At 37.5% G+C, this 229,273-nt stretch overlaps 2 protein-coding genes across 2 annotated transcripts; both read left to right on the plus strand.

Annotated features, from left to right (window-relative positions):
* The first annotated feature begins 95,565 nt into the window (after positions 1-95,565).
* On the plus strand, positions 95,566-149,426 carry LOC139124386 (uncharacterized). Its single transcript, XM_070690518.1, has 35 exons — positions 95,566-95,962; positions 115,195-115,428; positions 116,274-116,495; positions 117,268-117,441; positions 118,465-118,639; positions 119,506-119,738; positions 120,736-120,942; positions 121,805-121,993; positions 122,572-122,682; positions 123,727-123,843; positions 124,333-124,443; positions 126,009-126,134; positions 127,287-127,390; positions 128,256-128,437; positions 129,266-129,371; positions 130,107-130,320; positions 131,272-131,431; positions 132,590-133,065; positions 133,444-133,560; positions 134,112-134,207; positions 134,790-134,881; positions 136,471-136,627; positions 137,032-137,182; positions 138,902-139,017; positions 139,309-139,553; positions 140,615-140,741; positions 141,322-141,582; positions 142,119-142,264; positions 142,634-142,865; positions 145,314-145,487; positions 146,032-146,189; positions 146,515-146,637; positions 147,098-147,434; positions 148,163-148,297; positions 149,248-149,426. The coding sequence occupies exons 1-35, from the start codon at positions 95,890-95,892 to the stop codon at positions 149,424-149,426; spliced, it is 6,060 nt and encodes a 2,019-aa protein (XP_070546619.1). The 5' UTR covers positions 95,566-95,889.
* A 1,345-nt stretch (positions 149,427-150,771) lies between these two features.
* On the plus strand, positions 150,772-218,183 carry LOC139124582 (fibrillin-1-like). The gene is made up of 74 exons (XM_070690715.1): positions 150,772-150,900; positions 152,345-152,502; positions 153,294-153,416; positions 154,263-154,388; positions 155,214-155,336; positions 156,412-156,623; positions 156,815-156,922; positions 157,852-158,007; positions 158,353-158,503; positions 159,843-160,025; positions 161,104-161,312; positions 162,489-162,663; positions 164,829-165,074; positions 166,722-166,850; positions 167,541-167,672; positions 168,164-168,418; positions 168,701-168,823; positions 169,215-169,361; positions 170,596-170,724; positions 171,370-171,492; positions 171,724-171,846; positions 173,491-173,613; positions 174,157-174,279; positions 174,586-174,708; positions 175,131-175,253; positions 175,542-175,664; positions 176,475-176,597; positions 177,494-177,610; positions 178,577-178,705; positions 179,192-179,314; positions 179,856-179,978; positions 180,924-181,052; positions 181,780-181,908; positions 182,684-182,806; positions 183,291-183,362; positions 183,856-183,975; positions 184,729-184,848; positions 185,921-186,169; positions 186,707-186,832; positions 187,107-187,229; positions 187,936-188,061; positions 188,633-188,758; positions 190,224-190,343; positions 190,790-190,912; positions 191,341-191,466; positions 192,612-192,737; positions 193,124-193,246; positions 193,987-194,124; positions 195,127-195,264; positions 195,948-196,079; positions 196,400-196,516; positions 197,186-197,308; positions 197,740-197,856; positions 198,751-198,870; positions 199,469-199,591; positions 200,395-200,517; positions 200,766-200,903; positions 201,618-201,740; positions 202,107-202,232; positions 203,112-203,234; positions 204,055-204,180; positions 204,960-205,085; positions 205,844-205,981; positions 206,533-206,655; positions 207,210-207,380; positions 208,038-208,154; positions 208,541-208,660; positions 210,149-210,373; positions 210,624-210,734; positions 214,019-214,132; positions 214,392-214,550; positions 215,149-215,376; positions 216,136-216,356; positions 217,266-218,183. Exons 1-74 carry the CDS (start codon positions 150,866-150,868, stop codon positions 217,404-217,406), a joined length of 10,218 nt encoding a protein of 3,405 aa, XP_070546816.1. The 5' UTR covers positions 150,772-150,865; the 3' UTR covers positions 217,407-218,183.
* The last annotated feature ends 11,090 nt before the right edge of the window (positions 218,184-229,273 follow it).

A 229,273-nucleotide genomic window follows, 5' to 3' on the forward strand; every position in this document is an offset into this window, starting at 1 on the left:
TGGGTGTTCTGTCCGAAAAAACGTCAGTGAATGCGTTTACTTTGTTGCGCGGCACAACAGAGAGTCAAAGCTGACTCCGTCTTGGCTATAAAACCTGCTAAATATAGTGATATAATAGATATATATCTTATTGTTCTGTGAAGCATACTATTATTAATGAACCTACTGTAAAACACGTGAGCATATTCAGTTCATATCTGGTTACCTTTTACTTTTGCTATTCGGTTTTTCTTAAATGTTTTACACGACCGATTCTCTTCTCCCCTAATTTCGTTTTTAGCGATTTTCTTCTGAGGCACACGCCGTGAACGCTAGTGATCCGTAATGAAATGCCGCTGTTACGCTGATTGCCAATTTGGACTCATCTTGTTCGTCAAACCTCAACATTTTTTTCTTTTCTACTTCCAGGAGAGGTTTGGGATGTGTTCCAATTTTAGCGCCAAAGCAACCAAAGTAGGACCGTGACAAATCGGAACAAAGTAGGTCGGGTTAAATGTTTTCAACCAAAAGCTACACTGATGTCAGTGCCCTCCAATTGAGTTCAGCTGGACCAGGGACAAGGTACCTCTTAGCCAGACACAGATTCTGATAGGTTGATGATAGGGATTAGAAATTTTTATGTGACAATATTAAGTTTTAACTTCGGTTCATCGAACGGTCCGCCCGCATATCAGATCTGATAAAGTATATCCACTCTTCACCTACCAAATCGCAATGGGCGAATATAAATCCAGTTTAGGAGGTGATCTGCCTCGAGCCACGTGATAATAGCAAATTTCACAGTAACACTGCAATTCACAAGTACTGTGCAGAGCACTAAAATCGAATTGAGAACAATTGGTAAGAAAATATAGGTTCGATGCTAATATTTTCTGTTAAGAGAAGTAAATGTGTGAATTTTGCCGTAGACTGATCAGAGGAACTTGTTGACAAAAGGTGTTTAAAGTTGTAATCGGGGCTACCTAACTAGCTCAAACTACTGAAAAAATATTTCAATAGCTGTCTTGATCCTCACCATGTTGGAACAAGAACATACCCATCTTTGATCTCGAAATTGTCGGCACAGCGAGAGTAATTGTTAAAAGATGGTTGAATTTTCTCAGGAAGCTATATGCTATTCTTCTTGTCATATTCGCACAAGCTTCTAACCGAAAAGTTTCTACAAAAGCTTCTTTGGCGTTTCCATGCTGAGTTCACACTTTCGTTAGAAAAAAAAGACGGGGGCTGAAATTACAACTTATTTAACATTGCTGCGAATGCGGCTCTGTTCTCTTCACACCGGATGAAGTGCATCACCGTGCACTTCAAAGCCTAAGGGATCTTTCAGATGGTGGGTCAAATGAAATCTGGATGGTCAATCATGTAAGCTTTGACTCTCCTAAAATTTCCTCATAAAGTATGACCCTCTCCGTTTTGTTTGTAAGCCATGGCCCTTTACTTCTTGGTTTGTCTTACATTATTTATATACCATCTCTCTGTCTCTGTCTCTATCTGTCTGTCTGTCTGTCTGTCTGTCTGTCTGTCTGTCTGTCTGTCTGTCTGTCTGTCTGTCTCTCTCTCTCTCTCTCTCTCTCTCTCCTCTCTCTCTCTCTCTCTCTCTCTCTCTCTTCTCGCTACTGCATACGCGCCTCGGTAGTGTAGCAAAGATGTCACAAATACTAAGCCCCGGATAGATATTGACCGCTCTATCATTTCATCTGGGACTTTCTCTCTATTTAATAAATTAAAAAATATGGCTTGTGGTACATCGCTAGGTCATATTCAATGCAAATTAAGGCACAATACCTAAAAAATTTCGAGGCCTAATATTATCTATACAAAAAGTATAAGGCATCGAGCTCTACTATACACGATCACTTAAGACCATCTCTTATTGTGTACACCGTAACAGCTTACGAGATGGCAAACAACTTAAATTTGGATTAACAACCCGAGTTGGTGAGGCGGCAACTCGGGTTTTTGCGGTACTTTTGAAGCAACCTACACAATATGAACAGGCAAGCAAAATTCAAAACTGCTATCCACTCTTGTGTTAACTCAATTGTGAAAATGAATCGAAATTTTCGAATTTCACAAAAATAAGCCAATGAACAATGTGTTTACTCCGTAAGTTTCAAAATAAGCACTGACAAGTAGAAGACAAAAAGGGTATATATATATATATATATATATATATATATATATATATATATATATATATATATATATATATATATATATTTATATATATATATACATATTATATATATATACATGTATATATATATATATATATATATATATATATATATATATATATATATATATATATATATATATATATATATATATATATATATATATATATATATATATATAAACACGCGGCATCGTTGTGTTTAAATCGAAGGAGTCACAATCGCCGAGTAAGGCATTGACCACGTTATTATTTTAGGACATCGGGATTTGTTGGTATTTTTTAAATTTGAACAAAATGACTCAACACGTTAAGAGGTTAAAGGCGAACTATTATCTATATGAGTGAAATGTATAAAGCGTGGAGCTCTGTTTTACATAATGACTGAATGCTATATTTATATTTTACACTGCAAACAGCTTGAGAGATGGAAGACGACTTTAATTAGGATTAAAATGCCGAGTTTGTGAACCGGCAGCTGCGGTTTTTTGCCCCAAATTTGTAATGGAAGATTTCCGTCATGACGTTTGCGAGAAGACAGTCAGACCAAGACATTGACCAATGGGAACAAAGTAGGCCGGGTAAAATGTTTTCAACTAAAGGCTACATTAGCGTCCATTGTCCTCAATGTGAGTTCAGCTCGGTCGGGGACAAGGTACATCTTAGCCAAACTCAGTTTTCGACAGTCCCATACGGGTTTGAACTTCGGGTTCATCGCTGGGTCCAATAAAGTCATCGCGTTATGCATGTCATTGTTACTATTCGAGCTTTTTATGATAAAGTGTCTCTGTTCAACACTCTTTCGATCGCAATTGGCGAATGTCCATCCAGTTTACGAGGTGACCTGACCTGGGCCACGTTGATGCAGACAAATTTCGCAATACTATTAACGTAAAGGGCACCCGTGCTGTGACAATTTTTTTCTAAACTTGGCAGAGCTGCTATGTGCATCTCTACGTCTTCAACTACTGCAAGCAAAAATCAATAAAAATACGAACAGACTAACAGCAGTCTGAATAGAATCCAAATCTTCGCATTTCCAATTGGTCATTGCCTTAACCAAGCCCACGATTCAAGGGTTAGTTAAGGTAGCTGTGGGTCCATAGCTGTGGTGTTTTCGGACGGGATTCCTGCCTTTTACGGGCTGGTTTTGACTTTTTACGATTTTAACCCCGCCACCACAGCTATGGGAAAATGCGTAGAAAAGCGTCCATGTTACGCCCGACAGCACCCTTGTCGCAACTTTGTTCGGCGATATTTCGAAAAGTTTCCATCCAAATTGCAAATTGCCAACACTCATCGACAACTTGGTTATTAGGGACTTACCACGACCAGAAATCCGCTTAAAATTCACTGAAATATCGCCGTTTTTCTAGCGTCAACCGACATGACTACCCCGAGACCGCCATTTTGCTGGCGTAAAACTGTTGTTCGAGGCTCTCTGCAGAACGTCACTACAGTGACGTAGCTGTGACCTCTCAACTTATAGAAAACAAACTGAGTATTTCATCGTGTGATATCGATGACCATCGTTTGTCCTATGGACATTGCCAGTCTCACATAACTGAAATCAAACTTTAACTTTGGAAAAAAATAGTTCAGTCCTGGGATCTGTGATTGTTTATGCGGCGCGGATGCCGGCTGTAATCTCTCAGTTTGTTTTTGTAAGTTGAGAGGTCACAGCTACGTCACTGTAGTGACGTTCTGCAGAGAGCCTCGAACAACAGTTTTACGCCAGCAAAATGGCGGTCTCGGGGTAGTCATGTCGGTTGACGCTAGAAAAACGGCGATATTTCAGTGAATTTTAAGCGGATTTCTGGTCGTGGTAAGTCCCTAATAACCAAGTTGTCGATGAGTGTTGGCAATTTGCAATTTGGATGGAAACTTTTCGAAATATCGCCGAACAAAGTTGCGACAAGGGTGCTGTCGGGCGTAACATGGACGCTTTTCTACGCATTTTCCCATAGCTGTGGTGGCGGGGTTAAAATCGTAAAAAGTCAAAACCAGCCCGTAAAAGGCAGGAATCCCGTCCGAAAACACCACAGCTATGGACCCACAGCTAAGTTAAGGTAGCACGGACTTAAACCTTTCCTTAAACCTTTCATATTGAGTGTATCATTGAATCCTTTCAATTTGAAATTAAAATAAAAATCAGAGATTATTGAACACATTGGTACTAGAGAAACAACCTACCCGATTTACCGACAAATAGTATCCACACATTGCCGCAAACCCTTGTGTCAACTCTACAGGAAAAATAACATATTCGATTTTCTTTAAAAAATGACATAGTGAAAACTTAAAAAACCCCATGAGCTTCAAAAGTGAGCCCCAACAAGTAGAAGACAAGGAAAATATTGTGAAACACTGAGATTCCGAGTACCTATCCATGCGGCGCATTATATCTCATAAAAGTTGTTTTGGCAAGTAAATTGTGTCTTTTAGCCTAATCGATGGGATCCTTGTTAATTCACACGAAACGCTGTTTTTTAGTAGTCGAACTTACGACTACAACCCGGTCAACTCAAACTACTGTAGCGATACAGAGTAAAAAATGTCACTATCTTGAACAATTAATCTTACACATTTGGGTATTAGTGGATGACCTCTGTACTACATCCGGGGACATGTACCATGCGAGGTGGTTAAAAGCCCTTACTTCAAGTGACCTTGGACAAAAAGTAACACTACGTTACACAAGGATTGTGGACAGAACAAATAGCCAATTGAGAACGAATTTGTGAGCAAATGATGTTAGATGCTCATATTTTATGTTAAGAGAAGTAATGGGTGAAGTTTGTCATGACACTGATTAGAGGAATTTGTTGTACTAAGGTGTGTTTTAAAAATGCAATCGGGACAACCAAACTAGCTCAAACTACTGAAAAATATTTCAATGTCTTAATCCTCACAATGTAAAACAAGAACATACCCTCCTTTGTTGAGAGGTAGAGATGTCGGTACAGCGAGAGAAATTGTTAAAAAGATGGTTGAACATTGTCAGTAAGCGATATACAATTCTTCTTGTCATATCCATACCAGCTTCTGACCTTAATGTTTCTACAATGCTTGTTTGGCGTTTCCTTACTGAGTTCACACTTTCGTTAGAAAACAAAACGGGGGCTGGAATTACTACTTAAAATGCATAGAATGCTACTCTCTTCTCTTTAGACCTAAATGAAGTGCAGCACTGTGCTTGTCAAACCTCAGGGACCTTTCAGAAATTGTAGCAGGTGGGTTAGATGAAATCTGGGACGGTCAGTGTAAAATGTAACTCTCCTCAAATTTCCTTTTTCTAAAATATGACCCTATCCGTTTTGTTTGTAAGCAATGGCCCTTTACTTCTTGGTTCGTCATACCTTATCTCTCTCTCTCGCTCTCTTCTCTCTCTCTCTCTCTCTCTCTCTCTCTCTCTCTCTCTCTCTCTCTCTCTCTCTCTCTCTCTCTTATGCATACGCGCCGCCGTAGTGTAGTCAAGATGTGACTAACACTGAGTCACGTTTAGTTTGACGTTGACCGCTGTATATTGAAATTATGATGAAATCTCCAATTTTGTATTTTTAAGCCAATTTTCGCCATTTTTGGTCAAAAATGAGTTCCTGCAAAACTGCTTGTTTGATAGCTTTCAAATGTGGTGTACAGGTTCCTACAGATAAACTAAATGTGATTTATAGAAATTGTGATGAAATCTGCAATTTTTTTTTTGGCGGAATTTTTTTCCATTTTTGGTCAGAAAATTTGATTCTCAAAAAGCTACTTGTCAGATATCTTTGGTTGACATATTCTTAGAGATGATCTTATTGTGACATGTTCAAATTATGCTGAAATCTTTGTGCCATTTTTTGTCCGGCCACTGAAATGAACTATCAAAGATTTCCACCTTTTTTCATCTAAACATGTGTCAAAAATAGTTCTTTATGTATATATAAAGCGGAGCTATATCGGCCGCTAGGTCGCTTGTTTTGTAAAAAAATCGCTTGAGTTATGATTGGCGAAAACGTGACCCCAAAGCTAGCACATATGTAAAAATAAGCCTTTGTCAACTTCCCTTAAACGCAAATTGAGAACGTATTTGCGAGGAAATATAAGGTTCGGTGCCGATTTTTGCTGTTCAGAGAAGTAAATGTGTGAAGTTTTTCATCAAACTGATCAGAGGCACTTGTTGTACTGAGATGTTTTTAAAGATGTAATCGGGATTATCAAACTTACACAAACTACTGAAAAAAAATTAAATTGTGGTCTTGACCAGCAACATGTAGAAAAATAACATACCCTTCCTTTTTGGAAGTGTAGACATTGTCTATAAGGCGAGAGTGACTTTTGTAAGGATGCTTGAATATTATAGAAAGCAGTAGACAATCCATCTTTTCATGTTCTACCATCTGCTAACCCAGAAGTTTCTACGAAGCATGTTTGGCGTTTCCATGTACAATTTACAATATTCGTTGGGAACAAATTGGGGCTGAAATTATCACTTATTTAACATTGCTGAGATTGCTACTCTCCTCTCGTCAAATGAAGTACAGTTCTGTGCTTTTCAAAGCCACAGGAACTTTTCAGGAATTATAGAGAGTGGGTTGCCCTATCTAAAATGTGACCGTCTCCTTTCTGTTTTTAAAGCATTGGTTTGTATGGCCGTATCTCTCATATTTCTATATTATGTCTCTATGTAATGTATTATTCAAGACAACAATCGCACGTGATCTCCAAGCCTACAACAATACCGTCCAAGATACGGACCAACTCAATTTGTTTCACTCTTACACAGCAAAATACACCACTTGTATAAAAATATTAGAAAATGGAATGTTAGAAGTTGAGATGTACTCTCCAGGTCTACGCTGGTGAGAGAGAGAGAGAGAGAGAGAGAGAGAGAGAGAGAGAGAGAGAGAGAGAGAGAGAGATAACAATTGCATGTGTATGTATGCATGTATGTATGTATGTATGTATGTATGTATGTATGTATGTATGTATGTATGTATGTGTATGTATGCTGCTATATACCCACGTACGCATGCGTTTACGTTGGTATGTATCAATCTTATATCAAATAGGCCTATAACTTGAACACTTTGAAATAATGCGTAAAATATGAAATTACGTTTAAAAATCAAGAAGTGAAAATGACGCTCTCAATTTTCATAATATTGTAGTGAAACGGGTGTATATGCAAACATAATATACAGACTTTGTATTAACCATGAACTTGGTGATACCAATACGTTCCCTCCACAGGCTTCTTCCTCAAGGGTATGTCTCTCAGTATGATCCTCCCAAAATCAACCAAACTCGCCCCTTTTGAAAGTTGAGTGCTCCCTTAGCATGCTGAGTATGGTAGTCAGCAATGCCTAAACGTCTAGAAAATTTTCAATTTGCGTCAGGGCATGTGTTTGCGCCCAGAAGTTATCATCTTTAATCACTGCTAATGCAGTCTGCACATGTACGGTCTCAATTGACAATTTAATACCGACGTGCCTTTGAGAGCACAGTAAGCAACTGAAATTATTGTAAAACAGAAAATAATGAAAAAAAAATATCAAAAGTTACAACTACTGGTACTTCAACTGTTCGTTGTTTTTTCCCCTCGAGAAAACCTATGGATAGAGTATTAAATGTGCCAGAACTATTATGATCTTAAGACTTGCTGCAAAGCATCACGGAAGATGCAATAATCAATACAGTCATCAGGGAATAAGCTTGAGAAAGACGAACTCTCAAATGTTCGTCATTTTGTGCAGGCACCTTGACCGTAGTCCACCCCAGCTTGTAATCTGCCCAGAAAAGCAAGGAGTAAAGTTTTGTATGTGAGAGGTAAACGGCCCACGGCGGGAATCACCTGACGCAATCAATAATGCATATATTGCCACCCCGCTGTTTTTATCTTTGTCCCTTTAACACATTGACATGCTGGGGGTATGTCAACAATGTTCATCCGGGTTCACTAGAAGTACCTGTGTCCCCAACTTGACATCTAACCTAAATGAGGGACTAATCTGAAACAAGACATGGCGTGTTAATCACGTGTTGACATGGAGATATGATGTTATAAGGGATCATGGATATAAAATGTGCGCATGCCCAACGAAAGCCGCAGCGCTTCATCTCACTTTTTTTCCTCAGCCGAGAGTTTTGCATTGGGTAATTTTGACGAAGAAGCATTATTTGAACTTCAGATAAATCTGATGGATATTAACCAGGCCGTTTCAGGTGTGCATGGTCTAATTATCCACGCTCCCTAAAACATATCACTGTTACTGGGGAGCGGACACTCAAAGCATGCTTGCTTCATGACGACGACTTTTAATCGCAGCTAATCGGCTGACACCATTTTGCCATGCCTTGACTGAATGAAAGACGTACTTGTAAACTAAATGAGTGTATAAAGTTAACTCATATCTTTTGTAGTTCTATCTCGGCTATATGGTCAAGAGCATTACAGGGGGTTCCTGACAATTTTTTATTTTGTAATGAACACCTCAAATTTGGTTCGTTCTTGCTAAAACCATTGTGTCCAGAAAAGGTCTTTTATCGTTCTGTCATATCTGTCCTCTTTCAAGATAAAACAAGCCAGAAAGTAACATAAAAAATAAACGAAGATCTAAGCCAGCCTTTTGCAATTCAAAATGGCCGATATACTCGGTTGGAAAATGAAGGAAAAATTGCACCCCGCCTTTGGAGATATCCCAGAATTCACCACTTTCGTCATAAATTCAAAATGTCGGCCATCTATAGGGATTCCACGGTGAAGACGCTCAATTTTCAAACCTACCTAAAGTGTTACTTTGTGTTTTCTAGTACATTCATTTTCATTAATTCTACGCAAGAATGTTTTGATCGAAAAATCGATGCTTCGTCATTTTTGGCCAAACACCCGATGCATACATTTTTCCATGGTCTATACAGTCAAAGTAGTACCATTCAACTCTTGATGGTACGAAACGTGTCACACTGTCAGCCGACCCCTATCGACCCCTTGTGTTTTCACGTTACGGGGATTTCTAAATTACTTGCCTACTTATCGCGATTTTCTGAAATATGGACGCCTTGTGTAAACATAGCCAGGCATGCAGCTGGATGCCTGGGGTGGGCAGGTCACTTCGACCCCTGTCCGTTTCGACCCAAGTACTTCACACCATGTTGTCGTTTTTTGTGATCAGATCAATCCTAGTGCCCTAGTCACTTCAACCCCAGTCGCTTTTCATGTTATATGACAATATTTTACTGAAAATATCATGCTATTTGCCTGCAAGAGTTGGATTTTTCTGTGAGAAAATCTGCTTGCTTCGCAAAAACAATTGATACTTATTGGAGGCCTGAGGGTATTGTCATTTACTGACTGGGAAAGGTGTCACTGAAGGCGGGAGGGATTAGTATGTCATTTACTGACTTGGGAAATAACGCATTCGTCATCATCGTCTAATATAGTACACTCGCCGTTTATTGGTCGATAATTTATGGGTTTAATCAATACATTTTAAACCGTTCCAGATGTTTGTCTTTTGCATATCTGATATAGTCGTCAGCCTATGATGTCATTTTACTTACTTATTGCTGCGCTACATCTGCCCTGAATGACTGTACGTGTTAAGTTGTAGTCAGTAATAGTTGCAGTCTCGCTCTGCCTGTACACGATATGTCGATAGGCGGCGCTAGAGCAAACACTTGACAAAAGTTCGCATATACTAGGCATCATGGCCTTGTACGACACGTTGTTTTTCTCTCGATGTCGCATGACGTTTTATAACGTCCTAAGGTGGTAATGAAATGTACTGTCAATAAGGTATAATGCTCCCTGTGGAAAGAAATTGGGACGTCAAACTTTTATAGTATTTTTTTGGCCTGCAACTTGTATAGGCTCATTCATATTAACACGATTGGAACTAATTTGGGATAATTGGATAGTGAAGTAATGCCGATTTAATCTACAAATGTATTTTCATCTGCTTTTTTTTTTACATTACACACTTGTTTTTATGAGTAATTTGCAATATTGCAACATTCAGCTATACGGCACCTAACACTTTTGACAAATTTGAAAAATATGAAAATTAGGCCTATTCCAAATTAGTTCAAATCGTGTTTATTGAAATTTCCAGAGTGGACACATTTTTTACCGCCTTTGTTTGTGTGAAAATCGGAATTTGATTTCCCCATTGGGAATACCGACAATGTTAAATACATTTGGGATTTTTTTGCAGCAAAATTTTCATGGAAAGTTTGAGCAAAGCTTTAAGACCTGCATTTTCGAGGCCCGAACTACCTTAACTGAAAGTTTGAAATATCAACAAATTATGAAGGATTGGCAATTATTTATATCGCGACCTGATGTGTCATTAAAGTAATATCTGTAGAGTAAAGGTAGGTTACGCCAGACAATAAACATGAAATTCATTTTGGCGGGAGAAGATATCAGGATAGAGTTCCCGCTTGTCAATAAAGCCATAACCAAACTTCTGGGTTGTTCGTCTTCGATACAAGTACATGTGTTACTGTCCCATGGCTCATCCACCGTCCCTCCAGAAAGAGACCGTGGAAATTTCTGGTAAAAAGATCAACGAATGTAGAGACAGCTACGATAAAGCCAGATAATTTACACTGAGGGTAACACCATCTGATATAAAGGAAAGCAAATATTCTAGTGTAGCTTCGCTGTTCAAACAGATTGAAAAATGCAGATATTTTTACCTTGTTTATGTGTAATCAGAAAGTTGCGTTTTGTGACCGCACAAAATCTTTCGGCGAGCGTGGTATGATATGAATATACACTACTCTTCATATTTCAATTAAATTTTCTAAAAAAATACTTGTCCTATTGATCTTACGGCAAGGGGAATGGGCAGCTCCATACATCGAAACTATATATTTGTGTTACTTGGCATTGTTGTTCAAGCGTTCATTTTGTGATAATGGATCTTTTTGTCTTCGGTGAGTCTTTTGTTATTATTTTATATACTATGGCAAGTTTCAATATGCAGAATTGCCTCCCGCTTTCAATATTTGATCATTCAGACGCCCTGTCTCAAGGCAAGCTCCAATCTTTCGCTAGAAAATAAATATTAAAATAGAGAGTCGCAAATGTGACTTATTTTATCTATTAAACATTTAAACACTTTATATTTTGTAAGTCAATGAAGATCATTTTCTTGATATCTTTAATGCAGTTTTCTATTTTTTTTTGTTTTTACACCTATTACTCTGAACTTGATGCGGCTTATCGCTAACGCCGACACATTCTTCACCTTCGGGCTTTCGTGTGTAGTATAGCACCCGCTAGATTTAACTTCAAGCAACGTGTACGCCCTGCAGCTGCCATAAGTTAGCATTCACAGAATAGTGTATTGATAAATAAAATTTTTGACAATATTACACAAATAAAATCATTCGAGAGTTAAACCCATAGTTTGGCTCCATTTTACATGTAGTGTGTGTGGGCCTCTTTACCGGGTATTTGAATTTAATTGTGTAATTACCTTTTACAAAACGTTCCTAATTAATACATGTGATGTACATTTCACAAGTTCGAACGGCATTTGAACATCAATGACGTGTAGCATCTAGCTAATCAATCAGTGCTATTTTTATAAGCTGGGTAATTATAGGCGAGCTATATACCGACATGAGATACCTTGTATTTTGTGTGATCTTTGTTTTGTCTAAATGATTTTGAATGTATACACATGCATTTTGAAATTCGCTCTTCCACAATCACACAGTGACAATAGATGACACACCATCATTCAACCTTTCCGATAAAGTGAAACTGAAAGCCGGATTTCGTTGTTTTATCAATGCCATTTTGAAGGAGACCCTGTTTCAAATTTTACGAATCTATACCTTAAAACTACGCCGAATTGTCCAAATATCCTTTGCAGGTTTCAGAAATTCAGTGACATTTTAAAACACATCTCAACGTTGATAACAAAATACTGTTCTCAAGGCTATAGTTTTTACTAAAACGATTTTCCGAAAGGTGTTAAGTTTACGTCTAGTGTCTCGGTTGACTGGTACATACGCAGGTGTAAGTCTTTAAACTTTCTAGAAAGGTGCGAAGTCTGATATCGAGTGTAACAGTGAAGGGTGTATAGGATCTAGCGTCAATAAAGTTTTATGATGCGAGCCATTTTTTTAGTCTACATAACGACGTCTGTGCAATTGAGAAACTTGGACACCAGCATATATGTATACCATCCCGATGATGAGAACACAGCAAAGGCAATTAATCATGTATTATCATACAGCGATTGTCCTCAAACATCAAACCTTTCAGGAAATTATTCCTGCACTGTACCGTCTTCGTTTTTGCATCAGAGCTGTTTGTTATACAACCGCTCTTTTCAAATTTTTCCCTCTACAATTTTGTTCCATTTCAATACTATTCCCACGCAAAAAACATGTTGTACTAACGGTTTGTTCCATTCATTACTCTGCGAGTCACCCTTGGTTACATAGTCATCCTTTTCTCGCTAACAATTCAAATAAAAATATATAATTATACGAGTATGTTATAATTTTTTCAGGAATACTTTACTAATTATGCGTAACCGGGTTTTGTCATTAAAATCATTTCTCTTTTATTGACTGTTAACTACGTATGGAAAAAAATGCTGAAGTGAAGTGATAAAAACAGATCTCTGAAAAATTTATAATGTTCACTGTCCAAAGTTCCATCATGACAGCGATTAACATCTACGATACGGAATTATGACAGACAACAGACTAAAACTGTTTTCATCTCAAAGAAAGATGTGTCCATTTGCATTCAAGAATACGATATTAATGTCATATAGTCATGACCGTCGTAATACAAATTTTATGATGAAACTAAGTTGGGAGAAATATCCTGTCAGAATTAGCGGTCGTATGATCGGGAAGTCAAGGAGATGCAAAGTGAATAAATGTCATACGTACGTCAAGAGAGAAGAAAACACATCTCGGAATCATCAATAGTAGAATATTAGAATGAAACGTGATTTTTAGAATTATAGAAGGAATATAGGCTATTAGGAATTTTTATACTTAATTTAAATAGATTGAGATGCTCAAAACAAACAAACAAACGAACAAACAAATAAACGGGAAAAACACAGGTTAAGGTGTCAAAAGGGAAAGTACAGGGGCATGATTGCTATGGCAGCCTGGTGTCAAAGGCCAAGAGTAGGCTGATGATACTTATCGACGGCCGGTGACATTGTCTTTTTCCTCCGTTGAGGATTGAAAAGTCGGTCTATGAGTGCTTTTTTGGTTTCCATGACAGTTTGACAGTTTTGAATGAATTCTGAATCGTCATCAACAGGCAGTAATTAACAAACGTCAGAAAATTTACGTAGAAATATACAATCTTTAGCATGAATGTAATTGCTTGCCGTTCACAATCTACTTTAAATTGATATTTTTGTATTCACAGTCGCCAAAAAGACTTTTTGTCAACCTAAGTGTGCAACATACAGTGTATTTGATAAAATACTTACATTGCTAAAAGTTGACGATAAATGTCTTTCTATCTGACGTCCAAAAACATTAGTTTTACACAAAATGACGCTCTGAAGTGTCGTTCGTCGGCGTTTTTTTTATTACTCATCCTCACACTAAGATTTGTGTGCACAATCTGCGATATCTTTACGTTTTAGTTAATGTAGAATATGGAAAATGCAGCTCCCTTTATTAAAGTTTGAGAACATATCATAATTAAAGTAATTATGGATACTTTGATCAGTTGCAGAATGTCAGTATTTTGACTTTTTCACAATTTCACAAGTTTAGCCTATATCTCGCCAATTCTTTGACAATTACGTCACCATTGTGTCATTATGTGACCATAATGAACCAGATCCTATGCCAATCAGTCATGAATACCTACTGTGAGCTAGGCATACTTCTTTCATTTGTCTACTTAGAAGGCCATTCATGTATCACTACGATCCATATATATTGACGTTACCAACGCGTACCTCCAAGACCGTTCTAATGGATGGGAGCAGCAATAAAGTCAGTGGTTCAGGGAAAGCTTACACTCAGCTTACACTCTCAGAATCCGGATCTTGAATCGTTCTACTAAATTTTGATGTAATTTCAGTATTTTTGTTCTATCTGTGAAATCCAGTTTCTTTTCCTCACAAAAGTATGTCGATATGCCCTAAAGCTGTCTACATGGTCTAGTATCGGAGGTCGAACTACGTTAGTCTTCTATGCATATCAACTATAGAAAGTCACAAATATTTCATTTGAATATCAACATTTATTAATATAACAATCATATGTTTATAAACTACATAGATACAATCATAGAAAATAGTAAATTGATAACATGAAATTCAATTACATATATTTTGATACAAGGACCAATATTATTTTGACGCTTGCTGTTTCGACATTTGAAATCTTCCTCTTGAGTTTAGACCAATTTAAATTTGTGAAGTAAGTTTGTAATAAGTAACTAGTATTCTAGATCCCTAAATATATAACATAGTACATAATCAAGCGATGGCCATGTAATTTCATTTCATAAAACGAATACTAATTTTACACACAATTTTATATAATTAAGCAAACTCACATCAGATAAAAATTTAAGATATATATATATATATATATATATATATATATATATATATATATATACACACATATATATAAATACATATATACACATATATATAAATATATATATATATATATATATATATATATATATATATATATATATATATATATATATATATATATATATATATATATATATATATATATAAAACTGAGTGTAACTGGCGGGCCAGAAATACATGCCCGCTGGGAGGTGAATGACAAACTAAGAATATTATTTACAATGCCAAGGTATCGACAAATGACGGTAGCAGCAAAAATTACATCGGCCTCACAGAAAACCCGTTCAAAACCCGCTTCTACAACCACCTACACTCGTTCATAAACGAAAAGTGCAAAACCAGTACAGAACTTTCCAAGCACATATGGAATATGCAACACTCAACCAGCTGGTCTGTTTTGTGCCATGCTGCAGCTTACCCTAATGCAAGAAAGAGATGTAACTTTTGCCTGAAAGAGAAACTGTTCATCATCAATGCTGAGAAGCCTAACCTGCTAAACAAGCGATCGGAGCTCATCTCGAAGTGTCGCCATGAGAACAGATACCTCCTGTCCAACTACCATGCCCTCCTCTAGGAATAGAACCATCCAGCGCGCCATGTGGAAACACGCATAACGGAGTCAGGAACACGCAGAACCACGCACGGAACAACAGAAGCAAAGCAACGGAAACATTCGAAGATAAGATAAGTTGAACCATTCGTCTGATGATCGCTACAGAGAGCACATGTAGCGTGAAACTCTGAGTAATGCCTAAGTCCTGTGTTCTACTTGTTATCATTTTTTACCGTACACACACACACACACACACACACACACACACACACACACACACACATATATATATATATATATATATATATATATATATTGACATGAACATGACACTTCTGAAAACCAAAACAGGTAAAGAGAGAAAATTTCACAATTTCATTTTATACAATTAAATGATGTCTGTATGTAACATATTAGAAGAGGTTGCAATAAACAAAGTATAAAAGTAACATGGATGTTGCCTAAACCTACCAAGTCAGAAAGTCTCGGTTGTAATTGAAATGTATATTGTTACAAAATACAGCACAGTGTCCAGCATACAGCAGAACAGATGATAACATAACGATCGCAAATACACAACGCAATACAATATATAACATGTTTTAGAGTGCTAAACAATGCAGTTCAATACTAATCATAATAGTATAATACAATCTAGTACAGTTTAATCTTGTACAATAAAATCTAGTACAATGTAAAACTATTTAGTACAATACAATACAATACAATACAATACAATACAATACAATACAATACAATACAATACAATACAATACAATACAGTACAATACAATACAGTACAGTACTGTACAGCACAGTACAGTATACTACAGTACAGTATGGTAAAGTACAGTACAGTACAATACACTACAGTATAGTACTGTACATTATTGTACACTACAGTTCATTACAGTGCTGTACAGTACAGTACAGTAGAGTACAGTAGAGTACAGAAGAGTACAGTAGAGTAGAGTAGAGTAGAGTAGAGTAGAGTAGAGTAGAGTAGAGTAGAGTAGAGTACAGTACAGTACAGTACAGTACAGTACAGTACAGTACAGTACAGTACAGTTCAGTACAGTAAAGTACAGTACAGTACAGTACAGTACAGTACAGCACATTACACTACAGTACAGTACTGTACAGTACAGTATGGTAAGGTACAGTATAGTAGAGTACAGACAGTACAGTACAGTACAGTACAGTACAGTACACTACAGTACAGTACAGTACAGTACAGTACGGTACGGTACAGAACAATACAATATAATGCAATACAATTTTGCGATGAATTGTATCACCATGTTGTTCAGTTTCGTACTGTGCAGTAGAATGCAGAAGAGTATGTTAAATAAAAGCTAATGCTGTGACCGTATGCGACACCACTACACAACACATCTTACCTAACCGTGCTAAGCTACCGTAGTGTGAATTAAATCACAGCAAAATATGATAACACCAATCACAAATGAATACTCATTATTGAATACCACGTTAGCAGTACAAAACGACATATTAAAATGGAATCTTATACAATGAAATGTAATACAATCTGGTACAATCCAGTACAATCCGGAACAAGGTAATGCGATCTAGTACAGTGCAATCCAGCTTAGTAAAGTGCAGCATAATACAATAGAATACAATACAATAGAATACAATACAATAGAATACAATACAATACAATACAATACAATACAATACAATACAATACAATACAATACAATACAATACAATAGAATAAAAATAAAAAAGAATACAATGCAATACAATACAATACAATGCAATACAGTAAAATACAATACTATACTATACAATACAATACAATACAATACAATACAATACAATACAATACAATGCAATGCAATGCAATGCAATGCAATGCAATGCAATGCCATACCATACAATACAATACAATACAATACAATACAATACAATACAATACAATACAATACAATACAATACAATACAATACAATACAATACAATACAATACAATACAATACAATACAATACAATACAATACAATACAATACAATACAATACAATACAATACAATACAATACAATACAATACAATACAATACAATACAATACAACATATACAACATGTGTGCCATCGTGCCAACGTTTTATAAGAAGATACTTCAGGTTTATATCAAGCTGAGATATACCTAACTCCTAACTATCATATAAACAATATAGGTAATTGATAAACCCTTAAAAGAAAAATATTTTTCAGGCCCTTTCAAAGTATTCGTGAATCATTCTACCTACAAACTTCCAATGGTACAGTTCGCCAATGACAATGCAATATGAGAACACATAGCGATAGCCATTATTGGTTCCATAATGATCAATACCCAACAAACACAAGGCCTCTAGAACTTGCAATTGCTTAAATATGTAAAACTAGCTATATGTTCATCCGAGGTCTTCCAAAAGATATGAAAAAAGTTTTTGCTGCATATTGGTCACCATAAAAAATAAACCAAACGCCTAGCCATTGTAGTTGCTGACATAAAAGAAAGAAAGTTGAATCTAATATAAGGTCATTCCAAACTTTGGGGGAAAATGTTTGATCTGATATTGGTCAATATCCAACAAACACTTGACCTCTAGTCCTTGTAGGTACTAAGATATGTGAAAGTAGGCGAAAGGTCGTCAAAGGTCACCCTAAAGGTATGGGAAACAGTTTATTTATAAAGGAAACTAGACTCCTAGCTTCTGTAGTTGCTGTGATACAACAATAGATGAAAGGTCATTTAAGTTCATCCCCAATTGTTGAGAAAAAATATTGACACAGCACTTGTCCCTTTGATCATATATGTTCTGTTGAATCCGGTGAAAAAAAAATCATGGTTACCTTAAGCGTTTCACAGAAACGAATGTGGCTACCTTACCACACGACCGCTTCAAACGCCTTTTGCAAACTTGTAAGAGCGACACTAACAGTGATATGGGCAGATTCTCAGGTCTAATAGTTCATTAGTTCTGGAAAATAGTTCTTGAAAATAGTAATTTTATAGATTAAATAGGAATTTCTCAAGTTATAAACCTTGCGGCAACCACCAACGATTTCAAATGTATGTCTAGCTAACTTGAAACATTTAACACAAGAAATTTGAGGCGGATTTGCCCTGTAGTTCTTGAGATGATAAACTTTGAGGATTTTCACAAAATTCAATATGGCCGCCAAGGTAATGTGATCAGCTATGTTCCAAATGTTACATGCACTAGTCCTCTCTACCCAAAAACAAAGTGTTGAGTTTCGTAGTGATACGAGGGGTAGTTTCTGAGATTAGGGGCGGTAAAGAATCGAAAGAAGAAGAAGAAGAAGAAGAAGAAGAAGAAGAAGAAGAGGAAAGAAGAAGAAATCAAGGAGGACTCACGCCAAGTTGTCTTTGACCCCTAATTTATTGAGAGGTGCCGTGTATAACCGTTAAATCAATTAGCTTTTTTAATTACAAACACCTTTTCTGATTCAGAGAGTGAGTAACTTGGCTATGTTGATTGTAATGTTTCTTCTTCCCTGCTGCTTTGATGGTAAACATCACAAAATATACATTTGATACCAGGCAGAATTTTATAGCATACTTCATGCTTTACGACAACGTAAGCAATTTAGTTCACTTTCTTCTTTAGAAGCACTTTCTGAATAACTTCTGCAAATGGAAGGCAGCAAATATGAATAACCCCTGCAGTGAGCTTACAATGTTGAATATGACACTTAGAATATAATTATGAACGAATGTCTCAGCAAGTGCGAGTCCCCAAACACAACCTGCGATAATGAATATCTTTGCACACACAACAATGTAAGTCATCCATCCATTGTTCTTTGTCTGCATTGTACCAAGTCGTATGTAGTAAATAGCAATGATGAAACAGATTGTGTTGAAAACCACGATTGCCATAACAGGACAAATGAAAAATATGTAAAGAGTAATGGGTTGTCGTATCCAGCATATGTTTTCGTCTGCGTAGCCAACACGAAAGTTTGGCACTTCAACAATATCAATGACAGTGCAAACTGACACAACTATGGCAGGGAAAAGCCAACCACAGAGACAGTAAAAGACAAAGCGTTTGACAGATTGCTTAACAAACAACGTTTTGTTTATCAATCGGAATGTTCGACAGATATCAAAGCTCACCACTGCCATCCAAGAGAAACTTGCCAACCACGAATAGTGCAACAAAACTGCCACAGGAAAGCATAATTCTTGCACTTCGCTCAGACCCATGCTTGACAGAAATATCACCTGGGCACAAAGAATCGATATCACCATATTGACAACCAACTTGCCGGGAAAAGTACGCATTGAAGAATCCCTGCTATATATAATCAAATGCGATACCAGGCAAAGTATGGAAAGAATAGAGCAAGAAACAGTCACCCATATTAGATAATTGTTGGTTGAAACGAGTGATATCACACAGACCAATGCCATTGTTCCATTGGCAAATTGTTTAAATATTTTGCTTTGAACTGTATCATTATTGACTTTAAAAATTATAAAGCTTCCAGTAATATGAAAATTAGAGTTATTCAGCATTAACCACCCAGCCAACTCGGGACATCTCTGACGAAATTTGGCCATTGCATCAGAGAAGGACGAGTCACCAGTTGGTGCTACTGTATCAGCCATGGTGCGTAAAGAGGTGTCATTAAAATTTCTGTGAGTAGACTTCATATTACCCATGCCCCTTTTCAAGACTTGATTTGATATACAAGTTTGTGACTCAACATCAAAAATCTGATACTCTGTACACTGGAAGTCGCTTGAAAAACTAATCTCATCGCCATATGCTCCATTGTATTTCATTGTGATGTGTCCATCCAGATTTATATCAAACAAAAGACTAACAAGGTATGAATATCTGTCGGAGGTATACTGAGTTAAATCTACACCACACCGAAGCATTGACGGATTGTATAGAATGTTACAAATGGCACAGTAGATATTGTAATATGCAGAAGTAGAAAATAGGTGAAATGCTTCTGAAACAATCGCATTGTACGAGGCACACTTGTGCTGCATAATCTGAAGTTCTGATTTGTTGTCGTATAATGATGACTGACACGTGTCTACAATATCGTACAAGCAGGGTCGCAGAAATGTCCCTTGAATACCGTTTGCGTGGACTTCGATACTCGACAGTTCAAACTCGTCATGGCTCATGTTTAGTATATTCTTGATCGGTGTACCACTGTTCAAGGCGTTTTTGACAGCGTCAGGGAACTTTATCGATTTTATAGACACTTTCCACATGACCAAGTCCGTCAGGTTTATTCCGTTGCATATAGCGCAATAGATATTTGCGAAGGCTTCATTCTCTGCTGACCAAGTCACAGGAATACTTCTTAGGGATAAAACTGCCAAAAGAACCAAAGAAAATTTCGATATGCTGTTACTAATCAAAATGCGCAATTTCACACATCACACTAGCGTGAAGTCATGGAAGACAATTTTCTACCCAGTAAAACGTGATCCTCCCAGAGAATTAAAATATCGGGGAACCACAAGACAAACATAGAATTTATAGCAGCGTGGATTTACACCCGTGGCCACTTTTCAGTCGATTAAACCAAGGTGATGCAAACTGAGATTCTGTTTGTATGAAGGAAAAACAGTGGCGGTCGACGTAATGAATGTAAGTTCACTCTCGGCACCCGCCGTCAGGATTAAGATAACGTTCTACTTCAGCAGACGTCTTTGTTGTTTGCACACAAAATTAGCTTAGCAGTTTGCTATATGACTTGGCGTTTACCTAGGTAAGTTTTTTATTATCTGAAGACTGATAAGGAATCCACAAAACGCAACAGGCAGCTCCTTTACTAAGTAAACTGATATGCCTAAACTGGGAAGTTTTGGAAGGGAATAAAGGAAAGTAAAGTGTAGAACATGATCTGTTGTAGTCATTTTGTGCCCTGTCTTTCCGTTGGTATTTGAAATATAACTGCAACAAATTGTGATTTATACTCATCAATATTTTACCACCTTTAAAAACTCTTCAATAAAGTGGAAGCTTGTTGGAATAGTTTGTTCTAATTCTATACCCAAATTTCAGGCTGATCGTGTCCTGACAGTGCCGATACTAAAATCATTATCACGTCTGACACATCGTAGAGTAACAATTTTATAACCATTCTGGGTATTGAAAATTTCTGCTTGCACCACACAGGACTTAATCAAAAGTAAAATGGTCACGGGTGTAACAGCAATAAGCATTTGAGAAGAAACAAGTAAATTTAATATATATATATATATATATATATATATATATATATATATATATATATATATATATATATACACACACAAAATGTATACAATGTGCCCTCCCGGTTATCACCATAATGGCTTTATGGCAACCTCTGAACTTGGGCACAGAGATATATATATATATATAGATAGATAGATAGATAGATAGATAGATTGATAGATAGATAGATAGATAGATAGATAGATAGATAGATAGATAGATATACAGGGGAATCACCAACTTGCTCAGTGTGTGTTCAAATTACACAGGCATGTCTTCAGTACAGGTTTTACTGTCTCGACGTTATTCCTGTTGCAAATCTTACTCTGTTTGCTGTCTTTGGACATTTATGCATAAAATAAGGAAAAGCTTGTCCACATTTGTTCTGACCAATTTAGGGAAAGGCGGATTAAGCCTTAATATGTTTCCCTTTTTCTGTGTTAACTAGTATTTCGGCTTGGTTCATCTTTCGTATATCCACATACTTTAATCACATGCTGTTAGCACTAGCATTTAGTGCTTCGTCGTAGAGTGTCGCCTCATCATTGAACACTCTTGCATAAATGGAAATGTGTGAGATACATTGGTTGATAGAGTTTGGTTATGCTCAACAACAAGGGAAAGAAACTGTCGTATAGAAATCTGAACGCCTGAATGATACATACCGCGCTACTCAAATCATCCGTTACTTCAAAACAATTACATTCTTTTAGCGGAAGGAAAACGCATTAACCCTTAACGCATTAACACATGAAACGACAACAAAACATTCAAAAAAACCTCATGAATCCAAAAATAACAACTGAAGTCAAGTGGGCACAACAACAAAATTCAATAGACTGAAGGAGCATCGATAAGGAACGCTCAGCATATTTATGTTTAAACCTTTAGTTCCACGTTCTCTAGAAGGTACCTTTGATTTTTAGCTACTATAGACTATAGTCTATAGAAGCTATTGGTATGGGTATCCGCCAAGCGTCCGTCGTCAGTCTGTATGTATGTCTGTCTGTCTGTCTGTCTGTCTGTCTGTCTGTCTGTCTGTCTGTCTGTCTGTATGTATGTATGTATGTATGTATGTATGTATGTATGTATGTATGTATGTATGTATGTATGTATGTATGTATGTATGTATGTATGTATGTATGTATGTATGTCCGTTTGTGAGGCGTCCGTCAACTCACATATCTTGACAACCGCAGTACTTACTGATTTGATATTTGTTGTGTAGATGAAAAATATGATTTTGAGAAACTATTTTTTTTTAATTTTTTGATATCGTTGAAAATATGTAAATAAGTGCCAAAAAGGCGTTTTTGGTAAAAAATCTTCTTCATAACTGCTGGTCAGACAGCTTTGTTATTTGGTATACAGTTCAATAGGGATAACCCAACTTAGATTTGTTCTAATTGCGATGAAATATGCAAATCCGTATTTTTAAGGAATTTTTTTGTCATTTTTGGTCAAAACTTTATTTCATCAAAAACCGCTCGTCTGACAGCTTTGATATTTGGTATACAGGTTCCTAGAGATAAACCAAATGATAAGAAATGTTCAAATTGTGGTGATGTATGCCTTGTATTATTTTTAAATAATACTTTTATCCATTTTTACTTTATATTTAGGGGCGACGTCAAAAGTTCAATGTAGGATAAAAAAACTTAATTCCCTTAGTTTCCCCCGAGCCCCCCTCCCTTAGAAACATAATTGACTTATATTGAACCTGTTGCAGGGCTCTTTCTATGTAAAGCGAAGCTAAGGATCAGTCAATTTAGGGGTGAAATAAAGTAATGCATCGTTAAGGACCCACTAGCTGTAACTCTTGGAATTTGTTGACCTAAATTATCTACCTATTCTCTCCTCTCTGAATGCTACCCTTTGAAGAGATATGAGGTTTTACTGCATTAGGAAACCATTCTTTCAGAAACATTTGCCATGTAAATTCAAATTTTAACGGTCATTTTGATTCCCGCCATTTTCAAATATGGTAATATTAAAAGGAATCAGAACATACAATATCATAGTTGAAAACATTCGCCCTTATGCATTACAATTTGGACTACTCTGTGCAGTTAATGTGAAGATTTCAGTGCAGATATGCATAGTATCAAGGGTTTTAGCTTTTCCGTATGGGGCTATGATTTAATGTTTGGGCAAACATTTAATCGCATTGTAATCTTTATGTTGTTCAAATTACATATATTAGCCCCTGCAGTAGCAATAGTAAGTGTATACACACAACTAAATTAGTGCATCGTAGCAAACTTATTTTAGTTTGAAAGTAAAATCATAAAAATAATTCTAAAAGATACAGCTAGTGGGGCTTAACATTGGGAACACACTTTAACTTTGTGTTTCATCCATTGTAAATACAACATACTAACAACAAATACGGATAGTTTTCAATCGGATTCGAACCAACAACATACGGCATCAGTCGCCTTGATAAACTTGAAGTGTATCAATGAATGAACAAGAACAACAACAATGAAGTCCAAGTTTCTCATTTCAGAGGCATAAAAACTATCTCAATTGTCCTGGTAGTTGTAACAACTCAGTTCAGACTGCTCCATGCAGGCGGACTACATGTGCACCAGAAATGTAGCAAAATATAATTAAAAATAAATTCCGTGCAACCATAACAAGTAGAGAAACTACCGTCTATGGTGCAACAGAGGCCAACAGCCTGCATTACACTAAACAGGCCCACGTGTTAAAACAACTGCCTCCCCTGGCTTCAACACGAAAGTGTACATTTCTGCTATTTTTTTTCAAAATATTCGTTCCCCTGGCAATTATTACCTTAAATCGATTTGTAGGATAGAAACTTTTTTAGGTCAACCCACGCCACCCCAAACTAAAAGAATTAAGTTTTTTATCCTTCATTGAACTTTTCACGTTGCCCATTAATTGATTTTAAGTCGATTTTGCTGAAACTACCGTCTGCGCATGCGCACAATTGAAGGACAAAAATGTGAGTTGAAGAATCGAAAGAGACGCCATCTTTTTATTGGACTTGTCCGATATTTTACGTCGTAAACATTTCTGTGTGTATTTGAATATGTTTCATAACTCTAAAGTTGACAGTGATGGTCATTTTGCTGACAATGTGTATTATTTTTTGGTACGAAAGATGCCTTCGATCGACTGAACAATGATGGCCTCCGTAGGCGATAATCAACGGGTACCGGTGAATCTATTTCTTTGGCGGCAGATGTATCAGTCTTACCGAGGAAGGTAACCACTGGCCTGTAGTAGGTTAGGCTACGCTTAGTATGCGCACGCGCATATAACAAGTAAGCCTTGGTGTGCAAGGACTAAAGATACAAAACCGACGCAATTTTGTTTCTCAGTCTGGTGCGATTTTTTATGATTTAAACTTTTTAGCATGTATTTGATGATGTCTCGTGAATATGAAGTTAACAATGATGGTACTTTTGTCACTTTCGCGTATTTTTAGCAAAAGGCTCCTTTGATCGACTGAAGAATTATGACCTCCGTATGGGATAGTCACCCGGTACCGGAGAATTCATCATTTCTTTCCCGGTAAAGCTGTAATTCTACCGAGGAAGGCAATCCACCGGCCCGTAGTATGCAGCTGGGTCCAGAGCAAGGCCACGCTTAGTATGCGCATATGCGTATAACTAGTTGGCGTCATTGTGGAGTTGAAGATATGCTGTCCACTCGACACAGCGATAACTTTTGCTTTTTAAATTGCTTTTGGTAATTTCGTTAATTGTGTGTTGATTGTGACATCACTGTTGACTTCGATCGCTAAAGACAGTGTGTGCTTATATGTTGATCGATTTACTTAGTAAATCAAGAATTTAAATCAAAATCACCATGCAAAATTTGGAAGCTGAGAAACAAATTACCCAAGATTTACCGATATCTGAAATCCGAAATGGCCGCTATCCCTGTGTTGACTCCATATAGAAAAATAACATTTTCGATTTTCGAAAAAACTGAGATGGTTAGAAGTTTTATTTCACGAAGTGCTATGAAGTGAACCCCACAAGTGGCAGATGAAAACTTTTTCGAAAAAGTTTGAGTGCATAAATATTTATCCCTCAGGGGCACTCTACCATAATATGTAGGCCTAGTGGTTGATATCCTCTAAGGCAATGCTGCGCCAATAAAACTAAGATGTGCAATCTCCTTTTCGCACAAAATCAAAAAAAAAATATACCGATAAACCAACACTGTAACTCAGCCGCTCAGATTCAGTATTGCAATATCGCTTCGATGAAAAAATTCATAGTAGTATTTTAAACTACCCGGGAAAAAGAAAAATATCTTGACCCTGTCCTTTATGAAGGGCCATTGCATTCGAAGTTGCCTTGTATCTTTCTGATTATTTTAACTAGACAAAAAGAAGTTGACAATTCAACATACCAAGTAGTGTGACATTCTCGCATTGTTCACGGATGACGTCATCCTGCCATGATTGGGGACATTTGCCTATCATCCAGAAACTTTTACCAGTATAGCTGATTTTAGTACACACATGCGCAAACCAGTCGTCATTTTCCCCGTTGTTGCTGCCATTGCTATGTTGATTGGTGTTGGACCCATTTTGGCACGCCTCTTTGTAGTCTATGCAACAGTCTCCAAATTTCGAGCATTTCGGATCACAGTTGCAGCTCCACATGTTTTCTCCGTCTTCCGGCAGGTCATACAAATTCGCCACTGAATTGCATTTTGGGCCAAATGATGATGCTTTGAAGCAAGAGTTCAACGGTGTTCTTGATTCGATGCACTCGTCAACCACTGGCACTGCAAAGCCGCTGCTTGCAAGAAGCAGCACATACAATGACCAGAACGTCGCCATAGCTCGTTCTGTAATAAAGGGAATAAACATGCCATTACATTAAAGTAAAAACTAAAGCGTCATGGAATTTATTGAAAATAGAACTTAGGACGGGATCAAAATTTGGACACTCTACGAACCACCGTGAAAGGATCAGTGCAACATTTGTTTGGTACTCGTGTCACGTATCACTGTGTCATCAGTTTAAAAGGCAAAATGTTTCCGACGCAGCACACTGCAGAATTCCTAACATTCTCTGAGAATGCAATCGTCGTCACAAGTAGAAATGCACTCGTTTTAAGACTTGTGAGGCTCTGTTGAATATCTTGCCCTGGCAAGATTGCAAACTGTAGTTTACTATAGTTCCCAGAACGAATCACACGCCTATTGGAAGAAGTTTGACTCAGAAAAGATTTACACGAAAAGTGATATATATTATATGATCCAGTTGTGCAGCTCACCTACCTTTTCAAGCAAATAGCCATGCTCTGCACTAATATCTGAGTGGATTTTCTTTTGTAATTTTGTAATGAAAAAGTTCATTTTCATATACAAGTATCTTAAAGCAAATTCTTGTGACTGGGACGCGATACACGACTATAGGGTTGTCTATTTTCATAAATTGAAACAAAACTTTATCTTCTGACTTAAACTGCAATACAGATCCTGACATATGATACGTGAAGTAAGTGTTTGTGTGCCATTGCAGCGCATTGTGTCCCTTCAGGAAATAGCTTTGCGGATGAGAGGATGACGTGATACTGAAACAGAGTAGCGGTTCACATTTTACAAAGATAACACTGTTTATTTCTTAAACATATACGTTACATACTGCCAGGTGTTGTTTGGCTTCTTCCCTAATCTTCGTAAATGTCATCTGTTATATACAAACTGTTGTGAGTGGGCATCTAGTATGCGCCAAAGGTTTTTATGCTATGATAATTGTTGTAAATCTTGACTTGAAGAACGAAGCAGGACTTATTTTAATGTTAAAATTCAATTTGGGATGGTGATCGTTTAACCGGTTTATCAACACTCCTATATCTTCCTTGTTTGATGAAAATAGAGCAGCCGGTCATCTGATGCAGACCGATAAATTAGTTTGAGGTATTGACACTTTGATTCAAAATCTTTTCATTTGATTTGAGTTGATTTTGATTTAAAATGCAACGAGTTTAAGTGCTGTTATTCTTATACCAGATGAGCTTGCGTGCCAGAACACGATCGTAGAGAGTCCTAAACTACACCGAAGGTTTGATCTGCTGTCAATGTTGTGGTTAAGGTAACTACGTAGGTAACTACGTTTAGCGTAAATTGTTACAAATTTCCGCAGCAAATTACTCGCGTTTCGACTGTTTTCATGGTAGTACGAACAACTAAGTTGATCTAAATGTTGTTAAACTACTGGAATTGGTTTGAGAAGTTGTTTCTAGTCTTGCTATAGTAGCCATACAGTTTAGTTCTAGTTGGATAGAACATAAAGAGATAGTATAAACACTGATGAAACAAAGGTAGGGGAATGAGCGACTATTGGTTTACACAGAGAACCCTACCGAGAAAAAAAAACTATCATGTGTATGTATCGGCTACATTTCGGACAGAAAGTATGGTTGTAGTCTGTGGGCCGACCGGGTCTATCGTTTCAAAACCTTCAGAGTAGTTTTATCCGACGAATTATATGTATAAATAGAGAGTCTTCACTCTCCTTTCACAGAAAAAGCAACGTTCTAGTAAAAAAGAAGCTTCTTTGTGCACAAAATTTGGCTGAAAAATCACGAGTTTACAGAGTATGCAAATAGTATCAAAGGTCATTATCCGTACCCAACCCGTTTAAGAACAAGCGTCGTCATTGGTGATTGCGTCAATTGACCAATCACAGCGCACATTAGAAGCAGTGCAAGATGGCTGCCTCTGTGAGCAGGGAATGAATATGCCATGTCGTCAAAACAAAGAAAAATGAACCGATTTGCTCTTTTACGGACAAATTTTGGGCAAAAATACTCCATTGTATTAACATATGGAAGAATTCTGACGGTGTGGAGCAGGAAGTCGCACTACAGTTCAACCCCAGAATGTCGAGATCAGTCGGGCTATCACCGTGTGTGCATCAGCGCATGGAGGTAGTAGAGAAGGAGTCACAACTAGGCGGAGATCAAAGGTACCATGTGTTTTGCCGCTGTTTGCCTTACAAACTACTCCAGTAGCACCAACGGGACTTGCGAACGCGTTTTCTCGGATTTAGGAAACGAGATTAAGTTCGTTCGGGGTCGTTCGGGTGTTTCGGCCGTCCCTCGGCAGTTGACAGATCTTCAAACATGGCGTCACGTGTCCAAGCGTCGCGTCGGGAAGTTCGAGTCGTTCCACTGATTTTGATGTACACGATGTTAAAGAGGTCGAGGAACAGATAATTGAGGAAGGGAGCTTTTGTATCTGCAAAGGCGCGGAGACTGAGTTGATGATAGCTTGCGATCACAAAAAATGCCAAACATCGTAGAGCAGCATTGTTAACACGCCAACTTTTTCCAAATCCAGTTCTTGGTTCTTGCCGTGTTTTATCATGTTGTACTGGCATTAATGATAAGGTTAAATAAGAAAGCATAGCTTTTAACTGCTACATCCATGACTTTTATGAATGGTCGCGATATAAAAACAACACGTACGATGCATTGAAACAAAGCGTCGCAGCGTCGCCTATGGCGTCGCTGGCGTCGCGTCATAAACACCGGGGAATGCTACAAGTTTAACCCGCGCTCACGGCAGTGCTGCAGTCCGCTGCACCATACTCAGTAAATGATTGAAAAGTTCGTGATCAGAACTTTCATTCTAACAAGGAAAGGTTCCTTCGATCGAATGTAAAGTATATAAAAAACGACGTTAAAATTACCAAGATTTTGAGGATGAAAAACTTACATTCCTTGTAACTTCACTTTTCGTGGACTGAACGTGTCGGTTCTTACACTATCATGACGTAATTGACCCAAGCTACGCAAATACAGTCTTTGCGCATGTGTTATGACATTGTGGAGAAACTGAGTCGCATTAGCAAACCCAGGTTAATTTCACTTGTGAAGGTACCGTCGGCAACGCAGATGGCGGGAAAGGGGTTTTAAACAATGGACATAAAGGGATTAAACCAATGGTGCACAATAGTAATAAACGTAATTATCTCAGTTGTGACTCCTTCTCTACTACCTCCATGATCAGCGTAAAACAGTGCGTCTAGCTCGAGCAGAGAAGCGTGAAGGGAAAGGTAAGCTACGTAAAACTCTCGTGCCAGATGAACCAGCTCAATCAGCAGAAGAAAAAAATGACAACGAAGAGCAACGTTCTCCAGCAAAGCGATATCTGAGGTCGAATCCTAGTTTTACTGCCATTTCAACAACCAAACGCCGAAGTACACATATATAATACCACCGATATGCATTTTATGTAAGGGCGAGAAAACTAGTGTCGTGTGAAACTGACGGACGTACATTAATTAAAGCTGCTGAATCGAAGAAAGACGAGAAGCTTCTGCTTCAAATAAGAGGTCAGGACTTGGTAAGCATTGAATTGAAGTATCATAAATCATGCTATCAAAGTTACGTCAAGTGTGTAACATATACCTACCAGAAAAAAGCAGAGGAAGACAGTGGTATTATGTATGCTCCAACCTTCAAAAAATTTTGCAAAGAAGTGGTACAGAAGAGTCTAATTGATGGCAATGAATGTATGCAGATGAATGTTTTGAGAAACATCTTTGTTAAAATGATCAATGACAATGAAGATATTGATGCATGGTTGGTTTCACCACTACTGTCTATGGTTTCACAAGAAACAAGGTTGCATTCAGCCGTTGGATTATCAGTCATCCGTCACGCACAGCAATAGCAAATGGTTGCTTCATCCAAGCTTGTAAGACTGACAAGGAGTCAGAACACAAAGATCTGACACAATCTAGGATGAAGAGAGATGAGTCGGATGTGCAAGAAGTGATGTCAACATTGTTGTCGATGGGGTCCCCATTTAATGGTGATAGTGATGACCAGCTTGTTCACCTTACTTGCTGGACAAGAAATCACATCAGATCTTCTCAATGCATATACCAGAGGTGAAAAGGCCTACCTGCAATTTGAAATGGAGCGTTTTGCACAGGGATCAAAGGATTTGTTTGACAAAATGACATTGATAAAGGGGAAGACTTTTACAGATCTTGCTAAGAATCCAAAGTCCAAAGTAACAATGAGTTGTCTATCTCTAAAAGACAACAGAAATCTTCTCCAGAGAATGCTGCTGATTGCACAAGCACGACAACTTGATCTTCGTGAACTGCCTACTCATGCACTCAGCCCTGTCCCAGCAATGTTGGCTAACTATGATGAAACGATGACAAAGACAAATAAGGCTGTTCTGGGTCACCATCTTGCATCGACATTTTCGAAGGAAACACTGTCATTATAGTCGAAGCCATGGCAATGATACAGTTGCAAAGTAAAGTACCGGCTACATTTGGAGATTTTGCATCTAGCATATTTTACCAGTTGAGAGCAATTGCTTTGAAGTCTGGTGCTAACAGAATAGATTTTTGATTGATCAGTACAAGGAATGTTCCATCAAGGATGCAGAACGAGAGCGTCGGACAACAACAGGTACTTTCAATGAGATTCGGATAACACGCCCATCTCTGAACATACTAGGCAAGTTAAAAAGTATCTTGCCTCAGGTAAAAACAAGGAATCTCTCCTACTCTTTCTGTTTTAATCATGGAAAGAATATGAATCAGAATGCCTGCAGGGTATCACCATGTATGTTACCAATGGCAAGTTATGCTACGGGTTGCAATCTGCAGATGGTGTCATGGATGTAACTGAAGTACCTGAATTACAGTGTGACCATGAAGAGGCTGACACAAGACTACTACTTCATGCTCAACATGCATCATACATCGGGGAGGTAGACAACATTGTCATTCGCAGTCCTGATACACATGTGTTGATGTTAGCTGTGAGTTGTACTCATCAATTACAGGGCCAGCTGTTCCTACATCAAACCAGCAAAAATGGTCAGATAATACATATCAACAAAATAACAGAGGCCTTGGGAGATGAAACTGCACAGGCTCTTGTTGGTCTTCATGTGTTCTCAGGTTGCGACAGTGTAAGTGCTTTCAGAGGCAAGGGCGAGAAGAAGATGGAAAATATGCTGCTAACCAGTGATACTTACACTGATACATTCCAAGAGCTAGGAACATCATGGACAGTGAGTGATAAACTGATGACACAAATTGAGTCATTTGTTTGTGAATTGTATGGTCAAGGTAAATGCAGTAATGTGAATGAAGCAAGATACAATTGCTTTCGTCTTGGTTCACAAAATGATGGTGCTCTCCCTCCAAACAAAGACAGTCTGAAATCGCATACACAGCGTGCAAACTACCAAACAGCAATCTACAGGCGATGTTTGCAAGCCAAAATGGATGCACCAAGCCCACATGGACATGGATGGATAGTGCAAGACTCAGAGTTATCAATCCAGTGGATGACACTTCCTCTGCACCAGATTCTATTTTCAATTTTGTAAGCTGTAAATGCAAGAAGTCTGGATGCTCTTCAAGATGTTCGTGTAGAGAAGTGGAATTGCTGTGCACTGAGTTGTGTCAGTGTGTTTCCTGTACAAACACAAATACAAAGGAGCAAAATGAATGTGTAGAAGATGAAAGTGATGACAGCTGTTCAGACATTGGCAGTGATCCTGAATGATCTAACGTTCTGTATACCTAGAATGTTAATAAAATCACAGTTGTTGTTTAAAAATACCAAACTGTATTCAACAATTTCAATATATATACTACACAAAAATCGTAAAGAAATTAAATAAGCAGTTCATCAAAGTTCCACCACAATGGCTGTATTAATGTTCTTTAATGAGATCTTTACGAATAAAAAATGAAACGCAATTTATGCCTTGATTGCTATGTCTGTGATAAAATGCCTCATTATAGTTTCTACTGTACCAGTTTCTGCACATGTGCAACACTGTCATGACAACAACGAAGAACTTTATTTATGTGAAAACGCAAAAAAACGTCAATATTGGTAAAAAGTCTGTGATTTCAAATTTAAGTTGATAGATATACATCAAGTATTACTTAAACTGAGACAACATAAATGAAATGTTGGCTATTTTGCCACAGAGAATGCTTCTACACAGATGTCTGGGTTTGGGGTAAAAAGGCAATTTTTGGTAAAAAAGTGAGTTTTAAGAATATTTTGACCATTAAAGCACTTCTCAATGCATATATTTCAACAACATGGAAAACTACTTCATTAAACTTAATTTACAATATCAGGATGCAGATTTTTTAATAAAACCAAAAAATATGGGAAACCTGAATTTGGGGGAAAAAACATCAATTTTGGTAAAAAGTCTAAGATTTCACATTTAAGTCAACTTACTATACATCTCTTACTTAGACTACAGGAACAAAAAAGTGGTTATTAAGCCACAAACAATGCTTCTATACAGGTGTCTGATTTTGGGGTAAAAAAGGCAATTTTTGGTCATAATCAGCAATTTTAATCAATATTTTGGCCATTTAAGTACTTTTGCGAACTTTTTTCATGATACCGCTGAGAAACATTTCAGTGAAATTAATTTACAATGTAACAATGCAGATTTCTTCATTTTCACCAAAAAATAGAGAAAACCTTAATTTTTGGTCAAAAATTCTCATTCCTGAAGCTTACTTTGTTCTTGCAAATTCACTTTTTAAAATCAGTGTATTATGAACAATCATTTTCAGCTGACATCTTGTAGGTAAAAGATCCTCTGAACGAAATTCAATTTCTAGAGCCTTTTTTAGAGTTGGGCCCACAGACTATTGTAATAGCAAGATCAGAAACAGCTTTCCAAACTCATTCCAGTAGTTCTGCAACATTTAGATCAAGTTAGTCGTTCGTACTGCAACAAAAGCTATACAGGCAAGTCGTGGGAATACTTTGCTCGCATATAAATGTGATTATCACAAAAAATTGTAATAAAGTAATCGAACCAGCTACAAAACGAAAGACCTTTTTTCCTTCGGGACTTTTTTGGTTCTAGCAGACCAATTGCAATACCGCAATCACCGACAGCCAACATCTCAAATTTCGCACACATATTGGAAACGTCACCGATAGAAGTAACAGTGTATTATTGATTGACCAAAGAAAATTAATGATTACGATTTACGATTTTAATGTTATTCAATCGATTCGATCGATCGATCAATTGATAGATCAATGCATCGATCAATCGGTGATGTATTGATTGATCAATGGATTGATCGATCGATCGACGATAGATCTATCCCTATGAATCTATTTCCACGAATCACTTGGTCCAATATACTATCAGTTGATTTGATACGTTATCGGTAAATTTGTTGATACGTTATCGGTTCGGAAAAATTACTACGTTATCGGTAAATATTTACTACGTTATCGGTTCGTTACTACCTTATCGGTTGATTTACTACGTTATCGGTAAATTTTTACTACGTTATCGGGTTTGATACGTTATCAGCTAGTTACTACTTTATCGGTTGTAACAGTAGCTTGATCTGAGAGCTCCAGAGATTGTGCTGTTTTGCGTGTTTTTTATGAAAAATTATGAAATTGGAATGCTCTACAGCAGGGTAACTACCTTATCAATGCATAATGACTCCATATTTTTCGAAGCCATAAGTTGTAGGGCCAATTTTAGTGAGTAATTGTGCGTGGCCCGTGAGAACGTCGACCAAGGGGACGCCGATCGATGGGGATTTGAATATCACTGTCGATCAAACCTTGTGCAAAGTAAGACACGAGTCAGCTGGATGTGTACCTAATGTCGATTAGCATTCGCCTTATCTGCTAACGGTGACTAAACATAAATAAAAAAACGTGTCAAGATTTCCAGAGTCAAAAGACGAGCTCAATACTTTCTTTACACTGTCAGTTCTCCAAGTTTTGTACCGTACCTACCCGCCATACTGTGGATAAAAAACCTGATCAGACTACATTCAAGTCTACATCTTCGCAACTGTATGATACTATCGAGAACTCTCTTGTTGGAAATTTTGGTGGCCCTGAAAAGGGCCGTTTGGTTTGGTTTTGTCGCCTCTACCATAGTCTTGACTGTGCTTTCTACCCTACACAAAACGATGGCAAACTTGTACGGTATGCCGGGCAAATTTGGAATTAACGATCGGACGAGAGAATTCACGCAAAATGGCATATCAATTTTCTTCTTGAGACGACTACATCTACGGCCTGCATCATATGCTGTTTTCGTGCCAAGTATCGCTCATCACGCTAAGCGTGTGTCTGGTCCAGGATGTCCTAATACTTCCGACAGAGTCGGAGTCGGACACACGCGTTGCCATTGCCAAACTAATGATGCTAAACTCAGAATGACAAATCAAGAAATGTTCAATACCCCGGCCAAAAAGTGTGAAGCGGTACGGTATCCGTGTATAGTTTCCCATGGAGTGTCGTTTGTACATCCATGAGTCTCCCAATAAACCAAATGTTTATTTGACTTCCTCTGTTTTGTTCTACCGTCACTTCGAGCGTACGACGTATCCATGTGTGCAAGTGCCACATCAATATTATGACGACACGGTCCCTCCACCACGCGTGATGACGATAACCGACGCGATGCAGTTCCGATCTGGATATCGGTCAAAGTTCACTACGTCTGAGAAATTTACGAGATTTCCTGTAGGATTTTTGAAAATGCATCTGATTTTTGTACTTTTTTGGTTCCAATTCAAGCGAAGTCTCGCAACACCAATCGGCAATTAATGTAATACACGATAATCTGGGCTTGTTTTCTGACTCCGACCGTCATCTTTGCCTCGTAACTTGGGCTGTATGCGTACTACGTCGGGATCACGGTTCGAGCTTCAGAAAAATATTCGTTTTATCCTACTTCGACATAGATGTTTCCAAATTTAATAAAAAAACATATTAGTTCTAGTAATTTGTTAAATTCGAGCGATGAAAATGTTGGTTTTTGCATACCAGTATATTGACTTGTAGTGGTAATTTTGTTGGTCGCGGACACTGTCCGCATCGGGACCCCGATCAGTCCGCATCCGGCGCCAGGTGACACACTGCTGCAATCGATGAAATCTGTTGTCACCACGTACGGTGAAAACACCTCATGCCAAAATGTACGTATTCCGACGTCGTCATCGACATGCGACGTGAATAGTTTATGTTTGTAAATCTACTAATATAGCTGTGTGTGATGCAAAACCATGAAAACAATACAATGTTGACAGGGTGGAGTACCCACTAATGCGCGAACCTGGCTTTAAGCATTGATGTTTTCAATGTGCTGCGAAAATCTCCTACTATGCTTTACTAACTCTAGTCTGCGATTAAAATTTAATGCATGGAGATGACATTAATGTAAAAAATGCATTTCATATCTTTCAACTACATGCACATTTAAGTTGGCGTTGCGCATAACAAAGTGTCTTTTGCTCAAAATCACTTTTTTACAAAAAATAACTTCACTCTGACTGGGTCAATTTTTGTAAAAATCAATTATTTTGTTTTTTAAATACTGCACGACAAAGCGCCAATGCAAACTTGTTTGGCACCGAAGTTCAGAAGAGTCATTTCAATTTCGTATTTGGTGATTGTTTACCTGTCAGTCTTTCAACTCATAACCAACCCTTGCCATTTAAGAATAAGAATAAATAATGCAAAAATAATTGTCATTTTGGAGCATTTATGTTTTCAAATGAGATAATAAATTACATAAAGTCGTATTAAGTTTTTGACTTAGGTTTTATCATTAAATATCTCAATCGGGTTTTCCATCCCTTACTTGTATCTCCTTATTCTTCTAGTTCACAAGTGCAACCATTCTAAACTTTAGATTCTGTGCTTTTTGATAATATGTAGTTTGAAGGGCTTTTCTTGTTTTCTACCATGAGATATACTGCTCTGAGAACAAACGTGTTGGTTAAGTTTACCACCACCTTAAATGACACGTTTTAATTCCATATTTTATCTGGGCTATGAAAAGCGGTGTGCTGGAAAAGTGACAATGCCCTTGCCATCATCACGAGTATAAACATAGTAAGCGGTTACCTACCGAAATCTGGCATATGCAGTAGCTAAAGTTGTGAACGTTTCCTTCGAACGATCCTGCTGCTATTGTCGTCATTGACAAATACGAATGATCAACTACAGATAATACATTTAGCAACGCTAGTTTTATCCTTGAACATTTTACTCTATGAGTGCGTCAGTCACGATCATGCATCCTCCTGATTGGACGAGAGCTCATGTCGGCCATATAAAAAAAACAATTAACAAGGTCTTCAATGGACCCTTTAATTTGCATAAAAGCTCCCTGTAGAGACGGAGAGCTCAACAGATTCGGCATTAGAACCAATTAAATGACTCAATAAATATACATAGTCTACAAGGGAAGTGTAAAAGTTCAGAATATTGGTTTTAAAAGTGCCTTATCACATCATCTAGCTTGCGAGCCATCAGCGTTGTCACATTTTGTCGTCTTCATATGAGAGAATAATTTGATTCCACTGCAAAAGCCATGGACGCATATAGTGTAACCTTCTCGTATAGAATGCTCGGTAACAGTCAATTTTTGAATCTACTTTATTCTGTTTGGAGTGCTAAAACTACGGAGAAAACAACTTTTCAACGTAAGAGACTAATTATAGAACATTATGGCAACAACCTCGTTCGCGGGCGGTTATGCAATCGATTTTGGCAAAATTCCTTCCATACAGCCCTAATGATATATGTCACGAATTGTACCAAGATTTCGCCTACAGCTGAAGCGGCAGGTGGACACTTACCATCTCAGAAACGTTGTGTTGAAACATCATACTTTACACATTATTATCCTTAATGGGACGTTGCAAACTCATGGATGAGAATGCTGGAAAGTGAAAGATTATATTATTTTAAACTTTAGAGAAGGCAAATACAAGATTTGAAAGCAAAAATATCTCGATGCCGACAACTCTATTGTAAAAAAAAACGTGAGTCTTTAAAAGTAGCAGAAGAGCAATATGGTTTCATGGTGATCAAACCATTTAACATGTCAACATTATAAACAACATACGTAAACATTATACGAAACTGAAAAGCGTCAATCGTAGTTCGTGTGCCTACAAAATTGCAAACTCTCCGTGAAGCATAAGTTTCATAAATTTACTGACACTCACTAAGCCACGGGCACTCTATTATTCTGAAATTTAAAAAGCAAGATCATTGCCAGATAGTTGCTGCATGAGCGTATCAGGCGGCAACATTGGCCGTATTACATCATTCCTAACGCGGACAAATGTATGTGTACGTACGCTTTTGCGAAGTGAGTTCTGTTTCCAAATCTAATGATATATATGTATGGCTTCATATGGTTTCATCATGCATCGAGAAGAAGGAAATAATTTTGTCAAATTTTGTTTCGTTTGCATTTAAAACCTTCAAATAGAATCCAAAAGAATGTTTTCTTTATAATATGTTCCAATTTTAAGTAAACTTCCTGAAACAGAATCCCAAGATTTTCACGACTATGTATTACTATCGTATTCTGTTTTCCTGTAACGAACGTCAACATCCTTGGAAGGTCGACCTGGGGTTAAGTTTGAACATTTCCCGCCTTTTTTCTAACTTTATATCGTCGCGTGCATGTTACACCCTGCCTGCATTCATGTACATCATGACACTCAAAGCGACACGCTCAGGCGTTGTTTGTATTTGTGAGGGAAAGAATACTCGATGTATTAAACGGTATTAAACTCGACGATATTAAAATGAACCAACAAAATATAGCAGTATTTACTCATGTTACTCCCTTCCTTGAAACTGATATCAACTTCTGGTGATGTTATTATTATTTAGAAATAAAAATGTAAGTTTACCCTTCGGTGTCGATAACAAACAAACGACGTTGTCCATTATTTTGCGTTAACTCAGTACACTATCAATTAAGAACGATAGAACGCATGCGTTGAAACTTGATGATAAAATACTATTTTTCCAAGGAGAAAGAATATACTAATTACTCCCAAAAGTGTTAGGTTGCAGTCAAATGTCTCGGTTCAGTGGCATTGGCTGGGTATTTGTGATTCCAAAAGGTGTGAAGTCAACCACCCGGTGTCTATCTTCAACAAAATTTGATACTTAATGCTACAAGTAGCCAGAATAACACATGTCGGCGTGATTATTGTTGAAAATGTGAGACAATTCTGTTGCTAAAGAAGCGGTATTTTCTTTGGAAGAGAGAAACTTATTACGACCTCTCAAAAACGAGGCAACTTATGTTTTATTTGACTACTTGACATAAAGTTTTCTTTTCTCTCAAGCGTTTTATTGTGCATCAAGGCAAAACACCAAATATGTATGTATGTATGTATGTATGTATGTATGTATGTATGTATGTATGTATGTATGTATGTATGTATGTATGTATGTATGTATGTATTCACGCATGCATGCCTGCATGCATATCTCTCGGTCTATCTGTCTGTCTGTCTGTTGAAATAATAAGAAGTTTGCGCTGAGACATAGATTTGTATTTTTTAACATTATATCAACATTTTATTAACACATTTAGAAGTTTGAACATCCAATACACAAATTTAAGATATATCAACGCAACATATTTCATCTCATAAATGATGCATTAATAGAGTGATTAATTGAGTCAGTTATAGTAATTAAATCTTCGAGAGTATCGATAATACAATACAATACAATACAATGCAATACATTACAGTCAAGGAAATCAGTCGATTAATTAGCGAATGAAGGTAAGACAAAAGCAGATGCTTCCATGTAAGTAGATGTCCAAACAGTAGCAGTGACGTCTTGAAGGTAAGGACTGGGCTATGATTCCTTTGAGTAATTATGCAAATCTAATTTAAGAGCCGTTGAAGAGCAACAGTCAAATATTGACTATTAAATCCCGTAAAGCGAAGCCAGTATACAGACTACACGACGTTAGAAATGGTTCAGAAAACAGAATCAGAACACTGATAAAAAATAATTTCACCAGTTGTACAAATAACTTTACTTCGAAGGACAAGCCAGCAATTCATCAAAACTTTCATTCATCAAAACGACATTGGTGATACCTCAATTACCTTCTTGACAATACTAACAATAACAAATGCTGGCCAAAATGCCTTACATACGTTCAGTATACGTATATTGACTTATATGGAACAGAACATCAGTGGTATATGTAACGTATATCTTTGTATATAAAACATAAGAATCTGTTGATATACGTAGCGTAGATCTATGCAGGAGTTTCATTCATCAAAACGAAATTTGTGATACTTCAATTGCCATCTTGATGATAATGGCAATAAAAGAATACAAACATTGGCCAAAATGCTACGTATATGTTCAGTATATTTACGTATATTGATTTATATGGGACTGAACATCAATGGTATATGTAATGTATATCTTTGAATATGGAACATTCCAATATGTTGATATGCGTAGCGTACATCTGTGCAGAACAAGAGTATACGTAATGCAGATTTTTGTACACCAAGTGTACACCATACTTGTGCATTGTTTAGTATATGAACCTATATTCTTAACGTATTTGACAAATGTACAGAATCAGTATATGTATAAATATTGTAATATATGAAGCATTTTGTCCAGTGAAAGTACAAGGAAAAGGGAAAACTCATTGGTTCGTCCGTGTTGAATTGATAAAGGGATAACACATGACACCTATCAATGCACCAGATTACACCAAAGTCTGGAATAAATTCAATACAAGAAAAAGACATAACATTTTAACTAAGCATGACACAAGTACTACAATACAACACAATACAATACAATACAATACAAAACAAAACAAAACAAAACAAAACAAAACAAAACAATACAATACAATACAATACAATACAATACAATACAATACAATACAATACGATACAATACAATACAATACAATACAATACATTACAATGCAATGTAAGGAAATATAATACAAGTCTTCTCAAATCGAAGACTGTCTGGCCGACATTAAAGATTGGTCGACTTCAGGCAAATTACAACTCAACGGTGGCAAACTCCTTCTTATTCGTTTACGATATAATCACTCACCAACCACCATGGACAGCATTCAAATTAGATCAAGTTCCATTCTACTAGCAATTCCTGTTTGACAGTAGCCAAGATTTCAAGAAGCACATAATTTAGACCTGTCAAAGCATCTATCTACTTATCCGCTGTATTGGATTCATCAGGAAATATCTCTCTCAACGAACTTGTTTGACTGTTATGTATTCAACTCTTCCTGCAAAGCTAGACTACAGCAACTCCCCTACTCTACGGTTTACCGGACTCATACATCACATTACAACAGAAGGCACAAAACTTGGCTGCCCATCTCATCACAAAAACAAAGAAAAGAGATCACATTACACCAATCCTGAAGGAACTTCACTGACATCCCGTGTCTTACAGAATTCAATTCACAATCTTGCTTTTCATATATAAATCCATACATGGACTCACTCCGGATCCTAAATACTTAGCTGAACTTAAAGAAGTAAACTCCCCTAGCAGATCTCTAAGATCAAGTCTTCAAACCACACTTAAAGTTCCACGAAGTCAATTAAAATCATACAGTGACTGATCCTTCTTTTATTCTTCATTAATTCTATCAAACAAAATGCCAGCTCGTATTCGATCAGCTTCCGACATTCGCAACTTTAGATATATGCTTAAGACTCATTCTTGTAGAGAGCTTACCTGTGACCTAGGGTAAAGCGCCACTGAACATTGCCGATAGATACTAGGCGCTATATAAATTATCTATCCTATCCTATCCTATCCTATCCTATCCTATCCTATCCTATCCTATCCTACAATTCAATGCACCGAAAAGTAGCACAGTATATCACATCAGAGCCAAGTAAAGCATAGCCTAAGTCTCTGCTGTGCAGTGCTATACAATAAATTTATTTGCACTTCACAAGAGAACAATATGTCAACCAAAATTTCGAAATGAGATTGCATTTCCTTAAGACTCTTGGTAGTAAATGTGCATGTGTAAATTGACTAAGAGTACCTGAGAAAAATACGTTGTACCCTGGTTAGAGAGGATGCAAACCTAAATTGCCATGCCCCTTTCACTTAAGGTAGAATGCGCCTCCGGAACAAATATTTGGATTCTCAAACATGCCAAATGACTTTTCTGTTATACCATTTTTAAAAACCGTGGTCGCGTTGCGTTGCTTTGCTAGGTAGAGTGTGCCCCCGAAATTGATAGTCGGACTCTCAAAGCTATGCAAATCTTTTCTAATGTACGAGTTGCGAGGCTCATTTAAAAGCTCTTGGAGTAAGAAAAAATATTATCATGTTTATTGTTCGAAGATAATATTTTCCAAAAGAAGTAAACACAATTGTGGCGGCAAATTTAATGAATTTCAAATATTGGTACATGTTAGGTTACTTGTTTCTCTAACACCAAACTTTGCACAATTACCCCTGATTTTGATTTTTGGTTAAGGTAACGGTTGAAGCGTCCACTGAAGACAGTTTGCGCAAAATTTTAAGTCATTTTCATTATCGAGGTTTCTACTGCATTAATAGTGTCCGTCACCTCGCGCTTGTCCACTTTACATTCATTTTAAAGTTATACATATGTCTGTTACTCTTAAGTACAGTAGTATCGATGAACTTACTGTTCTTAAATTTTTTTTGTGCTATTTGAAGAAGGTTGTAGGATCACATGGCCCGAATTCAGTTTGGATGCTCTACCGGCTGAGCTAACGGATTGGCTCAAGTTGGTTTAGCGTGAGGTACTCTTGTTGGCCTTATAACTTTAATTTCTGTTCATATACTTGAATTAACCCTAGGAACACGATTGAAACGACTTTGGGATAATTGGATCTTTATATTTTTCAAATTTCTCAAAAGCGTTAGGTGCCCTATAGCGGAATGTTGGGATATTACAAACTATTCATACAAGCAAGTGTGTACATAAAAATGGAAAGCAGATTAGCTTACATTTGCAGATTAAATCGACATTACTCCACCATCAAATTGTCCCAAATTAGTTCAAATCATGTTCCTTTGTTATTAGGCAGGGCCTAATATTATTCTCTGTTCACGTGAATATGCGCAGGTTTCTTTATTCTCTGCAAACGCAACACTATTTGAAGAACCTCTTGACATGAAAAGCTGCAAACACTAAAACACCCTGGAGAGAACTTGTAATATTAAATACAATTCTGAGGACAGAGTTTGCCACTAGCGCCTCGGCCAAAGCAAGACCCCAAACACAGCCTGCAATAATAAATAACTTAGCACTTACGCCTAAATAACGCATCCATCCATTGCGATTGTTCTGAATAGCGCCAAGTCTTACATAATAAATGGTCAGGATGAAACAGACTGTGTTGAATACGACGGCTGCTATGACAGGAAATATGAAGAAAAGATAAAGCGCCAGGGGTTGACGTATCCAGCAAATGTTATCCTCGGCGTAGCCAACACGAAAGTTTGGCACTTCAACAATATCAATGACAATGCAAACTACCACAACTATGGCAGGGAAAAGCCAACCACAGAGACAGTAAAAGACAAACCGTTTGGTACTTTGCATTACAAAAAACATTTTGTTTACCGAGCGGAAGGTTCGACACAAGTCAAAGTTTATTACTGCCATCCACGAGAAATTGGCCAACCAAGAGTAATGCAATAAAACTGCGACGGGGAAACACAATGCTTGCTTGCACTTCGCTCAGACCCATGCTTGACAGATAAAACAGGTGGGCATAAAGCATCGATATCATCATATTGACAACCAACTTGCCGGGAAAAGTACGCATTGACGAATCCCTGCTGTATATAATCAAATGCGATACCAGGCAAAGTACGGAAAGAATTGAACAAGAAACTGTCCCCCAGAGTAGATAATTGTCAGTAGATACAAATGTTATCAAACACACAAATGCCTTTGAACCTTTGGCATATATTTCAAATATTTTACTCTGAAACTCATTATCATTTACATTGAACACTAGAGTGCTTCCATTGACACGGAAATCAGAGTTATTTAGCGTTAACCAATCAAAAGACATTGGGCATCTCTTACGAAATCTAGACATTGCATTAATTTCGGATAAATCGCCAATAGGTGTTGTTGTAGCTGTCATACTGTATGAGGACGAATCATTGAGACACCTTTGAGAAGAGGACGTTTTACGTATGCTGTTTTTCAAGTATTTATATGACAAACAAGTTTGTGACCCCGGATCAAACATCTGATCCTTCGTACACTGAAAATCGTCAGAAACGCCCATTTCCACTCCAGTATTTGTCTTATATGTGACTCTAATATGCCCGTTTGGATTTATGTTAAACAAAAGACTAAACAGGTAAGGTTGCCTACCAGTGTCATAGTCAGATAAATCGACGCCACACTGAAGCCTGTGTAGATCGTTCGGTTGGTTGCAAATGGCACAGTGGCTATTTCTGTATGTAAACCCTGATGTAGGAAATATGCTTGATGAAACAGACAGATACGATTTACAGACCATCTGTATAGTTTGAAGTTCTGTTTTGTTCTCGTAAAGGGATGATTTACATGTATCTATGGTATAATAAATGCACGGTCGTAGAAACAGCTCTGGTGGATTCTCCATGCTGATTGCCAAGCTTGGACTCTTCATTTCTTCACGGCTGATGTTGACTATCCTCCCGATCTGAACACCTCTTTGCACGGCGTGTTTGATCGCGTGTGATAAGCCTTGTGATTTTATAGACAAAGTCCACATGACCAAGTCCGGTTGCTTTACGCCATTGCACCGTGCGCAATACACATTGGCGAATACATCGCTTTCTGTTGACCAAGTCATAGGAATACTTCTCGGTGATAAATCTGCAACAAAGAAATAATGGGGTTGTTACGTAATATAGATAAGTCACACACCTTCGAAAAACGGATCAGCATATTAAGTATTTGGCTCTATAACTATTACATCCTTCATGATCCTCAACATTAAATGGAATTATGAAAACGTGTGGACCTATATATATCAACCTCATACCTACTATCATCATAATAAACTTTCTGATTGTTATATTTCTTATTTTGCATATACCATTTTCCCGTATAAGATAAAATGTTTCTGTGTGAGACAAACAGTTTTTGTCTTATGCTTGTGACACTCAAATATCATGATGTTGAAGTGTATTATGGGTAGAAAGTCGACTTTTCACCTCAGCAAGTGTTTTAATAGCGTGATCCAATAAATATTTTTAAAACTATGTCATCGCTATTATGTCACAATGGGTTGTTTGTTCGCGAAACTAGCTAAATACTTGACATTTCATCTTTTTAGACATTCCTGATATAAATTTCTTGTTAACCTGAAACTTTAATTTTTCCAGTAGAAATTCACCACATTAAAATATGATCCATTGTCTGAATTTTTTTGACTTAGTTGGCAAAATCGTATTTTAAGAAACCGAGAACTTTATGACACTGTCTCTACATACATTTTGGAACTTATCAATACATTGTGCCAGCTTTAGTCAAACAAAGTTAGTTTTCAGAAGTTTAATTTTGGTAGATTTAACAATCGGAGGTCCACAATATTACTTTCGCAAATATTAAAGAAAAGATTTCGTTTAAGCTCATCGTGATTTCTTATCTCTAGAAATCAAATGAAAAGAAACTATATATGAAATATCAGTGAAGAATAGCTTGTGTTAGCTATTAGAAGTTCGTGATGTAAAAAAAGTTTGTTCTGTGTATTTTCGTAAAAATCAAAAAATTAACATACCCCCGCTTTGAATGTACAATATCAGTACATTCGAGGAAATTTCTTTCTCTGTATTATAAAATAAACAACAATGAAATTTACATGACAGAAGATCGCATGGTTCGCGGTCAAAGTAGCTCATTAAAACTAAACGTATAAAATGCTCTATGCTCCTGATGATGAATACGAAGTGGACCTCCGATTAGTAAATCTACTAAAGTTAAACTTCTGAAAACTGACTTGTAACGTTGACTTTGTTTGACTAAAACTGGCACAATGGATTCGTTATTTTCGAAAGGAATTTAGAGACAAAATCATGGTTGCAGTTTATTTTTACACATTGTAGTAAGATGTATGGGGATAGTCTTGTCAATGCTTTAATCCTTCAGACTATTGATTCTTCCTTTACAAGGGAAATCAACAGAGAAAGCTAGCATTTGTTTAAACAAGCAGTACTGCCGTATATCTGACGTCATTTTAGGAAGACGAAATTTCTAGAACACTGCTATTTACGTACAGAGATAGATACATTCTATTAGATACATAGATACATGCATACATGGAGTTCATGAAGCACTGTCACTCACATACTCGCTATCACACATCGCACACAGTAAACCTTTTCAGAGCAATAAATACATATTATGCATTTAGTATATGCGAGCCTGAAACCTGTCGTTCAGTGCCGATTGCTACTTACTGATTTTCTCTTTATTCATGTAAAAGTCCGCAGTTGTTAATTGCCAACCCTTACGCCGTCAATTGAGATTTGCCTATCTATGATCAACACCATTGGTTTTCACCTTGACTTATCAACTCACTAGCACATTGTAATTTTGAAATTGTAGTGACAATGTCATGTTTGACATTCTTCAACTTCTACACTTCTGAATATAAAATTAACTATATGATATCTCAAGAGAAAATCCTTGTTTTGTTTTGATTAACTTTTATTAACTTATGAACTTAAAGTATCAGCAACTAGTACTTGTATTACATTTTTTCTCTGATTCCATATGATAATTTTACCACAGTTTGAAGTTTGAAGGGTACATACCTAGTGGTGTGTTATCTTCACACAATTGACGGACCGAGTCATCCTGCCATGAAAAGGGACACTTGCGTATCATCCAGAAACCTTTACCATTGATAGAGTTGACCCTGGTACATGCATGGGCAAATACGTCATTGGTTTCATGGGTGTTGCTGGTATAATCGCCAGGGTTGGCACCAGAGCCGTTCTGACACGCCTCTTCGTAGTCAAAACAACAGTCTCCGAATTTCGTACACTTGGGGTCGCAGTTACATCTCCACATGGAGCTGCCATCCTCCAAAGGACCATGAAAAATCGCCGTTAAATTGCACTTTGGTGTAAATGATAAGACGCACACTGTAAAAATAGCGGACACTAGACGCGTCTTTACGCGTTCAAAATGTACATGTCGGTGTTCAAATTTGAACGGCTAGTGTTCATATTGTTAACACTAGTGTTCATAATATTAACAATGATGTTCTAAACCTGAACACTATGTGTTAACAACGATCTCCTTCAAGTGATCAAAAACTCAGCATCACAGAAATTTTACGATACTGTGAAACAATTAACAGTCTTTTGTGGTTTTTTCTTTACAATGGCTATATTAAATTTACTATTGCTTCACTGTCCGGCAAAAGTACACGGATTTTGGTGTAACGAATTTCACACTAAGTGAAAAATATTTCCGGCCTACAATTGCTGAAAGCATGTTTTTTCTAAAAAAGGAAGTATACAAAATAATTTTACACGTTTATTACGGGTTGAAAGTTCAAAAATTAGAAAAGAAAATCAGAAAACCACCATGAACGTTTGAATTTTAACATCGGCGTGTAAGAGGCGTTCTACTTGTTAACACTTGGTGTTCAAGTTTGGTGTCTTTTCCTATCCCATGATGCATCAAAACGGAAGTTGCGACATTTTTCTTGTAAGCGCACCCTGAAGTCGTGATCGTGCGGAAGCAAGACCAGAAAGGGTAAGTTTCCTCTCCAAAATAGTAAAGGTATTAGATTTTTGAAGCATCTATATTATCGTCCTTTGAAATTAATCGTATTGTACCTTGAAATAGCTTAACTACGTGAAGAAACCTTTTTTCTTTCAGTGGCTGCTATACTAACAACTAGCTGTGACTACGCAGTGGTACTTTTGGCCATGGCCTATCGATCGATCTCACTCGGGTCAAGGGTCATCGCAACACAACTGTAGCAATAACCCTTGACCTGAGCGCGATCGATACGCCTTGCATAGTACCGCTGCGTAATCACAGCTAACACATGTCTTTTAGTAAACACAATCGCATGTAAAACATCAGTTAAACATCGTAGAGTATACAATGTATTGTTTCAGCATATGAGAGTTTGGCTTTTTAATTTTAATCAGTTGATGACAAGAAGCAGCAAATATTTTGTAACAGTATTGAAGAGAGGCACTGTATATGAAAGTCTCCCCCTTTCTTTAACCTAATCAGCACCTTGTCTTTCATTTATAGTTTCATCTCGCCATATTACCTATTGTTGCATTTTTTCAGGATGTAAAAAGTTGGAATTAACTGAAAATTGAAGAGTTGTTATAGAAGCTGGTGGTACAGATAACGAAGAAGTTGAGTGTACATGTACAGGTAGCTGTCTGGAAACAAGCTTGAGAACCTCAGTTCATCTCTAATGTAGATTTAAACTTCCAAGGGTCAGTAACTGAATTTTGATAAATTTCTGTATTTTTGTTCTGAATTAATCTAAGCTTTGGTAGCGTGCTATGATCAACTAAATGTTGCCGGAGAATAAGCTTTGACAGACGTGTAGTCTTCCTTATTTAAATTAAAGCTGAAAGCGACAGACCATTCAGAGTAAAAATGTCCACTCTGAATTACTGATTTTTCTGAAATTTTCACTCTGAATTTTCTGTCACTTTCTGCTTCAATTTTTGACCCCCCTTGCATCTGATGAAGGAGACTTCACGTATTTTGCAAGCTTATGCCCTTGTAACATTTAGTTGATCATAGCCTGCTACCAAACCGTAAATTATTTTGTATTGTAGCTCAATACGTCTCTTGTACTTAGCAACTGGTTTTTAGCTTCGCTGTCAGCTAAATAGGTGGATGTGTAGCATCGTCCTCAATTTGTACATCTTAAGGTTTTTCTTCAAAACAGCCTGTACGAATCTTTTAATATTTGGATTACAGGTCCCAAGAGATTACCCTGATCAGATATGTTCAAATTATGATGAAATATGCAAATTTATATTTTTGAGACTAATTTTGCTATTTGTTGGCAAAAATCTTCTTCTCTTTTACTGACGTCTTCAATATTTGGTAAACATGTCCCTAAAAATGACCCTCGTTAAATCTGTGCCAGTTGTGATGAAATATTCAAATTTTTATATTTCATGGCAATTTTTGTCATTTTTGGTCAAACAATCTTTAAAAAACCTTTTTTCAAAATTGCTAATCGAACAGCTTTGATATTTAGGACATAGATCTCTACTGATAGTCTTTTTCAGATTGTTCAAATTATGCAGAAATTTGCAACTCTGTATTTTTAGGACATTAAAGACATTTCAGACATTTTTAAGACATTAGGGATTACCAAAATGTGATATATTCAAGTTATGATGAAATGTAATTTTTTTCATTTTATGGGTGATTTTCACCATTTTTGGTATAAAAAATTGTATAAAAATTAATAGCAGGGTACACCAGAATTTGAAAGGTCTTTATGAATAGTTTTAAATTTCTGAGAAGTATATTTTTGAAATGTCACCCATTTCTTTCAGGGTTTATTTAAATATATTACAAACAAACAAACCTTTTTGTTTATGAAGGACTTTGTTGGACAAGGAAATAGGTTTTACCTAGCCAAGGACCCACTTTCCCCACACTGTGCATTCTCGCTTGCCAGAGCAATGATTTCCGCTCCGCTGACCTGCTCTCTTGACGGGTAGCGCTGAGCTGTTGCCGTAAAGAGGCGCGTGGTTTACGACGATGTACACTGTAAAGTTAAGTGTTCAAGGATAGAACACCAATTAAACGCCTTTTTGTAACACTTTTTGAACGCCTCTAGACGTTCAGAAATTTCACACTACGTGTTCAACCAACGTTCAATTTTTGAACACACGTGTGCAGATTTTGAACGCTACGTTTTCATCAGACAGTATATTGAACACCATGGTGTTCCATATCTGAACACTCGTTGCACAGGGAATATGTTCAAAAACTTGAACGCTTTTACGCGTTCAAAGGGCTGTAACACTTTTTGAACGCATGGACGCCGTTCAACGATAAGTGTGTTAAAGGCTAGAACACATGATGCGCGCTTGTTGAACACCTTTAATTTTGGGCGTTCAGGGGGTGTTCAAGCCTTGAAATAACATTACAGACAATTGATATATAGTTAAATTATTTTATTCTAAAAATACACGATATATTTCTAGAGTAAAATACAATAATTTACTGTAAAATGGGCAAATAAACATTGCAACTTTGTATGTAAAGTTTGTCAGAGGAAAAAAAAAAACCAAGTGTCAACACCTTCCTATCAAAACATAAGCAATAAAAATCACCATATTGTGGATTACGTTTTATGTTCATACTTGTTTAAAACGAACAAAAATCATCTGAAAAAGCTCAAAATTTGGCATACCTATTGTGTTGAAAAGATGTATATGTATGAAATGCATACTCCATTTTGTAAGATGGTTTCTTAAAGACATTTCCTCTTGTATAGACAATTGTAAATTTTGAAGAAAAAAGAAGTTGGTCAAGGCTTCTCTGGTGCACATGGTATATAGTTGTCCACACTAAAGTAAACACAACATGTCAAGTTGTCAAAGTGTCACAGTAAGGCACAACATGCAGAAAGTGGGGAAAGTGGGTCCTTGGCAGGGTAAAACCTATTTCCTTGTCCAACAAAGTCCTTCATAAACAAAGGTTTGTTTGTTTGTAATATCTTTAAATAAACCTTGAAATAAATGGGTGACATTTTAAAACTCTACTTCTCAGAAATTAAAAATACATTAACTAATTTTGACTTCGTTTGATAAGTTTTTCTGTGTGTTAATAAGCATTTGCTGTTGAACCTGGAAAATTCAGTCCTTACTAAAATTCACTTATAAAAGGAAACTTCAGTCTGAAACCAATGGCAACAACCTAGTAGCCATTCCAACACCAATATAGCAATATTTCTGCATAATTTGATCAATCTGAAAAAAGCTATACGCAGAAACTTATGTCCCGAATATCAAAGCTGTTCAATTAGCAGTTTTGAAGAAGATTGTTAAAGATTTTTTGACCAAAAAACAAAAATTGCCATTAAAAAAACTTGAATATTTCATCACCACTAGCACAATTTTGACGAAGGTCATTCTTAGGGACATGTTTACAGAATATCGAAGACGTCAAACCACCAGTAACGGAGAAGAAGATTTTTGCAAAACAAATAGCATAATTAGCCTCAAAAATACAATTTTGCGTATTTCATAATAACTTGAACATATATAATTCGGGTAATCCCTGGGAGCCTGTACTCCAAATATTAGAGGAATCGCAAAGGGGTTTTGAAGAAAAAGCTTGGGATGTAAAACTTTGAGAACGATGCCACACATTCATCTATTTGATAAGCTCTTCGCGTCGCTAACGGCAAAGCTAAAAACAGTAACAAATCGAGAACAAAGACGTGTTGATCTACAATACAAAGTAATGTAAGATTTGGTAGTAGGCTATGATCAACTAAATATTACGAGAGCATAAGCCTTCAAAGACGTGAAGTCTTCTTCATCAGATGCAAGGGTGGAATGATGAATTGAAGCAGAAAGCGACAGAAAAGTCAGAGTGAAAATTTTCACTCTGAATTTTCTGTCGCTTGCGGCTTTAATTCTTCATTCCAACCTTGCATCTGATGAAGAAGACTTAACGTATTTGAAAGCTTATTCTCCGGTAACATTTAATTGACCATAGCGTTCTACCAAAGCTTAGATAAATTCAGAACAAAAATACAGAAACTTATCAAATTCAGTTACTGACCCTCGAAAGTTTAAATCTACATTAGAGATGAACTGAGGTTCTCAAGCTTGTTTTCTTCGATTACCAGGTAAATCCAACTTTTTACATCCTGAAAATAATGCAACAATAGGTAATATGGCGACATGAGACTTTAAATAAAAAACAAGGTAGCCTTAGTAGATTAAGGAAAGGGGTGACTTTGGTATACAGTGCCTCTCTTCGATACTGTTACAAAATATTGGCTTGTTCTTGTTATCAACTTATGAAAAGTAAAATTAAAGCGAACTCTCACATACTGAAACAATAGAGTGTACACTCTGCTATGTTTAACTAATGTTTTACATGCGATTGTGATTACTAAAAGACATGTGTTAGCTGTGATTACGCAGCGGTAATGTGGCATATCGATCGCTCTCGGATCAAGGATCATCGATCGCGACACAGTTGTGTGGTGATGACCCTTGACCCGAGTGCGATCGATACGCCATCGCCCAAAACAACGCTGCGTATTCACAGCCAGTGCATGGTATACCTGCCACTGAAAGAAAAACAGGTTTCTTCACGTATTTTAGCTATTCCAAATTACTTTATAAATAATTTCAAAGGATAATAATACAGATGCTTCAAAATTTAACACCTTTTACTATTTTGGAGAGAAAACTTACCCTTTCTGGTCTAGTTTCCGCACGATCACGACTTCAGCGTGCGTTTACAAGAAAAATGTCGCAACTTCCGTTTTGATGCATGACGGGATAAGAAAAGGCACCAAACTTGAACACCAAGTGTTTAGAAGTAGAACGCCTCTTGCACGCCGATGTTAAAATTAAAGCGTTCAGGGTGGTTATCTGATTTTCTTTTCAAAATTTCAAAATTTTAACCCGTAATAAACGTGCAAAATTATTTTGTATACTTCCTTTTTTAGAACAAACATACTTTCAATAATTTTAGACCGGAGATATTTTTCACAAAGTGGGAAATTCGTTACATCAAAATCAGTGTACGTTTGCCGGACAACAATGCAGTAGTAAATTTAATATTGCCATAGTAAAGTGAAAAACACTAAAGATTGTCAATTGTTTTGTAGTATTGTAAAATTTCTGTATTACTGAGTTTTTGAACACTTGAAGGAGATGGTTGTTAACACTCCGTGTTCAGGTTTAGAACATCACTGTTAATAATATGAACACTAGTGTTCACAATATGAACACTAGAAGTTCAAATTTGAACACCGACGTCTACATTTTGAACGCGTAAAGACGCGTCTGGCGTCCGCTATTTTTACAGTGCACTTTCTGCATGTTGTGCCTTACTGTGACACTTTGACAACTTGACATGTTGTGTTTACTTTAGTGTGGACAACTATATACCATGTGCACCAGAGAAGCCTTGACTAACTTCTTTTTTCTTCAAAATTTACTATTGTCTATATAAGAGGAAATGTCTTTAAGAAACCATCTTACAAAAATGGAGTATGCATTTCATACATATACGTCTTTTCAAGACAATAAGTAAGCCAAATTTTGAGCTTTTTCAGATAATTTTTGTACGTTTCAAACAAGTATGAACATACAAATAAAAATACGATGGTTTCAACCGGGACTCGAACCCACAACGCACGGCACCCAATCGTAATCCACAAACGTAATCCACAATATGGTGATTTTTATTGTTTATGTTTTTGATAGGAAGGTGTTAACACTTTTGGTTTTTTCCTCTGACAAACTTTACATACAAAGTTGCAATGTTTATTTACTCATTTTACAGTAAATTATCGTATTTTACTCTAGAAATGTTTCGTGTATTTTTAGACTAAAATAATTTTACTGGATATTAATGGTCTGTAATGTTATTTCAAGGCTTGAACATCCCGTGAACGCCAAAAATTAAAGGTGTTCAACAAGCGCGCATCATGTGTTCTAGCCTTTAACACACTTATCGTTGAACGGCGTCCATGCGTTCAAAAAGTGTTACAGCCCTTTGAACGCGTAAATGCGTTCAATTTTTTGAACGCATTTCCTGTGCAACGTGTGTTCAGATATGGAACACCATGGTGTTCAATATAATGTCTGATGAACACGAAGCATTCAAAATCTGCACACGTGTGTTCAAAAATTGAATGTTGGTTGAACACGTAGTGTTAAATTTCTGAACGTCTGGAGGTGTTCAAAAAGTGTTACAAAAAGGCGTTTAATTGGTGTTCTATCCTCGAACACTTAACTTTACAGTGTAGCAAGAGTCAAGTCGACGAGATGTTCCCGGTTCGAAACAATTACGAAAAATTGGCAACGCAACCGCACTGCTTACTAAGAGAAGTACGGGCCATGGACAAAGCATCGTCAATTTAGATCTGTATATATTAATGAAAAATAAATGAATAAATAATAAATAATAATTAATCTGAGCAGTTTGAGTTATGAATAATAATAATGTAATATACTTCAGACCCCTAATAAAGGAAGTGATAGAAATACGGAGAAACAGTAAAACAATAACATAAGTAATATAACCAACGGGAAAAAAATCACGCATTTCAAATAGAAATCAAATTTAATCAAGTGGATAAACTTCGAGAATATATTTGATATGGAAAAAAATAGGTGTTTAGTTTTAGGTGTGCGGCAAGAAATAAAGATATTAGAGATATAGAGCAATACGACTTTAGGTGAATTACTTGCTATAGATAGGCAAATCTCAATTGACGGCGTAAGGGTTGCAATTAACAACTGCGGACTTTTACATGAATAAAGTAGCAATCGGCACTGAACGACAGGTTTCAGGCTCGCATATACTAAATGCATAATATGTATTTATTGCTGTGATTTAGTTATTTTGAATTTTCATTGTCATCATTGGGTTTAAAAGACATCTTGACCATAGAAAATATTGCAACAAGTTTAAATTAGTGACATCTTTAATTAGTGAATTTAAACGCTTTACTAAATTATCTTAAAAAATTATGCTAGCTGAAAATACTTATTGTACAGTAGCATGCTCCTTGGAGAGTTTTTAACTTTAAATTTTATGTTATTTTTGATTTTGTTACTTAACCAACAGGCGAAACCAAATACAGGATGAGGTACCCAATGGAGCAGTGCGAAGTAAAGTGTCTTGGGCACAACACCGTGCCGGAGTCTCGCATTCACCGTCTTTTGACAGTGAGTCCGTTACTCTGGACCTACCGGGTTTCGAACTCACCATCCTCAGACAGTGAGTCTGTTACCCTAACCACTGTCCCATGGTGCCTCCTTTCCTGTTCTTTTCCCTTTAATGACACGATTTGAACGCAGCTGAGTAATTGAAATATCCACTGTTTTGATTTTGTGACTACAGGAATTTTATTTTTCCCATTTAAGTATTCTCAGAGTTAGCGTATGGTAGTTATTTACAAATTTAAATCACAACAATGACATCTTACACAGTGTTTTAAATTGATGGTTGTGATGTGAGTAAGATACTATTTTAAAACCCTCCCGGATATTTTATATATTGTTTCATTTAAGCTAGAGATACGAAAATACTATGAGCTTAAAAGATGTCCTTCGTTAAATATTTGTGAAAGTAATGTGTTTGCCGTGACATTTCTCTCTCCAGCAAAGTCGTATTCGCCAAAAGTAAAAACCTACCGTAATCTGGAAGGTAGTAGCGATATCTGCAAATGCTTCAGCGGATGCTGCATGCTGATGTTGAGGTATGGGCACTGAAGAACTGTTTTCTTCTCGGCTGATTTTCTTCTCACTAATATACTTCTGGAAAGTCGCGTGCCTGGAGCTCACTCTTTCCTCCTCTTCAATGTTATGACATAATCTTTAACGTCGTTTATATATGACCCCACTGTTCTCAAAGATTGAAACATCTTTATCAAAGTTGAATATTCAAACTACATGTGTCAATAGTTCTTTTACCGGTTCCATCATGCAGTGCACACTATAGGTTATACTAGGCGTACCGTACTGACGGAAACTTTGAGCCACATGGTATCCTGCCTCGAGGGTACATCTTCCCTTGTTTGGGCAATAATATTTTTATTACATGCCTCTTTTACATATCTTTCACACCAATTTTTAGGTTTTGACAAAATTTACTTCGACGTTAGACGAAAATCTGTTGAAAAAATGGAACGTTTTCGTAACGAAACGGCACATTGATATAATTAAATAACTTTTATGCGGTTTATTTATTTTTGCGGATAATTTTGTAAAAGCGGTTAATACTGTGTAAAACATACTTTTATCATTTTTCAATCCCATTGTTATAACGTTGAAAATAAATTCCGGTTCACTTTCAGTCAAGTGATGACTATGCGGCCTGCGACGTCATTAACACTTTACCGTTGAATTCTATGGAGATCGCGTCGTTCGATATACGAACCATGTAATGAAGAACACTATGGCCGCTTCTACACAGACCAATGTTTTCGTCAATGATTGATACAAAATATGTGAGACAATTTTTACATTGCAAATATATGTAATTCTTGTATCTCAGCCTGTTGTACAATAAAAATCAGTATGTTTTCTTTGTTTGGATTGTGTGGACAAAAATATTTCCTTCGATGCATGACGAAACAATATTTCCATATATATATATATATATATATATATATATATATATATATATATATATATATATATATATATATATATATATATATATAAATATATATATATATATATATATATATATATATATATATATATATATATATAACATAAACATAACTATATATATGTTTTCGTCATGCATCGAAAAAGGAAATATTTTTGTCCGATTTTGTTTCCTTTACAGTTAAATCCTTCAAATAGAATCCTAAAGAATGTTTTAGTTAAATTTTAATTCAATTTTTAGTAAACTTCCTGAAACAGAATCCCAAAGATTTTCACATCTCTTGTATTCTGTTTTCCTGTAACGAACGTCAACATCCTTGGAAGGTCGACCAAGGGTGAAGTTTGAACATATCCCGCCCTTTTTGTAAGGTTATGTCGTCTGTGAGTTTTATTCCAAACAAAATAATTAATTCGTACCTTTTGTTGACGTTTGAGACAGCAATTGTATCTGGCCCCTCATTTTGGTAACGAACATCGTAATGTTCTATGTTCAAATGAGTAAGCAATTCTATCTCATTAGGATCTTGAGCTAAGACAGCAGACAACAGTTAAGGGGCGCTGGCGTACGTATCAGTCGTCTCGTGCATGTTCCATCCGGCCTGCATTCATGTACATGAGAGTCAAAACAGCACACTCAGGCGTTGTGTAGTGCATTTGTGAGGGAAAGAATGCTTGATGTATTAAACGGTATTAAACTCGACGATATTAAAATGAACCAACAGAATATGGCAGTATTTATTCCCTTCCCTGCAAATGATATCAACTTCTGGTGATGTTATTATTATTTAAAAATAAAAAATGTAAGTTTTCCCCCGGTGTCGATAACAAATACAGGACGTTGTCAATTATTTTAAGTTAACACAGCACACTATCAATTAAGAACAGCAGAACGCATGCGCTGAAACTTGATGATAATTTTTTTTATCAAGGAGAAAGAATATACTATAATCTCCCGAAAAGTGTTTAGTTGCAGTCAAGTGTTTCGGTTCAATGGAATTTGTGATTCCGAAAGGTGTGAAGTCAGCCACCAAGTGTCAAGCTTCAGCAAAATTTGAGACTTGATGCTACAAGGAGCCGAAGTAACACATGTCGGCATGACATATTGTTTGAAAATGTCAGACAATTCAGTTTGTGAAAAGCGGCATTTTCTTTGTAAGCGAGAGAATAACTTATTACGACCTCTCAAAAATGAGGCAACCAATGCTTTATTTGAACGCTTGACATAAAGTTTTCTTTACTCTCAAGCGTTTTATCTTGCATCGAGGTAAAACACAAAATATGTATGTATGTATGTATGTATGTATGTATGTATGTATGTATGTATGTATTATTATTATTATTAAACTTTATTGTCCCTAAAAATGGGAAACTTGTCTTGCAATGGCACAGACAAACAACATTAAAAATACGGTGATAAAAAAGGATAATACATATCAAAAACGAAAAATCGTGTTACAATAAGTGTTGAACAGTGGACTTGAGACATTCTCTGATTGAGAAGTCGGATGGCAGAGGGTACATAACTAAGTCGAGCACGACGTGTTCTTAAAGCTAGAGTTTTATACCTGCGACCCGACGTTAGCTCCTCAAAATGCTGAGCCAATGGATGGGAAGGATCCCCGATGATTTTAAAAGCTTTGACAAGAGCTTTGTTCTCATACAGTGATTTCATGCTCTTACATTCATGGCCACAGATTTTGGAACAGGTGTTAACAATTGTTTGTAGTTTGTTCAAGTTCGAAACGGTCAGACCTCCATACCAACTCAAAAATGAGAAGGTAATTACACTTTCAATGTGACTAGAGTAGAACGTTTTCAATATATGTGGATGAATATTCAGTGATCTCAGTTTGCGCAGTAGGTACATTCGCTGTTTACTTTTCTTGTATATGGATTCAGTGTTCTGTTGACATGTCAATTTGTCATCTATGAGTGATCCGAGATAACGGTATATTGAAACACGCTCTACAACTTCAGAATTTATTTTTAGTGAATCGATTTTATTGTTTGCCCTTCTGAAGTCAAGGATCATTTCCTTTGTTTTGCCAGTATTTAAATCAAGATAGTTTTTGTTACACCATTGCTTTAAGTATTGCATCTGATTTTCAAAGTGTTGTTCATTGTTTGAATAATCTCCAAGTGATGTATCGTCTGCATATTCGACCATTTTTGCCTGGTCACTTGTACTTTGAAGATCGTTTGTATACAATGAAAACAAAACAGGGGAGATCACCGAGCCTTGTGGCGCCCCAGTAGACGTACTGCGCATACTGGACACGATTGTAGATGAGGCTTCCTTACTCGAAACTTTGTTATTTACTCTGACATATTGATGTCTATTTGTGAGAAAATCTAACACCCAATATATTATATTGGGGTTGGCATTCATGTTGTATAACTTATTAACCATCAAATGCATGTATGTATGTATGTACGTACGTACGTTCATACGTACGTACGTACGTACGTACGTACGTACGTACGTACGTACGTACGTATGTATGTATGTATGTATGTATGTATGTATGTATGTATGTATGTATGTATGTATGTATGTATGTATGTATGTATGTATGTATGTATGTATGTATGTATGTATGTATGTGTGTATGTATGTGTGTATGTATGTATTCACGCATTCATGCCTGCATGCATATCTGTAGATCTATCTGTCTGTCTGTCTGTCTGTCTGTCTGTCTGTCTGTCTGTTGAAATAATAAGAAGTTTGCGCTGAGACATAGATTTGTATTTTTTAACATTATATCAACATTTATTAACACCTTTAGAAGTTGGAACATCCAATACACAAATTTAAGATATATCAACGAAATGTCATAAATTATGCATTAATAGTCGCGCCAGCGGCTTACTGACTACGCATGCGCATATTTATAATATACCATGCGACTAACCGGAAGTGTACCCTTCTTTCATGCGCGCCGCCATGTTTTTTTTTTGAGTACTCGTAAATAAACAAATACGAAACAAATTACTATTATATAACATGCCGTTTATAAAACATACCTCTTTTATTAGCCAGTAAATGTTTTTATGCACCTTGTCGCCGATACAAAATATCGTTTATGTAGATAAAGGGAGAAAACTGTCGTGCATATGAACGGGGGCATACGCAAAGAATACTGGGATTTAATTTTAGAAAAGCGCCCCCTGTGTCAATAATTTGATTCAAAAATTGCCAGTTTTTAGACGGAAAGCTGTAGTTTTCTGCACGAGGGACACGTCCCTTGTTTACCGCAATAGGCTGTTATCATTGTAAAAATTGCCAATTTTTGTCCAAAATTTTTACACGTTACAGAAAATATATACCTGCTCTGCTGCAGGGTTTGACGTCGTGTACGTACGTGAACTGCTTTCATCAAAGGGAAACTGGGCATAGTTGTCATATAAACGTTTATGAAGTAACAATTAATAACATTTTATCATGAATCAATACAAATAACATTGCCAATCTTAACCCCTGGCGCGATACCAAGGGCTGAGCCCTATATAATATTAGAGTGATTAATTGAGTCAGGTATAGTTATTAAATCTTCGACAGTATCGATAATACAATACAATACAATACATTACAGTCAAGGAAATCAGTGGATTAATTAGGGAATGAAGGTAAGACAAAAGAAGATGCTTTCTATGTAAGTAGATGTCCAAACAGTAGCAGTGACATCGTGAAGGTAAGGAGTGGGCTATGATTCCTGTGAGTAATTATGCAAATCCAATTTAAGAGCCGTTGAAGAGCAGCAGTCAAATATTGACTATTAAATCCCGTAAAGTGAAGCCAGTATACAGACTACACGACGTTAGAAATAGTTCAAAAGAGAGAAAATTGTATTCCTATAATATTTAAAATATTTCGTTTAAATTTACATTGACCACAGAAAACAGAATCATAACACTGATAAAAATAATTTTACCAGTTGTACAAATAACTTTACTTCGAAGATATGCCAGCAATTCATCAAAAGTTTCATTCATCAAATCATCATTAATTGGTGATACTTCAATTACCATCTTGACAATACTAACAATAAAAGCATACAAACATTGGCCAAAATGCCTTACATACGTTCAGTATATTTACGTATATTGACTTATATGGAACAGAACATCAGTTGCATATATAACGTATATATTTGTATATGGAACATAAGAATCTGTTGATATACGTAGCGTATATCTATGCAGGAGTTTCATCATCAAAACGAAATTATGGCAATAAAAGCATGCAAACACTGGCCAAAATGCCTTTATATGTTCAGTATATTTGTGCATATTGACTTATATTGAACAGAACATCAGTGGTATACGTAATTTATATATTTGAGTATGGAACATTCCAATATGTTGATATGCGTAGCATACATCTGTGCAGAACAAGAGTATACGTAATGCAGATCTTTCTATACCAAGTGTACACCATACTTGTGCATTTTTCTAGTATATGTACCTATATTCTTAACGTATGTATTTGACAAATGTACAGAATCAGTATATCTATAAATATTGTAATATATGAAGCATTTTGTCCCGTGAAAGTACAAGGAACAGGGAAAACTCATACAAACAAGTGTGTACTTAAAAATTGACAGCAGATTAGCTTACATTGGCAGATTAAATCGACATTACTTCACCATCAAATTGTCCCAAATAAGTTCCAATCATGTTCCTTTGTTATTAGGCAGGGTCTAATATTATTCTCTGTTCACGTGAATATGCGCAGGTTTCTTTATTCTCTGCAAACGCAACACTATTTGAAGAACCTCTTGACATGAAAAGCTGCAAATACTAAAACACCCTGGAGAGAACTTGTAATATTAAATACAATTCTGAGGACGAAGTTTGCCACTAGCGCCTCGGCCAAAGCAAGACCCCAAACACAGCCCGCAATGATGAATATCTTAGCACTTACGCCTAAATAACGCTTCCACCCATTGCCATTGTTCTGAATAGCGCCAAGTCTTACATAATAAATGGTCAGGATGAAACAGACTGTGTTGAATACTACGGCTGCTATGACAGGAAATATGAAGAAAAGGTAAAGCGCCAGGGGCTGACGTATCCAGCAAATGCTATCCTCGGCGTAGCCAACACGAAAGTTTGGCACTTCAACAATATCAATGACAATGCAAAGTACCACGACTATGGCAGGGAAAAGCCAACCACAGAGACAGTAAAAGACAAATCGTTTGGTACTTTGCATTACAAAACACATTTTTTTTACCGAACGGAAGGTTCGACACAAGTCAAAGTTTATTACTGCCATCCACGAGAAATTGGCCAACCAAGAGTAATGCAATAAAACTGCGACGGGGAAACACAATGCTTGCACTTCGCTCAGACCCATGCTTGACAGATACAACAGGTGGGCAAAAAGCATCGATATCACCATATTGACAACCAACTTGCCCGGAAAAGTATGCATTGAAGAATCCCTGCTGTATATAATCAAATGCGATACCAGGCAAAGTACGGAAAGAATCGAACAGGAAACTGTCCCCCAGAGTAGATAATTGTCAGTAGATACAAATGTTATCAAACACACAAATGCCATTGAACCATTGGCGTATATTTCAAATATATTACTCTGAAACTCATTACCATTTACATTGAACACTAGCGTGCTTCCATTAACACGGAAATCAGAGTTATTTAGCGTTAACCAATCAAAAGACATTGGGCATCTCTTACGAAATTTAGACATTGCATTAATTTCGGATAAATCGCCAATGGGTGTTGTTGTAGTTGTCATATTGTATGAGGACGAATCATTGAGATATCTTTGAGAAGAGGACGTTTTACGTATGCTGTTTTTCAAGTATTTATATGACAAACAAGTTTGTGACCCCGGATCAAACATCTGATCCTTCGTACACTGAAAATCGTCAGAAACGCCCGTTTCCACTCCAGTATTTGTCTTATATGTGACTCTAATATGCCCGTTTGGATTTATGTTAAACAAAAGACTAAACAGGTAAGGTTGCCTACCAGTGTCATAGTCAGATAAATCGACGCCACACTGAAGCCTGTGTAGATCGTTTGGTTGGTTGCAAATGGCACAGTGGCTATTTCTGTACGTAACGCCTGTTGTGGGAAATGTGCTTGATAAAACAGACAAGTACGATTTACAGACCATCTGTATAGTTTGAAGTTCTGTTTTGTTCTCGTAAAGGGATGATTTACATGTATCTATGATATCATAAATACACGGTCGTAGAAACATCTCTGGTGGATTCTCCATGCTGATTGCCAAGCTTCGACTCTCCGTTTCTTCACGGCTGATGTTGACTATCCTCCCGATCGAAACACCACTTTGCACGGCGTTTTTGATCGCGTGTGATGAGCCATGTGATTTTATAGACACAGTCCACATTACCAAGTCCGGTTGCTTTACGCCATTGCACCGTGCGCAATACACATTGGCGAATACTTCGCTTCCTGTTGGCCAAGTCATAGGAATACTTCTCAGTGATAAATCTGCAACAAAGTGATAATGGGGCTGTTACGTAATATAGATAAGTCACACACCTTCGATAAACGGATCAGCATATTAAAGGCCCGATAGCTGGATCTTTTTCGCATTATTTTTGTGATATTTCTTCCAAACTAAAACAAGTTGATGGGAACGTACTCATTGAGGGGTGTTTACACAGGTAGAATAAATTGTCCACTGGGACTACATGTGCAATTTTGAGCAAGATAAATAATAAATGTTTGCCCAAACATAAAATGGCGCCCTCATGCAAATAAAGCAAAAACACAGTACGCAGTGCATGCATCGGTTTATTGACCCCACAGTTTCGAAAGGTATTTAGAGACAAAATCATGGTTGCAGTTTATTTATATACATTGTAGTAAGATATATGGGGATACTCTTGTCAATGCTTTAATCCTTCAGATATATATTCTTCCTTTACATGGGAAATCCACAGAGAAAGCTAGCATTTGTTTAAACAAGCAGTACTGCCGTATATCTGACGTCATTTTAGGAAGACGAAAATTTCTAGAACACTGCATATTTACGTACAGAGATAGATACATTCTATTAGATACATATATACATGCATACATGGAGTTCATGAGGCACTTGCACTCGCATACTCACTATCGCACATCGCACACAATAAACTTTATCGGAGCAATAAATACATATTATGCATTTAGTATTTAGCCTGAAACCCGTCGTTAAGTGCCGATTTCTACTTACTCATTTTCTCTTTATTCAAGTAAAAGTCCGCAGTTGTTAATTGCCAACCCTTATGCCGTCAATTGAGATTTGCCTACCTATGATCAACACCATCGGTTTTCACCTTGACTTATCGACTCACTAGCACATTGTAATGTTGAGATTGTAGTGACAATGTCATGTTTGCCATCCGCCCACTTCTACACTTCTGAATATAAAATTAAATGTATGATATCTCAAGAGAAACTCCTTGTTTTGTTTCGATTGACTTTCATAAACTTATGAACTTAAAGTATCAGCAACTAGTACTTGTATTACAATTTTTCTCTGATTTCATATGATAATTTTACCACAGTTTGAAGTTTGAAGGCTACATACCTAGTGGTGTGCTATCTTCACACAATTGACGGACCGAGTCATCCTGCCATGAAAAGGGGCACTTGCGTATCATCCAGAAACCTTTACCATTGATAGAGTTGACCCTGGTACACGAATGGGCAAATACGTCATTGGTTTCATGGGTGTTGCTGGTATAATCGTCAGGGTTGGCACCAGAGCCGTTCTGACACGCCTCTTCGTAGTCAAAACAACAGTCTCCGAATTTCGTACACTTGGGGTCGCAGTTACATCTCCACATGAAGCTGCCATCCTCCAAAGGACCATGAAAAATCGCCGTTAAATTGCACTTTGGTGTAAATGATAAGTCGTAGCAAGAGTCAAGTCGACGAGATGTTCCCGGATCAAAACAATTACGAAAAATTGGCAACGCAACCGCACTGCTTACTAAGAGAAGTACCGGCCATGGACAAAGCATCGTCAATTTAGTTCTGTATATATAAATGAAAAATAAATGAATAAATACTAAATGATAAATAATCTAAGCAGTTTGAGTTATAAATAATAAATATACTTCAGACCCCTAATAAAGGAAGTGATAGAAATACGGAGAAACAGTAAAACAATAACATAAGTAATAAAACCAACGGGAAAAATCACGCATTTCAAATAGAAATCTAATTTAATCAAGTGGATAAACTTCGAGAATATATTTGATATGGAAAACAAATTAGGTGTTTAGTTTTAGGTGTACGGCAAGAAATAAAGATATTAGAGATATAGAGCAATACGACTTTAGGTGAATTACTTGCTAGACTGAAAATAGAGTAAAACACTGTAAATAAGCTCTGTGTGTGTGTGTGTTTTAGCGATTTTGGATTTTCATTGCCATCATTGGGTTTTTAATTAAGCTGAAAAGACATCTTGACCATAGAAAATATTGCAACAAGTTTAAATTAGTGACATCTTTAATTAGTGAATTTAAACGCTTTACTAAATTATCTTAAAAAATTATGCTAGCTGAAAATACTTATTGTACAGTAGCATGCTCCTTGGAGAGTTTTTAACTTTAAATTTTATGTTATTTTTGATTTTGTTACTTAACCAACAGGCGAAACCAAATACAGGATGAGGTACCCAATGGAGCAGTGCGAAGTAAAGTGTCTTGGGCACAACACCGTGCCGGAGTCTGGCTCTCAGCGTCCTTTGAAAGTGACACTGTTACTCTGGACCAACTGGGTCTCCAACTCACCATCCTCAGACAGTGAGTCTGTTACCGTTACCACTGTCCCATGGTGCCTCCTTTCCTGTTCTTTTCCCTTTAATGACACGATTGAACGCAGCTGAGTAATTGAAATATCCACTGTTTTGATTTTGTGACTACAGGAATTTATTTTTCCCATTTAAGTATTCTCAGAGTTAGCGTATGGTAGTTATTTACAATTTAAATCACAACAATGACATCTTACACAGTGTTTAAATGGATGGTTGTGATGTGAGTAAGATGCTATTTTAAAACCCTCCCGGATATTTTATACATTGTTTCATTTAAGCTAGAGATACGAAAATACTATGGGCTTAAAAGATGTCCTTCGTTAAATATTTGTGAAAGTAATGTGTTTGCCGTGACATTTCTCTCTCCAGCAAAGTAGTATTCGCCAAAAGTAAAAACCTACCTTAATCTGGAAGGTAGTAGCGATATCTGCAAATGCTTCTGTGGATGCTGCATGCTGATGTTGAGGTATGGGCACTGAAGAACTGTTTTCTTCTCGGCTCATTCCTTCTCACTAATATACTTCTGGAAAGTCGCGTGCCTGGAGCATCACTCTTACAGACTCCTCCTCTTCAATGTTATGACATCATCTTTAACGTCGGTTTATATATGACCCCACTGTTCTCAAAGATCGAAACATCTTTATAAAAGTTAAATATTCAAACTACATGTGTCAATAGTTCTTTTACCGGTTCCATCATGCAGTGCGCGCTAGGTTATACTAGGCGTGCCGTACTGACGGAAACTTTGAGCCACATGGTATCCTGCCTCGAGGGTACATCTTCCCTTGTTTGGGCAATAATATTTTTATTACATGCCTCTTTTACATATCTTTCACACCAATTATTAGGTTTTGACAAAATTTACTTCGACGTTAGACGAAAATCTGTTGAAAAAATGGAACGTTTCGTAACGAAACGGCACATTGATATAATTAAATAACTTTTATGCGGTCTATTTATTTTTGCTGATAATTTTGTGAAAGCGGTTGTTACTGTGTAAAACATACTTTTATTATTTTTCAATCCCATTGTTATAACGTTGAAAATAAATTCCGGTTCACTTTCAGTCAAGTGATGACTATGCGGCCTGCAATATTTCCATAGATATATATATATATATTATATATATATATATATATATATATATATATATATATATATATATATATATATATATAAACATAAACATAACTATATATATGTTTTCGTCATGCATCGAAAAAGGAAATATTTTTGTCCGATTTTGTTTCCTTTACAGTTAAATCCTTCAAATAGAATCCTAAAGAATGTTTTAGTTAAATTTTAATTTAATTTTTAGTAAACTTCCTGAAACAGAATCCCAACAATTTTCACAACTCTTGCATTCTGTTTTCCTGTAACGAACGTCAACATCCTTGGAAGGTCGACCAAGGTGAAGTTTGAACATATCCCGCCTTTTTTGTAAGGTTATGTCGTCTGTGAGTTTTATTCCAAACAAAATAATTAATTCGTACCTTTTGTTGACGTTTGAGACAGCAATTGTATCTGTCCCTCATTTTGGTAACGAACATCGTAATGTTCTATGTTCAAATGAGTAAGCAATTCTATCTCATTAGGATCTTGAGCTAAGACAGCAGACGACAGTTAAGGGGCGCTGGCGTACGTATCAGTCGTCTCGTGCATGTTCCATCCGGCCTGCATTCATGTACATGACAGTCAAAACAACACACTCAGGCGTTGTGTAGTGCATTTGTGAGGGAAAGAATGCTCGATGTATTAAACGGTATTAAACTCGACGATATTAAAATGAACTAACAGAATATGGCAGTATTTATTCCCTTCCCTGCAAATGATATCAACTTCTGGTGATGTTATTATTATTTAAAAATAAAAAATGTAAGTTTTCCCCCGGTGTCGATAACAAATACAGGACGTTGTCAATTATTTTAAGTTAACACAGCACACTATCAATTAAGAACAGCAGAACGCATGCGCTGAAACTTGATGATAATTTTTTTTTCAAGGAGAAAGAATATACTATAATCTCCCGAAAAGTGTTTAGTTGCAGTCAAGTGTTTCGGTTCAATGGCATTTGTGATTCCAAAAGGTGTGAAGTCAGCCACCAAGTGTCAAGCTTCAGCAAAATTTGAGACTCGATGCTACAAGGAGCCGAAGTAACACATGTCGGCATGATTATTGTTTTTTAAAATGTCAGACAATTCAGTTTGTGAAAAGCGGCATTTTCTTTGTAAGCGAGAGAATAACTTATTACGACCTCTCAAAAATGAGGCCACCAATGCTTTATTTGAACGCTTGACATAAAGTTTTCTTTACTCTCAAGCGTTTTATCTTGCATCGAGGTAAAACACAAAATATGTATGTATGTATGTATGTATGTATGTATGTATGTATGTATGTATGTATGTATGTATGTATGTATGTATGTATGTATGTATGTATGTATGTATGTATGTATGTATTATTATTATTATTATTATTATTATTATTATTATTATTAAACTTTATTGTCCCTAAAAATGGGAAACTTGTCTTGCAATGGCACAGACAAACAACATTAAAAATACGGTGATAAAAAGGATAATACACATCAAAAACGAAAAAACTTGTTACAATAAGTGTTGAACAGTGGACTTAAGACATTCTCTGATTGAGAAGTCGGATGGCAGAGGGTACATAACTAAGTCGAGCACGACGTGTTCTTAAAGCTAGAGTTTTATACCTGCGACCTGACGGGAGCTCCTCAAAAGCTGAGCCAATGGATGGGAAGGATCCCCGAGGATTTTAGAAGTTTTGACAAGAGCTTTGTTCTCATACAGTAATTTCATGCTCTTACATTCATGGCCACAGATTTTGGAACAGGTGTTAACAATTGTTTGTAGTTTGTTCAAGTTCGAAACGGTCAGACCTCCATACCAGCTCAAAAATGAGAAGGTAATTACACTTTCAATGTGACTAGAGTAGAACGTTTTCAATATATGTGGATGAATATTCAGTGATCTCAGTTTGCGCAGTAGGTACATTCGCTGTTTACTTTTCTTGTATATGGATTCAGTGTTCTGTTGAAATGTCAATTTGTCATCTATGAGTGATCCGAGATAACGGTATATTGAAACACGCTCTACAACTTCAGAATTTATTTTAAGGGAATCGATTTTCTTCTTTGCCCTTCTGAAGTCAATGATTTGTTTGCCAGTATTTAAATCAAGATAGTTTTTGTCACACCATTGCTTTAAGTGTTGCACCTGATTTTCAAAGTGTTGTTCATTGTTTGAATAATCTCCAAGTGATGTATCGTCTGCATATTCGACCATTTTTGCCTGGTCACTTGTACTTTGAAGATCGTTTGTATACAATGAAAACAAAACAGGGGAGATCAACGAGCCTTGTGGCGCCCCAGTAGACGTACTGCGCATACTGGACACGATTGTAGATGAGGCTTCCTTACTCAAAACTTTGTTATTTACTCTGACATATTGATGTCTATTTGTGAGAAAATCTAACACCCAATATATTATATTTGGGTTGGGATTCATGTTGTATAACTTATTAACCATCAAATGCATGTATGTATGTATGTACGTACGTACGTTCATACGTACATACGTACGTACGTACGTACGTACGTACGTACGTATGTATGTATGTATGTATGTATGTATGTATGTATGTATGTATGTATGTATGTATGTATGTATGTATGTGTGTATGTATGTATTCACGCATTCATGCCTGCATGCATATCTGTAGATCTATCTGTCTGTCTGTCTGTCTGTCTGTCTGTCTGTCTGGTGAAATAATAAGAAGTTTGCGCTGAGGCATAGATTTGTATTTTTTAACATTATATCAACATTTATTAACACCTGTAGAAGTTGGAACATCCAATACACAAATTTAAGATATATCAACGAAATGTCATAAATTATGCATAATAGTCGCGCCAGCGGCTTACTGTCTACGCATGCGCATATTTATAATATACCATGCGACTAACCGGAAGTGTACCCTTCTTTCATGCGCGCCGCCATGTTTTTTTTTTGAGTACTCGTAAATAAACAAATACGAAACAAATTACTATTATATAACATGCCGTTTATAAAACATACCTCTTTTATTAGCCAGTAAATGTTTTTATGCACCTTGTCGCCGATACAAAATATCGTTTATGTAGATAAAGGGAGAAAACTGTCGTGCATATGAACGGGGGCATACGCAAAGAATACTGGGATTTAATTTTAGAAAAGCGCCCCCTGTGTCAATAATTTGATTCAAAAATTGCCAGTTTTTAGACGGAAAGCTGTAGTTTTCTGCACGAGGGACACGTCCCTTGTTTACCGCAATAGGCTGTTATCATTGTAAAAATTGCCAATTTTTGTCCAAAATTTTTACACGTTACAGAAAATACATACCTGCTCTGCTGCAGGGTTTGACGTCGTGTACGTACGTGAACTGCTTTCATCAAAGGGAAACTGGGCATAGTTGTCATATAAACGTTTATGAAGTAACAATTAATAACATTTTATCATGAATCAATACAAATAACATTGCCAATCTTAACCCCTGGCGCAGGTACCAAGGGCTGAGCCCTATATAATATTAGAGTGATTAATTGAGTCAGGTATAGTTATTAAATCTTCGACAGTATCGATAATACAATACAATACAATACATTACAGTCAAGGAAATCAGTGGATTAATTAGGGAATGAAGGTAAGACAAAAGAAGATGCTTTCTATGTAAGTAGATGTCCAAACAGTAGCAGTGACATCGTGAAGGTAAGGAGTGGGCTATGATTCCTGTGAGTAATTATGCAAATCCAATTTAAGAGCCGTTGAAGAGCAGCAGTCAAATATTGACTATTAAATCCCGTAAAGTGAAGCCAGTATACAGACTACACGACGTTAGAAATAGTTCAAAAGAGAGAAAATAGTATTCCTATAATATTTAAAATATTTCCTTTTAAATTTACATTGACCACAGAAAACAGAATCATAACACTGATAAAAAATAATTTTACCAGTTGTACAAATAACTTTACTTCGAAGATATGCCAGCAATTCATCAAAAGTTTCATTCATCAAATCATCATTGGTGATACTTCAATTACCATCTTGACAATACTAACAATAAAAGTATACAAACATTGGCCAAAATGCCTTACATAAGTTCAGTATATTTACGTATATTGACTTATATGGAACAGAACATCAGTGGCATATGTAACGTATATATTTGTATATGGAACATAAGAATCTGTTGATATACGTAGCGTACATCTATGCAGGAGTTTCATCATCAAAACGAAATTATGGCAATAAAAGCATGCAAACACTGGCCAAAATGCCTTTATATGTTCAGTATATTTGTGCATATTGACTTATATGGAACAGAACATCAGTGGTATACGTAATTTATATATTTGAGTATGGAACATTCCAATATGTTGATATGCGTAGCATACATTTGTGCAGAACAAGAGTATACGTAATGCAGATCTTTGTATACCAAGTGTACACCATACTTGTGCATTTTTCTAGTATATGTACCTATATTCTTAACGTATGTATTTGACAAATGTACAGAATCAGTATATCTATAAATATTGTAATATATGAAGCATTTTGTCCCGTGAAAGTACAAGGAACAGGGAAAACTCATACAAACAAGTGTGTACTTAAAAATTGACAGCAGATTAGCTTACATTGGCAGATTAAATCGACATTACTTCACCATCAAATTGTCCCAAATAAGTTCCAATCATGTTCCTTTGTTATTAGGCAGGGTCTAATATTATTCTCTGTTCACGTGAATATGCGCAGGTTTCTTTATTCTCTGCAAACGCAACACTATTTGAAGAACCTCTTGACATGAAAAGCTGCAAATACTAAAACACCCTGGAGAGAACTTGTAATATTAAATACAATTCTGAGGACGAAGTTTGCCACTAGCGCCTCGGCCAAAGCAAGACCCCAAACACAGCCTGCAATAATAAATATCTTAGCACTTACGCCTAAATAACGCATCCACCCATTGCGATTGTTCTGAATAGCGCCAAGTCTTACATAATAAATGGTTAGGATAGATGAACAGACTGTGTTGAATACTACGGCTGCTATGACAGGAAATATGAAGAAAAGATAAAGCGCCAGGGGTTGACGTATCCAGCAAATGTTATCCTCGGCGTAGCCAACACGAAAGTTTGGCACTTCAACAATATCAATGACAATGCAAACTACCACAATAACGGCAGGGAAAAGCCAACCACAGAGACAGTAAAACACAAATCGTTTGGTACTTTGCATTACAAAACACATTTTGTTTACCGAGCGGAAGGTTCGACACAAGTCAAAGTTTATTACTGCCATCCACGAGAAATTGGCCAACCAAGAGTAATGCAATAAAACTGCGACGGGGAAACACAATGCTTGCACTTCGCTCAGACCCATGCTTGACAGATACAACAGGTGGGCAAAAAGCATCGATATCACCATATTGACAACCAACTTGCCGGGAAAAGTACGCATTGAAGAATCCCTGCTGTATATAATCAAATGCGATACCAGGCAAAGTACGGAAAGAATCGAACAAGAAACTGTCCCCCAGAGTAGATAATTGTTAGTAGATACAAATGTTATCAAACACACAAATGCCATTGAACCATTGGCGTATATTTCAAATATATTACTCTGAAACGCATAATCATTTACATTGAACACTAGAGTGCTTCGTTTAATACGAAAATTGGAGTTATTTAGCGTTAGCCAATCAAAAGGCTTGAGACATCTCTGACGAAATCTGGCGAATGCATTTATCTCGGATAAATCGCGTATTGGTGTTGTTGTAGCTGTCATATTGTATGAGGAGGTATCATTTAGGTATCTCATGCTGTTTTTCAAGTATTGATATGACAAACAAGTTTGTGACATAGGGTCAAAAATCTCATCCTTCGTACACTGAAAGTCGTCAGAAATACCCATTTCCACTCCAGTGTTTGTCCTAAATGTGACTCTAATATGCCCGTTTGGATTTATGTTAAACAAAAGACTAAACATGTAAGGTTGCCTACCAGTGTCATAGTCAGATAAATCGACGCCACACTGAAGCCTGTGTAGATCGTTCGGTTGGTTGCAAATGGCACAGTGGCCATTTCTGTATGTAACCCCTGATGTAAGAAATATGCTTGATAAAACAGACAGGTACGATTTACAGACCATCTGTATAGTTTGAAGTTCTGTTTTGTTTTCGTAAAGGGATGATTGACATGTATCTATGATATCATAAATACACGGTCGTAGAAACATCTCTGGTTGATTCTCCATGCTGATTGCGAAGCTTAGACTCTTCATTTCTTCACGGCTGATGTTGACCATCCTCCCGATCGGAGCACCACTTTGCATGGCGTTTTCGATCGCGTGTGAATAGCCAAGCGATTTTATAGACACATTCCACATTACTAAGTTCAGTTGCTGTACGCCATTGCACTGTGCGCAATACACGTTGGCGAATACTTCACTTCCTGCTGGCCAAGTCACTGGAAAACTTCTTAATGAGAAATCTTCAACAAAATTATAAAAAAGATTATTACTCATATAGATACGTCACACTCCTTCGATAAACGGATCGTCAAATTAATATCTTATTTGGTACTATTACATCCTTCAAGATCCTCAACATCATATGCAATTACGAAAACGTGTATTTGTGGACCTATATACATTAAATTCACACCTACTATCATCATACTAAACTTTCTGATTATTTGATTTCATATTTTGCATATACCGTTTCCCGTATAAGATAAAATGTTTCTGTGTGAGACAAACAGTTTTTGTCTTGTGCTTAGGACACTCTAACGTCATGATGTTGAAGTGCATCATGGGTAGAAAGTCGACTACCTCAGCAAGATTTTAAAGATAGTGGTCCAATAAATACTGTTAAAACTATGTAATCACTATTATTGCACAGCGATTTGTTCGTTCGCGAAACAAGCTTAATACTTGGCATTTCATCTTGTTAGATAGTCCTGATATTAATTTCTCGTTTACCTGAACTTCTAAACTTTACTTCTCCTTCTCTAATCGGATGATTTTTTTTTATGTAGAAATACACCATATTAAAAATATGATCCACTGCCTGAGACTTGTATGACTTACTTACTCGGCAAAATCGAATTTAAGGTACCGAGAACGTTACAATACTTTCATGAACTATTGCTTGTGTCAGCTATTAGAAGTTCCTGATTTAATTAAAGTTTACCCTGCCTATTTTTGTAAAAGTCAAAAATTTAACTTGCCCCCACTTTTAATGTACAATATTTGTACACTCGAGGTAATACATTGTACATTGTTGCAAGAATTATAAGGATAGTCACCTCAATGCTTAAATCCTTCAGACTATTTATTCTTCCCTGACACGGGAAATCCACAGATAAAGCTAGAATTTATTTAAACAATCAGTACTGCTGTACATCTGACGCGTCATTTGAAGAATTCAAAAATTTCTTGAACACTTTCATGCATAAATACGTACAAAGATAGATAGATAGATAGATAGATTCATAGATAGATACATAGATACATAGATACATAGATACATAGATACATAGATGCATGCATACATACATACATACATACATACATACATACATACATACATACATACATACATACATACATACATCAAGTTCATGAAGCACTCGCACAACATACTCGCTATCACACATCGCACATAATAAACTTTATCGGAGCAATGAATACATATATTATACATTTAGTATGTGCGAACCTGAATCTTGATAGTAATTTCCCATTGTTACTCACTCATTTACTCTTTATTCTAATAAAACGATTCAGTTGTTGTTAATTGCCAACCCTAATCCCCTCAATTTAGATTTTCCTGCCGATCATCGACACCATTGGTTTTCATCTTGACTTATCGATTCAATAGCCCGTTGTAATTTTGAAATTGTAGATAAAAAGGCATGTTTGCCATCAGCCCACTCCTACATTTTATGAATATAAAGTTAACAGTATGATATCTTAAAAGAAACTCCTTGTTTTGTTTCGGTTGACGTTTTATAAACTTATGAACTTAAAGTATCAACTACTAGTATTTGCATTACAATTGTTCACTGATAATATTAATGTATTTTACCCCAGTTTGAAGTATGCGACAAAAAAACGCTACATACCTAGTGGTGTGATATCTTCACACAATTGACGGACCGAGTCATCCTGCCATGAAAAGGGGCACTTGCGTATCATCCAGAAACCTTTACCATTGATAGAGTTGACCCTGGTACACGAATGGGCAAATACGTCATTGGTTTCATGGGTGTTGATGCTATAATCGTCAGGGTTAGCACCAGATCCGTTCTGACATGCTTCTTCGTAGTCAAAGCAGCAGTCTCCGAATTTCATGCACTTTGGGTCGCAGTTACATCTCCACATGGAGCTGCCATCCTCCAAAGGACCATTAAAAATCGCCGTCGAATTGCACTTTGGTTTTAATGATAAGTCGTAGCAAGAGTCAAGTCGACGCGATGTTCCCGGCTCGAAACAATTACGAAAAATCGGCAACGCAACCGCACTGCTTACCAAGAGAAGCACGAGCCACGGACAAAGCATCGTCAATTTAGTTCTGTATAAATGAAAAATAAGTGAATAAATTATGAATGATCTTAGCAGTTTGAGTTACAAATAATACCGTAATATACGTCAGACCCCTCATAAAGGACGTGATATTGTTATGACGGAGAAACATTAAAACAGTGGCACAAGTAATGAAAGAACGGGAAAAATAATGCATTTCAGAGAGAAATCAAATATAATCACATGGACAAACTTCAATAATATATTTGATATGGAAAAAATCGACGTTTTAGTTTTAGTTGTGCGGCAAGAAATAAAGATATTAGAGATATATAAAGCATTGCGATTTTACGTGAATTATTTGCTAGACTTAAAAGAGAGTAAAACACTTTAATTAAGCTCTGTATTTTTTTAGCGATTTCGGATTTGTATTGTCATCAGCGGATTTTTAAAGTAGCTGAAAAGACATGTTGACCATGGTAAATATTGCGACAAGTTTAAATTAGCGACATCTTTAACTAGTGAATTTTAAGGCTTTACTAAATTAGCTAACAAAGGATACCCGCTAATAATACTTATTTTACCGTAGAATGTTCCGTGGAGACTGTTTTTAACTTTAAAGTTTTATTTTGTTTTACCTTTTTTAGTAATCATCCAACAGGACACCTAAATTACAGGATGGGTACCGGTAACCCACTACCCAATTGAGCAATGCAGAGTAAAGTGTCTTGCTCAGTGGCACAACACGAAGCGGAGTCTTGGAATCACCGTCCTTTCAAAGTGAGTCCATTAATTTGTACTTGCCGGATCTCGAACTCACCATCCTCAGACAGCGAGTCCGTTACCCTAACCACTCTCCCACGGTGCCCCCTTTTCGGTTCTTCTCCCTTTATTGACACGTTTTGAACGCCACTGAGTAAATGAAGTTCCCACTGTTTTGATTTTGTGACCACAGACATTTCATTAAAGTAACCCCAGAGCTAGCTTATAGTAGTTATTTACAAACTTATATCAAAATAACGATCTCTCACTCTGTTTCAAATTGATCGCAGTGATGTGAGTAAGATGGAATTTTAAAACCTTCACTGATATAATGTATTGTTTCATTCGAGTTGAATAAATCTAAATACTATGACCTTAAAACATATCCTTCGTTAAATATTTGTAAAAGTAATGTGTTTGCCGTGTCATTTCTCTCTCCAGCAAAGTAGTATTCGCCAAAAGTAAAAACCTACCTTAATCTGGGAGGTAGTAGTGATATCTGCAAATGTTTCGTCGGATGCTGCATGCTGATGTTGAGGTGTGGGCACTGAAGAACTGTTTTCTTCTCGGCTGATTTTCTTCTCACTAACTGGAAGTCGCGTGCCTTGAGCATCACTCTTACAGACTCCCCCTCTTCAATATTATGCCATCGCCATTACGTCAGTTCATTGACCCCACTGTTCTCAAAGATTGAAAGATCTTTACGAAGTTTAAAACTCGAACTACATGTGTCAATAGTTCTTATACCGGTTCCATGATGCAGTGCGCGCTAAGTTGTACTGAGCGAACTTACTTATGCAACGTTTGAGCCAAATAGTTTATAACTTTGTAAAGTTAATAGTATTCTCTGACAAGTTTGGATGTTACCATAGATTTAACGTCACGGCAATGAAAAGTGTGATACATATGTAGTATTTTGTGTAGATTTTAGAAATTTTCATGTTTATAATATAGTGCAATTATTTTTCCCGTATGATACATCATTTGGTGTTTTTCATCCTATTATTTCTGATTAGTTGCATTGTACGATTGATGGCTATTGTTTTAAGTACTTATCTAACCCGATCTATACTATCATTGAGAACGTTCTTGTCATTTTGTCTTGGTTATTAAAGGGACATAAGCTGTAACTTGCGGCAAGTTTTTCAGTATTCTGCTTCTGTATATCAACTACAGTGTCTGACCATAATCCGTTTGTCATGCTGAAATTTCGAGTATTCTTTTTGTCGACACAGCTTGTATGTGTGAAGAGATCTTTGTTCATTGTTAACAAATGAATTCCAGTCCGGACTTGAATACAATTTTCAACAATAGCAATGGAGATTATACTCATATCGATTGATTGATATGCTAAATACTTGGCATTAAATTACAGTTAAGGGATTCAAAGCAGAAGATGTAGGAAAACCACATAACAAAAGTTCTGAAAACATAGCCAAAAGATACAGCTTATGGAGCTTTAAGAATCGTTTTAATGGAGGCTTGATTGAGTCATTTTCCCATCGCCCAGTTTCCATGTCGTAAACACAATGAATAATTGCAGAACTTAACGTTCCTCACCATGTTATTACCATCAAGTACAGGGCTGCATACAAAATGACAAAAAGAACCAGTAACAGTGAGTAATCGCTTCGTTGAGACTTTAATGAGCTTGAAAGACATGGATGTCGCCCGAACACGTGACACATAGAAGAAGGATGTTGACCATTACATTGTCTGTCTCGATTTATGGGTGAACGCTGATTAGTATATACTCAATATTTGTCGTTTCAAAAGGTGTGAAGTCTGAGTGTATGTGTGAAGGTAAATTGATTGTAACCTCATTGAAGATGCATCTCTAGTATCCTCATGTGAAAGGATTGTAAAAATTATGATTTTTGTGAAGTAGCAGCATAAGACACAGACTGCGAAATATGATAGTTAGCGTCCTTTTAATTTACCAGTTTTCGTCTACTTAGGAACCATATTATGTAAAGGCTAAATTGTTATTATGTAGTTGCGCGACTTTATTTTTGCTCTCATTTTTTGTGTTTCTCAATGGTGATCTGATGATAGGCGTCTAACTATAGTCCCTGATTTGTCACTATCCCGGAGACTTCTCAATACTCATTAGGCCTATAATCGACTTATTGATATTATTGTTAATATTCTTAGAAAAAAGACAATTTAGAAAAAAAAAATTCCAAGTTTAAAAGAAAGTTGATTCTTTTGTCATGGGGCATGCATTTCCAGTTCGTGTTTGTCAATAATATGTGTTTTAACTGTTAATTTTCGTAACCCTCCAATGTACTTATCGAATATCGTATATTTTAGAAAACCATTTCTGAATATTGATTGTCATGGTTTTATGGTACGTTGTTAAAAAGATTTTCGGAACAATGCCTTTGAATGGTTGCTGTGCGATGATAAATTAACTGTGCAGGGCAATATTGTTAATACAAAAATGTGTGTACAACTTTCTTTGGTATCTAATTCTGACAAAGCTTGCAAACAAATTTTTAATCTCGAAGGTAAATGTCATTTATCATTGCAGGGTTATCGAATTTCCTTCGAATCGAACTGATTTGACGTGCACCTATAATATCGCCACGTAACACGATACTTTAAAAACGGAACAAACTTGTAAAATATATATGCTTTACACAGACTGTTTCCTGCCACTCGCTTTATCATACATATTTGACCTTTCAGCCACTTATGCAGGGGGAAAACATTCCCTTTGCGTTTAAAAGAGACAAGTGGCAGCTTAGTATTGACAATGCAGGATGAAGGATGGCCAGAACGACCTGGATATTCTTTTACCATATAGGTCAGAATAAATTGAAATAAAAGAGGAATATACGTGACGAAAACTTTTATTTGTTTTGTTTTTTAATGTTGATTCTACCTCCAGCTAATACCGAAACAAATATACTGGTAGCTCCTCTAAATACTGCAATCATGTTGCCAAAGTAAAAGCATGTTTTAGGCCTATCATAGTTTTCTATGTTTTTGGCAGCAATGTGATAATAACAGACGCCATTAATTCTATCAAAAGTTTGCCCAGCAAAGTCATTGGATAACCATGCTTTTTTCTTTAAATTATAGAATAAGTTGATTTTATTTGCTTCAGTATCAGTTCTGAGCACTTTAGAAACATGTCATTTTGCGGTCTATTAATCGTAAATTGAAGATGACACATGTAGGCCAAGATACCGCATCACTATATGAGTGATTATTTCATCGGGAAAATTATATAACACTCGTCTTACAGGGCATTTGTTATCATTTTCTTAATCAGTAACTATCTATCCTTGAAAAGTTACCTAGATACAATTATTTATCGATCTTATCGCTCAATTCAATTATCTCAAAAGTTCATAATTTTCTTTTATTCTTTTAATGAATTGTACCTGCGCAATCGGCTTTCGCAAATATTTTATGTTTGGAATTCTTTTATTTTTATCATGTCCTTCACCAGAATATGATTTTGTATTATTTGCATATTTTGTATATACATTTATGAAAAATTATTATTTCGCATATATCTGATGATACGCTTCTATAGGAGTTGGCTTCGACCTTTACTACACATTTGAAAATTGAACAATAAATGGAAAAAGGTGGCAGACAAAGGGATAATAAATATAAATCGCTTTTGGGTTTTTCCGGGTAAAAAGACAAAGTCCTCATTACCACTCAGTTATGTAGGTATAAGAAACTCATGCGAAAACGATGATTTATGAATCAGTCAATCAATTAATCAATCAATCAATCAATCAACCGATAAATCAAACGACCAGTTAGTCAATCGATCTGTCAGTCATTCAGTCAGTCGTTCAGTCAGTCAGTCGTTCAGTCAGTCAGTCGTTCAGTCAGTCACTCACTCAGTCGGTCGGTCGGTCGGTCGGTCGGTCGGTTGGTCAGTCGTTCAGTCAGTCAGTCGGTCAGTCAGTCAGTCAGTCAGTCAGTCAGTCAGTCAGTCAGTCGGTCAGTCGGTCAGTCGTTCAGTCAGTCAGTCAGTCAGTCAGTCAGTCATTCAGTCGGTCGGTCGGTCGGTTGGTCAGTCGTTCAGTCAGTCAGTCAGTCAGTCAGTCAGTCATTCAGTCGGTCGGTCGGTCGGTTGGTCAGTCGTTCAGTCAGTCAGTCGTTCAGTCAGTCAGTCAGTCAGTCAGTCAGTCAGTCAGTCAGTCAGTCAGTCAGTCAGTCAGTCAGTCAGTCAGTCATTCAGTCAGTCAGTCAGTCAGTCAGTCAGTCAGTCAGTCAGTCAGTCAGTCAGTCAGTCAGTCAGTCAGTCAGTCAGTCAGTCATTCAGTCGGTCGGTCGGTCGGTTGGTCAGTCGTTCAGTCAGTCAGTCAGTCAGTCAGTCAGTCAGTCAGTCAGTCAGTCGGTCGGTCGGTCCGTTGGTCAGTCGTTCAGTCAGTCAGTCAGTCAGTCAGTCAGTCATTCAGTCGGTCGGTCAGTCGTTCAGTCAGTCGTTCAGTCAGTCAGTCAGTCAGTCAGTCAGTCAGTCATTAAGTCGGTCGGTCGGTCCGTTGGTCAGTCGTTCAGTCAGTAAGTCGTTCAGTCAGTCAGTCGGTCAGTCAGTCAGTCAGTCGGTCGGTAGGTCAGTCAGTCAGTCAGTCGGTCGGTCGGTCGGTTGGTCAGTCGTTCAGTCAGTCAGTCAGTCAGTCAGTCAGTCGGTCAGTCAGTCAGTCAGTCGTTCAGTCAGTCAGTCAGTCAGTCAGTCGGTTGGTCAGTCGGTTGGTCAGTCAGTCAGTCAGTCATTCAGTCGGTCGGTCGGTCGGTTGGTCAGTCGTTCAGTCAGTCACTCAGTCAGTCAGTCAGTTGGTCAGTCAGTCAGTCAGTCAGTCAGTCAGTCAGTCAGTCAGTCAGTCGGTTGGTCAGTCAGTCAGTCAGTCAGTCAGTCAGTCAGTCAGTCGGTCGGTCGGTCAGTCGGTCAGTCAGTCAGTCAGTCAGTCAGTCAGTCAGTCAGTCAGTCAGTCAGTCGTTCAGTCAGTCAGTCAATCAGTCAGTCAGTCAGTCAGTTGTTGTGTTGTTTGTTGTAGTTTCTTTAATCCTCCTCAAAACATGAGAAGAGTTACATCAACACATTAAATTACAGAGGTAGTAAGGGAAAAAAGTTACTCAAAAAAACCACTAAATTATATAAGTAAGCTTCTGACAGAAGGCAATACACGGTACTAAGTTCAGTTCTCAAGGCACATTTGCACAAAGTCCAGCACAATTTCTTGAAGAGTTGCTTGTTCACCAGACTCCTGGTAGTCAATCATGTAAAAACTATCTCCTAAAATATTTCCAATGAAGTCAGGTCATTTAAGTTGAAAAAGTGTTGCAGAAACAGTAATGCTCATTTTGTCGAAAAGACAGTTCCAAAAAGAGTCTCTTGCTATTGTTGTATGACAACAGGAAGTTAACAAATGAGTCAAAACATCATCAACTGTATTTTGACACTTAAAACAGACTTCATTTCTAGGAAAAGTGAGAAGTTTCATAATACTGTAAACAACTTCACGGCGTTCAGGAAAATTGCGTAAATATGTGTACAAGTGAAATGGAGCTAACTTTGTGTGCAATCGAGTGTAAACCAGCATATCATCTCTACTTTCCAATCTTTGTCTCCAGTAATTATTTTCATTCTCATGGATGCATCATTCACAATTGTTTTCCAAATAGGTTTTGGCGGGAAATAGCCAGTAGCGCAAAATTATCAAGAAAGCATGTCAGATCGTATTTTGAAATGATCTTAACAGTATCAGCAATAAATCCTAAAGATTTCTTGTAGAAGACAGTTTGAATTCAAAAAGACGATGTAAAAAAATACATTTTCTTGTTGAAAAAATATGACAGTTGCAAAGATTTCCAAAAAATAACAGTTTACATTTGTCAACATAGGCTTCAATTGAAATTAGACCTAAAGCACTTAAAGCAAAGTCAGTGGCAGTTCTGATGGGGAAACCCTGTATGATTTTAGCAGCATAACGGTGACTTTTCTCAAGCATAACTAGCTCATTTTTTGTGAAGAGACCAAACTCACATCTATGAAGAGCAGCTGGAAGGCACACACGTTTCCAGACTTCACAGCTAAGAATTGGATTTAGACCATGCGGTCCAATACCCACACTGCGAAGCGAATTTATCAATCTCCTGGCTTTTTGGGGGACAGATAATGTGCGATTTATCGAAGACAGTGTATTGGTAATTTGCATGCCAACAATGGTGATAGAGTCAACTTCTGTGACAGGAGAATTATGTAACAAAAGATTGCGTTGGTGGTGGCGTTCTCGCTTTGTTTCCCCGAAAAGTTTACTCTTTGATGCGGAAAGTTGCAGTCTCCAATTTGAACAATAAGCACAAACTATATAAAGTAATTTCTGGCAAGTAGCGCGAGTTGGCGCTAAAATTGAAATATCATCCGCTAAGGAGGGCGAGCCCACAAACGAGGAGCCAATGGAGCAACCCACATTACTGTTTTCCACTTCTTTGAAAAGATCATTTACATAAAGTAGGAATAAAGAAGTCGAGAGAACACTTCCCTGACGCACACCTTGGAAAATAGGGTATTTGTGTGAAACATACATTCCCAAGGCAATTTGACATTCTTGGCCATAGAACATGGTTCGCAGAATCCTCCAAACTTTTGAGTTAAGGCCACCAGAATACAATTTATGAAAAAGTCCGTTCACCATACTGAATCGAATGCTTGATGAACATCTAAACTACACAGAAAAATTTTGCTGCGTCTTTCTACATGGTAGTAAATTGTTTCTAGTATGCAGAAAGCTGTCGTGATATTGCTTTGACCCGGTTGATATCCGGCTTGTAAAGCATGCGGAATTTGTTTTTCTGCAAGCCAGGGCTGTAAACGCTAAGAAATGCAAGTTCAAAAAGTTTCTGCAGTGAAGAAAGCAAAGAAATGCCTCTATAATTTGAAGCATCGAAACGATTTTTGTCACCACCCTTGAAAATTGGAACAAGGAAAGCAGTTTTGAACGAAAAGGGAACATATTCAACGGTGATGATTGAATTGAATAGGTGTAACAAAGAATTTACGAGTGAAGGCCCTCCGAAGAAAATATGCTCATACGGTCAGTCAGTCAGTCAGTCAGTCAGTCAGTCAGTCAGTCAGTCAGTCAGTCAGTCAGTCAGTCAGTCAGTCAGTCGGTCAGTCAGTCAGTCAGTCAGTCAGTCAGTCAGTCAGTCAGTCAGTCAGTCAGTCAGTCAGTCAGTCAGTCGGTCAGTCAGTCGGTCAGTCAGTCAGTCAGTCAGTCAGTCGGTCAGTCAGTCAGTCAGTCAGTCAGTCAGTCAGTCAGTCAGTCAGTCAGTCGGTCGGTCGGTCGGTCGGTCAGTCGTCAGTCAGTCAGTCGTTCAGTCAGTCAGTCGGTCAGTCAGTCAGTCAGTCAGTCAGTCAGTCAGTCGGTCAGTCAGTCGGTCAGTCAGTCAGTCAGTCAGTCAGTCAGTCAGTCAGTCAGTCAGTCAGTCAGTCAGTCGGTCAGTCAGTCAGTCAGTCAGTCAGTCAGTCGGTCAGTCGGTCAGTCAGTCAGTCAGTCAGTCAGTCAGTCGGTCAGTCAGTCAGTCAGTCAGTCAGTCGGTCAGTCAGTCAGTCAGTCGGTCAGTCAGTCGGTCAGTCAGTCAGTCGGTCAGTCAGTCGGTCGGTCGGTCAGTCAGTCAGTCAGTCAGTCAGTCATTCAGTCGGTCGGTTAGTCAGTAATTCAGTCGGTCGGTCAGTCAGTCAGTCAGTCAGTCAGTCGGTCAGTCGGTCGGTCAGTCAGTCAGTCAGTCAGTCAGTCAGTCAGTCAGTCAGTCAGTCAGTCAGTCAGTCAGTCAGTCAGTCAGCCAGCCAGTCAGTCAGTCAGTCAGTCAGTCAGTCAGTCAGTCAGTCAGTCAGTCAGTCAGTCAGTCGGTCGGTCAGTCAGTCAGTCAGTCGGTCGGTCGGTCAGTCAGTCGGTCGGTCGGTCAGTCAGTCAGTCGGTCGGTCGGTCTGTCAATCACCATACAGGGCCAACTATCAAAACTAAATCTTTTGCCTTTGTGAATCTGATAGCATTGTATGCTCCGTTTAGTTTTCAGTTTCCCTTTTAATAGGATATCCAGTGGAAATGAATTCCGAAGTTTAGGTGCATCATATGAAAATGTACGCCATCAATATACGGCATGCTTGTATGGATTTCAAATTTTCTTTCTGGTAGAAAGGAATTAAAGAAGGAGTCAGGTATATAAGACTTAAATAGATCACTGAGTCTGTGAGTAATTGTGAATATGACCAATCACAGTTTGTACTCTATACCCGGCCGGACAATTGACAAACGTAGATGAGTCTGCAATATCGTGAGTGACACACGTCTTTTCCAATGTCACGAGTGTTATTATTCTGGCTATTACTGGACTCACTATACCCATGCTGCAGCTCTAATAGGGGAATAGTCTATTGATGCCTATTCATCTAACTACTGGGTATGATATGCTACGCTGATGCAAATAGTATAATATCAAGTCAAAGCAAAAGCGCCTGTAGATGTGGCGTATCATAGCAACAAGTACTGCAAAATCCAAATGCTTGAAAATTAAAAATGTAGATAAAATTGTTACGTATGAAATGTGTGTATTGTAATTATTAATTATGTTAAATGATGGAAAGAAAACAAAAATACATGCTTTAAATTAGGCTGCATTCACAAACACCTTGGGGGAGGGAGGGAGATTTCAAAGGGGGACTTGGAAAATATTTACAACATGCCAGGGGACCCGAAAAATGGACATTACAAAGTGGGGGGGGGGGAACCTGATAGTGTCATCAATAACAACCGGAAGCTTCAGGTCAAACAACCTTTTAGTAACAATTTGGGAGTTGATAACCTATGCGTTATTAACAGTTTCTTCATAGCCTAGTATAGTGAATCAAAATTTTCAGTGAAATTCAAAAATCAAATTTCTTGCAGACACATGCACTTGTAACCACCTTAGTCTAATCACGTATATTAATATCAATTATCAAACGGCTATAAATACACAGATTTAGCTAGTTTTGTATTTTAAAAAAATTCATAGTTTCCTCATAGACTACAATGTATTAGTGGATCAACATTCGGTGAAATTCCAAGATCAAATTTCATACACATACATTGACTTGTAACTCCCTAATCTAATCAAGTACATTAATACCAATAATCAAGCATATATAAATACAAAGATTTACCGAGTTTTGTATTGTAAAACAATAATTAATACTTTTCTCGTAGACTACCTTGTCTAGCTGGATCAACATTTTCGTCGAAAATCTAAAATAAAATTTCTTGTGCACATTTAACCACCTTCCTCTAAACAAGTACAATTATGTCAATTATTCAGGGTCTACATATGCATAAATATTGCAAGTTTTAAATTTGGATTAATTATTCACAGTTATGTCATAGACTCTCATGATAATGGACCAACATTTTCGGCGAAATTCTAAAATCAAATTTCTTGTACACATATGCACAAGTAACCAACCTCTTCTTAACAAGTACAATTATGTCAATTATTCAGGGTCTACATATGCACAAACACAGCAAGTTTTAAATTGGGATAAAAGTATTCACAGTATGTCGTAGACTAACGTGTATAGTGGATCAACATTTTCTGCGAAATTTCAAAATCAAATTTCTTGTACACGTGTGCACTTGTAAACACCCCATGCTAATCAAGTACATTCACATCAATTACCAAATGTCTAAAGATGAACAGATATTCAAGTTTTATATTGGAAAATACGCGTTCACAGTTATCTGATACACTTCCATGTATAGTGAATCACAAATATCGATGAAATCAAAAAATTTTTTTTTTACACACATTCACTTTTTACCTGCCATTTCAAGCAAAGTACATTAACATGAATTATCACACACACATATAAATGTAGAGATATAGGTTGTTTTTATGGTAAAAATGTCAATAGTTTGTCCAATAGACTCCAATGTATTATGATTTGATATTTTTGGCCGAATCAAAAAAACATCGGCCACATTTTGCCTTCTTTTGAGGGGGACTTCAAAATTATTGCAAGTCAGAAGGGGGAACTTGAACACATTACGAGTTTGTTAGGGGGTATTTGAAAAAAAATCTGAGAACTTTTTTTGAATCTCCCCCTCCCCTCCTCTCCAGAGGTGTTTGTGAATGCAGCCTTAGCAAGAGATTAAAGTTTGGCTGCGGTCTACCGCGATGGGCGGTTTAATCATAGTTTTTTGCAACATCTGCAGAGCCATTGGACTGCACAAAAGATGGCAATATGCAAAGTCTGCATTCTTTGGGAAATTGTCTCACAGCGTCTGTATGTGGACATTGACGATTAGACGTAGTAGAATTCAGTTCAAGAACGTAAATGAAAAACGGTAGGCTAATATTGCTGGACTGTAATACCTACTTACAATGGTGCCATTCAGTGAGTAAGTCTGCTTGCGTTGAGGGAAGCAATTATTTCGAATGAAGACGGATGGAATTCGTTTTCAGAGCATAATCTAATTTATTGCTTCTAATATAAAGCAGATTCATCAAGCTGTGGCGGAATAAGGATATCAAATGGGGTTTGAGTGCATGCCTCTTTATCTAAATGTAAGCAGTGAAGACGATATATTGCATTAAAACCTACCGTACAATTTCAGGTTACAATGACGTCACATATATCTGCGGCTCAGTTTTACAACAATTTTTCATCAGTGCATTGTACCACAAGACTTTTTGTTAATTTGAAATTGGCGAAAACAAAGACAAAAGCAAAAACACGATTTTCACTTCACAACAACGAAAGATTTTGATCTCCTGAACATTATGGTAACCAAGACTCCTAAAAGTCTGCCCAAAGTCGTTTGACCATCTCTTTTTAGCGTTTATTAACAAATTTGTCGACATGGTGTAAATTTCTTGTATTTTCACTTTCAAATCTCTCTGTACCGTGCTAAAGCCTCGTAAAGGGTATAACCGGCAGCATATTGCGATGAAATGTTCTTATATTATATCTCATCACACTCAATCATAATTATTTTGATCCCATTTTGTCGATATTAATATGCTGATGCTAAAAAAATTGCAAGTATATAATCTCATACAAAACACTCGTGTAAATGACGTCATATTTTCCCCCTTGTGATCGCAGTCAAAGTAGGTTTTTTCCTGCTGTCCTGACTGGCACAACATTCATAGTGCCTCTTGATAATAGTCAACAAATATAATGGTGTCGATTTGGTCGAAAATTGTTTGTCTTGCAGATCACGGCAGTCACAGCGGCTTTGCTGTTTTTGTTACAATAAACCAATCTGTTCTTCCTCAGCTGTATGCTAATTATGTCATGGTACGCGCTCAAGTGTTGGTTTATCGCTTTGCAACAGTGTAACAATATATTATAATATCGCGAAAAACTGGTCGCAGGCACTTTCCTGTTATAGTATCGGCTTTTCCTGATAAGAGTGATATCTTATTAGAATTCGGTGGTTGTCACCCAACGTGATTCACAGAACCGAGATTTAGTAAAGTTTCCTGATGTCTTTGTTTTCGAAAATCGTAAAGGGACATGTACTCGTAACGCATGCATTATGCCTATTAAAAATATATCACTTCGTGGAACGCGGAAACAAAATTTAATGTATATTTTCATGTACACGTTTGAAAGTAGCGGTTTATTGCATTTATCTTTCCACTTTGGTATAATTTCTGTGTAACGCCTGTTTTTCAAATCGATGTTTTATTCAAAGGCGTGAGGACAAACTCTCTGTCATTCAATGAGGTATCACATTAATTTTGGTTGTAGTTTTAGAGTATTCCAAGTCTGTTTGTATTTCACTTTCGTGCAAACGTTGAGGAAATACTTTTGAATTTCAACATTAACATGGTTTTGGCGGGAAGAATAATTTTGCAGAAGACGACGTTAAGCCAGCTGCACACGAGAGAAATTAGCGGAGCAAAATTTCATTTGAGGCTGTTTGCTCAGCCAGTTTACTCTCGTATGCGAGCGATTTTCCGTGTTTTTCCCACTGGAGCCCATAAATATTCAACATGTTTACCATTCCACACCATGTGCACCGGAGAAAGTGATTTTCCTCACGTTTTCTATGTCAGCGTTACACATGACAGTGCAAAATGACCGCCCGTAGTCTGGCCCGTAGCATTGAAAACGCAGTCGCTTGTGGTTCAATACACGCCGAAGGCCGATGTACGCATCAGAAAGATGATCTTTTTTGACATATATTTTGACGGAATTCGCCCTGTATTGAACCGCAGTGACTGTGTTTTCAATGCTATGGGCCAGGCTACTGGCGGTCATTTCTGATCTCGACACACGCGCTTATTAAAACGGACGTGATAAAAATCACTGTCTCTGGCGCACCCGGTGAGGAATTGCCTCGCCAAGCAATATGTTGAATATTATGCTCAACGGCTCGAGAAAAAAACTCACAGAAAATCGCCCGCACACGAAAGTAAACCAGTGAGCATACAGCCACGAATGAAATTTTGCTCAGTTACGGCCAAAACGGAGTCAGCGTGGACTCTCTCTCGTGCCGCGCAACAAAACAAACGTAGCCACTGACGTTTATTACAGACAAAACATACAGACAATGTAGCACAATATCATGAAATCTTTTTTGTTGAAAAGGCGTGCTGGCGTTACCAGCACTGTTTTGAACGTGTTGATTTCATCATGGATATTAGATAAACATATCCATGTCTTGAACAAAAACTAATGAAAAAAGTTAAATTTCAATATTTCAAAGATTTATTCAACTCAGAAACGAAGGCTTTCCGTCTTGGGGGAAAATTGACCCTAAGCATGGATAGGGTCTATGGAAACACTAGAATTTTAAAACAAGAACATGCAAGAAAATGTCAACAAGTTCGTAAGCCTGGCAATACCAGGCGTGTTTCCTTGCCATTCAAGGTATTGTGGATACGATGGTGGAGGTTCTTTGGGAATGGGTGGGAACCATTCATCGGTACGGATACTAGTCGCTCATGTGTTTAGCAGGAGAGGGGTGGAGGAGTCGGTCACAGTCACAGTCGCTGACGGTGTGCTCGCTGTTGTCGGAATTTCACCTGGACGTTGATAATAGACATACGGGGTGAAGATGGCATCGCATAGTACGTATAAGGTGTGTAGTACTGGCAATACGAAGGCAGCAATCTAAATTGAGCTGCGTGCCGCGGAGATTGCTCGGTTGACGCTATCCCACTTTCGCTGAAGCTAACACCACCTCCTCGATCGGGCGTTTATGTAGATTCGGGCGCAGGAAACGTGATACCGCGCCGTTCAAGCTCTCTCTGTACAGGATTTACCGTATTTTTTTTGTTTTATTCTCAAACCCATCGTATTTTTTCACCATCGACTTAATAATTGAATGCCATCTCTTACTCTCTCTTTTTTGTCGAATCAGATTTAGTTATCCGGAAATTTGTAATAGCCTGTACGGACATGCAGCTATCGGCACTCGCTGTGTTGAAATACAGCGGTACGCTATAAAACAACCAAATGTAACGCTGAATCTACTTGTCAGCGCCCATGCGGGCATTTGTCATGCAAACGTAGTGGATGGGGCGTCTGACACTGATTCGTTTCTAGGCAGCAAATTCGGTAATGGACGATGGTACTCCTTCGCTCATGGTTGGCGACGTCGTCATTGTTGACAATTGCCCAACTCATCACAATCGTGGAGGTGAACTTTTGGCACAATTCTCAGATCACATGGGAATACAGTACATTTTCACGCCAACTTACTCGCCTGACTTCAACGCAGCTGAGTATGTTTTCGGACACTTAAAGACACTATGTAAAAGACCGATATTCAGGCATTTGTTTGAGGACAATAAACAATATGCTGTCCTTCGCGCAGTAATGGAAATTACGCCTGGTGATTGCCTCGGCTTTTATCGCAAAGTTGGCTATTTGACCATGTAGTTTTTCCTTGGAAATAGGTCCTTTTCCTGAGAACGAACTACGTAACCCAAGAAAGACGGTTGCGGTTTTTCTGTCATTTCATTTTACAGTCTGCAGTATACATGTATATCTCGCTGGAATGATGAATGTTTTCAGTGTGTTTCCAATTAATCCGTCTGTAGAGAAATTCTGCACACGTAATTATTTGTTACAAAAAGGATACAAATTGAACCATTCGTTTGATTTGTGCGATTGTTTGATGGCGTTTGATGGGTGTTCTGTCTGAAAAAAACGTCAGTGAATGCGTTTACTTTGTTGCGCGGCACAACAGAGAGTCCAAGCTGACTCCGTCTTGGCTATAATTTCTCTCGTGTGCGGCTGGCTCTACGCCGGCGCTAAAATTCAAATGTGCTTATCATTTTAACTTTACATTTGATCTGTTTTAAAATAAGTGACTTATTTATTCCTCAAGGCAGAATGCAAAGGTACGTCGCCTCTCGAAATTGAAGGGTTGAAGCTTTCCGGTAAACCGTTTATTCCAGAGCAACTTTGAACCTTTCAAAATTTCGAAATAAAACCATTCCAAACTTTCGAAATCAAATAAAATAGGATATAACATCCGATAAAAGCTTCTAGAGAAACACATCTTACCAACAATTAAATTCCAAAATGGCCGATATATCTGTATTAGTTCTCAGGGTAAAAATAAATTTCCGGCTTTCAAAAATAAAACCAGTTGAAAACTTTATTTATTGTATGAGCTTCAAAGAAGGCATCCACTGGCAAAATAAGCCGCAACTAACTTTCTATCTAACTAACTATCTTTCTTTCATGAATTTGACTTTGTTTGTATACTGTCTATTTACTGTCTGTTCTGTGCTGTCTTGTGTCTATGTTTACAACTACTGTCTTACGAATTCTGACCTAGTGTTATTGGATTATGGATTGGTATGATTGCGATTATATTATTAACACAAATTGATATTGTAACAGTTTAACAGTCCGAATGTCTGTCCCCGGCCGGAGGTGTTTTCTGCTTTAAGAGAGGATTGTTCGTAAAGTAGTAATATTTTGCAGAAAATGATGTACCTACACAAACGCTTATGACCAGTATATCTTGAGGAAAATTTTACAGAATCGCCCATCCAAAGTGGCTCAACGATGCGTGTTAACTTTGCGCACGCGCAGATATTTTGCTGTGTAGTTAATCCCATTAATGGTAGAGGCGGAACAGGATGTTACCTATCGATCGATATCGTAATATGTATCCACTTTCTGCCTTTCAAGTCGAGCTCAGGACTCATATTTAATATAATGATTTGCGTACAATTTCTATGCAAACACGCTGATGATTCTGTGTTCGTACGAATTAAGGTATTTTCAACGACAACACTTATAGTGAATATCAGCATTGTTTCATTGTTAAATATGATACAAATCGCTACAAACGCAAATGGTATTTTTGGCAATCTAGTTATAGCTGAGAGATCCTATTACATCGTCGGAGGGGTGACTGAATGAGGAAGCGCAGGCGTTTACGTGAACTACTTTTTATTTTGAGCTCTTTCACTTTTATCATCATCATCATCATCATCATCATATCATCGTCATTATGATCATTACCATCATCACCATCGTCACCACGATAATGACATCCATGTTCTAATCACCTCAACAAAAAGAACCAATCAGAAAACAAAGTCGTTCACATGAAATGCTTTTTAATTTTGTGCTCTTTCACTTTCATCATCATCATCATCATCATCATCATCATCGCTTTCATCATCATCGTCTTCATCATCATCATTATCATCATCATCATCACCACCATCATCATCGTCGCCACGATAATGACATCAATGTTTTAATCACCTCAACAAAAAGAACGAATATGACCAACATAATTATAAGGTGCAAATGTTGAAGAGAGCAAATACCGAGTAAACAAATCAATACCTATAGAATGCTATTTATAGCCACAAACGTTCAAATAACGACACTGTAAAGTAACTATAGTAGCAGCATCTGTGTTATCCAGAATGTTTGCCGCACATATAAAGCAAACACTCCAAATGAAGCATATGTACATTTTCATATATAAGACAATAATTTTATTACAGCCAAGCAGGATGCCAGCATTTAATGTTTCTCTTTATTCTGTACTGACTTACCATATTCAAGTATTTTTTTTTTCAATTGCTTTTTCTTTCTAAGAATGAATGTGGATCATTACATGGCTAGCGGGCCAAAGGAAACTTATAAATGATTAAAATTGCTTCGTTCTTATCACAGACAGATAATAGCTTAAACGCACATTAGCTATTTTAATGTAGTACCAGATGGCGCAGGAAAGCGTACGTGCAGTAAAGACGTCATCCAATTGACAGAGAGAAAGCCAGAGCAGTCAACAAAGTCTTGAAATGTGAAAGAAGCAATGGCGAATATTTTTGTCACTGTCTGCTGCAAAATAAAAATAAAACACCAACACCAACACCATTAAGGGCCAAAAGTACAATGTTTTGATTACTTTTTATATTTTTTATTTATTTTTTTTTTGCCAACCACATTTGTTTTATTCTATTCCACAAAATATGTTGATATACACTGTATTCGGCTTGTTAACTTAGGCTGTACATGGGTTAACTGCGTAGTTATTATTTACATGTTAAATCTGGTCCGGACATGAATTCAAATGTAAGTAACAAAAGTGCGTTCTACACATAAAGACACTATTTTGTCACGCTAAACAATAGGGTTTTCAACATTCTTTTAGGAGTAGAATGATAATTTGCAATGGACAGAGACAAAAAAACATAATGAAAAGTCATAAAAAGTTAGCATTACTTGTACTTTAATGTATTCGACATAGTTTTCTGGATCTGTAGATTGTCAGGACGTTAATTCCAGCATTCAATGATGGATCCATTGCAATGAGTGACATTTATGTAGATTGATATACATCTTTCATTAGTGAATCAATCATCTTAAATAAAATATATTACTAGTAGGGTTTCCATGTGTCATCAGTTTTTCAAAACATAATTGATATATTATCCCCTTGATTGAATTCACTAAAAAGTATGTCAACTTCTTTTGACTCAAAATTAAAACGGCTTCAATAGATTTGTGTGTTGCACGTTGTAAGATTATGTATTCTGTTACCTATTTTGCATGGCTCCAATTCTCAGACGAATATCACGGAATTAGATTATGGAGTGTATTTCACAACATATTATCAAGCTAATGAACAGATCTCTAAACCTAAGATTTTTAACATGCCTTTTTCAGCCCTCAGGAGGCCAGAATAATATATTTGGCAATCTCTGAAACTGAGTATTTTGTGACCCCTTTACTATTTTTCTATTTCGCTGTTTTTATAAATGTACACATGTCTTATTCCGTCCTCTAGCTATCCCGAGTGCCAAAGTCAATTATTGAAATGTATGACAGACAAATTTCTTTCAATTAAAGACAATTATTTTTACTGAAAAAAATTGTTCCATCAATCTTGATCAAAAATTTTAGCAATAAAAAGTTATGGCCATCTGTTTCAAAAAGGAATTACCGGGACATTCATTGAAATCGGTAAACTGTTGCACAAAACTTTTGGTGGAAAACTTTCAGCTCTCAAAGGTTTAGTTGGTCAAGATGTTATTTGACATACAATGTAATGAAACTAACCTCTAAAAATTCACGAAACATTTCTCTTCAGGTGACCACTAAAATCATTTCTGTTTTTCTCCAACAATACCGGTATAGACCAATCGATTGTATAATTTCAACGTAGTTACAAAATCAGTGTTGTTTAAAACTTCTAGCTGGTTAATACCACTTGATTTAAATGATGTTGCATGATCTCTGCTTGCAAAGGTAAATAATTTTCAGAAATGTTTGATCTTGCGGCCTCTGTCACGAGAGATTCACACAAGTCCGGAATGTGATCGACATTCATATTTTGCAATTCTGTCGTGAAAGAAGTTATAATCGTCGGTATTACCTACTGTGATTTTGACTTGTCGCAGTTACATATTTATTCATATAAACTTGCTATTTCAAGATGAATGATATTATGGTAATGAAAGTTTGCCACTGTACCACTGGATGCCCCTTACAGCACATGCTATGCATATCTCGTGTATACCAACATTCAAGTGTGCTAAAGAATAAGTACGCTTCAATGGGTGAGCGAGGTTTTGACAAGATGTGCTTTTAAGGTAGAATGCGCCTCTCAAACTTTTACAATTCTCTTCTGATATGCCAGTTGTGGGGGTTCATTTTGAAGCTCTTGATGTAATAAAACTTTTCATTGGCTTAGTATTTCGAATATAGATTATCTTATTTTTCTCCGCTCAGTTAACATAGGGATGGCGGTCATTTTCAATTTAAAATATCCTAAATCTTGGGTAATTTATTTCTCTAGATAGCGAATAGCTCAAATATTCCTTGGGGAAAATTTCAGCAAAAGTTTAAGTCTTCCACTTTCGAGGCGCATACTACCTTAACCCTACTCTGAATTGAGCAAATGATTATGCCGTATGTGACACACAAGACCTAAAATACCGTTCACAGATTTCCGAGAAACTGAAAGCGTAGTCAAACACTCAGTACTAAAAACCCTTAGAAATAATTTTTCATGAGAAATATCCGTTTTTCGTATTTTAGGGTGTGGAACTCTGTTCTCTCCCCAAAAATGATTTTTTTCTGCAAAATTCACCTCGCAAGCTGATATACACTTTCTGGAAGCCTGCTTACTGGCAAATGCTTTTATGTGTAATTTTTAATCATTGTTTACATGGGGATCGTGTGACGGTCGATTTGAGTAACCGCTAAAATCTTAACAGTAATTACAAAACAATCCCAGCATGCATCAACATCTGGACTTTAAGAAATATTTATTTTAATGGGGCGACAACGCCAGTATTTTTGCGTGATATTCATCCTGCGGAAGGGCCTGATATTTGTCTTTGAACCTTCAGAACTGATTTCAGTCCATATATTTGTTTCCAGCGGATGTTATTTTGTTCATTCTGAAATGCATCGAACCTTTTGAATTGCTACAGCTCAGAAAAAGAGAGCACTATGTATAAAGTAGTCATTTTAATTCGCCTCGTCGATCAGAATGTATATTTCCCAAATGAAACAAAAACAGTATAACTATCAAACTATAATTGTGTTATTGTGCATCTGAAGGACACTTATTCTAACTAGCATACTCGGCTTTTTCTTCGGCTCTTACAGTTATGAAAAATGGAACCCCTTAGTTAACGTTAAGTTGTAAAAATATTTTGTCATTCTGTATTGCATTGGTTTTTGAAAATAACACGAGGAACTTGACCCTCAGTTGCAGTTAGCGATTTTCTGCGGCGATGCATCATACAATACATTTATTGGCATTATAATAAAACGGATGATTCATATACGACTCTTCAAGATCACGATCACATGCTGTAATAAAACGGCATAAACAACGAACAAAACAACAATAAGAATTTAACGTCTACAACAACAACAACAACAACAACAACAACTACTACTACTACTACTACTACTACTACTACTAATTACAGTTATAGCAACTCGTCATCATCACCATTATCATCATCATCATCATCGTCATCATTACTATCATCATCAACACCATCCATAATGTTGTAACAATGGTGTGATCTATTAAATGCATGTTTTAAAATTTAGCGTCAGCATAATACTTAAAATTTTGTCGATTTTTTTATACGGGAGCATAACAATGTCTTACAAAATATAAACGTACGTTTGATTGCCCCAAAGGGTTTCCAGTAAGTTATTGATAAATATTTGTAAGATTACTGCAAAGTATTTTGTATTTCCCGTGTTTCCATCACTTTATAGGAATGTTTAAAGAAGATCAAGCTGCCACAGGAAATATTTCACGCAGCTAATAAATATAAGTGACAAGTTGATAACAGTTATCACGTGAGGAGCACATGATGGCTGCCGGCCAATAAAGACGCGTTGCTGTAGTTACACATAGGTTTTAACAACCTGACGCCAGCAAATGTGTCTACAAGATAAATAATTATCCAAAGCAGAATGGTCATTTTTGCTGGTTTTAACACCTACAGCAACGAAATCAAGTTGGCTCCATCTTTTTTTCATCTAGCCCCAGTTACAGAGCATGATGTACCTATGTCTATCGTGTCAGCGGCCGTGATCAGTTGTCAACGCTCTACATTTCTTGTACTTTGCAAAGATAAGTAAAGTGTATCAAAATCCACATTTAATGCGATTTCTAACTCGCTAAATGCCAAGTATTTGTATTCCTGTCCTAACATAGAAGCATGTAAAAATTCTACCTCAGATAAACTGACTTCGAAAACTCAATATCCGTTTATATTTTATCTTTTTTCACTAATCACGGTCAGGATTCGTGATGACTCCAAGTCTCAGTTCTTATAAATACTCTGGTTGTTTCGTAGCAGATGACGTCATTTTCCGACCTATGACATCATTTTCCGACCTGCAAAAATATTATTCCCTTGCTGAAACATATTGATTTCACGTCATATTTAATAACGCCCTAAAAACATTTCTTCTGTATGGTTTTGAATATTAGTTCCCTAATCTTCACAACAGGTGAGGCGGCCTTGATTGGCTCGTGTTGTCTCGTTACCCACTGGCGATTTATTCCAGTTTTTTATTCATCGATTAAAAAAAAATTGCCGAGCTTTTTCCTGAGGCCGATTCCCTTTCAAGCTCTATTTGATTCAATGAGCAGCCTTTTTTGACAGCCTGTGGACCCTTTATAGCAGTCCCTCCTACTCTTTGCACCCATCTTTGTGGAGGACGGTAACTAACATAGAGGACAAGAGTACACATCCTCACTCAGCCCCGCTGCTGTACACGCTCGCGTTGACCCGCTCCATCTGAACGTTATCACCGGCACGCTCAAGAAAAATTGACACAGAGAGAGGTCGAGGACCGATATAGAAAGTAGCAGGCGGGCCGTTCAACGATTTTCCCGTTGCGGACGAGATGGGCCGCCGTTTGGTGCTCTTGATAACTATATGTTATGTGGTCCTGATTTCGCTGGACCTTTCGCTTGGAGGTAAGAATTGAAATTGTTGAATGTTAGAGTAACCTGTAACAAACATTTTAAATTGAAACGTTATTTACTAATTAAGGACCCCCAAAATTGTTTAAATTTACATATTGAAACTAAGCCATTTCTAACCCTACTTTTTAAAACATTGTGAATTCAAGTCGCACAAAATTCTCGGGTTCACGTTTGTGCCAATATGATTCATTGCGTGAAAGGTACCTTTCAAACTTATTGATAATCACCAGGGAGTAAATAAGGTTTTTATCTTCCTAGCTAGGCGAATACCCACGTCCTGGTTTAAGTCATAAACTATATGAATGTTAAAACCAGTTACGTTAACTGAAGGTCAGTCCCCGGAAATTAATCAAATGACTGGAAATGGTCCGATCACTAATCGAGCGCAAGGGTGTGCTTAGCATTTTAAAACAAATGTTAGTTAGAAACCAAATACCTTGACACGTAAGTGTCTATGTGTGTGTGGGAGACAGAGAAAGATACGGAGAGAGACAGAGAGAAAGAGACTGAGAGACGGAAAGACACAGAGACAGATTGTGGCTAGACCGTGATCGTCTGCCCTTTCAAGTAATTATACACATTGACGGATGACGTACAGGTCTATATAACAAGTCTTTGTTTATACAGTATTCAAATAAATAAATAACTTGGTAGTCATCTAAATTTGCCAATCATCACTTTATCAGTCTTATTTACAAGACATTTATCACATTTTTAGCAGAATAGCTATAATCTAATGATATAAATCAGGTTTTTATTGGTATTTTCAATGCCGTTGCGATCAATATCCCGGGTGGCTAGCAGAAATTACACGGGTAAATAAACAGCAGTGACATGTAACACTCAACCAAAAACGTTTATCTATGATAATTTTCCCCCTGCGTCTGCCCGCGTCAAGTAGTGTTAATTCCACTTGCGGAAATTGCTGTTTCCTGGCGACGTGGTACTCGCCGAATAATTCCATAAAAACTGCTTGTGGATACCGCGTGCTATTCGCCGATAGCACTTGTGACATGCGTAAAGTGGGGTTTATTGGATATTTATTTTATCTACGATCCACTTTATCATTCCGAATGCATCGTCACATTTCAGTATTTTATTACCTAAGTGAGACAGTGTCTTTTTTTGACGTCATCTGTAAAATTCATTTGAGAAATAAGGAACGACACGACCCGGGAACACAGAGTCGGACTCTCAAACTTTTACACTTTTAGGGGCTCATTTTTAAGCGTACGGAGTAAAACCTTTTCACTGATTGAGTTTTGTGAAAATTAGGCATTTTAATTTCTCCCTTGGAGATAACACAGGTATGACGGCCATTTTGTATTTAAATGTTTGGTTATGTGTTTTTCAAGTACCAAACTTTGCACGATGATCCCTAGTTGTTGTTTCTGATTTGAAAGAGAATGGGTTAAAGATTGCGTGAGGAACGCTTGAGCAAAACGTGAAGTCTTTCATTTTAGAGGCGAGAACTTCGTAGAATTTCCAAAATGATACATTTCATGGATATTCTAGGCATTTTTCTACCACATGCCAAGTATTGGTGTATTTTAATCATTTATAACGAACAAATTTTGACATTTGCATCGATACTATATTAACCTTTATCCTACTATCCTGCCAAGTTCATATTTCACCATCAGATTGAGTTACTAAGAAAAAACAATAGATACTGTAAACATGATTTTAAAAGACTGAAACTGCTATACCCTTGTTGGAAAATTCATTGCTCAGTATATATGTTCATACAATAGGGCAAAAAAGCTCCAAAATGTTAGTAGGCACAGCTTATATTAAGTGAGTGACATAAACAAAGTTGGTCTTTTGCGTGGTTAATAATAATTGTAATGGAAATACAATGGGCACTTTACTCACTTTGGAAGGTTTGTATCAATACGACGGGCATGCAGTGGGAAGAGAAAGTTGCTTTCATGATGTTGATTTTGCGTCATCAAATAAACCTGCCATCCTAACGATATTGTTCATACTATTGCAAATGTGTTGTTGAATGAAGCGTTCTTTACCATACGTTTACAAATGTTAAGGTAGTATGCGCCTCAAAAATGAAAGACTTCCACTTTTGCTCAAACTTTCTACAGGCAAATTTTCAGCCACATTCATCTCAAACCACTAAAATCGACGGCCACCTTGTAACTTGGCATTAGAGAAACAAATTACCAAACGTTTGCCTATATTTGAAATACAAAATGATCGCGTCCCCTGTGTTATCTAGAAGGAGAAAAAGAAATTGTATAGTATGTACAATTTCCGATTTTTACAAGACTGGGCCAGTAAAAACTTTATTTACTCCAAATTAAGCCCCCACAAGTGGTAAGCAAAAGGGATGTTGTAGAAATTTCAGAGTCCGAATATTTGTCCCCAAGGCGCATTGTACCTTAATGATTGTGATTTCCTAGTCAACATAAAAGCAATACTTGAACCGTTAGCTCAAAGAAACACAAACTCGGTTAAAATTGAGCACATACTAGACCATACTTGTAATAAGTGGCTTTGTCCTCATATCCCACCCCTTTACTTGCCATTTGGTCCTTCAGCAACACTTTTCTTTTTAGTCATCATCGAGTATTGTATATCCTGTCATCAGTATCCCTTATGGTTTTCATTTCGTTGATGGCTAACCGTCACTTTTGCCCGAGTAACACTATAGCAAGCTTTTAAATTACACCCAAGCTGTTGTTAACTTATGATACAAATGCAACTTTTCTTCCTACAGAACCAAATAAATAGAATCATATCAGATAGGTTTTAGTAGGTGATTTGACCGGCTACCTGATACACTGGAAAAGGCGGTAATCGCCTTTTTACATCACAGTCGGTATTCTTAAGTATCCGATCGTCATTAGATCGTATTTGTTTTTCATATAAAAAAAGCTTAATCAAAATGGAAAATAATATGGCCATTGCAGGTACTTTGTGATATCTGTGTCAGTGAGATTAATACTAATTTGGCAAAATATGCGGCCGTAAAAGCTAAAAGAACAAAACACATGGGGTTTTTTTTCTTGTTAATATATTATTGTATTGAAATGATAATTTTCTATAACTTTTAATTTCTACGTTGATTGCTCTCTTTAAATACATAATGATAATTTGTGATTCATATTATCCTTTATAAACAATATTGTTTTAAAGAACTTTTAGCTAATGTCCTCAAGATTAAGAAATTGATGAGTGTTATATTTTTCAATACTGATTCGGTGTGTGTGCGTAGAGATAAAGAGAGAGAGAGAGAGAGAGAGAGAGAGAGAGAGAGAGAGAGAGAGAGAGAGAGAGAGAGAGAGAGAGAGAGAGAGAGAGAAAGAGGGGGAGAGACATACAGACAGACAATGATATTCATGGTATGATTTTCTAAAGCGTGAAACAAAACGGGTGTTGTTAACGATCCATTTCCCAAGATAACACATGCAAGCTCTTACCTTGAATTCATCAGTCTGATACACAACCCGACGAGTGTAGCCAGCCTTTGCTGACTATACGAAACAAGTTTGTAGTGGGAATGTAAACTGTTTGATACTTGTAAAATTATATATATATATATATATATATATATATATATATATATATATATATATATATATATATATATATATATATAGATTATTTAAAATACTATATACGTAATTAAACATGTCACGCATCCTTCAATCATGACGATGCATTCACCCACACAGCATTGGCCTTGAAGCTTGTACTAAATGTCGCGAATTATACCAAATCATGAGTGCGGAACATACGGCAGGATGTTTAATTTCCTTATTACGACGCGTTCATTTACAAAACATACCCTCGGGTACTGAAAGTCTGTGATTTTACGCCTTCCCGTTACATGAATAGCAGACACATTATGAAATAGCTAAAGAGAGTAATGACCTGTGAATTTTAGAATTATCAGCTTGTCATTTAATGTATGTATGTATGTATGTATGTATGTATGTATGTATGTATGTATGTATGTATGTATGTATGTATGTATGTATGTATGTATGTATGTATGTATGTATGTATGTATGTATGTATGTATGTATGTATGTATGTATGTATGTATGTATGTACGTATCTATGTATGTATGTATGTATGTATGTATGTATGTATGTATGTACGTATCTATGTATCTATGTATGTATGTATGTATGTATGTATGTATGTATGTATGTATGTATGTATGTATGTATGTATGTATGTATGTATGTATGTATGTATGTATGTATGTATGTATGTATGTATGTATGTATGTATGTATGTATGTATGTATGTATGTATGTATGTATGTATGTATGTATGTATGTATGTATGTATGCATGCATGCATGCATGCATGTATGTATGCATGTGTGTGTATGTATTTATTCATGGTATAATTGTTTGTCTACCAATCTAATTGCTACTCACCTGCATAACATTCTGCCTTGTTATATGTCCGCTGGGCCTCCAGCAATATGAAGCAAACAATTTTACTGAGACCTCTTTTTTCGAAGACTCACACCAACGACAATATTTTTGTCAGATTTCCTTATTTTATGTCGCTTTTTTATTGGTATCTTTTTTCTGTTTACTTCCGTACATGTTTGCCAACGGAACCTATAGATTATTACTTTAACAGTTACAAGTCAAAGAACACTCAATGATTGAAAACGCAGCCAGCAACGACATCTTTGATTCTTTCATGGACCCTGAAGCGAGTTTTCACATGGACATTTCAAACACATTTACCTGGTTCTATCCGCTACCAGCATAATAACATTGAAACTGGTTTCAATTTGTTGAGTCGTTGATTTGCAAGGTGTGACCAACTTCTATTTGCATCTTTCTACAACAGGGCACGCAACGGTTGCGATTATGCCAATTATGTTATTGTACCCTTTTAATCATTTACAAATCCACTTAACATCAGCCATTCAGTTGTCAGGGTTACACGATTTTCAGTGGGTGAACTCGCATAGCAACAACGTCAACGAGATTCACTTTTCGCATTTGCGGCGACGTAATACACCTCAGCGAGACTGAGGTGTACTTGCCACACGCTGCGCTGTTGTATAAGGAGCTGTGGATAATTAAAACACCCACACGGTAAACGCAACTAGTTATGTTTGGCCTCAACCCCCTCCCCCTCCCCTAAACGACAGATTTGTAGTGCGAAAATTCAACCAAGCTTCATTCTGTATCTGCATCCAACAATCGGTAATTACGTCGCTATGAAATCACGCATACGCTACCCCCAGCCCCCACCTCCGCATACCCTCTATCAATCTTTGTTCAGCGCCAACTCAACAATGACGTAACCAATGGAATGAAATTAAACAGTGTATCCAAACTGATTGTCACGTTATTGATTTCGTGCATTGAACCACATGTATGTCAAAAGAATGCTGGTGTGGCGCATAAATCCATAACTCTAGAATAGAGCCGTTGCCGCACTGGCCTCAGCCCTGGTACACTCAAAACAATATAGTGATATTTTGCGATACATACAAACGTGTAGCGAGATATTGCAATATGGAAACAAGAAGTGCAATTTTTGCGCAGGGTAATTGAAATACAGCTAAACCCCCACTTAACGCAAAAGCTGCGTTTACCCTGCTCGTGTTTTAAATATTCACAGCCCCTAAGTTGTTACGTTCAGGGCATGTGTGTACAATTGAGGTACTATGCGCCTCGAAAGTGAAAGACCTAAACTTTTGCTCAACCTTTTCTCAATGACACTTTCAACCATTCTCTCGCCAAATCAACAATAAAAATCTGGGGTCACCGTGCAAAATTTGGTACTAGAGAGACAAATTACCTAAGATGGTCGCCAACATGGTCGTCATCCCTGTGTTAACTCTATGGAGAAAAATAAAGTTTTCGATTTTCGATAAATTAAGACGGTCAAAAGTTTTCTTTCAAAATGACCCCCGAAAGTAATAGATTAGAAGATAATTGATAAAGTTTGAAAGCCGAAATTTCTCGAAGCGCGTGAAACACTGTTGGTAGATTTTGTCTGGTCTATGCTTGAGGTAAAAAGAATTAACTTCATAAAAGGAGGAATTTGTTGTGTAGGGATTATCTAAAGTGGTAAGAAAGCTGGTTTGAGAAGACCCGTATCAAGTGTTATAAGGTTGAAATATTTGCATAATAGCATACTAATGAGCCTTTCACTAACACTCTCTTCGGACAAAATCTAGCAGCCACGATTGGTACGTTGTTTGCCAACAATCACCTTGAAGCTACGAATCGCTTCTACCACGAGGAGGTGATCAAGGGCATTCAGGTGTGTCCAAATGTTTCAGTGCCAGCTTTAACGCCTTTTGACACTCTCCTGTCGCTGCCATGCCGTTGCTATGCAATTTCAAGTGCAAAATAACGTTGCCAATTTCAGTAAGAAACCATAAAAGGTATCATCAAACGTGTCATTGAAAAACACATTTTTCTGACGATGTATGACTACACCTACAACCTCTAACCAAAAAGGGAATCTTTGCTTCTATCAAGACATGATGTGAGCTGTAATGGGTAGTATCGGATAGAGATTGAGAGAAATTTGACCAAATGATGACCCGATGAGTTTTGTCTACTTGTCTTTTAAGCCGATAATCTATTTACAACAATGGCGCAATAACCCGTACATTGTGTTTCTCTTGAACAGTCCTTTGTTAAAAGCACCAACGTCAACGGAACCACTAGCGTTATCGATGACAGCTCGCAGGATATTTTTTCCGCCTAAGATAACATCACATGTGCACAGTATGCCCATGTGCAATGAGTTTGTCAGATATACATCATGACAAGGACTCAATTTTTTTTCGAAGTAGAATGCGCCCGGGGGACCAACCTTTGATGTCTCAAATTTTTACAATAGTTTTTCTTTGATCTACCGTTTTTGTGTGCTCATTTTGAAGCTCTTTCGTTAGGAAACATTTCAAGTCCTTATTTCTTTGCAAACCGAAAATTTATTTTATTCCTATACATTTAAAACTGAAACGGCGGCCATTTTGGATTTCACATATCGGTAAATTTCAGTATACTTGTTTCCATTGTACCGAAATGTGCAAGGAAACCCCCGATTTTTCATCTTTTTTTGGTACAGAAAGGTTGGAAATTTGCTTGAAGTTTAAGTCTTTCAAATTCGCGACTTGCACTACTCTAATGAGGAGGGGAGAAAGGGTGTGAATTGAATTGTGTATAATTTCCTACTTTAAAGTCCAAACAGGGGTAAAGCTGAGCAGCAGTCTGACATTGGCGAAGGCCTACTTGCAGATGTGTTTGTATCAAAACACTCATAAAATCTTAAATGTTTAATAATAGCCTAAATATGCATACCAATTTGCAAAATTTCATTTCATATAAAGTAATAAAACGACTTTCCATCGTGGTGGCACACCAAAGATCACTTGGCTCAAATACACACTTTCAATTATGATTATGGTTAGTCTGGGGGTGATTTTGTAGATGAATATACCATAAAAGAAATGGCAGTTGGTTAACTAGCATATGGACCGCATATTTAGATGAAAAGGTTGGCATTGAATAATTCCGTAAGAAGAAAGTTTTCTCTTGCATTCTCTGAACAGTTTTGTGGCTTCTAATGCAACTATGAATGAAGGCATGCAATTCATATAAATTCATCAAGTAACAGCTGCACGGAGTAAATTAAATTTCGTGACACTCGTTATATTTTCATGAATCGGATTACGTAGTATATATAATAATCTATTTTGATTATTTCAGCAGAGAATACAAAATTATGTTCGTAACGACACTGTGCGGCGATCAGATCTCTATCTAAGATCACATGACAAAATGGGTTTCATGAAAACACTGCATCTGTAACACTATACGTCATCGAACGGATTACACATGGGCAACATAAGAAAATTTGCAGAATACAACAATAAAGCGAGCGAAGTGTTGTCGGTAGATTTTGCTATGCTTCATATAAATACACTGCCATAAATGGTTCAGAAGCATGCCATTATGCTAGCAATTCAGGTCTATTAACACCTTAATTATGATCTTCTCTGACCAGCTGTCTTTGAACCTGGGAAAATCCAACCACTAAAAATAGACGACATATTGAATTTCATTTTTTGCACATACTGAAAAGACTTGACAAAATATAACAGTAGTGCTAGTTTTTCTATTAATATCCCCAGAAAGAATGCATAACTGTGATAACTAACTATCGTTATCGTTATGCTAGTGACGACAGCGACAATATTGACTTACATATAGCCTATACCAAAGTTAAAAGAGCAATGATAAGTGGACAAACATATTGCCTCGTATTCCAGTAGAATACGCTTCAGGGATAGATGATCGGACTTTCAGTTTTCACCTAGTGTTTTTAGTTTTATTGTGTGGGCTAACTATGGAGATTGCGAAGTAAATGAAATTCTGGTCGTCCCAATTTTGTAAACATTGAAATGTGAATTTCTCCGTAGAGTTCACACAGAGGATACGGTCATTTCTGGTTTCAAGTGTAGCAAGGCTAGTTGTTTGATTTTCTAATGCCAAAATGTGCACGGCAACCTTAACCTTTGATTGTTCTTCCTGCTGTTCCTTTGAGAGATAGTGGTAAGTATGCGTCAAAACTTTCCCCAGAAAACTTTCAACCATTCTCTTTTAAAACACAAGAATAAAAATCGGGGTTCACCGTGCAAATTTAGTACCAGAGAAACAAATTACCCAAGATTTACAGTTATTTGAATTTAAAATTGCCGTCATCCCTGTGTTAAATCTATGGGGAAAACAAAATTCCCGATTTTCACCAACCTAAGCTGGTGGAAACTGTATTTACTCCGTTATTTCAAAAAAAACTCTGGTTGGGTCAAATTTGCGAAATTCTTTACATACGACAGTTTTGTTTCAACTTAAGTTCTAACATTCAGAATAAAATTATTTCAATTTTGCTTTCGTCGATTTCGACCACTTGTTTGAATGTCGGTCTTGCAACCTCTGCCGTTTGGTAATGAGAATAGATAACGGAAAATAAAATTGTCGTTTTATCTTTGTATGCTGTACTTCAAAATGAGATACTAAATTTCATAAAGTAGTATGACGTCTTAAAACGAATTAATATAATTGATACGTACCCCTTCATCCGCCGAGTAAGGTATTGCTAAAATACTTAAGTTGAGATTCTCTGCTTTTGAAAATATATTAATTAGGGAGTTTGTCTGTAATCTTTGATAAGAAATATAGTGTCTTGGTTACCGCAGTGCCACCTTAAAGGACATCATTTCAGTTAGTTACCAAAGGTTTATGTCCAGTGATCGACACTCGTGCAATTAAACTTGGCAATGACAGCAGGTCAACTATTATTTCATCATAGGAAGCTTAAGCCAAAAACTATTTAGAGTACGATGTATATATTTACATGCTACGAGGTATTAACACATGTAATTTTTTCAGTAAAACAAACCATAGAAACTTATGTTATATCAGGGAGGAGGTTTTCGTAAAATTCAATGTTAGTTACTTATGTTGGCTTGTTTAGTTAATATTGAAGATATGTTTCATTGTGGGTTTTACATACTGCCGTTGTATACTACATTGTGTCATGGTCTTCACAATGGGTAGACTGGATTCAAAACTTACAAAGAAAATGTCGTTTAGGAAATGAATAATATTAAATTCATTTTAGTTAAAAGCTGGACGACCTGTCAAAAGCAGCAACACGGCAGATTAGAGTTTCCAAATTCATCAATTTATTTTCCAAATTGTATTACATTTTCCGACAACGAAATCGAAAGAACATCTGCTGTTCATTGAGGTATCTAGATCGTCAAACATGGCTATCGCGCAAGATATCTGATAACGTAGTTTATGGCATTGAATGAATAAACGTGTACAAACAAACTGGACATGTAGAAATGTGATTAATCACAGCTTCCTGATGAAATCCGGGGAAGTTAAAAGGACTAGAATGTTTTACAGTAAAAAAAAAATCAATCGCGCTTTTGCGTGTTGAGATCAAATTTCAGTATTTGATACCTTTGACCGTGACCACCGGTTTATATGGCACACTGCTGAGCATATTGAATATTGACCCTTTTTGAAGAGAGAGAGAGAGACAGAGAGAGACAGAGACAGACAGAGACAGACAGAGACAGACAGACAGACAGAAACAGAGCGAGAGACAAACAGACAGACGGAGTCAGAGAGAGAGAGGCCTATTTCTAATCAGTGTCGTGTAAGCAGAATACTCGTCATATATCATCGTGAATGTATGACAGGAAATATTTCTCTGGACTGAGAATAATATTCAAATGAGTCACTGTTGATAGCAGACCATTTGCATATCATTCTCCGTCCGACGACTATTTCCTGTTCTGCATTCATGTACTCGCTAACTTGGCAATGGCATCTTACTAGTGTTCACCAATACATACATATATATATATATAAATATATATACACAAAATGTATACAATGTGCCCTCCCGGTTATCACCATAATGGCTTTATGGCAACCTCTGAACTTGGGCACAGAGCGTACGGTTATATATATATATATATATATATATATATATATATATATATATATATATATATATATATATATATATATATATATATATATATATATATATATATTATAATTTTTCAAATTGTTCTTAATTGTTAATCACATTTATTTTTCAACTCAGCATTTGAATTCATGAATACAAAGTAATCTTGTCGTCTTAGCTCTGTACTGCCTTTCGATGACATATTTGCTAACCTCAAGTGACATTATTATTACATATGACATCTCTGTCTGCGGCACATGAACATAGTTGAAAAGAGCTGATTTGTTCCGTTAAGCGTCGGCTTGAATTGCAACTGTCCCTCCCATTTTGTGACAGGAGGTTGGGTTGTTTAGGAATTTAGGCGTGCAAAACAGGAGTGTGGCACACTTCAGGGAGCAGAGCGACCAATGACCGTCCCTGCGACACGATAGCTGGTCAGCCCCATTTTACAGTAAAAAAGGACGCCAGACACCGAGGCGCCTGGAAATCAGATAAATCAAAAACCGGAAATAGAAGTAGCAGACGACCATCGTAATCTTCCCTAGCATGTCTCACAAAAACAATAATCATCACACTATTATCTGCGCCCTTCCATTAATAACACATATAAGACCCTCAACAGCCCTTCTTTTCAACTTGAACTAAAATATTCTAACAGCAATCCAAGGTTACTCTCAAAGTTCAACACAATTTTGTTCGATGGTTCAAATTTTGTGTGTGAATGCTACGTGTGTATGGTGGAGTGACGGATTATCTCATTAGCGTCATCTTTCTATAATCTCACATTCATGTAATGCCACATGCTGCACCGCCGTAAATGGTAACGGCAATGTAGTGAGGCCTGCAGGGTCGGGTCTGAAAATGTGTGCAAGTTTCAAATCTCGCATTGTGTTTGCGACGGATTTCAGGGCTTTGACATTCAGTAGGGTAATGAAAATTAACCTTTGGCAAATATTATAAAATGACATGACGAGCCAGGTATAAGCGCGTAGCAAAAACTAAAAGGACAGAACAGGAAAGCGAAGGACAGAGAAGGACGAACGGAAAATGTAATCGAGTCGGGAAACACAGTATTTTAAATGTAATAAAAATGAAGGAAAACATTTTCGGTGCAGGATAAGATGAAGGACAGAACTATCTACCTATTCAGTTATGAAAATAGCGTCCTTCACCATATTCATAGCATTGTCTTCGTCCAATTATACAGTGAAAATGCTGTCCTTCACTCTACCCTGTGGTGACAATAATGTCCATAACTTCAATATTATTCTCAACTGATAACATTGCCCTTCACGCTATTTTGGTGTGAAAATATACTGTCCTTTGCAGTGTATTATAGTTACAATACTATCCTTCACCCTATCGTTCACTAATTCTATTGTTCTTTGGTCCATTTCACGGTGACAATACTGCCCTTCAGATTATTTACCTGGTGAAAATGCAGCGTTTCACATATTTTGTAATGATATCGCTGCTATCAACCCTGTTCCCTGATGCAAAAGCTTCATTTCATCCTACTATGCAGTATGATGATTGTCCTTGGTGAACTAGTAACGTTGTTCTTCACACTTTTCTGCGAAGATATTGTCCTTCACACAATTGTGTGGTGAAAATACTGCCCTTCAATCCATTTTACTGATAACACTGTTAATCACTCTATTCTGAAATAATACGCTGTCCTTCACTCAATTCTGCACTGAACATACTGTTTTCATCCCTTAGGGTTTTCATAATTATCGTCCGCCACAGTCCTTCAATACTATTCCTTTCATGAGTCTGAACCTAAAATGTTGACGTGGGACCAGTCACATTGGAAAACGTGTGAACGTTGATAGCCTTCAATCGAGGTCAATGATTGCCGTATCTTTGTTTCAATTTCGGTACATGCAGAACGACGCATCCAAAAACAACTTTATCATAGCAAAACATATTTAAGAATCTTAGATAAAAAGCGATTGAACATTAAAAATCTTACACCTCATCGTTATCAATATTTTAACATATATGTGACTTTCAGTGTTAAAGTTCCCCGGGAAGGTTCCAACTGAACGCCTCGCTTAGACCAACATCACCGCAGAGAGCATGGGTGAATACGCGTTGCTTGACTTAAAATGATTACATTTAAAACAAAATAACAATTCAAGGACAGTAAAAACCTTTTAGCAATCTGATATTCTGTATTGTGTTTTCATTAGAATAGTGAATCTAAATTTCGCCCGAGGACATTTTGGGACAGCTGACGATTGTTGATCTTTAAGCTTTAGCTTTTTTATCCATGTAAAGATGTTGATGCATAGAGCTCAATTTTGACAACAATTCATTGTCGATGGATTGACGCTTGATGCCTTAAGCGTCCCTGTCATGAAGCAAGCTTGTTTGCCCTGGACACATATGGAAAGATTTCCCAACAATAGGAAAAATGATTTCTGAATAATGGCCTGCAGCCATAATTGAACAGTCTGCCAAATGCCTAATAAGCGTGATTTGTTCGGCAAATTAAAATGTTCATATTGAATTAACCCATCATATCAATCATTCTTATACATGTGCCATCGGAAACCATGGAATTTCCCGCGCGCGCAAAAAAAAAATCGCGTTTCGTAACATCATGGTGGGACAAGCGGGATATTAGATAGGTTTGGCTACACGTTTTACGTGAACGTGAAAGCGTAACGTCACGAATTTCTGCGATGATGTCATCGACTTGTGCGTACGTTCTCGACGACCACGGAGCCGGCACCGCGTATTTACGTGGAGACAGTGGTTTTCACGTAATGTGTAGTCGTGAAAATTTATTCTCACCTCTAGGTAGCAAAACATGATATAAACTGTGAATCATTCATGCACGTTGTTAGTTGGATATACGATAGTGACACCCACATAGAGGACTGTTAGTTGGATATACGATAGTGACACCCTCAAAGATATTCATGTATTTTCGTTATTTTTATGTGAAATTTCTTCGTCAATTCGCGGCATACCGGTTAACTATTGAGCTATCTCTGTGATGCGGAACAGTCTACTGGGACCGGAATCGAATCATTGTTTGCTCGTGCCACACGAACGGGTGGCATAACGCGTAGCCAAACGGATAATTGCACGTGAACGTGTACGCGCCCAACGCCAACGTGGATTCTACGCGTTCACGTTCACATAAAACGTGTAGCCAAACCTGTCTTTTATGGCCGGGGGCGGGCCGGCAAATTCTTCCTGTGCACCAGTCAAAATAAGTGAACCCCTACCCATTGCACCAAAAAATTGATGACCCCTTTTTAAGACGACAAAAATTTCATGACCCCCTCCCCCCCATTGCTTGAGCAAAGCTGCATACAGAGACACCTCCGGAGGGGGGGGGGCGATAGAAAAAAAAAATATTCTCAGATTTTTTCACATACCCCCCTTACAAGCTCACAATGTGTTAACGTTCAAATTTCCCCTTCTGTGTCCTGCTATAATTTTGAAATTTCACCACAAAGGGATTGGACAGAAATTACAGGTGGCTAGCAATTTCTTTGCACAGGCGTGTGTGTACAAAATTTTGATATTGGGGATTTAATTGATAATCAGCTGTTGATAATGTTGATTCATTACACATGGTAGTCTATGAGAAAACTATGTAATACTTTTCCAATACAAAACTAGTAATATCTCTGCATTTATAGACATTTGATGACTGACATATTGACTGTTTCCCTTGCAAAGGATTGTGTACCTCTGCGCGTCAACTTTTGTATTGTTTCAATGAAAAAAATTGGATGTCGCCAGAACACTTTTCGTGGTATATACGTGTGACTGCATAGGCTTTCAACAACGCGTCCATACTTGCAGTATAAATTGAAAGCATTATTAGACAGGTTTGGCTACACGTTTTACGTGAACTTGAGCGCGTAGAATCCCCGTTGGCGTTTGCGTACACGTTCACGTGCAAAAATCCGTTTGGCTACGCGTTACGCCACCCATTCGTGTGGCAAGCGCAAGAAATGATTCAGCTCGGCTTGGGTCTCTGTTTCCGCATCGCAGGGATAGCTCAATGGTTATCCGGTATGACGCGAATCGACGAAGAAATTTTACATAAAAATAACGAAAATACATGAATATGTTTTAGAATGTCACTACCATATGTCCAACTAACAACGTGTATGAATGATTCACAGTTTACATCATGTTCTGATACCTAAAGATGAGAATAAATTTACACATTTACAAATTACATGAATTACGTGAAAACAACTGTCTCCACGTAAATACGCGACGCCGGCTCCGTGTACGTGGAGAACGTACGCACAAGTCGATGACATCGTCGCAGAAATTCGTGACGTTACACGTTCACGTTCACGTAAAGCGTGTAGCCAAACTTGTCTATTGTTGTGACATTGCACGAACACGTTTAGGACGATCCAAATTTGACACCACTGTCTGTGTTATTACAACAATCCCCGTAGGGATTCACCCAGACATCGATGCTGCTCATTGGCCTTTGGACTGCGATAGCCCTGTTAGTGTCCGGCGTGTATATCAGTTTTGATATTTTAGTAATAACCTTACATCTTGTAACAAGAGACAAAAACAATACACCGTAGTGGATAAATGAATAAGCAAAAACTATATACACAAAGATCAATGAATTGAACTCCCGACAAATATAATCAATTTCATTTTAGTGTATCAAAAAACTGATAAGAACAACAGTAAAATCTATACATTCTATGAGCAAAAATTGTATCATATTACACTGTCGAGTGCAATTATCAGCTAGGTACTAATACAGAAATCAACTCTGTCTGCTTAAGTTGAAATATTTTCTAGCAGGAGGTCGGACTATGTCAAAACTACACCATCCGATCCACAAACACCGGCACCGGCGTCTGACCTGTTGCCAGACGCGTCTCAACTTTTGCAGACGACGGAGTGGATTCTTCATAACCGTCTAGCTGATAATTGCACCTGTAATGTGACACGTCTTCCCTCATAAAATATAATTAAAAAATCGTTGACTACATCGATTTTACTGTTGCACCCCATCAATGTTACTGCAGTTCTAATCAGTTTTTCGATACACTGAAATGCGATTGGTTATATTCAAAATAAATGGCAGGCAGGTACAGTCAAAACGGACGTTATATGCAGAAAGCAGACTGTGGACAGCAACAGAAGCAGTCTAGACACACACAATGACATAAAGAAATCACGCAGACGAAATAGAGAGACGATAACATCAACAAACAAACAAATAAAATAAATCTGAACTGTTTATGTTTTCGAATCAATTTTACTTAGTGTCTGCTAAGTAGATTCAACCTTCGAACATTCATTCGGTTTTTATTATTCTTGTTTCAGTAAAATTTGAATGTATTTCTTGACAATACACACAGCTGCTCCTATTTTCCCCGTTTGCTGTAAAAAGATTTTTTTATCATATCGATGTTCAGAATAATCGAGGCATTCTGTATCAAATTCTGAACGATATCAGCACTGCCACAAAGGCTGGCATAATCCTTATCTTTTATCATTGTGGCTTAAGCCATCAATTCATTTCGCTGAACATTTTGTTACCGTTTATAAAGCTACATTCTAACCCGCAGATGTCCCCAGCTCATGCTGTAGACAATTCATACTCGCATAGACGCCAACGCATAATACATCCATGTACAGCTGTTGTTTATGAGCGCGTTCCATAGGTCAACAACTTTTAGCGGTACGCACAGAAAGTCACGTGCATAATTGATGCTTGTTATTAGTGTTTATCCATGTCATAAACTGATTAACATAATTGTTTGACTGCTCTCTGAAAAGTTTGTCATTTTTTCAAAGTAACCCCTCTAGATTTAACGACGACACCCATTTCAAATTTACGAATTACTTTGAAATTGGCTGTATCAGTCGAGTGATATTTGACCTTTTTGAAATCATTCTGTAAAGATCATGACTAGAATATGCTAAGGGATGGGTTTTATACTACCAAAATCTCTATATTTCCCATCGTAGTTTAAAATTTGATTACTTTTGGTGCCCCTGTGAAGTTTGGCCGATCTTCTGCACAATAAGAAAACCATTAGCATGCAACTCTCCATTTCATATGCATTTTTTTTTTGGGGGGGGAATTTCTGCCCTCTTCATCGAAATTTGAGAGGTAAACTTGATGTTTTAGGGGCAGAAACAACAGAAAATCCACAGGTCACTAACACTATGCGTTTGGGTCACCATCATATGGGCGTATTTACTTGCTGTGTTTTGTGCGAGATTTTCTCGCTGTCAGTAACTTTTAAAGGGCAGAAACTGGTTCGAAATGCGCAATTTGTGCAATTGCGCAGTTGAGTGAAAACTCTGACTGGCCTGCGAAATTGGTTGTTGCTATCTATATCATATCAGTATTTGTGTCTATGGTATTAAAAGTTGTGCCTTCTGTAGTTTTGTGCTATAAAAAGGAGGAAGTGGAATCAAATATTTAGCGATCAAACGGAAATCAAGTGTCTGGTAACGAGCATACTATGACAGAGGTAGCGACGCAGACGACAAAAAGTGACGCTGCTGATTTGGCGACGCTTACGCAAAGTGCTCTAATAAGGCAGTTCTGAAAGTAATATTCTAAACGCCTGCCTACTCTTTTAATGATTCCCATGTATTGGATCATTTGTTTCATTCTCATTCTAACTTTCATTCTAATTTCCCCTGCTATTTCAACGCTCTATCTCTCTGTACTAAACTTACCGGGGGTTATAAATGAAACATTGTCAATTAAACTTCTACGCTAGTTGAGGGGCCTGTTTTAGGACTGTAAACAGTTTAATACCACGGCTTGCATGTGCTCTCGTCCAATCAGAACGATGCATTGACGTGATTGATACCATGATATTGTGTATTTGCTATTTCATCATAAAATTGTCATATAGAGAAATCGCTTGTCATTTCAAAAGTTATTTATGAGCATTTCTTACTCAGCATTTGTACTTAACATAGGATGGACGGAGCCTTGGTTGTAATATGCACTTTGTTGCTTTGCAAAAAAACGTGCAGAGGATTTGGAACAGTTAATAAACCAGCTTTTATAAGTATTTGTTTCTCCCTTTCTATTGTGATCAAAATTGTATTTTGTTAAATGTTTCCATGGGAATAAAAACACTAGTGCGAGTGCGCACATCGCAGCTTGAATCAAATGACACTTAAAAGCGAGTAGACGACAACCGACCAAACATGATTCCAAAAGTCTGATCATTGACATGGTCAAAGTACACAGATTAACCAACATGGTAATCATATTTGTAAATTAATTATGCAACAGATGGCACTACAAGATAAAAACAGCGAATTTGTCGGCAGCCTTTGATTAATTTTCTTGTCCTCAAGCATACTTTGTCAATTTAATCCGTCACACACACTATAGTCCATTACAGGGAAGCAATTGTCTCGCCTTCTTGCCTTTCAAAAAAATTTCCTACTGAATTGCAGATTAGAAATTTCACAGCTTCTATCACAAGTCATGTTTTTACTGGAAAGTGTTGGTAAGGCAAAACACGAAGAACGAAAGGCCTAGCAACACAGCTAACGAATTAAGCGATCTATTTGAGCAAGGTCACGATTCAGCAATATATTGTGAAACATTTGACAGTGACAGTTTTGGCGGGCCAAAGCCTGACGATGTCTGATTGTAGGTTTGGCGGGAAAAAAAGAAAATTTATAATTAACCCCGTACCTGTGTGCCATGTTTCACATATTTTACGTTTAATATTTGCTGTATCGCAAGATTAAATTTCAGCATTTTTTGTGCACGCAGTAACATTGGTTACTTCATAACGGATTTTAAATTTTTTTATGTGACTGAGCAAGATGTTGTATCGATAAGTGCATTTACGTGTACTCCTTTTTCCACCAAAGATCGACCTAATTTCGTATTGTAGGGTAATTCCAAACAATTGCCGACAGTTTATCGCATTGCTGATCAGAGGACGAGCGCCAGATTGAAATAACATCAACTGGCGCCAGCAAGTCTCAAAACACTACATTAATCTTCGTGTTTTCGGATGAATACATGACCAGTTATGACAATTTTTTTACAAAAGGAAATGACAATCGATATCTTTTTACAGCAAACTATAAACTTGCATGTATACAGTGGTTTTTATGGTTAAAGAATTAGAATATATATTTTAGAGTTGATTGTGTATACCATCACATTTATCAAACACTGGAGAGAGAGAGAGAGAGAGAGAGAGAGAGAGAGAGAGAGAGAGAGAGAGAGAGAGAGAGAGAGAGAGAGAGGATGGATGTGGTAAGTCTGCCATGCTAGTACATGTGGTGACAATGAGTTCGTTCCTGGCGCGGTCTCCATAAACTCTCTAATACTGAGACTCTCTCGGTCCAAAAACCAACGCAGCCTATCCTCGACAACCAAGTGAGGAAAAAAAAATCCTCGCAAGTTTCGCAATTCCGGTGAATGGGAGTGGATATGGTCAAATCAAACTGGATGGAATTCCGTTCGCTCAGTTCGAGATAGTCACCATCGATTAAAATCCCACGTACTCTTCTAGGAGCATCCTCAAACAGCTGAGCGATCACAGATTTTGAACAGCGTACTAACTGAAATTTTTATGTTATTAATTTATGTTTGGTTGTGTTGGATTTTAACCCAAGTGTGTGATTGTGAATTTCCCTCGCACTCCAGAAGTTTACGTCTTGGTTCACTATAGAACTATTTTTTCGCTGTCCGTTTAAATTACAGCAAAACAAAACTGGAAAAGCAAAAGAAGTACCCTGAGAGCGAGAAGAAATGCAGGCGATGTTTCCAAAAGCCAAGTTGATGACTGGACGTGTTCCTATGGTGAACTAGTCTGCGTCGACGAAGCGACTTGTGAGGACCTAGAGGGCGGAGGTTTTGTCTGCCGCTGCCCTGAAGGGTTCGAAGGGGATGGTCAGATATCCACCGAGAACTCAACCAAAACCGGTTGTCAGCCAAGTATGTATCTCCAATTTAAAGAGTATGTATGTATGTATGTATGTATGTATGTATGTATGTATGTATGTATGTATGTATATCACACAAGCGGCTGACCAATGTGGCTATTTGACATCGAAATGTAGTGACGGTTTAATTGATAGTTCAATGAGTTAAAACCTTGGATGGATAGTATGAAGGTATGTGTGGGCCAATCGGTGATAGATAGGTAGGTACAACCATTTTAATTTTAGTGGATCGAAAACCCGATAAGAACAACATTAAAATCGGTGTGGTACAACAGAAAATCAAAGTGGTCAACTATTTTTTAATTCCATTTTATGAGGAAAAACACATTCATGCAATTATCAGCTTGGCGGTAAAAGGAATCAACTCCGTCTGCTTAAGTTGAAACATTGTCTAGCACGAAGTCAGACGCCGATGCCAGTGTGTGTGAATCGGGTTGTGTTGATTTGACTTCGTCTGGCCTCTTGCTACAAAATGTTGTCCAATTTTGTAGAAGGAGTTAATTAATTCCGTTATGCTCGACTCATATTACCGCCTAGCTGATAATTGCACCTGACAATATTCATAAAATGTAATTAAAAAATCGTTGACCACCTCAATTTTACTGTTGTTCTTATCAGTTTTTTCGATACACTAAAATGCAAATGGTTGTAGATAGATAGATAGATAGATAGATAGATAGATAGATAGATAGATAGACAAACAAAAAGGTTTTCGAACTATACAACAGTTATTAATTTTGCGAAAACGTTAGGAACATAAAATAACGCAGTATAGGCTGAAATCGTTGGTTGTTGTCATAAAAGTGACAAATAAAATCATCCATTCTTTATCCTAAGTACCGAACTGTCAAGACGGGGAGTTGGAAATTGGCACCGATTGCTATGTCCCCGTGCACGAGAACAAAACTTGGCAAGATGCCAGGACTTTCTGTCAATCCAAAGGGGATAACTGGGACCTAGCAGCCATACACAGCGAACAGGATTTTATTGCTGTCCGCAATTTCATCAAGGACACAGGTCAAGATTTTTGGATTGGTTTAACCGATGAAGTTATCGAAGGTATGACGTCATTGTAACACGGGGATTAGTGACGCACTAACTTTCTGTCCTGCTGTGACGAAATCTAACATCTTTAGGGCAAAATACTGGTAACCATATTTGTATACTGATAGTATAGCTCATCATGTCTTTAGTACATGATAAATAAAGTATCCTCATCTTAAAGGTATACTGTCACCTGTTCCAGTCACCGGTGATCTAAATATGCCCATATATGGTCAAAGGGGCGTCCCTTGGTATTCAAAATGCCCATGTGTTTTTAAAAAGCGGCCACCCGCTTAAAATCTGTGATTGGTTAGATTTTCTCTTTCCATGCTAACTGTGGCAAAATTGGAACAGGTGACAGTATACCTTTAATACAAGAAATATGTTAGCTTTCAGTTTTCAATAGAATGTGTACAAAAAGTACCATGGTGGTGTTACGTTCCTTTAAATTTGCCTCAGATATTCAAAGTCTGACTTTCGATATTTGTTAATCTTTCCTTATCTACCACTTGTAGGGTCTCATTCTTAAGCTCTTGGAGTAAGAAACAAAGTCCATCGTGTTTATTTTTAGAAAATCGATTTTTTCCCATCAGAGTCACAGGGATAGCTGCCATTTTGAATGTGAATTATTTGTGAATCTTAGGTAATTTGAAAACTTTGCATATCCAGTCCTGAGTTTTTGTTTCGATAAGGGAATACTTGGAAGTTTCATCAGGGAAAGTTTGAGCAAAAGTTTAAGTTTTTCAGTTCCAAGGACCTTAACTTGTCCGCACTTCTTTCTTGACAGGAATCTATGTATGGTCAAACGGCGATCTCGCGACCTACATGAACTGGGACAGAGTGACGAACAAACCTGATGATCCGGGACATGTTGAGAACTGCGTCGCCATGGCAGCACAGTTATTTCATCTCTATGACGATTTGGACTGTGACACGCCTCTCAATTTTGTCTGTCATTACTGTAAGTAAAAGGAGAATGAATAGTGTGCTTATAACATAGCAGTATATATTATAGCTATATATAGATACGATTGAGGGCGCTTTGAAGGTAACACACCACAAATCAGTAGCTCCCAAAATTTTCGTTAAATTCTCCGATTGAGTGACCTGCCTTGAGCTCAAAACCAGTTGTTACTTGTACTAAGTTACTCTTAAACAACGTGGAAAGTCACCATGAATGAAGATAGACGTCAAAAAGAGAAACGACCACGGCAAAGTTCTGGGGGTAACCGAAGTTCGCCCAGGAGATCAATGGAGGACTCGGATCAAAGCGAAGTTGCTGAGCTATTACGTAACCTGAAAGCAGGTCAGGAATCACTGCACAAGGCCTTTGATAGCAAGATCGATAAATTGAAAAATGAACTTTTTACCACTTTAGACACAAAACTAAAGGAAATCCGAGATACGGTTTTCTTTATATAATTTTGTCAGTGAATCTTGTCCTGAATATTTTTCTTACGATGATATATGTAAGCTAAAACATATCATGGTAAATCACCCAAGAGTTACCTCAAAATTCATTGTTAGAGCTTTTAATAGGCGACGAAATGTTTTGTATGTTCCTAATTAGTGATTTGTGAGATTTCTTTGTTTTTCTAATTATATAGCACCCTCAATGATTTGTTAAATGAATTATATTTCATAGTGACTTATAAGCCCGATGGCTGGGTAATTCATCCTGTATTTTTCTCTTTGAGTTATATACTTTGGTAATTACATGTCACTATAAAAAACATACTACTACTACTACTACTACTACTACTATAGCAGTCAATCCTCCAATTGATAAGATTTCACGAATTAAAATACCTATTGTTATGTTAATGAATGAATGAATGGACGGCGACAATAAAGCGATCTGTTGGACACACAAAAAATAACCAGTTTATTTTCTCATCGATGACTTAAATCGCCAAAATCAAACCTTGTTAATGTTTTTGTTCTTCTTTCTTTTTTTCAAACACTATTTCTTTCGTTCGTGCAGCGACCGTGGATGTGACATGTCCTCGTGGCTGGGTGTATAATCCAAACGATGATAAGTGTTACTTTTACTCACCTGAACCTGTCACCCTCCTGGACGCATATCTCCGATGTCGAGCGCACGACTCTGATTTGGTCTCAATATCATCACTGCAAGATCAAAATTTTGTGGACAACGAGTAAGATCCTCTGAACCGTTCTAGTGTTTCTTGTATGAAGCCCATAAGGAACTTTTGGAAGAAAAAAATAATTATCTCGTTCGCACGGGATAGTAATTCGTACGCATGTGATACTATCTTGTGCGCGAGAAATACTATCTCGAGGTCACGAGAACACGAGACAGTATCCCGTAGCGTGTGCACGAGATAGTATCACTTGCGCACGAATTACTATCTCGTGAGCACAGGATAGTATCTCGTGCACACGAGATAATTTTGGACAACTCACGTGGAGACAAAAGTGAATGCAGTATGTTGATACGCAGTGATTGTGAAAGTCTTTTTGTTGTGATTTATTTTTCATCACAAATTGACTAATTGATCCAGACTAGCAGTTGGACCGGGGAATCGGAGTCATTTGTAACATGCGCTTCGCGCTTGCCCTTGGCCGTGATGTATATTCCCATTTTTACACTGTCACCCCACATTTTAGCAATTTGCCGTAGTAAAGACCTTGATCCGAGCAATGGGGATAAACGAACACATTGTTTTTAGTCGATACTTTCACATCGTTTAAGATCAAACTCTAGACTTTGTAGCGCCGTATTTAAAGGTATACTGTCACCTGTCCCAATTTTGCCACAGTTACCTTGGAAAGAGAAAATCTAACCGATCACAGATTTTAAGAGGGTGGCCGCTTTTTAAAACAGCGCCCTCACATGAACATTTTGAATACCAAGGAACGGCCCTTTGACCATATATGGGCTTATTTAGATTATATGTGACTGTATACCTTTAACATACCCTTGCGCGTCAATGTCGGTGTATGTTTCTCCGCCCATATCAATAGTTCTAAACCGATTCTTTTTCAATCCGCGCCCATTTAGACTTGTGCCAGCAAACGAACCAGTGTGGCTTGGCTTGACGAAGGGACTACTGCCGACTGAGCCGTCACAGGAGATTGTCTGGACAGACGGTTCGGACTATTCGTTCACCAAGCTGCCGCAGGATGCTCAGATGGACGGAATAAAATGCGTCATCAGCGAGCAGTCGCTCAACGAGTGGGCGCCTGTGAACTGCGGAGACAAATATACGTTTATTTGTGAGGAGGACTCCAGCTGTAAGTAGACAACAGCTCGTATGCGTTTACATCCCTCAAATAAAACTGACATAAAAAAGCGGAGTTCTCTTAAAGTGGTGAATAAAGATTATTTTTAACGATCCGTTCATTGATTTTAATACTGTAAACCATTTAATCTTATTCTTTGAAAGCAAATGCCGGGAATTTATTCAAAAGCCTTCCACTTACAGTTTTCATGTAACTGGTAAATATCACTGTTTGCTTCGAACTAACCTTTTAGCAAAGCTGCCCTGTCAGCTGTTAATCGTGAACAAATTGTTGCATGTAAAGCATCTTTTCTCGGGTACCTGTTGCTATGCTATTGGCATTTAGCATTAGAAAGCACGGCAAACACCTCATGTCCCCCACCCCAACTGTACACCATTTTCATACCCTAACATAGCATAGCATAGCATAGCATAGCATACCCTACCCTACCCTACCCTACCCTACCCTACCCTACCCTACCCTACCCTACCCTACCCTACCATACCATACCATACCATACCATACCATTTTCACAGCGAGAAAACCAAGGAGCGCAATAATCACATATTAATCACATGATATAGATCAATATATTTTTCTTGTACAGATTTGACTTTGTTGTACGTATTGACACTTGCTTGTTGTCTGTTTGTGCTGTGCTGTTTGTGTTTGTTACATCGAGTTTTTCATTGTCGAACGTATGACTATGCTGTAGATTATAGCTTTGTAATATTTTTCTGAAACACTATAAACAGATAAATAAATTTATTAATGATAAATAATACATAGATAAAGAATTGAATGAATAAATAAATAAACATATTTCCAGCGGAACTATCCATTTTTGGAACTAGTTTACAGAACAAAAAGCAACACTGTTTATTTTAGTTAAGTATGAATATTTTAGCACATTTAATTCAAAAGTCAGAAGCCTGGTGTATTATATTTGAATATTCTGTGGCCTAAATAATAGCATTATATCTGATTTCGTTTTGAATTATGTGCTCAGCCGATGAAGTTTGCCCTGGTAAAGACACCCTGCGATTGGGGGACATGTGTTACACATTTGGCGACACTCCAATGAATGCCAACCACTCCGAACTGCAGTGTCTTCGTGCCGGTGCCGAGCCAATCAAGATAACTGACAGGTTTATCCAGGCATACATAGTACGATACATAACGCATCATGGGTACACTTTCAACGACTTCTGGATTGGTAAGATTTGTCTTCATTTGCTGTCTGCTTGCAACTCTGTTCAGAGTTTTAGCGTGCAGGTCAACGTCTTTTTCAAGATTCTACACACATTCATTTATGTATATCACGAGATCAACAAGAAAAACTGTACTTTGGGTTGAAATGTTTGAAGGCACGGCGGAAGGTATCACTTGACCGATGATTAGGAACATTTGTTCGAGCAGATGAAATATTCATTCACTGCACGGTGGCGATCGAGATCGTGCCGTTGAATATGATGATCGCTATCGATCACTTCCACCGCGACGATAATGATAGTGAAATTGATGATGATAATGATGATGATGATGGTGATGATGATGATGAAGATGATGATGATGATCATCATCATCATCATCATCACCATCATCATCGCGACAGTGCCCCTAAGATAGAATGCGCCTCGGGACATATATTTGGACTCGCTAACTTCTACAATTCTTTTCTGATCTACCACTTGTAGGGGTTCATTTTAAAGCTCTTGGCGTAAGACACACTTTCACCGTCTTGGGTGTTTTGGAAATTGAAAAATTGTGTTTTTGTCCATAGAGTTAAAAGGGGATGGCGGACATTTTGAATATCAAATATCGGTAAATTTTGGGGAATTTGTGTCTCTAGTACCAAAGTTCGCACGGTAACCCGCGGTTTTCATTCCTGACTTATGAAAGAATGGTTGAAAGATTCCGTAAGGAAAGTTTGAGCAAAAGTTTAAGTCTTTCACTTTGAAGGCGTATACTGCCTGTAATGGTGTATGCTGACACTTTTCGGACATGTCTAAATGTAAGTGTGTAGCCTATGGAGAAATAGTATTCAGTTTTACTTTCATAAAAATCCCTTTCTCAAGGACTCTCTGACATCGCCGAAGAGGGCGTCTACAGGTGGTATGACGACAGCATCGCTTCATACTATCACTGGGTGGACGGAGAACCAACAAACGAACCTGAATCAGACTGCGTCAAGCTTGACTTTGGCAATGACCATAAATGGAACGACGAGCCTTGCAGCGACAAATATAGCTACATCTGTCAGTTCGGTAAATAGCTACTCCAACGAAACATATGTCAAACAGCCCTAACAATTATTGATCCTGCTACATCTGAATTTTTAAATGTTTTTAAATCTCAGAATGAGAATAAACCTTAGTATACTGTCGTGTATTTCATATTTAATATTCCAAGCACAAGTGTAGGGAAAATCCCCGGTGTAAGTTGCAGTCGTATATCGTAAAATGGTCGCTTGACAAATATTAGTTGTGATAATTATCGTTCACTGTGTCAGTTACTATGGTGATGGCATTCGTTATCGCAAGCTGTACACGAACCATTGTCAGTTTCAGCTGTCACGTGGTGATGCCATATATGTTTATGGGCAAATTGAATTAACGATTACTTCTTATGTTACATATTAAACATCTGTGTTCTCTTTTGTCTACTTGTATTCTATAATCGGCTTCTAGTCCGTTTATGTTTAAATTTTCCCTACCTCAAAGCCTGCATTATACGTTTTTTCTGCGTTGACCCTGAAATGTCGCTGAGTTACCTGCTGACGATGCACCGTAGCTCATGTATATACTGTCATGTTGTAAGTCCTCTTTGTGTGTTCACTGCGCAGAATCGACCCCCTGCGAAGACGACACCACTTGCCACAGTCTGGCGTTATGTTCCCTTGGACAGTGCAGATGCATAGATGGTTACCATGGCGATGGACGCGTCTCATGTGAAAGTAAATATACACATGTTTTTTCTGTAAAGAAAGTCGTTATCTTTTCATTTAAAACATGTTCAATGGACGGGAAAGTGTTGAATAATTGGGAGTCAGAATCAAATTTCTCAGGCGATGTTTTTAACAACATGCGTGTCATGCTGCCAGGCTGGGAAATTACCACGTTTATTGCTTATGTTGCCTTTTGTCTACCCTGAACAAAGGCGCTTCTTAATGCCGCTAAATACAGTTATGAGTAGTGAACTGTTTATGTACTCGTATTCGTTTCGTTTTGATTTAAAGCCGCAATTTTCAATCCCAGGTTCTCGCAATAGTGGAGTTCTCCTCTCAGTCAAACACTTGGCCAGTACGATGTATGGTTTCTATATAACATTAATTACACAAAGTGATCTCAACCTTTTTGGCACCTTTTGCTAATCCGGCAAACAGAGTTTATACAAGCGTTTGATTGACGGTCTGTTCAAATCGCCAACGGTCATTGATTCCCCACCACCAACACTCGAACTTCCTAAAAAATTGTCTTCCAGTCGCGTTAGAATTTGAATATAACCACAGAGTTCGATCGGCAGCAGCTTCGCGCTGACCGATTGGCAGTTTGTCTGCGTTTTTGCGGCCGGAAAAAACTAAAAAGTGGCATTTTCTGGAGCGTGTGCCCGCGAGTTGCCTGTTTGGTGTCCACTTAGACAATGAACGCCGCCATAACTTCGCGCCCTTTTAAAGGGAGGCTCCGCCTTTAAACTTGAACCGGAAGTCCAACGCAATAGTAAGCTACAGGTATGCCAACGAATATTATTTTTGTCTGCAGAGATCGCTGTCTGAGTTCTTGGTATGGAAACAAAATCTCCAAAAAATTAAAGCATTGTTAATTGATGTATAAATTGCTAATCCAATCAAATCACATGTATCAAAAAGGTTCAGAACTTTCTGCGTAGAAATAACATTCGACAGGAACACTACTACAAAATATACAAATATTGTGATTCTGATGACACCTTACTTGAAGCATCAAGACGTCTCAGGAAAATATGTTATCTTCATCGACAGATATCAACGAATGTACCTACCGAGTATGTTCAGTGCATGCCGACTGCACAGACACCATTGGCTCCTACAACTGTACCTGTCACAGGGACTACGAAGGCGATGGCGTCGAGTGTCACTGTAAGTTGATAGATCAACTGTATGACACACTAAGTCATATTGTATGTATAGATGGTTGTAGTGGTATATATTTAGAAAGATGTATAGATAGGTGTGTAGAAGTATAGATAGATAGAAAAGATACATAGATAGAGATACATACATACATTCATACATACATCTACAAAAATACATAGATACATACATGGATACATTTGTATATACATATATTAAAAATCGAGAATGGACAATTTTTGCAAACATATATTATTTTGTACGTATGCATGATTGTGTGTATGTATGTATGTATGCATGTATGTATATGTATGTATGTATGTATGTATGTATGTATGTATGTATGTATATATGTATGTATGTATGTATGTATGTATGTATAGATATATATATATATATATATATATATATATATATATATATACACTTTGCATATGTATGTTTACAGTCTACATTGATGCATTAGTTTTATCTTCTCCCTCTATTTTTTCACAGTGTCAAATCATTGCGAAAGCGAGGCTGACTGTCATGTAAGAGCAGATTGTATCGATTCTGCATGTATTTGTAAACCAGGTTACGAAGGCGATGGAAAGTTGAGATGCGCCAGTAAGTTGCACCAAATAAGGTTTTAAATTACATTAAGGTATTAATTGTAGTTCCCACCTGATAATCTCTAAACAAGGTCATGTACCTCAGTCGTCAATGCAATAGTTTCGAATATATGACGTTAAAACAAACCTAATAATCCAAATCATAAGCTTAAAAGGTAATAAAATTACTACGTCGCATAGACACAAATATTTACAATATCAGGAAGGACCATCTTGAACCACGAATATAAGTAATGCGTGGTGGTACCAGGTGTCCGGAATAGGTAAGCGTACACTGCTAGCATGCTACACCCGTCAAGAATGGCCTAAAAGTGTCAAACTCAATAGCAATCCAGTGAAGCTACTGAATTACTTTATTAGTAACAGTTAAGAATGATGTCTCGTATCATATGTGCAACAGGTATGTCGTATTTGGAAAGTATATCCCCATATCTGTCATAGAACTTCTTAATCGATCTTGCAAGCCTTCTTTCCGAGAAGCCCTGCTTCATTAACTTTATTGGCAGTGATGCATGTCGTATAACTGTCAGAAATTAAAACGTAACCGTGATTTTACAAAACACATTCTCTCTCTTAAGTACAATCGTTCTCCATCAGGGACAGGTATTGTGACTTCACTAAATGATACAGCACTTTTCCTTTTCACTGTTTGCCTTATCTCATTTTGAAGATATTTGAGCTAACAAAAGGAAATCGAAAACTTCATTTTCGCCAGAGACAAAACAAGGATGGCGGCCATTTTGAATTTCAAACATCTGTAAAATTAAGATTCCAAATTGTCAAAACTCGGACGGTGATCCCTAACCTTTATTCTTAATTTTGACTTTGAATAGATTGGATTGAAATTTCCGCTTGGGGCGTTTAAAAATTATTCATAAAGTGTGGTTTGTGTGTGAACATGTATTCAGTAATACAAATATGACTGATTTTTGGTGGAGCGCATGCGCATGTGTATCCAGGAAAAGTTGTCGAAAGACATGATAGAATTAAGCTTTCCCCTTTGCAAACATTTAGAGAAGATGGAATAACATATTAAAAGAGCAATCAAAGTCAGAAAATTATTCAACGCCAGGAATTTATTACAGAATTAAATTCTCTGTTTTTGGACCCCATGCTTGTATGGTTATTTGGCTTTTCATAAAGAAAAGATACATAATGTATTTTGAATATGAATCCAACTTTGCTGCCAAGAAAGCGTTTGATGGTAAGTTTGTGAAATGTATGTAAAATGCCAGCGCACGTGCATACAGAACCATGCACTCTGGTGTAAATTATGGACTCCGAGGCTTAAAAGTGACGCTTTGATTCTTGAACATGTATGTATTCAAATTATTTTGAAACAATCGAGTGTGAATAATTAATTGAACTTGAATTTTTAAAATTTCCTTTATGCGTTTTTGAATCGCTGACAATTCAAAATTTTGAATGGACGCAAAACAAAGAATTTATTTATTTACAATCATGTACTTTGGCCTAATATGCTTTTCTAAAGAAGAGAGACACTGTTATAAAGCTATTTTGAAATTTTTGACGCACTTTGTAATTTATTCATGTTCGTAGATATCAATGAATGCAAGACAGGTACCCATAACTGTACGACTAATGCGACGTGCACCGACAGCCCGGGGTCGTTCAGCTGTGAGTGTGACGACGGCTTCACTGGAGATGGAGTGACCTTTTGCAGATGTGAGTATAATGGTGTATTAGCTGGCCGTTGGTGGCGTGTTTTTTTCGGAACGAATCGTGGATGCATGAAATTTAAGTAAATCACCCGATTTCCTACTTGATTTTTTGCCGTTTTCAATATTTCAAAAAAACAAAAAACAAAAAACAAACTCCACTCTAGCTCCGTCAAATCTTGTGAATATTTCGCAGTATGTTTTCTATATATTGTATAACAAAACAACAGTTTTGTTTGGTAATAATGTTCTCAGTCTTGAGTAAGAGTCACTTGAATTTTTCGTATCATGATTTTAATCATAGAGGGACTGTGTTTTAATCATTTCTTTAAATGTCAGACTTTCAACTTCTGTCATTGTAGAATGAGGATCGATAAGCAAAACTCGTTTTTTCTCTCCACATATACTCGTTTCAAATGAAACACATTTCATAAAGTAGTATCAAGTTTTTTATTGAATTTTTTTCTCTATAATTAGTACCGAAATTAAGGTTTTCTACCCAAAATATATACCCTCTTCATCCTTCGAGTAAGTTATTGCTACTATAATAAACTAAAGATTCTCTGCTTTTTAAAAAAATCCTATAGTGTGATTGGGTTTTTATTTCATCTTTGATAAGAAATGTTACTTTGAAAAAAGTGTTGGTAGAGTGCAACGCTTCTTCAACCAAATTATCCCTTCAGTAGCTTAACCCATTCATCAAAATGGTTTGTTCCAAACCGATTGTTATCAATGGTAAGTGTGGACCTGTATACAGGGAATTAGGGGTGAAAAAGGTAAGTTAAGCGAGCAGAATTAGGGACACGCCATCGGAATGCCACAAAATAGCCTGGGGGATAAATCCACAGGAAACTCTTACTGAATAAAATAAAAATTAGAAAAATAAAAAGAAAAAGAAAAATTGGTCAAAAAAGAAAAAATAGAATAACAAACGCAAATAAGTAAACAAAAATAAACAAAAAACAAAATAAACAAAATAAACAAGTGAACAAGCAAGCAAACCTTGCCACGGAATGGTCCTCTCTAGGCATGCGTCGCTTGCTCCCCCTTTAATGACGTCTGATTTAAGACGAAAAACATTCATGTATAAGTGTGCGACACAACGAAACTACCTTACCACAACTTTATAATCATCCATTTTGGTACTTTAATTTTGCAGTGATTCCTAGAAACTGTGACGCGATAAAACAAGCAACACCTGCTGCCCCGGATGGACAGTATGCCATTGACCCGGACGGCCCTGGAGGGTTACCTGCTTTTACAGTACGTACAAAGTTTTGCTACACTAGTCAATAGGTGTTACGGTTGATAATAATTGTCAGATGTCATTTTTGTTCAATAAACATAGCTTTTGCTTATGTATATCAAACACGAGCCAACTTGAATTTCCCTGTGATTCTATTAGCATAAATGATCATTCAGTGGTTGAGAACATTGTAAGTTATCAATGACATTATTCGACATAACGCTTCTGAGCTTTGTTAATGTAATACGTACCTCGAAGTTGAGTGACTTTAACACTTGCACAAAAATTTCCGTCATGAAACTTTCAAGCATATTCCCTTTAAAAATCGCGGAGGCCTAAAACAATTGTCTTTCTAAACAAGACTAAAGATTAGGGGTCAATGTCTAAAGTTTTGTTCAAGGGCAACATATTCCAAATATTAACCGACATTCGAAAATCAAAATAGCCACCATCCCTGTGTTCCGTCATTTGGGAGACATTACACAATAAAAGAGTTGAACTATATTTACTTCCCGAGCTTCAAAATGAGTTCAACTAACGGTGGACCAAAGAGGTATTGTAAAACTTTGAAAGTCCGATTATTTGTCTCCGCGGCGCATTCTGAGAGACTGTGGGGTTCGCAACTGATTCCCTCCGACTCAAGACATGACCAAGATTAGATTTGTAGCAAGTCAGGGGATATTTGTCACATCAGTTTCGGGTATCTAAAAGTTTTGGCAAGACGTTATGACAATCATGAACTGAGAGGTTTTGATCAAACTAGAATGTTGTGAGAAATTCATCTTGTCTACGACAATCTTACTTGAACAAAATTTCCTCAATACATTTTCTATGAGTGCTCTACATACTATGCAAACGGTTACTCGTTCTGTTTTTGAGCAGGTCTTGTGCGACATGTCACGTGACATTGGCGTGGTAGTTATTCCTCACGACTCGGAAAAATCAACTAACGTGCGCTGGAAAAAAGACCCGGGCGGCTACGAAAAGACTTTGGAGTACCAGTACACTGAGGAGCAGATTGAAGCTATCATCGAGGATGCTGGCTTCTGTTATCAAAATATGAGGTGGGGGCTATTTAGATTTCCCTATAAAAGATAAAGGATTGTTTCTATAGCAACAGACTAGTGCAAGAGTTGTGATGCAAATTAGTTGCAAAAGTTGAGACATGGAGAAAAATAGCATCAAGAAATGTAAACACGAAAGGCAACCAACAGAAAGACTTACTGAATAATACGAACGGTAATTAAATTTGAGGCAGGAAAATAAAACGAGACAAGTTGAGGTCGATAGACAAATATGAAGAAAGAAGTCACAGACAAATAGTTTTCAGAATGAGGGGTATTGTGGGAAGGAGGAAGGGTTCCGGAAAAAAGTGACAAGTAATTCGGCCGACAAGGGTGTACAGGTACAGCGTGAAAATGACAACAAAAACAACATAGGGAGTAGCGACCAGCAGAATTCGACTTAAGGTAGTATGCGCCTCGCAAGTGAAGACTTCAACTTTTGCTAAAATTTCGTCAAGGAACCCTGCATCCATTCTCATTCAAAATAAAAACCAGGAGTGACCGTGCAAATTTTGGTATTAGAGAAACAAATTACCTAAGATTTATCGATATTTAGAATTCAAAATGGCAGCCAGCGCTGCACTGTGTTAAATCTATGAGAAAAAAAAATCGAGTATTCGATTTTCGAAAAACCAAGATGGTAAAAAGTAAATTTATTACTCCAGTAGCTTCAAAATACGCCATTACAAGTGGTAGATCAGAAAAGTATTGTAAAACTTTGAAAGTCCGAATATCTGTCCCGACGCGCATTCTACCTTCAGTTATGGGGAAACTTCCCTTTGACGAAGTTTGTTGACCAACATGGCGTGGGTACTTTGCATGACACAGGTACGGATGCAGAGGAGGCGCCAAACTCTTGGATGGTTTCGGTTGGTGGGTCGACCGCCATGGCAACGCCCAACACAATTGGGGTGGAGCGACAGAGCCGTATACGGTAAGGTTTTCGTCAAGCCTTCATTTAAATTACAGTAAGGTTTTTATTAAACTGTAATCTTCAGAAGCATTTAGTTAAGCTGATACGCACAACTTTGGACGGACAACTTCTGAGCATTGTTCAGAGCTTGCAAAATGTTATAAATTGTGGATTTTTCTGGTTAAATGGTAGGCTAGTGTCAGTGTCACAAGATATTACTGACGCTGGTTGGCTGTGTCACCCCAACCTACGCTGGCTACATTAGGCCTAAAATGTTTCTCGTTCTTCTTGGGTGGATTGAAAAATAATGCGGTAATGTGAATTTGTGTTTTTTTATTAATAAAAATGGCAAACCAACCCCCTTCGGGGGGAATTCAAACACGGCCACCATAAAGTAAAATGGCTGCCACTAAAGATTCATGGAACATAAAGGATACTTACACTGGGGCTTCGGTGTCAAAAAAACCCCCCAAAAATCAAAAACAAAAACCGCAATCAACGATCTTGGGCAAAACATTTTATCAAAGACAGTGGTCTTCCCCGCTATTGCCCATTATTTCATCAATGACAAGGAAACGACAATGCTGTTGCGATATAACGAAGTCTCGCGAGAGTGTACATATTCCGTCAACGCGTATTTTTTAAATGGCACTGAACGGTAAGTATTATTTTAAGTTGCGCACATTTCAATTCGTAGTAGAATAACCGCAAGCAAATATCTGTCAAAGAAATCATACTTTTTTATTCTGGCTTCAGTGCGGGTGTGGTGAAGTCAACGGGTGCCTTATGAACACTACTGCACAGTGCAACTGCAACGGAGTAGACACAGGGACAACTTACGTCTTCGATGACGGTAAAATCATAGACAAGGACTTGTTACCTATAGAAAGCATCCACTTCGGCGATACATTCGGCCGAAAACAAGGACAGCATGTGATTGGGTCACTATTGTGTGGTCCCTACCAATTTGGTAGGTATTTGACGCACTCTATACATGCTTTTTTTTTCAAAATTAATCATGCCTGCGAAGGAATTCATGATTCCAAACATGTTGGCATAATATTTAGAAGGCCAGCAAAATGACTCTTGTCCCAATTAAATCAAACGCAAACAGCCACAATACCATGTTGTTTGATATTCATTTCATAACCGTATTGGACGGCGATAAAGATCGCTTTGTTGTCAGTACTAAGGCAGCGATATTGTGAGCAATTTCACGTCTCTTAGCTCCTCAAACACCGTCAAGATATGACTGGTCCTTGGTTGTCCTCTCATTTGAGTTTTATGTCAATTTTGAACACTCCTAGAGTTATACGAGTTTTGAACACTCCAAAGTTATAAACATTGTCATTTTCTCAGAGCGGATTAGTCAGACTATGCTCCATGGTACAAGGTGCCTGAGGCACAGATATTCAAAGTCAGATATTTGTCATTCTTTTCTGATCTAAAGCCTATGTGGATAGTTTTTAAGTTCTTTGAGTTGGCAAAGTTTTCACTGTTGCATGGAATATGGCCAGGTCTGAGAAAGCAGTCGGGAGACCACGTTGACATCTTTATTACTATACTAATAATAGACAGTGACTACATACAGTGAAACGTAACACTAGGGTGAGAGACCGTGCATAGAGTCCAGTGACGTGAAGTGTCTCTGTTGAGGTTAGAAAATGTATCTGAATTGGGAAGAGAGGTTTAAAGTTGTTAAATCACTTTTGGTGGGAAAATTATCCATGAGTCACGAGAAAGGCACATGATGGATTAGACATATTGTCTTAGCAGATGGAATCTCTGGTTGGTAAAATAAACAGTGATAGGAAGCGGTGCCAATAGAAGTTTGTCAAACAAAAGTTTACGTCTTTCAAGTTCTAGCCACGTAGTATAACTTAAAGAGCATTAACATAACTGCCCGTTCTTCTGTCGTCAGATATATGGGAGACCTGTGAAGAAACACGTCTGAACACAAACTTTATCATCGACGGGTCCTACTTCATTGATACGGACGGTCCGTTTGGAGAGCCGCCTGAACTGGTAAATTGTGATATGACCACCTACGATGGCGCTGTCACCATTATGACAAGATCAAAGTGAGTCTGCACCTTGAATTACGATAGAACACAACCTGATTGGAAGCAAGCCGTCATTACAGGCGGGGGGGGGGGGGGGTCGGAGGAATGTGAGAGGGGTCACTCAAACATGTGAAAGCTGCAAGGGGGATTGCTCAAAATGTGGAGAGAAAGAAGGGGGTTACTCAATTTTTGGTGTAAATCTCACATTGAACCATTTCACATATCAATTTCTCAAACTTTTCGATGCGAGAGGGGGGCAACCCTCTGGTGCTTTTCCCCTTTGGGGGTTCTAACAGTTTTACTTAATAAAAATACAAATTGAAATAAACCTCTCAGATTGCACCAGACTGCACCGTTGCCCACATCAATTTCTCAAAATTTCCCACGCAAGAGAGGAGACAACCCCCGCTGACACTTCCCCCTCGGCCTCCCGCGTGTTCTCCCTTGCCGTACTTTCAATTCTGCCCTGTCAGATATCTTAGTAAAAACCCTGTCATGATTCCCATCCAAAGTAAACAATAATATATCGTTGGATACTGGTTATAGCGTATGCTTTTACACCTGCATTGTGTGCAAGTTTGAATTTCATTTCCTTGGTTTCACCTTTTTAATCATGAGATAACCGATGATAATCTAGCAGGGTACATCAGGATTCGAAAGATCTTTAATATTTCTGCATTTTTGTAAAGTTTACAAATACATGTATTTTGTTTAACTTTTCTGAGTTAGGGGTATCAGTCAAAAATTCAGTGTTAGAGAGGGGGTTGCTCAAATTCATCATGGTTGGCGCGGTGGGGGGGGGGGGGGTACTCAAAATTACAGATTTCCCGATGAAATTCCTCTCACCCTCAGGCCGTAAATAATGACGGCTCCCTAAAAACCACTGCGTTTCCTATGACAGGACTCAAAACATTATGGTAGGTCCAAAGCAAACAGAACCGAATAATAACGGTAAAGCACGAGTTCACCCATCACGGGGGAAAATTCGAGAAATATCTGACTAGTGAAGTAAGGCTGACATGCCTGTTCCAACACGTATTTTTTTCATTATCCCTGCTGTTAGCAGTATTTATGTTCAATGGTTTCAGATGTCTTCTTGTTACTTGAAAATGTTGACATTTTCATTTTACCTATAAGTTGTGAAGAACAACAGTTTTCTTTCAATATTTATTGCAGACTTATTATCGAGGTAGTGACACCCCCGGGATTTGACCTTCCTCCAGAGGACGATCCCGAAACGGGTGAAACACCCACATACTGCCCGTGTTGCCATTGCCGGGATTGTGCCTGCTGCAATCCGTTCTGCCCGTGGCAGGGCATACCTGCCCCACCTCCAACGCTTCCACCGCTCGTCGGACCACCCCCGACGTACAAAATCACTTACATCACCTCCATCGAGGTCATGTTAAAGCTAATTGCCAGCTCGCAGTTCTGCTCCCAGGAGGTGAAGTTCAACTGCCGGAACAGCAAGCTGTTTAACTTCGGTGAAGTCGATACCTATTGGACGAACGGACAGAACGATACACAGACGTATTGGGGAGGGGCATTTGGAGAGGCAAATATGTGTGGGTGTGGTCTGATTGGTGCCTGCGACTTGCCGGATTACAACTGTAACTGTGATATAGAAGACGATCAATGGCACTCGGATTTTGGTAACCTAACACTTTTGAGAAATTTCAAAAAATATATGAAAATCCGATTATTCCAAATTAGTTCCAATCGTCTTATTCATAAAATATTGATCGCAAATCTTACTGTTATATGCGCATTGAAACTGTTTTCAATAAATTGAAGCATACAAACGAGATGAACATAGAGTCGATATACCACAAGCTTTTGAGATACCAATTGTTGTAAAAGTGGATATATTGCATATTTTTGCTTAATAGCAATACAGGGGCAAAAAGGCGATATATAGTTTCCCATCTGTTTGATTAGTTGAAGAATTCAGACGCTGTCATACAGATCAGCACCCAGACATTTTGAAAGTTCTCTTTTTCTGATTAAAGTATTTTTTGAACATTTTAAAGGGCTTATTATGGAGAAGGATAACTTGCCTGTGACATCAGTTACTGTCGGTGACGTAGGCGGTGACGCCATGGCCAGTTTCGAAATAGGAGAGTTGAAATGCTCAAACCAGCAGTTCGGTGAGTGATAATGATTTGCTAATAGAACAGGGAATGAACAAAATAACTTATAAATTATAAATCATAATTTTATCCTTAAATGTAATTTATAAAGATAAAAGTACGAGTAAAATTGTGCTATCCGCAGAAATGCAATGGAACTAACGATGAATATGTTTTAGTAACGATTTATTTATTTATTTATTTATTTATTATTTATTTATTTATTTATTTGTTAGTTCGTGCACATATGCACGCATTCATTTAATCATTTATTGAATCACTTGTCTTTATGATATTTGTTTATCTGTTTGTTTGTTTGTTTGTTTGTTTGATCATCGATCTTTCTGCTTTGAGCAAAATAGAACAATCATGGTCACGTGCCTACGAAAATTATGGAGGTTCATCGGGGGAACTATTTTTCACTTGTTCTCTGTTGGCTGAAACTCACAAAATACGGTGAAATTTAGAGAATATCCTCAAAAGTTTTCGAAAATTGCGACAAAGGTGGGCGGGTTTTCCAGGGTCTATTTTGGCAGTTACCAGAAACCCGCATTTTCCATTTGCCTTAGGGCTTCTACCATCATGCCAGGAACACCGGGATATGGGAGCGATGTACAGTGGAACATATGTTGTTGATCCGGATGGTCCTCCAGCGGAAGGCGAAAGTGAGTATTTTCGGCGTAAATATCCTACCAACTGTTTTTCCCAAGGTTATAATAGTCTAGCAAAAGGGCAGGGTTTATGTCAGCTTTATCTCTGAGCAAAATTGACCAAGAGTGCACAACTTTTCAAAGGACAACAAACGGCTATAATCACACAAGCATTAAATGTCAACAACCACTGCTGAGAGAGCCAAGGGTTTAGGACTGCCCCTTTCAATCAGAGGCAATCAACTGTCAATTTATGCATCAGTCTTATCAAGTTGCAAACACCATTTTATGCAACGATGGTTTCGAAGTCGGTAGAAAACTCAGTATGTTCGGCTTGGTGCCTTTAACATTATGATTACCTTCAAAACGCGCAATTTTCGGACGATTTTTCTTTTAGTCTTTCGTTCCATGTAAACAAGTATTACCTACTAGTATGTGGTAGGACAAAATTTTGTCACCGACTGTATTTAACACAATGAACGTTTCTGAAATCTGTTACGGAAAAAAATCCTACTAATTATATTTATTGACTTTTTCGTTCGCAAATCGTTATAATTTTGCCCTACAAACGTTAAAATATTTGATTTTTCTTTGCAGCTGATAATAGAGACCCGTTCCTTGTATACTGTGAGATGTACACAGAGCCTAATTATGGTATCACGATAATTGGTCATAATTCGACGAAAGAGGTAAAGCTGGTACATACTTTTTTGGTGTGGACATTGTCATTGGGGCAGACAGATATACATAGAGTTAGACACCGATTGAGTGTTCCGGGTTGCACTGCCAGATAGAAAGTTGCTTAACATACACAGGTTCAGGGGCGACGTGTAGATGCATCGGTTGGTGATTTGAACTTGAGGCATAAGTTCAGATTGACGAACACTAAAAGAAGTGCAAATACACAACTGCCAAATCATATTAGTTTAGCCAAATACTTCTACCGTGACATACAGGAGCGACACTTAGAAGGGACGCAATGCGTAACGGACTCCAGCGGGTGAGAGCACACACAACACAATATATCATACCAGTGTATTGATGGTGCAAAAACAACGATCTGATTGGTCGAGACGCGAAAATAACCATGCGACATTTGCAATATATCACCTTTGGAACGCAACGAGCTCTCAGCTGGAGAAACATTCCCTCACTCCATAATTTCAATATCTGGTTATGATATAACAGCAATAAATCATATCAGCAACGGGTATACGACTCAGTTTTGCAATTTTTATTCACACAATATGCACTTGTTATCGTTCGTGCATGTATGGCTTGAACTGGTCAAAATATCATGGCATACCATCACTTGGTGTGGTTTATTGCAAAACCACAAGCATTTTACATGTTATGTGTATATATAAAGTGCTTGTAAAGCTCTGATGGTAGTTTCAGGAAGCAAAAATAATAGAACTGCTCAAAAAAAAACCAAACCAAACAAACAAACAACTCGAAAAGGTAGTTACTTTTTCCTGGCATTTAAGGTAGTTTGCGCCTCGAAAATAAAAGAACGATTTATACTTTTGCTCAAACTTTGCTTTATTAAATTTTCAACCTTTTTCTTTCAAAATCAAAAATACAAATGGAGGGACACGTGCAAATTTTGACACTCGAAAAATGATTACCCTATATATACCGATATTTGAAATACAAAACAACAGCCGTCCCAGTGTTATCTCTATGAGAATGGATACAATTCTCGACCTTCAACAGAAAAAACTAAGCCGGTGAAAGCGTTATAAAATCCATAAGTTTTAAATTCAGCCCCCACAAGCGGTAGGCCACAAGAATCTTGTAAAGTTTGAGTGTCAATATCTCTCCCAGAAGTGCATTCTATCTTAACAAAATACACATCCGATAAATGCCTAGTTTTTGACGTGGCAGTGCTTGAGTTGACGATTGCCACACAAAACAAACAAACAAACAAATGATAACAAATACATAACGGGTCGATAGGTTCAAGGAGACATGGCATGTTGGTAACCTCGTGAAAGATTTACAGAGATGGGAATAGAGAGTGAAATATGACGTACATCCGAGTGATGAACTATTCATACAGAAATAAGGAGAAAGATAGTAGGGGAAAACGAAATTCTCGGGAAGACATTGCAGTAGGGTGCGGCAATTTATGCTCCTAACACCTAGGGCGCGCTAGCGTGAATTATCTTACAGTGGCACGCATCACGAAAGAACCCGGTGTGCTTATATGGTATAAATTTCAAACTACCGACATGTGTGTGATAATTAACGTCGCACGCTTCTTTTTCGTCGCCAGGTAATTTTCAATGAGGATGGTGGATCGCCTGAACCCCATGAACATGAAGTCGAATACAGTATTAGCGATGAAGACATTCAAGCTATAATCGATCGCTCTGCTTACTGTGTACAGGAGATAACATACAGCTGCTCCAATTCACCCGTACACTATCAAGGTAAACATTATCAACCTGGTTTTTTGATTGTAACAATACGCCTCAGGGACAGATATTCGGAATCTTAAACTTTCACATTTTTCGGGGGGGTCCTAGTTATTAGCTGAAGACTGTTGTCGAGCTAACCACCCTTACGAGCATCGATATGGGTCTTCTACTTGCGAGGGCTCATTTAAAAGCTCACGGAGGTAGCTGAAGTGCTCGCTGAACTATTTTTTCTAAAATCGAAAAATTGATTTTCCGCCATAGAGTTATTAACACAGGGATGGTGGCCAACTTGAATTTCAAAATATCGGAATACTTGAGGTAATTTGTTTCTATACTGCATGCAAAACTTTATTCCATACATGTAGAATATATAGTATCCTTTCCAACTTTTGATTAGTCTACTTTTTGTGCCACAGGATCTCAATACGTCTACTGGACCTCCAGTCAGGGACAACACTTCTACCTTGACGGTGCTGATGGGGATCAATGCGCCTGCGCATCTACTGGTGACTGCGCAGGAGGTGTGGACGATTTGTGTAACTGTGACGCAGGTGGTCACCAGACAAGGTACTCAAATTCACGCTTCATTCTCGAACTTTCTCGTTTGGCAGAGAGTTTGATATAAATCTGTTAACGTTGTATTCCCTTACATTATGTTTTTTTTTTATTTTTAGAATTCAGCTCCATATAATTTGTCAATTCTACTTCGACTTGCTTGCTCGCTTAGGACACTCAAAATAACTTGTTGTATACAAACATGACATTAGAATTTTACAGACTGAGTAAGGATATACCAACGAAGGATATAAAATGCCTATGACTATGTCATCGTTGATGACATAGTCCCCACTCATTAATGGGTACTTTAATTACAAGTCCTCGGAGACGACAAGTCATGTTCATTGATTCAGTCCGTGATTAAAAATACTGCGATACAGATGGGACTAATTGGCCAAGAATGAGCTTGTAGCACAGTTATGGTTCAACTGTTCAATTAAACAACTCATATCTGAAGAGAGTATTGATGGCAAGTAGCAATGGTAATTGCAGTGACAGCAATACCAAACTAAATACCTGAGTGGAATTTGGTGTTTCAACACGCCACGTACAACCATGTATGCAATTCATTTTTAAAGTTATAACCACAGTACAAGCAACGTCCAACAACGTGATGTAAATATACAAAAAAATCGTTGCTACCTAGTAGATAAGCTCCGCGTCACTGACAGCAAAGCTAAACAAAAAAGTAGCCACGCATTTGTGGGATAATATAGTTGCATAAAGTTTGTGCAAGATACCGATGTACCAAATATCAAGATAATCTGGCTTGAGGTTTGAGTTGCAGCATTTTGACAGAGTTCGCCTTTTTACCGTATTTGCATATTTTTTATACAAACACGTTTGATTGAACAACCGACTGAGACATGTCAGAGCTACTGGTATGGTTCCTGATATGAAAAAAACGTTAAAAAATGGCCGCCAGGCGGCAATATCGGATTGTATCAAGAAACAAAGTGATTTGCATATGTATGATATAGGTCAATGTCCTTGTACCAACTTTGAATAATATTGGTTGACATATGTCTAAGTTACGGCTCCGGACATGAAAAAATCATAACAAAATGGCCACCAGGCAGCCATAATGGATCGTATCGTGAAACCAATTAAATTTCATGTATATGACAAAGGTCAATGTCCTCGCGGTCATATTGGATCATATCATAAAACAAATTGACGTGCATATGTATGGCATAGATCATTATCCTTGTAATAACTTTTAATAAAAATCAGTCGAGGCATATTTGAGTTATGGCTCTGGACATGAAAAAATCGTTACAAAATGGCCACCACGCAACCAATTGGATCGTATCACAAAGCAAATCGATGATCGATCGGGCAAGCAGACTATCAAGCCCAAGACCACTTGTGCCTGAAGGTCACTTCTATGGATCCTTGAAGGTACATTTTCCGTGACTTTGTCTAAAAACGTAATAATATCATGGATCAGTTGCTGCCAGGCCTGCATCGTGCTTGTCCATATCGCGCCATCTTGCTCTAAAACCTTTGAATTGGATTTCACCAGTGGCAGACTGTGGCCAGATGAGAGCACTGTAAACACAGTCTGAGTAACCGACGGCGGCTGCGCATGGCGGCTGCCAGTCATGCAGTCATGCCCATAACTGTGACAATGTCAAATGCACTTTCAGCAGTTTCAGGTAAAGTTCAAACATCACCATTCACCAAGGATTTTGTCTTAATTTATTGTTTTCTGAATTTCTATTACAGAGTTGACAGTGGCTTCCTCACGAACAAAGACCACCTGTCCGTGAGATCTGTCACGTGGTCCGGACCTCATGCCAACAGCGAGGGCAGTATAACGATCGGCAAGCTCAAATGTTGGGGTAAGCCGATTAATCATGAGATAATTGCCATCTTTTTAAAGTATAACACATAACATCAAAAGAATCATGTTTTTAACAGGACATTAAGAAAATAAACTAACGATTTTATTGGAGACTATATAAAAATGAAGAAAATGCAGATCAAAATTGAAATCATTTTAGACATATAGTATCACCATAATCAACAAAACGTCAATTACAAAATTGCAATGATCATGTTCTATCTCGCTTAACAGTCAAATTAGAACTATTTTTCATAAACGCATTTTCCTGTTTGTTGTTTTCCTCAAGAAACCTGGCCAACATGTGCTGACCACCAAGCAGCCACAGGAGACGTTACCATCGGCCAATATGTCATCGATCCAGATGGACATGGTGGCGAGCTGCCGTTTGAAGTTCGGTGCGAGTTTCCGAGAACCATTGTGGTTGTTGTGAATGGAACCAAGCAAGCCAACGCCGACAACCCGGACCACGAGGGCCCGGGAAAACACTGCGTTGAAATACAATACGAGCACGCTACCCTCGATCAGATCAAGGTATGTTTAGTCAGACGTGACATGTTAATTAAGGCGAGTTAAATAACATTCTTTTCAGAACTTTTGTTTGTGGTTTCCGTACACTTTTTGCATTGAATCCCTAAACTGTAATTTAAGGCCAAGTATTTAGCATATCAACACAACCTATATGAATATAATCTCTGTTGTTATTGTTGAAAATTGTATTCAAGTCCGGACTAGAATTCACTTGTAAACAATAAAAAATTATCTTTACACACATACAAGCTGTGTTGACAAAAGGAATACTGGAAATTTCAGCATGACAAACGGATTAGGGTCAGACACTGTAGTTGATATACAGAAGCAGAATACTGAAAAACTTGCCACAAGTTACAGCTGATGTCCCTTTAAGAGCACAAACACAATGTCAACACTATTGCAAATAAAATCATTACTTTTCTGAAAGAAACTAAATTAAAACTGAGCTTATGTCTATACACTTGTTTTTTGTCGGTGTTTGTTATTGTCCTTGGCTGGGTGGTAGGCTTTTCAAAAATCCAAATCCGCTAAACAAAGAACTTTCTTTAAGTGGCCTAATGAGCAAAATGCGCTCTGTTTAGACATTGAAGTCAACCAATGAATTGTGCAGTTGTTACGAGCATTGAAATAACCTTCATCACATGGCAAAATTGTAGACAACCGATTCAGGTTTTGTAAAACATTCTTCTTCAAAACGTCCTTTAGTTACGAATTTCTGTGGAACATTTGCAGTTCTGGTCATTATAGACAGTACAGTACCTTTTGTCCTTATCCACCGATACATGTAAACAGTATTCTGATGTTAATTAAACAGACCAAAAATGTTCGTGACTTCAAAAGTGAACAGTGAAAGTTTGTTTCCACATAAAAGTGGCAGGAATGGATTTGCATGCTAACCAGTAAGTCTGGCGTTGGTCTCAGTCTGTTTTGTTTTATTAGTTGGAAATGAAATCAGTAATGGAATTGCTTTTTACTCCATTGATCATTCAGTTGTATTACGAATGCATCCAAGAGTACTGAAACGTTCCTTTCGAAACAACTTTTCTTTTGACTTTTCACAGGGTTTGACCGAAGTATCCGATTTCTGTAAGCAGTATGCAAAGATGGAATGTCGAAATGCTCCGTTTGTGAACGATGGCGGAGACCCTTACGCGTTCTGGTACGATTCCGACAACAACCTCGGCTCAGGTAATTCAAGGAACAGTGCAATGTCACTTCCAATGCGACTTCCTGTGTCGTCACTTCCTGTACATAATTCTCTCGACTCGTTCACACAATGTATGATACAGATCAATGGTGTCGCTTGCTGGTCACGATCTAAGTTGCCTGATCGAGTAACTTGTCAACTGTATGTGTTGGTTGATGAATTATTTACTTGGAATGATGAAAGCTATTTTTCCAAAATTTAGAGTTTTTATTACTCTCTCACTATAAGCTTATTCAGTAATTTGTTGACATATGACGTGTAACGACGAAAACGGCATGAGCAACAAAAAAAACCCAGAATATGTAGTCCTAGTATATATTCTCATGCAAAATGCAAACTGATAAATTTTACCGTTTTGGAGTAGAGTCATACACTTTGAAAGTACTTCAGGTCGTGTAAGACCACAAACTTAATGAGACAAGAGCTGCTTAAGGTGTCACCTTTTGTCAATATTTATACATGTAGCTGTGAAAAACTCTTGTGAACAGGGTCGGAGTCATCTCTGATTTTATAAAACAGTGTTACTATTACCTCACATGGCCTCATCCTTGAATTTGACAGGATGGGCTGGTTCGGCAGACGGGCCGTTCTGCGCATGCGGAGAAACTGGCAGTTGCAGTGGCGGCGCCCATGCTGCCTGCAATTGTGACATGAACGATGATGAACTACGTAAAGACCACGGCGAGTTTGTCAACAAGGATGTCCTGCCTATCTCTGAAATATGTATCGGCGTGTCAGAAAAGGATGTACCAGGAACAGACCACGAGAGAAAACTCCAAAAGTATACGTTGGACAATTTGGTCTGCGGACCCGGGCAATTTGGTATGTACATGGAACTTTGTGACTTTTCGAACATCACATATCTTTGAAGGCGAGAAATGGGCAAGAAGAAATCACATTGTAAATCAGGGTGACAAATAGGCATATAAATAGTCATTAAACCTCATTAGGGTAAAGGATACCATAAACTGCGGCTAAAGATATAGGGAAATATGATGACATAAACACCTTGACGACAGCAACGATAGACTGAAAGATCCGTCGCTTGAGGGCGCTCTCTACGCACCCCTCTTACTGCAGCGTAGAGAGCGTCCTCGAGCGATGGATATTTCAGTCTTCAGTGACAACCAAACATGGGAATTTTCCTTTATATATTCAATGTACGTCACAGGAAACGTGATTGGTGCCCCGAAGCATTTTTGAGTTGATAGACAGTTGTATTTACCACCGTAGTATTGATTTATAAAAATCCACCTGTAGATTGTGCAGCACGTTCAAACACTTATTTTAACACACCATCTAAAAGTTGAAATTTACTCCTTTCCATGAAAATCCTTACCATAATGAGTTCTCTTTAGACATGTATAAGGATTGCCAAGAACGCCGATCAGTAGGTCGAATCACTGAGAGTGAGGCTTGGGTCATTGATCCGGATGGAGATGGTCCAACAGAACCATTTCCTGTCTACTGTGAAATGTCGGAATTTCCACCACTAGGAGTTACGGTGAGTTTGAAACATTTACAACGAGAGAGAGAGAGAGAGAGAGAGAGAGAGAGAGAGAGAGAGAGAGAGAGAGAGAGAGAGAGAGAGAGAGAGAGGTTTGACATGATCATCTAAATTCCTGTACGTCATCTAGAAAAAAGTCAATAAACGAAGACACATTAACATAGAAGAAGTAAATGTAGGCAGACGACATCTTACTTGGGCAGTGTTGGCGCGTTTAAGTTGAATGTGAATAATATCAGATCCATGTTGTTTGATTTTTGTACACATTCTTCATAGAAACTGATATGTGTGTGAACAATTTCACAATGATGAGTTATAGACACTTTTAACAAAGATATAATAAATGTCATAATCTCATGTTATCAGATTGTGCACCATGGGGACGAGGGAAAGCAAAATCTCACGAACGAGGCTGGAAAAGTAAAAACTGAATATAAACACGCCACACCTTCACAGCTGGAAGCATTAGCCAATTACTCGACGTATTGTACTCAATTCGTATCGTTCACATGCAAAGACGCCATCTTGAATCTGAACGGAGGCCATGGCTTGTACGATAGGAATGGCGTACATATGTTGTACTGGGCGGGAAACACATGTAAGTTGGCTACATAGTTTGATTGTTTGATTGATATTTCCTCATGTGTATTTTTCAGATGTTAGTACAAAACACTGTGAGCAGTAAATCAACTCATTTGATTACAGAACTTAAGATTTCCAAGTTTGTGTCAAACGTTTTCAAAAATAGGAGTCCACATAAACTCCAGAAAAATGTTTAAGATGTTGATTTCCAAAATCTATCCTTATAGTGAATTTCTGTCTTGTAGTATGCACCTCGAAAGTGAAAAACTTAACCTCTTGCTCAAATTTCCTTAATGAATCTTTCAACCATTCTCTTTCAAAATCAAGAATAAAAATCGAGGGTCGCCGAGCAAATATTGGTACCAGAGAAACAAATAACGCAAGATTTACTGATGTCTAAAGTTCAAAATGGCCACCATCCCTGTTTTTACTATACAGAGAAAAATAAAATTTTCGAATTTCGAAAAACTAAGCCGATGAAAACTTTTCTTACACCAAGAGCTTTAAAATGAACCCCCACAAGTGGTATATTAGAAAAGGATTGTAAAAGTCCAAATATCTGTCCCTGAGGCGCGTTCTACCCTAAACAAACATAAATTGGCTTTCTTCACTGCTTATCTAGTATAGTATGGTACGTGCCATTTCTTAATAAAGGGGTTTGGTGTTTAGTAAGGTAGAAACGCACCTCGGGGACACACATTCGGACTCTCAAACTTTTACAATTCTCTTCTGATATACCACATGTGGGGGTTCATTTTAAAGCTGTTGGTAAAAGAAAACTTTTCACCGGCTTAGTTTTTCGAAATTCGAAAATTTTATATTTTCTCCATAGAATTAACACAGGGATGGCGGCCATTTTGAATTTCTAATATCGGTAAATCTTGGGTATTTGTTTCTCTAGTACAAAAATTTGTACGGTGACCCCTATTTTTTGCTCACGTGTTCACACACGTGAGCATATGTCACAGCAATGTCTGTCTGTCTGTCTGTCTGTCTGTCTGTCTGTCTGTCTGTCCGTGTGTCTGTCTGTCTGTTGGTCCAATACCTCAAAAACGGCTGATCAGATCAGAATCAAATCTGGTACATAGATTCAGTTAGCAAATGGCAATAACTGATTAGTTTTTGGTGGATGTGGCTTGCATACTTTTTGCTCATTTGCATAATTAATGATTTTAGAAAAAACGGATAAACATAAAAAAACAACTGCACATAATTTGATGAGATTTGCTACAAATGTTGATCACACCAAGATATATCAGCAGTGGGAATCATTAAGGGATGACATGAAAGATAGTTGCTAATTTGCATATTTAATGAACTTTCCTAATTAGGGATATATATCTGAGTTGACAAGATCAAAATTGACCAAACTTGCTACATGTATTGAAGATACTGTGATACAATATTATTGGAAGTCATTTAGCATTTTCTCTTCAGCCAATTACTAATTTGCATATTTAATGAACTTTCCTAATTAGGGATATATATCTGAATTGACTTGACCAAAGTTGACAAAACTTGCTACATGTATTGGAGATATTATGATACAACATTATTGAAAATCATTAAGCATTTTTACTTCGGCCAATTCCTAATTTACATATTTAATGAACTTTGCTAATTAGGGATATATATCTGAATTGACTGAACCAAAGTTGATGAAACTTACTATATACATTAAAGATACTATGATACAACATTATTGAAAGTCATTAAGCATTTTTCCTTCAGCCAATTCTTAATTTGCATTTTCAATGATCTTTTCTAATTAGGGATATATACTGGGATTTACTTGATCAAAGTTGGCAAAACATGCTGTGTACATTGATGATTATACAAGGTTGAAACAATATTGAATGTCATTTCACATTTTCATGTCAGCTGATTTATAATTTGCATATCTAATGAGCTTTCACAGTTTGGCATATATGGCTTGCAGGACTTGGCTAAAGGTAATTACACTTGCTATATAAAGTGGTGGTACAATGACAGCAGTCAAAGAAGATATTTTTATTCTAGCTAATTACGTATTTGTATACTTCATGAGCTTTTAGGGTTAATCGGCGGTGAATATAGTTCATTATGTTGATCATAATACTTTCAATGAACTTGCAAACATGTGCCAAAGGTCAAAATTTACACATAACTGCAATAATAATGAAACACGTGAGCATTTTCAGTTCATATCTGGTTATTCTTGATTTTGAGAGAGAATGATTGAAAGATTCCTTGAGGAAAGCTAGAGCAAAAGTTTAAGTCTTTCACTTTCGAGGTGCATACTACCTTAATGTATGTAGCCTCTCGTGTCTTGCTAAGTAAAGTTTAGCGAATGCAAAGCTTTTGAGTGAGAAACTTACTCTCTCTGTCATATTATGTCCCGTCTCTCCCACTCGTCTTGTCTACTCTGACAAATGCCCTTGCTGTGTACAACAAAAACACTTGAACTCTGCTACCTTAATTGTAGACGGCGTTGGGTGTGCTGGCGGCGACTGCAAGTGCTCACAAATAGACGGTGACACTCACGTCGACCATGGCCTCCTCCTAGACAAAGACATCTTACCAGTCAGCGAGTTCAGGTATCCTGCAGCTACAGGAAACGCCTTCCGACAACTCAAAATAGGGCCTCTTAGGTGTTCAGGTAAGATTCAAGTCTAAAAACAGCTTAGAGATTTCCAAAACAGTAGCTAAAGACCTTAAATATTTAGAATTTTAAGAAAGATTAATTACTGTTTCACTCTCACTTCAGTATATAATTGTATTCATGTCTGTGTACTAAAAAAAATGATGGCGCTTTTCAGACAAAATATACATAACGTACAGTAAAAAGGAACATGACTGACCATTTTCCTGGCCACGCGAGACTATAAGAGAATTTGCGTGACTGTGAAGGATTGTTTCTCGATCGTACATGTAGGTAATAGTGTATCACTGAACTTCTGTTTTGATGACTATAAAGACAAGTTTCTGATCCTAGTTAAGCTATATATGTAGTTCCTCCCCTGTTAGACTCAATTGTTTCACTTTGCTGTCAATTTATATCTATACTGATTATCTGGTCATGGGTGGAAAATCATATTGGTCTGAAGAGGAGTGAACCACTCTTTGATAAAAAGTATATTTTAGATGAAAGGATTCTGTCAGACAAGACAAAAAAAAACTTAAGTTCAACAATTTTGTTTCAGGATTACTGCGCAACTGCCATGAAATTCTAGTTGTGGGAGCGACCTACAATCCAAACGGCGATAATACCTATGCCATTGATCCTGACCTTGATGGCCCGATTCCACCTTTCCAAGTCTACTGTGATTTCACAACAGATCCTGAAATAGGAATTTCAGAGGTATTTCATTATACGATTAAAAAAAAAACACATTCATCCTATTTCCATTGATATTTTTGTGATATAGAGTTTTATAAATTTACGTACCGTTTACCTGTACGGTCTGCCATTATATTTAGAGAATAAATGTTAGAAAATCCAGAATGAAGCTGGATAAAAAATGACCGCCAATTTGTTTTGTATATAGCTTTCGGGTAAAGCTAACCGGAAGCATTTACGCCGAGGCTAAAAGATATTCAAAGTACTGCAGCAAGGACACCAAAGATATGTTCGCGTGTAAGAGCTCAAGGAAGGCTGACCCTTTGATTCCCATACCTTCTCTTAGGTCAGACTGGCGAGCGATTACATCATAATGGTGGCTGCCAACACAGTCTATGATATCGAATATGAGGCAGCGAGCAACGCTCAAATCCAGGCTCTCGCGCAGACATCACAATTCTGCTACCAGGTAACGTCATTGCACAAACGTTCCCATATATGTTGTTAGATAATATCCAGCTACAATTTACAAAGGGTCATATTAACTTTCAGGCAGTCTTTCGAATTAAAAGTCGATTTATATTTTACCATATTGACTCTTTCTCAGAATTCGATGCCAAACTTTTCGAGGATTGACTACACACTTCAAAGTTTCTATCACTGGTCGAGTTCAAAGCCACTACCACTGTTGCAGACCACAAGATGTTGGTAGCAAAATCATTAATTCTATACTTAGTGTTTCAAACGGATCATAAACAACTGAATTCTCCGAAATGGCAAAACAATTACTGTTACAGTCACAGGAATGTTAGGGCTACGTCACTGGCAATGACTTTCATTTGTCCGCCAAAGAGAGTACAGCCAGTACGGGTATGTTTCTGAAAGTATATTTTACTGAACATTTATCTTGTTGTTCCTTTGCTGTTCAGCCTCTACAGTATCAATGTCAAAAAGCCCACCTAATCAACGATAACAGCCCGTTGCTAGGTTACTTCACCGCCTACAATGACCAAGCAGTGACAGCTTGGGCAGGGGCAGAATCCCATGTTGATGTTGGGTGCGCTTGCCAACTGATAAACACCTGCCCGGAGGACGAGACCTGCCATTGCGACGCATTGAGTGAGGAGCCTGGCACTGACGGTGGCCTTGTCATTGACATCGATCGTCTACCTGTGGCCAGCTTGAACTTTGGTGATATATTCGCCGGGGGTTCGTCCAGCGCAACGGCAAGCATTGGTGATGTGAGATGTGGACCCAAACCATTCGGTGTGTAGCACTTTTCTTTGAAGTTGTATAATAAATGGCAAACCTATGAACGCTACCAACTTATTCGATCACTATTGCACGCCTCATTGGAGTTTAAAAGTGAATTATTGGTGTTTCCTTGTTATACTTAGACCCTTTTCGGTCCCCCTGTGTTTGTTAAACTCATATAAAGTTCAATGTTTCATGCAAGTTCAGATTAATTGCTGACTATGGTTACCGATATGTTGTTGAATTTTTGTGCATGGCTCTAGATCCTATAGACACAATTAATTGGGAAGGGATGAGATCGCATTTTTTTCAAACAGGCTGGCAAGTTGAAACAAGTTATTAACCAAGAGGGTGTTTAAGGCTGAGAAGTTACAACGTTTAATGATTTTTACCTCACTATATTTGTTTGAATGCTACATAAAGTTTGATGCTCTCTTCCTAAAGCATATTGACACACTTATTAATACTGCTACACATATGTATATGACAATAATAGCCAAGACCACACCAGTGCAGGTTGAGTTGACAAGCTTAATGCTTTGGAGAGTAGAACAAGAAATTGACCTTGAAAATAAAATCTGAAAATTACGTCAACAATGGCAGTTTCTGGCACTTTAAACCTTGATCTAGAAACCAACAACAGTATCATAACTTCTTCCTGTACTCCTATGTTTGATTGACGAAGAAGGCCTTCCCTGTACTGGTTCTTAGTACACTGAATTTCTTGTCACTACTTTCAGATATCCCTGCCTCCTGTTACTCGGCATATCGAGCGGGCTACAAAGATGGGGAGGTACTGATCCAACCGAGCAAGGATTTGGATCCATTCCTTGTGGAATGTTACATGGATTACATAGACAATGTGAACCTCAGAGGTAACCTTGATATTCAGCCATTTCATTCAGCATTTTAATGTACAATGGCTTTCGGGGACAGATATTTTGACTCAAACTTTTGTAATAGTATTTTGGCCCACTGGTAATGGTAACTCGATTTGAAGCTTATGGAGTAAGTTAAGTTTTTAGCGGCCGAGATTTGTGAAGATTGGAAATTTTGTTTTCTCCCATGGATATAACTCAAGGATTAGGGCAATTTTGTATTTCAAATATGATCGGATAATTTGTCTCGTATCAAAATTTGCATGGGGACTCCCAATTAAAGCTCTCATTTGGTATTCCAAATAGAGCTTATTTTGATTTAGGAATGGTTGTAACTTGGCTAGAGAAAAGTTTGTGCAAAATTCTAAGTCTTTCATTATCAGGGCGTGAACTACTTTAGGTGGCATCATATTTGTCTCCTCAAATTGATCAAAATAGCAACCAAAATTAGGAAGTTGTACCCAGTACTGGTATTACAATTTAGGCGTGTGTTTAGCTTATACCGATTCAGAGGAAATCTTTGTAGAAGGCAGTCTCATACCATGTATGTAACTCAGCTAGTCGAAGAAACTTTCTGAGCAGGAGACTGTTTTCATTTACTTCAACAGCTGTGATACTTTATCGCAAAAATACGTACAACCCCAGACACAATCCTGGGAAGTCTTGTGCAGGAGTGTAAATTGCCAAATGCATTATATGAACAAAACGTGATGTAATACAAAGATATTTTGCATAACATGCCAAGGTGGGTTGTATGTAACAGCCAGTTCCTTAAGCCCACGAATTGTCTGTTGGTCGTTATGTTGTTTACTAAATTGTATATTATGTTTTCCGCTCATGAATTGCAAATTGCATCCTTCGCTTTTACCTCACAGTGACATACTTATTCACGCACAACTCTACTAGGTGAATAATACCAGGATTGACATTCTCTTTCTGGATGATAGGAATGACAATTATCCATACGGACCTTGAGGAAGGAGTACCAATTCCGGACACAACTAGTGGACCGGTGACTGTGACCGTAAATTATCTCCAGGCTTCCTACAAGCAAGTGGATGCTCTCGCTCGTCACCCAGATACAAGAAGATGTTATTTGGCTGTAAAGTTTGACTGCCTGGCTTAAATGTATGTTTTCAACATACTACAATCTTAATGCGTCTGTCTGCTGTCCATCTATCTGTCTCTATCTGTCTCTTTTCCTGTCTATGTCTGTCTCTCTGTCTGTTTGGAGCTTTGTCTGTCTCTATGAATAAGCGTTATTACCAATTTTAACACACATACGAGTAACTTTCAGCCAAGTTAATGGGTTCAGCTGGTGGACAGCATTGTGACCGAAGCTATCAGAAGTTTTAGTTTAGCAGTGTATTCATTGCTTTCACAAAAGGTTTGGTTGCGATGTGAGAGCGAGTATGTATGTGTGAGTGCTTCACGAACTGTGTAGTGAGTGATTGGGTAGCGGTCGGAAAATCGTAGCAAAGCTTGGATTTTGAATCATTCATTTGTTGAAGGTTGGGGATTTCGCCGAGCAATTTGACTGCGATGCCTTGTAGATTGCAGTAGTACGGTGTGGTGATTTTAGAATTGGTATTATTTCGGAATGGTTGTGATATCATTAACTTTTTGACGTTAGTAAAACAATGTGCTACATTCATTTAACTTCTGGCATATCACTAGAATAAGTACAACGCCAGAATTATACCTCTGCGGCCAACCCTTAGCTCTAAACCAATGGCAAACATATAATGGCTTCCTGTCAACATCTCAGTTTATAAGTTTCTGTTATTTGAGACATCAAGGGTTATTAAAACGTTTTAATAAGACAAGCACAAAATAGACTCACAATAGTAACATGGAGACAAGCTGAACACAGTGCATTGTTGATGCAAACTGTATGATGAAACGACTGACCTTCGCATTGGTACTGGAACGTCGTGCAGATGTGCTCCCGACGTTTGATCGAACCTGCGATTTCCATCTCTGGCCATTTCTGGTAAAATGCCTCTGATTCACAAGAAAAGCAAATCCATTTTGATAATTCAGAATCACATGGTATAGTAAAGGAAAAACCTTTAGATCCTGTGATCGTGTCTGCGAATAATCACGTATGAAAAAATTCAATTATAAAGCAAAAAGCATGTGACGGCTAACAACCTTTAACGCTTTACCCCAATTTTCCCCTCTAGAGGTCAAACTTTCCCATAGAAAACGATGGGATTTGTTCGAACCATTATAATGAAACGATTAAAGGGTCTACTATTAGACTTTTAGAAAAGAGTGGTCAAAATTGCAAAGTCTTCAAAGTTGCTATTTTTGTAACATCTGAAAGAAAACATAGTTGAATATTTGCAATGCAAAACGTAAAACATTCCATGCCAGAATTCTGACTCCCCTCTTAGGATCAAATGGGCACTTCCCGAATCAGAGATTCTCTCCTCATATCATAACTGTTACATTCAAATCTTTTGACAGTTTGAGTACTCTTGGACAAATTACTTTGGTCAGCAGCTGACGTATTGGGGTGCGGGGACGGCATTTGAGCACTTGCAACGGTGCACTTGCGGTATGGAAAAGAAGTGCGCAGGTGATCCGCCTGCCAAGTAAGTTGTCATATACTGAGCCTCACGTGACATTTCTCCATATTCTGTCTAGACTTCTTGTCTCTATAGCGGTGATCGCACATGACATTATTTTCTCTCTCATTAATATGCATAATTAAATTTTGTCTGCATTTTACGCATAAACGACGAAACTAAAATCTGGTAATGTTACAATGGCTTCTTAAAGTCACATGAATTCGTATGAATTTATGGCTCAGACTGCAAGCTGCAACAACGCCGCGCATGCACCAACACAATTTGTCCGAGTTTTAGACAGAGTTGTTCGATGTCACGCAAATGCTGCTATGTTGAGTAACAATCCTAAAAATTACGATCAACGCTATTGGTAATTTTACCCTTTATATCAAATGCAATATGTCAATACTTTTATATGTATTTACAAGCATCTTATGCATGATATACATCGCATCCAATTGTAAATTCCAGGCGCGTTCCAGCACGCCAAAGCAGATAATAATCCTAATTTTTCAATATTTTCGCCGATACGTTGTTCTTAATATTATCTTTAAGCGTCTTGAGATGTATCTCTTCAATTGTCTATGATCAACTCGCATACATGTACCTTTGTCAATCAATATAGACAGTGTTGCAGATTTTGACAAGTTTTATGAATTCAGAATTGTGTGAAATAACTCCTATTTACCGAAACAGGCGACATTTGTGATATAATGTCTGTTCATTCACTCTCGTTTACTTTGTTTCTTTCTTCTAAGAGACAATAATTTGCCTGCATTTTTTTTTTAATTTTGATCTGTTCACCTCAATATGGAGAAAACAGGTTCTCAATCAACATTGATAACAACGGGTTTCAGCCATACCATTTAGGTGGCCAGGGTTGACCTTGTTCAAGGACATCATTTCAGTATCTAAAAATCGGGTTCCGAACATCTGTGCCGAAATTTAGGATTGATACTATCTTTAAAACACCTGACATTGAAATAACACTGCCGTGGTATTGCAGTTTTTGGCCTAAGTTTACAGCACGCATAGATTAAAATGACAATAGTTGTGATATTCAAAATGTTCTCATTAATGCACATTTTCCAAATTGAATGCATTTTTTCGATATAATAAAGTTATAAGTATTTGCTTTGCCAACCTGTTGACCTGGGTAGATTCTTTGCAATGCTAACTCTGGTAATGAATCCTGGTGGCCTCAGTTGTAGTTGTCGAAAACAGCAGCTGACATTGCAGATTTACAGACTGTTTTGACGAGTTGACCCGAAATCGCGACATAAGTTGGGAGAGGAACTGCTAACAAACAGAGCAAAACCACTTGAAAAGGCGTCAAATGTTCCAGCAGCTACAAGTTCAACATGAGAACATTGTGAACAAGCGTTTGTTGTATGATAAAAAATGGACATTCTTGAATCGACAATATGTTGTATGGACATGGACAATTTTTTTTGTTTCAAATTATCAGGTTTTGTAGCTGCAATTTGCAAGATGGCACTATGAGAAGCGATGGTGGGTTGATGTATCAAACAAGCCACATGCCGCTCATCAACGTCACTTTTGCACAGGGCACAAAGGGGGCTGTACGAATCGGACCAATGTTTTGTGGGCGGGCTGGATCCTTTTGTAAGTATATATCAAATTCTTATGAAGTAATGTACACCAACAGACCCTACTTATTCCTTCATCGCTGTGCGGATCATATACTGGATGATTATGACTCTGCTATAATCGTAGCAGAGAGACCATTAATGTGTGCAGGACATTTCACTGTGGAGTCATACCATCACCCTGTCTCTCGGATGATTGTGCTACATGACGTCAATCATGATTACAACAGCGTCCCCCCTCTCCCCTTCAAGCACACATGCCAGACATGGCACCAATCTAACAACATGGTAATGTATTACATGTACTTTCTGACACACGATCACATATCCTCCCAGCCACAACTCTTCTCAGCCATGTCTGCCACAATGACAGTCTCCTCACAACAATTTATGTGACCCTGTTGCAGCAAGCAGTAGACACATCCTGGGTAACACCTCTCCTTCCTTAATGTCATTCAAATCGACGACTGGCTTCACTGCAAGGGCCTCTATGACGCCTGGAAGTGCCCTTGCCCCCTGATGATGACCTAACCCTGTCTCTGTGTCGTTTCTTTGTGTAATGCAATGTTATGATACAAAATAGAACATACGCTAATACACTCTTTCATTGAAGGTCCGATACATACTTATATTGCCTTATACTTATATACATACTTATTTACTTATATTGCCCTTATATTGCCCTTATCGGCTCAATGTACTGTCAATAATAAAATGCACGGTTACCAAATGTTCATGAAAGTTTGAAAACTTTTGATGTCTGTCTTACCAAGCATCATACGTAGCTTTTGACTCTCTTCCCACCAGATCTCAATGAATGTGAACTTGGCATTTCGGATTGCCACGTCAACGCTACTTGCACGGATACATCGGCGAGATTCATGTGCACTTGTAATGACGGCTTCACGGGCAACGGTCGTGAATGCACAGGTAAGCGCATCACGTAAGTCGCCTATTGGCCGAGTGGGGACTGTGTTCTCTTTGCTATGTGACGGGTTGCCATTGTGAATTCGAATCCCATCGAGAATTTCCTCAATTTGCTGGTAGATACAATTATTCCTGGGGTTGTTTTTCTCCCACTTAAGGGGATGTAGTCATCGCTTTGATTAAGATGTTTGTGAGCGATACGTTATAGGTGAGCGTACGCGTGTACCGTTTCGTGTTTACGGGTGCTTCATGAACTCTACATCGCCACGTGGGTCGCAGTCAGGGAAATTGTAACAACTATAGCTCGGTTATTGAATTACTCTTTTTAAGGGTGGAACTTTGGCCAGGTGGTTTTGACTGTGAGGTTTTTAATTGGTGGCTGGGTGCCGTAAAAGTTGTAAGTGTGAATCCCATTGAGAATTGAGAATGTACAATGCAATTTTTTATGATTTATTTCAAACATTACCCTATTTATCGATAATTTAGAAAATTAATTTAGATTTAGATTTGGAGGGATAGAGGGAAACAGACAGACAGACAGACAGACAGACAGAGCGTGTGCGTGTTTGTGTGCGTATATGCCTACCTGCTACTTAAAACATAAGAAAAATGCGAAAGACAACCATGGAAAGACGAGAGATGGGACTCACGGAAAAACACGTAAATTATGGAGAAGTAGGGAGGTGGAAGGGCTAAGAGCGTAACGTCTACTTAAACATTTGCTGTAGCCTCTTCCAACTTCGACCTCTCCGCTGAACTTGAGTTTCCATGTCATTTTGAGGGCAGAAGAGTCAAGTTCTTGCTCGTTCCAATAAGTCTTGCCCAATCCGTTTTGTCTTTCCCTTTCAGATATTGACGAATGTCTGCTCGAAGACGCTTGTCCCACAGTCTCAACGTGTAATAATCTCATTGGTTCATATTATTGTGAGTGTGACGAAGGCTATGACAGTGTCGGTGGTGGTCGGCTCTGTGATGGTAAGTGAACAAAAAGAGATTTACCTGTCACCTTCAAAATAGACTAAACTTGAGCATGGCATTCATGATGCAGTAGATAAACTCAGTATGCAACGAGTCAACAATATCATGGCAAATCGTCACCAGAAGAAGAGGATTTGTGGTTAATAGAACACTACAATAACTTTGAAATATCGATTAATTTCAGACGTTTTTGACTTCATTTACATCAAACCTGTTTTCATTTGTACTGTCGTCGATGTTAGTTGACAAATTCTCAGCTTTTTTTGCCAGCAGAAATACCAGATTGGTACTTAGATGGATTGACAAATAATGAGACAAATATACAGACAGAATGGCAGATAGATAGATAGATAGATAGATAGATAGATAGATAGATAGATAGATAGATAGATAGATAGATAGATAGATAGAGGGAGAGACATGTGGAAAGGTAAACTGATAGATATATAGATGGTTGGTAGGTAGGTAGGCAGAAAGATAGGGAGGTGGGTGGGTAGGTGTAGGTATGTATTGGTAGGTATGTAGAGAGATAGATAGGTAGATAGGTAGGTGGATAGCTCGATAGGTAGAAAGCTACATAGATATGAGAATTGGTGCATCAATATAGTTTATAGTGCATTGTTAGTTTTCAATCTTACGTTAAACACCCAGGTATAGGAAAGGTCAAAAGAGCAAACTAATATACTTCGCAGGCTTATGTCAAGGCAACCTCGATCTTTGATATCGCCTGTTAAAGCAGAAACATTTATGCGTGTTGTATTCCACCTGTAATTTTTAAATATCTTACAACTTAATAACTTCTTTGCCTTTTTTCCTATACAGATATCGACGAATGTAAGGAGGGAACTTACACTTGCCATGAACACGCCACGTGTCACAACACGATTGGTTCATATGTGTGCATGTGTAATGATGGTTACCGGGGAGACGGCCAGACATGCATCGGTAAGATCTTGCTTAAAGGCATACTATCACCTGTTCCAATTTTGCCACAGTTACCATGGAAAGAGAAAATCTAACCAATCACAGATTTTAAGCGGGTGGCCGCTTTTTAGAAACAGCCTCACATGGGCATTTGAATATCAAGGAAGGCCCGTTTGACCATATATGGGCATATTTAGATTACAGGTAACTGTATACCTTTAAAACGACATGTCATTCTGAGTGCTGAACGGCATGAAAGCTTCTTTTTTATGTCAGAATTGTAAAATAGTTATTTTATAGAATTAGCATACAATTCTCAACATACGTATTGAAAGATAGGCCAACCAAACCATATAAATGTCCCTTTCACTGACAGATTCAAAGGCAGTTCATCGCAATATGAAAACGTGAGGTGTCTATTTCATGCTACAATACCTACCGAACTTTCCTAACATATAAACCTCCTGAAACATCCATCCAACCTACCGTCCATCTAGAGCATGCATGCATACATGAATACATACATACATACATACATACATACATACATACATACATACATACATACATACATACATGCCGTCCATCTAGAGCATGCATGCATACATGAATACATACATACATACATACATACATACATACATACATACATACATACATACATACATACATACATACATACATACATACATACATACATACATACATACATACATACATACATACATACATACATACATACATACATACATACATACTTTTCGAATGACAGAAGTTGGTTAGCCGGTAGAAGTCTTGGCTGTGGCATTTAAAGCAGAAATGCCGTTACCCATCTGCTGCAACACTAAATGGTTATTGAGATCAGAAACATTGGTCACCATGTAGATAATGTTGTTAACATTTGATAGTGTTAAGTTCGTGTGAATGAAAACATGCCGCTTTTTATTGAAAACCGAGTTAAAAAAAAGATGAGGTTTTTATAGATTGAAAAATTTGTGCAATTTTTTTGTTGTCTCTAATTGATAAATATTACAACATATCTGACCACAAACTAATCAAACAACGCTTTAATAATATCCGCCCGTAAATATTTCAGAATATGGTACCTGCATTGCTTTTGGTGACCCGCACTACAGAACCTTCGACAAGAAATTTTTCACTTTCCAAGGAACTTGTAACTACACCCTAGCCAAGGACTGCGAAGAGATCGGGCCACCTTTTGAAATTGTTGGCGAAAACTGGGGACTTGTGGAACGCAATGTGCAGTTTGCATGGACTAAGCAAGTGTATGTGCACGCCTATGGATTGGTAAGTGTCATCACATCCGTGAATTATATCGTCCACAAATATTCTTAAAGTTTTGTTTTTCTCATGTATATTCTGTAACTTGATACAATGTAGTTCTAGTGTCATGTCAAAATTTCCCAGTGAGATATCTTTTTCAGTTCTCTTGCTTAGAGGTTTCCTTTCCTTGCTCTTTCTCTCTCCATGCTGTCTAGAATATTCAACTGATGCCGAAGAAGGAAGTACGAGTTGATGGTGTCACAGTCACACTGCCCTCTAACCCCCATGAGGGCATCTCCATTCGACGAAGTGGATCTTTTGTGGTAATATGACATTCTCAATAATGTTTGCATTGCTAACAAACACTGCTGACGAACATACGACGAACAACAGATGTGGTAAAATTGTGACGAAAATACGGCGAACAAATCTACAAAGTGCGAGATGATGATAACAGCACTGAAATGCATTGTTAATCCGTGTGGCCGCTAAGCCAATTTGACGCTTCATGACGCAGGGAAAACCCGCCCGACAAACTGAAATTGCAAGTATTATTGACAGGTCACTGACGCAGCTGTAGGCCTAAAATGCTTACCAATGTAAAGAAATGCTCAGCGGATTCATAATTTACTCAGATAATATGTTTCAATGTAGCATAAAGTCAAAAACATGTCCGCGATGATACTAAATGCCAATAATAACTTGTCTTGTCCTTCGATCGATGGGGAAGGAGGCAGCCATTTTTGTTTTCATTGTCTTCTCGCTAACTCACGCGAGAGTATTAGGAACTGAGAAAAGCATCGACGATAGAGGGTGCTGTACTTACAATTGCTGACTTGCTTAAATTGTGTCATTTTGTGCCAGGCATGTTGGTGATGCACAGTTTGATTTAATTTGACTCAAAATATTTTTTTTTTCATTTCCCCTTTTTCCCCTTAGAGGGCACACTGTTGGTAATACCGTTAGACATGGTGATTGCATGGATTTGACAAAGTCAATAACGACTAAACGGCCAAATTTTCGGTATTCAACATCAACAATATAGCATTTTGGCTTCGATTTAAATGCAATGCATTTCTAGACATATAAATATGTAAGTTCAGGAGATTATTTTGTTAGATGGCGCAAGTAAAATTGACATGCCATTTATTTACCTGTGTAATCATACGTGTGGCTATAGCAAAGATTGTACACGGTAGCACACGGTATTTTGACAATCGTGCGTGACAAATATTTTGCCGTAAATCCACAGGAGTTGGCGACGGATTTCGGTTTGCAAGTATCATGGAATGGAAGATCTAAGGCCACAATCGGGGTGCCATACACTTACCAGAATAGCATGTGTGGCCTCTGTGGTGACTATGATCGTGACAAAACCAATGAGTTCTACACTCCATCAAACGAACGGGTAGTTATTGCTGCTTTCTTTCTTTTACTGTGTGTTGAGAGAGAGAGAGAGAGAGAGAGAGAGAGAGAGAGAGAGAGAGAGAGAGAGATGTACAGAAGACAAAGTCCGGACATATAGTCTGATTTGGTATGTAGTTTCAAGAAAATGAAAATCAAATCTATTGATTTCTAGCGAAAAGACGTCCAATTGAAGTTTCTCTAAGGCGAAAATATGCATGTGTGTATGTATGTATGTATGTATGTATGTATGTATGTATGTATGTATGTATGTATGTATAATGTGTGTGTGTATGTGTACTCATGACATTTATTTCACTTATTCATTTTGTTCGACACATTTATCAAGGCCCAATCAACAACGGAATTTGGTAATAGCTGGCAGTCAAATACCAGCAACGATGAGTGTTTACCGGAGCCGGATCAGCCGGACCCCTGCAGTAAAGCGGAAATAAAGGACGGAGCCGAATATCGTTGTTCGATCATTTTGGACCCGAACGGTTTGTTAAGATATTGCTTGAGTGTAATTTTTTGTTGATAGTTTATGAATTTTTATTTACAATGTGATTTTACAGTGTTCAGAATATTTTACATCAATACTTAGCAATGAATTTTCAGTAACTGTTGCCCTACGAGGGCGCTTTTGCCAAGCAATGCATGCTAACCAATCAAATTGCTTCTAATATAGCGCAGCAAAATAAGATTTTCCATCGATGCTCCCACAAAATGCGCCCAAAATTTCTTCTCACGTTTTGAGCCCTACTTGATTGATTTCAATGTGCTTATCTCTACTATTGATATTGATAGGCTGAATATCTGAAATCACGCCACCAATACCAGTGCTATCAGGGAGTAAAGTGCAAAGACACCAAATTAGAAACTACAAAAACGTTTCCTCTTAAAGTGAAAGACGTAAACTTTCGCTCAAACTTTTCTTATGACATATTTCAAACATTCTCCTTCAAAATCAGGAATACGAATTTGGGGCACTGTACAGTTTTTGGTACTAGAGAAAAAAATTACCCTAAATTTACCAAAAATTAAAATTCAAAATGTCCGCCATCCTTTTGTTAACTCTAAGGAGAAAAATAAAATTTTAGATTATTCTTATACCAAGAGCTTTGAAAATGAACCCCCACAAATGGTAGATCAGAAAAGAATTGTACAACATCGTACAACCAGAGTCCGAATATCTCTCCCCGAGGTTCACTATACCTTTATGTAACCCATCCTGGCGCATATTATGGATGTAGGCAAACTTGGCTTAGCAAAGCGTGCCAAGTTCAGTGATACAATCCTGGGCTGGGAAAGCCGGGTACCTTATTCCTAATATCTTATATTGTAGGCAATGCCAGTTAATTTGTAGAAGTACAAAATATCTTGGGCCACAATGGCAACAATGCTGGACAATAGGATACATTTTCATAATGATTATGGGGATTTACAAAGCTATAATACAATATAGTTTAAGACAGAGAACAAAATTAAAAAAGACCCATATTGTTTCGGAATTAAAAACATTCATGATGCTCTTGTTGTCTCTATTACGTCACAAATAAACAAATTAAACGTTATTTCTGTCATGTTTAGGTCACTTTAATTTAGTTAACACCAACAACGTCAATACTTTGATCAACCTATATTTAAAAAAACCCAGCGGGTCAGCATTTTATTTCCCCTGAGTAACAGACTGCCTGTAGCTCTGGGTAGTATTTTAGCGCGCTTTTTAACACCCCCCTATGAAGAAAAAGATTATTTGATTTCTGAAATACAGATTAAATATTTTGGTATATGAGTGATTCTGCATTCTGCATTATCAATGTTTTCATAACCCCACAGGACCTTTCGCACCGTGTCACTCAGTTCTCGACCCACAAGAATATTATGACTCATGCGTGTACGATACCTGCGCATCGTTAGAAGTTGACCCAAACGCGGAGTGTGAGTCTTTAGCTTCCTACGCTACTGCGTGTTCAGACGCAGGTGTTGACCCTATTCCATACAGAGATGAAAATCTTTGTTGTAAGTTCAGTTATTTGGTACATTAAACACGATTGGAACTAATTCGGGATAATTGGATGATGAAGTAATGTTGATTTAATCTACAAATGTAATCTCATCTGCTGTTCTTTTTAAGTTACTTGTTTTTATGAGTAATTTGCAATATTGCAACATTCAGCTATGTATGGCACCTAACACTTTTGAGAAATTCGAAAAATATGAAAAATCTAATTATCCCAAATTAGTTCCAATCGTGCTATTCGTGATAACTAGTCATTTTATTTTGTTGTTTATATAAAATGCAACAGAGATGAACTGTATACAGGGTATATGATAGAGGTAAGGGTGTCGCCATGGAGAAAGTACATCTTAAAGGGAGAAAGTCGGCCATTTTTCATGAATTTTGTTTGATACGAGATACTACTTATATTGTTTGACATGCTGAAAGATACTGAATGAATAGGTGACCATGCATATATTCGACCCCAGTTTTAGACACGATACATGAAACCGTCGCGAAAATGAATTAATGGTCATGAATATTAATTCATTTTCGCGATGGTTTCATTTAATTTGTCGAAAACCGAGGTCTAATATATGCATGGTCATCCAATCATTCAGTATCTGTCAAACGTGTAAAACAATATAAGTAGTATCTCGTACCAAACAAAATTCATGAAAAATGGCCGACTTTGTCCCTTTAAAAATGTTTATGTAAACAAAGTCAACAAGTATATATATGCATGGTTGAATTACTCAGGAAAGAATTAGATTCGATTTTCACAAAGAAAGGAAGCTTTATTTTCTCTATTCACTTCAAAATGAGGCCAAACATGCGGTTGATCAACAAAGTCATGTAACAAACCATTTGGTGTTTACTTTTGTCTGTGAAAATGTATTCGTTAAAACACACAGTGACACTTCCTGCTTATAATTATATGGCTTCAGATCGAGAACGCAGTTTTCGGGATTCCCCTACTAGTATTGACTGTTATTTATGCAGATTAGCACAGAAGCAATACCGTATTCACAGATCAATCTGTGTGAGAAACAAACACAGGTGTTGGATATAGTCACTCTGCCTGGCTTTTTTGTGCAGCTCCCAATTGCACTGGCGGAATGGAGTATGACGTCTGCGGCAGCGCGTGTCCGTTGATGTGCGGTAGAACGATAGAAAACTGCGACAACAGTAAGTGTGTAGAAGGCTGTTTCTGTCCAGAGGGCCTGTATCAAGATGGCGAAAAGTGCGTACCGCCAGAGGACTGTGGCTGTTTAATTGAAGATGGTGAGATCGTCAAATACTACTCGGTAAGTGTATATTAGAAAGAGGGACGGGTACCTGTCGTGTTGAAGACATTGCTATATCTTTCTTGTTTTGCGACCATTATGACAAAGTTGCTTGTGTACTTGACCAGTTTCAAGTTGTGCACCCTCTCAATATACTGTTCCATACATGCTATCATTTCATTCTGAAATCTGTCATTTACTGTGTATGAGACGGACATTTTGCATGTAAAAACAAACGATTAGCTTGGGTATCACGACACGTTTTAAAAACATCGACTCACTGATAATTTACAGTAAACCAGCATGGGGCAGCTCTGTGTAGCTGATCAGTTGATTACACTTTATCTACAATGTAGCTGTTTTTACAACTACAGTTGAAAGCTAAAACAAGAAAATGTGTGGTTATTTTATTCAGTTTCAGGTTCAGCTGAGAAAACCGCTTCAGCTCTTCAACTCTCAGCTGACATTGTGAAAACAGTAGATCAAGTGTAGTCAATTATTTATCTCTCAGTTCAGACAGAGTGGCTACCAATGCTGGTTTATTGTATTTAATCAATGAGTCAGTGACTTGTAAATGTGTCGTGATACCCAAGCCAATCGTTTGTTTTGCACCTTCAATGTGTGCGTCTCATACACTGAGTTCTGGCGCACCGAAGTGAAATGCAATGTATTTTCATCATATGTGAATAGAAAGCTATTTTTCATAACGACCTGATGATACCAATATAAAAATATTTCGAGGGAAAATATTGCTTATCAACTTTATAACTGTATTAGTCCACACGGACAGAGTCCGAGAGGACTTGTTGTCTTGGTTGCGTCCATGTGTCCGTAGGTGCGTCTGTCCATGATTCCATTCACGCAAATTTCTCAAATGCCCGGAGCGATATCTTTCAAACGTGGTACTAGAATTACTCCCAATGTCATACATATGCACGTCGATTTGTTTTGTAATACAATCCAATATGACCATCATTTCTGTCAATGGTTTCCAAATTTATTAAATTAGTGGGACTATGTTATGGACAATGACTTAAATAAAAGTAAACTCATTGTCTTCCGATAACTAACACCATTTTAACAGCCAGTAATTATGGCAACTTGTTTGACAACCAGGGGAAGTGATTTCAACTTCAATTAACACACTGATTTATCTATTAATTAATTAATTAATTAATATTTACATTATTTATTTAGGTTGATGAAATCATTGGAGATCCCGAATGTGAGGAAGAGTGTGTTTGTAAACCAGGTGGCACTATTGACTGCCATGATATTGATTGTCACCAAGACGCCTTCTGCGGCATCAAAGATGGGCGCGTCGGCTGTCATTGTAATGATGGTTACCGTGGTGATGGGCAATTATGCGAAGGTGAGGCGTCTCTAGCAGGTTGACCGTTCATTAAGGTAGTAGGTAACTTTAAAGTGAAAGACTTAAACTATTGTTCAGATTTTCAACCATTCTCTTTAAAATCAAAAATAAAAGTTTGGGGTCACCGTGCAAAGTTTGGTACTAGAGTAACAAATTTCCAACGATTTACCGATATTTTAAAATCAAAATGGCCGCCATCCTCGTGTTAACGGTACGGAGAAAAATAAAAATTTCGGTTTTCGACAAACTAAGTCGGTTTAAAGTTTTCTTACACCAAGAACTTTGACTGAGCCCACAAGTGGTGATCAGAAAAGAACTGTGAAAGTTTTAGAGTCCGATTATCTGTCCCCGAGGCGCGTTCTATCTTAGTGGCCATAACAGTTGCTATTCTGTGCACTCCATGATGGCCTGGTCATTGTGAAGGCTGAGGACAAGCGGTTGCCTGACATGACAACATCACACAGGTCTTAATTGGTCGGGGATTACAAGTTATTTGATTGACTCTTTTACAAAAAGTGTTGATTTTAAGCGTTTTGACAACACTGTACAGCTAATAAGATAGCTAAGCGTTCAACAGATAGATTAAAACGCCTCTGTATTTGCTGTCTAAATGCCATCCACTGCTGGCACCAAGCATTAGCCGTTTCAGTGTATAATATTCTGCCATGTTTGATCTGAAATTGAAACATAATCTAAATTAACAAAATTGACGCTCAGTACTTCAGCTGGTTGAATAAATATCACAGAAAATTATACGCGAGTTAAACTCATCGGCTCTATTGTATGACGCATGCGTCGCTCACACAAATCTCCCAGAATGGAGATATGTTGAACAAAGGCTAAGAATTTGTGCAAAATCGTTAATTTACACTTAACACAATTGGAACTAATTTGGGATAATTGGATCTTCATATTTTTCAAATTTCTCAAAAGTGTTCGGTGCCCTATAGCTAAATGTTGCAATATTACAAATTACTCATGAAAACAAGTGTAAACTTACTCATGAAAACAAGTGTAAACTTAAAAAGAAAGGCAGATGAGATTACTTCACTATCCAATTATCCCAAATTAGTTCCGATCGTGTTACTTTGAAGTCTCATTATGGGAAGTCGCAAGTGAACTTCAAAATAAAAAAAACTGAAAACGCTATTTTGATTAAACAACCATATGTGCGCTGTTTTTAGAAAACTAACACAATTTCAATTATTCAGTGACAAGTTTAATAAAAAAATATACCACATGTCGGGCATGTGACCTCTTCTGTCATGTGAAATGTAGATTGAAAATAGGTGTCAGAGAAGTGCATCGCTACCTTAAATTTGACAATTTTCTCAATTAATCTTCCCTTCGTTGTATACCTCCCTGTTTGATTTATCTCTGTGCACATTTTGAAATACAAGTGCTGTCAACCAAGGCCAAAGTAATTAAATTCTTTGTTTTGAGTCCACTCTAAATGGGAAAAGGTCTAAGCGGCTGAAAAACACACACAAGAAAATTAACACAATGTAATTTGATTGCAGCAAATAAAAAATTGTAACACAATTTTAAGTTCAGAAAAGCTAAGCGGGTATGTCCTATATTCAAATAAACTGTATGCGTTTTTCATGAAAACCTTCCTAAGCGGGTGGGGACCCAAAACAAAGAATTTAATTACTTTAGCCCAATTGTTACATGCATTTCTTTTGTTGATTGCTAAATTCGTTAGATCCTGCATTCAGATTTCATCAATAATATCCTGTTAAACATACTTCTCTCTTAGGACAGTGAATACGTTTTAGGAAAAGGCGCCTCAGGGACATATATTCGGACTCTCAAAGTCACTTGTGGGGACTCATTTCAAAGCTCTTGGAATGACAAAAAATACCGTCTTAGTTCTTAAAAAAATGAAAATTTTCTTTTTTTTCATAGATTTAACACAGGGTTGGTGACATTTTGATTTCCATTTATTAGTAAATGTTAGGTAATTTGTTTCTCTGATACCAAACTTTGCACAGTGAATTAACTTGAGTTTTAAAGAGAATGGTTGAAAGGTTCATTAAGGAAAATTCGAGCAAACGTTTAACAATTTCACTTTTGAGGCGCTCCATTTTAACAGCTGACATGCTTACATTTTGTTTTTGAAAATACGTATTACAACTATCCCTAAAATGTTCTTTACCAACAAGATATGGATGAGTGCGCTGAAGACAGCCATAATTGCCACCAGTACGCCGACTGCACAAACACCGTTGGTAGTTTCTTCTGCACCTGTCATTCAGGATACAGAGGCGACGGCGTTGACTGTAGTGAAATAAATGAATGCTTGGAGGGCATTCACAACTGCCACAGCGATGCTGAATGTCTTAACACGCCGGGGTCATTTGAGTGTTACTGCCGTGACGGTTACAGAGGTAGCGGTGTCAATTGTGAAGGTAAGTCCTAAATATAATAGTTAAATAAAAACACACACAGACACACAGACACACATACATACAAACACACAGACACACACACCTTCAGCTCGGGCATCATCATATATTACCGCCATGAGCACCATCCCTTGTGCAGTCAAAGTCGACAAATTTATCAAAGGGGAAGTTCATCAAGGATGATTTAAGATATGTGCTAGTTTTGTGGTCACTTACCCCAGAAAAGCTGTTTTCGCCATTTATAACTCGCCCGATTTTTTACAAAAACCGATAGAAATAGTACAGGAAGTTGCCCATGTAATTTGAATCATGGGAAAAAAGCGCCAAGCTTGGAGCTTGTATAATGTGATATGGAAGGGACCATCTTCCCATGGGTATGGCATTGTCCACTCACCCATGATTAAACCAGGCTGTGCGTATTTACAATTAACTTTTGTTTATACTGAGTATCCTTGCATAAAAGATGAATCATTAATAATAAACCTTCCACTGTCAGATTTGTGTTGCTGTTTACTACTGTGTTACTGTGAGTGGACAATGTTGGGGCAATATCCGTCCGAAGATGGTCCCTTCTATATCACATTATGCAAGCTCCAAGTTTGGAGCTTTTTTCCCATGATTCAAATTACATGGGCAACTTCCTGTACTATTTTTATCGGTTTTTGTAAAAAATCGCGCGAGTTATAAATGGTGATAATAGTTTTTCCTGGTGAATGACCACAGAGCTTCCATATATGTAAAAATCATCCCTGGTGAACTTCCCCTTTAATATTTTTAAAAATGGCCACTTTTTAGGGACTTGACAAGTTAGGGAATATCTTTGTTGCATTTATTGTTATTTAATTGAAAAATAAAGGATTACAAAGGTGCGAGGACATTTTAGTTTTGGGATAAAAAGTCAACTTACTTTTTAAAAGGTTTTCTCGGAAAAAAAGTAACTGATTCATGCGGTCAATACCTACATACCTTTCTATGGGAGTACCCCCACTCCTGGGTACTCATACCAACTCAAGGTCTATGCAGTAGTCAATATAACAAGGCAAGGCAAAAACCTGGCCCATGCTATAGCCAAAAAATGTGTCTCGTCCTTGAGTATATTCAAAAATGATGCGATCATTCGAATTTCAATTTTCGTTTGTTTTTTAAATAAAAATGACCAACGCTAATTCGAACATGCCCGCAATAAGCTTAATGTAAAATTGCTGCCATTGAAAGAATTTCAGAACATTTATTGAACATATCAACTGATCCATAACACGAATTCACATGTAGATGTTATGTCGTTATTTTGCTTGTTTATTTATTATTTTCATGATTTTCTTTTCCAAAATTCGTTAAGTGCATGTTTTCACATGGCATGCACAATGAGAAATATAACATTATTTTGCCTAAGGTCTAGTGCAACTTAAAGTTACCTCAGGCAGTGTGTTTACTATAGATTCGTTTCCAGCACAAAATATCCCCAGACAAGTACTAATCAAAACCATGAGGGTTGGGGCTAGATGTCTTCAAGTGCGAAGTCATTATGATATTACATTTGATATTTCAAACACCCAATATGACATGATGATATTGCGACCCATAGCAGCTTCATTATTTTAGCTCAATGATATCAGCCTACACTAACATTGTATCTCGGTCGTTTTGCAGACATTGACGAATGTACAGAAGGCAGGGACGACTGCCACACCGGAAGTACCGACTGCAACAATCTGATTGGTTCATTTGAATGTGTTTGCAAGGATGGCTACACCAGACTAAACCCACAGCGATGCTCAGGTATTAGCTCATGGCCTGAGTTTCTGACACCCTACCAGAGCTATCCCTATATATAGGGGTACAGGCCTTAGAGCGTTAACTAATAATGCAATTTCAAATACATTTTGATATCCAAAGAAAACAAAATTCCATCGCTTGAAGGAGCACACTTGAGACAAAATGTGTGTAATTTATTTTTAAAGATAAAAAGTGATAGGCGATGTTAAACTCATTGTCATTTGCACAATTAAAGTCTGTTGTAGTTTGACTCGTTGCATAAAAGAAATCAGATTTGTGTAAAAACTGCGGATGTTTCGATATCTTAACAGGATTGAAGGTATGTACTTTGACCAACTCTGTCGCGTTGATAGTGTGATTGTCAGAAAATAACTGCCACTTCTGAGCAGGATACAAATTGAAAACTTGCGTAGGCAAAGTCACAGACTAATGCCAAGCGATTGGTTGGCTGGTCTACAATGAAATGACTTCCATCAAAACTCGACAATTAGAAAAAGAATAGATATATTTAGCTGTGTTTCGAGTATTAATAGTACTTATTACAAATTGTTACATTTACGTACTCTTAAATTGCACTAACGGCTACCTTATGTGTGTCTACCTGTTTGCTTATCTGTCTCATGTGTCTGTCATTCTGTATTCCTGTCGACGTTTCTATGGTGTCTCTGTTGTATATGTCTTTGTTACTCTCAGATATCAACGAGTGTACGCAAAACACTCACGACTGTCTTCGTGACGGCACAGCAGAGTGTGGCAACACTATCGGTAACTACAATTGTGAATGTATCGAGGGTTATGACGGCGATGGCGTAACAGAATGTAATGGTAAGCAACTGGCTTGTCGTCTCTCTCTCTCTCTCTCTCTCTCTCTCTCTCTCTCTCTCTCTCTCTCTCTCTCTCTCACACACACACACACACACACACACACACACACAGACAAATTACTGAAGTACAAAAAGCAATAATAAGCTTAGTATTTTATGTGTCGTTATTTATAATGCTTTGCTTTTGTCAACGTACACTGCAATCTCCTAGGCGGACATCTGGCATACATTGAGAAACATATAGAAAACTGAAAGTACACGTTATGGGAATGAGAATCAGGCTAATACCCTATGTGAATCTATAATACAAGCAGTTTTGCTATATTCAAGTACAACATCCCATACAAATAACGCCTGCTACACTTGGCACTTAGTACATGAGATGGTTATCGCCAATTTGTTTATTTCTATAGGTAATTGCACAATTAACCTGACACTTGCTAAAGTAGTGCACAAATGACTTGATGAAACGTTTATTTTCTCTCTGGTCAGATGTTGACGAATGTGAGGATCCAGACGACAACAGCTGTGACCCGAATGCCGACTGCGAAAACACCATTGGTTCATACACGTGCGACTGTCAAGATGGCTTCGAAGGTGATGGCTTCACTTGCACTGACACAGATGAATGCAGTGACAGCGCCCTCAACGACTGCGTTGACAACGCTTTCTGCACTAACCAACCTGGCAGCTTTGAATGCACCTGCAACACTGGTTATCAAGGCGATGGAGTGACGTCATGTGATGGTAAGGATACTACTACTCTCCTACTAACCAAATAACCCATCCATAGAGCTTGAAGTTTGAAAATAATGACAAGACAAATATCACTCAAAAGTGTATCATTCTACTTTTTGAACTTCAAGAGGCCTTTACTGAAGGATAAATGACAAAATGCCATGTACAACAAGCTCCTACTTAATAACAATGTAATTAATTAAACTCAAGTAAGGGTATTCCAGTTCGATACGAAACCTCAGTGATTTTTCCTAATTTTTTTTGTTTTTGTTTTTTGTTTTGAATTAACAGATATTGATGAATGCGAAGACGGGACACATACTTGCAGTTTCAGAGCCAACTGTACCAACACTGAAGGATCGTACAGCTGTCAATGCAAAGACGGCTTTGTTGGGAATGGACAGATTTGTGAGGGTGAGACAACATCAATGATTTGTGATCAAATGATATGGTGGAGGGGTAACAATTAACGATCATCATATTTCATTTCTATGGTAACTTTAGATGTCAGACGGACAAAGTGGGTGTCTTTTCAATATAGCATTTTTACATCAAATGCGAAGACCTGGCCACCCTATATTTCTGTGCATTGTATTGTGCTAGCTTTGATTGTTATGTCTCACGTAGTTCTGCTGTGTATGAGATTGTAAGTTCAATTGAGGGCACTGGGGAAAATCAGCATCTTTAATGAAGTTTATCAGGCTACCCTCGTTAAATAAGGTTCAATAAAATAAAAAAATAAAAGAAAAAATGTTTATTTCAAGAACTGTAGTTGTCAATTTTTATCTTTATTATTGACTGACAGTAACCGGAGGGGGTACCAGCGATTGTGAAATCGACCCAGGTTTTAACTGTGGTAAAGGCGGTGATTGCATCACCCTCAGTGAGGACATCAGTATATGTAAATGCAAAGATGGATATGTGAACGTTGGTTTCCCGCCTGAATGTGAAGGTAAGCAATACAATTATAGGTAGTAAGCGCCTCAAATTTGAAAGACTTTAACACAATCGCTCAAACTTTCCACAACGAAACTTTACATCATTCTCTCTCTCTAAATCAGGATAAATAAATACAATTTTGTCACAGTGCAAAGTGCGGTACTTAAGAAAATACCTCAAAATTATCGATATTTGAAATTCAAAATGGTCGCCATCCCTGTAGTAACTACTGGGAAAAATTATATTCCCCTATTTAAAGTACTATGATAGTGTAAACGTCACATACTCCAAGACATTCAACTGAGTCCCTACAAGCAGTAGACTAAAAGGAATTATAAAAATTTTAGAGCCCGAATATTTGTCCTCCAGGCGGTGCTTTCAATTTTACCCTCAGTACACATTGGTAGTTTAAGTAAAGTATGAGAAAACGAACTTTAAAGAGCGACACTAACGACAACAACATCACTATTATAGAAATAACGGGCGGCGCGCTGACCATTGACGTTTATTTACGGCGAAGGGCGAGAGGAAGGCCAAAATTAACGGGCGAGGCTTGCAGAGCCCGTTAATTTGGCTTTCCTCTCGCCCGCGCCTATAAACGTTAATGGTCAGCGCGGAGTCTGTTATATCAATTATATAATCAACGAACCCCAAAAACCGTCAAAATTTACGAAAATTTACCGTGCGAACGACAACGGGGCCCCAGAACATGTCAGTGATGTAGTGCGCGCTGCAAAAATTTTGCAAATCTGGAATTTTTTTTTGAAAAAAGCGTCTAAACTTGGCCCACAAATGCTCCATTTTATTTTGTGGTTGATTATGATCTTTGTACAAATCAAAATTTGCGTTTTAGCTGTATCGTTACTATGTTTACGACATTATTCATATTCATGGGCATGTAAATCAACCATTACTATGTATTTGTGGGCAGTCACGTGATTCAGCTCGACCAATTAAAATGCAATGGACAGGGCATGGAAATATAATATCATTTATGTTGCTTTAATAATAGAGATGTTTGTTCGCTACGCGTGTGTACTAGATACATATCTTTTTTATGAAGACAATGATTTTCACAATTTCGTGTACACATTCATGTTAGAACTTTCTGAATATTTTGCATCTGACTTTATTCACACACAATAAAACTTTCCGCCTAATATTATGGTAACATGTGTCTCCGATCAGCTACAACCATCGACGCAAGGTAACTTATCCAGTTGTATCTTTCCTCCGATTTCTGACAGACATTGATGAATGTACCGAGCAATCAGATGACTGCGACCATGCTGTATCATACTGTGAAAACACACCTGGATCCTACACATGTCCATGTAAAGAGGGCTACACTCCCAACGCTCTAGGATCATGCCAAGGTGAGAACACGTACCTCATACGAGATGTTATGAAAGGATTGAAACGTATGTCTCAAGATCTTGACCGAAATATAAGCAGTTATTGATTCGAATAAAAAAAGACGTCGGTGATGTTGCAATTGCTGATTATACTGATATATTTGTTGAGACGAGAATGATGGCGAAAATGACAATGATGATGATGATAATTACGAGGAGGAGGATGAAGAAGAAGAATGCAATGGTGACGACAACAACAGATGTAGCAGTGATGTAACCATGATATTTCTGATGCTGATAATGATGATGATGATTTTTTAATATCAAGGTTGCCTTCAGGTTTTATCATGTTCACCCCATCGCCTGCAAACAGGTCCACAATCATCACTTATAACAATAGTTTAGGCCGAACCATTGTGGTGAAAGGGTAAATGAATTTCAAATGGTAGAATATTGAGTCGACCCCCCCCCCCCCACCCGAATAATACTCCACCTTACTTACCGTTTATTGTCATCAACACCAGCTCACACCACTACACAAATCACTGGAAGACAAGATGGCGATCTTCCAGAACGAGGCTAACGAACTGCCTCCCGCCCCTGGCAAGCATGCCACTCAAAATACATTTTAGTGTTGTCTCAAAATTTCCACTTGCTCATTTGCAGACACTAATGAATGCGAAACCTACTCGCTGTACTGTGACAACAATGCTGTGTGTAGTAATCTGCCCGGCAGTTACATCTGTACGTGTGACCATGGCTTTACTGGAAATGGCTATTTCTGTGGTGGTAAGTCAAGGCTTTAATGCTCTTGACACCTGTTAACCTGTTAACTTTGACCCAAAAATATATACACAAGAATAAATTGCCAAATACGCTATGTTAAATAAAAATATCTCGACGGAAAATTTCCGAAGCTTGGGAAAGTACTATTTTATATATATAAGTGCTTAATGAGTATGCCATTTGTCACTTGTTTTGCATTTTACTTACCTTTTAAATCAATTATTTGTTCAACAGATGTCGACGAATGCGACACAGGAGCTCACACATGTGACTTACACGCTGAGTGCATCAATACCGTCGGTGGTTACACCTGCAACTGTTGGACCGGATTTGAAGGCGATGGATTCACATGCACTGGTAATCGGCGGGTTTTTGTTGTATGTCTTTCTCACAAAATAGGGACTAAACTTCATCACTTTAAACCACGTTTTCATCTCGTTGTAGATTTAGTAGCCATGCCCATTACAAAACTTTGTAGCTGTATATCGGAATTCATTTAAAAAAGCAAAGTTCATCAATGAGCATTGTTAAGTGTGCCAGTGAACAAGAATTCTTTCGTAAATCAGAAAATAGTCAGCTTTATCTAAAAGCAAATTGACTAACTTGATAAAGTGTCAATGATAAATAAAGGGCTACCACAATGTACATACTGGATGTCAACACGAACTACTCCAAAAAAAAACCCCTGGGGTTAAGGACAGCCTCTTAAAGGTTGTGCACTAGCTAATATGCTATATATTATTGCCTGAATACATAGGTTTATGTGTCTGAGAGTAGGTGAAAATTTACCCGACGCCAGAAGGGCAAATTGTCTCCTGCTGCGATGGCACATAAACCCATGTATTCAGGCAATAATATATTTATCACATGCCTTTAACAGTTACGGCTTTATGATATTTAATTACATGCAGGGCATTCTCAAACAATATTACAATTATCGTCCAGTATCAAAACAGATTTTAAAGAGAGTCAAAATAGCAGTGTGCGAATGGATACTGTACATCTAGCGTTAAGCATCTACTTTGACGACGGAAACGTCGAAGGGCCTCTCCGCACCGGGTAACTATGAAAATCGGTCAGTACACACGGCCCGCACGTTCTTCCCGGATGTTCCTATTCAAATCAATGCACTGATTTGCACCCACATCGAGGCATATTAATAATATGAGGTTATTACGAAAATACCGCAAAGTATGCACTCGGACATTGGCGCAGCGTATCGCCCGACGCGAAGCGGAGGGCGATGCGCGGCGCCAATGTCCGAGTGCATCCTTTGCGGTATTTTCGTGATAACCTTATTATTATACATCTTACATTCGTGACTGGAGCATCAAATTGTCAAAGTAGTGACCATTATCATGCAATGTCGACAATTTTTTTTTTCGATTTTATCGCGCCAGTGTGGAACACAATCTCGGACGCGCTTCTGCAAGTTTTGGAGTGTGTGCACAACACACGTACGTACGTATAGAGCGCGCGCGAGGCATGTTCTGGCACTCGTCCAATGGGTCCCATGAAACCGTTCAGCAGTGAACGCGCAGATACAGCCGCAGGGGATAGGGCGCCTGGAAACCGTTCGTGTTACGGAACGGGCGTTCCGTACGGCTTTTTTAGCGCACGCAAAATTCTATTGTTCTCGATGGTAGATGTATAATAATATATAATATTGTGTATTGTATGTTCTCTGTGTGTGTTCATCTATTTGTCTTTTCAATAGCCCTTTAATACGACTATTGACACACACGAGTAATAAATAATCTTCGAGTGTCTTATTTTGAACATTATGCCTAGTCTTCAAAGAGTTGCATCTCAAATTCGTAAAGGTTCAGAGTTGAAAATTAACCATTGTTAGAGATACTTTAGGGTTCTAACTAAAGTTGTTCAGGCAATCTACGTCAGTCGTATTCACGCAGAAGGCAGATTTCGTCCGTGTTCAAGGCGTATTTCTGATAGCAGTTCTAAATACATGGACTAAAGTGGACTTTCTTTCTCTGTACATAGATATTGATGAATGCGTAACCGGTACGGATGAGTGTGATGAACACGCTGTCTGTACTAACACCATTGGCAGCTACCAGTGCTGTTGCCCAGAAGGCCAAACCGGAAATGGAAGGCTGTGCGATAGTAAGTCTAGAATTGAACCAAAAATTATAATAAAGAGTTTTGTGTGCAACCATTATTCAATGTTCTAAGCAAGTTTTTTTTTATCAAAATTGCTACAAATCAATCGATCAATCATTCAATTAACACTTTGTTACCTTGTTTTGAGAAATACGTAAACGTTTGTTCTTGGTGTAAAGCGCAATGGGAGACAGAAAAAAGTGTTTTCCAGAGTCCAGTCCGTTTACCAAAATTGTCCAGGGATATTATTAAAATGTATGATATTTAGCAGCGAAAACTTCGACACCACATTCCAAATGAAAGAAATCAGAATTTTTTGATGGAGGACAATGCTAAATAATTCAAGTTATGTGATTGCAAGTCCGTAGCCTGACCTGCGTGCCAAGGGGGCAGAAACCAGCTTAGCTGGGCATTGCTTAATATACATAATGTATATATTGACAGTGTGGAATTTTTTATTCGGGGAGGGTGCTGGTTATTTTTAAGAATATCAATTACACTTGGCTGGTTTTATTAATTGTACCTGAATGTCAATCTTTGTCACAGGTATCAATGAGTGCAACATTGGTCAAGACAACTGCCAGGCCAATGCTGTCTGTAAGGATCTACCATTCGGGTTCAAATGCCTTTGTGCCTCTGGATACATGGGTCACTGCGAAAGCTGCCAAGGTAATGATCCGTAATATATTACTTACAATTAAAACGATGAACTCTAAACTTATATAAAATGTACTCCAGTAGGCCAGCATACATATATAGATACCTAGATACATACATTTATACATACATGAATATGCATATGCAAGCGTGCACAAAGACAGACAGACAGACACACACAGACACAAATGTAGTGTTTACTTGAGATGGACTTTGAAATGTGTATGCCCATATTCCTTTATTCAAATGAAATGGCATATAGTATATTTAATGCACACACCTGAAAATAATGCACTAAAGTTTTCATGACATTCACAGAGGTCAACGAGTGTGTATATGACATTGATACATGCAATGCTCGCGCTGACTGTGTTAACACGGCTGGGTCGTACAGATGCGTATGCTCAGAAGGCATGGACGGTGATGGAAACGATTGTTACGGTATGTGCCGTTGGAAATCTTTTCAACACACATGTTAAACGTAATAACGGTTGAGTAAGATATTTGTAGCAAATGAAGCATAGGAGATACTGTTTTACGAGCAGTCTTCTGTAAACAAATTGAATAACTTTCATATCTCTCTCTGTCTCTGTCTCTCTCAGTATCTTGCCGAGAGCTCTAACAATGTTTTATGCTTGCCGTCAGTGATTATAAATAATACTTGCTATCCACAGTGCCTACATGAATATATGAATATTTGGTGTGAAAATCGAACGCCACAACCAAAGTAGTTAAATAAATAATAACACAATATTCATGATGCCAAGCTGAAATATGTTGGTAATAGCTAGTATCTACATGTATGTGATACAAGATTATTATGTTTATCACCCGTTTTCTCTTTATCTTCTAATTTCTTGCAGATGTCAACGAATGTGTCCACGGTCTCAGCGGGTGCAGTCCACACGCAATGTGCGTCAACACATTCGGCAGTTATGTATGCCACTGTTTGGTTGGCTATACCGGTGATGGATTCACATGTGAAGGTACTGTTTCCCAGTCACATGATAAATTAGGTGTGCCCGAGTTAAAAAGTGAAGAAGAAATTTTGAAAATAGAGTGAAATAAATATCACTTGTTTTAACAGTATCTTTTGAACAGAATACTGCCAATGCTGAGAGCCCCCTATCACCGTGCAGCGCCCTCTATAGTGTGAATTAAAGTACACACTCTTCGTGCTTCCATGAATGACACTATAGCCAGTTGCTGGGTGCATATGGCGGTTGGTCGTGGGCTTGTTTTCACACAAATATAATACTCGAAATTATTTTCAGATGTTGACGAATGTACAGAGGAACTTAACAAGTGTGACGTCAACGCAAATTGCATCAACCAGCTGGGATCCTACCTGTGCGTTTGTAAGGATGGTTTTCTGGGTGATGGCAGGATGTGTGTCGGTAAGTCAGTCTCCTCTCCCGTCTTTAATCCCACTCTCTCTCTATCATTGTGTGTCTCTGTCTGTCTGCCTGTCTGTCATCTGTCTGTCTGTCGTAGCAAACCCCCTCTTGCTAATTGCATAACATATTGCTGTTCAACATATAGCAATGAAAGCAATATCAAAACTTGTGTCTGCGGCTTTTTGTTCATACTTTACTTTTCTATAGAATGTCAAATTCAAATATCAAGAATTGCCTGGGAATCTGTCTGCTGCTTTACATATCCGCACTTTGTAGGCGTCAATGCAATATGTGCAATGCTTACATTATGCTTCATAATAATTGTGTAAAAACTTATGTTTAATCAATTTTATATATGCGTTGGTCATTGAGATGTTCCTCCAGCATATTATTTTAGTTGTACTATTTGCAAGCCTTAACAACAAACCTTTATAATCTTCTTTAAAGAAATTGGTGACGTGCGCTTATAACAGCCACCTGTAGATTTTTGTTTCCGGCTTGATATAAAAATCCCCATATAGCAAAAATGTGTATTACACCTTCATTTCATATTAAAAGTATCGTCACACGGCTTTATCCATATACAGAAATATGCAAATTTGCCGTAACGATGTTTTTGAATGTTCATTCCCTAAACGTCATGAATTTAACTTGCTTAAACGTGTCTATGATGTCACTATTCTACTTCGGTTGTTTGCCAAAAGATAATCAATTTGAGAATGGATGTGGACAAAAATACTTTTTCTCCTAATTTTAGGTACTTGAAATGCGAATGAAGTCTCTAAACTAACACATTTCTCTTTTTAACAGACATCGACGAATGTGAACGCAACCACGATTTCTGTCCAACTAACTCGTACTGCCAGAACGAGGAAGGGTATTTCAGCTGTTTATGTCAAGATGGCTTTGAACCTCAAGGAGACACATGCATAGGTAAACAAATTCATGCTTTCTGGCCAGCTTACGTTAACTATTAGGAATGATTTTCTTCACTTTGAATGGGGATGCTCCTTTGTTCAGTGTTGCATTTTGTTGTCTAGATAATAGACACAAAGAGTACCGATATGCGAGTAACAGTTGTTGTGTTTGATTTTGATTGCTAACGCTAACGATATTCATCGTGGCAGTTATGCTGTGATACACAACTGTCCATCGCCATGTACAGATGGAAAATAACTCCAACTAGCCATTGTAGGATTTGTAATGTAACAAATGACACATGTTTCTTAATTGTGAAGGAGTGAAATCCTTTTGGAATCAAATGGAACGATTTTTCACAAGTCAATACAACTGTAATGTAAAAGTTACAATGAGTGTCCTTTTGTGTGGTTTGAAAAATCACAGTAAAAATGTAAATTTGCTCTTAGTATTAGTCATGTTCACTATTTATAAATCATGGATTATGTACAAAGATACAGAGAATCTCAGTAAAATCAACATCTCTGATCTTTTCATGATAGAGAACCCAGAATACGAAGGGAAAATGAAAACTTTTCCAAACCTAGATACACAAATTATTCTCTGATATGAATTCAACATTTCTTCCATAGAAAATAAAGGAATTAAAAACCGATGTCCGTAAGGCTGCATGTTGGACTGAAACACTCATGCTTCATTGACCAACGAACTGAGGGGTAGAGGATGCCGCCATGTTACGTCATTGATTGTACCTGTGTCAATCGGCGTTGTCCAGGTACATTTGTAATCAAAGTCGGACGTTTGGATCAATCAGTGTCCCTGGTCTGTTTCAGCGTTGTTTTTAATATCTTCGTACCTCTAGTGATAAATCTGACTTTTCCGGTTTTTGTTAAATGTTCTGAAACTGACAGATATCGATGAATGCGCGACCAGTCCATGTGACACGAGGGCAACCTGCACCAACACACAGGGTAGTTTCAAATGTCAGTGTGGGGATGGCACTGTAGGTGACGGATTCACATGTGGAGGTGAGTGCTTACTTGCTACAAAACATACAAAAAATCGATATCTTCGTGTCAGGCAACAGTAACGTTTGATCTGACTTGAACTTTATTATAGAACCAAATGTTCTCACCTACACTGTCTGTATCGTTCGTCTACTGTACGATATCTTCAACTCAATTGAATGTTTACTACTCTATTTATGTAGATATGCATTTAACGCCAGGGACCATGAACCAAACCTTAGGTAGTAACCTATAGGAATATGTACCTTGACAAAGGTACACATTAAAATTCTAGGTGTAACTGACAATGTCATCAACGTTTATGACACAAAAACTGCGAAATTAAGGTAGGAGTGGGCAAAAATACAATGTAAGCATGTTTTACGTCAGAATTATTGCCGAGATCATTGAAAAGGATTGAGAAGACTTTTTGAAACTCAAGCAAGTAAATGTGAGTTTACATACTTTTAAGATGACATTTAACTTATCCCTTTAATAGTTCTAAGGAGAAGAGTTTTATGTTAGCTTTGCGTCAAATGGCTTACTGGTTGCAATTTTCATTATGTTTACAATGAAATTCACCGTGTTGCGTTTTTGGCGAAGTAATTTCAATGATTCTGATTGTTTTGTTCGCACAATTTTCAAATAGTTAAGCGGATATATTTGTATCAGCAATGAACGATTACAGGATCAGGCAAAACAAAACAAAACAATACAAAACAAAAAAAAACCACGTGTTTCTGGTAACTCGACCTATCATATTTGTAACCCTCTTACCCTAACTTGTTTTATATTCTCATTTTCAAAATCTCACATGATTTTTGCCGAATTTTGCTGTTCTTATGGTTAGACTGAATGAATGTAACACAGTGAAAAAAATTTCCCGACCGACCTATCTCATCTTTGTACTTTGTACGTATCGTCCAAAAATGTACCATCGATGATGAACGAACGCCGACAACTTTTGTTTTTTGTCGTTCTTGACAGATACGGACGAGTGTGCGGAAGGAGATCATAACTGCTGTACGGATTATGGTTGTATCTGTGAGGACACCTTTGATAGTTTTATCTGCGCATGCGACGATGGCTTTGAGGGTGATGGTACTACTTGCACAGGTATAAGTTGATAGTAACTGTAGTGCTTTTAAAATTGTGTCCTCTTTGTCAAATCGCCAAGACCTTTTTTGTTGTGCAAATCCGTTTGTCTGATTGCTGACTAGCTCAAAAGCTATTCAAAATCTTACTTGATGAAGGTCTTCCCATGTTCTGAAATCCTGAGGCAGTTTAGTACACTTTTTGAAATTATATGGTCAATGCAATTTATAACTTTGTCTGATATAGTGTTGTATTTTTCTGCATTTTCTCGTAAAACATGCACAGAGATATTGCGATGGATATAATACTATAGTGCTTTGTACCTTCCAAATACATTATTCCGTCTAGCCCACTTGAAATAAAACATGTCATCAAAATATCTCATTGATTTATAAGAGTTGCAAAAATGAGGTATGCCTGCTTCAACAATATGCATGATAGTTTCCAATTTTGTTCTAAGGAGAAATATGTGAATGGTCATTTACTGGTAATGTTGTTTCATTTCAGATATAAATGAATGTCTAGTGACAGACAGCTGTCCAACGGGATCAACATGTATCAATCTAGCCGGAACTTTTAAGTGTCTGTGTCCTGATGGTTATGAAATGGATGGATTTGGCAATTGTATCGGTATGTGTTGAGTGAGACTTGACTCTGAGATACGATGTACCACGGGGGCAGATATTTGATCTCACAAATTTTTACGATTCTCTTCCGATCTACCACTTGTTGGGGCTCATATTAAAGTTCTTGGAGCAAGAGAAATTTTCACCCTCTTATGGGCTTTGAAAGTAGAAAAGTGTTTTTCGTCGATAGTACAAAGGGTTGGCGGCCATGTTGAATATCAATTATTGGTTAGGCAATTTGTTTCTTTAACTTACCCGGTAACCCTGATTTTTATTCTTTATTTTGTATAAGAATGTTTGAAAAGTGTCTTGAGAAAAGTTTGAGCAAAACTTGAAGTCCTTGACTTTCAAGCCACATTGTGGCTTTCTGTAAAACACAAACTCGCACCCTTTTTCTGTGGATTGCAACCTGAATGATTCATACGTATATCTTTGAATAATTAAGTGGCGATATAATGTGTTATACACATGTGATATCAAATAGCCATATCAATGATTGAAATTGTCAATTATTTATTGGCTTCCTTGTTTATTTATCTTTACAGACATTGATGAATGCAGAAGGCAGAGTGACAGCTGTTCGCATAATTCAAACTGTCGTAATTTGGAAGGAACTTATGAATGCGAGTGTTTCCCCGGCCTGGAGCTAATTGGAGGAGAGTGTTTAGGTAACATACAAACAGAGCATATTGCAAACTATTCCTTTGAATAGCATCCGATAATGATATGGCAATGTCTTCTTAAAAACATTGATCATACATTGACATAGAAGTTAGTTTTTAAATAGAAGAAACCAACTGGATTTGGTTTGGGAAAGGACTTCTTGTCTATCGAATAAAAGTCAATTTTGAGAGTTCCCCCAAAGCTTGTTCGGAATATGTACAAGGAAGGTTATTTCAGTGCCACAGATATCTGTTATATGTTTGCTAACTTAATCGACGTAATATGATTATCGCTTTTTCGGTTTACCAAGATTTACATTTAACTATATTTTGTAGTCTGTTTTCCTACTGTTTGCTGTTCCGTGTCGTATATTGCACTGCACTTTCTCATCATAAACTTTGGCATGTTTAAATGTATTGCTCTGCACTGCGTATAGATTTGCTGTGCTATGAATGTGCTGCAGTGTGCCTTCCTTGGTGCTGTGTCAGGATATTCTATAGCTGCACTGTTATGTCCTGAATTGCAGGCTTTGCTGTGCTCTACATCACAAAGTCATTTGCTGTACGCTACTATACTCCAAGGGCCTAATGCTCTGCCTTGCTTTACTTAATTCTTTGAGCGCCAAATTCAGGTTTTGTTGATATTATAAAATATACTCTAGTCATATTTTTCAGATATTTGTCAAAATTTTGATGAAAAACTGTAGCCAATAAAATGTGATGTCCATTTGGTTCACAATTACCACAAAATTACAGAAGAATTGATAAATATTGGTAAAAATGTCAAAAATTTGGTGGGAAATATTACAGTGCTCAAAGGGTAAACAACTACCCTCTTTCATTGTTATAAGGCATAATTCATATTACTGCATTACATTGTAATACACTGTCCCACAATCGTCTGCAGTGTTTATTTACTGAAACATCATACATCGTTTGTTGCTTGCACAGACAAGGACAACTGTGATGAGATGAGAGACGACTGTCATCCAAATGCTTTCTGTACAAACAACTATCTTGGAGAGTCAATATGCAAATGTAAAACTGGCTTTGAGGGAGACGGGATCAACGAATGCACAGGTAGGTCATGCCATGTCTTCTGAGTGGTAGTAGCGTGTGCCTTAGTGGAGTAGGTTTTCAAAGGTAATATTAAAACAGGTTTTAGGATAGAGGGGTGTTTCCCGACAGGATAGTAAATGCAAATGGTCTGCTGACTTTAAATGCTTGGAGAGATATATGCATGGGACATTGACAAGTAAATACTTGTGTTACCTGCCATGCTGATAAGTAGATGATTAGACTGATCATTGGGTAGATCGACGTATCTGCATCAAGGTCTACAACTTTATGACTAATGAAAATGTCACGATGTGTACTAATATTATTGTCGTGTTTGGGAGATGAGGTTTATATTTAAATGTTGAAGACGGGGGACGTAACCCTATCTTGTTTAAATTGCACGGTATTGACTATTGAATGATACAAATTATTTAAAGGGTGAAGTTTTTTGAGGGTTGTTACATACTGCAACGCATCCTCATTCGGCCGAACGGTTTTCACTGTGATGTCTTCACTAGGTAACTAAATGCGTGCCGTACGTTGTGAGTTGGAATTCAATTTAAAATTTACTGAATGTTATATCCAAAACACGTCATAAATGTAATGAAAATAACTAAGAGGTTTTGAATAAATTGATATTTTATATCATACTATTATATTCGATGACTAAACTTTGTATGTCAAGTGCAAACTATTAACTTGTACCTTTCGTGCCTGAGAAATATCACTTGGTCTTTGTCGATTTCAGACATAAACGAATGCGAGATCTATCTGATGCCTTGTTACACGGATGCGCTCTTCCAGTGTGTGAACACCGATGGAGGTTATTCATGTGAGTGCCCCGATGGCTACCAGAAAGAAGGCAACCAGTGTGTCGGTAAGCAGTGCTTGAATCTCGTTGTAGGTTTAACCTTGCACAATTAATGGTTAATGAAATATTGATTTATGCTCAATGGTATTTGGCGCAATTGTGAATAACATCCCGATCAAATTGTTTATTCATTTTTAGTTATTGTTCATTCATCTTTCCGTCCCTTCTTTCTTTTGTTCATCAATTCATAATTAAATAGCGAATAGCCCCGCTAAAATATTCATTTGAAACTACAGCATAAATAATTGTTTTTAAAAAGATTGTGACTTGGCAGGTACAAAACAGCATGCAAAATAAAAATAAATAATAGTAAAGCCCTCATGAAAGGCAAGTACTATGTATGAAATTAATAAAGATGCTTATTTGACAGTCATAACTTTCAATATTAGTGGTTGAAGCCTGACAGAGGGCGCTGTCATATTAATGTCTATAACCTTTCAGGTAACATTCATCTGTTTTCAATGGACTGCAATCTTGTCGGACTATTAGACCCCGAGAAGTAAACAGTAACTCCGCTGAAATCACAAATTAATCAATCTTTTACAATTAATAAAAAACATGAAGTACACAACCATAGTTTCACCAAATTGGTTAATATTACTTCTCAAGCTATTGATCTCATTACACAAATTAACATTAAAGACACCATACCAGTTTTTCAACTATATTCAGCGTTGATAAATTTATACATCTGTTGGAAAAGCAGTACAATAACCTTCTCTCTCTCTCTCTCTCTCTCTCTCTCTCTCTCTCTCTCTCTCTCTCTCTCTCTCTCTCTCAGATATCGACGAGTGTAAAACAATGGATGTCAACTGTGCCTTCATGGCACAATGTGTGAACACAGAAGGCTCCTACGAATGTGAATGTAATGAGGGCTATTCCGGAACTGGTACACTTTGCGATGGTGAGTAACAATTTATAGACAAAGTGATGTTGTGTCACGCGACATTTTCCCATTTTGGGGCCATTTTCATTGCCTTGTCGTGGAATTGTAGTCTTGTGCCACTCAAAAATGAAGTTTAACCTCATGATTGGAACGGATCGTCAAGCGATGGAGCATATCCGATAACAATTTGAGGCTGGACAGCAAAGTACCTGCACACGTATCCAATGAGAGTCAGTAGCATGATTATAGTACTTGTGTCTAGAATCATGGTGCTGAGCATTGTCTAGGGATAATGCCAAACTAATTCACGTGTCATAAAATAGACAACTTCTGATGCAGCATTTTCCAACCAACTCAGCCAACTTCCAGAGGCAGTGTTGTAGTAAAACATGATATCATATACTGGTAGCATTTCTGTATAAAGGAAACTTATCTAGAACACGTTTACATCAAAAATAACTTACAATGTATAATTTGTTATTTTATATTTTACCTTTTCTAGCACTGGAACCAGCGGAAGATCTTTGCGGTGATGGCTATAGAATCTCCAAGAAGGCACCGTATCATTGCATTGGTAGGTTAGAATTTTTTGGGCTCAAAAAATTGATGTGAATTGAAAACTACTAACCGAATAATCTAATTAACAGGACGTTTTTCTCTGCTAGGAATTAACAATATATTATTGAATTCTCTAATACTAGGAACTCAACGCTTTCAAGAAATTGCTATAGTAACAGAGGAAGCATGTAGTGTACACGTCTTAGCCTAAATTTTGCAATACATAAAAAGAGAGTGGTCAGATATTTCAAACTGCAATGCCTGTGTTCTTCTCTCACAGTAGAGTTTTGAGTGACATTTATGTATGAAGTGGCCTTCAATGAATCATACCGTTTTCCTATTTTCTCCCATTATACACAAAACATGAAAATCGTGATATTTGTAATACATGGTATAGCAAATTAGATATGTTAGACTTGGTGGGTGATACAGCTGTGTGTTTGCCTCCTTTGACAATTTCTTTCTACCCCCTGTTATTTTCTTGTTTTACAATCGATCTTTGTCTCCAGACATTGACGAATGTGCGGAGGGTGATGTGTGTCACGTTCATGCCACGTGTACGAACACTGATGGTTCCTACTCTTGCCAATGCGAGGCAGGTCTAGAAGGCAATGGACTTTTCTGCCGAGGTAAGACTTAATAGTTCCAATATTAATATGGCAGTAAAGTTCATGCCACAATTTATTTGCGAGTAATTTCCCTAACATTATTGTAGAATGCGCCTCAAAGACAGTCTGACTCTGAACATTTTACAATTCTGTTCTGATCTACCACTCGTATTGAACTCATTTTAAAGCTCTCAGAGTGAGCATGATTTTCACCAGCTTATTTTTTTTTTTTTGAAAATCTTATTTTTCTCCTTAGAGTTAACACAGGGATGGCAGCCGTTTTGAATTTCAAATATCAGTAGTGTTAGGTAATTCGATTCTCTAGTACAAAACTTTGTAAAATGACCCCTGATTTTTATTTTACATTTTGCAAAAGAACGGTGGAAAGTTTCATTGAGGAAAGTTACAGCAAAAGTTTAAGTCTCACTTTGGAGGCGCATACTACCTTAAAAGGGATTTTCATCAAAACTAACTGCTGGTTGTTATGTCAGCGTACAAAATGTAGATCGGTAAACAACTGCTTCAATGGTGACACTAAACATCCGTGGTAGCAAATATTGGCGGCATGATATTTCTTTTAAAGGGTTAGGGCTTGGAAATGTCATTTTTCTATGCAGCTTTGTGTCCTTTATGGCAATGGTAACAGAATTAAAAAACGTGATAACTAACATATATTTTGGTAATGTTACATTTGATTCCACACAGTCCAGCCCAATCGGACGCATGTTCTTGGTTATCTGATTTATTGAATAAAGTGATATGCTTTCTTGACAGCTGTACAATGTTCTGAAGGGCGCCACTCGTGTTCACCTTTTGCAAAGTGTCACGATATTACCGGAGGGCACAGATGTGAGTGTACAGAGGGGTATACGGGTGACGGACAGGTTTGTTTCGGTAAGTTTCTAATCCCCAATGGTGCTTGCATCACTATTCCAAAGGACACATCCATTTATGGCTGGAATGTGATTTTTCATAAGAATCTATCTCCACCGCTTGTCCAACTCGATTAGTAATGTTGAAGTTGGTTACCTTTCATAATGCAGCAGCATGCCTTGTATACCGAGTGTTGCATGGTGCTCCATTTTATACGAAATACTATTTTTACAAAATTATACGAAAAATTTTATAAACCGCATAACAGTGATTACATCAATGAGGCATTCCATAATGATAATCATTCTATTTTCAACATATTCAACATTTTCTGACATGGAAATAAAGCATATTATTATGATTTATAAGCAAACAAACCAATTTAGAGTGATTTTTTGTGAGAGAGGCATGCAATAAAAACATTATAGCCCAAACAAGGGACTGTGTACCTCGAGGCAGGAGACTATTTGCCCTCCTCACGTCGGGCAAATGGTAACCTACCCTCGGGCACATAGTTCCATGTTTGGGCCATAATATATAGTACATCGATGATGCCAATGTACGCAGCATTAAACTTACCACTACTCAAGAACTCACCCTACTCTTGCATGTGTAACTTTTTAACATCACAAGATTTGAAGGGTGAATTGTTGTGAAGTCTGTTTAAGGTAATATGCGCCTCGAAAGTAAAAGACTTCAAATTTTTGCTCAGATTCACTGCAAGGCAACGTTCAACACTTCTCTTTCGAAATCAAGCATAAAAGTCACGGGACACTTCGCAAAATTTTGTACTTGAGAAACACATTACCTAAAGTTAACCAATATTTAAAACTGTCGCCACAATTGTGTTAACTCTATGTAGGTAAATGGTTGATTTTTTAAAGTAACTTGACTTTTAAAATGTTTCTCTCTCCAAGAGGTTGAAAGTGATCACACACAAATTGTGGACAAGTTAATATTGTAAACATTTGAGAGTCTGAATATCGGTTCCCAATGGAAATTCCACTTTAAATAGCTTTTCCAAACCTGCAACCATTATGTTCTATAGACAATTTAACATTTTCCTTGCTTTAACATTTTTCCTGTCCTTCAGATGTTAACGAATGCCTGACTGGCGAGTCCGACTGTCCGCCAAACTCTATCTGCGTGAATGAAATAGGTACCTACATATGTCAGTGTGAACACGGATTCAATGGAGATGGAGGGCAGTGTTATGACATCGACGAGTGTGCCGATCCGCTGCTGAGCATGTGCGATGTCAATGCACACTGTTTGAACTTCGATGGTTCTTTTGCTTGCTGCTGTAATGAAGGTTACACCGGCAATGGCCGCGAATGTAGAGGTATGTGAGGATTAGCAAATTCAATTTAAAGGTATACAGTCACCTGTAATCTAAATGTGCCAATATTTGGTAAAAGGGGTGTTCCTTGGTATTCAAAATGACCATGTGATGTCGCTGTGTTAAAAAAGTGGACACCCGCTTAAAATCTGTAATTGGTTAGATTTTCTCTTTCCATGGTAACTGTGGCAAACGTGGAACAGGTGACAGTATACTTATAAAGTGAACTTGCAGGCATTACAACTGACATGTTTGCCTGTGCGATAAAATACCTTTCGAGTTGAATTAAAATATCAGTAACATTCAGATTAATTGTGACAGAGTAACCTTTTGACTCTAAACCCTGTCCACATAAAAAATACGACAGGTACCATAGGTCTGTATCCACTCTTTCCTATGCCATGAATAATTGTATTACCCAAAATAATTTAATTTAATTTAATTCAAGGATAATTTAAAATTGCTATTGTGGTATTACCTTTTTCAAGATAATTTTAAATTGTTTATCCTAATATCAACATTTTTATCGTCCATCTACAGATATTGATGAGTGTTCAGATGGATATGCCGACCCATGTCACCAAGATGCCGTGTGTGACAACACTGAGGGAAGCTATACATGTGTCTGTATGGCAGGTTTCCGGGGCGATGGCTTAACATGTGAACGTGAGTGTCTATGGAATCAAGAAATAAGTTTGCGCCCTATCAAAGTATAGACTTTGTCGATTATGTTTGATGTATATCAGTTACAAAACAATATCACGCTTTTAATGTTTGATCGCAAAAGTCAGTGTTTGTTGCCTTTATAAAATCTGCCCCAGTCACTAGTGCTGTTTACCAAGTATAAAAAACATGGTCTCCACAGCACAGCAAATGTATGTCAATAAGCTAGTGGACAGTGTATGCACTTTATTCATACGCCTCCGCTATTTCATTACAGCCAATGCAGACTGCACATCGGGGATCACGTGTCACACCAATGCATTCTGTTCCAGAACGCAATATGGCGGCTATGGTTGTGTGTGCAATGATGGTTTCACTGGAAACGGAGATGACTGTACAGGTATAAGCAAAAACCCCAAAAAACAAAAACAAAAACAAAAACAAAAACAAAAAAACAAAAAAAACTACACAAATGATACTATCAAACCTGATAAAAATCTTAATGACTATTCATGATTAACACTTTTCAATTTTTTGCAGTACCAGATTTTCTTATAGGATTCTTGTAATTATCTTAAATGCAAATTACAAAGAGTCAGAATCTTATCTGATGCTTATAAGTTTTGTAGTGAAACCAATCATGACAAAAGAAAATTACTTACTCATTTTTCATCTAACTTATTTTTATAAGAAATATGTAAGAAATTTAGTTTCATATAAGAATTTTATAATAATCTCGTACGATTCTTATTTTACTAATGTGCTTATAAAGTACTTATTAGCGTCTTATAAACTTTTTAAGGATCTTACAGGAAGAAATCCTACAGATTTGTTTTGTGAGTCTCCAATGTGAAGCTAAATTGTATTGAACTTCAACAGTGTTGCATTTTAACCGAACAGTCAATTAGAAGTACAAGTTGCAATCTGAGCAAATCTTTGGATGACAGCAAGTTATGCCTAACGAAGAAAATTTATGCAATGAATTGCAAGTTTGGTTTTCAGGAACTTGTCAGAACTTTGTAAAATATGTGAAAATGTATAATTTGGGTTGTTTTAGTATAGTGCTTTCAAGTGATATTAGTTCACTTTGTATGTTAAATCATCAGATAAAGACGAGTGTGCTGATCCGTTAACCTACTCGTGTCCAGAAAACTCTTTCTGTCTGAACACAGAGGGCGACTATCTCTGTATTTGCGAAACCGGCTACCAAAGCAACGGCTTGTTCTGCCAAGGTATGTAAAAACTGTAAGGTAAATATTAACGGAATAAAACAAGAGCCACAACATAAACTTGAAATGTTAAATTATACAAGATGATATCCCAGCTTGGTAATAAGGTCATCCATAGGACTGGCTTATACCTTACCTAGAACATTGCAAGAATATACTGAAATCTAGGATGTAAACCACGTTAGTTATCTTCAACTTTGTGCATCACTCTTCTAGCACGCAACTCACCCAACACAGTCCATTGATTAAGTCTTTGCGTGCTTGCATATCTAACATCGACTGTAATATATGTAATCAGTGCTGCATATTATCAAAGAGCTCTCAATTAATTTATTACTTAAATAATCAACTAAGACAGTCAGTTTAGTAATATATCGATTGATTTATTTGAAATTAGCCCAGAAGGATATAACCAAAATGATAATTGAAGCTAATCGTAATATTGCATTTTTGCATCTTTAAATGATTGGCAATTAAATTGACGATTGTTTCCCAATGGAGCCCAGTTTCCAGTGATAAAGGTAAATAAACTGCTGACAAGCTAGACATAAAGAATGGTTATTTGTCTTTGTAGATCGTAACGAGTGCGTTGAAGATCTGGACGACTGTGGTGCCAACACTGACTGCAGGAACACCCAGGGTGCGTTTGAGTGTACCTGTCAAGATGGCTACCATGAAAATAACGCAGGTCACTGCGTCGGTAAGTACATTAGAAAAGACTGTAGTTAACTTGTGTTGGTGAGTGATGGCCACAAGCTTTTTCATAAAATTTGTATAACCCAGTGAATATTTTGAAGCTGGAGTAATGAAACAAAACTCCAGGATACGATAGGTTTTGAAATGAAGGGAAGTGTTTAAGACAAATCACTGCACTCTCAGAATAAAGAGAAGTTTTAAGACACTGGTATTGCGTTCTTTATAACCTTACACTTTCTTGGTGTATAATTAAGAGACTCGATTTGCATATTTAAAATTTGAAAATTGTCTGACGGGAACTGTCTTTGACATGGATTCACATTTAATATCGGTCAGGATTTGTTGCTGTAATACATAATTGAATTATTAAATTATTCCCATTACATACCTTCATCTATATTTATTTATTTATTTATTTATTTATTTATTTATACATTTCATGTGTAGCCAGGTTTATTTATTTATTTGCTTTGACACTTTTATTGAGCAGCCAGGTTGCTTTGAAGAGCAATTTTAATTTGGGCTCGAATGCACCCTGAAGTACAGAGAAAAATTACACGATATAGTGTAAAAGAGAGGAAAGTGAGAGAAGATAACATAAGAAGGGAACATTTTCTTTTACAAATACTTTCACAATAAACTTGACTCTCACTTCATATCATATGGCAAAGAATTCCAAATCTTCGTAGAACCATTCTGAATGCTTCTCTCACCTGTACATAACATGAATTTTTGAATAGTGCAGTTCATATTCTGTGTACAACGTATTTTGTAATGATAAATTGTACTTCAGAATGTTTACATATCAGGGAGTTATTGCAAAGCTTTTCCAGTTATACATTTTAACACTAAAATTGCTTGAAAGGGATACATTCTTTGTCTGGTAACATTGAACAAAGATAATAAGTCAGCTGAAGGAAAATCATATGGTAGCTTAAAGGCTTTTTGGCGATCCCTGGGATCGCCTTTGTTCTTGTCTGTAAGAGGATTATTGAGGTGTTGAAATTGTAATCTTGTGGGTAAATTTTCTGATGAGACAATCTGACGCCAACACATGCCTACAGACACACAGAGTATACAAAGCTTTCTTCTGCATACATATGTAAATCATAAGAATCTACGGTAACGGGCAAATCATATTAAGCGGATGAAAATAGAACCTTTTGGAACTTCCGGATTAATACAAGCTCTATTACATAATGCCCTGATAGCTAAAAATGTGCTGATGATCAGAAAGGTAAGAATGCAACCAACAAGCACGTGTTTCAGACTATTTGTAAATTGACACTTTCTTCACAAGAATCTCACAACTGAAAACGAAAAGTCACGCAAGTTAAGACAACATCATTTAAATAAGCTTAACCGTCATCAATATTCTACATTAGATTAACGATAATTAATATGTCATCTTTGGTGGTAACTTACATCTATGATTGCTTTATCAATACATTTTTCATGTATCTTTCCAGACAATAATGAATGCAACAGCGAAAACAACTGCCACGAATTTGCTAATTGTGTCAACACTGAGGGCGGTTATCATTGCGTTTGTCAAGATGGAACTATTGGCAATGGAGTGCTATGTGAAGGTTAGCACTGTTCTTGTTCCTATATTGTGTGCCTATAGAGCTAATTCGCTCTTGCCGTTGGATATATGAGGTTGCGAATTACATTCTCTCAGCTGTGCCATACATATTCTTTCAGCCGTGCCTTACTTATTAAACATCATTATTAGACAGACAACATTATAATACAGCCCTATTTTTGTTAATTGCATAATTTATATACGTGTTGCCTTTAAACTTAGAATAGGTTGGCATAAGTGCGATTTCATGTGAACACTTGAGGGTGTGCAATAAACGTCATGTATGACATGTCATTATGACAATCCTGTTTTGTTAATTACATAATATGGTGCCTTTAAAGTTGGGTTGTAATAAGTACAATTTTAGAGGGAACACCGAGGATGTACAATGAACGTCTTGAGACAAACGTCATTAAAGTAAATGCATTTGACAACTCTCTTTCCACAAAGATGTCAACGAGTGCCGTCAAGCGTCGGATCCTTGCACAGCCAATTCACGATGCAAGAATGACATTAAGGGCTACACGTGCGAGTGTCTTACTGGTTATGTCAAGGTCAATGACGATTGCCAAGGTAAGGTCATTTAAACGGCAGCATGTCTTTTCAAGTCTTGGTTGCCCACACTGCTCTGTGGAGATCTCATCCAGCCATCCCCACACAGTCCGATCAAAAATCTTTGAGAAAGAGGCACGACACAGTCAAGAGCAATGCATCCTGGGAGCTACTGATTTTTGGTGTGGTTGTTATGTTTTGAGACAAAGTCAAGGAAAATATACTTCAAGGTTATGTGGAAGTTGCTTTCGAAATTTTCCCTCAGCAAGGAGTATGCACTGTGACTTTTATGTGCTTGATCAGTTGTATCATACCTGTCCGTAAACCAAAATTTATCAACAAACTTGCATCTTCAAAATGGTAAATTTTTAAAGCAACACAGAGAAACATATTGGTGTCCTGAAAAATTAATGTGCAGAATTCTAATGTATGTGAGTGTCTTCCCATAGATTTCGATGAATGTGCTGACGACACGACACACAAATGTGATCCTAACGCAAAATGTATAAACCAAGATGGATCTTACACTTGTGAGTGCAAGGCTGGTTTCCAAGGCAACGGATACATGTGCTATGGTAAGAAATAATTGTTCTGTATTCTGCAGTCACCAGCTACATGCGACCGTATCCTAATAATAATTACAACCCGTTTATGAAGTAAAACGTTAAAGGGACAAAGTCGGCCATTTTTTCATGAATTTTGTTTGATACGAGATACTACTTATATTGTTTGACATGTTGAAAGATACTGAATGAATGGGTGACCATTCATATATTCGACCCTTGTTTTAGACATGATACATGAAACCATTTCGAAAATGAATTAATGGTCATTCATTTTCACCATGGTTTCATTTAATTTGTCTAAAACCGGAGTCGAATATATGTATCTGTCAACATATCAAACAATGTAAGTAGTATCTCGTATCAAAAAAAATCATGAAAAATGGCCCACTTTGTCCCCATAAGGCTGCTCACATAGTTATGCAAATACCCAGGTAATAATCGATTTCTTCCAAACTAACCTTTCGGTGGCCAAAAAAGATCTGGAACATCAGATGACTTGATGTAAAATATTTCTTCCCGTGGTCAGTTTACTTGCAATAATTTTCAAGTCAGCTTATATTGGTAATTCAGCGCCCATACAAATGTTGCAGAAGAGTAGCGGTTTAACTTGCGTTAAGCGACGCAAATATCAAAAAAACGTAAATTCTTTAATGTTTGTGAAGGAGTTTGATGAATGGAATGAGGTAGACGATCGTACTTTTTATATATTCATATATTCAGATTTTTTAGATAATCCCGATTTTCATGACTACATTGTATACTTATACATAATATATACATATATATTTATTTATACATATATATATATATTATATATATTTATATATATATATGTATATATATATATATATATATATCGAAAATTTTATTCCCTATGTACGTTTTTTTGTAGTCCTAGTTCTTCACTTTGTTAACCCTTGTGGGAAAAACGTCAGGAAAGTTATTAAAGTTATAATGTTATTATATTAATTTCAGTTAATTTTGTATCCGTTTTTCAGTACGTTTTATCAGTCTCTATCTCGATAGTGTCATTAAATTTATAAAATAACGGACTCTTCTCTAAGATAATTTGCAATAAGCCCCTTCAGATTTAGATCATTGCAATATTTACTTCTATAATTCCACTTATATTGTTCTTCACATCCGATTTACAGCGCCAGGTCCGTGCTCTGAAGAGAACATAGACTGTGGTGATGCATATTGTGAAGTTGAAAACGATATTGCAACCTGCGTTTGTCCGACTGGCTTCACATTCCTTGGAGGATCCAAGACCTGTGATCGTAGGTTTATACTTTACACTTCAAGTGATCTGTTTTGTGCATACTAATGGTGATAAGAAATATATCCTAATCATGGAGAGTTACACGCAAATATTGAAGAGAAAGTCTGAAAAATGTTGTGTGAAGCCATTTATGATTATATGAGTATGATTATTGGTACAGTACATGTTATGTATAGCTGATGAAAGTGTTACCGATAGATTGTTTCATTTCCAAAGAATCTCTTTTCAGAATTTTCCGCTCTGTTGAAGAAGTAAGAATACGTTTAACAGCAAAGCAGCTGACGTAAACCATAGTCTGGATTGCATTCACTGAAATAGAATAGCGCCACCATCTTTGGATTCTGTACAACTTTTAACGAGCGCACTTACCTTTTAAATTTTCAGCGATCGACCAATGCACAGAAGGGAACTTCAACTGCGGCAACCATGCCTCTTGTGTGACTATCACTGGCGGCTATGCATGCAGATGTGATGCTGGTTACATCGGTGATGGCTACCTGTGTGAAGGTTAGCAGAAGACAATTAACGCAAATGAACCTTTATGGCAAGAAATGCAGATTACTGAAACTTGGCCCTTAACCCTCTTCCTGCCAGATGGCATCACTTCCCTATCAGCCAAGTCAGTAAAAAGCGGTATTGAGCCAAAACATGACGTATTTTCACCCACTTGGCCTAGCCTGTTATAGCATCTTTAGTCCAAAAATATCAAGTTTACAGTATTTATGTTTTCGACAGTTTTCAAATGTACAGTATTATGTTAAAATACACCATATTGAACATGTTGCGTTTCATTAATTTTAACCACCTTGACCTGGTGGTGAAATATGGACTTGGCAGGAAAAGGGTTCAACGGCTCTAATACCCCAGAGGGCGCCCTATAAGGAGTTTATTAGCTTCAAAGGTGGCAAAGGCCTCATATCTCTCCTTATGACTTCGATTAATATTGTACAACCATATAATTCCTGAAGCGCACAAGACATATAATTAACGTCAACAAAGGTTGTGCGCAAGACTTTTACTCGATTACATAATTAATTTGTCTTAATAACCAAACGGTATATGTCACACAGAACTGAAGGGCGCCCTCGTGAAAAAATGATACTATTGAATATTGAGAATGAAACTCCACTATGTATCACACGTTTCAACGTGAGATATCTCATTCCGCTATGCTTAGACATACCATTATTCAGTTCCAAATGACCTCATTCAGTTCAATTGATGACTTTTCCCTCCTGTTACCTTAGCGAACGACATTTGCCAGGCGACAAATTATTACGGGACCCGTTGTGGTAGAGACACAAGCGGGTGCCAGGTGACCGCGCCGGGCAAGTACAGTTGCCAATGCAGCAGTGGGTTTGTACCTGACGGAGCTGTATGCAGAGGTAGGTATCGTATCTGATCATCCGTCTCGTGTAAGCTAAGTAAGTTTTATTTAGCCTTAATTTATCTCTCTCATTCTAAGTATTGATACATTGGGGTCGTATGCACCTCTAAAGTGAACGAGGTGAACATTTGTTCAGAATTTCCTCAACAAAACATTCAGACACCCTCATACCAAATCAGAATAATAACCAGGGATCAGGTTGTAAAGTTTGATACCAGAGACTCCAATAAGCTAACGAGTACCGATATTTAAAATTCAAATAGCCGTCATTCCTATTTTAACTCTTTTGGGGAAAATAACATTTTTGATTTTAAGAACACTGGGACGGAAAAAAGAGGTTTAAAATGAGCTCCCACAACTGGTAGATCAGAAAAGATTTGAATTTAAGAGTTTGACTATCTGTTACTGAGGTAAAAATACTTTCAATGAGGCATTACTAATTTACATTCTTTACATTTACATTGACCATTTTTACTTGTACCTTTAGAGCATTTTTGTTGTGCATATTTTTACAGGTTTTTGTTTTCTTGTGGGAGCAGGTAGAAATGCTCAGATTTGTTGTTAACACTGCCAGGCAGTGTATATGTAATGCCTCTTATTGTGGACAGTTTTTAGAATCTTTATTCCAAATTATTAGTAATATTAATTTTTTACTATAACCCAAACGGGATTCGAACCCCCACACACTCACGGCAACATCGCCTAGCTGATAGGCCTCACACAAAACCAGTCGGCCACTGCTTCCAACCCAAAAGAGTTGGTCACAGTAACCGACTTAGATGTTGCAACTTGTGGAAAATCTCGCTGGTTTTGTAGAAGACTTTTTTAAAATTCGCTCGCCGCCTCTGTAGCTTTGCCTAAGAATCCAAGAAACATTATTTTTTCTCCATGTTATCACAAGAAAAGTCAAACACACAGTCTCCCATACTAACATACTGCAAAACATCCACAAGCAATTCAGCAATCATTAAACTTGAAATTTGAATTATCTGAAACGCAGATGTGGACGAGTGTACAGAGAGTTCGCCTGGGCCGTGTGTAGATGGCGCTGTTTGTTCCAACGTCTTCGGTGACGTACGATGCGTGTGCCCCCCTGGTTACACCGGTGATGGCAAAGTGAGCGGCAATGGATGTACAGGCAAGGACTTTCTACACTGGACGTAGCAACAACGCCTCACACCAGCAAAAGCTTTTCTTTTACAGCTGTTTACCAATAACACTTTTGAGCGCCAAAGTCTATCTTTGTCACCATTATAAAATATACCACAGTCACTTTTTTCTGATTTTTCCAAAATTTTGAAAAAAAACTGTAGCCGATGAAATTTGATATCCATTGGGTCCAAAATTATGAAAAATGTACAGAAAAGTTCACAAAAATTGATAAAATATTGCATTAAAATTTTGGTTGGAAACATTATAGCTGACAAAGAGTAAAAGATCGTTAAGCGAGCACTCAATTAATGTTTAAAATATGATGAATGGATATGTTGAACATAGTAAATCCGAAGTCAATATGAAAAGGTGTCACTGTGTGTCTATATTTACTCATTGCCAATAACTGTATAGTATTTTACAGAAAAAAGCATTTAACTGTTCTTTGCGCAGCCTCTATTAGTAAATTACAACCAATTGCATTCTATCGAAACGCCTGCAACCTTAAGCGTGCTTTTGTCAGACGTCATTGGCTTGGTGGAAGGTACATTAGATAATTCATGTTCATTAGAATTGATTTCACCAACCAACGAGCTTCAAAAATTATATGATGTTTTTACTTGGTTCACTGTCATGTAACAAACACTAAATGCTACTTACTGTCTTCAGATATAAATGAGTGCGATGACCCTGAGGTCACTTACAACTGTGGCGCTCACTCCAGTTGTACGAACACAGACGGTGGGTACGTGTGCGATTGTGACCAGGGATTTCAGAAGTCTGCAAACGACCGATGTGTCGGTAGGTAAACTACCCTCTGTTGACGAACCACTCAATGGAAAAAAGACTGTATATTAAGTGATTTTCAGTCCTTAAAATCTAGAATGCAAGGTTTTAAAAGAGCAATGTTATTAGATCGTTTTATCAGTCATTATACAGTTTGACTTTCAAGAGATATCAATTTCCAAAAGTTGCTGTAGTCATTTAAACGCATGAGTCTTGTCATCCTGGTCTTTGCAAAAATGTTTCGCAATATACAATTTTTTCTGTCTGTCTGTCTGTCTGTCTGTCTGTCTGTCTGTCTGTCTCTCATTGTTTGACTACTTTCCTTCCCTAAATAGATATCAACGAATGCGACCAAAATCCCTGTGACACTAATGCACTGTGTACCAATACCAAGGGAAGTTATTTGTGTGTTTGCAAGGAAGGGTACTACGGTACCGGCAAAACTTGTCACGGTAAGATATGTAACTAACACAACTGGTGTCACGTGTTTACGCAATGATTTTGCGATGGGATGCCAAGTATTGCAAGTTACTCCAACAAATGTCATTGGTATTTGTGTAGATGGGTTTAACATTTTGCAAGAATATAAGATCCACTTTCCCTGTTCTTATATTTACTAATTGGATAATAAACATGTGTTAGTGGCTTACTGGTCTCACAATCCCGAGTTGTTTGGTCATGTGACTGGTGTAGGGGTGTCATAGTACTTGTCCCGATTACAAAGTGTGAATCACTTGTTTGTTTTCATTAAAATGGTTGTTCTTCTTTACATTAAGTTGAAGTCATACAGTACTTTCTCTTCATAAACCAAGGAATTGTCAGTGAGGTCTGAGTCTGGCCTAGTCAATAAATCTTGTAACCAGTCGACATTGCCTTGCTTGGCATTATTTCTACAATTGTTCAAGTGAATACCGCGGTTTATGCCGCTAAAAAGAACGAGTTATGTGTTTACCTTGCTTAGAAAAAGGTTGAAAGATGTAAGCATTGGTGTAGAAATAATTTCAATTTTGTTATGCAAAAAAAAATGAAGGCCGTGCAAATAAAAGAATTCAGAATAATTCTGAAGCAACTTTGATTCTATACTTCAATTTAAGTGCATTGCTTTTTTCACTTAACTCCAGACTTCGACGAGTGTGACCAAGGGGTCGCCCTTTGTCATGACCACGCTGACTGCACAAATGTACCAGGCGGTGCGACGTGTGAATGCAAAGATGGTTACTATGGTGATGGACGCGTCTGCTACAGTGAGTGTATTCTTTGGTAACGCTCTGTAGAAGCCGCCCATATAATATATATATATATATTATATATATATATATATATTTTTTTTATTTTTTTTCATATATATATAAATATATATATATATATATATATATATATATATATATATATATATATATATATATATATATATAGCTTTTCATCTAGAAGATTTTAACTTTGTTCGCTTCTTTTTTACCAGAAGGGAGATTTTTACATGATGTTCATTTCTCAATCTTTAAAAGCTTGGCGTTCTTTTGATGTTTGATGTAGTTGCCTGTATTTCTCGTCTGTTTGAAATAAGTTTGGTACTACTCCACCATGCGACTGTGTTTAGCGAGGCAATTTGGTTTCTCTCAACGCACTATATGCACACCCAATGTTCCTGACGTTTTTAAAATTTTATTTGAAACAGAGAACGATAACTGTACACATTCCTGTTCACTGACGGAATACTGCGCGGTAGTCGACGGTAATCCCACGTGTAAATGTCACTATGGTTTCCACAGAAACGGCGAAGGAGTGTGTGTTGGTGAGTAACATGCTGCAAAACTCGTCTATTCAAAGGGATAAATATCAGTAGGAATGAAAATGAAAATGTCATTTCACTTTTAGGGCGATTGAAATTGCAATTCAGTTATATTGTGGAGGTTGAAAAATAAATGAAGATGTAATTATGCTCATTATTGCAGAAAAGGGCTGTAAAAGAGCTAAGCGAGTTCTAGAGAACAAGGTATAATTACTCTACTGAATCTCGTGATTGCTGAGTTCGAACGCGAGCCTGATGTTGTGATTGTGAACAAAGCAGTTAATTTACTGCTCATTTTTTCAGTGGGCAGTTTGCGACGGGTATCCCGTCTTGAAAATATATTTTATAATGGAGTAAATACAAAAGGCGAAAACTAACTACTGAATCATGAAATGTAGAATTTGTTTACTTTGCTGATGAATGCAAATGTAGAGAAAAGAAACAAAGGGCCGTAAAGCTGATGATGACGTTTTCAGTATTTTTTAAAATGTCGATCAACTACAGTTACGTGGGCTACTCCCAAAAGCATGTTACGACACACAGTACTTATTATGTTAACTCAGCTCGTACGTGTAAAACCTACATATTGATATTTTAAACAAGTGTATTCTGGTCTAGACTGGAATTCAAATGTGCAAAATAACATTAAATTTAACAAGTTAAGATGCTTTGTTAACAATCAAAATAGTTTGTACATCTCAAAATGTTGGAGAGTAGAACAAAATCTTGCTATTGACATACAAAACAAAACAAAATTAGTAAAGTTACAGCTACTGGAAGTTGTTCTGTGTTGTCATATATCATCTTTGTCATTCAGAATCTTGTCTGTGTTTGTGTTCATTTACCAACTTTGTTTCAATAATGTTTATAACCTTCGACATATAATTTTTGCTGCAGACAACAACGAGTGCACTGGGTCGGCTACCTGCGACGCAAACGCAGTCTGTGAAAACAAGAGCGGTTACTATGACTGTGTGTGCAACGAAGGATACAGAGGAAATGGATTTTGGTGCGAAGGTAGGTAAACTAGATTACCTAAATTACTGGTAGAAATGCCTGTCACAGTGCAAACAATAAAATCGAAAATTAGATCATGAGATGAGGCACAAATGATTGTTGTAATATAAGGCAAAGTAACATTACATTTTTGCTTGTTGAAAAAGTTATATACAGAGCTGTTGAGCATTTTCTCTCATGTCTGAAGAGTCTCCGTGCTTTACTCGTATGTTTAGCTAACTAAAGTATTTTTTATGCATTACATTTTGTTGATCACCTGTTTAGGAAGTCCAATGCTGAATTGAACGGAATTATATACTTATGCCATATGGAGTTGACTAAATACTTGTAAAATTCTTATAAGGGGTGCATAACTTATATGCTTTTAGCAGAAAATTGTTGAAGTATATGAGGCTTGTTCGAAATGTTTTCGTCATACTATATCTATATGAATATGATGTATTTCTAGATTGGCGACTCTTGGTTATTCTACTCTTTATGGATGTAACCATTTAGATTTGTATGTATACCTTGCCTTTATATTCTCTCATTTTATTTGTCATTTGCCTTGGTTATATTTTCATGTCTTATTATGGATATATTTTTCTTTTGCCTGAAGATATCAATGAGTGTGGAGATGGTGTAGATCCATGCGCCAAAGATGCACAGTGTCAGAACAACGACGGTAGTTACACGTGTCAGTGTCTGCCAGGCTACGACGGCGATGGAATAACGTGTACAGGTATTAAAGAGAATCGAAGTTTGTCAACATGCAACCTTGTATGACCTTTGAACCCAGGGTCTAACTAGACTTTATGGGCATCATTTCGTGTTGTTTCGAACACTGACGAAAGAAAGATTACATCCTGTGATGCTATGGTCATTATGCTAATAAGCAAGCCACGTTAATTAACATTGAAATATCATGTAATCTTGCAATTACCCAAAACCATGCTGGTACAAAAAGACACTTTAGGTACAACGCACATTTTGAGTATCGAATATCATTTTGTGTCCAAACGTAACCACGACAGAAACAGAACATGAGATAACATGTAATGTTAACAAATCGTTTGCATGGAATGGTCTTATAAAAGTACAGTTTCACTTGAATTTGATGATGGCAGTTCTGAAAGCATATTTATGCAGGGGTAATTAAAATGTCTTTTGGAAATAACAACTCTTTCAAGAGTTTTGCGGTGCCAGGAGTTACTGACATATTTGCAAATAATTTTTTGAGTATATCCTTCAAGAGAGAGTTCTCACTTTTAGGTAATCTTCATGTTTGTTTGGTTGTTTTTTTATATGTATCTAGACACATTTGTGTTTGATTTGTTTATTTTATTTATCATTTATAAATGTCAATTTCATTTTTTTATTTATGTTTGTTTATTTATGTATCTCTATCTATCTGTGAGTCTGTCACATCATTATAATTTTTGTTTTTTATGTATTGTTATTCATCTGGTTCTGTTTACTTGTTTATGTATCTCTCTATCATTGTTCCTGTTTCATTCATTCGTTTGTTTGTTCATTTTTTACCAGATATCAATGAATGTAGTGATGGATCCAATCAGTGCAGCGTCAATGCTAGGTGTCTGAACATTGCTGGCGGTTACAACTGTGAATGCAAAGATGGATATGCAGGAGATGGATTTGCCTGCATAGGTCAGTGTTAGATATGCAAATGAACTCATTAATTTCACGATTTGCGTTACATTTCTTGCCTCTGAAATTTTGCACTGTCTTGCTTTTCATCGACGACATCAAAATTCATGACATCGTGCGAAATAAAAACAAAAAACTCAGACGTGGAAAATCCCTTGTCGTAAACATACCTGTACTGAACAATATATTCGTAAATATGAATTTATCGTGTTTTACAAATTTGCTTTGTGTTTGTCTCTTTCCTGAAGATATTGACGAATGCGCTAAAGAATCTCACCTTTGTGACACTGCGAATGGTAACTGTCATAATGCTGACGGATCTTACGAGTGCCGCTGCAAAGCTGGCTTTGAGGAAGATACCACGGCAAGCATACACACTTGCAAAGGTAATAGGCTCTCTACAACTTTTACATTGTTGACGGCATTATGGACATTACAAATAAATATTTGCCCGGAAATTTAGATGACTCTATAGAAATGTCACTTAACAAACACGAAGAACACACTTATTATTAGAACATTATAAAAGACATGTCTTAGGCTAAATCCTACAACAGTCACACATACAACACTGACAAAATTTGTCTGAATTTTTGTAGTACTATCCAATTTCATGTGTGTGCAGCTACTGCATTAAGTAAAAACGTGCAACCACAAACTGTTTATTTAGTTCATCAATAACATACAATGAATATAATTCTGACCCGATATCGGGGTCATTGGCCACAGTATCAAGTCTACTATGTTTAAAACCAACATATAAACAAATTCCCAGAATCATACATTACAGCTGAAGCAGATCCAGAGAACTATAAAGATTGAAACCGAACACTGTGAGCTCAAGTGGTTTCTGCTCTAATGACTCTAGTTTGTTTTCACATTTCCCATTTAACTAACACACCGAATCGAAAGCCATATACTTGATATTTTTTCGTATGTTTTCTGAAGGATTATAATATTTGGTGAAAAATCTACCGTCTTAATAGTTCGAATTTATAGTTACTACGTAATGACAAAAATGTTTGAATTATTTTTAAATTTTTAATCACTATGCGAATGGTGTGCCTTGATTTGACGATGTTTTTTTTGGATCCCACAAGATGTCGATGAATGTGAAACGGGCGATAATAATTGTGACGTCAACGCTCACTGCATCAACGGAGTGGGTGACTTCGGCTGTCAGTGTAAGGCTGGTTTCAGAGGTGATGGTTTGACATGCACAGGTAAGATATAACGTAACCCTACCAGGGCCATGATTTGGCCATACAAAAGTTTTGTCAGTGGTAATTGTGGATCTGCCCACAGAGAACAGGACGGCAATGCTAATTGCCAAGTGATTTTACAATTGTTACTAAACTGTAGAATCTTACATTGCAAGAAACTGTAAAAGATATCAGTAAGAACCATACTACATTGCGTCCATCATTTGTTATTGATATTTACATTGTACTTTCAGCCAATAGTAGTGTATATATAATAATTTTTCAAGAACTATGGAGAAAATCTGAAATATGCGGAAAATGTAAATCCTAATTATGGTGGAGTTATCCTGTTGTGACACGGCTCATCTTCATACGGTTTGGTTTCAGACTTTGACGAGTGTGCTGCTGGTGTAGATCAGTGCGCCGATCACAGTTCGTGTGTTAACACGGAGGGCTACTACAACTGCCATTGTGATCCTGGGTATGGTCATGTGACCCATTTCGCCTGTATGGGTAAGTGAATCCGTCCCGTTTGTGTTACTTTGCTCTTATCCTAATTCATATAAACATATGAGTTACACTTGCCGTTTATGGGCAAAACCGTTTAAAAACATCTAAGAATGTTTATGATCAATGCTATACAGGTATTTGACTGATTATGCTAGTTCGCTACTCGAACTTGAAAAATCTTTTGCTCAAACTTTCCTCAAGCAAATTATCAACCATACCCTTTCAACATCAAGAATTAAACTTGGGGATCACTGCCTAAAATGCGGTACTAGACAAACAAATTACTAAATATTAGTTGTACCGATATTTGAAATTTAAAATGGCCGCCAGCTCTGTGTTATCTATGGAGGAAATCCCCGATTTTCACAAAACTATTCCAATAAAAATATTTATCTCATAAGCTTCAAATGAGCCCAAAAAGTGGCAGGCCAAATTTTCAAGAGTCTGACAAATGTGCTCCCGAAGCCTTTTCTTCCTTGATATTTGAACTGCCAAAAACTTTGTATGCAATTCATTAAACAATAAACATTCTCATAAAGATTGTGCAGTTTTACTTGGCATTACCAAGTACAGTAGTATTCAATAAAGACAACAAAGATATGGCTCTATGGTCGCCTTTAAATTTGACAAGTCCATCTTCCGCACTGGCAAAGTGTTATCAAATTTGACGAGTCCATCTGAAGGTACATTGCTGGAGTGACGATATCCAACAACAGCTGGCCTTGGAGTAATAAAAAATTCCTGCCAAGGGACTTTGCCTAATTCATATATCATTTCGTAATAAGGATAAGATTTGCTTGATAATGAATACAAAAGGTGTACAGAATTATGAAAAGATTAACTAATTTTGGTATTGTGTGTATTTTACTCGCAAAATTTCAGACGTTGACGAATGCACAAACAATCCATGCAAACACGGCTCAACATGTATGAATGTAGTTGGAGGTTACTACTGCGCATGCCTGCCTGGCTACGAAAACAGACCTGGCTTAAATGGTTGCTATGGTATGTAGTCAAGAAAATCATTGTTATTATGATTAGAATAGCTGATTCGTATGTATCGTCAATTCTCCTTTGTTGCCACTTTTTTCCTGATATCTCTTGTTTTGTCACCGGTCCAAAGGCTGCACTGTTCCTTCCACTTGTAGGAAATACCTTTAACTGAGACAATAATTCACAGACAAGACTGCACACAGTTTCCAAATGTAAGCATTTTCATACTTACCCTATCAAATCTTACAGTGGCTTGTCTGTTCATGGTAAGTTAGTCTCAATGACAATACAATATGTTTGCTTATCGCCAGCACTGTTACATATCAAAATATTTCAAAGGCATTAGAGGTCACTATAAAGTTTCACGTTCGAGGCACAGAAGTGTCAAATGGCTTCAACCTACATAATATATCAAAGAAAGAGCGAGTCCATATACCTTAATTCAAATGCGATTTGTAATTACTGTATTGAAACAAATTGTTAAAACAAATGTCCGCCTCTCTTTTTTTCTATACACGTTGGGGGTTTTCTGTGGGTGGTGTAGTTTTTCCTTGTTTGCTCCTTTATTTGCCCTAATTAAAATTACACTATAGCAACCCGACCACTCAACTAAGCTGTGAATGAATAAATATAGATATATCCAGTCTTAGTTAGAGTAATGACTTGTATTAAAAATCCATTAAACCAATTTATCAAGGATCAATATTAGCAGTTCAACCAATAAGAGGTAAGGCAATTGTATCCCTTCTCGAAACTGCTTCACAGTTAGTCAGATTTATGTTGTTACAAGTTCCGCTGACGTAGTCGATCCCCTTTACTGGCTTGCAAACAGATACCAATGAATGTATCAAGGGTCCAAATGACTGCCACAAGAACGCTATCTGCGCCAACACCGCTGGAAGTTACTCCTGCACATGTAGGGATGGTTATCATGGAGATGGCATCAATGACTGCACAAGTAAGTCTGTATTTTGCATCCATCAATTGCTCCTTATCTTATTTAAAAAAGTATACAGGGAGGTGGTACATTATTGCAGTGACATTAGGTAGAGGTTAAGCCAACCAGATATGATGACTAACCTAAAATCGATGGATTTATATGAAATTAAATATAAACATGCTCAAATAGTAATAAAAGTATAATTCTCACTGCATAGATAGTATTTATTTTAAGCTTTGAGGAAGTTAAACAACATGATATCGAAATGCACTTTGTCTTCTCACCAAAGCAAGAGTTTGATAGAGTGATCTCATAAATACCTCTAACACAAATGTAGTTGCTGTCACAGCTAAAGGTTTTGTTTGTTTGTGAAACCAGCTAAACTCGTTCGTCTTTAGATCCTTTTAGGCAGTTTCTGGTATCATATTCCTGTATAACCAAAAATGTTTCTTTTGCCTCTCTAACCTTATGAGTTTTACCTGCAGACATCCGCCACCATATTGAAAATATGATCGACTACCTGAGACTTTTGTGTCTCACTTAGGTGGCAAAATTGTATTTAAGGTACTGAGAGTTGTTGCGTAAATTCGCAACTGTTCAGTGAAGCATGCTTGCCGCTTGGTTTCTAGGCATGATAATCTCACAGACTTTGTACCCCAGCAGTCTTGCATTGGCGGGAGCAGAACTTAATTGGAACATTGATGCTCTAAAACCCCGGGAAAGATTGTTTTAAAATGGCAAAACTGAAGCTGTATGTAAATTGATCTTACCAACGCCGTATACTTCTTTCATTGCAGTTGACGATGAGTGTACACCAGGACAAGCGGAATGCAATTCGCCTGCAGTTTGCGACAATGTAGATGGACGTAACGAGTGTGCCTGCCCTGATGGTACAATATCAGACAGAAATAAAGGCTGTCTTGGTAAGTTCATACTATCATAGTCAGAATTACCAATGATCCTTGTACCAGTAGTTCATATATATAATTAATGGCATGCATTCATTGTTATTGACTTCGTTAAAACCACCAGATTGTTGTGTAGTGTGTAGTGTAGTGTAGTGTGGTGTAGTGTAGTGTAAGTGTAGTGAATTGTAGTGTTGTGTATTGTAGTGACGTAAAGTTTACTTTAGTGAAATGTAGAGTAACACTGTTTAGAGTCATGAAGTTTAATTAGTGTTGTCCAGTGTAGTTTTGTGTTGTGTGCATAATGTAGTGTAGTGTAGTGTAGTGTAGTGTAGTGTAGTGTAGTGTAGTGTAGTGTAGTGTTGTGTTGTAAAGTGTAGTTCGGTGCTGTTTAGAGTTGTGCCATATAATCAGTGTAATTAGTGTTCTCTATTGTTACCGTTCTCTATTGTACAGTAGTGTTATGTAGTTTTGAAATACAGTAAACTGTTTCATAGTATCTTATAATATTACACAATACCGATCCACAAGAGTACTCTATAGACAAGAACGTGTCATTAAAATGTAGATTCTTTGACATGAATTTCGTGAAGGACTAGCATGACGGCAAGATATCATTATGAGATTAGTTTCTTTCCTATCTATCATGTATATCGTGCTCATAAATATGGCAATATTTCTAGTATGTCGAAAGGAAGTCATTACAGTAATCTTGGACAACATTACATCAGTGATGTAACCACTGCATCATAAACGTTGTTAATTCATTTGTCCAGATATCAATGAATGTTTTGAACGGGAAGGGTCACAGTACCATGCCGTTTGTGGTGCACGTGAAGAGTGTAATAATCTGTTCCCCGGTTACGAATGTCTGTGCAAACCTGGATTCGTCCGCTCTGGAAACAGCTGCAATGGTAAGTAAAGACTTGTAACCAATTTATTGCTTGATTGTGAAGAGCTTGAGATCTTTCTTTGTCAGAGCACGTTTGATTCATTCATCAGAGAGTGTGATAAATTAAAAGTAGTTTAAGGCATCTACCCGTAATTTTACATCACTGGCCTGTCAATATAATTTCTGGGTTTGAAGGTATCTCAGTTTCCTGGCAAACTGCCATGTGTCATGTGCTATTATATTTATTCTTCAAATACTGCAATCTGATGATCTAGACATGAAAATAACAGCTACGTTTGTCGATTTAACACATGAACGTGCATTGATCAACCTGTTGATCTGTTTGGGGCAAAATACCACTGATGTATACACTGATTGTCATGTCGTGAGCATGTCAAAATATCCCAAATGTACATTCACAGTTGCATGCATACATACATACATACATACATACATACATACATACATACATACATATTAGTACATATGTAAGTACATGCACGATATCTACCTACATGGTATTTTTCTTTTTCTAAACACAAAATAACGGTGACTTTATTCTTCATATCATAGATGTTGACGAGTGCGATGAAAGAACAGCAGTGTGCTCACAGTATGCTACTTGCATGAATACAGTTGGATCGTATTACTGCCAGTGTAATTCAGGTTTCTATGGTTCAGGCAAAGTGTGCCTCGGTAAGATTTCACATTAGAATGTTGTTGAATTTCGAACTATATATATCACTCTAAAATATTGAATACAGTATATTATATTTAGATGACATTGTAGTCATAGGCATCTAATATATATATATATATATATATATATATATATATATATATATATATATATATATATTATATATATATATATCTATCATATATATATATATATATATATATATATATATATATATATATATATCTGATAGATATAGTTTTTTTTAGTTTTTTTTGGATGCATCAAACATAAATAACGCAAATAACTAACTTTGAAGATTAAGTAATTTTGTATTGGTATTATTACTATTATAAACATTATTTATAAACATACACTTTATTACTTGTACACACATTTGTATGTATGTATGTATGTATGTATGTATGTATCAATCTATCTATCTATCTATCTATCTACATATGGATATATAAGTGGAAATGAATAATGTTTTTCTCAGTTACCAAGAATAAATATGTCGGCATATTAAAACAATGACAATTGTTCAATGAATTATCCCACCTTCTAACAGATGTTAACGAATGTGGTGATCCCCATGCGTGCGGGGAACATGCGAAATGTTGCGAGAACACCTTTGGTTCATTCAACTGTGAGTGCCAGGAAGGGTACCGTCTTGTGGTCAAAAGCAACACTGATCAGGATGTGGCCAATAGCATTTATCCATATAGGGAAGAATGTGTCGGTGAGTGAGCAAGCTTTTAGTGTTGACCAGGCTGTATCAGTGAATACGTCTGTACAGCCGTGGTTCCTCAACAATGAGGGAATGTCGTGCCACAGACTGTTCCTGGCCCATGGAATCTCGCAAAACTCTTATATTTAACATACTAAATGAGAAACCTTCTACAGAAGCTTCTCAAGTTGAAAACTGTTATACTTAACTAAAATGATGAATTGACCGTCCCTTTACTGAATTTTTGTGTAAGATATTGTCATATTTTCTTCAAGGTCATGTGAGATCAAATGAAATCTTGCACAGTGTGGTGAGCCTGATTGGTGTCCAATTGTGTTTGGATAATATTACATTCCATCCTCTTACCGGCTCAATGATTAATTTTGCGCCATGACGAGTAGCTTACAGCATTATTGGCTAATACAATCCTTGACAGTATGGTTGTTGCTGATCGAAACACGATCGAGGCACTGAACTGTTTTTGGCATTCTGAATTATAATACTATACAGCGTGGTACAATATGTATACGAAAAAATCAGGTTTTGTTTTATATGTTTTACTTTAAACTTTTTGCATCATTGGGTAGACGTTAGATAAAAAAATATTTTTATCATTCTATTTCCTATTTTTCTTATAACTCTTCCATACCTCTGTCTTAATCACTTTAGATATTGACGAGTGTGCCGAGGTTGTTTGTGGTCCTTATTCAAGATGTATCAACTTGGAAGGGGGATACGAATGCCAATGTGAACGTGGCTTTGAGCGGTTTGACGGCCAATGCGTTGGTACGTAATGCGTACAAACCATCACCATAGAGATTCAGCCAGTTCATAACTCTAAAACTGTAAACTTTTGTCCTAACTTTCGTGCCCAGTGAAACAGCAGGAGCGAGTGAAAGTAGTGTCATTTGAAATTGTCACATGGTGGATATGAACCGAAACTGACCTAATCGACTCTTGGTCAACACTGTGATCAATGCCATCATTTGTAATGATTTATGGAATGCTTAATGATGACACAGTCCCCCTGGAGGGTCGACCATGACGAGAATAACAAAAAAATGTCAATAATGGTCGTCCTTTACCTTGATTGAGTTTTTGCGTAATTGTCATGCCACATCCCAAGATATCGCGTCATATCTGACTTAATCACTCTGATCTGCTCATTTCAGATATCGATGAATGTGAAAGGCTTCACCTTTGCGATGCTAATGCCGAATGCATCAACACTGTTGGAAGTTATACATGTGAATGCAATCACGGTTTCTACGGCAATGGCTTCATATGCACTTGTAAGTATTCTTCTCCTTGAACTTAAAGAAGGCAAGCATTGATTTTTAAGGTAGTTGGGGACTCAAAATTTAAAGACAAACCTTTTCCCAGACATCCCTCATGGGAACTTTAAACTATTTCTCCTACGAAATAAGGAAAAATGGGGTCACTGTGCAAAATTCATACACAAAACACTTCCGATATTTACCAGTCATACTGACACTAGAATTCAAAATGGCCGCCCTTCCTAGCTCTATGGGGAAGAGTAGCATTTGCTATTTTCGTAAAGTTATTCAGTAAATTTTATTTACAGCATTAGCTTTAAAATGAGCCCCCAAAAGTAGTCGCGACCCGAGATGTATTGCAAAATTTTCACAAATATCTATTCCTGGTGCGCCTTCAACCTCAAAGGTATTGCATCATTCAATTCGGTACTGTTTACCAGATCGATTGGTTTGATAAACCAATTTATGTAAATGCAGATATCAGATTCACTAGGGACAGTAAGTTTTGTCGTAACGTTCTAAAGTGTCTCAGGTTTTTTCGTTTGGTCCTTTAAGTTGAAGAACGAACAGAGACTTAAAACATATTTAAACACATAAACTACAATCGCCCTAATACTGTTGCACCCAAACAAAGACTTGCAGATGTTATAAAAGATTCTGACGCAAGAGGGTATTAAATTTATCAAAGCGATATTATATCAGGGCTTCTTATTGTCCATGTTACCAATTTCATCGTTCTCTGATTTTTAAAATGTAAACTTAATATGCGCATTTCCGATCATATAATTTTAATATTTAAAGAAAAACCACTGACTAGGGTATCACACATTGTTCAAATTTCAACGGGCCCCTCTTTGTAGAAGAATAACATTTAATAAGGTAGAACACGCCTTGGGGACAGATAGTCGGACTCTCAAATTTCTACAATTCTTTTTTGATCTACCACTTGTTTGGGCTCATTTTAAAGCCCTTTCATTGACTACGGTTTTTTTGGAAATCCAAAATCTGATTTTCCGTCCATAAAGTTAACACAGGAATTCGGCCATTTTGAATTTCAAATATCGCAAAATGTTGGGTAATCTAGTTCCAAACTCTGCACTGTGACCCCACGATTTTTGTTTGTTGATATGGTAAGAGAATTTTTAAGTCCTTTGAGCAAAAGTTAGTCTTTCACTTTCGAAGCGCATACCACCTAAGTTTTTAGCATTGCGTTTGAAATCTTTAAGCTTGATCTACATACAGTTTTATAATATCCATGCTGCAGAATGCTTTAAAATGAAGAAATTGTTTCCACAAGATGGACAAGATTGAAAAACCTGTAGAGGAACTGTAAAAAGTTTGATCATCAAAAACAACAACAAGTTCCTACAACGACACTTTAAAATCCGTTCTTGCGTGCAAAGAGCATGTGATATAGAAAAACACGTTTGCTCTATTCAGTATGGTATATTTGACACCACATTTAATCTTCAATATCTTACCGTTTAATCATCACATTTTCAGATATATGCGGACTGGCCGGGCCATGCCCAGGGATGAAAACGTGTGTTGTCAACGCTGATAATCAACCCACCTGCGATTGCCGATGCAGAGAACACACGTGCTCAAACCTTCCTGGTCAAGTTTGTGGCACAGACGGCATAACCTACTTGACTCAAAACGAGCTGGTGCTGTTCAAATGCTTGACCCAACATCCTGTCAAATTCGACTACTACGGACCATGCCTGCGTATGTTGCTTTCTTGTATTACCTATTAATATGAGAGAGAGAGAGAGAGAGAGAGAGAGAGAGAGAGAGAGAGAGAGAGATATTGTACATGTTTGTTTTTCCCTTAACTATAAAAGAATTTAATGTACGTTTGTCTATGTTTGTTTTCTGATACTATTTATCTATATTCAACCTTTAAGAATCGCGTTCTAAAATATTCATGGCAATAGTTTCATATATTTTGGTTTATCTCCCCCTTTTGCTATGACAGCTACCTGTGAAGGAGTTGTTTGTCGAGCTGGTTCCTCCTGTGAAATATCCTCAACACTTAACAGACCAGTCTGTATTTGTGATCCTTGTCCAGAGCCAGTACCCACAGATGGTGAGTTTGCCCTGCATAGGTACACTAACTTTCAAAAAATCTTCAGTTGATGCAAAATGTCACAACAATATCGGGAGTGAAAACAAGAATTTAATAATAATAGTGGATTTGTTTGATGCAAATTATGAGCATATCAGAAATGCATTTGATACAGGTCATGACTTGTACTCAAACACACTTTAAATAAACCTACTTACTATCTACCTACATACGTACCAACCTACCGACTTACCTATACACACACGCACACAGACACACACAGACACAGACACAGACAGACACAGACACACAGACACACAGACACATATATATATATATATATTATATATATATATATATATATATATATATATATATATATTATATATCACATGAACTGGCCCGTATCTCCACCTGTGTGACGTACACCAGCACGGATAAGAAATCCATATTACCGCTGTTGTACGTCATCAACCGGAACTTTTTTTCTGCAATGGTACCGTTCGTACATGAACGTTGCCACACAGACCGATTTGTCGTGATCGATGCCGTGCTCTCATGGCATTTTGACAAAAAGGTGACCCGATAAATCATGATATGGAAATATAGAAGGCATGTCCAACGAAATTTCGAGTCGTTAAAGCTTTAGCTATTCCCAAGAATCGACTGAGGATACCGTCGATCGTTATGACTCAGTAACGTCACGGCTCCAGTCGTAAGGTTCAAAGTGGACGTCGTCGTACCCGGCGATCGCCAAGCGACGTCGTACCTAGCGATCGAGGTTGGCGATAAACCCGAAATATACACCTCAACGAAAGTTCAACTTAATAAATGAGTACCGTATAATCTTCGGGAAAGCTACATAGAAGGCAAAGTCATAAAGTCATTTTGTGAACAACGATAAATTTCCTTCATCACCCAAATTATTCCGTCGTTTCTCGATCGGAATCAAACCTGCAGCGTAAGGCTAATTAGTGAAAACATAAGCTGTCGACCTACATTGCAGCGCCGTATAATCCGATGTATTTCGAAAGTTGACTCGGACAACACTCACAACAGAACAGAGTTCCCGTCAAGTAACGAAATTGGGATGTACCTACGGGTGATATATGTGTCCGAAGTCCGTACGACGAAGAATTGACGACCGAGATGGCTACCGGCGAAGATCGGTGACGGCAGTGCCCACTAAGCTTTACAACTTACAAGCGTACACTCTGTGTGTCATCGATCTGAAACTTTCGGGCTCGCCAAGGTCGTAAACTTGTGATATTTTAATATCCACAGCATCTCTAAGAATGATAACTACTGTTTCGATCGTGTCGTTGCATTAGTTTCATAAATATAATTGTAAATATTCTAAATAACTCAAAATACTATGGTTATCCGTCGCTAGCGCGGTGAAAGTCATGTCCGCCGATGGTAGACTTGCCTTGGCATCGGTCCAGCGCGAGACAATGATTGACATGCGCACGTGACCGAATCCGTATGTCTGATTGGTGGAGATACCATTTCATGTATCAAAAGTTCAGCTTAATCGGATTTATGAATGAAAGTATGCCTGTACACATTCGCACTTCTCCTGGGTGACGGGCCGCTTTACCAAATAAATGAAAGTAACCCGCGTAAGGAAAACCACAAAATCGCGATAAAAACCATGCAATTTGTTACAATAATTTTGATCCATCCACATAAAAGAAAAATAAGAAGACTGTTCATGTGATAAATATATAATCCCATGGTATTTTTCTCTGTTTGACGTCATCGTATACGAGTGTTTTTCGCGGAGCCGTACAACTTCGAGCCGAAGGCGAGAAGTTGTGCGGCTCCGCGAAAAACACTCGTATACGATGACGTCAAACAGAGAAAAATACCATGGGATTATATATTTATCACATGAACAGTCTTCTTATTTTTCTTTTGACGTAGATGGATCAAAATTATCGTTAACAAATTGCATGAATTTCGTCGCGATTTGTGTTTTACTTACGCGGATTACTTTCATTTAAAGAGTAAAGCGGCCCGTCACCCAGGAGATACTTTCATTCATAAATCCCATCAAGCTGAAATTTGCCACATGAAATAGTATCTCCACCAACCAGACATACGGATTCGGTCACGTGAACCTGTCAATCATTGTCTCGCGCTGTACCGATGCCAAGGCAAGTCGGCCATCGGTACGGTCGACATAACTTTCATCGTGCTAGCGACGGATAGCCACAGTATTCAGAGTTATTCAGAATATTTACAAATAGATTTATGAAGTTAATGCAACGACACGATCGAAACAGTAATTCTCATTCTCAGAGATTCCGTGGCTTTTCAAAATATCACACAAGTTTACGACCGTGGCGAGCGCGAAAGATTCCGTTCGATGACACACACAGTGTACCTCATTGCATGTACTTTATGCCCACAACGCTGCCGTCACCGGTCTCTGCCATGCCGGTGTCAACTCGTTAATCCCGATCTCGGTCGTCAATGTTTTCGTCTTAAGGACTTTGATGTTTGCAGTGACATATATCTCACCCGTAGATACATCCTAATTTTACTTGACGGAAACTCTGTTTTGAGTGTTGTCTGAGTCAACTTTCGAAGTACATCGGATTCCACAGCGCTGCAATGCATAAGCTTATAGCCTACAGCTCAACAGTTGATGTCTTCGCTAGCGCTACAACCTTACGCCGCTACAGGTTGATTCCGAGCAAGAATTGCGGAATTTTTTGTATGATGAAGGAAATTTATCGTTGTTAATCGAATGACTTTATGCTTGTGCCTGTATGTCGCTTTCCCGAAGATTATACTGTACTCCTTTATTCAGTTGAACTTCCGTTGAGGTGAAGATTTTAGGTTTATCGCCAACCGGGATCGCCATGTACGACGTCCACATTGAGCCTTACGAGCGACTCGACTGGATCGGCGGTATCCCCATTCGATTCTCGGGAACAGCTATAGTTTTAGCGACTCGAAATTTCGCTGGACATGCCTTCTATGTTTCCATGTGTGAATTTATCGGGTCACCTTTTTTGAAAAAGTGTCTTGAGAGCATGGCATGGCACATGGCATCGATCACGACAAATCGGTCTATGTTCACGTCGCGACCCGCATGAAGGGTACCATGCAAAAAAAAGTTCCGGTTGATGACGTACAACAGGGGTAATTCGGATTTCTTATCCGTCCTGTTCTACGTCACACAGGTGGGAATTCGGGCCAGTTCATGTGATAAATATATATATGATAGCCATGAGTGCGTATACAAGATGAATACGTCCGACAGAAATGACTGTGTTTATCATCAATTCTTTCAGTGGCTGTTTGTGGTGACAATGGAGTGACTTACCCTAACATGTGTGAGCTGCAGTACGCCATGTGTACGTCAAGAAGGATTATCCAAAAGGTCGGCGATGGGCAGTGTCGTTTGGGTAGGTACACTCTCACATTCAAGTTCTCGAATAGAACAAAACTTCGACCGATGTTCAATTAATGAGAAACATTAAACATGGAGTAACAACCATTACCGTTTATACAGACTGGGTTTTGTGTAAGAAATATATTTGTCATTAGTGCTTTTGTCAAATGCTGTGGTTGGTTGTGAAACGTAGAATAAAGATGTTCTGAGGTTTAGGTTTTCAAGCAAGAGGTGTCAGAACAGTTCTCATTCTGAAGAATCTTCCATTGCAGACTGTATAATGAACCATTGGAGTCAATGGTCAGAGTGTTCGACTACATGCGGCGAGGGAACAGTGACAAGAACACGTACCGTCCGGCAGCAACCAAACGAGTATGGTACAGTGTGCCCGACACAGGAACAAACCAAACTTTGCCCGAGATACACACCATGTATGTATGATCTATCGCATATCGAGTTAATTTGACAGTAGCTGTAACTTGTGATATTTTTTCACAATTTTTAATTATCCCAGGGGACTTATAGATTTGGTCGTGTGCATGAGTCAATGCATCCATCCGTGCGTCCATTAATATTCATGCAAGTTCCCAGGGATGCCCTGAAAGATTTTTTTTTCAAATTTAGTACAAGGATTATTCCTTATGTTATACATACACAAATCGACCATAATTGTCATCAATGGCTCAATATGGTCAATATTCAGCATGTAAACTCGACCTGTAGAAGTGAATACTGCCTTTTTTCTGTGTCAAGGGAATTAAAGGCTGGACTAGAATTCAAATGTGAACAAAACTGTTCATTGTACTTGTATTTATGCTGATTGGACAAGCTAAATACTTGGTGTTTCAACATATTTGGGATGATAAAAACTTGCAATAGACATACAAAACAAAAATAGTGAAAAAATAATCAAAAGCAGCAGGTAAATGAAAACTGTTTCATTCTATAAATATAAAACCTAAATATATAAAGTTTCATACTGTAGCTTCTTTGTGTTTCAAAAAAATATTCCACTTTTTTGTTTATCAGGCGAATGTACATCGGAGCAAATTTGCCAGTACGGAGCCACATGTGTACCCCATGAAGGCGGAGGATACACATGCCGATGCCCCGACTGCACCAATGCATGGAATAGCCAAGTTTGTGGACTGAGCCATTACGAGATGCGAACGTACCCATCCGAGTGCCATATGCTGAGGAGGGCGTGCTTGTCCGGTGAAATCATCACTATTGTCAAGTATGGAAGATGTGACAAGGGTAGGTTTCTTAACATGCATACAGAATACCAGTTGAGTTGTTAACTTTTAAGGCAATCATTCAAGGTTTGCATCACATATATTGAGTACACCTGTTTCAATGTAGGTCAATACCTTTATCTCATGTGCATCCAAAGAGATAGATGAAATGGTAACCACTTACAAAAATGTACATTTTTATGGATTTTACCAAATGCAATGACCTCTCATGCTTAAAGTGTAGTGCAATTAACGACCTGTTTACTAATTTACAAGTGTGACTATCTTTGCATTATTTTGCATATTTAAATCGATCGGTACATGTGAGGTTAAATTGACGTCATTCCAAATGTCAGGGATTAAATAAAGACACAATAAAAGAGTTATAAATAGCTATTAGCTAGCAAGATAGAAAGAAAGAAATAGATAGATACAGAGATAGATACAGAGAGAGATAGATGAAGAGATACATGATTAGATACAAAGATAGCCAGCCAGACATATACTTGGTAGTTAAATTCCTCACATAGATTATACATATACATGAACTGTACATATCGAAATGTGGAGTTCCATCCCCACTATCATTTACAAAGCAGGGCTAACGAATGCGTTTACTGGCGACTGTTATAAAAGTTCAGTTATTCATCACAGTTATCAAGATGCCCTGCCGTCGCAAATCCAACCGCTCTGACAACATAGTTACAATAGCCTTTTTCCCTGGTAGGTATCTCATGTATGTAATATTTCCGATTCTTTGTATGAACTATCAATTTTTCAGAGCTTGGTGTATCTGAGCCTCTTTGGTGTGGTATGATGCCGCACTACGTGGAGATGACAAACAATGAGGGCTGCAAAGAAACGGTCAATGTCGGTCTGTGTCGCGGAGGCTGCGCCCAAGATTATAGCCACTGCTGTGAACCGAAAACCATACAATCTACGAAAGTCAATTTAATATGTTCTGTCAACCCGGATAACACGACTGTGGTAGCTGAAAAGGAGGTATACAACAATTCTATTCTGCGTTCTTGCAAACATGTTTATCGAAACGCTTGTTGACCTTACATTTTACTGAGCTCATATTCATTTGCAAATGTTACTTTTATATGCTTCTCTATAGTTGAAATAGTTTTGTTTTACAATGCATGTTGCCAACATATTTTTTACAAAGGAATGTTGCTCATTTTAGATGACAAGGAGACTCCCCCATACTATATATTTTCAAAAAGCAGAGAAACTAAGTTTAGTATGAGAGGTATACTTTACTCAAAGGATGAAGTTGATATATATTTGGGGTAAAAAATCTTCAACTTTGGTATTAATGATAAAATTAATTTAAGTAAAACCCTTGACACTATTTTCTGAAATGTAATATTCGACTTCAAAAATGGCATGGGTTGAAAGACTGACACTCTAAAAAAGTAATTAAAGATATGATTAGCAAAGTTAAATGAATCTTTTGTTTTTCTCTAGGAAAAGGCCTCTGATAATAATGTCTGTCAGTTCGTTAAAGTTCAAAAGACAAACTGAATCATACAAAGGAACTATTTTTGAATCAAATCAAAATATTTTGTATAATTTATGTACTTGTGATGACGTTTTTACACTTCTTGTTTCTCTCTGCGAAAAAGGTCTGTGATCTGATATGTCAGTCAATTAGTTCAAATTCGAAAGAGAGAGAAACTAAATCATTACATTTTGTATCATGAATAATCACATTTCAATGGCCCCAGTTTTTTATCAAAACTGTAGCAAAAGTCTCAAAAAAATTGACTGGGGTATATTTTACGAAGGTGACAAAAATTGACGTTGGTGTTCAAAGGGTTAAGGGTTAAGGGTTGATCTTATGGTAAACGAAGAGTACAAACTTCATACTCATCAAATTCTATGTTCCTATCCTTTCTTTGCCAGGTTGACGTCATCACAGAATGTCACTGTATCCCCAAGTCTGAACTTGAGGCACCGGAAGATGAAACGCCGCAGGCGAGGAAAAAACGAGAGCTTATGCTGCACTTCCGGCGAACAGGGCGCAGTGTGTGTCCAGCTAAATAAAATACGTCCAGCCAAGAAATAGTAAAAATCGTCTCCGTGATTACTTTGGTAGAAATTTGGTTTGATTTGCATGAAATGCAGGAAGGCGAGAAGGTCGATCCACTTGTATCATATTTTGAGAAAGGAAACTTAGAGTTGATTTTAAGCTTCTTTAACTTTGCTTGTTACATTAATTTATTTCACACTACCATAAGATTCTAACGGTGTCTCACCAGGTATGTATTGCCATTCCTGAAACGATGGTTAAGTTGATCTATATTCTATTTTCTACATAACGTAAAGTGAATAATATAAACTGTAAAAACGTCATTTTGCTTGAGGTTTAATTTCGCATTATTTGCCAGTAAAAGCAATTGATAACCTAATTATTGAATTCTCTCCGAATGCTGAATTAAGCAGATTTATTGATAAAGGTTAATTGGGAAATTGAACCTCAGATAACTATGACCATCATCCTTCAGAGTGGATTGACCTATCTATCATGGATATTAGATCAGCTCGCCTTACTTCCATAAACATAATTCTCCCATCCTTCACGATGTGATAAAAACAAATACGTGTACAGTAGACTGATTATTTTCTGTGTACAGGACATATCCTTTAAGTGAAAAATACAAAAAGTGTACTATTTACTCAGATCTCTTCGATTTTCTTGTCTTAATTTACCTCATTTGAAATATTAGTGATGAAATAAACTCAGATCTCTTTGATTTTCTTGTCTTAATTTACCTCATTTGAAATATTAGTGATGAAATAAACATATTCTTCTCAAGGTAATGCGTGGAATTATATTTTGCCATTAACAATCTGAATGTGTCTTCTTATTCCGCCATGAGGAGTGTATGTTAAAATCTGAGTGCTACGGAACAGAAATTCAATGTTTGGTGAGAGACATGTCACATTCTCAAAGCTTGTGAACGTGCATGAATACTGACTTTTTGTCGCACACGAATTTTATGAATTTATCATTGTATTCATGGATGGGCTTGAATGTACAGCTAAAGAACTAAAGGTACCACTAGCTGTACCACATGTATGATTAGTACTTTATTGAGATCCCATTGAAGTTTTGTTATTTGACAGTTCTCCTTGTCGAATTGAAAATCTCAATTTTTGTTAAGGTAGAACGCGCCTCTGGGAGAGATAGTCGGACTCAAACTTTTACAGTTATATTCTGATATACTACTTATTGGGGGGGGGGGTTCATTTTAAAATTCTTGCTATAAGAAAACTTTTCTCCATGGAGTAAACAAAGGGATGGCGGCAACTTCAAACATCGGTAAATCTCGGGTTATTTGTTTCTGTAGTACCAAAATTTGCATGTTGACCCTAGATTGTTATTGTTGATTTTGAAAGAGAATGGTTGAAAGATTTTTTGAGAAAAGTTTGAGCAAAATTTCAAGTCCTTCACTTTCGAGACGCATGCTACCTTCCTTAAAGGGGAAGTTCACCGAGGATGATTTTTACATATGTGCTAGCTTTGTGATCACTTACCCCAGAAAAACTATTTTTGTCATTTATAACTCGCGCGATTATTTACAAAAACAGATAGAAATAGTACAGGAAGTTGCACATGTAATTTGAATCATGGGAAAAAGCGCCAAGCTTGGAGCTTGCATAATGTGATATGGAAGGGACCATTTTCCCATTGGTATGGCATTGTCCACTCACCCATGCTTACACCAGGCTGTGCGTATTTACATAACTTTTGTTTATACTGAGTATCCTTGCATAAACGATGAATCACTTATAGTAAACTGTCCACTGTCAGATTTTGTGTTGCTGTTTACTACTGTGTTACTGTGAGTGGACAATGTGGGGGCCAATGTGGTCCCTTCCATATCACTTGATGCAAGCTCCAAGCTTGGAGCTTTTTTCCATGATTCAAATTACATGGGCAACTTCCTGTGCTATTTGTATTTTTATTGTAAAAAATCGCGCGAGCTATAAATGGTGAAAATGGTTTTTCCTGGGTAAATGACCACAGAGCTACCACATATGTACAAATCATCCTTGGTGAACTTCACCTTAAACTAACATCAATTCATTTAAATCTCGAACATTTTGATTTTGAAAAAGTTAACACATTCTGTAAAACAATACCAACACTAATATTTAGTTTGCGAATTGTCACGAAAAGCAGTTGTTTGACTGTTACTGAATATCTATCTGTATTACTTGACGTGCATGAAATCGCCCTCTATTCGTGCATCAGATTGGTCTGGTAGTCATTTGCCAACCTGTCAACTTTAGCCTTTGACAACGGACACATTTCTTTCTGAACTTTGCCTCATTTGTAAGTCCATGTTAGTGACATTTATTGACGTCATGAGTAAATTGAGTGGATGCTGATAAGTCTGTTCGATAATAACTTGATAACAGCTTTCTGTGAACTTTGTCCTAGCTTTCCGATGGAACAAGCACCGATTAAATTTACAAACTGTACCTATAAAACATTTAATCACCGGCAAACAGAATACAACATCGTCGAACATGATACCTTCCTCAGAACTTCCATCTTTCTCTTCATTAATTCCAATGTATGCGCTAAAAATTGAGCCTCGATGCCTTGACAAACTTTGCCCAGGAAAACACCTTATTTGAAAGGGTTGTCTCACGAGACTACCAGTCTTTCAGAATTCCACTTGAAAAGTTATGTAAACCCTCATACATTGAAGGCATGCCAGTATGTTGTGATGATCAAAAGACATTTTAACAGCATTGGAAAATATATTGCAGCACGGGCACAGCTACCAATAAGTCAAGCAAATATAAAAGTAAAACGTTAATTTACATTATATTTCCTGTGTAATCTTTACCGTTAATTGACTCAGCAAAAAATAAATGAGCGAAATCCATGAGTGCGTGTTAATGATTCATGAGCTTGCTTTAGGAAGAGAAACAAGTTTATATCTGATACGATAACTCACACTGGTTTGACAATTTTAACAAAAATTACACATATCTTAGGTTAAAGGTTTCAGCAAACGCAACACTTGAAACTGAAGTGACCTTTGCTCAGCTACGACTAGACTGCACATATGAGATTCGTACAGCGTTTATCTCTGTGGTTTATCTGGCTTTCAACGGGCTCGGTACGGTGACCGTATGACCTCTGTGTCGGTTCACAGTACCTATTACTCGCCGACAGCTGCAACGGATGGACTGGCAGAGATTAATTGATATTTCTCTCCACATGAGTAACGTTTCGCTTTGCCAGGCCAGGGTGCATAAAGTGGAACTCCATGGCCCGATTTTTTAAGATAAATGAGGGCGCGAGAAACAATGAACTGTTTTCTCACGTCGAGTGTTGTGTGCATATCTGTATCTGCCCAAGCATTGGTGAAAGTGCATTTACAAATATTAAGCACATGGCGTACTGTCTTTTCAATCGTCGGTATACATATTGGTTTTAAAGATGTTACCGTATTTTGGATTGACGGACAAAATAGCAGGAAAATTTCAAAGTCTTATCCAAACTTACCCACAATAGTGCCAAAATATTATTACTTTTTGGGTTATTTAATCATGTATCATAAAAAACTTCCGACCCCGATACGGTTTACGATCATCGACTCTGGTTGCTGTTACTAATAGAAAACAAATGTTGGTAATGTGATAAGCAATCAGAGCATCACATACTTTTTTCTAATCCAGTCAAACATAAAATATATCCTATATGCGACATCAATTACAAACGTGGTCGTGATAATTGTTGCGCACAAAAGTTAAAATACTAAAATCGATTCGACATTGAAAGAATTTGCACAGTGGCATACAAAGTGTTGTGCATTTTTCTTGAAAACTTAATTGTGTGCATTTTTCTTGAAAACGTAATTGTACAGTTGACGTCTTATCAGCGAGTATTTGTACGCCTTCCGAAATGTCAACATTGATGCAATTTCCGCATTGATACAGAATGGATAATTTTACAAAATTCATTTTTTTTCATTATTGTCCAGTTATTATGTTAATTTGTTGAAGCAAAGGCATTTCAAAGTAATTCTTGCTGTTTGTTATGCCACTGGAGTCTCTCTCTCTCTCTCTCTCTCTCTCTCTCTCTCTCTCTCTCCCCAGCATGTGAATTAGACGATAGAATTACGCGTATTGTATCCCACCTCATCCAATCTGATCACGTAGTACGCACCATTTTGGCAAGTTAATGATTAACACTTTTGACAATGTTACCTGACCGTGTAACTGTCCGGAAAACGGTTGCCGTTTGAAACCAAACAAGAGAAAACTGGGAAATTTATAGATTTTTTGTATTAAAATTGATGTCTGTTAAAACTTGTTGATCGGCCATAATCCGGTATCGTCATACAGTACAATTGAACCCTTAGGCCTGTGAGTCTCCCAAACACTTTGTACCCCTTGACCTAAGGCACCGTGAGGCTGATAGCCAGACAACATTTGTACACTGTTTAGACGTAGACAACGTGCTATTTTAATGCATATATCAATATCAAACATTGAGGTTGCTACAATTAAAACATGGCTAAATGTATTTGCACAAGAGATGACTTTTGCCCTGAGTAATTACCGCATTGAAAATAATAAATGTATAGAAGATATGGTTTTGAGTACATTTTATATACACAGTGGTCTTAAATCAAATTCAACATGTGTGAACTACTAGTATGTCTGCAATTGTGAGTCATTAGCAGACTGAAGGTGACAGTCTCGCTTGATAACGTCTATGATATTTCATGAACTTGTGAACATCAGATTTTACTTTGTTAAAGCGAATGCAGATAGTTCTTGGCTATATTGATCTCCCCTTTTTGACATAAAGTCAAAGCATTCTACCTAAGATGTCAGGTCAAGTAAGAGTGTACTCGGTATTGACCATATGATCACGCGAAGGGCGTTCTGGATAGGGCCACATAGTTGTTTCTTCTTTCAGAGGTTTCCAGAGTGTGAATATATTTTGACGGCTGTAAACTGTCTTTTCTCAGCGTCAGCTTTCTTAAGGTGTTTTCCGATTCCTTGTCACATGTTCGATCCACTATATATATTGCTTCGGATGAAAGGTACCTGTTAGTTATCCACACTACGAGCACGAGTATATTGTTTGATACGTCTTAGATCTCCTCTATCATAAATCAGAACTTCTGCCGGTGAACCGTGAGGTATTTCAATGTGCACTGGTAACTTGATGTCGTCAACTCCTGTCAAGATACAACAGATGAACTTCCCTTCACTGTTGAATTTCTGCACACGACTGTTGTTCGTGTCGCAGGCATAGATGTTGTCGTACCTGTCAACGCGAACATCTCCGACACCATTGAACTCCCCCTCTTCAGCGCCCGAGCCACCGAATAGTAAGACGAATTCTCCATCAGCGGTGAAGACTTGGATCCGGTCGTTCCCGCAGTCAGCTACGATGACTTGATCACGGCTGTTTGTTGTCAAGTAGCGAGGAGAATTGAAGAGCCCTGGTTTTGTTCCTTTTATTCCAAAATAACCAAGATACCTCACCGGAGAACATTGATACAAGAATACTGTATGTTTCTGTGCATCACTAATGTATAAGAAACCCTTCTTTTCGTTCACAGCGACGCCGCATACCTCGGAAAATTTCTCGTTGTGAAACGAGCCGGCTTTCCCTGTGTTTGGTGGAACACGAATAAGTGGTTCCATGGGGTCCCTGTTTGTAACGAACCATTCATCACCAAATGGAGCTAAATCAATCGGTAGAAAGTTTATCTTTCTCAGAATGACGTCACGTTTCTTAATTCTGTCGTGGTGTACTACAATAAGCCTATTCTTGTCTGAATCGGCTAACACAATATAACCAGATTTATCTACTTTCAAGGCGCAAGAATACTTCAGGTCTTCCAGACACATGTCAATCCGACAAGGGATAGGTGTTAGATTCCAGGATGGAATGACATTAAAGATACAAGGAGAGCCATTTATATGGTAATTTCGTATTGTCACCGACAGCTCATGTCTTCCTTCCATTTCTATCTTGTAGTTTACTCTGAACACGGCTGCATTCCTATCACTTTGCGTCATATCCGTTATACTGTCACCAACCTCACTCTCGTCCACTTGCACCATATCAGTAGGAATATCTTCAGCCAAGCTGTTGTTACTTTGCATCACTAACGCCACATTTTCTCCATCATTGCATATTGAAATGTCGAGTTCATGGAATTGACTATCCCCGTCTATGATTGTAGCTTTCACGTCTGTGAGATCTGATATTGGTTCTCCATGGTAATTCTTGATTTCAAAACGCCAAAATAGCTCCTGTCCTATTCTTAGGCCCTCTAGCGACATCTCTGAGAACAAGAGGGATACTGCAGGCATTGCGGGGAAACGGAGAACTCCAAATGGTGGGTCAAGAAAAGGCGGTCCTGGAAGAAATTCAGCAACCACATCGAAGTACAGACTGAAGCTTGTGTCTAATTCCATTGCTGTTTGAACTTCACTTTGGATGCGACTACGATCCCACAGCAAGGTATTTAAGTTTGTATTTCTCATTTGGACATTGACTTTAGAGAGAGCTGTTTTCAGTTCCCACTCTGTATTCTGCAATCTCTGCCTCTCTTTATCAACACTGTCTCTCATGCAATGATAAGTTTCTCGAAGTTGTCTGGTAAGTTTTTCTTTCTCCTCCATCGTTGAGGGGGTTCTACTTATCTTACTCCGGGCATGTTCGTTTATAATACGTTCTTGTTTGTAAACCTGTCTCTTCAACTCTTGCAGGATGTCACCAGCTTGCTTTTGGTTCTCCTGTGCCTCACCGATTCGTTTGTTTAGCATTTTGCTAATTGGTTTCAGTAAGTCTAGAACTGACTCATCAGCCTCACCATTATCCTTGTGTTCTTTTGTAGTATGACTTTGGATGTGACTGTCACCAGGTTCCTGTCTGTCGTCACAGCTGTCTTTCTGAGTTTTCAAAAAGTTCCTAATGTCTTTAACACCCTCATTGATATCTCCGACTGTCTGTTTAATTTCCTTACCGTCTTCACAGCTTTCTTCGACGAGTCCTTTGATTCCTCGAAGGTCCTCTTTGATTTCTCTTACCCTCATTTCTACATCAACGTCACTCTCAGCCCACCTTGCAAGGTCTTTCAGGTATTTTTCCTCTAGTTCACAATCCATGGAAGCTGTTTTCAGATTGTCAATATCACCCTGGCTAGCTCCCAAACGTACAAGAGTATCACTTATTTCACTCCATTGAGCTGCGAAATCATTGCTATTCACACTCGCTGTTTTCGTGTGGCTTAGTTCATTTCTGTAATACTTAATGCGCACTAAATCAGCCTCTCTACTTTTATCAGCTGGGTCCGGAAGCTTGTCCCAGCCATTCGCTGGACGCTGTAAACCACAGATGTTTCTCAGTAAAATCATGAGCAGTGTTATGTCAAAGTCCTCTGACCTGGCTGCCGCCGTTTGGGGGAAGAGGACATCGAACTGGGATCTATTAATGACCCTTTTTTTCAACAGATTATTTTGAATGGTAGACTTGTTACTGCCAAGGCGAATGGTCAGGGTAGAAGGTGGGATAATTTGATTAAATACCTCTCTCATTGCCTTCGTACCACCAGCGATCAGAAGTCGGCACAGTCTGGCATGGTTCGTCTTCTCTGTATTGGTCTCCAGTTCTTCTGAAAGGTCGAACCCACTCGCCGTCGCCATGACGGTCTGATTGTCAATATGGTTCTAAACCAGCACTTTCTTGTTGGCAGTAGTCAAAACATTTTGGAGAGCTTTATCTATGTCGTAACCAAGGTGCAACTCCACCGTAAATTCCAAGAATACCTGTTTGTTCAGACAGACATAATCGATGAAATTGAAGTAGACCTTTCAATATGTCGGTCCATGTTTGTACAAAGCCGCACGCTCTCGCTTAAAAAACGTTCGTGGTGTGCGTTAATAATTATCCTGAGAAACAAAGTGACGTCATCATGATACGTTGAACTTTTCTATTCTTCCCCAAAGATGAGGAAACGCAACATCTATTGCATATCGGCTCGGTGTCACGAACTTTAAACTGTGAGAAACAAATTTAATGTGAACATAGTATATTCGGTGAACAGTACTTCTATATTTTTCTTTCTTACAGATGCCCTGATCGGTTTTTCACGATTGACATTCACCAGTTTAACAACAATTAAAACCGTGCAAAAGGGTAACACGATAGATTAGGCAATCACTGCACAGCTATCAGTTTTACAGTAGTGTATTGTCCTTCGTATTCATATGTGTGTGTATACGTTTGAACGCGGCAAATAGACAGTTCGAACTGTGAAGACAACTTCAAGAAGTTTTGTTATTTTTTTCCTTTATTATGTTGCCAAGACATCGGTTTTGCCACGGATATTTTAGAGGTCGAATTGTTTTAACAACGTGTATTAAGGACCACGAATATAACTGAATTTAAATAAGTACGCATCATGAATTTTTACATAATCTGCATAATCTATATCATCTTGTGTCCTTTCAAACGAACATGTTTACTTCTTGCATAAATCGATTTCAAGGTTGCAACACTAACTTTAAATTGATCATTTGTCTTCACTAAAAATTAGCTACGTATATTTTGACGTGCATAAGATAGTACTCTATACTTTAAGCCGTTTAGTCTGGCAGTGTGTCCCAAAATTTTCAACCTTGTTTTTGACCACACACTTATTTTACATGAAACAAAACGGAAACGCGGCAAATATCGACATTAATCAATGTGAATGAAATGTAGTGATATCAAACGTAAAGTACTTTGAATCGTGCTTTGCAGAAAAAACTACAAATGTCGGATAGTTTGAAACTGGTGTTAGCACTCAGTTGAAACAAAAGTAGTGCAGTTACTAGTTTAACAGGTTAAATGGCACAGATTACGATACATGGGTAAATTCGATAATTATAAGGAAGAGAAACGGGCCAAACAAGCTAGTGTGACAGTCAATCTGAAAAGTCACACACATTGATAAGGTTGAAAAGTTAAGGTAGTATTATGAAAGTTAAAGACAAACTTTTGCTCAAAAGTTCCTATGTGAAACTTTCAACCATTCTATTACCAAGCCAACAATAAAAATCGGGGATTACCGTGCAAAGTCTGGAACTAGCGAAACCAATTACCCAACGTTTTGCGATATTCGAAATTCAAAATGACCACCATCCCTGTATTAACTCTATGGGGGAAACCAGTCCTTATCAGATGATGCTTCCAATAGTGAAAAAATACATAAACATATCCTCTGATAATGTTATGTTGTACTATAACAAAGTATTCTTCAATCCTGCAAGCCCTAAATAAAGTATGTAAATAAAAAGAGCAGAAATGGTGGAATTGGTGTCACATTAGAAAGACACGGAATCAATAGCTTGAAACTGGGGTACATTAATTACGCCTCAGTCGAAACCAAAGTAGTGCAGTCACTTGTTTAGATGATAAATAACAATGGTACAGATTTTATCCATAATTTCGTAGAAATGCGATAATTATAAGGAAGAGAAAGTGGTCAATTTCTGACAACACAAACAAGTGTGACAGGCCTTGACTATCATTAAAGTTACGCAAACGTTAAGGTTAAAACATTAAGTGCACACACCAAACTGAAATTACCGTTGCTCGGCTAACATTAAAAGGTACAAATAAGACTAATACAGAACCTCTCTCTGTGGTGTATCTGCCTTCAACGGGCCTGGTACGGTGACTATTTGGCATCTGTAGCGGTTCACTGTATCTGTAACTCGCCGACAGAAAAAAAAACCCAGTACATTACACTAACAGAGAGTATTAAACATTTCGCTCTACATGAGTAGCATTTTGCGAGGCTATGGCGCACGCAGTATCACTCCCCGATAGTTGAGGGCGCAAACTGTACCTGTATGCTCAAGTGTAGGTTTAATATTATTTACAAATATGCACACAGCATACGATCTTTTGAAACGTCGGATATATACATATTTGCTGTACAGATGTTGCCGCATCTTAGATTGTCGGAAATTTCAATATCGTGTCCAAATGCACAAATGTATACCCACTGCAGTGCCGAAATATTTACCTTTCGGGATTTTAAAGCTCACTTCATCAACTTTTGCCGACCCGAATATGATTTTGAACATCGATGTTGGTTGATGTTGACAACGACAAACAAATTTTGATCTTTAAGTAAGCAAATCTGTAAACAAGATCACAACATAAATTTTAAAACAGTCAAACACAAAATATCCGTTATGCGAAACGCTCGTAGCAATTATAAAATTGTTCATAATAGTAAACTCACTCACCACATCAAGATAAACTAAACCACTTGTCAAACGAAGGGTTGTAATTCTTTAGTGGAAACTTCACATGCTACTAGTCTATGAATATTAGTAGGCTTTCCGAAATGTCTACATGGATACGTTTTCAGCATTGCTACGTAAAAGATGTTTGAAAAGACCTTATTTTTCATGATTTTTCGGTCATGTTAATATAAATTTGTAAAAGCGGAGAAAGCAATTCTCTCTCTCTCTCTCTCTCTCTCTCTCTCTCTCTCTCTCTCAAATTCTCTCAAACTCGCTTAAACTCTTAAAACTCTCTCTCTCTCTCTCTCTCTCTCTCTCTCTCTCTCTCTCTCTCTCTCTCTCTCTCTCTCTCTCTCTCTCTCTCTCTCTCAAACTCTCAAACTCTCTCTCTCAAACTCTCAAACTCTCTCAAACTCTCTCAAACTCTCTCAAACTCAAACTCTACCTCTAACTCAAACTCAAACTCACTCTCATACTTCGTTGTGCAATTATGAAAGATTAAAAATCTCCTTTTTTTACACCTCATCCAAAGATTCAGTCTGTCATTATTTGTTAATTCATGTTAATATCATATACTTAATCCGGCACTTTCACAAGCAAATGACAATAGTTCGACAAACCGCTACTGTCTTAAAACATACAAGTGAAAACTTAGAAATGAAGAGATTTTTAATCGAAGTCCCCAGAGCTCACCGGTGCCTGATAAAGACACAGTAAGACAAGCTTTGACCTGTTACTGACCCGCACGTTTGGCAGTTTGTTGAGAACCTTGGTCTATTTGACAGCTGACATGCTAATGAGGATGATGAGTGTTTTTGTCAATTACCTCTCGTATGGTCTTTGTATCACCTTTGACCACAAGTTGACAAAGTCGACGTCTGAAGTGTTTTTTATTCTCTGTATTTATGCCCAGCACTTCAGAAAGGTTAAATGCCCTCGCCATCGCCATGATGATATCTGATAACAGATATGGTTGTAAACTGGCATACTCTTGTGTAGACACCAGTTAACAAATCTTTGGGCTTTAGCCTAAACCAAATCGTGGTCCAACACACATGTCAATTCCACGAGTACAAATGACACAATTGACGGTTGAAGCAGACGTTTCCATAGAATTGGCGATATCTGTACAAACTTTGCAAGCTACAGCTCAGAAATGTGTTAATGATTTAACGTACAAGAAAAGGTGACGTCATTATGTTACTTTGATCTTTAGATTTGTTTCTCTTTGTTCAAAGCTTACGTCGCTCAGCTCAAAGGGTCGCTGATTGTGTCCTGTCCTGATATTGGGTAAGATTGGGGAAGAATCCAATTGAAACCGTTAGATATGGTGTCTCTATTTTTTGCTCCCCCGAACGAAGAAAGCATTAATTGCCTTGAAGACAATCTACGTTTTCAGTGGAGTGATACTGAATTTATTGCTGGATTTAATTACCTGTAATTATAAAAAAAACTCTCTAAATTGACTGATGTTATGAAGTTGGTAGAATGCAAAAAGCAAACAGACAAGGTTTTACTTTTCCCAAATGTAGTTTTAATTATATTCAGATGAACGATCGATGGTAAAACCAGCCTCTAATAAGACTGCCACTTTCGATGTCAATAATAATAAACACATT

Source organism: Ptychodera flava, assembly GCF_041260155.1.
Source record: "Ptychodera flava strain L36383 chromosome 23 unlocalized genomic scaffold, AS_Pfla_20210202 Scaffold_24__1_contigs__length_23054250_pilon, whole genome shotgun sequence".
NCBI lineage: Eukaryota > Metazoa > Hemichordata > Enteropneusta > Ptychoderidae > Ptychodera > Ptychodera flava.

What these genes read in the sequence shown, in the direction of transcription:
- LOC139124582 (XM_070690715.1), top strand. Translation starts at nt 150,866, where the DNA reads ATGGAAAAGAAGTGCGCAGGTGATCCGCCTGCCAA. An exon ending in CGATGGAATAACGTGTACAG is followed by an intron (nt 199,592 to 200,394) that starts GTATTAAAGAGA and finishes ATTTTTTACCAG; the next exon opens with ATATCAATGAATGTAGTGAT. An exon ending in CTACTACGGACCATGCCTGC is followed by an intron (nt 210,374 to 210,623) that starts GTATGTTGCTTT and finishes TTGCTATGACAG; the next exon opens with CTACCTGTGAAGGAGTTGTT.
- LOC139124386 (XM_070690518.1), top strand. Translation starts at nt 95,890, where the DNA reads ATGGGCCGCCGTTTGGTGCTCTTGATAACTATATGTTATGTGGTCCTG. An exon ending in CGATGGCGTCGAGTGTCACT is followed by an intron (nt 123,844 to 124,332) that starts GTAAGTTGATAG and finishes ATTTTTTCACAG; the next exon opens with TGTCAAATCATTGCGAAAGC. An exon ending in TTCACCCGTACACTATCAAG is followed by an intron (nt 136,628 to 137,031) that starts GTAAACATTATC and finishes TTTGTGCCACAG; the next exon opens with GATCTCAATACGTCTACTGG.